General features: G+C 40.1%; 2 protein-coding genes and 1 long non-coding RNA gene across 6 annotated transcripts; all 3 read left to right on the top strand.

Annotated features, from left to right (window-relative positions):
• The first annotated feature begins 70,089 nt into the window (after nt 1-70,089).
• Nucleotides 70,090-233,935, top strand: plxna2 (plexin A2). Of its 2 annotated transcripts, none has more exons than XM_019350081.2 (32): nt 70,090-70,171; nt 94,895-96,228; nt 100,481-100,663; nt 138,147-138,281; nt 164,644-164,744; nt 173,826-173,949; nt 176,506-176,659; nt 178,707-178,803; nt 180,588-180,702; nt 181,787-181,987; nt 182,663-182,759; nt 183,026-183,225; nt 189,220-189,371; nt 192,602-192,719; nt 194,326-194,462; nt 195,625-195,792; nt 197,044-197,137; nt 202,798-203,037; nt 203,835-203,978; nt 204,459-204,693; nt 206,249-206,391; nt 207,557-207,825; nt 214,887-214,953; nt 215,075-215,221; nt 215,899-216,058; nt 217,471-217,574; nt 222,951-223,050; nt 225,583-225,773; nt 225,927-226,096; nt 226,211-226,423; nt 226,727-226,877; nt 229,670-233,935. In XM_019350081.2, exons 2-32 carry the CDS (start codon nt 95,029-95,031, stop codon nt 229,763-229,765), a joined length of 5,706 nt encoding a protein of 1,901 aa, XP_019205626.1. In that variant the 5' UTR covers nt 70,090-70,171; nt 94,895-95,028; the 3' UTR covers nt 229,766-233,935. The 2 variants fall into 2 exon arrangements, with proteins under 2 accessions (XP_019205626.1, XP_005448494.1); XM_005448437.4 differs by lacking the exon at nt 70,090-70,171 and adding an exon at nt 70,625-71,213.
• Nucleotides 233,936-249,137: 15,202 nt separating this feature from the next.
• cd34 (CD34 molecule) lies at nt 249,138-266,592 on the top strand. Its single transcript, XM_005448436.4, has 5 exons — nt 249,138-249,371; nt 261,829-261,888; nt 262,058-262,203; nt 264,363-264,626; nt 264,882-266,592. Exons 1-5 carry the CDS (start codon nt 249,290-249,292, stop codon nt 265,071-265,073), a joined length of 744 nt encoding a protein of 247 aa, XP_005448493.1. The 5' UTR covers nt 249,138-249,289; the 3' UTR covers nt 265,074-266,592.
• A 10,583-nt stretch (nt 266,593-277,175) lies between these two features.
• LOC102075954 (uncharacterized) lies at nt 277,176-288,006 on the top strand. 3 transcript variants are annotated; one of them, XR_003215429.1, is made up of 8 exons: nt 277,176-278,705; nt 278,956-279,022; nt 279,331-279,420; nt 281,015-281,098; nt 281,213-281,258; nt 281,494-281,581; nt 285,947-286,276; nt 287,277-288,006. It is a non-coding gene; the product is annotated as an uncharacterized LOC102075954 (long non-coding RNA). The 3 variants fall into 3 exon arrangements; XR_003215430.1 differs by having other exon boundaries at nt 277,229-277,360; nt 278,956-278,991; nt 285,947-286,037; XR_001224978.3 differs by having other exon boundaries at nt 277,229-277,360; nt 285,947-286,037.
• Nucleotides 288,007-288,358: the final 352 nt, after the last annotated feature.

The raw sequence follows: 288,358 nt of genomic DNA, 5'->3' as shown, positions 1-288,358 counted from the left end.
AACAGCTCCTGGGAATGAATGGAAGAGAAGGGATGATATGCACTCTAGCAGCACCCAGTTCAGCCCACACAAGACAAAGCAAACATTATTAGCTTAATAACATTTTCAGTTCACTGCAACCAGCATAACAACAAGCTAATGGAACACGAAAGCCCAAATTAATGAGAACAAATAATTTGTAATTACAACACAGTTTAAAGGCTCTCACAGGTCCTAAGTTGAATGATTGCACAGAGAGTTTGGCCTAATTCTCTGTAGTCAGCTTTGGTCTCCCTGCACCATGCAGGACTTTACAGGAGCCTGATGTTTCTCAGATAATAGTCCCATTAACAGGTCCTCTTTTCCTGCTACCTAGCCTATGTTATGGGTTATTACCACTGCCATATTGAAGATTGCGCCCTTCTGACATGTTTATGGCACATTACAGCACACGTTCACTTGTCTGTATAATAACTGTCTAGCCTCCAGTGTTCTTAATGATAAAACGAGGTAGAAACTGTTTTATGATTTAAGTGGCTGTAGAACATCAAGCCATCTGCTTCCGCTAGCATCATCTGCTTGTTTTGTGCTCATTTTGATTAATGCAGACTTAGGATTTACATTTACAACCAACGTAAAAGTAATCAGGACAAGATGTTTTCTGATTTTTCACTAGGTTTTATTTTTCACTATGAATGAGCTTTCGACAGCTCATCTCCCTCAGACTCACTCATTCCAACCTTCAGCTTTTGAGTTATTATTATTCTCAAATCTATTATTTGTTCATTCAGTCTGGCTGTTTTTCACAAGATGGAAGATGGAAGTCTGTAAATGTGCTAATGGATCGACTGCTGTGCCGTGATGATCTATAATCAGCACCAGTGGAAAGATGTCACACTCAGTTCCTTAGTAAAAGGAAGATCTTAACGTGATGTCTGGACCATAGCCCGAGCTAAGTGTTCTGCACCAGCCCTAGAAGAGCCGTCTAGGTTCTCTCAGCTGTCCATGCAAAGAACCCGTTACAGTTGGCTGGAGCATAAACAAACTGAATAGATCAGCAAAGACAATGTGAAAGCCAATGATGCAATTTTAAGTATGGGCAGAATACTCATGGATTCAAAAGTCTGGAAATAAGACACCTCATAACATTTTCCAATCTTTTGTAGGCATCTTCCTCTTAAAATCCTCACAGGAACTTTGCTTTTTGTCAATACTTGTGTTTTTAGAACACCATGGCATGCTCTTTCCAAGGTTATTGTTTAAAGCTTAGAAAGGAGGGCACATTTAGATAGCTGAGCTCTCTAAGTGTGCTCAGCTGGGGGGGAAGATGTTTTGGGTTCCCATGCCTTATGGGAGTTGCTTTAAATGGTTTTTACTGGAGAGTCATTAATATTTTACAGAGTGTAATAGGCCCTGAGCCTGGGGACCATGTTGGCACCGTGATTACAGCACACATAGCTATTAAAACCGATAAGCTCTGATGTGAAGGAAGCCAGAGAACGTCCAGAGAACGGTTTGATAATAATTTCGTTCAAAGCATTAAATGTTGGGGCCTTTTGAGTCAAGTGAACAAACAAAACCTTTGCCTCATCACAGCCTGCGAAAGTGAAAAACACATCCCCGGGGTACTAAACAACTTCCATCAAAGCCTGACAAATGATTTTGCCACCTCTTTATTATGCATGCCATACCAGCTTGGGAAGAGAAATGACTGTGCTTGAATCGCCTGAGCACCATGAAATGATACAACTAATGCACAAGTCAGTTGTTGCGGTTCAAAAATGTTACATACAACCACGTTGCATGTTCTGTTTTTTTCTTGTCATCTATCTCTAAATGTGTACAATCAGGCAGAAAGGTCACAGACACATAATGCTGATGGCTCATATTTAAAAAAATGTTTTTTCAAAACTCTAATTTCACTGACTTTTTGAATCAACTCAGTATTCTGTGAACATGGCAGTATAAAAGCACTGTGCAATATTAGTTCATGCGAAAGATGTTTTCAGTGGAGGTGCAGGTGCTTTGGTAATACTGGAGACTTGCTGCTGCTAAGTGTAGTTTCCTGCGGCTTTATGAAGACCGTGCCGCACTGCAACCTGCAGGGAAAATTCCTGAGAGCTGGACACCATGTGGGAAAGATATGGCCATTACTGCTAGCAATCCCTCTAGTACTGGAACAGGCCACATTAGTGTGGGGCTGTGGGTCCTTGTTAACATTATTGGCAGGTGGTGCGTGAAGCCAGTTGTCCTTGTGAGGACCCTAAAGGCATCTTCTCAAACAAAACTAAAAGCCTCGAAGTCTTGTAAACTTTTCAACCATAAGCACCGGTGCTTTGATGGATCAGGGGAAGAGGCATTATTGGTTTAGCTGTAAAAAATAAACCAGACACATAAAATGTTGTAGAAAACTGAACTTCATACTCTGAAGAGAGATTTCAATACTTCTATTGCCAGCGGTTTTATTGTTTTTAAAAAATGTTTTTGTATTTATGAATGTTACGTCTCCTCAGAGAGTCGCTGATTTAACTATCTGTTAATAGATGAAGCGTTAGTGTGAACACATGATATAAAAACGAATTAAAATATGTTCAACACATGGATGGTTTTCCCAGGACAGCATATTAACATCACTCAACTGATACAACAGCAGATGGTACACTGTGATTTTTTTTTTCTTTATTTTTTTGCTGCTGTTACAACACTACATGCACAACACAACAATACAAAACATATAACAGAATAAAATGTAAAAGTTAAAGTAAAAAAAAGATGTTTTGACATCACACTCGGTGCCCGTTGTCTAAATTGTCATATGTTTACAACCAGTAAATCTAAGCTCTGTAAATGATGGCTTTGGTAAGAAGCCTGTGATTTGAGACAATCTCATTCACTTTCCTTTCAAAAACAAAGTAATCGAAAGGTGAGAGACTGGAATGACTGAAGGAAGCACGCAAGAACTGAAACTACTGAAAAGAAATTGCGCTAAAGAGAGACAAAACCTCCAGGGCTGAAGTGTTTTAGAGGCCATCTTTACCTCTTGTGCACAAGTACACTCAATGTTTCTGTTTCTGTGTTCTTCTGTGAGCCCTCACCCACACAAGGTTAAACCGTGCAAACATTTAAAGCTTTTAATTTATGGGAATGCACTGTTGTTCTTGCCACATTGGACCTCACAGGCGGGGGCTTTGGTAGAGGCCAGTGTTGACAAGGCTTAGTTTACAAGTGTGCGTGTGGGTGCGCCACAAAAGTCTATCGTATGTGAACCTGCCTTAGTGTTTAATTTTTTCGAAGTCTTTATTTAATTGGCAGTCTCATTAAGATTGGAGTCTCTCTGACTGCTGAATACTACTGAGTGCACAAACTGTATTTCTCAATGACAATATTTTCCTGCAAGTATGTAGACGCCATAGATTTTATTTCCCTTGCCAAATTAATTTCTTTGTAATCACATAAAAATTTCACTTAATATTTTTTCACTTAATGAAACAGTACATTTTTAAGCAACTACGCCACTTTGCAACAATTTGGTTCTCTTTATAGCCTGCTTATTAAAATGCTGCATAAACATTTCCTTTTCCCCCACTACATTAATCTTTTTGCCACCGACAGACACTTCAGCCAACCTTCTGAAAAAAAAAAAGCCTCACCAACTGTCGGGAAAATTGAAAAAATCCCTGACAAGAGACTCTCCATTCTACCGACAGCCCATATGTTCACCACTAGATCTCTACTCCAGTAGCTTATGCAGCTGTTGGCATGTCTTGAAGTCCAGGTGAAACCAGGAAAAAGACAGATGAGAAGATATCAGCAGATGATAAGCTTTAATGTTGGCAAGAAATCAAATCCAGATCCTGAACCAGTGTGCCTAACACTCATTAGGGTGGAGGCTTGGATATACTGTATAAATATACATGCAGATGTTTATTTGATCTCTTCCTCTGGCAGGTTATCTTGAACAGATTGTGGCTCCTTAGCACTGACACTTAGGTGCTGACAGATAGACAGATGGCCTGCTAGTTGCCCCCTTGGTCTCCTTCTGATGGCGTCTATGAGGATGGATGGGATTATTTTTAAGGTACAATTGGTCATCTCAAACACTGCTGTGTATTTACTCAATGATCTACTTGCATAGATCTTGTTTACTCTTTGTAAATAGCGGTAATTATGGCCACATGCTGTGCTTTAAACAAGAGCCAAATGATTAAATCCTGATAGTGCATAGCTCACTATGTATCAGGGGAGAAAAAGTGTGCAGTGCAAACACACGACAGCAATTTTTGGCCATTTTAGCAACATGCTGGAAAGATTACATCTTTGCCACATGACACAGTTGTTCACATTTGATGCCAGTTAGCAGCTACAGAAAATGGAAGCAAACAGCTTTCTAAAGATGCTACTTTAATTTGTGAACTACAGTATAATGACAACAGGCTCTGTGTGTGTAAGTGTGCGCTTGTAAGTCTGTCTGTCTGTCTATCTGGCAGGCTACTATGCTTGGGTAGAGAGGGAGTCAGGAACAGTCCACAGATCTAGGCATTAAACTAATGTGCTGGGATCAGGGGCCAGCGCCTCGCAAGCTGTCTCTTTGGCTGAAGGCTGTAATACGAATGGGCAGTGAGTGAGCACTGGCACTGGTGATGGCACAAAAACCAAACACCTGCCTAAGTCCTGTTCCAGTCCCCATAAACACTATATTTTCATCTTTCCAATGTCTCCTCCGGTTGTGATTAGTGTGATCAACAATGGACCCAGGTGATGAGATTAAAGCCCATGCTTTGTTGGCCAGAGGGGATATTGAGAACCCATGACTGGAAGCACTCATGGATGGGATCTTAATTGGAAATGCCATTATACTTTCAGCAAGTACATGGTACTCTTTGTTCAATTTAAACCTACTGCTATTTATTATTTACCTTTGATTAATCTGTTACTGACTAATTTATCGACACAGCTGGTGAAACTCGGTGTCTTTTCAGATGTTTAACAACGTAGCCATTTTTCTCTTTCACAAAACGTTAACATACTCTTTCTGAATGCATGGGAGAGTGTATCTGCGCCTGAGAGGTTTTATGACAAAAACAGATTTATTTTAAAAAGAGTTTTAGACGTTTACTTATTTAGATATAATATGAACTAGACACTGCATTTTATCAGCATGGATAACTGCTGGGAGGAAGACTTTGACTTAATAACTTGATATGAAGGGAGCTTTACTTTTATTCCCAGTGATGAATTCCTCCTGACACACTCACTAGTGGAAGAAGTTTCCTGACAGTTCTCTGGAGTGTAGCCGCTTCTTCTGTTCTAGTGTTTTTTTTAAACTCCTTTAGACATCTTTATGTCTCTCTAATTTCTTCTCTGATCTGTCTCTGCCACAGCGTTGCAGCGACGGGTTGAAGTAATGGGGAAATGAAATGGGAGGAGTGGATTTGTTGTCATAGTGCCATCAAGTTTAAGCCCCTTGACACTGAGTGTAAGGTAAAGAAAATGAAACCTGGCTCTGTCTGAGACCTAAAAGCACTGTGTCTTTTCAAAAAGGATATGATGTGGAGTTTACTTTTATTATCAACTGAGAGAGTTGGGGGGTGATTAGGTTGCACTTGCATGGTGAAGGCTGCTGTTACTTTTTTCCCCTGGAAATTGTGACTTGCTATACGTTTCCCTCTCAAAGTCACCGGGTCCGTTCCTGATGGTGCGGCTCATAAGAGACTTACATTCTTTCCTTGTCTGGCATTAGCAATTACTGCCACCGTGGAAAGGTCAGGAGATGTTTTTAAAATGCGACCCAGGTCTTTGCCTGACTGCTTCACTGAAATGTTGTCATACATTTATTGGGTATCAAATGAGGCTCCTGCAAGTAGTGCCAAGCAGAAAGCCTTGACATTCTGACATTTTATACCAAGGTGAAGGCCTGTCAGAAGACTTTCTCTCGCATTCTATCATTTGTCTCTTAGTGTGATCCCTGCTGTTTAATCAATTAAAAGTAATTTTGCAAGCAGCAGAGCATTTTGGAGTATTTCAATATGAGAAATGTATGAGATTAATAAAATAAACAGAAAGATGATTTTTAAAGTTGATTCAGGCTTTATTTGTCTTATGCTGCTCTAAATATATATATTTTAATTTCCATAATTGGGGAAATTCTTTAATAGATATCAATCTAAACGACTGTGTGTATTTTAGAGATAATCATACCTGGAGAGACAATACAATATTCAGCAAGCTAGAAAATTAATTCCTGTATTCACCAGATGTTTAATTTATCTAAAGGTTGATAACTGAATTTTCAAATATGTGCTATAAGCACATTACCTATTATAATGAGTTATTTCTACGTTATGTGCCAGATTACAGAGATGCTACAGAATATGAGCATACAAAGGCGCACACATACATTTCAGGTAACATATATATATATTAGATAACCCTTGACAGTCTTATCTAAAGTTTTAATTGCTCTTAGTTTCATTCAACTTTAATCCGTTTCATTACGCTGAGTCTGTGCTATAAGGTGTGGGCTCTTTTAGCAGATGAATATAGCTTGCCTACTCTCTTCCATTTTGATTGTTATGGTAAAATGTAAGCGCTAATGTGAGCCTAATTCACTTCACCCCTCAGCAGTTTAGGCTTTGCCTCATCCATCTCACTTAGAAACTGCACAGCTAGCCAGATCCCTTCTGTATAAAGAGATCAGCTATATTATAATGTCCAGCACAATGATGCTAAATTATTTATCTTACTTAGCTATGGTACAGCAAATAACTGTTAGACACTGAGGAGAAACAACATTCTAGTTATAGACTGTCCTGTTCACTATTGTGCTCTACTGGATTGTGAAGGAGGTGCATAAATAATAGAGAAGTAGAAAGCTTTTTTTAAAGGTTAGACCTGTATATATTAGGTTTTTGTTTGGGTCTGTGAATGTCCACAAACAATGCTAAATATAACTGAGTTTCCTGTCTTGGCATAACACGCGTGTATGTGCGTTTGTGTGCGTGTGTGTTTTAATCAAAAAACTAATTAATGTCTTCATGTATCAAAAGGAGATGTGGCAGCAAAACAGGTGTTCTATTCACAACAGCAATTTGATAAGACTATTAAAAAGCAGGAATAAAGAGCAAACACACATCACAGAGACTTTATATTTATAAATGAGACAGGCCACTCTTTGTAACAAGTACTGCCCCATATATATTAATAGAAATGCAGGCTTTGATATAGATTTGCTCCAGGCTAAACAGAGATTGTGGCCTTCTGATTAATGCATTTTTCATGTCAAACCCATGAGAAAGGACTGGGCCAATGCATGCAAAACTTGTGATAAGTTCTAATGTGGTTGCACTCTTACAATGTATTGTTCACTGTATTTATCACATGTATTTATCATTTTGCTGCTTAGTGGTTTAACATCTTAGTAATGTTTTCAATTCAGAAAAGGAAGTGATTAATGGATAATAAGACATTTACAAGTTATAGGAAACTTTTAAAAACTAGAAACTAAGAAACAGAATCATAAACATATCTGTTTTTGTGCTAATATGCTTGTTAAGATGTAATTTTTAATATGTTTGTCTGGAACAGGTCTCTCTTGTATATGAGACATTGAGTCTTAATGGGACTATCTGTAAGGTTTAATAAAAAATAATAAATAAAAAACTATTGGTCTTTTGTTGTTGCTTTAGTGAGAATAATGCCTTGATTGTGGACATGAAACTGAACAACTGTAGACGTGACACCTGAGTAGCCATTGATGTTGTGCGCCTAAAGTAAAATGAAGGCTTAGTTCATAAATTATTGTGTAGTTATTAGTAGATATATGCTTTCACAGCCTCTAGAAATAAGCTCTCTTTTTTTTAACTTTTAACATAACAACATGTATTGGTAATTTCAGATGTGGCAGCTGAAAATTCAACTCAGTTTAATTCAATTCAATTTAAATTATATAGCACCAAGTCACAACAGTAGCCTCAAGGCACTTTGTATTGTAAGCTGAAGACCCTACGATAATAGAGAAAATCCCAACAATCAGACTATAAACAAGCACTTGGAAACAATGGGAAAGAAAAACTTTTTAAGAGGAAGAAACTAACAGCAGAATCAGGCTCTGGGAGGGGCAGCAATCTGGTTAGGCATCAGGGGAGGAAGACAGGATAAAAGACACAGTGTAGAAGAGGATTAAGCATGGCATAATAGGCAAGTTAACTCAATAATCCAAAATGTGCTTGTAATGCTATAAAATGAGAAGAAACCCAATGACTTTGCTTCGGCCTCTGTGTCTGCTTGTGTTGTGTCTGCTGCTCTTGTGCTCTCCTTTTTTCCCCTCAGTACTTACAGGAAAAGATAAGGTAACAAGAGCAATGCTAAACCAATATATCATTTGTTTAGCTGAGAAATTATAGATGCCATATGCCAAGGAAACAGCATGTTATGAGTTTTTGTTTTTCTTTGAAAGAGATGAAAGAAAGTGAAAGAAAAGCACTGGAAGCAGGTTTCCAAATGAGACTTATGTAGTGTACTGTTTTGATATCTGTCATTAATCCAGTCCAGTTCTTAATTTGCAACACTTTTGCTCCTGTTATCACTGTGACTTTTAACACGTCTATATAAGAGCCAGTCTGAGCACAACTTTGCACTTTCTTTTGAAAAACCAAAAGGTGTAGATCTAAAATTAACAGTCTTCAGACTCAACAAATGTCTAATCAAGAATCTATGTATTATAGAATTATTTAAGGAACTACAGTAAATCAGATTTTTTTTATATGATGGAGGACAAAAAAAAGCTCAAGTTAAATTTCACTTTTTATGATCCAAATGGAGGCAAACAACAAAAATAGCCACAAACAAGAAACATAGTCACTGAGCAGAAGTAATCAAAGCTCCCACACTGAAAATGGAAAAATAACACCTTGATTTACTGAGAGCCAGAGTTACATCCTGGCGAAAGAAACTCCTCTGAAAAGTAGTTCTTGAACAGTAACAAGGACACGTGTGCCATTTCAAAGCCACAGTCAGGAGATAGAGATGGAAAGTGAAGAGAATTTTTTTTTTTTGCTGTCGTCCTATGTCTTACACTCTTATCTGCCTCTTGGTGGGATTAATGCCACCTAAAGGCTCCTCTAACCTTTCTGATTGATTGATGGAGTTCATTTTACAATAACTTAGAGTTTCCTTGTGCATTAATTTCCCCTGCACTGATATTTATCCTTTGCAGGGTTCAAATTCTGGCCTTTTCCCTCCTGCATAAATTGTTGCTTCCAAGTTGACTGGCTCCTGGTCCCTCAAGCTTGTGAGTGGTGTAAGTGCTCTGGTGTCATCTCCATGGGTACAGCATAATTAACTTGCAAAGTATATGTTTGTAACTGGGAAACTCCTTTTTCAGTTAACCGATGCTGATGTCCAGTTGGCCTAATCAGTTTTATAGTGTAAAAAGGTGATATATATAATTCAACTGTGTAGCCCCTAACCCTATTTTACAGCCAACATTTTATGATTTTATGATATCACATCATATGTAAATCCAACACTCACGTCTGTATCATTTGCTATATAGTACCATTTTATATATTATGTGTATTTTTATGTGCTGAAAACACACATACATACATTTGAACTGCATGTGAAAAGGGATCAGACCACAGCACAATTTCTGGCCCATGTAATGAAGACAGCGGATGTTTTTTATGATAGAATATTCATATTCTTGTTATATATTGTGTCATAGCTCTATATCTGTTCCATTTTAGTACACCAAAAACGACATTTGTAGACATAAATAGGGGAAATACATAAATCAATTAATAATTTGTAGAATATTGTCATACAAAATGTCAGTTAATTTCAGCAAATTAAAGTGGTTTGATGTAAGAATTGCTTTCATATTCATTTTTTTTTTTTTTGACTTTTTAGAAACATTGTTATGGCGGGGAAGCCAGAGCGTGAGGTGGACCCAAGAGCAGAGGCTCGGAGTAGGTGTGAACAACAACTTTATTTACAAACACGAACAGTTATTAGGAACGGTGAACATGAAACATAAGCTATGGGTTTCCGAGGCTAGGGGCTGTGAACACGGGCTGTGAATTACGGTAAGCGTGACGAGGGAATAGTGGTTCGAGAGCCGGTAGTCAGAGGCATTGTTTGTAGGTGGAGAGAAACGGGACGGGGAAGTGTGGTCGATGAGGTCTGGGTGAGTATGGAGATGGAGTGATCCAGGAATTCCAGATGGTGAGGCAGGCAGGCGAAGCTCGAGAGCATATAGTGAATGGGTCCCGGCTGAGATTGAATGAAGACTCATTCACTATGTGCTCTCGGGCTTCGCCTGCCTGCCTCCCTGCCTCCCCATACAGGTGAGCGTGGTTATTATAGACTGGAGGACTAGGGTTTCTGTGGAACGACGAGAAGCGCAAGATAACTAGGTAAGTAAACAAGAACAATGATTAGCTAAGGACATGAGAGGCTGAGAACTAACGTAAGATTAGCAAATGATCTGCTGAAAACTAGTTGTGTTCACTGATCTTATATACAGAGGCCTAATTAACTCCACATGAGGATCCTGGTTGGAATGAAGATGACTCCGCCCAGAGGAAAATACCATAGCACTGTGGAAAACTACTCCCACTCATCCAGACCATGGCAAACATATTAGAATTAGATAATTAATATATGTTTAATAGTCATAATAGTCACATTACTTTAAGGACTAAAATCAAAATTTCAAACACAGGGAACTGTTAAAATAAACCCAGCCTGCTAAAATAATCCATCACAATCAATAAACAATCATGGAACAAGAAAAAGATGCTAGGAAAAACGGCACCTGCTGTTGTTGTACATTTGTGGTGCATTTTAGCCATATTGCTAAAATACAGCAGGGTCACTGTTAGTTGATATACTACTTTTGTTCAAATTTGGAGGTATTCAACTGGCCCATGGACATACTGCTCTAATGTGTGTCAAAATGAAGAGGCTATTTCTTTTTAGCATGTGCTCTCACCATATTATTTTTACATTATCACATTACCAGACAACAAACTTTCCTCTCATACCTGGTTTGTAGCTAGTGATTGGTCCACTCAATGTTTATTTATTATTTAGAAATCGTGAAAGGGTAGTAGTAGAAAGGAGTATTGATGTCTTATAGCAACCACTCAGCCCATTCTCCTGTGAGTGCAAGCGCAGCATATTGGGTGAGGTTATAGATGTTATCCAGCATGGTCTAGGTAAGGATGGTAAACAGGGTTTTGTTGTTAAAAAGGAGGGTTGGGGCTATGGGGTAAACTTATTGCCTTATATTAGCAATTTTATTGTAGCTCTCAGGGGCCATGATGCTGGGAATATGGACCTACCAGTGTCTATCTCCAAAAACAGTCTTGGATCTAACAGCATATATATGTGATATTAAGATCAAGTCAAGAGAGTCAGTAGATCAATGTTTGGAATATAACTGAATAACAGCTTGAATTACAGACCCCTTTCTCCCACATTTTAGTGCTGAGTCTACAAAATGTGCTGTAAACACACTTTAATAAGACATAAGGCAACAAATCAATAGAAAGGTTTCCCTGTCTCATATGAAAAAATCTGTCTGTCAGTAGATTTCAGCCTTGTGTTTTGCATTGGCTAGATTAAGGTGAAGTCTTTAAAAAAATCAATAGGTTAGACCCTAAGAATTTCAATGTCAGATGTCATATATCTTTACACAGACCTCGGATTTGGGCTCTGCCTATTTAAAAGCTTCTGGATTGTTTACCATCTATCCTTTGGTTTCAGCTCATAGGTTGTGTTCGTTCTGACGTCTGTAGTGGGTAAAAGGTTAATTATTGATAAGTTATCCAAGTCAAATGTTCTGTTTTTTTTTTTTTGTTTCACTGATAACTATGCGTAGCCTTACTTCAGTGTTTTTTCTTGTCTCTCGTGTTTGAGATGTGAGATTTGTGAAAAATGAATTTTAAGTGAATTAATTTTAAATCTAATAATTCATGTCATCTTATGTTTTATGCAACAACGTAGGACTCCATACTGAGCCAAGTTCACAGCAAAATGTGGTTACAGTGCTTTACAACATAAATAGTTATTTTGCTGTGTTTTCAGTATGCTTGTTTTGTGTGTTTGTTTGTTTTTATTCATATTGTAGTCGGTTGGACTCATTAGCTAAAAATTTTTTCCTTTAACTCCAACAACTTTTTCCAACTAAACTAACCAAGAATCAAATTGAAACAAAAACAAAACACTAACATATTAAATGAATTCAAGATACAGTTCTGAAAAAATTAAATTTCTCACAGTGTCTGAAATTTAAATTAAACACTGACTGAAAGCAAAGTCTAAAAATGCCATTGGTACCAGGGTTGTACATTATGAATATAAAAACCCAGACAGTCCTGGAGTTACAAAAATAACAACCTAAAAAAATAAATTATGTCAATAACAATAATGGTAGTGATTTGTCCTGAGGGACAGGTAGACCTGCAAGGACCCACATGACAGCAGGTTATCTGCGGTAGCTGTGTCGAACCCTGAATGCGATTCAGCTGAATATTACTGATGTTGGTGTGCAGAGCGAAACATGATTGTGTGGGCATATGGAGATATGCAGAGTGCACAGTGCCCTTGTCAGGACTGGCAGATGGAAAAGGTTAATTAATAACAGTTGTTTTAGATTAAGAAGCAGAGCCACTTTTGCTGATTTACGGTTATCATCATCACCATTCATTAATAAAGGCAGGAAAAAAATAATCAGTGTGTGGTTGTTTCGTTCACACTGATAGTCATTGTATTTACCAGTTGGTACAAGCTAAGCAACAGTATTATTTGAGTTTTATTTGACCTTGCACAAAATTTGAGTATGGTTGCAATTTTTACTTTCAGGATTTTTCTCCAACATGCAGATTTTGTTTTTTAAGCTCTATGGGCATCAGCTCAGAGGAGTGTTTTGGATGTTCTTAGAAAGCTATTAATCTGTTTCATTATATGAAGATAAGATATGAAGACTAAACTATATTAGAGCCGTTAAGATTAAATATCTGGTCTGCTTTTAATATTGTCTGAAGATTGCATATAATTCATAGAGGTATAACACACATTTAAGAGTCATCATACAAAATGTCATTAAAAACATTTTTATTAAAAATATAGTGAGCCATTTACTTATTAAAATGCAGCTCATCCATTTATTTCTCTTTGGTACATAAGTTACAAATGAGATTTTATTTATCTTGGATTGACACTAGCACAAGTCGTTAGTATAATAAACAGCTATTTTCTGTACTGTGTAATTAAATGATGTATGATGCGTTTTTTTTAAATACCAAAGAGCTGTAGTAGCAAACCCCTCTTTTCTTGTCAGCCACTAATGTCTGACCTCTACCCCTTTTAGCTGAATGGTTCTATTGGTCATTAACGGTAGAAGACGGCTCACTCAGCTTTCTTTTCTCATCAGTTGTGGTTAGTGTTATGAGTTTGTTAGAACCGGGCACTGCTGGAGGCAGCAGATACACAGCACACCCATTATTTTTCTCATATTTTGCAGTAGAATTTGATTTTTTTTTTTAAAACAAAAAACAGGAGAGTAAATGTCATGAAAGTGGCACGCTGTTCAAACTGAATTTGTCAGTTTATTACATCGACAACCACAGTGCAGGTCATTTCACTCACTTGCTTACAGCCTATTTGTGAACATTTCTTTTATTCTCTTTCTGACAGATGAAATCCTTTCTTCACATTTTTGTCATTTACTTTGCGATGATAAAGTTGAACAATTAAATTATCCTACTAATATGTGTTGCTAAGTACACAGCTTGGCATTCTCGGTGCATTAAAAGGTATGGTAAAAATAATTTATCTGTATAGCATCTTTCAGTGACATCAAACAACATAATTTCACACATAAAGCATCACGACTAGATATCAAATCTAAGATTAGAATATGAGACACAGGAATCAAAATGAAGTAAATAGTGGAAAAATCAACAGTATTTAGTACATTAACAACTGTGTTTTATAATTAATGCATTCTACAATAAATAAATAAATGTACTGCACATCCATTTGTAAAACAACAGACAATATGAATGTTACCTTTATGCTCTTCATTGACGTAGCTTTCTATAAATCTGAAGCCATGAGATGGGCCAAAGTGTTCAAAGACAGATTTTCAGACAGATTGTCTCACAACTTAACAAGAACAGACAGCTCCCTTTTTGCCTCCAATGATTGTTCGGAGACCTCAGACAAACCCCTTCTTGAAATTTGGAACCTACATGGAGCTCTCCATCTCAGTGAGTAAGTATAGTTAGGTCCCAGGCAGACACCGTGAAATGGGCACTGCTCTGGATCACAGAGCAGGCCAGTGAGCCCATACTACTCATAGCTGGTCCATTTACCATGGCCCATTAGTAAGATCATACTCTGCTGGCTACACAGCACTGCCATTCATTCATCCTTCTACGCTGAGAGTGTTTGACCACACTAATGTTCAAGGTACTCTGTTCAGCTCACTAGCTTGCTGCAGCACTAATAGCTCTGGGCTCTGGAGGCTGGTAATGACTACACACCAGGCTAGACATGCAGGATTGATAGTTTAAATTAGATAGTGTATCTTAACGAATGCAGTGCTTAGACTTATTGATTTGTTTTGTGTGTGATATCAATCGTGACAACAGCCACATTCCAGGTGATGGAATTCTTATGACCCTCCAGGCTATTATCTTTTAATTGGCAAAACAAATGAACCTATATGATATACAATAAGAAAATGTAAATATCAATACAATAACTTGCAGTCCTAGAGGAGAACTTGGGTTCTTATAATATACTGTATGACTGAGTTGTTGCACATGCACTGTACGTGTTGTGTAAGTGTGTGTCATAATGCAACGGCAACTATTCCTGTCATCTCAGTGATTTATTACCCGGCTAGAGGCTCTGTGGCCTGGCCGTGGCCATCTCCTCAGGCCACAGGAGTCACGGTATGCAGCTACATCACATCGGCAAACAGCACAATATTGCCCAGCTTCGCTTCGCTGATGCCAGCTGACACATGAATCTGTCTGTTGACAACGTGGTGTTATGTTGGAAACCTTGCAGGTCAAGTATCGGAGCAAAGGGTTAATGTGAAAATAGATTAAAACCCACGAGGCTTAAGTGGGATTGTGCTTCATACTTCTTTCAAACTTTGGTAAAGTGGTTTATATGAGTTACACACTCGTGTGTGCTGTCCACCCTCAGAGTGCTCGAAACGCAGCAACTCTGGGGCCAAGAACGCCATCTAGTTAACGGTAATTTTATTTGGAACTGGTGAAGACAGATGTGATGACTGAGCTTTTCTGGCCTCTTCAGCTCTATAATCATTTCTCCATTCTCTTTAAGTCACCACATGTCTGAAAATACTATTGTTGCAGGACTGTTTAAGCCAGAGTTATTTCTGCTCTAAGTTGTTCCATTAACTGTAGTGGTGAAGACAGGACTTTTTTTTTTTTTTTTACACAACCATCAAAAAATATTTTAAAAAATTACAATAGATCTTATTTTCACCTTTCTTAAGGCATTTGATTGGTACCCACAGAAATTGCACTCAATGTTTTATTTATTCATTAATTTATTTCAAATTACTTAATTTTTAGTTGCAAAGTGTGCTTAGGTGTGAGAGTGTGTGATATTCTTAAAAAAGTAACTTTAAAGGTATGTTACAAAGCATTTTGTACCTGAACTTGAACTGGACACTTTGAAGACAACTGCAATACTTGTCTGCATTTATCTTTGTGATGTAGTTTAAAACGTAATTTTAATATTACTTTATTTGAACTAGAATGTATTATTTTTGACTAGAAGTATTGTGTGGGATTGTATTCATATTTTTAAATGTGTTCTGAAATAATTAATAAATGCAAAAATAACTAAAATAAGTAAATGTAAAAAGCTAATGCTTGCATAATAACTAATGATTTAATATTACACTTCTTTTTTGTGAATGTTATTTCAGTGAATACTTCTCTAAACATGGTACCTTCTAAATATTAGCATGTGGGCTTTATCATTATCTCTGTCAGTATGCAAGGTTGATTTTTGCATTTAGGTCAAACCACCTCTGTGCCCATGCACAGCCTCACACGGTTGCTAGTATTACTGTAGACTCCAAATCTTCTTATAAGAAGTTTATCTTTCAAAGGAACCGAAGACTCGCTAGGTTTTCAACGCAGAGCAGCCGCAGAAAGTGTAGACTGTATTTCCAGAGGTGCGAACAGATTACTTGATGACAGCTCCAGTAGCAGTTCAAGGGAGAGGCTATTTTGAGATCAATATCTGCAGATGAAAGAACAAGAAAGGGGAGAAATGAAAATCCCATCAACTGTCTACTTTTGCTCATTTGGTTAAAACTGCAAACTTTTCACTTTATCTCAGTTCAGTAAATGACCCCTGTAGTCAGTCTCAGGTTGTCTCAACTTAATCTGTGAATTTCATAGTTTTAGAAATACATATATTTCTGTGCTATAAAGTATTCAGTCCTGAATCTTGTTTAGATCTGTTACCAAAACTTAAATACAAAATTAGGCTCTTGGAACTCTGATGTGAACCAAATGTCCCATAATGCTTTTAACAAGAAGCTGGTAAGGGCCACCAACTTGTCCACCTCAGTTGACGCTTGCTAACATCACTGCCATGTTAACAACCTCCAGGATGAGGAACATGGAAGGGAATCGTAATGGTGGGCGGTCTTCTATCTTAACATAAATCCTGCAACCCAATCTGACAAACCAGAGCATATTTAACATGCACCGTAACTGCCGTGTTAATTATTAACCGTAATGAAGGTCATGATGCTCTGATGTTACTGGAGCTGCTAGGTGAGTCTCTCCACACCAAAAGAAGATATAAAATTATTGTTTATAAAATGTAAATTTATTGTTTTTATTTTTAATACCTGAGAACCCAAAGATCACAGGTATCCAGCCCATTGTTGCTCTCCTCAAATTTGTTTTGAGAGATGTCACTACCATCAAATTCAAAATTAGCAAAAATATACATTTCTTAAAATTATACATATCAAATATTTGAAATTAGAATATGTTTTCTGTGTCCTATTGTGAATAAAATCTGGGTGTATGAGATTTGCAAATCATTGCATTCTGTTACATACATTTTACACCGGTTCCCAGTTTTTTCAGAAATGGGTTTGTGTTATTAATTCTCTCGCTAACAGCAGATACTTAAACAAGGTTTAGTCCAAATTCATGCATTTAATATGATGCTACAATTAGTTCTTATATTTTGAGTCTTAACTCTAATTTGGTTTCCTCATGCCTTATGTTCAAAAGTACACCCGGAGAACAAGAAGCACTGCATAAATATACATTCTTCCTACCAGTGTTTCCTACCTTTATTGCTATTCTAAGTGCTGGAAAAGATTTAATTTATTTGCTGATTCAAGCATAAATGTTCACAATTTCCAGCGCTCAAAACTAATAACAGTTTCTATGCTGAATAATTCAACATGTTTTAAATTAATAATGATTTTCTAGTCTCTCTGTAATTGACATTGTAAATGTCACACTTTGTACATTTGAATGACTTATACATTTGAGTTGGATGCAGCTTCCTCCGCAGGAAGAATATAAAAGAGAGAGATTACTGTATACAGAAGAATGGAGGAAATTCAATGTTGTTTGATGCTATTGACATTATGCTTGTTGAATTTTTTTCCCTTGTCCCAGGGTGCACTAGGCTGGTGGAATCTCTTGTAACCTCTAAGCAAGGATCCCAAGGATATAGACTGATGTGTTTCACCTTTTGTCCCTCTGCTTTCTATTTCAGCTTAGACCTCCTTATTCACAGTGTTCAGTAACACCAGTGTTTGGTTCCTCTAGCTGGAAGCAAGCCAGTTATAAATGCCATTTTACAAATGGGCCACCACTGTGATGAATGTTCTCCTGTCTTAGGATCATGACCCTGACACTGTAAAGCAATGGGATAAAGCTATTCATAGAGAAACCCAAAGAGACAAGTACATTAGCAATGAAGAAACTTTCTACTCATGCATCTTTTACAGAAGGATATTTACTTCTTCTGTGTAAATCTATTTGGGGGTGGCTGTAGCTCAGGAGAAAGACCAGGTAATCTACTAATTACAAGGCTGGTGGTTCGATTCCTGGCTACTCCCGTCTGCATGCCAAATATCTAAGGTATTAACCCCAAGTTGCTCTGTGATGCATCCCTCAGAGTGTGAATGTGTAGGTAGGAAGCATGGAAAAAAGCTCTTGTATGAATGGGTAAATGAAGCAAGTTGTATGCAGTGCTTTGAGTGCTCCGGTAGAGTAAAAAAGTGCTATATATAAAATCCAGTCCATTTACCATCTATGTGTAGATTCACGTCTGTTCAAGTCTTTTTATAGTCTTATGAGAAATAAATGTTGATGGTTTTTTTTTTTTTTTTAAAAACCCTCTGTGTTATTACAAATAAACCTCTGTTTTTACAGAAGTGGATATACATGCACAATCCTAATATTTATGTAGACTTTTTTTGCTATTCCAGCTATCAGTGGACATAGAGTACAAATCTCCACTATCTCCACCTTTCATAGACCTGCCAATGAGAAAAACTGCAATTTAAAAAAACAAGAAAAAGAAAAACAGAGCAGTTGAAGTGTGGGGAAAGTTTTAATAAAATCACATCTCTAATCCTGTATCTAATCTCCTTATCATTTCACCTGCATCTGGCTCTAGAATGCTGTGTGCATGCCAGGATGGAAGGAATGCATGAGGTGCACACATTTTTCTATAAATGCCATTTTAATATGGAACACGCCATTTCCATTTGTGTGTGTGTGTTTGTGTGTGTGTGTGTGTGTGTGTCTCCAGTCCAGTCTCCTGTGTGTGTGCACATAAATATTACTTCAGTATGTCTAGGGACTGGAGACATGAGTTCCCGAAGGTTCATCCCAGTGATTCCTTAAATGAGAAAAGGCAACAGTTCCATTTAAGGTTTAATTCTGCAAATATTGATGCAACACATCCAAATTTATGAGTGCTGGAGGATTTAGTAGTAACCTGCACAATAACCCTGGGACTGTGTTCAGACTGAACAATCTGCAATCAAACCATTTCTCCCCAATGGCTGCTTCTTCCCAAATGACAAGATTAGCTGCCACAACCCCTAGCTTAAGTTCTTTTTGCAAGATTAACTGAACATTATTAGCTAAATTAAAGGTGATTAATTAATGATGGTGTAATAACACAGTGATTACAGAACACTAATATTTCATTGGAAAGAACGAATAAGGTAATTTCACGACATGAATTTTTAATATAAGGGATTAAATTGTGCTGACTTGCATTTTAGATATTTTCTTATATTTTGGATTAACAGCTCGTGTACTCCTTAAAATTCTGGCAGTCTTATTTTCAGTATCTGAAATAAGAATCTTTATTTTATTTTATTTACTCTTAAAAAACTGCAGCAGATCATTTCTGTCACAATCCCATAATGATCACCAAACTGTTTATTATATTCTTTTTGCCTCAGTTTTTTGTTTGAAGATATGCGCGTGTGTGTTCATATCATGTGTGTGTCTAGTGTTTTTGTGCAGTTCTGTTCTTCTGTTTTGTTGTACTTACGGATTAGCCACATCTGGGCCATTATTTTATCAGGGGGTTTGTGTAACTTTGTTATTTTGTGCTGACTCTGCTAACTGTAGGTCAGGCGTCTCCGTTGAGTCCCAATTCTGGAACCATCAGCTCCCCAGTGTCCCCTGCAGCCAAACATCCACACTACCTGCCAGGCCCATATAATTCCTGCTGCTGACAACTCACTGAGACATCTTTGTAATTTAAGACGTAATTCTCTTTTCCTGGGAGCTGTATAAAATCTATATTGCAACCATAAACAATCCAGTCTTTCCTGTGAGCCTCACCATCTTCTTTTTTATGTATGCAGCGAGATATTGTTGGAGATGTGCAATAGCAAGCAGTTCTGTTGCCTGAAAGGCCAAGCAGCAATAAGGTGGATAGAGGCCGTGTCCCTGGTCATCTTGATGGAGGTGGATGTTCCCTTTTACATAATTTTTGTACTCTTTTCACCTTGTTCATATTCTCCACCTTACAAGCTGAAGCAGATATCTAAAGATATATATACACTTTTTATTTGAGTCTAACAGGTTTTTCAGTGCCATCATAATCTGCAAGACCAACATTTTTAAAACTAAGACTACTCATTATCACCAGAGGCTTGAGTTCACAATGTTAAGAATATTTTTGTATGTGGTGGTTGGGGTCCTCATTATTCCATGGAGTCACTGTCCTTTTGGTGAGACGTTTTACCCCCCCCCCCCCCATTTAGAGCGCTGGAAACTGATTTGTGACAAATACAGTAAGTGAAATAATCATCATCATTATTTTTTTCTGGTTATTTATCATTTGCCTGACAGAATGTCAAAAGCACTGAATTTCAATTTTGTATTGTTCTGCGGTAAGGCTAATTATGCATGTCTAAGTCTCCAGCTACGGTAACAATTTGTGCTTATGAGGCTGCTCATTGTGGCAGTTCCATGTGTCTGCTGCTGCAGACGCTCCAGGCATTATTCCACTTCAGCCTGACACCAGTGTCTCTTCAAATTCCATCTCATTGCATTAGTCATTAAGCTCGGCACTGACACCACCCATCATATCATTGCCTTAATCACATCTGAGCTCAACTGTGTACATATGACCATATCATTAACACAGACTTCCATCCCTTCTCTACGCCCCCATCCTTCCATGCCCTTCCATTTTGCTCTTGCTTTATTTTCTATCTCAGTCTTGACCCCGTGTTTAATTCATCACACTGGGTAGTCCAGGTATCTGTACAGTGACAAATGACATTCACTTTAAAATGATTCATTCAGTGATTATTTCCACTACCTCACATGCAAAATTATTCATCCTCGGGGTGGGTTGTTGGGGGTGACTGGGATAACTAACAGTGATGGAGTGCAATGTAGGTTACTAACCTTGTGCAAAATGGAAAAAATGTTCACCATCCACTAGTGCAGAAAAATATGATGTTGGTGAGATTTTTCTATATCCTGTCTCCCTGGGTAATGATGAGCATAGCCCGGCCAGCTACACTGATTATTAAAAGATCCGTTTTGTGTGTGTGTGTGTGTGTGTGTGTGTGTGGGGGGGGGACGGGGACTGAACTTTGCTGACGTGGTGATTACAGACATCCTGTCACCTGTCTAATAGTCAACTGTGGTTAGACCAGGATTCTGACACATGTACCATTGTAGCTAAACATGCACAATGCACTCATTGACACTGTGAAGGAACACACCAAGTTTCACTCAGACAGAAAAGCTAAATAACACCGGTGATATTTTTACTATATAGACTTAGCTATACGATGCGTCAGGCCATCCATCTTTTTATTTATTTTGCTCCCGCTTGCTTGCTCTGACTAAGTGGTTGTAATATGTGAATTGACAAATCTAATTCAGGAGACAGTATTCTCCCATACTGGCAAAATAAAATTTACTGTTATATTTGCTTCTCTTGCTCCCTATGCCCATAACAGCATCCCAAGATGTTGTATATCTAACTATTTTTAGCCTTGAGTAGAAACCTGCAAGCAGCATCATTTCTGGACATAAATGCATAAAACTACTTTCATCTGCTGGATGACTCATAAATGTGACAAGGGGCAAAGTGTGATTTTATTTGGCCGTCAGCTCATAATGTGTTCATAGTTTAGTTTGACAGTGCGGCTCATATTTTCTTGTTAACATATGTTGGGCTAGGCTACACTTTCATCTCATTCTGATGCATATAGACGGTTCAATCTGCAATTTCTTTTGTACTCTCATTTTCATTTTAGGAAAAATTATGATTAAGGTGGCCAATACATGATTGAGGCCTTTCAAGAAAGTCGAGCGTTTGATGGATTAAATGCACAGATGCTGTGACATTTTATCACTCCGCCGCAAAAGAGGTCATTGCATGAAACAGTTGCACAGCGCTTTCTCGTTGTAAAACATTCTGTGGTAACTTTAAAGAGCCTCCAACTTCAGTTATAGGACTGTTATATGACTTGTCATTGATTTATCTTGTATCATTAAAGCAGCTCATGGATGCACGAAAAGAATGACTGTTTTTTTTTTGGCTGCAGCACAATTGCATTATATAGATAAGCCAGCTAAGCTGTTCCTCGACCTGAAATTAGATTTAATATGCAAGGACTTTGAAGCTTGCACCAATTGGGTTACTACAACAAGCTGGATTATTGGAATTCTTAAAATGGGCTTTTATTGTATGGTTTAATATTGTGAGGAAACTAGCACATGTGCTGCAGGGACCAGCAGTATCTGTAACAAAAGGGATTTTGGCACTTCCTCTGGCTATGGTGGATTAACCCTATCTGTAATATGCTCTATTTTAGGGCCTGACCGATGGTTGTCACTTCCCAGGTTCTCAGGAGACACTATGGTCTGCAGCAGTCAGAGATTTATATGGAATTAACATGGCTGGAGTTGATGGTAAATGACAGCTGCTGACTCTCACTTGGGATCCACCTTAGCAGGATAAAGGTATTTCTGCTTGGTCTTTCTTCAGCCTCTGTGATTCACAGTAATGAGGTTTGCCTAGCCACTCAAGTCCTCAGAGAGACAGGTGATCGTCTGTTGACTCTCCTCACCACATTGACAAGATATTACTGCAGAATCAAATATAATTACAGGAACATGTCAGCGCCATCTGCAGTAGAGAATCGGGGTCTTACATCTAATAATGATTTTCTTTGTCAATTAGTCTTTTAGCCATTATATGTTCTGGAATATACAAAAGAAGAGTAACAAAAGACTGTGGATGTAATTTTTCTCCATAGACAGTGAATGGCTGCAGTTAATGGTAGTTTAAAATGACTTTCAAGTGAACTACAACTTGTAACAGCATAAAAGAGGGAATAATTAGGAAAGAGATGGAGAAGGTATATGTTGTTAGTAATATATGTGACATGAGATAAACAATAAATAAGGTTTAGTGTTTCATTTGCCTCTTAGATGCTTCTCTACAAACGTAAATCTAAGTGTTGCCCGCTCACAACGAGAGGTAATAACCCTCAGGGCTGTCTAAGCTATTGTTATCCAGTGCCGATACCCATCCCTCTGCAGTGCACTGTTAAAATTTACTGTCAAAGAGTGAAGCGGAGCTTTATTTTGACCTGTTTTGGTCAAACAGCTTAATAAAGCCAAATAGTCTGAGATTGAGATGGAGGAAAACAAAGTATTTTTTTACAGCAGCAACTGCTTTTATGCCTTTGCTTGGGCAATTTCACAGAATTATTCAATACATAAATTATATCATAATCCTGTTTAAAAGAGAGCTTTGATATGATCTATAGCTGATAAGACTTTTGCTTGTAGGATCTAAATTCTTTCATTGGCGAGTTCAAGATCTGTAAGTGCAGCTCGGTATTTGGAGCACGGTTCAAAAACTGTGTTGTGTTATGTTCTGGTTAGAATGAGATACTACAACTGTGGTGACTAGGGATAAGCGCATTGGTTTCATTTTCCACAGTCACGGTCAGTCAAATATTTATCAGGATATTCAAATTCACTCCTGGTTTTCCACAAAGGTTTTATTAATGAGATTATATTTCCAGATAGAGGTCTGATTGCCATACTGTGACAAGCACTAATTTCTATAATTTTTGTCATTTTTCTAAATGGTGACTTGACTTGAGGACATCCTAGCGAAGTCCCCATGCTCCAAAAGGAACCCAAAGGAAGCAAACATTGCTTATTGTCCATAATTCAAGTAATTTTATCTATTTCCAACTCTTAAAATGTATCCAACTAGGTTTTATTTTACAGTATAGGACAGATGATCTTGGTTGTTATTACTGATTTTGGACATTTCCTAAGACATACTTATTTAGTTAAATTAACTGATGATTTCAAACAGAAATGCCTTTTGATTCATTTATTTTTCACAACTGCCTTATCAGTTTGTGTGGAGCAGGAAAGATTGCTAATACGTGGGCATATATTTGGTTAATCTTATATCTAACAAGCAAGCAGATGTTGTGGAGTAACACAAAGTAATGCTAATTATTAGTGCTTTTCTAGTTTTATAGACTACTCAGAGCACATTATGAGACACATTCACTCATTTAGATACGCATTTAACAGTTCTCTTATTGGCTCATTGTCACTCCTGGTTTGGTTCAGTATTACACATAGAAACATGTACTGCTAACCCACTGGGGGGAGATTTTACAGATGATTTTCTTGCTCAAGGACATACTGACATGCAGGCTAGAAAAGCCAGGGATCAAACAACCAACCTACTCATTAGTCGATGACCTACTCTAAGAGCCGCAGACCCTACAAGTAGTGTAGCAAGTTACTTCCTTTACTTTGTACTGTAGTAAAATAAGTCAAATAATACTTTTCCTGTATGGGTAATGACCCCTACACTGACAAATACCATTTCATTCCTAAGTTTGGATACAGGCACTGTTAATTGAACCATTCACTTCAGTATTTTACAATGTAAATGTCACAATTATCCTATATACTACAACTTCTGAAATAGTTTTTGATACGCCTCAATTATACAACCTAAAGTGGCACTAAGACTTGGTATATAATATAACTTTTTTCATTACAATTCCAATACATAACTGAGCTGATTCATATAAGAACAAAAATGGAACAGTCTTGAACTATCTAGGCATCTGTCCAGTAAATACAAGTTTTAAATTCAGTGACCTCAATGCAAGTGGCAGGCCTGTCCTATTAAAAGGTCTTTCCTCCCTGTCTTTGTCTCTTTGTAAACAGATCTTTAAAAGGCGATGACTTTGCCTGGCCTGTGCTGCTTCATCTGCGAAGTTAGAATCATCAAGAGAAGAAGCCCCAAGCTATTGATTTGTGATCCCTCATATAAACACACACACACACACCTACTCTGTTTGGCTTAGTGTCACTCTTGCTTTGGCCTTTTAAAATGTTATTTCTGGCCAGCTCGTATGGGTTGCAGGCAAACATTAAAAACAAAGGTCTAACAACCTTACGGCCACATCAGAAAAATTCTTTTTTACCCTTTACATTTCGCTTCTCAACAAAAGGAAGATGGATAATTACATACCGTATGATAAAAACTCATCTGAACAATTATTAAAAACACAGCTTCTTTTTCCTCCACAACCTGGCTATTTCTTGTCACTTAGCAGAGCCTTGACTGTGTCAAATCAATGTCAAATTTAAATGTTAATAGAATCTTAAATTATTCAACATCTAGTTTAGCCCATTTGACCCAGTCCCTGGCTCGAAATACCTCTCCCATATAAATATATGATGGAGCATTATGGATCTGGCCAGGTCCAAGGGATTTCAAGGTAGCGCTATAGGAATTATTATTGTTGTTGTGTTTTTTGGGTTTTTTTTAGTATAAGTAGGTGGATCCCAGGTTTTTTTAGTTTTACTTTTTTTGTAATTAAGCTGACAGACGTTATTAGATATACTATGAGATAACTCAGAACATTTATTACTCTATATACAAACCACTTCACATATATTATTACATATATATTGAAGATTTGGAAATTTCCAGTTGTTCTGCTGCTCCCTGCCAATTCCCAGATACTATTTGCCTGTACTGTAAATCTACTTGCCCCATAATATTTCAAGATGTCATGGTTTTAGGCTGGAAATTAGCCTGGCACATGCAGTGCACCTCTATGCCATGTCAAGTTCAGTCCAGCCCCAGACTGTTTCCAGTCAAAAACAAAGTCTGCAACACAAAAAGGACCTACACATCATCAGGCCTACCAGTTGTGAACTGCTAAGTTCAGTATATAACTTTTCCTTCAAAGTAGCAAAGTAAATTTCTTTGGTAATTTTTAATAACATACAGATTATTTAAAATGAAATGTATTACTTCCTTAGCCAGTTTACACTTATAATATTATGGCAGAGTATTAACTTTTCATACTGCTGCTAAAATCTTCATTTGGACAATAAACCTTAGTATCAAAGTGATGCTTATGAAGTATCACAGTCACTGCGGCACTGTATAAGCCTGTGATGCTGTAACCCTTAACTTAGAAGAACTTACAAGAAAGTAAAGTTGTTTTCTCAGTGCATCTGAATGTATCACATGTGTAGGCAGTGGCAAAAAATATAACAATGAAAATACAGTCAGAAAAGTGTGTGGTGTTTGCCTGGGATAAAATGTCATTGTGAGGTACAGACTGTAGGCAGTGAGTGGGCTCGTGGCATCATCACAGAATGTGATTTATTATTGCAATGGAAAAGCACTGAAACTTTCATTGAATCACCAAGAAATCATTTATCACTTTTATTAGTCTCAAGTATTCCCTTTGCCATTCAGCCTACAGCCATCCAAATACGCACAGAGGAGGAAGTCAGATAGATTCAACACCTAATGGCAGCAGCAAAGGGACTGATTCAGATATGTTCCAGATGTTTTATGATTAGACATAATGTCCTTTTTGAAAAGGCAACCACGGCTGCAGCCAGAGCAATTAAACTGTCTATTTTCAGCCATGTGAGAACAATGTACTGCCCCAGAGAATACTAAACATCTATTATGTAATTAGAGGGACCGCACACCATATGTAAAATCAAGTCTTCCAGAAATCACGAACTTAAGAAAATGACAGTAAATGGTAGTGGTAAATGGCAGTTGTCATTATTCCATCTGTTCTCATGACATAACACATGAATCACATGGTACTTTAACAATTTGGCACAGACAACCACCTGCTCACATGCTAATGCTATAGACATCTGTTGGCTGAGACACAAAAGTAAAGTTTTATCATTTTGCCTTGAAGAAAGACATTCCATTATTTTCTTGAATCTACCGAATGATTAATTCCACAAGGCCAAACCATTTTTATTAGACTCCATTGAGATGAAAATAACTAATGACAGGTTCATTGTACTTCATTGAACCTTTGCTTTGACTTATGTGATATTTTCAGCCAGCTGGTCTGAAATGTCTTGGCACCAGTCTGTGACTTTGTAAAACTCTAACAGGCTGCATCCCTGTTTTATTTGTCTTGACCTTGACATTTTCCTACTGCTCCATATGCATGCTTTTATGAAACCACATGTCACTCTTAATGCAGTTGGTGCCGTGCTGTGTCAGTTTGATGCACTAAAATATGTGACACGCTTTGAGAACAACAAAGCCCCCACACTTCAATCAGGGGAATAAAATACGCACATAGGAGACATGCACACAAAGACAAAATCCACACACAACCATATGTAATAGCTTGCAGTCATTAGCAGACACAGAATGTATGTAATAAAAATCATGATGAAGCACATCAGCAGTAGCCACTGTGCAGTGTTTCATCCCTGCAGCGCAGTCATTTAACGAACGATACCCAACAGCGGACAGCCAAATATTAGTTTTCCCGTTCTCCCTCTGTATCCAATGTAACTAGAGGGGTTTACTCCACCCCCTCTACTCTACCCCCAAATTGCTCCTGCATTCATTACTTCAGCAGGATTGATGTTTTCTTTTCATAAAGCACCAAGTTGATATCCCATGGATTTAGAATTAATAAAATATGAAGGACATTAATATTCCCAGCATTCGTATTTTGCTATTATTGCAGAGGGGCTATTGAAGCCCCTGCCTCACACAGCTGTCAATCAAGCTGCAGGTATGCTGTTGCCGCTCTGACCCAGTCAGGCTGGAGGTGAACACCAGTGACAGACTTCAAGCAGCTCCCGCTAGGACATTAAAGGGCATGTAATGTTTCAGAGGAGGCGCATGCATTTGAGATCTCCTCAGTGTTGATGTAAACCATGTTCTAAATGAGAATTATTGTTTGGCTTTGATGTTTACTCTTCGTGTGTATTTCAAATGTCACAACACAGATCAATAAAGTTTTAATTTTTGACAAACAATAATATAAATTTTCCCTAGTGTGAAAACCAATAAAATCTTTAAAATAAATCTTTGAAATGTGACAGTATGCTGTTAGCGTCTCTTTTTAATCTATTGGCTGTGGCTATTGGGTTTGGTTGTACCACATAAAAACACATCTATTAATAGATTTTTTTTATTGTTGCATAAATTCTATTGTCTTATATTCACCATTTGTGGGAAAAAAATTTTTTTGCCAAACCTGTAAACAAATAGTTACAAATTTCCACATTCAGCAGTGAAAATAGAACAACATAAGTCATTTTTAGTCTTAAATCACAAAACGCAATGATAGCAAAGAGATATCACATACAGAGATATACAGAATCTGTTATCAAGAGACAAAATCTTTGGTACCAGAAAATTTCTGTTTTTAGTTTATAGTTCACCTTTAATCAGAACAGGCTACTTTTTATTATCTAAGCAGGCTTTCCTGAAAATAATCCATCTACAGAGCAAAAGAGCATTGAAATGCAATCTGGAAACCATAGTGTCTGATTATTATTACATTTTTTTGTTTGTTTGGTTTTTTTTTTTTTTTTCAAATGAACCTGCATTTGTAAATAATATCCTACATACAGAACAGGAAGTCTTGATCTTCACTGGTTTTACCAGAAGTCCCAAAATACTGACATTTCCAAATGGCTAACTCAACAGACTAGCCAATGGATGCTCAAGTTTCTGACATCCAGTCCAATAAATTATTTATATATTGGTTATTCAACATAATAGTTAAATGCATCTAATAAAACAGAAGTTTTGGCAGCACCTTTGCATTCACACAGAATGAGCAAGTCTAACATGGGCTCCTTGTTCTTTTCTTACATTTTAGCATACATCGTCCAGGACTGTGGCTCTGGGTGGGTTTGTCTGACGGTCTTTAAACATGACAGATAAGAGAGAATAATTAATTTATCACAGCAGGCCAGGCTTTAATCCCTGGTGTCCTGGTGATAAGGGAAGGTTTCTTCTCCCCTGATCCCCCTGCCGATAGGGGCTTTTTCCTTGGCGGTTTCCCGTTAATAAGCCTGTCAAAGAGGCACACGACACTGGGCTCTGTCCCATACAGGTTATCTCACCGGCACACATTCCCATCTACTACCTGACAGCCGACAGCAACCAGGTCGCTGGGCCTTTGAAACCTGGGGAGAGGAGGGCCTGTGGGCATCTCTCTGAGGCGGCCCTGTCATTTAAAACCCACTAATTCAAACATCAGGTGGGTCTAAACCCACACAAGAGACTGGACAAGCGATAATAATGCCCCGTGGACAGAACACACTACTGCCAAAGCTGAATTTCTCTTTAATCAAAAAAGTAACTCAAGAATATTTTGAGTAATAATTATAATTTTTTACTTGATGACTTGTCAGTCTTGATGAATTGAGCACTGTTTTGGAAGACAAAAAGACAATAAAAAGTAAACTTTAAGGACACACTATGGATATACACCAAATAATAGATGGAGGGCTCATTTAGTTTTTAATTTGAAGTCTGAGTGGTCCGCAGAGTTAGTGAGGGGGACAGTGTGTATCTCATGGGAACAGCAGGATGTCTGCTAAGCAGCAGTGTGCGTGGTGGCCTTCGCTGCACTGCGGTCCTTCATCATTTCCCTAAAGCCTCACCTATTTTCTAGACTGACTGCATACATTATCATATTTTATATGGGTCATGAAAAGCACAAAGAAGTAGCATTGCTCAGGAGAGTTTGTGTGCAAGTATGTATTGTGTGCGTGTGTGTGTGTGTGTGTGTGTTGATGTGCATGATGCGATTTAAGTTGTATGTACACAATGCCTCAGAAATGCACTGCAAAGTTAAATCTTGAACATTTGGTCTCCAAATGAAATGTTGTCACTACATGAAACGTCTTTGCTTTTGCTACGTCAAACCACATAGTTCCAGATTTTCAAATCAACTCTTTGAAACTATGTTGTTTACTTATTGATCTTGTGTACCCAGCTTTTTATCATTGAACCAGCAGACCAGTTTACACACAATCAAGTCAAGGTCAGTTCTGAATGATTCACTTTGTGTCCTAGCCCTGCCAGTCTGTCTCTGTGTATTTGTCTGTCTTCTGGCTAACTGGAGCACTTCAGCTTTTTCGATCAGTCCAACCCTGGAAGAAAAAAAAAAACATTTAGCCAATGCTGCTCCTTATCTTTCTCGCTCTCTAATCTCCCGTGAGCTGCAGGAGTGCAGGCAGAGGGGTTGTCATTGTCCAGGGATGTGAACCTGCAACCTTTTCAATTTCACCCTGCGCTTCAAAGCCCTTATGCCTGGACGATCTCACGTCCTGGACAAAGGTGCCATTTGCTTTTCATTTCCTCTATGATAAGAGAAGAGAGAAAAGCATTGTACATTGTAATGCTCTCTCACCTTTCTGACATCAGCAAAATTGAGGTACAGGTGAAAGATCAATACAAATTAAAAGTAAATACAAAAGAGGCAATGAAAAGGAGGCGATACATGTTTGAAAATCCATTTGCTTTGTCTGGGTTTTAAAGAAAAAAAAACATAATTTATTGTTTATTAAAGTGGTGTGAGCAGATGAGGAGGAGAGAAACAGAAAATTTGAAAAAAGGCTATTCATTAATAATTTTTTACAATAATTGGTTTTTAATTGAAATACTTTTAATTATCGAATGTGAATGTGAATTGAATGTGTACAGTTTAAAAAAAAAAAAAAATTTTCCCTGTAGGTTGTTTTCAAAGATCCAGACTTACTTCTACTATTATGCAGCAGCTGGTGTCATCACAAAACTGTGACGTCATCTGGACTGGTTTAACTGGGGTCCCAGCTGTGTGGTCAATGTGGTGGAGAAACAGTGTGTTTTTACATGCTTTACTTTCATGTTATGCCTCTGTGCAATGAGCCACAATGCTACGCTTTTAGCTTTCCGTCTTGATTTATTGCAACAATCGTCCTTTTTGTTCCAACTGGACATTTCACATTAACCATTTCACCATATACACTCCTGTCATCTTTTCCCAACTCCTCTGCTTTGTTACAGAAAAACTGCAATGTGATATTTTGTTATTATAGAAGCAATATCTACACAACATTAAGCAGATTACATCTGGGTGGAAACATGTTCCAGTGCCTAAGCACACCTCACGGCATGGCAGGTGGCCTTACATCGATCAGACACAACACTGCCAAGATTGGTCGGCAGAATGAGGAAAATGGCAGCTCACAGTAATTGTGTTTGTCTTCCTACTATTCTGTTTCACTAAAGGTTCTCCATTTCCATAGGAATGGCCTGATGATATTGAACATATCCACAGGAGTCGGGAGCATTGAGAAAATGAAGATGCACTGTTTATTTTTACACCTACACTACAGTTATGGGTCGGGCAGGTGTAAATGTAGAGATACAGCAGTAAAACACAGAAAATGGACATAAAAATGCTAAATCTGCACATACCCTGGAGTAACCGCATATTCTGTTTATGCAAAAATAAAAAAAGTACCATCCCCTGCGGATTAAAGTTAAACAAAAACTAGCATTTAGAGGAATATATTTTCAGATATATATATACAGCACTGCACAAAAGTCGTGAGCCACCAGTCATATCTTTTTATTTGGCTAGAAAAATGGGAAATATGTACTAGCTGTTATATAAGAATAACAGAAAAAAGAATAAGACAAATAATGCCTGACTACAAACTGGTATTTCACAAAATCACATAATGTTCTATATAATTTCTGACTCGACTTCAGCGCTACTTGCTGTATAAAGTATATGGTGTAACTCATACAGTCTGACTTCACATCAGTACTAGTGTATTGAGTATGAGTATGACAAAATTATGAGGAGTTGTTAAATTGTGCTCTGACTTCAAAGAAAATAGCTATGAAAGAGTTAGGTTAATTAATTAAGGTTAATTAATTTTAAGGGCAGTCTCTTTTTAGAGTTCCCCAATTTAGTGTTTCAGTTTCCAGCCCTAAAAAATCCTTGATAAATGCCAGTAGGTCAACAATAACAATAAAGAATTTTTACCACCAATAGACATTCTCAAAGATTCATGAAGACTAATTAGTTTATTGTTTTCTGTCTTTTTTCTAAACTCATTCATTTATGGTTGTGTAGCTTATCTCTATATGTGATTGGTTTAATAAATTATCTTGGGGCCAGAATTTTTAATCTGCACTCTCAGTTGAGCTGACTGATCATCATGACATCTAGCATCAGGATATAAAAGAAAGTGATTCCACAATCAGTGCTGCAGGAACACTAAAAATTAGCCACTTATTGCCATGGGTGGATTAACACCATTGGCAAATTTTGTCAAATACTATCCAGCTGTGTGCCCTCAAAGCATTATTTTAAATGGCCAGTGCTGACTTGTTTTCAGCAATCCTAATGCATGGTCATTAAACCACTAAGAGTCATTAAACCACTAACTCTTAGAAATCCAACAGAATAAGTATGTTAGAACTGCTATGCAAAAGTGTGGACTTAAAATTACAGTAGATTCAGGCTTATGTATTGGAAAGGGAAACTCGAATCTGGAGGAATTTGGAGGCAACATCTTTCTTTAACTAGAAAGGGAGTTGACAATGAAGTCATATATCGGGCAGTTTTTATGAAGAAAAAAATGTATTACAAGCTAAGGTGTTGCCCACTAAAGGGTCCACTTCACAATAATTGTAAAAACAGATGACAACCATCCTGGGAGATTTACTGCTATTTCCGTTGTTATTGCTTCCTTAAATCTGAGCACAGATTTGGGATTACTATCAGTTCAAATTAAAGCAAATAAAGGATGACTAGAGAAACAGAAGAATAAAAAACCACAAAACAGGATCTATTATGCTCTGAGTTTTGGACCAATGGTTCATAGAGGGCTGGGTCAGTGAGCTAGTGAGCAGTCCCATTGCCAACTCACCTGCCAGTCAATATCCTATTTAATTTAATGTCACAGCCTATACGAGCAAAGCATATTGACAAGCTGCCGAATGCAGCTTCAAGAGGCCCCCAGCTGCAAGTGCCAGATAAACTGCATTTGAAAAATTCAATCTTGCGTTCATGGATGCCCCTGAGTCCCTATAAATTATTAAAGCTTGTCCACCAAAAAAGTATGGGAAAAAACTTATAGTTAAGGAGCTAATGTCAGTCATTTCATAGGTGGCATGAGTGATCTGTTGTTACGCAGACAAACTGCTATTCCCGCATCACAGTTTTAGCTAAAACCATCTGTTCTGAAAGGTGACACAGTCTAACTGGCCTTTATGAATGTTTCAGGGGAGAAGAAGGAAAAGATGGCATTTCAACATTTAATAAAGTGTCCTTTCTTGTGCGTAACGATGGTTCTATATGTTATGGTGTAGACTGACATTTTAAATAAGGCCTCGTTTGCTTTCTGAATACTGTGTTCACATAGAATAAATATTGAAGAAGATGGCAAATCAAAGTGCATAATGAGACTTGTGGCAGCTCCATTTGAACTCTCTGTCTCACTAAACAAAATCAAATGTTGGCACACAATTGCCTCTGATGCATCCTTTTTGTGTCTCCAAGAGTTCACTGGCTGAATGACATCTGAAGGTGACTTCCTCTACAAGTCTACATTTTTGATGCCTCTGTCCTGTCGCAGTCAATAAGCCATTTAATCTTGGTGCTGAGCCGAGTCGATGCAGCCGATGTCGTGTCCAGGGCTTATAGTAGACAAGATGAGGGTTCTGCCCAGGCCTGATAAACCATTCATTTCCTTGAGCTCCTTTGTTTTCCATTTGTTTCAGAGAAAAGAGCTCTTGGCCTATTTCAATCATGGGTGCCTCCCTTTAATGAGCTACTTTAATCCTTAGCAGTGAACGCAGCATGCCTAGCCAGCATGACAAAAATGTACAAGATTAGAGGATTACTCACATTTTTGAATTCATGTGCTAATTTATGAACACAAGCAATTCTAGGAATCACTTGCAAATTAATAACTATAATGAGAGTAGGTCTGTATCAGTGTTCATCTGAAAAGCTTGTGTTGCACAAACTGGCCTTACTGATATGGGTTAGTTTTTTTTCATTTACCTACATAGATGGGTTTCATGTTTGTTGTATTAGTTTGAAAAAAAAAAAGCTGTTATAGTTATTGAAGAGGAGGATTACTGCTTTGAAATCAGTTAATAGGAACAGTTGGAGAGACACAAATATTACCCACGCTGTTTCTTTTTTACTTGTAATCTAGCAACTGCCATCAACACAGCTCATGGAACAAAGAATAGAGATGAAAACCTATGTTCAGTACTCAGAGGCATAAAAATGTCAATATTTTGTTGCCGTATGTACTCCTTTTTTTAACATACTGCATTCTGACGCTCCTGTTTTTACAAAGAAAAGAGAAGGAATGAGTTCTTCCTTTGTATTAGCAATCTTTCAAGAGTCCCTACATGTTTTGCATGCTAATCTTATATTTCCATTCATGCATAATAACAGACAAATGCTTTTTTTGCATAAACCAAATTCACAGGTCAGTGTTTATTTGGGTCTAATGACACATTTCAGTAGCATGAAAAAAAGTGGTAGCCACAACAGGCAAAGGTCACATGAAAATACTGAGTTGGATCTGTTACTTACTGATGATGATAATTAGTCGCTTCATGGTGTAGTGGTTTACACAATTACCTCGTAAGTGTAAGGCTCCTGGTTAAATTCCAGCTGGAGACAGACATTCTTGGAGATAGAAATTCCTCACACTCTTGCACTAGGATGGGTGTCTAGTATAAAAATGCTAACACGCAGAGTTACCAACTGTGGTGACCCTTTGTGACCAAGGGAGCAGTCAAACGTAGCTTAATGACGAGTAGAAAAAATGCCAGATGGAGTATTTGTTTCGAAGCTCTTTAACTCCTGAAGCTCTCGCCATCATGTAAATGATTGTCCCAGGCTAACTGTTAACCATCTTCTATCAATTTCCCTCTTTGCCTTCTTTGCAAGATTATTGGAGGAAGCAGGGGGGGTGGGGGTGTTTGCATTTCCAAAAGTGCTTATATTTCCACTATACCAGCTAACTACAGATATCTCAAGATAAATATCTAATACTAGCAGACTCATGGTTAAGTGATACAGGTTAAAGGCTCTAACAATCTAACAGTGGCTAACGATTAGCAGCTAACTGCTAGATGGGTACATTTACACTCAAGCACATATCTGCAGTATCTCTCTCTCACACACACACACCTTACGACACCAAGTTACTTTTTGCACATTTCCATTGCACCGTCTTGTGTCTGTATTGTCCTGTTCTGTCTGGTGTTGCACTGTCTTGTCTTGTTTTTTTTTTTTCAATTTTTGCACATTGCACTTTACGTAGTCCTGTGTTTGTCTGTTACATGCCATATGTAGCACCAGGGTCTCGAAGGAACGTTGTCTTGCTTCACTCTGTACTGTACCACTGTACATGGTTAAAATGACAGTAAAAAACCACTTGACATTTGATTTAACTGTGCACTGCAGCCAACATCTAGGAAGGACTTATACAGACTGTTTCTGGTCTTAGCTTGCTGATAGTGTATAATACTTAGTGTGACCCCATGGACATCAAAAAATGTCAAACTATGTATGTATTCTTGTATAGCAAGAAACTGCCAAAACTTGAGATGGTATTGGCTTCTGAAACTAGTTCTTGCCATTGGCCCAACATTTAATGGTGTCATTTTTTTAGTGGCTGCTACAAACAACAAAAATATTGCAATTTATAATAAACAGTTAAGAAGCCATCTAATTTCTTTCAACAACATTATTGTAATATGATTAGCTAAGTATGGAGCTTAATGTTAAAAAATTGATTTTTGTTGGATTAGACGCTAGGAAGTAGGCTACAATACTTTTCCCTCCATAAAATTTTATGAAATGGACAATTAATGTTGCATATTTCAGGTAATTTTGGATTCTGGCATACATCTTGATATAGATACAGAAAATGAATGTGATCAGTTTAGATATCAAAAATATTAAGATTTTAAACAAGTGATTATTCTGTTCAGTCACTTGTTTCAAGTTTTTCAGTGTTATTATCATCACAGGTTGATTAATACTCATTGGCTTTTAACTTCACTTTTTAGACTTCGGCAACTATTGTATGTGCGGGTTTCTATATGGAATATGAATGAAATACTGACTTTTCAATAGAGGTATTATTGTGTGGATGAAAGATCAAGTCCATTGTAGCTTATGTGGGAAACAATGAGTGTGAGGGGTGTTGGTGAGCAGACAAAGTGCCGTGGGACACCTCCCAGGCTCCTCGGGATCTGGCCACAGAACATCTCGGTAAATGCGGTCAGACAGATGAGTCTCGCCTCGGAGCGCTGCCTCCCAAGGGCAGAGTGACATTTTCTGGGGACAATATGGGACTGCAGTGACATAGAAAACACCCCCCTCCTCCTCTACACTGCATTTCTATGCCCCCTCTTCTTTTTTCCATCTCTCCATCCTTTCCTACTTTTCTCTCTGCTTTCCTTTCTCTGCTAATTTCCCTGATCCTGAGTGCTGCAGTAACTGCCTTCCGCCTTTTCATTCTGTTACAGGTCAGAAGACTTGACTAAGTTCCAAAAGCCTGGTGGCACTGCACCAGGGAGCAAAATGGATGAAAATGTGACTGGGTTCAACAAAGAAAAATGATTACTGACAGAAAAGACACACAATGCCAGAACAGTACAATGTTTTCTGAAAATTCTGTATGTAAAACTCGGTCATAAATATCAAAGTTCCTAAAATAAAGTTTTAAAAAACACAGAACTAGTCACCAATTTGAGAGATGTTGAGTATATTTTAGGATATTTTTTAATGGTTTAAAGTTTTTTTCTTTTGGTTCGTTTGGTCCTCTCTAAGTAAGTTTTTAATTTTCTTTACTCCTAATGTTAAAAGTTTTCATCTTATTATTCAGCAGGTTGAATTTTGGATTCATCCTCTGATGACTTCAACTAGTAATGTTTGATTATATTTGATTTGTTGTTCCTGTTTAGTTTTATAGAGTTTTAGATTCCTGTCTTTCCTCAGTGTATAAATAGTATACTATAAATAGTACAATGGAAAGACAGGGCTTTTTACAAATAGTATAAAAAACAGTATGAATAGTCTTGTCTTCCCATTATCATTTGTCAAAGTTTTGTTTATGTTCTTTGCGCTTCACGTTTTTAAATTACCATTCCTTTTTATGTTTTTAACCTAAATTAAGAGTTCACCTTAGGTTATTTAGTGTACAAATGTAGAAAGTAATACCTCAATGCTCATTATAGATCAACACCATAAATGTAGACCACTAGTTTAATTCAGATGTATGTCAGGGTCCCCGCATGTATTTACTGTTCAGCCCCTTGTACAGGGCTGTCATCCGTTTGAGTCAGACTGCGCATCTGTCATTGTGCATCGGTACAGTGGTCTGTATGACAGATGAGTCCTTCCCCCTCAGCAGGCACTCTCTCCGGGGAGGTGCAAATTTCTGCGCATCGAAGCATTGGCAATCACGCACAGCACCTTGATGAGAGACAGGCCCCTGCCACTTGATTGACTGGCATACTAACATGACGCGAAGGCTACAAACACCACAGGCACAGAAACATAAAGACCACAGGCAACAAGCCACATCCTTGATACACAGAAACATGCTTGGACACACAGAACAAATCACTGCACATTAAGAGCTCATCTTTCAGTCGCTTTCCTGGACTGAATAGTGTGAGTAGCTTATATCCATGGTTAATCTCATTTGGGTATGTCACAAAGGAGGGGACAGGTTGCTATTGAAGCTGCACGAATTGGGTATTACTGCTGATTACACAAACACAAGACTCTCCATCATGGTTGAGGATGTTTTATTGTCCACTTCAGAGGTAGGATAATATATTCAATCAGGGTTTGGAGAGTTTCTTGACATGGGTAGCAGAGGGTCAAAGACAATTAACTTTCAAGGGTCTGGTGAATCAGGGTTAAAAGCATCCAATCAAGTCAAGCAAGTAATTTGCTGTCTCCCTTGTTGCACTGCTAAAGCCAGTTAGTGGTCGATACAATTAAGACTTTGGTTCAAAACTGGCCCCGTTTCCCCTTGCAGTGACGCCCTGCAGGTAGAGACGCACAGAGCAGGAAAAGATCTCTGCGGAGAGCTGTCTGTTGCACGGGGATTGTTTGACACTCTACTTTGATTGCTCTATTTTTCTGCGCTGGGTTTCACTGTAGGAGGCTAACGGGCTCAGTTCAAGACCGTCTTTCTGTCTGTCCTCCGCAATGACACCAAGCATAGCGCTCCCACAGCAGGACACTGATTGGGTGAGAGATTCAGCGCCTGGCGAGAGTGAGAGAGAGAGGAAGGACTCAGTGGTCCTGCTGTTTGTTTAAGAGCAGGAAGCCGTGTGGAAAGGCCTAATGTCTTAATTGGTGTGAGTGGCAACGGACGGTACCTGACGAGACCCATTAATCAGGAGGGGTTGAAAAGGCTAGAGGCTTGGATACCAAGAGAGAAGTGGAGGGGGCTGGTGAGTATCAGACCAGTGCTGTATTTCAAGCAGGGCCCTTTAGCAGCCTTCTCCTCCTGCCTCCCACAATCTCAGACACCCACTGACACCCTTGCAGCTGTGTCTGTCACTCTGAGTTACTCAACCACAGAGTGCAAAACAATGCAAAAATAATTTGAATTTATTTAGACTCACACACAGGCATGCAATCCATGGCATAATAACACAGCAGCACAGCAATATTAAGTGTCGTATGTAAACAATAACGTTGATCACTGATATGTGCAGGAGTGCTGAGGTTGTTGTTCCTCTGAGAGTTTTTCATCTCTGTTTGTCATGTTTAACATTGCTTTTGCTTCTGGGTGACAATGAACGCTGTGTCTCACATCTCAAAGAGCTACCCTCCAGAGAGTGATGCTGTAAAACAACAACATGCACATACTCAGACATGCACGCAGACATAAAGAGAAGAAATAATCACAGACACTCGTGCATAATACACACATACAAAAGTTTTCCCCTAAGTCGAGCCCATCAGACAGCAGCCATTATGTAGGGACTGATGTTCTCTGCACAGCTATTTTTTTTCATCATTACATTTCTCAGTGCATTCTTTCACCATGTTTGCCCTGATCTTGTCTAGGTCACTTCACCTAATGGAGTAAAATGGAGACCCCAAGGCCAGGAGTTGTCCCGTGGACACAAACACCCATGTTTCAGGACAAAAACTGTGCCTCTGCCCCAGGCTTGCAATGAGAGACGTCACTTAACTGCCTTCTGCATTGCCTTTTTCTCTGGCCATTCATGGGCATACCATTAAAGCAAGGCCCTCTTTACATCTGTGTCACTGCATTTATGGCTGTCCTGCATTTTTGTCATTCACATAAGAATGCTTTTTAACATGATACCACTGTGATGCTGCAATAGAAATGCCCCATACTGTAAGTCATAAATACAATATATTATTATTCATTTTGTAGCCAACTTTTTATATTTTCAAAACATTAATGGATCTCCTACGCAGTGAGAACTTGGGAGCATTTTTGTGGACTTAGATGATAGTAACTCACTTCCAGGTTGGTGCAGTTATGCTGTGTTCATGCAAAATAATTATTTAAGTTCACTTTTTTTATTTGCTCTCTGTTCTGTTAATTGTCTCTTACATGTATGTTAAGAATTTCTCTTCAGCTTTCATTACAATATAATTTTTTTCTAGTTTCTTTGAGCAGTGTTAGTCCTTCTGCTGGAATTTCATTCACAGATGTGTCAGCTTCCAAACTCAGTGGTGAATTTACCTCTCACTTTTCATTATTTGCAGGATGGTGTAAAAGAAAAAAAGAGAGCATTTACACTCTGTTTCCTTCTAAAAATCGTTCCCCAAACTGAGTGGAATGTCTTTATCACACAGGGACAATCAATTGCAAAATAATCACTGCAGGCTTTGACAGACCATGACCTAGTACCTACCCACTGAGACCACAATAAGAGCATTCCAGCTGTATATGCCACCAACATTTCCAACCCCACACAATTGTTCCTATCAGGAAAAGTAAGCTGTGGAGGGACAGTTTGCTTGGTGGGCATTGTTTTCTTCAACTGTCCGCCCACCAAAACTCATCATCTTAATTGTCCCTTCTGTTGATGTGAAATTCAATAAACGTGGCAGGGACCATTTTGAATTGATTTTGAATAGATGCCACTGCCTGGGTGTCTACAATCGTGACAGCTCGAGGAAAGTTGATGTACTGTATTAGACAAAGTGTGCATGTGCGTGTAGTTGGGGGTGCGGGTGGGGGGCTTCTTCATTATCTTGACTTGAAAAGTGTTTTGCTCAGAAATGTGGCACACCAGTGACAAATTGTGTCGGCATCGCCCACCCTCCATTTTTTTTAAACATAACCTTGCTAGTAGTGCATAGCAAATCTGTCTCTTCACATTTGTATAGATATGTTCAATTGCTTACAGGGCATGAATTTCTCTTTGGCGCTGGAAAAGGGGGAGGTAAAAATGAAAGACCATCAAGTCCTTACTTTTCACATGGCTGCACTCAACCCGTCGCTCTTTGATAGCATGCCTCTGCAACTTAAGCTGTGAATAATGATGTTTTTTTTAGCCCCTTTAACCTTGACTCATATACAGCTTGACCAATCTTTAACATGCTGCAATTCCTAGTGCTAGTGCTGTCCTCTGGGAAACCACCAGTAAAATACTGGTGGTGTTGGTTTCAAAGAAGATAAAGCTTCTCAATTTCAAAATGAGGTGTGTAATAACAGGTGATCATTTGGAGAAAAGCATTCATTTTTTCATCTAGAGAATTAATATTCTAGAGGCTAGGACCTACTTTAGTGTACTGAATGCACTGATGGTGGTAAATCATACAGACATGGATCAAAACCTGAAAAAGGACATGTGATTCTCCCACTTAATTGATCTCTTTCCATGGCTATTTTTCTTTATTACAAAATAGGATGAAATGCATTTGACTGCTCTTTCTTGATAAATCAGCAGTATTGATCTGTAGAATCAACGGATGTGTTCTACTCTCCAGACAGCAATCAAGACATTCCAGCGCTTGGCACCCATTTCCTCTCTCATCCTCAGGCTACATTGATTTTATGAAAGAGGGGCTCTTCTAAATCTAGTCGGTACTTTAAAACTTCATAGTCCTCTATAGCCCATTACCATCATGGCTCATGAGGCCTTTCTGCCATTCGGAATGACAGCTATTTCGGAGAATCTTGCCAGGAGGTTTGCCTTATTGCCATTTCATCTATGTTTTTAAAAACTCCATTGCTTTCATCCTCTTAATTTGTAATTTTCCGTGTCAAAGGGGTTTGATGTTTTGGGGGGTTTTTTTTACAGCTTGCGAATATTAACTCAGTGCATCACTTTATGTCATATTATATCGACACTCTATATTATATACTGATATTGGGTGACTGCTGCTCCCACATGAGAACCTGAAACTGCAATAAGATGCAAGTGGACAAGCTGTCTGTTTCTCAGCAGATTAAGGCCCAGTGATTACAGTTCTGAAATAATATTTGTGTGAGACCTGGAGCTGTTTTGGCAAACTCAACAAGTCACTATAACAAGAAAAGATTTGCATGATTTGGAAAGATATTTATTAGTAAAACAGTAACTTGTCTGCTCATACTGGGAGGTTGTAAGCCTTGAAGAAGAATATACCATTCATTAAATGCCTTTGAAAAATGATTCCCAGTTATTTGAACTTTATTTACTCATAAGTTATTATTCAAACAAGGAAAAAATGACAAAATTTAAAAAACATTAATCAAACAAGCCAAATTTTTAGAAAATGACCGCCCTTCTAAATAAATATGGGGTTATAGTCATATAGTTTAGCAGATTTTTAAAATTAAATGGCCATTTCAAATTGAAATTATTAAGAACATGCTAAATCTGATTATATTTAGTGTAACAAATAATCATTATTCTGATAGAAGCTCAGACTTTTTGCTACATAACATATAAGTTGTGGGTTAGTCTTTATTAATTTCACACTCGGCATCAGTAGCGCTTTTCACAGCACAAGTTAGCTTCACCTGGGGAACCTGGTGTCTAATGCCTAATCTGCTTACAGAACATTTGGCATTTTTTCTGGAATAAACCTTGGTCAGGTTTGTGGCTCATATATCTTATTTTGTGTGGATCAGGCCTAAAGGACTGAAGATTTTTAAAATGATAGAAGCTTTCAGTCTTTGTCTTTAGGGCTCCAGATTATGTGGATCTGGAACTGACAGTGGAGAACCGACCCTTCTAAAGTCAAGCATGTGAGATGTGTCTGTGCATTTGTTCAATCTCTGTGAAAATGCTTCATGTTGTTTCCTACTGGAGTGGATTAGATAGACTAAAACACTTTTTTATGCTTAATAAATTCCTCCTACAGTGAAAAGCATTAGATTTAACCCCATCTTTGTAATGTATAATGTATGTTATTGTTATTCTAACATTACTGTAATGTATCCCACCATATCTGTGGTGTATGGATTGGATTAGATGCAGAATACATAAAGGGATTAGTACGATCAGTGTCAATCTCTGGCAGAAATGATTTATAATGCCTACGGTGTACTTATTCTTTTGAGACAAAGACAAGTCATGATTAATTAGTTGCAAAACATTGCAATATTGCAGTGACGCATAAGGTGAAGAAAAAACAAATTTAATTTGGAATATCTGTTCCGTCTGATGTATGAATTTTTCTGGTGCGCTTGTAATTGTGCTCTTGCACTGTAAATCTCCCATTCTGTTCGGTGAAACGCAACCCTCACAACTCACCTGGGAAATACATTCTGTTATTGCTTTGGATAAATAAATAAATTCAATTATGTCCTATGCATCGAATAACTTGGCTCAGCTGTGCCTGTTTCAAAGTGACTAATGTTACAATGGGGAGCAGTAACAGAAACATGGGAGAGCGTTCCTGACATTAAAGCAGATATCATCATACAAACTCAGACTCAGCCTATCAATGCTGGCGTCACTCCCACGTCCAAGAGCTATGCAGAACAGATTGAGAAGTTTCTAATTTCAGCCAGGTTTATTGAGGCGTCAGATTGCACCTGCTGTGGGCATACACGCCGATGGCCTTTCAGACCTTAACTTTCTGTCTCAATCAGGGAAAATGATTGCCTGGCTGGCTGCTACCTGCCTGCGTCATCCTGTAATTATACTTACTTCCATTTAGAGACACATGCCTAGCAGCTCTGACTGGAACCTGACAGCTCCCACTGAAAGACTATGGGCTGGGTATCATAAAGGACACAGCTAGTAGATGAGGTATTAGATGAGGTCTTATTGTGCTGCCTCTGTTTTTATTTAAGGATAAACGACTGATTCTATAGTAATCACAATCACAATATCTTGTTAACACAGCCGTCTTATTATGCCAAGTTAAATCTTCACATTGTGTGTTTCTGTTCCAGAATCATTCAAACAGTACTGTCTATCTATGTAGGACTACAGCTTTGACATTTTTTAAACATAAATCCAAAACTGCCCAACAGGATCCAGTAAAACAACAGCACCTCCAGCACGCGCGATAATAACGCTCACATTTTTCAAACAACGCCCTGAGAGACCACAGTGGCTCCATCCTAACAGCTGCAATAGTTCACAAGTTTGGCTTAATGTCTCAAAGCGTCTGTTGTGCACAGTTTTGTTTGTTGTGTAAGTTCCGCCAAAGGATTTTTGTGCTTTTTGTCTAAACCGAGCCCAGTTGTTTAGAAGTTAGCTGGGTAGAGTCATGACACGATAAGCTGTGTCGCCATCTGTTTAGAGAAAGAAACATTAAACACTCCTGTACACAAGTTTGTTTTCTCTTTCCTTAATGAGTGGAACGAAAAAATTGTACACATCAGCATAATGGTATAATATCGCTTGTTTTCCAGCTGTTTCCAGATGCTACAGATGGTTCTGGGGATGTTATCTTTTCCTTACTACATTTTTAAATAGTTACTTTAGAAAAGATGCTACAAAAAGAAGTGCATATTTGAATGGGATTTTCTATGTTTTTCGGTGCTTATATTAAAGGAAAATAATTAAGATTATCCTCATATGCCATAGACTGAGCATCCTGTTTCAATTTGGTGTTCTGTTTAAGCCATCTTTCCCTCACGGCCACTGTTGCCCTGCATCGTTGTCTGCTCTTTCAACCACTGTACCACCAAGGCAACAACTTATAGGCTCTGACGAGATGTTTACTTATCACTCTATATATTTATGTGTATCATTTTTGTGAGTTTGGAGCCTAGATGCCAAACTCTGTATATTCTTCTTCAGTAATTATTTTAAAGGTGAGTTGTAAGAATAAAAGAACAAAAACAAACCACACTCACATTTGTTGCCAAAACCCAGCAGTTAGAAGATATCTTGTCAACAGAAATGCTAAAATAAATGCAAGTGACCTTTTCTACAAGTTGTGTACTTAAAAAAATAATCTGTGGTTAGTATTAGTCATCGTTTCTGAGTCTGAAGTGAATGCAGGATAAGCATCAACAAAAAAGACAGACCAACCACAAACAAAACGTTCAGCTGGAATGCTGAGACACACAACCCAAAAGTGACGCGCCACAGCTGAATGCCTTGACAATGGCTAATTTATCTGTCATGTCCATGGCATATGCCTCAATTAGAAAGTAATTTTCTACATACATCATTGTTCAGCTTCCCGGTCTATTTTTCCCGCTTTCCACAGTGGTTCAGCTGCAACAATGCTATACATTAGGTGCATTATCGCTGCCTCCAGGGGCTTTTTGATCACAAAACATAGCATCCAGGTTTCTAGGGGACTAAAAGAGAAATTTGGGGCAGGGGTTATGCATTGCATCAAGATGATGGGCCATTTTGCCAAATGGAACCCAATATGGAATGACTTTCTTTAGGAGCTGCAGACAATGGCCATCAGAGCTGCAGGCCAGAACAAAGAGGCTTCATTATCATCTGTGGCTCTCATTCCGTTACTCTTGGAGTGATGAAGAAATCAAATAGAAGAGAAAACTACACAGAACGGAAGTAAATGTTCAAGGTTATACAACTGATGGAAATGTGTTGAAGCCATTTTTTTTGTCTTGCTTGTCAATAATTGCATCAGCTTCTAGATGTGGCCATATCACATTTCTGCAGGATATAAAGGACAAGTCAACCTGTGTGTGCTGTAATGAGCTTTTTGATTAAGAATGAAAATCCGCTGGAGGGGGGAAAAAAAGTCTTGTGATAGAGTAATTTCCTCTCGTGCCACTATGTGCCTGCCTGCGTACACAGAGAACATTAAGCTGCTGCTGCAGCTGCACGTTCGCATCCTCCTGCTTTCCATGCAGTCTGCCCAGCCAGTAAGCCAAAAACAAGCACTTGTGTTTGACATTTATGCATCTCTGTACATTGTTTTTCTGTTCTTTTGTTTTTTTAATGAGATGGCTTGGTGGCAGCTATTTATCCTTCAAACGCTCATATTAGAGCTTGCTTCAGTCAGCTTCATTTAGGCTTGCACTCAAACATTATAAATCCGTGTCTCAGAGGAAAGTAAGCAGAATGGCCTGAAATAGGAAAGAGGCTATTGTTGAGAGTGCATTAACAAGAGGTGTGCTACTCTGTCACTCCTTGGAAAAAGTCTCCACCATCAGCCTCATGGTTAACACACCTCAACCTTGTTATCTGCTACCTCCCTCTCTTTCTATCTCTGTTTCGTTGTGTCTGTGCATCCTGTTTGCATCTGTTGTACTTTTGGCCTATGTGCAGAGTTCATTACTCTCTTTCTCGCTTCATTACAGCCTAAAGATGGGCTGTCATCACCATTGATGGCTGCGCATTAGTATTTCTCCTCTCTCTCCTCCCCCCACTCCTGTGAGAAGACACCCAGCTCAGCAAAGCAGGCAAGATGGTGTCATGTGGCATGCGTATGTTTTTGTGTCTCTTATTTGGGAGATGGAACTATTTCAGTGCTCTCACAAGAATCTCTGAGCTGTTATCAGTGGAAATAAAAGTCACCTGCCTGTAAGAGATCCAAGCAAATCAGCCAAGAGGAGGAGCAGGAGAGAGAATGAGGGATGTTTCTAATTAGAGCTCATGGTGAATTTGGTGGCAGTGGTGGGGTTGTGGTGATGTCTGTTTTGCTGTAAAGCTTCGGGGCACTGGTAGACTTCCACTGGCTGTGTATTGATGACATGCTGCGTCTGCATGTAGAGATAATCAGCCTCTATTCAGATGAGGATCAGGCAGGTTTGTTTGCTGGAATCCTTAGCACCGTATCCCTGCCATATAAACACCATGCACGCCACGCGTGGCGGGAGGCTGTTGCTGCTGCCAGAGGTAACAGAGATGAAGCATAGCTGCTGATTGAATTACAGCTTTCATCAAGTGATTTTCTTTTGAGTTACCGTATGAGTCACAGTTGCTTCATATTCTCCTTTTGAAAAGTTTTCATCATCAGAATTAACTTTTTCACAGAGCAGAGTAGTTCAGAAGAGTCTTTGACAAGTCACTAGTTCTGAGTGAAGGCTACTGAGGCTCTTTACAAGATAATTTATAACTGACATACCAATGATGGAGATTTGAACAGCAGGAATATATTTTGGGAAAGTTGTCCAAGGGGATAAAGTACAAGGATACCATTTCTAAAAATCAAAAAAGGTACTACTTGGTATATACAAGTTCAGGTAGCTGAAAACCTTTATTTATTCATTCATCTAAACAGGACCTGATTATTGTTTGCAGAGCTGCTTGTATCTTCACCTCTCATGCTCCAAATACTTATACATGTCTGTAGGTGGCAGTGTGGGAGTCTGATTTTTCAGAGGTGTTTGACAGATAGGATTGCTAATTTTGTAACTACATGAAATACACCCTTTCATCTAGCTTAAGCTAATGCAAGAACAGATCCTGCATGGGTAGATTTCAAAAACTTTAATAAATTTGTTTGTGATAAGGATATTTTCAAAAGACAAGTTTGTCTTTAAAATGTTAATTAGACATATTGCCTTTGTCTCTGTTGGTATGAATACTCTTTAACACATCACAGCTTTCTGAGACTGCGGCACTCTGAAGTAGTACATCTTTCCTTGCTATGGTATCTTTTGGTGAAAGCTGGAGGAAAGAATGAAAGCGAGATGGTTGTGGTTAGAGTGCTCGAGTCCATCTGTGGCAGAGCAAGAAGGTTACTGTGTCATTTCCCACTCCACTGCACTAACATCCTCAATTAACAGCAGCCAGATACTGATTACATGTTTTCAGGATGTTGCTTTGCCTCTGTGACCAATCTTCTCACACTCTGCTGGGCTCCAAACTGCCAACGGAAAGCTAAGGTTACAGGGGCATGCAGTGGCAGCGCCCGTGCCTATACCTTTTGCACTGTTCCCACTGCTGCTGTTTTAGTCTGCAGGAGGAAAAACAACCAAATGTGACTTAAGAATTTGTGCATAATCGCATCTCCAGGTGTAAAGGAATTTGTGCCTGTTTTTTCCCCCTGGCTGCATATGGAGCGCATAATCAGTTGGCACTTGACCTTGACTTGTGTCATTAATTCAGTGAGTAAACTGTCAGCCTCTTTCACCAGCTGTGCTCTGGATTATAACCTTGGTTCCTTGAAGGTCAAGTGTTCTTCACAAGAGTTTTTACTTTTCCTTGAGGGTGGGGCTTGTTCATCTATCTATCTATCTATCTATCTATCTATGGCTCTGGCATGTTTTGCATTCAACAACATGATCTCCACAAAATGACTTACTTCATGCCGGAAGCCTAAATCTAATTTAATCTATTAATTGTCTGAAATGATGGCCTTCAGTGTCCCCAGTAATTTCTTAGTATCTATGTATCTTTTTAAAGTCATTATAAAAGCTTTAAAAAAGAACCAGAAATGTTAAACACTATCTAATTAGTGTTAGTGGTTTTATTAGGTTACTTATTTCTTCACTGCATCATACCAAACACACCAATAATACTCTAGATCGGCAAAATGCATGTGAATCATTAGGATAAAGACACCAAGAAGCACTAGGTTGTTTCTCAGTCAATGTGGTCATTACTCCACCAGTTGTTGTTTCCCAGTCTTTAAAAATGGCTGGCTGGGATTAGTACAAGTACCTCTAAGCCATGTTTAACCGTTGAGGAACACACACTCAGCTACATCTGATGAACTTCCACTTGTGCTCTATGGAGATCTCTACTTGAGCAAATCAGAAATCTGGTCAGAGAAGACTAGATGTGTGTTAGAGCTAGTTGCACTTTTAAAGGGACTCAGACTTATAAGCTCACGGGAGCGCACGCGATGTCATTTGCATATCAATTTTAAAATCCCGATAGAATTGCAACCAAATAAGCTAGAGCAATATTTTTTTAACTTACATATCATGCATTCAACTTGTCCCGAGTTGCAGTTTCCTTCCACTAATGGCTTTGCAAAAATCGGTTAAAAAACAAACGCAACAACAAAAACATTACAATTCAGAAACGCACTTTGCCCATCAGATCAGCTGTTCATAGCAGTTCAAACGTTGGCCTAGACGTCATCTCGTTGTTAGCACGAACTATCACATGCCCGTCATTAGCTGCGGAAACCGAAAGTGACGTCATTTTCGGGGGTAATGGGTTTGTTTGGGGGGGGGGGGGGGTTCACTTAAAAGGCCATTCAAAGGTCCACTGCTGCTATTGAAAGTCATGTTTGAGTTTGTGCCTTTCAGAAGTGGGAAGTAACGAAATACAAACACTTCATTACAATACTTAAGTACAATTTTCATGTTACTATACTTTACTTGAGTAGTTTTGTTTTCTGACACTTACTCCCAACATTTTTACACAAATATCTGTATTTTCTACTCCTTACATTTTCAAAACGGACTTGTTACTTTTGCTTCAATAAATTTGGGTCAAGTTATTATTTCATCACTGTGAGCCTTCAAACATCACACCTATCAGCTCAAAAAAACATCAGCAAACACACAAAGTGTTGGTGTGCAGTTTGTCTCACAGTGTGTTGCTAGCTAAAGGTCCAACTGCTGTATTTCACAGGAAGAGAAAAGAAAGAGCTAACTTTACTCAGAGATGGAGAAAGATAAGAAAGAGGACAGGAGAGGAAGAAGAGAGGTTAGATTTAAAAGTAAGGACTCCTTATTTATAGCTTACATGTAAGTCCTCATGTTTTTAAGTGAGATAGTGGGGCTGTACATGTGACATCATGTTTTTTTTCATATTGTGAAACATGCAAATCAAACTGAGGTAGACTAACTCTGCTATTTAAAGTCTGCACGAAAATCCTCTGCAGGTTAGTGCAGGATAAACAGGTTAGTTTGCTGTACCGTGATGAATTTAAAGTAAAGAACAGTGTGTAACTGGTGCACAGTGGCTGTGGTTTCATGGTCAGTTACGTTACATCTAACGTACCAGAGATTCGTGTGAATTTTAGTTGATGATGCTGAGATTCACAGAGTGAATTCCACCTTCATACCAACTTTATACAATTTAGAAAAAAGATAGCATAAACAGTGTACTATCAGTGTAGTGGAAACTCATGAAACATCTGCTGACATCTGGTTGAAATAAAGTTGTGCACATAGACAAAGAGTTGCAGGTCAGCTGATCACAACCTGTACACTAAGAAAGTTTACTGGAGCTCTCAAAAGAAATTACTGTGATTGTTATGATTCTGCAGCACGGTGGCACGGTGGTTAGCACTGTTGCCGCACAGCAAGAAGGTCCTGAGTTCAATTCCACCATCAGGCCGGGGTCTTTCTGTGTGGAGTTTGCATGTTCTCCCCGTGTTTGCGTGGGTTCCCTCCGGGTACTCCGGCTTCCTCCCACCGTCCAAAGACATGCAGTTTGAGGGGATAGGTTAATTGGATAATCCAAATTGTCACTAGGTGTGAATGTGTGAGTGAATGTGAGCGTGAATGGTTGTCTGTCCCTGTGTGTTGGCCCTGCGACAGACTGGCGACCTGTCCAGGGTGTACCCCGCCTCTCGCCCTATGACAGCTGGGATAGGCTCCAGCGCCCCCCGCGACCCTGGAAAGGATAAGCGGAAGCGGATGGATGGATGATATTATTTTATCATTATATTAATATAACACACAGTTCAGTTAGCATTGCATAAAAATAGAAACCCCCTCCAAAGAGCTACTTTTTTACTTTGAGTACATTTCAGAGCCTGTTCTTTTTACTTTTACTTGAGTAAAGAAGTTGAATCAGTACATCAACTTTTACTAAAGTATTTTTTAATAGTAGTATTTGTACTTCCAATGAAGTACAGAATGTCAGTTCTTTTGCCAACTCTGCTACATTTGTAATTTGTAGGGTTCCTGAGATACTTAGAACTTTGACTGCATAGTTGGAAATAGTTTATTTTCATGCACATGCTTTTTTTTTTTTTTTGCAAATTGTGCATAATAATATCTATTTTTGTTTTTGCTGCAGTTTAGAAAAATTAGCAGATCACAAAAATGAAATTATGAAGACACTCAAAATAAATTTCCTGCAGTTAGAAACTGTTTTCTGCAACTTTTTTGCATTTACAGTTTTGAGGGCTATACCTGTGACATTTCTGTAACTAGAAAAATGTGTAAAAATAAACAAAAAAAGTGCAATTTCTTTGTAGATTACTGCACTTATTAGAAATTTATGTAGTAACTATGGACTTAATACATATATATTATTACAATTTGGGATATAATGGCTGTACTGACACAACTTGAAATGCTCCAAAATGGCACTACAGCATCTAAAAATGTAAAGTTGAGCCCCGGCGGACTTAAAAGGGATAACAATACATAGATGTATATCATCACACTTGTTTGAATCTCTTTGTTTTCAGCCACTGTGCTCTGGCGTAGTAGCAGGTGAGCAACTGAGTTACCAAGCCAGGAAATTTATTTAGAGCCCAGAGCCTGACTGCATTCAGTTTATTATGGTGCTGCTAACAAAGTCCTTCTGTTTGAACAGATATAGCCAAAGGCTGCTGCTTTTTGTTGGTCCCATCAGAGGTGACGCTGATCAGCTCAAGATGCCCTCAATTCTTCCTTTGCCAGCAAGGACTGAACAATGAATTACTCCAGTTTTTGAATCAGTTGTGAAGTTCTACTTAAAATAATTTCTACCCCTGTGTCTCCAATAACACCCCACCTGCCTTCAAATTACATTAAGGACGCTCTAGCACATTTACCACCGGACAAATCAAATCGCCATTTTAGAGGGAGGACCAGAGCTAAATGAGGCTTTCAAGAGATTTGGACCCAGACTGACTTTTAAAAGCTCATCAAGCAAAACACTTATCCTTGACATGCCCTTTAGACCTCAGTGCCTTAGAGTAGCATCTCCCCGGCTTATGTTTGTAAGGATACATCATGTCACCTGCTCTTCCTTGTTTGCGGTGCTACAGAACTCAATCAAATAAAGCATTGCTGACTGAGGGTGGGTCACTGCAGAGATGTCCCTGTCTTTGGCGTGATATGGCTATCTCAAGTGAAATGAGCTGGAAAACCTGCTGTCATGAGGTGGCAAAGGAGACGCAGAGTGTGGATGGAAATAGATTGTAGTCAGAGCTAGATCTGACTTTTGATAACAGGCAAGCCGGCCTTTGTGCGAGCAGACATACTGATGTGCAGTTAGCAGGGGCAGTCATCCTCGGAGTCGATATAAGTCACATGAACCGTGAAGGGCAGAGGTCAGAAGAGGTTAGTCACACACTTGCACACCACCTATGTAGAAGAGCAAGATGCTAAATGGGAAACAGTATCTGTGAATAGTGATGTGAATATGTTTGGAGCAAAGACCAATCTACATGTGTTATTTTGGTACAGCCAATTTACTATCGGCAGTCAAACATATAGCATAAAACATATTATGTGATCAGAAAAGAATAAAGAGGACACTGGGGAAATGTATGCTACTCGTGTTGTGATTGATTGCTTTAAAAAGCCAAATGCCAAAGATTTTCTTATAGTCTGTGATACTTTTGCTGTCATGGATTTTCAGGATGCACCAACTGTCTGCTTTTTCAACACCAGCCTCAGTTATAACTAATAGTACCTCTCCTTCTGTATTTTACTGCAGGGAAATGTAATATGGATGGCAGGAAGTCAAACATGATCTTTAGCTTTTTGGCAATTTTCACTTTACACAAGGACTGTCTACAGTTCTAGTTGGAGGGGTGTCATATATTCTGACTAATTCCTTTATTATTGGTTTCATATGTTTGGCCTGAAACAACAGTGCAAGTCTGTAGCATAAATGAAGTTTTAATCAGCTTTGAAAGTCTGATGACTATGAAAGTGTAAGCACTTTAATTGTCTAAAAGGCGAGGGCAATCTAAAGGATTGATTAAGGGATTTGGGATTCACACTGAATAAAGCAAAGATGAAGCCAAGTTTGCAGCTAGAGGCCAAGACAAACAATTAGCTTGCTCTCCTACCCATGCACATTTCCACTCACACGTACACACTCAAGGAAACAAAAGAAACCTGAAGTCATCTCACAGCTCTTTGTGTCTTAATTCCACTCTCACAGGGTTGGAACCACTTTACGACAAGTTTATTACTGAACTACCAAAGAAATCCTATCTCACCTTATGTGTCACAAAAGCGTTTATAAAACTTAATATTTAGCTCTTCCTTGTTAAAAGGAAATAAAAAACCACATTTATGCAGTCTGAGCACTGTCTTAAGTGTTGCATGCACAGTTCAAACAAAGGTTATTCAGTGGCTTTTAAACTCAAGATACTATTTATTGGATGGCACATGTCAGTGCCTAATGTCCTCTGAATGTCAGGAAGTGTGGTATATAATGGTTGAGTGTTTGTGACACCCTGTCCTGCCCCTTGTTCTTCAGTGACGGTCAAAGCCACTACTAAGTATAGTGGGCCATAACTGAATTAGTAAATTCAATCTTCTAAAACAAGATCGTGTGCTCTTGAAAAAACACTCACGCTACACTTTTAGTGTAATTGCCCAAACAATTATGCTAATTTACTTTACTTAATGCATTATGTGTTTGTTGTGGATAAAACCCTATGGTAATTTAAAGGGAAAGGTTCCTTCATTAAAGATAAAAGGCTCAGATATATTGCACGCTCCTTTTTAAAAGTGCTTTCAAGTATTTGTGCACTAGAAGTGTTTTAGAATAGTTGTAGCAAGAACATATTTTGCCCACTGTGCTACTTGGGCTATAAAGGTCATTCTAAACCAGAAAATTACTTTAACTGCGAATATCATAGCTTTTCTCCCTGTGCATCTCTTTTGAGCATAGTGAGACTAGGGCCACACACAGTCTTTCACTTCTATTAGAAATGTATTTGCCTCCAGCCTCTGCTCGTCCCAGCTGGTCACATCTGTGTGAACAAGCAGAACAGGGACAGCCGTTCGGCCTGTGTACAGCATTCATGAGCAGTTGTTGCTTGGCAACCTTAAAACTCTAGGTGATTGGGGACGTCTAGCTGACTGGCTGACGGGTAGGGTTAAATGAAGAGATGGAGAGTTTTAGCCAATATGGCTGCACTAGTCTGAGACAAACTAGCTTTGACTTTCATGTTTCTGCACTGATATCTTGTTGGGTACAACATTTTTGAGCCATAAATACCTGCTGTATTTAGGGATGAAATTCAAAACCTAAAAGGCAAGAACAACAAGCATCAAAAGCGCTTTACTCAAAGCTCTTGCAAAGAGCAGTCATCTTGAAATCATACTGTTACTGGTTTAAAGGTTAGACTTTGAAAGTGAAGAGTGTCCTTGTGTGTTAGAGCCAAGACACAGAAGTGTTAGCAAGTAGAGCATTTTGCACACGTGTGTGGCTTATAGTGTACTCGTGTGGGAGTGTGTGATACACTGTATAATCATGATGCTGTCCTACTGCATAGCCAAGGGCATGCCATCGTAATTGCTGTGAGTGATTCAATTATTATCTAGTTCTACCTACTCCACAGGGGGCAGAAGGTGCAATGGGACATTAGAAATGGATAATTTACTTCACTGTCAAGAGATGTGTAGTGCTTAGTCTTTTATCCATGACAAAACACACATGATTTTATGTGCACTACAAAAACGCTAAACATATGGGTTCAACTTTAGATCTCAAGCTGTAGAGAAATGTGTTTTCTTCTTTTTTCTTCAGAAATGTCTCATTGGATCGTGGCTCCATTAACTCTACATGCTACATTAGGAATGTCGTTTTATGGATTTCACAATGACTTTCTTTAGTGAATCTCAAAGTAACAAACAAACAAAGAAACAAACAAAGAAACATCTGCTCTGGCTCTTGAAAATGTACGTAACAAAATGCAGTTGTGTCCCATCCGGAAGGTGTGTACACTATCTTAATGAATCCTGCTTTCCTATCTATGGTCATAACATGATGAGGCCTGCAGTCTGGCAAAAATCAGCCATGTGTGAACAGTAATCATGTGGTGTCAATCATGCGCCTGAAGCTTTCATTCAGGAATCAATCAGCCCTGGGCGGCTTACAGGCAAATCAACACTTCTGCAGGTGGACAGGATGGACTGGCTGACTGGCAGCTTATTCTGTCTGTCAGCAAAGAATTGCAGAGAAATCGAACACTGCCCTGCTGTAAAAACTATCCGGAAGACTTTTCAGAATGATCCCCCCATCACCGAAAATACACATTTGCACACATTTATCAGTTTCCACACTGAGAAAATTTGAGCTCATCCTGTATCTGTCATAGCAGAAAAACAGTCACATGAATCTTAGTATGCTGGAAACATGATTTGAAAGCTGTTTTAACCATTGAAAAGACACAGAGAGAGAATCATCACCCACCCATATAGCTAGCGTGAAAGGAAATGCTGGCGAGTTGGTGGCAATGTCACTGAGAAGCAGATGCACGAATCCCAATTTTACTGATGCTCGTATGATTCAAAACAGTCTCCATCAGTATCTTGTTGAAACCTGAACACGGGTATTTTTTTGAAAAAAATATTAAGTGCACAGAATCTCTTCTAACATGTGTCTCCATCTGCTCCACATAAAATTATTTCAGCTAACGAGTGCATCAGATGAACCATAGTTCAGGGGTAAATTTAACTTTAAATGTTAGATTCACTGCTCGGATTTACACTGCAATAAAAGGACCAATTAAATGCCCATTCTCTTAGTTTCTCTTATGTAATGGCGCTGTTAGGCTGGGAAGACTTCAGCTGGTATCCAGCTGAACTTGGTCATTGTCTCATACTCTGCTGCCAATCCAGCCCATGTGTTGACATGCCCCATAAAAATTTAACTGCCATTTTTACAGAGCTGTAACAAGTCACACAGAGACACACCGGGTGTCTCTAACAACCGCTTCTTAAAAAAATTACTGACATTCTAATTTACCACTGTGAATGGAATTGGTAATTAGCCACAACCATCAACAACAAAAAAACGACAAAAAAAAGCACTAAAGCAGCGGTGCAGCCACGAGAGCAAGCTGTTCATTTTCACACTAGCATGTATGTTTGGGATTGTACCTTAATGTTCGTCCTCCTGATCCATGCATGACTACTTTTGTACACATCATTCAAACAAGTAGGAATTATATTTAATTCTCCTGTCACACAACTCATTCAAACTTCATTAGCCTTCTGGGCACAGAGGTGGGTGACGGCAGTAGCAGAATCTAGCTATGATTTAACATAGCAGGGTCCAGCCATCATTCACATAAACACATGGCTGGAAGAGGGGGCATTGACTAGCAATAGGACGCAAGCTTTCATCACTCACGAATGTTGAAAATTCATCATTACAGCATATATAGCATAAATGCATACAGTGAGGTTTTGCTCTGTCTGCCTTATAGCAATATATGGCACTACGTTGCTGATGATTGAATAAAGTCTGATTAGGTTAGTGTATGCCACACTAAAAAAAAATAGCATTAATTAATATGTAACAATAAATTAAATGCTAAATGGTCGATCCTGGAATAAAACTGATGTACTGTCATGCAATCCAGAAATTCTATCATTTACTTTTTAGAGACTTTTTTATGAGTCATGAACAGAGGTGGTACAGACATTTTTTACTTAAGTAGAAGTACACATACTTATGTTTAAAAATGTTCTGGTAATAGCTGAATTAATTTAACAAAAAAATGAAAACGTACAGTGTAGCAAGAAAGAAAGCAAGAAAGTAAAAAGTAGTAAAAACAAAACTATTTTTGTGCAAAACTACCTAAACCTTGTGCTATATTAATACAATAATAAAATAATATAAGTACATGAGAATACAAGTGTTATTTCAATTTAAAGTCTAGTGCTAATAAAGGTACTCAGGTTGAATATGTTATGCAGAACTAAGCTGTGAAAATGATTAAAAACAACAGCTCCATTGTCTGTTGCCTGTTTATACTGTTGAATTAAGTGAATGAATCTAAGCATCATTAGCTTAAATTCAGATTAATCTCTGCTACCGTTGATTTAACCTAACATTAACCAAGAACACTGGTGCTCTGTGCGTCAGTCCAGCATAGTGCATTAGTGTAAATTCACCACAGTATGACAAACTGTTTATCCTGCAATAAACTGCTTAGTATGCCATTCTGTTTTGCAGGAAATTTCACAATGCAAAAATACATAATTGACCAAAATACATCACATAGAGATCCAATATTTGATTGAAAATTGAGTACATTACATGTAAGCTTTAAATTTCAATTTTATCAAATGCCACTGAGCAGACCTTGCCTTTAAATATAGCCTCTCTCCATCATCTCCTGTCCCCTCTTTCTTACATCATTTTCCATCTCTGGGTGAAGCCATCTTTCAGTCTGGGAAATACAGCACCTATACCTTTAACTAGCAGACACACTGTATGGCAAGTGCATAGAAACAGTTTTGTGTTTGCTTATAGAAACTTTGCATTTTAAATTACCACAGCACGTTACTCGCTTTATGCCTTCTTCGATCACAATTTACTGACATCTGAACTCTTTCTGGCCTACTCTAACCCCTGAATATAGCGCTAGAAATGATAAATAACCATTTAACCATATCATCCATTATTTGTATGCAGTCAGCCCCAGTGACAGAGGACGCACCGTCCATTTAGGCTCAAATCCATTTGTTGTTTGAAGGGATGCAGTAATGTGAAATAGTAATGCCACTCCAATGTCTTAAAGCTAAAGTAATGAGCCTGTTTTGAAAATGTAAGGAATAAAAAGTACACATGACAGACTGATCACCAATAGCTGAGCAGATGTGATCGATGCCATAGGGGCCAGTGGCTTTATCGTATATCTACATCCGGGAACATTTTAGGGATTTGTAAAGGAAATGTAATGCTTTAAATTGAATTAAGCTGTGCACAAATTGAGATACATGTATTTTGCAAGTCTTCTAGGAAATTTTGCTAGTGCTTTGTGATCACAACCATTCTCAAATCCTATTCCCTTGCAGATTGTAGGACCCCCACTGATGGATCTTGCAAACTGGATAAGTAGTTGTAGACAGAGGATATTGCATCCCTTCTTAACTAAAAGAATAATTTCCATAACAGATTCCTTATGTAAATTCGGATCGGATGATGAATTAGTTTTAATAAAACTACAAACCTGAAGAAATCTCAAAAAGATGAAATTGTGGTAAGTTAAAATTTGTAAGCTGATATTTTGTCAGTAGATGTCAAAAACTATTTTTTGCAGAACAGTGTTCTTTGGGAAGGATATTCATTTAAAAAAAAATTATTTCATTTTTTTAGTCAAAGAAATGTTGACATCTGTCAAATCAGTAATTCAGTAGTAGTTCCAGTAGTTTAAGATTTACTCTAAATAACTGTAGTGTCCCTTAACATTATCAAGTACGCTACAAGTTGAATGGCAAATTCTGCCAATTGGAAGAGAAAGACGTGCTCTGGTATGAATTTCCTAATATCCCTCAAGAAGGAGCAGAACAATAGCTAGAGAATTAACAGCCATGAACATAAGTAAGGAACGAGGTCAGCCCAGTCTTGTCAGTCATTGCTGGAGGAAATAAGGAGATTCTATTGGAATCTTCTTATTTCCTCCAAAGAGCAACAAAAAGGAAATCCCACCCAACTCAACCCAAAGACCAAAGGCATTCAGGCAAAGCAAGGGATGAGGGTGCTTAGTGGTTGAGAGTATGAAGCTGATTACGATTAGTGAATGAAAACAAACACAGATTTATTAACCTTGGTGGCAGAAATATGGGCTCAAATTGTGGTCATAAATATTTTGTACTTGTAAATCAGGATTTGTATGTGTAAAAAGAATTTGTGTGTGTGCAAAAAAGATTTGTATGTGTAAAAAGAATATGTGTGTGTGCAAAAAAGATTTGTGTGTGGACTTAGCCAAAAAATACAAGTGAAACTCTGCACTCAAGTTTCAAGTTACAAGTACGAATTTTGACCCCCCCAAACCCATCTGTTCTCTGATTGGATTGTTAAATTTGTGATTGACATGACATTGACCAATCAGCTGAAAGGAAGAAAAATGGGGTCAAAATTCGTACTTGTAACTTGAAACTTGAGTGCAGAGTTTCACATGTATTTTTTGGCTAAGTCCACACACAAATCTTTTTTACGCACACACAAATTGTTTTTACACATACAAATCCTGATTTACAAGTACAAAACTGATTTACAACTACAAAATATTTATGACCACAATTTGAGCCCATACAGAAATCTTGGCGAGCACTTTGGTATACAAAGACTGAGAGGCCGATAGAGCCCTTAGTGCTTTGGGTCTTTAGGTCTGTTACGACTGTTGTCGTAATTATCATATGTAAATTTGAGTGTGCAGGTGCTCCTCCGTGATTGGTGCATCCAGGGTGGATGGATCGCACCGATTGGCTAAGGACCAGGAGGCAGCGGATAAGAAGACACCGCCAGGGACTGCCAGGTCATTCATCCTCAGCCCAACCCAACTGGCAGACCGTTCACTGTGTCACTATGTTGGTTAATGTAAGAGCATGTAGGGGTGGACCGCCTTTTTGTTTGAACAGTTTTCTCCTGTTTTTGTTAGGCAGGGAGGAAAGTGATTGTCGTTTGATTTAGTTTTTTTTTGAGTAGGTAAGTTGTATTTATTCCTGAGCTAGGCTACCTTTTGTTTGTTGTTTTGGCCTTGGGTTCATCCTGAAGTTATGATATGCTCCCTTCCTTTGTTTAACTGCACTCATTGTAAATAAATCACTGTCAGAAAGTATTAAGTGTGTGACGTGCTGCTTGGGGTTGGACGGGGATGGATCACCCTTTATGTTGTGGTCTGGCCACGCCTAGACGGGCCATAACAGGTCTCTTTCCTACTATCACCTACTGTACTTGGCTTGAGTTGACTCGTTTTAGGATTTTCCAATTAAGTAGTGGTGACTGTTACCAGGTGCTTTCTTAGTAGCTTTTCAGCCGGGCTTCCAAGCAAGCTGAGTTGAGATGAAATGCTGAAGTCAGACTGCATGCAACTGATTGGCCAGGGACTGACATCACCGAATGAGTCATGAGAGTGACTCCTTCACAAGAATCGTATCTGCCATTTTTGAAACCTGGCAACAACGGAGAGGTTGCCAGGTGTCTACATACATGTCCGCCCCTTCTGCCTCACTTCTTCTACCCTGAGTCATGGGCCGTTTATCAATGCCCAAGTACGCGAGTACGTACTCGCGTTTCCGGTGAGTACGTACCCGCCGAGAACGCGAGCACGGACTCGCGATATGTACAATTGGAACACCTGCGTACGTGATGATGTCACAGGTCTGGAGTTTTTACTGCCGTCCCCTCCTAATTTAACTGTGAGTAACATGTTATGAAGCTTAACTTTAATCACAGCCAAACCGGTTTACTCAGGAACAAATAAAACACTGAAATAAACCAAACATTAACATTTAGAAGTGATCTAAGTGACTTATATATCATTTTTAACCTCAGTAGTGAAACCTCTATTAATAAAAATAGTGTACATGTACATACGTGTACATACCTTAATAAAAACAAGCAGGTGAGATGTTAGAACGCTTTTATTTCTATTCTAGTGGACACTCAATACTATAGACAGCTGCTGGGGTTTCTTTAACCTGAGTAGCGAAAAGACGCGAGCGGGGGGGGGGTTTGAAAACGATGTGCCGGGAGTCCGCTGTTGAGTTTTGGACGAAATGCACTCTGGGATATATAGCTGTCCCAAGTCCACACCGATGCATGCTCGATAAAACGGGCGGATCGAGAACACATCCGGGACTTTTTCGCGTTCTCGGCTTGATGCGTACTTCGAATTGGAACAGTACTTGGTCTCCGACTGATGACGTATCACGAGTACACGAGAACGCAAGTACGCACAAGTACGCATATTGATAAACGCCCATGGTAAAAGAAGCAGCAGGTATTCCATCGCCTCGACATCTTACATTATTTGTGCTTGTGTCGCAAACAAATAAGGTCACTGGACTTTAGGGCCACTTTGCTGTAATGATCAGTGTTGGTCAAGTTACTTGAAAAAAGTAATCAGTAACTAATTACTGATTACTTCCCCCAAAAAGTAATCCCATTACTTTACTGATTACTTATTTTCAAAAGTAATTAATTACCTAGTTACTTAGTTACTTTTTAAAAACACGATTTACAACCTGAATAGGTGATAAAGCAACAGATCTTTCAGCCCAATTCTACTTTTTCTGCATAATCCATCATACAAAATGTAATCAAATGGAAAAGTCTCTTTTTAAAACTTGGTTTTATTAATTTTAATCTTTTAACTTTATGCATTAAGCAAAAATTAAATTATATGCAACATTCTCTGACTGGAAGAAATTTGTTTAACATTTAAACCTATTTTCTGCACATTCCAGCACATAAAATAAAATATTTAATAATTTTTTGTGTTTACACTCAGTCTTTCAAATAAATGCAAGTGAAACACAGGAGAAAATAAATAAAATCAAAGACTCAGCGGTCCTGTTGCTCTATTTTCACCTGTATAGCAGGCGGATGTTTGCCCTGGTGCGGGTGCCGCAGCGGTCAGTGGAAGAATCCGCGAGTTTCTCTGTCAATTTCCCATTGCAGTCGTAGCGCACTCGGTGCTTGCTCAGAAGTTAAGGGGTTTTTTTGCTGTAAAAAGAAGTTTTCTTCCCACGCAGTGAACAGCGGACGCTAATGTTTTTGTCACTTTTTACGGAATCAGACTCAAAGTAAGGTCAGTACTTCCACGCTTTAAACGCTGCACGCTCATACTCTCTCCGCACTCCATATATTATCCATTGTTGATCTGCACACAGCTGTTGCCACGAACGTCGCACTCGCTTACGTCATTGTCATGAGACACTCTTGCAAAAAAATCCCGGTTTTAGTAACGCAGTAAAGCAGCGTGCTTACGGGAAAGTAACAGTAATCTAATTACCGTTTTTGCAATAGTAATCCCTTACTTTACTTGTTACTTGAAAAAAGTAATCGGATAACGCGTTACTGCCCATCTCTGGTAGTGATCCCACCCACACTGAAGTGATACCCAATTGAAATAGAAAACAAGCATAACCAAGTAGAGAAGAGTTGAGTTGAGTCGAGCCGAGTAGGCAGAAACCAAGTCTTTCAGAAAGATTGATATGAAAGCCCAGGGGGAAGTAGGCTGGGCACCTTCAGCAGCAAAGGCTTCTCTGAATATACTAAATGGCCCTGCAGACATTAATTAAAAAAAAAAAAAAAAAAACTTTAAATGATTCAAAGTTATGAGTTTCAGAGTTTTGTGTTCTTTTCACTGGTTGTGTTGACTCTTCAAAGGCAAGAGGCTCATATATACAAGTGATTTGGGATTTAAATTAGGAAATGATGATCATAAAGATCACAACTGACCATCCTTTCTTCAGGGGCCTTTTAACTTATGTTAAAAGGACACTTTAAAATGTCAAATTTAACCTCCATAAGCACATACCTAACCTGGCTGTCAAACAAGATTTGGGATCAAACAAAAGGCTTATGTTGAAGTAAAAATGATATACTTCAAGAAATGCTACGTCTGCCCTTAATTTTTGGACAGCAACCTCTTTTTTACAGCATCATTTATTCTCTTTGTGTTCCAGGTAACGAACTGAAGCAAGCTGTCCCCTCTATCTTTTGCGTTGATCACATACACACCTCAAAAAAATTAAGGGAACACTTGATCAAGCTTTTCGATTTGACTTTGACTCTAGCCCTCAAATGGTTGATGATTTTGGTTTCTGCCAAGCATATAATTATATATATTTGATATATATAATATGATTTTATTCTCAATAAATTGCACAGTGTATGTCAGTCTAGATTTTAAACTTTTCATTGATCAAGATCTTATATTTGATTTAAGCAGTCACCTGATTTTTTGAGCACTGTATTTGATGTGCTCCCATAATAAGACGAGTAGATAAAACTGCGAATGCCAAAACAAAAAATGACTGTAAGATAACAAAAAGTATAATTTAGATATAAAAACACAATTAGATGTATCTTTAGAGATAAGACACACAAAAGAAAGCTTTGTTAGGTGGTTCCATTTTCCTGTAAGTAGCTAGGACAACTACCTTTTGTTTCCATTTGCCATTTCCTATAACCATAAAAATTTGCAACACATTTTCCTCATAAAAAAAAGAACAGAAAAACCTCAAAACAAGAGTAGCAAGCTGTGCTGCTGTAGTTGTCTTTGGAAATCATGCTTTAGACTCTCTGCCATCAGCGATGTTTGGTGTGCAACACAGGGCACATGCTAGGGCAGGCTGCACAAAAATAGTAGCATTACTAAGGATCTTAGGAGGGTTTGGCTGGTCACAGGTCCCTGGGGAGGAAATCCTGATGCACTCTCTGACTATCATACACATCCACACATGCACACACACATACACAAGCAGAAAGAAAAAAATCAAAGGACACGGCATAGACGAGGAAGGAAAGGAAACAGAATGATAAGATAGATTGTAAAATTCATAATAGTCATTGTAAATGGGACCCTTACTGTATTTTTATGAAAAAAAAAAATACTTGAAACAAAATATACTTCCTGCTAAAATGAACAACAAACTGCTTGGAAACTGACTTCTGGCATTAAAAGTCACATCTTTAATAACACACAAAATTATAAGACTTAACAAAGCCTTCAGAGAGTGACTTATCCTAAAATCTAACCCTATTGCAGCTGTCATGAAGCAGAAAACTTTTATACCAAGCTGTGATATGCCTGCAGAAAAACTGGGCAACACTATGTTTCCACATGGAGAACTATATGGTCTGACGTTTGGAACCAGCCTCAAATGGCTTTTCTGGAAACTACAGTCTCTGGTACTTCCTTGATGGCTTAATCTTTCATTTGCTTGTATTACCCCAGAAATACACCTTCTCTCTACTCCACATTGCCAAAATAGTGCCGGATCAATGCTGTCAAGCTGCACAAAGAAGATGAAAAAGGGTAAATCCAGACAGGAATAGCACAGTGAATCAATTTTCAAAATAAAAGACCTTTTGCACACTAAGCACTCTACCTCTGAAACAATCCTGGTGCGATCAGAAGCCATGCAAAGGATGGAACAAAAGCACATCAGAGATGCAGTTTCACAGACAAACCAGCACACATTGCATTTCCGGGGTTAGAAGTGACATTTCAGTGACTTCATCTTTGATTGTCTAATAAAGATTGAAGGATCCAAATATAGAGACTCAGTCCTTTTAAAGATGAATTTTCATTCTTGAACAAGCTTTGATTTTTGGTGTGATTTTTGAATCTTGCTGTTACATTTTGTTCCCAACAAATTACATAGGGTGTGTCAGTGAAGAGCTTCAGCTTGAATATGTCCAATGTATTTCTTTTTAAAGACACATTTTCATTGCTTTTACGTATTTTGGGGGGGGGGAGTCAGCTATCCCTGGTGCCATGGTTCAACAAATGGGGTACACCCTGGACAGGTTGCCAGCCTGTCGCAGGTAATGTACATTTGTATTTATGACAGTTCAAAACTCCCACGGGATAAATTTACTAGTCTTTGACAGTTATTTCATATTTAGTGAATAATTCATGATTAAAAAAATGAAAACTTTGAATTAATTTAATATGACTTTTAATTTAGCAAAGGAGAGAATGATTACAGGAGCTGCTGTAAGCAGTTAAATGCCATCCTGTTAATGTTTGTCTTCCTACTCTGCCCACACGAACATGAAATTGAATGCAGCTCCATCACAGATTTTTGGATACACTGCAACAACGGAAGAAGTAGTGCTGCAAAAACACAATTGATTGTTCATGCAAATATGTCATGTAGTTACTGGTGATGAATATGTACCATATGGACCACTTAGTGAAAAGTATTAGCATCATACAAATTAGCTTGTGCATTTGTATGTAACTGCCTGAGTTACATGTTATATTGGCTTTCTTTCTTTCTTTCTTTGTACTTGTGTGACGCAGAATAAAAATGAAGGTGTAAAAGACTGTCAGATGTTATGCTGGCATTTCCCTATTGACACCCTCAATCCCCCATTTACATTTCATATCTGGATGACTGGTTAGAGTCCCACGTGAAAAGGCCAGGTTGGATTAAGGTGTCTGTGTGATTCTATGATATCTTACGGACAGGCAGGCAGACCTAATTCCCTTTCTGGAGCAGGGCAGGTCTCAAGCCCCTAGTAAGCCCTCATCAGTCTCATCCTCTATTGCACGGCTCTCACCCTGTCATGAGATCAGACATGATGGCATGTACTGGTGGATATACAGTAATTGCTTTGTCCTCTATCTCCCATTTTCCTTTACTTGTCTGTTATGTTTGAAGTAACTAAAAGAAATTAGGTGATACACAAGGAGAGCACAGACTCTTTCTGTCAAAGAGCCTTGTGATTTCTGTCTCAAATCCAGAAGAAAATGTCAGATTGACTGTTATCCGACAATATTTTGATAGCATATCTGGCAGTGTTTTCTTTCTCACCCACATACATCTGGTAGCTTAGTATAAGTCAACTTTTATATATTGGTGCAAAGCAGGAAGTAGCAGATGCTGCATGCTGTCTGAATATGTTGTTCTTTCTCTGTTTCGCAGGGCTTATAAAACATCAAATCGTGTTTCATTTCTGCAAGCTTGCTCCTCAGGACTGGAAATCGCCAGTATCAAACAGTGAGCTAAGGTGGAACAGTAATCCAACCCAGCGCAGCCAGTTGTCAGGATTTTCTTCCTCTCCTTTAGAGATACAACGGATAAAGAGATTGTCTCACACTCATGAGTCAGAAAATGTGTTTCTCGTTGTTGCAGAACATATCCTATCCCCCATAACCGTGAAGGATAAGAATATTCAAGGTCCCTTGTTAGTATGCAAAACAACGCATCATATTTTTCACCATGTCTCATTTCCAATTGCAAATGGAGGAATGAAAAATATGCAGGAGATTACTGCATTAAACAATTTGGTTCTGCTTAATAGTGACTCCTTTGATTTGGTCCCAGGCCCCTGAGATGAGCATGGATGAGGAATGATTGAGATGCATGGAGGAGCTTGTTCCTGACTGCTTGCACTGCTAAGCAGACCCACTTCACAATAATAAGAGGTCATCCCTGGTGGAGTGTGGAAATGTGTCTAATTAAAACAAAATGGTTTATCAAGAGCTGAGGCGAAGTGAGCAGCCCCAGTAAAATAAATAGCCAGCAATTTCCTGAGACTCAAATTCTGATAAGCATCTTATTAAAACAGTCCACCATCTAATGGAAATGCGTTTTATTGTAAGAGGACTTTGGATAATTCGTCCTCTCTCTTTTGCTCTTTTTCTCTCTCATCCAGCCTCACCCAGCCTCCATGTCGCATGTGCATGTCTTTGAGGATTCATGTACATGTTGGCAGCTAGGTGTGTACACGAGAAAACCATATTGCAACAGATTGGAAGCCTGGCTATTTTGTTAGGCGTTTTGGATTTTGCTCACCTTGCAGCTAAGCAGGAATGTAAATTACTGCTGTAGGCACACATTACTTAATTGTTTTTTTATATCATCATTATTCATCTTGTCTGACAGCTCAGTTGTGGCACTGATGTGTTGAAAGATGGACCATCTGTACTTTTGTCACTTTCTCGCTTATGCTCCTTTTGAAGAGCCGTGTTCCATACTGATGGATGACATGTCCATGATTTGTTGCCGTGTGATGCTTTAGATTACAGCACAAAGCTGAATCTCATGGAATGCCTCCAAGCAAGGACAAAATAATGACAATAACGCTAAATATTTTCATACAATGCTTCACTCGGCAAGCATATTAGAGGAGCTTGCAATTACCATGTCTCCTGTGAGTGCATATCTGTGGAAATTAATTGCATTTTTGATATCTGCTGACAAATACCGACAAGTTTAGAAAAGTCCTCCAGTGACGGACATACGTTTGTGCCAAAGATCGGACACATTATCTTCTACTGAACCTCTGGATTGGTTGTTTTTCATGGAGAGGAGACCGAAAACATAACAGCTATGAAACCTCTTCAAACTAAGCTCACTGAGAGCTCACTCTCACTGCCTCCAAATAGCTGCAATTTGTTGGCTAAAACCCAAACAGGGCATGATAGTGTCAGATTTAATTTTCATTTTGCTTCTTTTTCTCTTCTGCTCACTCCTGTGTGAAATATTTCTCCTCAGCATAGAGTAAAAAAGGGAGCCCATCATCACAACATGGTAGCTGAGGCTCCATCAGTGAGCTATTACTGATGTAATCGGCCACCTGTACGAATGTGGTTTCTGTGTGTAAGAGTGTGAATGTGTGCATTTGCTGATTGCATTGCAATATTCCCCAGAGCCTCTTGAGTATGTATCTGGTACCCAGTAACAGGTGGATGGTGAGAAGTAAGCAGCAGGATACATGTCCACAATGGACATGGTTCAAATGACACACAAATCCAAGTTTGTGGATTCCTTCTTGCCGCTCTGCAATTAAGAGTAAAACTAAATATACACCTGGAAGCTAAAATGGGAACACAGAATACAATCATTTGAGCTTGAATTAGAGCATTATGAGTTGTAATGTCACCTTCATACTGATCTATTGCCTACTTGACAATAAAATAATTTTTTTTAATGAATATTACATTTTGAAACAAAAAACCTAAGATTTTACCATGGAACATAATTATTTGGCACCACATGCATATCACTGACAGTTAAATTTTTTAATCTGGTTGTTTTCTGTTACATTTTTGACTCTCCAGTTAAGCTGATTGCATTTGCGAGCAAGAGAGAAGGCAGAATGTTTCAGTTTCAGTAGAGTCGACAGGATGCCACGTTCCCTCGTGATATTTCAAATCTTGCTAGAGGGTGAAAGAATTAAAGGCATCACAAGAGGGCCCTTTGAAACCTTCCAACTTGGTATGAAATCACGGCATGTGAGCACTTTGATCAGCAAACGGTCAAGCAGCAGCCCTGCAGTCAGCCATCCCTCCACATTGGGCGTCTGTTCCCCAGCAATGTGAACAGTCGTCCACCTGACCGCTATTTGATTTGCTCACTGAACTGATCTTATAACAGTTAAGCTGTGTGCTATGTCACAAATTACTGCCCTCTATTTCTCATCAGCCATGCTTTAAAGCATGTTTGTATCTACCCAGCCTCCATGTAGATGCATTGATTAAAAGCAGACATTGCATATCATACAATCATGGTTTCAGTAATTAACTTCTTTATCCGTTTTGGGCTTCGAATCTACTTGATTTCTTATTTATAAACCAAACCAAATGTAAAAATTAATGTAAATTGACTTGTGGTTTGCCTTTAGTAGCCACACCCTAAAGACCATTGATACCAATGATATCGGTCATGGCAGATGGCCGGTTCTGCTTGAGGTTTCTTCTGGACTGAAAGTAGCTGATACCACTGAAAAGTTGGAGCAGTTTTACACAGCTTTATGCTATATAAGAGAATTTGAATTATGGTGTTTTAATTTTTACGTTTTAGTTCTCAGACTATTTCTGAGTTATGAGCATTTCGATAAGCACTGTATCTTTTTATTGAATTAAACAGCTTGGAGGAACTGAGCTAAGTATGAAACATAACCAAGCAAGTATCAGTATTTTCCTACTACACATATTTGTGCTTTTGACAGACAATAAAAAAGTAATTAAATTTTCTACAAAGTTTTCAAAGTTCAAGAAATTAATATCATACATAAGAATTGGTTTACATATATTTACAGTCCTTACAATTCTCATTTACTTTCTAAATATTTATAATCAGAGCTACAAACTCTTCTATTTTCTAGTCTTTTTGTTTTTTTCTGTTACAGAATCAGGAGCCAGGCTTAGTCAGTCAATATGTGTCCCAAAGTGAAACATGACTGATAGAATTGTGCTGTATGTAATAACCAAGCTTCACTGTACAAAATGGGTTAATCTATCATTTTTCTCTGCAGAAAACAGGCAAAATGTCTTCCAGACAGTTCTGTGCAACCTGTTCTTTCAATATGAATTGAGTTATGCTCCAATCAAACAAATCACAGCTTGTTCCAAACAGGGCCATGAGTAATGGATTGAAAAAGTCTGTATTTGATTACCCCTGCTGCCCAGGGTTGACTAAGATCCATTTGAGAGGCAGTGCGGTGGAATTCCAATATGGACACCCTCCAGCTATTGACCCTGTCTTTAAGTGGGCGCTGTGCTTTTAGTGTACTTACACTGGTTGTTCCACATCTTCTTCCTCCTGGCAGTTTTGCAATAGTTTTGATGGCAGATCCGGGCTCGTTTTTTACTACACTGCATTATTGATGCGTCAGAAGATGTGGATAGCCTACTTTTTGTCATAACCCACTGAGCGTACAAATGCAAGAGAAGGTGAGGGGGTTGTGGTATAACTAGTTCAAAGTAATTACTGTGAGTTACTGCAACAGAACACAATATGATACACAAATATATAATAAATATACACATTGCATTGTACAAGCTGATCCAGTTAATGCAGTGCCAATACCAATTGCTCGACTTTTTTCAGGCTGCTCTGAAATTTAGCGTATCTTCAAAATATAAACCGGTTGCAGCAGTTTCATTTTTATTTTATGTTTTTATTTTATGTACACTTGCAGATATGTGTGTGGATACATGCAGTCCACCTTTATTTCTTTTAGTACCTCATGTCTGTTTCATGCAAAGATAAACATCAGTGTCTCTGTGGTTGGAAAAGTCGAAATCTCCTCAAAATGCAAACATTTACAGCCAACTTCACATGATGTTACCTTGAAGTGAGGTTAAAAATAGAAGAAATCAGAATCTGAATCATCTTTATTTGGCCAAGTTTGTGCACACAAAAAGGAATTTGACTCTGGTTCGTTTTGCTCTCTGCATGTACAAAAAAAAGAAGCTCCTACCATGGACCATATGGATACAAAAGTACCAGGCAGAAAGGTTTGATCAAATTGCAGGATATGAATGAAAAATATACTAGTAACAAAATTAAATATATTGAACTTCTTCATAACTAAACAATGTTACTGTTAATGTATCTGAAAGCAATGGCTGTTCAGTGTTAAAAGCCAACACTGCTTGGTTACTGACTCAAGAGTCCCTGCTGCTTTTCCTTAAGTAGTTTTCAAGAAAAAACAGTTACTGATGTGAATCATCAGTATACTGGGCTTAGTGTCGAAAACATAGGAGCCTTGCTAACAGGAAGTGGGAAAACGATCACAGGTTTGAAGTGCAAAATCCATGGGCTGCATGGCATTAGCTTTATGTTCTTTAGTTTAAAAAACTCAAATACAGCGACTTTTCTACTGGTTTTCTACTCAGTGCCACATGCAAAGAACAATAAAAGTATCACTGACCAAAAATTAAGCATTTAGGGGGAAATGCTAATAATGTCATATCAAAGATTCTTGAATGTCTTCACATAACTGATACTGAAGTCTAAAACACTAGAAACAATTTTTTTATAGATCTAAAAACTACACGCACACACACAACCAAACTAATCAAAACAGGCACTGCAGTAGAAAGAGGAAAAAGCATGGGCATCTGGCAACATACCATAACTTCAAGGCGATTTGTCACTAATATCACGCATTTTAGGAAAGATTAAAGGATTAGAAAACGCTTTGTTTTTGTGAGTATCATCTCCAAACTTGGAACACTCTAGAACTGCTCATATCAGCTGTTGAGTGGGGCAATAAATACACAAATGAAGAGGAAAATAAATCCAAAAAGAAATAATAATTATAAACGTAAAATGCCAAAAATATTAGAGATAGTGAGAGCGAGAGAGAGAGAGATAGTGAGAGAGAGCGAGAGAGAGGGAGCGAGAAGTATGTTCACAGTTTAATCCATAGATGGCAGTACTCTAACAGAAACAGAGCTGGACGAGCACATGCCACCGACACCGGCTTCAGTGTGTTCTGCAAGGACAAAATGCTGTCATAGGTAAGAATTTTTCTTCTTCATAATTGTGATACAAATATCGTATAGTTATATAGGCGATTCCTAAAAAGAAAACTACAACTAGACATTTGTTAAAAGGATTTTCCAAACTCTTAATCATGCTTAATACACTACAGAACTTTAGTGTATCTTTACTGAAGCATATTATTTTTATTGTTGTTATTTTTGCTAAAATGTAATTTGGCAGGTGGGTAGATTGTGCTCTGCACATTTCCCTAACCCACTGTGTGTGTGTGTGTGTTTGTATGTGTGTGTGGTTAAATCTTAATGTTTAAAATCTTTTACTTTTTATAACTCCACGTTTTGTACTAAAACTGGTGAATTGTTAAATGGTAGCCGACGTAAATGTTTATTTCTTTTATATATGATTAATGTTTGGGCGGAAACAGTTAACACCATAATGAGCGTGAGGAGTGTGAGGGGGCTGGGTCTAAAAGCGCAGTGTGCCAGCTACAGGCAGCATACACACACTACTGTACATTGATGGAGCCGATTTCTGTGAGTCCGGCAGAGCCCTGTGAGAAAGCCACGCTGCGGGTCTGAACCGATGCTGCGAAATTACAACGCCGGATGATGGCAACTCTGGCCACGGCTTGTACGTAACCTTCATGTCCTACAGAGCAGCTCGGAGGACGGTGAATGCCAAACTGAAGGAATGTGCCGTTTCTGTGACATGGTCTGGTAAAGTAACAGGTCAGTTCAGATGGTGAAGGCTCTGCCACGAAGTTTACGCGCTGAATTCGGAATTACCGGCGACGAGGAAGGTTTCTACTTCAATGAATGACGCCGTCCCTTCATAGGTTCCGTGTGCGTACAGGCTGTATTTATAAATTGGAAGAAGTAGGCTACTGACTATTAAAATTATCCTGAAAGGGACAGTTTGACCTGCTCGAGCATTTGGAAACATTTCTTACCCGCTTTGGAACTGAAGCGAGTCCAGCGCATCAGTTAAAGCCCAGAAGACAGCAGCAGCGTTGGAGGGAACAGGATAGGGATAACCAGGAGATTCACTTTAAATGAAGAGGTGAGTGATGATCAGCACGCTCGTTAAGGCTAAATCAGCCTTACCGGGCGCAAATATTTGCGTAAATCCCCAATGACTGTCAGCCACTCTGTTCCTCAAAGAGCTAATATCCGACACTGCGGAGAGACAACTGTGGAGAGGCATTTTTCATCTCAGGCTGCAGGCTGTGTGCAGTGTTGGGGTACATTGTATCGTTGCCACTGCTCCCACTAGAATGACAAGGTGGCATTGTAAATACCGTGCGGGGTTTATGCATTTAAAAGCACTGCGGTTAGATCAACAAAAGGCTTTACACACAGTTGTTGGTCTGTAATCTTTTACATTAATGCCATTTACTCTCCTTCTTTCCCCTATTCATTAGAATTTGGTTGCCTCACAGTACATAAGAATTACTGGATTACAGTAGGTTTTACTGAGGTGATACATCATAAGGTTAGCATCATTCTTGCTGGTTAGTTTCTTCTGATTCGTGTAAGTATTTAATGAACTTACTTGACCGGAGGAGTTATTTTTAGAGTGCTTATAATTTGTTGCTTGCAGTCATCACAGAGCTGGGCTTTCTAATGATTTTGATTTGTTGACCTTGATGCCATCTCACAATTACACAAGCATGGTCTTCCACACAGTATCCTCAGGAAATAGCCTATGTGTGTTAACAAAAAATCAAAAATTGCTTTTGACTACACATAGTTATTACTTTTGATATACTGACAGGTAACAGGTTACAGATCTGGATCCTTGTCTTTCTGCAACAAGTGATCTATGAATTTAAAGTCAGAATGACTTGGAGATTGTTAAATATCTCACTTCAAAATTAATGCACTGCCACTTGTTCTCACAACGTGACATTATGCAAATTCTGTATATTTTCTGACACTTTTGTTGCCTTCTTCTCAAGTGGCAAAACCAATAACCTAAATTATAACACTGAAAACAACAACTTAATGTAATCGTGCCAGCTGGCAACAATTTAGTATTCCAGGCTGACTTCAGACCTCGTCTGTCCAGTTCGGCAGATGCACCTACAAATCTTCCTTCTCTGTCTGACTGCCAGTTCACCAGCAAGCACCCATGACAATGACTCTAAAGAAAATAAATGTTGTCTTAAGTAGAAAATTGCCTTACATTTGCATGAAAATAACTTACATCTGCCACGGCTGATGGGTAGCATATTAATCCCTCGGCTTGTGCAATCAAAACCCCTTCCTTCTTGGTGCAATCAGGTTTTTTTGCATCTGAAGCGTGACCCATTCAGATAATTATTTTAATATCCATCTCAAAATGAAACAGTAGTTTGACCCCAAAGCAACCACCAGGGTGGAAATTGCTGCCTTTGGAAGAACAAACCAGCACTCAGCATTGGTTTGATTATCACATGCTGATTATATTCACCCAATTAACTCCAATCTAATGAAGAAAAAAGGAGACATTCTGTAATATTGTGGTGCTTCCATTATCCGATTGACCAGCCAGCAGCTGCTATATGACTATGCTATTTTCTATTTTAGTTCAACTTTATTTTTTATCATATATGAATCTTCTGTAACCCATGTCTGAAATGTATTACTGTTAGCTAAAAACATTTCTGCTGTTCATCATGTGAAATATTTCTGGGAGCATTGAATCGCAGTGCGTTTGTTCCCCTTTCAAATAATGGAGGATATAAGCAGAAATGTTAAGAATTCTGCTCAATGAATTGCTTTCAAGTGAAGTCTTTGAACTCGTGCCGTTCAAGAACGCCTTTTGAGAACCAAAACATCACACATCCATCCAATCAATAAGGTTAACCTCACCAAGCTGGAGAGAAATTGCTTTGACTGGACAAACTTGGATCAAGCTTTGTTGATGCTTCTCTGCCGCTGCTTCCCCACTTCACCTCTTTTTAAGGAGTTATTTTGATTACATATTTAGTGGCGCTGTGTCATCAGCAATGCATTCTGTACTTAATAGTTCAGATTCTGGAATGATTTGCATAGGTCTGTCCATTACTTCTAGATTTCCCCAGGGAATGTTTCAATCTCCCATTCTTTAATAGTGTAGTCTGAGCAGCATACAGTATAGATGAATTTTTGTTTGAATTACTCTGGATATTGTCTTCATGCCAAAAATCTTTTGGAATTTCATTTGCTTTATTTAGATGAATGACCTATATCAGTTTCTTAAGAGAAGCTGGTCCTCTAATGTGCTCCGCCTTGTTTGAAGAGAGTCTAAGGCATCACAATCTCCTGTACAAGGCTGCCTGTCGCTACAGCTACCGCTGCCACCATCAGCATCCATCAGTATCTGCGACAAACTCTTGCTGGCTCAAGAGCGTCCTCTGTTGATGAAGAGCAAAGAGTCTAAACAAGGAGCTGAGTTAATTATTTGGCTATAATGTGAACACACAGCCTCTCTCCATTCGAGGCCTTTTACTTGGACTCTTTAGCAGCCGTGCTGATACTCAGAGCAGTTTTTTAAAAGCACAATTTGCTGCTGAATGAGTTGTTGCTGCTTTTCTCACCACCAGCATTCAAACAGCATGCCGCTTGCTCCTCGTTGGATTCCCCCCTTAAGGCAGCCAGACTCGCCACAATTTAGCTTGAGAGATTTTGACAAGTCGCTACGCATGCAGGCAGAATCCTTGACCTATTTCTTAATGAGTGAATACTGCAAATGTGCTCAGCGGCTGTGTATTTCGAACACCCCCCCTCCCCAAGCTTACAGCGACCCCCACTATCCCAACTGTCTTTTGGTTTCACACATACATAAACACTTGAACACATGCTGATAACGGTGCTTTTGTGGGTTCACCGACTCATTCTCTTATAGATATAGGTCCTCTCTTTCCTATCTGATAGAGTGTACAAATACTGAGTGTTTGTTTTAATGCAATTGGCCTCCTGTCTTCCCTCACTGTGGGCTGTTTATCTGAACCTCTCAACTGTCCAGCTGTCACAACAGAGATCTCAATCTACTTGACCCACACACGCTCCGCTCACTCAGCCTTGCTATGCACATGCTTGTGTCTGGAATCTGTATTTATGTTGAGTGTGTGTGTGTCTGTGTGTGTGTGTGAGAGAGAAACAGAATTGACATAAGAGAGATCTGGATCTTTGGTGATAATGATCAAGTGGAGCCAGGGAGAACATTTAGTCTGTGATGAGTTTGGTTGGCTTCAGTGAAAAGCAGAAGATCACAACCACTACTCAGCAGGCTGCTCAATTTATATCTTCTGTGCTTGCTCTCTCCCCTCTGGATACTGATTGTAAAACGCACAAGTTTTTTTTAAAACTGGTCTCTGATGAGTCTTGCATCAGATTCCAAGTAGAGAGAGTTTCTTTAGGTGATGATTATCCTATCAAACGTTTGTACAACTGCTTATATGTTGAATTAGGAGTGAAAGTCTGGAGCTCTGCATGTGGTGTAAGATTACACCACAAGAAACTTTTGATACGCAGATATTGGTGAGGCATAATTATGAAGTGTTTTTCAATTTCTTAGTGCAGAAAGAGCTATTTAACACTCTGTGCCCATTTAAAAAATACATTAAAAAAATCTGTTACCCAATACTCAATCAGTTGTTCTGCTTTGTATGTTTTTATATCCTCTTTTAAAGAAGTTCCCCTGATGTTTTGAACCTATAGATGCCAGGGAAGATACAGGACAGAATTACATTTGATAATTTCCACACAATGGCAGATGTTAGAAAACACCACAGGGCTACATTTAATGGTCTAGTCATGCTGCTGTAGCCGTTTTCATCATCTTGAGTAGTTGTGCGTGTTGCCTTCAGTGACTTATTGAATCGTTGAAACCATTTTAAATTGATGACTACAGGCCACTACATTGTTAAGTAGCAGCTTGCTCAGTATGAGCAACACATAGCACAGAGTGCAAAAATCAATGCCACTTTGCATTTCATTTTTCATCATATACAGTGAGTACTTGAAAGAAAAAAGCCACCTTTTCTACTGTAGTAGTTACCGTGCTGGGATTTTTATTTTTTATTTTCACTCTGTGATAAGCCTGTTGAGAGAGTTTGTTTCCCCATATCTGTCAGGCTGTTGGCTTTTGTTTTCTTTTTTTTCTTCATTTTTTTTCCCCCAACAAGATATAGGCTGTGTGTGTGTCTCCAGCTTCCAGACAGGCTCCAGCCGGTCTCATCAGAGGACCAAGAGGGAATGGCTAACAGTCATCCCTCTGCCATGCAGCTGTGGCCAGTCCAGATCCTGCTCTCCCTATTGATGGTGGCAAGTTCAGCAGTGAACCCCAATGCACACTCTGCTGTCCCAAAGCTTGCCAGCTTGCTGAAACAAAGCCTTTTGTAGGGCCACTAAATCCAACAGATGGAGAAATGGACAGTAAATGAAAGTAGAGGGAAAGGGGAATAAAGGAATTTAGTGGAGCATGTTTGTGGGTAGGCATTTAGGCTGCTCCTTTGGGAAGCCTAACACTCTTACAATGCAATACTGGCAGAACTTAACTGTTCTCTCCTTGACATGCTGCAGCAGCAGCAGCTTTGGGCCTCTATGTGAGAGGAGAAGGCAGTCTGCTCACGAATGCTCTCCAGGGCCTGGGAAGCCTTTATTAAGATGTTAATAGAACTGACTTCATGACACATTTCCATGGGACAGGATCTCTTGCTTCTGCCATTCTTTAGTGCCTCAATCTGCCTGCCACAGTCATCAGTCTCTCTCCTTCACACAACAGCCTGTTTAGGCATTCAGCCCCATTTCCACATTCCCCTGCCCAGGCACTCTCACTTTATCTGATCTCTGCTGTCACAAACCATCCTACATTTACCACGTGTAACAAAATTACGCGATGCCAGTGATAAGGGCAGGAATCATGGCATAGGTACCCGCAGAATAACAAGTCTGGCTGTTTGTTTGTCACTGATCTTCTCACCGGCTGGAAGTCAGACTGTCACCCCAGCAAGCCATCAAGGCTCTTATGATTTTTATTTCTCCAACCACTGTTTTCCAGATCACTAACTATATTCTTCCTCCTCGTTCGCTGTAGTCCTCAAACTGCTTCCAAGGTTGCTTATCAAGCTACAGCAGCTACAAAACAAGAGACAAGAAAGACCTCAAGCTTTACATACAAATACCTTGACTGACTTCATTTTCATGAAAGGCACTGAATGCATTGTCTCTACCATTTTCTCCTTTCACATGTATTTGAATATAAGTCAGTTTAGCCTGGCACCATCAATAATCAATTAGCTGGTGTCACGGGAGGATGTGCGTTTTTGTTTGGTGGAAACTCAACAATAAGTGAGCAACAAAAGGGAGCAGGAGAGAGAGGCAGGGTGGGAGGGGGCTTCTGTTAGACGCCAAGGGGCAGCTGTCAGGAGCAGATGACAGTGTATGTGTGTCATATGTTCACGGCTGCATGTGTTTATGTCCATTTTAATTTATTTTAGTTTGACTGTGTGGCACTGTGTGTGTTGTTTTTGTGTGTGGGTCTGTGTGTATGTTCAAGACGATATACCAGGGTAGGCAGTAAGGGCAACAGCATGCTGCGCTGCCCACACTGCCCCCTGGTGATGAGGATGCCCCTGCCTGCCACTGTTACCATGGTTACTACAGGAAAAGGGGTGCAGACATTACTTGTCTAGTCTGCTCATGTGCCATAGGGGAGTCCGGCCAACAGCAGCTTTGTCCCTCCCATATAAACTGAGCCCAATTACAACTAGAACCACTTTCAACTCAAAGGGGCTGTTATGGCCATTACCCCTCACAACTGTTTCAAACAATGTAAGTATTTGCTCTGGAATTGTAAAATCAAGAAAATCTGTGCACTTAATTTTCTCTGTAGTTAGTATATTGACTAAAAAAATGTTAGCATTGAACAAAAGCTAAAATTCCCTCATTGGGCTCCAACACTCAGTGACATGTTGATGCTTGCACTTGTGCTGTCTTGTTACTATTTTGCAGTCAGCTGTGGCCTTATCTGGGTTGATATCGCTCTCAGTATGAGGCAGGATCTTTGAGTCATCCTCATCCTTCAACAGAAAGAAAACAGATGGGGAAAAAAAGGGGAAATAAGGCCTTCTAAAGTTGTTCCTGAGTTAGATAGCAAATAGAAACTGTCTGGAAAAGTCCTCCCCCTTCCTCTGCTATCTTGTTCCTTCTGTTGCGTGCACACACATCTTCCTGATTAGCTTTTTCCACTGTCGTCGACCAAAGTAAATTGTGCTAAATTGATGATGAAAGACCTTGAAACTCCCACAACTTCAAAACACAGAATCTGCCCCACTGTGGCTTCTTATTTCCTTGCAATTTTGATAGAGGCAAAAAGGAAAACAATTAATGAGTTGGCTTCTACTTGCAAAACTGCACATGTGATTTAAAACTTTTTTTCTTTTCTTTCTTACTTGAATGCTTGATCAGTTTGTGAAGGTACAGGAAGAAAGATCCTGGATGCATGATGAAAAAAAAAAAAGAGTCTGGACTAGAGTTTGTGCCGCCAGTCTGTAGACTGCAGACTCTTTACTTTGGCCCAAGGTGATTTATAGTGTCCACGCCAGAGGAAATGAATACTCCTCTGGGATAACATTTATGTTTATGCATGAATCCGTGACTCTGATCCACACACTGAAACCAGCAGGAGAAAAGGGATGAAAGGTACTTAAAAAAAGGACGCAGCTTGTCATGAAGCCCACACAAAGTCTGTGAGGACATGTCGTTACTTTCCCAACTTGCTGTGAGCCAAACCATTAATAACACTTTATGAATGTAATTGTTTTTGTTGTTGATTTTTCACCTCTGCCCGACCTTTTAGATTACAGCTCAGCACACCATAAGCATATGGCTCTTTGAAATGTGTGGGATACTGAGGAAGCAAAAACCTCTTCTTTTTTTTTTTTTTAAATCAGTGACTTTTAGGGGAATGTGTCGTGTCAAAATGAATCAGCAAAAGTTATCACTGTGAATCACACTGTACAGTGTTTATATTAACAAGGTGAATCTATAATGGGAATGTTGGATGTTGTTGTTCCACCACCCTTACTTCCTAGTGCCCTTTGCTATCAAAGAGGAACACTGGATGTACTCAGCAGGAGCTCACCCAGACAGGCATGTTTTTCTTCCTCTGTCATAACCAATGATATATGAAAGACGACAGCAATGTCTTCTTGTTACCTACAAAGAAAATTATTATCATGTGATGTGATGCCGTGCTAAACACATAATCAAAATTCATCACATTTTCGACCATCAGCTGCAACACAAGTTGTGGGCGTTTGGCCTCATTTACTAGCAGTTTATAATTACCTCTACTACTACTACTACTACTACTATTGCTGTTGTTGTTGTTGCCTTTTGGACATTTACAGTTCTCTAAAACAACATAGGCCACAAAATGCTTCTTTATATAGCATGCAATGAAAACAAAATACTACATGGAAAGGTTTAGCTTTAACCTTTATTTAAAAATATTTCAGTGTTCTATGTCTCATCTTAGCTTAAACTATCTCATCTTTAATTAAAAATGACTTCTGTCTTTTTTAATACAATCACTGAGTCTGATTTCTTGGCATGTTTCCACTGATACTGAAGAATCTGGATTTTTTTTTTTTTGTAAATTTATGTTTCATTGGAGAGAGTTTCTCATCTTGAGCTGACAGATCGCGTGTTCCTTTTCCTCCACCTGTTTTTCTCGTAGCCTTGTAGAAGGAACTTTTTTTTTTTCCCCTCAGTTTTTTAAAAAATATATACAAATATATATTAATTTTGACATCCAAATAGTTTTCTTTGTTTTGAGCCACAGTGAATGTGTCAGGGGATATTCTGAAACTTATGTCACTTTCAATAAGACTTTCGTCACTCTGGCGGAAACACTTTCGAGAAGTGCGCCTTTTCTGGCTTCCTTCTCGGACACTATTGTTTCCATCAGTTTGTCATGACTTTCTTGCCTTAGTGCTGCAGGCTTCTCTCTTACAACATCATCACCACTTTCTCTGCTTCACTTGGAGTGAAACGGGCTCAGCTGTATGCAGATTGCCCAAGCCTGTTGGGCCAGAAAAAGTTACTGACAAATTTATTGTGGTAAGAACAAAATAAGCCTGTGCATATGTTTCAAAAATTCAACAGTAATTTTGCATACATTACTTATTTTTTTGTGCAGGGCAAGAATGTAATGTTTAAGGAGAATGAAACAAGATATGAGACAATTATTCAGATTGTGACAACCAAACCTTTTGCCGCGAACCGTTTGAAATCCCCGTGTTGTCCATGAAGATGTTGATTAAACATGACTGCTCTGAAACATCTTCCTGCCTAAGGGAGGCAGAAGTAGAAGAAGGGAGGTGAGTAAGTAGAGAGAGTGAGAAAACTGAGGACTGACTGGGCAGGTTTGTACTTGAAAGCAATGAATGAGCATCCTTTCTTGTCTTAATCTGCTCCAGTTAGGGAATTATGCTATAGAAGTTAATACATTATCCACACAGAAGGTGCATTCAAAGGATATTTGACATGTTATTGCCACTACAGGCCCAGTTTTACTAGACACATCTTTATTTCCTCATTCATCTTGCAGTAAGAGCTAGAGTAAAGCTGGGAATTAGAAATATTTTTCTCACTGCAGAAGGCATCTCTGAGCGTGTAAGTACAATGTTTACTGTTAAGTACTTTACACAAGCCTCGTTGCCTTTGCTGCCGCAAGTCCTCCCCCACATTTCTCAGAAAACATGTTCAACCTGACAGGGGTGAATAGGTGAGGTGGATTTGCATTTTATTACAAAGTATGCACAATGTTTCAGGCATATTTTTGTGCACATACTGTTGAATAAAAAATAATTTGCTTTTGCATGACTTAAAGTCCCCAAAGAGTGTCTTTATTCAGCATTTTTTTTTTTTTTTTTTTTTTTTTTTTTAACAGGAGTAATTTATTTTTTAGCTACACACTGAAAGGTCCATGTTTTATTTGTTCTGGGGATTTACATTATGCAGTATCATATCCTCTGTGTCCACTCTCCACTCATCTGTCTGCCTCTTCTCTTCACCTTCCTTTCCTGTGAAAGGGAGAAGCTGCAAAGGTGGGTGGAGGCATGCCAGAGGGTACTGGCATATGGCTGAGAAATCGTAGCGCATTTTTGCATTCACCTGTGTTTTGGGACCATGGCCTGCACTCTGCTTTGCATCTTCAAACCAAAAAGAAAATTAGAAAATGGAAAACAGGAACGGGCTACTGGGCATTATGTTGTCCTGTTGAATAGTGAGAATGTGTATACGTGTACTTTCAATCATTTCAGGATTCACAGACACGCTTATTTCGCTGAAGTGTGCACAGACATGGACTTGCCCGATAAAGGACACCTTTGCTTTGTTTATTTTGTTGAGGCTACAGTGTTTGTGGGTTGTGTTCAACAAAGCATTAGTAGCTTCAACGGCTTAAAGTCTGAAAAGCTAAAATGGGGTGTCTCTGCTTGCTTGGCTCCCTGTGGTGCAGAAAATGTACAGTAGCTCTGTGTCAGTGTAAACAACTCCACCTGTGTTTGCATACTATTACTTGAAACAACCAGTCAGAAAAGGGAAAGCAAAGGAAGCAGAATGAAACTACAGGCTGAAGACTAGCCAGACTGATTTCGCTGCTGGAGACATTGTGACGTTAGTTTAGTGCAAAGCCTTTAAAACACAAGCTAAAAAAATGTGCTTCAAACATAATGCGTCTGCTTGTAATGTTTGACAATAAAGGGTGTTTACCAGGAAGAGGAAGTGGTTGCAGAATGTAAATGCAGCTATACTGAACATAACCAACAGTGGGATGTCATTTATGAGTTTGCTCTGCACTTGATGCTGTTACTGAGATTTCATCTTGTTGAGATTTTCTGACTCAGATCATGATTTTAGATTTGTGTCTTGGATGCATGTGTAATCAGCCTTTATAAACACAGAATCAGAGCTTCTTAATTGAAAAGCTGGCATATTGCTCCTGTTTTTCAGCACCTTGATCGTGACTCATCAAGGTCACAGGGTCACACTTAATTCTCAAAGGGTTCCCAGTACCAGTGAAATGCAGCATTCCCAGCCTCTTTTATAAAACAAAGGAAGAAACAGGGAGGTCTGGGATTTTTGCTTGTGATACTGAGTCAGACAGGAAGAGAAGAGGAAGCTGGAAGGGAGTGACGGAACCGGAAGACAAGGCTGTTTTCGTAGGAGTGAAGGGCACCATTTGCCAGGGAGAGGTATAAAAAAAACAAACCCACTGAGAACATTTGCACTGGGCTAGTTAAGGAAAACTGAAGACCTGGGATCAGCTGACTAACCATGCTTTGGTGATCTCACCGGATATGCATCTACAGCCTTGTAGATGATGTAGGTGTGTGTTGAAGTGTAATACTCCAGACTGATGGGAAAACACACTTTTTCTTAGTAGGTCCTAGGCAGACTGAAACAGCAGTGAACCAACCACCAAGTGTCCTAATTAGCCCACTTCAGCATGTTATTCTGCCCCAGCTGCTCCTATTTATGTTACTGATGAAATGCTGAATGGGGCTTTTTTCCCCCCTTGGTTACATTTTCTCGAGGGTAGCAAATTGTCGATTTTTATCGTTTTTCTCTTTCCTGTTATTGCAGTTTTTTGCTGGAGTATGATTATATGTTTTCTCTACTGCTGATGTAGTTTATGGGAAGCAGCACCAGCAGGGCTGTTTTGTTTGGCTAAAAAGGGTGGCTGCTAAGTACTCGATCCAATGTTTTGCCTCCCCATGTCCCCCAACTAAGAAATGACAGAATCTGGTGATAGAGAGAAATACTCAGTTTGCCCACTGCTGTGTTTATGCTGACTCCATTGTGGGCTTTAGTTTCATCATATATTCTGCAATAGCACACTAATCACTGAAAGAGTTCAGTGAGATTTATCTGTTGAATGCAGCGAGCTGGCCTACTTGTTGAAACTTCATTTTACTGCTCTACTAAACCTGCAGACTATGATCACATTTAAAGTAGTGAAGCCACAGCATTTCTTCCTGAGCTTCATCATCTACGTGTGCGGCCTAAAGAAAGAGTTACTGAGGGAGAAGCTGCCACAGAGGAATTCAGAGTCTTGGTTTGGCATTGGTCAGAGTGACCAAGCTTAGGAAAGCTCGTTTCTTTGATTTATGTTCATTTATTATTCCTCTGTCTGTTCTTGAGTCGTGCCTTTGTTTCTCTTGGTCTTTCCTTTCACCCTCTCCTCTGTTTATTGCACTTTTCTTTTTTGACTTTCTGTCTTTATGTCTCTGCATCTTGCAATCTGGGATCTGGTCCCTGCTTGCTTTACGCCCTTAACAAAGAGACAGATGGTAATTTTAATCATCTTACTAGCAGAGATTAGTCTTTGATCAATTTTAATGCTCAGAACACAACTGCTACATTTAGCTTGAAAAAGGGGGAGGCTGGGCTTGTAAAAGTGATTTGGTGACTAAGGAAAGGCAGAATACTCCAATATAAGTCCTCTATCCAAGTATTTCTCATGCCCAACATTTTACATGCAGTCAAAGCGTTGTTAGAATTACAGTCTAGTTAATACTTGAGCTGGATTTGGGCAATTCTTTCTCAGATTTTTTTTTTTTTTTTTCTTTGTTTTAATACACTGTTGAGACCTACTTATGTACATGCAAGTATATGTGATTACTTCTATGCTATGCCTTCCAGAGATCCAAGCCTCTTTGCTCTTTGGGTGACTATATCAAGATGTCGTACAAGAACACTACTGACAGACGGTTATATAAGGCTGGGTGGCCACATATAAAATATGGTCTCTGGTGTCTGCCTGAAGAATACAGATGGCCTGCCTGTCTACATGTTATATCTGCAGCAAGAGCAGGGAGAGAGACTCGGGAGTCTCTGGCCTGTGAAAATGAGTGTGAAGCACTTATTCCCAGAATGGCTATAGTAGCTCTTCATACAGCTCTGACACACTCAGAGCAGCTCTGTAGTCACAGATCGTGTACATTATAAGCATTTCACACGCATGCTTTGCTTGTAAATAATGTTGGTGTGTAGTTATTGTGGTTACATCAGTCAATTATATTGACGTTTAGGCTGTTTACATTTCTGTAGTTCATGAAAAAGAGCAATACCTAGCCCAGCGTTAATGCAGCAGCAGAGTGGACCGAGCACCAAGCAAGCTAGCCGAGTGAAGTCTCTAGATCTTTACTATAGCCTGGTCGTTTGCGTCCATGGCGCCGCTTTCAACATAGCGAGTACTGGATCTCTTTACTGATCCCTGTGCTTCATCACAGTGCTGTATGCTGATGCTTGTAAAAATTGATCTAAGCAGCCTGGAAGATTTGTACTATATGCCTAATACACAGATTATGAAATGCTTTTCAGTGATCAAAATAAAAACTTGGTCAATAGCCTGATGACTTTTGAAAGAAAATGGTTAATTAGTCTTTTTGTGCCAGTGAAACAAAAAAATAATTATTGAAAGAAAATGTAAATGTTTGAAAGTGCTTCAGCCAGTCAACACATGAGTAAGTCGAGCCTTTTACATCCCAACACTCTGTGTAACGCAGCTTGTCAGACTCTTCCTTTATCTCTCCAGTATATGGAAATTGTCTTTTTGCTCCACTCGTATGCTTCAGCTGTGGCTGTATGAGACACTAAAAGATAACATTCCCATATTACAGCAAAGACCTCATAAGGAGGTCGGCATGGTTGGGGTAGGATATTTTCGAGAGACCCTGGTTCATTTCACATTTGGTCCGTTTTGTTTTGCACTATTTTTTTTTTTCTCCCTCGCCTTGCTTTTTAAAAAAAACCCCAAAACCTTACTAACATTAGATTAGAAACATTCGTGGTACCGGTTAAAACACACTCCTTTGAAAGTAACCCTTCTTGTTGACAAATGACAAGTTGGAAGTGACCCCTGAGTATCAGGTATGTGATACCTTGTCCATCAGGGTTGACAGACAAGGTTATCACATACAGTAAGTGGCATCTTGTGCCAGATGACACCTTGTGCGTAAGTGAGGTTCGCCATCAGTTTTGACGGTCACCATGAAAGTGGGCTGAATGAGCAGAATATGAATAATCTAAGTTTATGTAACTGGATCTCAGGTATAAGGACTACAGAATCAATGGAACATACAGCCACCAGTTAATCTCACATCATCTGGTTTGCCAATAGCAGTTAACAAGACAAAGAGCAGCAGGTACCAGAAACCAATATTTTCACTATTTTTAAATTGCAGCACAAATCTGCATTATGCTCTACTAAAAATGCATTTTGGCACATATCTGCTAAATTATACATCTGTGATCAGCCAGTATTGTTAGTCAACACTGACTGTTGTGCAGGAAGCATTCTTATCAGATTTGTTTGTACTTCAGCTGTATCATGTTTTATTTGTGTACTAGAGTTTTTCTAAATAAGCATCTCATATGTTTAGCAAAGTTTATAACAGTCTTTGTTCTGTGTGTGTTTATTAGAAAAGTGTTTGCCTTGGTGATATGCCTGCTAGATTCTCAGGACATTATCTGACAGGAAACCAGCAAGTGCTGATTTTCCACCGTATCCCAGCCAGAACTGCATCCTGTACGGGGCTCACATGGAACAGGCCGGAAGGCATGCGTGTGTGCTTCAGCACTGATCCAGCAATTCACTCAGTCAGTCATCTGGCTTGCTCTCTGTGCTCTGTCCCATCATATTCAGTCCTGTCCTGGCATAGCCTGGCAACAGCTGCTGCACCCCTGAGGATGATCAGGTGGATTGTTATACGCCCACCATGCGCAAGACTGAGTTAATGCTTACTGCAGCACTCACTACTGCTTTATTATTCATATTCATTGCAAACCCTAGTTGGACTTGCATACAAATGTAGTGTAAGCTTTCCTGCGAGCTGTGGTCTTTAGTAGCAGTGTAACTTTGCTTTGCTTTGTACTGGACTTTACACATTTTAGAAATGTTCAGAAAGCTTTCAAATCAGCCTTTGAAATTAAGCATTTCTTAATCTAATCTAATCTTAATTTAAGAGTAAAGATTTGCTAGTGGAGTAAAGTTTGCAGGTGGTTGCAGTTTTGTTGTGGGAACTATGGCACATTTGGGTCCAATTCATCTCCTTTCTGCTCGCTTTATACCTGATGATTATTTTCAGTGAGACAGACAGTCACTACCTTTGTTTTTGTTTGTGGTCTGTTGTGCACAGTCTTGACAGTAACCAGGCCATTCTGCTTGCTCGGCATGTATCCTTCTGTGTGAATAAGCACCCAATTTCCTCACCACATGCTGTTATTGCCTCTCGTCCAAAGGGAGATTGGGCTAAGTAACTAACCGCAGACTTGATTTTGTGGTGTTTTATCACCGCTGATGAAATTAGAAGGGTCTTGACCAGGCTGAGGTAGAGAGAGAAACAGACTGAGAGAACAGGAGAGAGGTTGAACCCTGCTCAGCTGTGTGATAATGCATCTGTTTTATGTGTCCAAGCAAAGAGCTCCCGAAAATAGGCTTTAATGGTCCTTAGACACTAGTGTGTATTTGAGAGGCACACAACATTATGCTTGTGGTCAAAGCTGATTGTGAACACAATGGGTAAAAGTTTCTTTTTGTCCTGTAGAGATTTGCAAATAATACCACAACATTAATTTAAGTTTGTAGAAATGTTCATTAGATTACTAGACAAAAAATGAGTGACATATGTTTATAGGTTTTTTCATACGTTTCCACATTAAGGTCACAGGTTTTCAAGTCTCATTACCTTTGCCACTGTAAACAGAGACGCTGTTTGCCTTTGGTCAAACTTCAATGTTTATTCAGGTTTTATGACAAAAAGGATTGGACTTTGTGAGGACAAAGCATGGCTGTTATTCTTCTGCACTCACTTTGGCAGGAAAGAAGAGTGGGTCATTAGGGTTAGGCGGTTTAACTTCTCACAAGTGCTGCCATTGCAAAGTAGCAGCCTTACGTTTGCGATAAGACAGTCCAGTGTCTTTGTACGGAACTGCGGCTGACCCTTTTAAGAGTTGGGGTTTGAGAGAACTGAGATCTGTGCTGAAGCTTAGAATGGAAGGGAAAAAAATCATAGACCCAGTGACAGCTGTAGGTTCATGCTTTCAGTGTGACAGCAAAAAGCATTTCACTTTTGTAAGAAGAAGCATTTGTTTATACAGTCTTGCTGTGTTTGTTAAAATTTCCATGGAGGAGTGTGGCTAGCTGTAAACAGAATAGTCCCAGAGAAAGCTGTCTGCTGTCCTGGATAAGCACAAAGAATTAAATCAGCCACATGCGCACTGACACAGACAGAACAACAACTTGTGTAAACACAACATATACACACTGCAGCTGCAGACATCGTCAGTCAATCCCATGACATCGGAAATGAGCAACTGAGTGACTCTTGTGTTTATTATCAGACTAAAAAAATGACTCATAAAGTTCATGGAAGAGCGATGGGTGTTTATATGATTTTGCATAATGTCCTTTGTTTTTTTTCCCCCCCATTTTGTCCTTCAATGCCGGTAGTGTGCATCCTGCCAGCCAACTCTTCCAGCATTCAGAGCATTCACAGAAACTGAGGTTACATGCTCAACTGTTATTTTAATTGCACTGGCATATTATTGATTTTTCGCATTGATAGAGCTATATCTGGAACAGCAGTATAAATTTCTCTTACATCACAGATCACATTCTCACTGTTCTAAGTTAGACCACAGCCCTGGTTGTTGGGCAATACTTGTCACTATAATCAAAATTAAACCCACATACTACCTTATCTATAGCCTGTCCTCTGTAAATCATGCAGGGATCCATAGTGACCATGTTTCTAGAGCAGTTCAACAGAAGAGTGCGTTTCCTGCTGAGTTTATAGTGCCTGGTTGTTAGCCAACCCAGAGTAGCCTCATCCTTTCAACCAGCGTGTGATTACAGAGCTGCAGGCTATATCATACAGTCCTTAGATGAAACAGTAGCAGGAGAAAATGAAGGGATTACTTTGACTGACAGGATTCCCATCATTTTTTCCTCTCCTCCAAAATCTCTTGTATAACCATTCCTTTCTCCCCCTGCATTTCCTGAATGAAATAACAGGTCTCGTCATGTAATGAGTAGATCTATTATACATTTAGACCAAAGAATAGTCCTATGTAGATTTCACTCATCTTTGACCGTCTTTTACCTCCTCATTCCTTTCACTTTTTGATTGATCTTCCTGTAGCCTGAGTGTGCCAGCCATGTTGTGCCAATGTTCTCCAGATAATGGAAAGACCATGCCAACTTCTGGAGTTATGGCTGCCGTAGTCTCTAACAGCCTTGTTACTCAGCTGGAGTAATGACTACATGGCTTCCTTCCTTCCTTCCTTCCATCTTTCATTGTACAGTATATCTCCTACTCAACTAGCAGCAGTTCTTGACATTCTTTCTCTTTTTCGTACACCATCATTCATTCATTCTATCCCTTTTTAGGGTTTCTGTTTCCCTCTGTCTCCTTCTTTCTTCCTTAGACTCTTTCAGCATTAGTCACCTTGACCACTGAGCCATGCCTTAGGACTATGATCCCAGTTGAACAAATGATGAAGCTGTGGGCTGTGGATGGAGAAAATTCATAGCACTACACAGTATATATGGAAGCATATTTTGCACCATCTTCAGAGGTCTTCCTGCAGTGTTTCACACACATATGGAACATGTATGGAAGAAGTACTTAAATTCACACATTTCTGCTCACTTGCAGATCAGTTTGGTGGTGCTTAACTGTGGATTTGGCATGATATTTTTTTTGACAGAAGGTTCAGTCCATCGGTGCCTTATTCTGACTTGGCAGCTGCACACCAAAGGTCAGAGTCCACGCTTTGTTTAGCAGACTGCAGCTACAGGCAGATAACGCCTCTGTGGGGAAAATCTGTAGATTTTTTTTTTTTTTAAAGTACATCAACGCAAACAAGTACACCGACACATGCTATGATGATGCAGCTGCTTGCATCCACACATGCACACACAGTTTGCGCTGGAGTGTGGTATTGCTTGGTTTAATGTCATCTGTGTCTCTTTTTGTTCGGCTGTCTTTACCTCTCTTATGTTCGGTGCTACAGCACAGAGTTCATGCAATCTGATTTCACCAAGGCAAGACGAACTGAGCCTTTCATGCATTTCATTTCTACTCACACAAGACGCGCAATTGCCCACTCGTTCAGACCAATGCCCCTTTGGCTGTCCTTTGCACCTGCTACCTGGCGCACCAGCCAAGTTCTACATTTTGCCAAGTTCATTTGTCTGCTTCACCGACTCTTAAATTTGCATTGAGATTTGGCCACAAAGAAGTTGCCTTAGATATGAGAAGAGCTATTTGTAGTTACGAGTTTCAAAATATTCGCTTTGCTGAACTGCCTAAATTCATAATGTCATCTAAGAGATCAGCTGAATTGATTTTATTCAAATGCTTCTTTCTCTACTCCGTTCTACCTCTTGAAAGGACAAAATGCTACTGTTTTTACAGGTGTTCAAAATATTGTGAGCTGTGTGTTTGCATATTTCCTTTCTTCAGTAATTCATAGGAAAGTGATTCAATTTCAGATACGCAAACCACTGAAACACACCCCATCTACTTTAACTTAAATGGATCTCTTCACATCTAGCTTCCATTATACTATTATACAGACTTGCGAGGATAGCGCAGCATCCACCGCGTGCGTCAAAAGTAGTTAAGGCCCTTCGGTTTGATAAAATGTGTATGATGTCAATCAAAAAAAGCCTGATTCAATTTCAATCTGTGTATGAGCTGAGGTAGATATCTGATCCTGTGGTCTCCCCTGACATCCTGCTTTGTTTGTTTTCTTTGCCCACTGAGGATTTGCTCTGCTCTCGCTAAGGCCCTTTACAATTTAGATTTATGGAAATGCCTCCTAATAGAAATCTGCTCTCATCGGATGACAGACAGCAATGATGAGATGTACACCACATACGACTATGCTGGGACTGACTGAGAAGATCATGCCTCAGGATTCACCCTTCAAATGAATAAAAGCATGTAGAGGTTTGTTAGTTTTGTCAGTCAGAGCAAGAATTGAGAGGAAAAAGGAGTAATTCATTTACATTTATGCTGCCACTATATATTTGTGTATCTTTCATTGTAGCTGTGGTTACGTACGTGTCTAAGCTTGCACGAAAGTACAAGTTTAAATGTGTGCATGCCTGTGTGTTAGGAGAATGTAGCAGCTGTGGGAGCGGAAAAAAATAATTAGAGTAGCAGTGACACTGTAATCTCTTTAGTAAATGTTACTGGTTTTAGCTGCAATACCAGTGTGTGTGAAGTTTGTGAAGTGGGAGTGGAACTATGTAGAGACAGGGTTAAAGGGAAGGATTAGGTACACATGCCCTTGTTTGCACTGGGGAATAAGCATCTATGCTAAGTCTTGACTATACCTGATGAAAAATGTTTTTATGTAAGTTTTTGGTGGGTTGTTCTAATCATTTTATGTGCTTTCATTAGAATAATGCTAAGGCTGGGGCACTACTGTGACTGCTTGCAACAAATGCAGCTCATTGACAAGCAGTTCAAGGCCTCGCTGTACGCCTCTAAACTCAGATGCTCATGAGCAAGTGCACTGATATGGGTCACTAACAAAGATAGTGCTATTAAATACTGGATGCAAAGTGCTCTGTCAGAGTGCCCAGAGAGCTCATGCTTAATTGTGAGCAACTGTGCATTAATTTACTATGCATCGCTAAATTGCAGCTCTTTCAGCCATAGCTCAGAGCCTCACACATATCATGTCAAAAGACAAACAACAACAAAATGGCTTATAAAAAGGTCAGATTAAAACATTTACACAGTGATGGTTTTAATTTAGCTGCTCTGGACTATTTTTATGTTATGAGGAAGGCTTTAATGACACAGTAATTTCCTCCTGGTTATTAGGGTTTATCTTTATGGTGGAATTTTGAATCGTTACACAAGAAAATATTGGGCATAACCAACCACGTCCAACATCACAGCACAGGAAACCAGACAGAATTAAATGATAGTTACTGGAGGGCTTGTGGTTTCTGAGGGTGTTATCCCTTTCTGTTGCCATTGGGTCGTAGCAGGAGAAAATGCTATGTTTCCTTGCAGTGGCTGGAAGGATGGATGAATGGAGAATAGTTTTCCTGGAAGCTGACAGATCGTACTGGCACTGGAACAGAGAAATTCATTTCCTATTGTCACAGAAGAATGTATAAATATAACTCCAGCTCAACAACATAAGATACTGACGAGGCCTCTCATTATTTCTTTTCCTGATAGCAGAAAAGAGAGAAGACTAATGGACTAACCTCTACTGCTAATGCTTTTTATTGGTTCCTATAGAAGGAGATCTCCCCTTGGGGAATATTAAACTTTCTATTTTTACTGTCCAAATCGCCACATCCACTGAAAAGCTTACCAGGATATGAATAAAAAAATCCAACACATTTTTTAAACCCTTAACTGTACTTTTCCTAACTAGATAGTTGAGAAAAGTTTTGTTCCAAATTGTCTCTTTGATTCGAAGCATATCACTTTCACTTAAGCTTTCAAATTTCACGCTTTACATTAATCGTTGAGGGAATAACACATTAATCCAAGGCATGAAATTACAATCTCCCATTTCCTTTTTTTTTTTTTATCCAACAACAATGGATTCAGCACCATAAATGGATTTGGTTTACATTCTTTATCTTCTGCAGTACAATTGCTGTAAATATAAATTTAACAGATGAAGCAAATTTGGCTGCAGTGTTAAGAAGCTTAGGATGTGGAGAGAATAAAGGGGGGGGGGCACAAAAGCAGAAGACCTGCTGCCTTTTTGAGGGTGATGGAGCTTTAGGGTTGCTCCTGCTTCAAAGACAAATTCCTTCTCTCCTGTGCCATTTTGCTAGTTGCTGGACTACCCTCAGGCTGTTCCTTCCCAACCATCAGTGAGGGTTTGCTTAGCTCTCGTTTTGCATTTCGCCACTTCTTTATCCCTGTCCTGTACCTAATGTCGCTCTTTTGCATCTTTTTAAAGTGCTACAATCCAGCTCCTTTGACCACAGTTGGCATTGTCACAGCATCATGCCCAGTGGCTGGGGAAATCACCAGCATTTCAGCAAGAGACCCACAACCAGTCACAGTGACAGAGCACATGCAGCCAGTGGGACCAGTTTGTTTAACAAGCACTCTGAAGCAGCCTGGCTGAGTGTGCCAACACAGTGTTTTGTGTGCCTGACTATTCATTATGAATGGGAAGTTTTGCAAAAACTGTCTTTTCTCCAAGCCATGATCACAGCTTGCGTTTGTGCAGGAACGTGAGTTCTCTTCCGTCTCTCTTGACATGAAGATCTTCTTTCTTTCCCTTCTACGTCTGCCAAAGAGACTGTCATATGAGTGCGAGTGTTAAAATGGAAATCTACTGACAATGACCATAAAGAATTTTGTTGTGTTATATAATTTTTTTCCATTTTATATTCTTATATGATGTTACACCCTGACGCTGACAGTTTTGTCATCATGGCAGTCTATCATTCTTTCTGTGCCACGGCTACAATTGTGAAACATCTGCATACTGAATTTATTTCAGAAACAAGACTTTTTTGGTTCATCTGCTCACCCTATGTTAAAAAAAAGTTGCTTGTCATCTGTGCCTCAGCATTGATGGCAAAAATCATTTTCATATAGTGAAAATCTGAATTTTTATTCAGAACTACTAGCTCCAAATATGCCTATATTCTAGTTTACCTGTAATTCAATGTCAACATAGTCATGCCCTCTTCTTTTTCCAGGTCACTAGTTAACTATGTTTAAGTATGAATAATTTCTGGTTGCATTTATATGTTAATTTTCTTTTACTTAATTCTGACTTCTCACAAACAAAAGAAAGATATGGCTTTGAACTACAGAGCACACTGGGGGATCGAGTTTTGTTCGTATTCTTTTAAAGTCTTCAGCTGCGTACTACTGTGGAGTGCTATGTCAAGTGCAACAAAGAGGTGGTCATGCAATCAGCTTGAACAAAGACTTCATTCCCTGTGTTATTGAAAGCAATATGAGGGGATAACCTTTTTGTGGAGGTTTTTATTTACACCATTCAGTCACTCTTTTTCTTTGCATGTGCAGCTGTTGCCACAACATAAGGGACTGATGCATAATTTTACTCCTGACAACTGAGGAAACGTAGGAAAAATAAAAAGCAGAAGAAGAAAAGATGGATGGCCTTAAACATTGTATATACATACGATTAAAGCGTGGAGGTGGAGCATAAGATCTAAAGGGCAAAAGGCTTTGGGGCTTGAGCGAAAAGCTAGCTCAGCAGGAAACTGATTATGCCACCAAAGGGATCCACTTTGCAAATCTACCATGTACAAACTCAAACAAAGGAGCATGGCAGCATGCAGGCAACTGAAAGTGAGGGTGGGGGTCTGACCCTTGCTGTTTTTTAGAGTCACTGGCACTTTTATGACCATGCTAATAAAGTGCTTTTGGGACAGCGCACCTCCCACACCTCTGCCTGTGCACACACACCAAGAACAGCTTGACTGGGCTTTAGGACCCGTGTTTCTGGACACATAGATCAATATGCTTCCTAAGGGTCTATATTTAAGATGGTGCTGTGTAGTATACTCGATCACAAGGGGTAGGGAGGGACCCTAAGATGGCCATTAACGGATTTGGATCGAGGTCTATGAAAGGGCTGACACGGTTCAGAGGGACCCCTAAATTACCGCTGCAAATCAAACCTGCCTTGAACACGTCACAATGTAAGCTGGCTATTCAGTATCTTCCCATACAATGTTCCCTCCCCTTTTTCAGTTGCTTGTTAATTCAAGGTGCAGTTGCTGATTATTCAGGCCACATCTTTTCACCCTTGATTCTCTGTGCCCTCGCTGCTGGAAATGCAAATCTGGAGCGTGACAAACGACGTAGGGCCGTCTCTGACACATTCAAGCCCCTGGCGTCCCCATGTCACTCCCCAGCTTACCACCTCCAGCGCCATAGTAATTACCCTTGTTGGATCGCTACGCCTAATCATACTTGATTTTAGGATGCACTGCCATTCTCTCCACTTGTTAGCCCCTCACACTACTTGGTTCTGATAGAGTACACCGATAATACTTGGGGAATGAGACACACTCATACATACATACATCAGATGTTCTATTAGTTAATCTTTGCATGAGGATGTTTTATACATATCGATTACAGTGGGGGGATTAATTATAGGCAGCACAAAAATCACCTTTAAATGAATCAGTTGTGATCTGAGCATACCAGTAGGAGAGGAACTTGATTTATAAACAATGAATAAAATAAATAAATTGTATAAAAGAATAATTAATAGATTCAGAGTCTATAAAAATGAGCCCCTTAAAGAGCAAGAGTAGGGGTGTGTGCAAGTGGCTTCCAATTTGTTCTCAGTTTGTTCCAGTAATGAGATCCAGGCCGTCTTTTCCAATGGATGAGATAATTAACTCCTGGGGACAGACTGCGTGGAGCTCTCTTGGTTTTATGGCACATGGAGAGAGATCTTTACAGCCCAGGCTGAGCATGGTTGCATTAATTGTAGTCTGATACATTTTGACTAATATAGTATATCAAAGTGGGCAACTGATAGGGGATGTGTTTAAAGAAATTGTGAGGAAGGGGTCAGTATAAAAATGGAAAGAAAAGAATGATGTTTTTATGGATAACAAAGCACACAACATTAAGCTGTGTGCTAATCTTTCTGGTATGGCATGGCCACTAATATTGAAGATGTATTTTAGGTTTTCCTTTGTAGGTAAGCCCTGTGATTTCTTTATGTGTCTAATATCATGGATATCATCTGGACTCAGAGATGAAGGGATTAGATGTCGCTGGTCAAAGATCAAACATTAAGGTCACTGCAGGTTAATGTCTACGGATTTTCTGAAGGAAATATTCCTCAAATCTGTACCAAATATTAACTTGCACTCAGGGATGAACTGGTTAGATCTTGGTGGTCAGTAGTCAAGGCCACTGTGATATTATGCCCATCCCACTTGTGAAAGAAATGTCTTTGGAAAGATGTTTGGAACTTTGTCCCAAATTGGACACAATTATTCACTTTGATTTAAAGATAAACTGCCTAGATCTGACCTGGTCAAAGTTTCAACTACTAAAAAGGATTATCAACTATTCAACTCATAAAGGATTATGGACAATAACTCAAAAATAAAGATGCTAATTATGACAATATTCTAATCCATTTCTAATAAAATAAGCGAATATAATATATGTGTAAAAGGTCAGCTTCACTGAAGTGTCACATTGTTTTGGAAGAAAAAGACTGTTAGTCAGTCTCATAACACAGCGACAGAATGAGAGATGCATATAAACCACAGCGTGACTGACTGGTGGAAACATGCAGTCAAAAGGGACTCATTCATGTTAATTGACATAAAATACAATGAGGCACCGCCACAGGTCCTTGCTTTCAGTGAGCAATGTCTGTTTTGGCCTTTTTTCTGTTCTTGGAAACCTCTTACTCAGTGTGTGACAGCAGCAGTGCTAGCATGAGTCAGGTCAGGCTTATTTCCGTTGCTGTAACCTGCCTCTCCTTCCTGCATTGTCTTGCCCTGTCCTTTGGAATGTGCACCGTAATGGTTTCCACCAATTGTCTATTTTCCACAGCTCATTGCTTTATTAAATTTGAGACTTTTATTCCTTTTCACTTTGAAACACTCTTAAATGCATCTTCTTCGTGTGACATGTAACTCAGCTGTGATAATTTACAACTTTTCTGTTTTCTTGTTTTCTTTTACAGAAACATGTGAAAAACCTTGTGAAGCTTGACCTGCAAGATAGCCTTCAGCAACACAAAGGCAAAGGTCTTCTCCACGTATTCATTACATCCATTCTCTCAACTCCCTTAGCGATTTCCTTCCAGGCCTGTTAAACATGGACGGCCAGCAAGCATTTCGCAGAACTTTATCACTTAACCCTAAAGTGGGACCAGTGGCTGCTCTACTAGGCTTCTGGCTCATAGTAATACCTGCCTTATCCAATGGGCAGACTTTCACTAGTTTCCACCCTGAACGTCGGGACTGGGTATTCAACCACCTGACAGTTCACCAAACCACAGGCGCTTTGTATATTGGAGCAGTCAACCGTGTGTACAAGCTCTCAGGCAACCTGACTCTTCTAGTCTCCCATGACACAGGCCCAGAGGATGACAACAAGGCGTGCTACCCTCCTCTGATTGTCCAGCCTTGTTCTGAGCCCCTTGTCTCAACCAACAATGTCAACAAGCTTCTCTTAATTGATTATTCCCAAAACCGGTTGCTGGCCTGTGGCAGCCTGTATCAGGGAGTCTGTAAACTCCTCAGATTGGATGACCTCTTTATCTTAGTGGAGCCTTCCCACAAGAAAGAACACTACCTCTCTAGTGTAAACCAGACTGGGACTATGTATGGGGTCATTGTGCCTTCGCAGGGCCAGGATGGGACCCTGTTTATTGGCACAGCGGTAGATGGCAAACAGGACTACTTTCCTACAATCTCCAGTCGAAAGTTGCCCCGTGACCCAGAATCCTCTGCTATGCTTGACTATGAATTGCACACAGATTTTGTGTCCTCCCTCATAAAGATACCATCAGACACACTGGCACTGGTCTCTCACTTTGACATCTACTATGTTTATGGCTTTGCCAGCGGCAGCTTTGTTTACTTCCTGACTGTTCAGCCCGAGACACCAGAAAACAGCATGTCGTCAAGCGGATCTGGCAGTGATCTGTTCTACACTTCTCGCATTGTTCGCCTCTGCAAAGATGACCCCAAGTTCCACTCCTATGTTTCCCTGCCTATTGGCTGTGTGAAGAGCGGTGTTGAGTACCGGCTACTGCAGGCTGCCTACCTTGGCAAGCCAGGACGTGTTCTCGCTGCATCACTCAATATCAGTGCCCACGATGATGTGCTCTTCACCATCTTCTCTAAGGGCCAGAAGCAGTTCCATCGCCCACCAGATGACTCAGCGCTCTGCGTCTTCACCATTCGTGACATCAATGCACGAATTAAGGAGCGCCTGCAGTCCTGCTACCAGGGAGAAGGAAACCTGGAACTTAACTGGCTGCTTGGGAAGGATGTGCAGTGCACAAAAGCGGTGAGTTATACTAAATGGATGACAAACACTTCATGCTGTACATGCACCCATCCACAGATCTGCAGATCATCCAGAGTGTAAAAGGGATTACAACTGAAATAACCCTCTTCCATATGGTAACAATGTGAAAGAGGATTTGAAGAACTTGAAAATCTTGTCATTGGGAAATATTATTGGGAAAATATGGGAAATAATATAGGGATAAATTGGCGAATAATTATTTGCACATCTCTGTTTTGCACATTATTCGTGTTTCTTTTTAATTCTTTGAGCTTCAAGTAGCTGAAAACAAAAAAGAGCTATTCATTTATATAATAAGGTCTGAATTTTTTATAAATTGAGTAACTTCTACATTTAGATTCTTTCTGAAATATGCTGGTAAACAGTGAAGGGAATTACTAAGTCCTCTCAATGAACCAGAAAAACACAGCAAGTTGTGCGAGCGTATGTTGTTGTTTTTAAAGGCAACAATCACACAGAAATGCTTTTGAATGCCTAGTATAGCATACTACTTTACAAATGACTCTCCTACTGCACTCAATTATTTCAAATTGTTTTTGTAGCTTTGATATCAGAAAATATCCACTTTCAAGTACATTTCAATAAGAGATATTCATAAATTAGAGAGGATTTATTTTTCTTGGCAACCATCAAAGTGGTAACATTCTCCTCGAGCACAACACAAGTAAACACACTCCCCTTCTAGAGCGAAAAAGAAAGTGGGGGGGGTGTCGCTCAAGTTACTCTGCTTCTGATGTTGGCATAATGTAGATCACACAGCAGACTATTCCTTCTGAAATCCCCAATTATGCTATAATACAAGGCCATGTATCCGTTACATGTTGTCACGTACAATTAAGGTTTCGCTCGTTCCCAGGAGACCACAGTCCTCTGTGCTTTCATTCTTTAATTGCAAATAGGAATTTAAGAATATTAAGAATTAATGACTGGCTAAGTGTGCATGTGTGCTGTATATCTGTGTGTGCATAGGAGACACTTCTAATACTGGGTGTACAAGCAGTATGTGAATTGTGGGGTTTAATGATATCCCTATCCTTCACTATGATGAGAACCGCACTGATCAGCTTCTTTTGTTGCTAATCCCCCCCGGGGAACTCAGTTGACCACTGCTATTAAAATCAGTAAATTCCCCATTAGCACAGTGTCAGAGGTGATTGTCAGGAGGAGGGAGACATTATCTCAAACTAGCTGTTGGACTTTATTGGCTCTGCTGAGAAGGCGGGATAAGATGTTGGCAGAAGAAGGGGAAATAGTGGTATAAACTGATGACACTGGGAGCCTTTTAAACTGTTGGAGCTCCATTTGGAATATTTTTCTAGTTTCCCAGAAGATTGCCCAATCATGTATGTGCATGTTTATAGTTTTTATCTGCAAAGCTGCACCCCCACTTCATTCTTTAGGCATTTATTCCCAGTAATGCATTACACTGCACCAAGCTTTGTATATTTAGCCGCAGTCACATATAAAACGCAGTCCTTAAGACCAAGACTGGCTACTAAATCCATAGTACAATGTGGATTATAAAGACAGATGTCAGTGCATGTGGAACTCATATAACCTGTCCAAAATACATTTAACACCCAGATATGTCAAACATGCTGACATTGTGTGCTGGATGTTAAATCCTCAACTTAAGTAGTGTGACTACTTTCAAGTACACATACTGTATGCTTCACATCTTTTTTTTTTTTCTTAAGTATGTTCCTGTGTGACTCTGTGTGGTATTTTAAGTGTATTTTTTTGCATCCATCAAAATGTGAGGTTCTTCAAGGTTAGACCAACCCAAGTGTATTTTAGCTAACTGTTAACTGTACCTTGCTTGGTTTCTGAGTAAATTACACATGCAGCTTCAGTACCTCTCTTCTGGTCTGTTGTAAACAGCAGGTAGCCAGTAAGCTCAAAGCAGAGAACTTTAATTATACCCCCAGCTCTCATTCTTGCAGACATTTTACTGTGTTCAGTTACATGCAGGCCAAGGCTGAGGCTGGGAATGGAACTGAGGCTGAGCCAGGGGATTCAGACACAGCAGCCAATCAAAGATTTATCACCCAGCCATCCAGCCTTCTGCCATCTGGAGATTCACACCATCTCTGTAGTCAATCCCATGGAGTAGAGCCATGATGGGATTCTTTCTGTATCACACTGTGTGTGTTTGTGTGTCCATGTGTCACACTATCCTCCTGTCTTGCTTTTTTGCTCATGCCCTTAGAACTAATTAACCACTTGTGAAGGCAAAGTGGGACTAGAGTTGATAAATTTGATATACTCTGAGAGAAAAAGCTCTGAGAGCACATATCCTGTCACATCTAAACAGGGCAGGAGCTATTTTCTCAGCAGAAAATGAATATTATTTCATGTTGTGAGATGTTCAATAAGGATTAATCGCATATGTTTAATTTAGGTCTCATGTAATTTGTCACTTGAAAAAGTGGTATAGAAAACTACATTTCTCCACTACTTGTGAGATTTATTGTAAGTCAGCAGTAAAAACACAATGAAACAAAAAAATCTGCAAGAAGGTGAACAAGAAAGCTCGACCACATGGACTCCAGGGGGATTTGAGCTGTCTGCCAAGTCTACTAAGCATACATCATCTGAACAATCTAGATATAATCAGAACCAAATGGTTAGGAGCCCAACAGACCATATGTGGAATAGCTGCATGGTTTTCAGGGAGTATATATTGATAAGCCGATGTCTGGAACTCACGGCTGTTCCTCAAGATAGCTGCTGGCTTTCCCATCTGATTCATACTGTCTGTGTCATCAACTTATGTTTAAGAGAAGCCTAGAACAATTGCGTACAGTACATTTGATGTTATCACCACATGAGACATGAACAATGTTAACTCACCAGATTTTTTTTTTCTTTTTAAATACCGCAGTAGTACTCCATAGCGCACTGTGCTATTTTGGGCAAAGGGAATAAAAGGAAATGCCACAAAGTGAGGGGCGTGAGGATACAAGCAGAGGCGATTATTCCCCTTCAGCGTTATTGCTCTGTTCATGAAAATATATGTAGAAAGGTTGTACAGCCACTGTGTGAGAGACAGAGCAGCCTTCCACACACTCTCAACACAGTCTGCTTAGACCATTCTGACAGTGAAAAAGACAGAAGCAGGGATAGAAAGGAGACAGATGAGAAATGTGACAGTAAGAAAACTAATGAGTAGGGGCTGTAAAAAGGGGATATATATTTAGAATTTGAATAAGATAGAGTTTGTGAGCAAGGGACTATGGGATCTACGCATGTAATGCTTGCCTGGCCATTTCACTTTAGTCTGCATGGCACATTGAGGCCAATGATACTCGGTGACTGTCAGCTGACCTGATTCAACACCAGACAGATCACTGTCTTACTTCTTATTCACCTCCTCCTCATTGCTTGTATTTTCATATCTTGAAAGAACAAGAAGTTTTCATTCTAAGCAGCTCTCTTAAGGTCCATAAGCATGCCCAAATTTTCCTTAAGAGCTGAATTTAAATTCACTGAGAATTCACTAAGGCAGTTGTTTTCTAGTGAATAGGTAAATGTCATTAGTGCTTCTTTGGTTACATGAACATTTCTGTGTTGCATAGTTATCATGCATTGTGCTCGCTAATGCACACTGTTATCATGCAATATGTGTATTTCCGCTGTGATGTTGTGATAGGCCAGGGTAATGAGCCACAGTGAGAGCAAGGTGGAGCTCAGTCGGGTGGAGCTGATACATATCTTTGTGGTGTACCCGAAAGAAAAACGTTTGTCTGGCTAAGAGACTCACGTGAGCACTTCCTCCTCGCTCTGACCTTCCTCTTTCCCTCAGGCTCACCTCTCTCATCTGCTCATTGGCATCTCAAACACTCTCTGACACTGCCACTATTTCCACAACTTTGGCCATCGCTCTCATGTTTCAGTCTGTCACCTTCATCTTTGGTCCTTACTGAGCTGTCTTGTTTTATAATGCTCTGTATCTCAGCCTCTCTTTACTGCTGTTGCCTCATCCTGTAAGTCTGTCTTTCTCTGGTGTATTTTTTCCACTTCCTATTCCTACATATCATTACAGTTTAATTAAATTTTATTTACATAGGGCCAAATCACAACAATAGTTGCCTCAAGGCACTTACAGTATGTTTAATTTTAAGGAATTCTGTGCTTAATGCCACAGATTACCCTCATAATCATGATCACCATTTTTTTAAACATTCTTGTTATTATTTTGTAATTCATAACCTTTTTTTTCTGTCTTTAGCCGGTGCCCATTGATGACTCCTTCTGTGGTCTGGACATCAACCAGCCACTTGGCGGCTCTCAACTAGTGACTGGCCACACTCTCTACACTGAGACTCGGGACCGTATGACTTCTGTGACCTCTTATGTCTACAATGGCTACTGTGTAGCTTTTGTGGGTACCAAGAGTGGACGCCTAAAGAAGGTGAGTACCAACTACCTTCCTCTTCTCATCCAGCAGTTAAAGGTCTCTTGTATAAGTTCTCTGCTTGTGTTATTACTGTGACACATAGGGAGTTATACTGCTCAATAGTCCAGGGGGGACTGACACTGTGAAGTGGTCCTATTTCTGTGTAGATGGATGATGGTCACAAGGAAACATAGCTGCTTAATATTTAATCCCAGCTGTCAAAGTGTCAGAGAGGTGTAATGGCAATGGCTAGCTCACTGTAGTGGTCATTACCAGTTCCTTGTTAAGTGAGCTCTAGTGTTGCACTGTTAAGTATCCTGCACTGAACCATTAATTTTAATAGGCACCTTTCTGCTTTGGCCCACTGAGAGCTAAGGGAAAGAGCCAGCCCATGCACTGAAATTCCTAGTCTTGGTGAGAGAATACAAAGGCTACAGAGGGTTAAGGGCTCCTGGCCAGTTAATAATAATAGATTTCACACCCTAGCTACAGGAAACATGGTATTACTGTGGATTTATATTTCACTGGGAAATCTACACCACAGCTACGCCATAATGGCAAATCCCTCTGAGACCTTACATTGTAACTTACTGACTTATGGTGGAACCTGACGTGCATCTCCATAGAAATGTGTCTACAAGTCTCATCAATGCAACTCATAACTATTGCGATTGGGCTGTTTAGTACTGTTGTTTCCTCCTATGCATTTCAGGCAACTTTTTCACTGCAGTTCTTGAGTTTTCAGTGAGAGAATAAGAATCATGATCTCAATATAAGGAATAATAATCATAGCATCAATAAAAGGATTTACACATGTTGGCAAATTCCCAGAGGAGGATGGGTGAAACTATTGGAATGGACATGAGACAATGTGCAAAGAAGTGAAAAACTTTCAGGAACAGAAGAAAGACAAATAACAGAAATTGGGGATCCAGTAGGGAAATTTTAATTGTTTCTCTTGGTTGGCACCACATGTAAAACACTGGGAGACGACCGCGTGGTGATTAACCCGTAATGCCACATGCATTAGTATAAATGCCAGCAGTGATGTTGGCCACTTATGTAGGTTACGTTACAGGCTCAGAAGTCTAAATCAGGCATGAGATTAAACTTTTGACTAGCTGGAATAAATAGTGCAGAGCAGAAGTGCTGTTAAGTGCCGCTCTGGGTTCTGGGATGGAGAGTTTGATTGTCAGTCAGACACATCTATGATTTATTGGTTGTTTTCAAACAGCTCTTGCACTGTTGTGTGACACTGACATTCCCCCAAACAGCTGATTAGCTATATATATATATTGTTGGACATTGACACTTATTATTTTTATAGTTATTTTGGCTATTTACCAAAATAAGTACACGTTACACCAATGTAATGCATATAGGTTTAATATACAGACTCTCAGCTTTCACTTAAACATAAATAGCGTACTAACCACTAAACAATTGTAAGTGTTGCTATACACAGTCCCCCATTCTCAGGGGCCAAAATGTAGTTACCTATCTGGTAATATTCTGTGATATACTATATGTATGTATGGCTTTGGTTGAAATTTGAGTTTTCGGGTAGGCCTGTCATAGTTGTCCTTTGTCTCGTGTCCAGACTGCAATTAGACAGCTAGTTGAAGGATATTGATAGATTTATTGACCTTGCTTGTCCTCTCATTGGGCTGACTGTCTCAGTGTCATTCTGAGATCACAAATGTCAGGAGTGGAACATAAATGTCAGTGTCGTGGGTTATTTTGGTCTTCATTTTTTCATTTTTAAATCAATTTACTAATCAGGCTGTTGTGTAGAGAATATTAATTTGACTTAACCCTCAGTTTGAGTCAACTTTTTTTTACCTTTTCATCGGTTTTAATTATTTGCAACAGAGGAGTGTTTTCCTCACTCTGTTGCTTGCATAAGGTGTGTGTTAGCTTGTTTCTGTCCACACTCCTGTCTGTACCTGCCGCTCGCAGTCACCCATTTCCCTCTGCTATGTCCTTACTCTGTTTCAAAATCCATGCAAAATAGCCTTGTGTGCATCTGTGTGACTTTGAATCCACACAGAGGCATGACTGTAACCACAGTAACGCTAAGGTGGGGCAGGAATTAACCAGGATATGAGAAGCGCACCTAGACAAAAGGTACCACGGTCCAGTGGTCAGAACATAAAAAAAGCTAGCAGTCACCCACAGAGAATGATCCCATGACACACAGAATATGGTTTCACTAACAGAGAACATTAGAAAGTTCAAATGATATGTTGTCTTAATATTTATGATTATAATAATCTTCTTACTATGAGGTGGCTGAAGTGAGAAAATGGTGGATAATTTTTTTTTAACTCTGTTAAAATATTCTCGGTAATGTGAATAAACTCAGCACGAGATTATATTAAGTGTAGAAATCAAAATGATGTCCGCCATAATGAAATATTAATTGTATATTTCTGTGACATTCCCAAAAATTAAATTGCATTTTGCGTTGTTAACTCAGGTTTTTACTGCTATATAAAAGGTTGTGTTTTAGTGAGGTCTTGCTGTCAAAGTATGTTTGGAGGACTTTAATTGAACCTAATTTGCTTTTGATCGCGTGAGAATATATGCACTCTTCTGCTGTGCAGAAATTTGCAAGCAGATGTGCTGTTGGATAGTGAAACGTGATGATTTGCATGAATGCAAATGATCAACAATGTACAAGCTCTGACTGCTGGGAGAATGACAGAGAATTGGGATTCCCCTGTGGCAATTCGCAGCAGCTTAAAAAAAAATCTGTTTTCATTTATAACGACCAATCAGTAATTAATAATAATCAGTCGGTCCAAAGTATGCATTGTTTACACTGAGTGTTATTCAACACCCCGGCTATCCCCCCACCCCACCCTTCCCCCCAGCCTGCCCTGCCATGCTGTGACAGAGGGAGGGCAGAGGGATAGGGTGACCTGAAGAGCATGAGCTACAGTTTCCTCTGCAGAGGGATGATAAGCTCCTACAGAGTTGCATGAGACACCTACATGGAGTAGGATGCTGGAGGCTTCCTGCAGATCTGAGCATGACACAGCTAGGGTGACAAGATTTGTTGCTTTGCTGGTGATACAGTGCTATACCTCCAGCTCTTTCATGCATCCAAGAAAGACAGACAGATGGGGAAAGGGAGGGGTGTGGTGCATAGGGATGCACGATTACAGGATGTGAGTGTGAGCCACGATGAGCAAAAAATAGGAAAACAGAGTAGCAGGAATAGGCATCTTTAGAAGAAGAAGAAGCAAGAAGGTACTAGGGGAGGGAGGAAGAGACCGTCGAAATGTGAATTTTGTGCCGCCAAAGAAACCAGGGCTGCACCACTGCTTGTAATTGGATTGGCTCCCTTCCCAAAGAATACCCCCTCCCCATCCTTCCACTCAATGCTTCCCCATTCAATCCCACTCCTCCTTCCCTCCCTCCATTTCCCTCTTGCTTTCCCTGCAGATCAGCTCCCGTATATGCTGCTGTTTCTTTGGCTTTGCGGGAACATGGCAAAGCATGAGGGATGATGTTGGCGGATATCACTGCCTGTGGCAGGCTTTTGTAGGGGATTGATTGAGGAAGAGGGGTTAAGAGGGTGGGGGAGTAAGCAGACACCAAAGTAAGAAAAATGCATATATAGTGTGGCAGACTGCAGGAAACAATAACACGACATAGGAGTCTCATACAGTGCTGCAGCAAAAAATATTCTGTCGTGATGTTAGCAGGGTGTGAAGTCATTACATTTTGCTGAGAGATGTTGGAACAAACAGGCATCCCATATACTTTATGAACTTAGTCTATGCTTGCAGTGAAATACTCTAACACATAGTACTACAATGCATAAGCTGTGTGTTTGAATGTGTTGTGAGGCTTCCATAAATTGGTTGTGGACTTCTGGGTGGTATTCTTGAAGGCAGTGATTGATGGTGGAGGCCAGTAGGTGTTCACCTCAGCAGAAGACGCCTAATGCACCAACCCTTATGAATGTGTTTTAGCGACAGGAAAACCATTTACAATGAGGAATAAACTAGACCTTTATCCCAGTCAAAGCTATAATTACAGATCTTCTAGTGAGCTGGTAGTCCTGCTCTTAAGTTAATGTATTATTTAAATTCTAGAGCAAGATGTAAAGTCATTCTGTCCAGACTGCATATTATCCACATCAGCCTCTGTCATCTATGTTATCACGCTTATGTACACAGAAACCAAAGATGGCTCTGTGGGTTAACTTTATGAAGATAGGCAATCTGCTATGCAATTGGACACACATTACCCGAGAATTGCATCATCCAAGTTAAAATTGACTGTGTGTGGTGCACTTTGTGCCGGGGAGGAGGCATATCCCATATGGGGACTGGGATTGGTGGGAATCAACGATGGCAATGGAGCAGAGGAGCTGCGGAAAGCATTGCCTTTGATATAGATGGGGATGGAGGGCACTGCTGCACATGTAAAATTAGATGTTGAAAGAAGCCAGAGCAAAAACTGAATGTGAAAGTTAAAACATGTTCAGCAGAGGGGCATTCATGATTCCCATCTTAATTGGAGTCAGTTCACAGACAATGAGAAGAAGCATCCTCTATCCCTGTTTTTCTCACAAGCTCAACAGAGTTGTTGAACCTGAGACCATAGGGATCCATTCCCAAATGGTAGGCTCCCATGTATTCTAAATCCTGCAAAACTATTAAGATCCAACCAGGCTTTGCGATTACATTATGGAAAGGTAATTGAGTCATGAAGGATTGGCATAATCTGTATAGCTATTGTACTGTACTCTTTAGAAACAACAATTATTTTAGTAAATGTAGGCTAGTTTACCCTTCAGTGTTTTGGTTTGGATTAGGCGAACAGTAAACCATCAGTGGAAAAGTTTGTTGTTGTTCTTTTTGTCATGCCCTGATGAATAATGGGGAATTGGTTTGGATAATGTGTTTTGTAGCTAAAAGAGGCAACTTAAAAGGGTGGTTCAGGTGTTTAACTGGACAAATGTCCTGTAGATCTGGTTAACGTAGCAGAGTGTGCGCAGCTTAGTCACATGGCTCCCACAGTAGCTTGAAGAACAGCAGGGTTGTGTGTGTTGTGTAGACAGTGCGGGGGGGGTCACTGAGGGGAACAGCTGATCACAGAGCATAAAGTATTCCAGACTTAAAAGGCTTGTAAATGCAGGCAGCTGCTACTACAGGGTCCTGGTGGACAAGTGACCACCCTCCCTCCAACCTCACTCTCACCCTTCTATGCTGTGGTTACCCCGAACAGAGAGGGTGATCTTGCAATGAGCCTCGGTGAATTATTTCTTGGATTTGTTGCTCTGAGAAGGAATATGATCAGAGCGACTTGGGTGTCTGGCCTATCAGCCCAGAGGTTGCTCACCTGTCTTTGTGTGGCCTGGCTTTGCCTGGCATGGATTTTTATGTGGAAGTGATGGATTAGCTCAGCAAATTTACTGACTTCTTTCCAACCCTTGACTTTTGTTTTCACTGTAGCCCAGCTATGTTGTCTAAATAGTAATGCACAAGGATACTGGGGCAGTAATGAAGGAGAGAAAGAAAGTAGAACAGGTGGAAAAACTGAGTCGGTGAAATAATAATAGACACACAGATGAACATCTAGAGTAAAAGAGGGAGAGAAGCTCTAACTATCATTAAGGATAATGTCCATAGCAACAGCTGAGGCTCATGGCAACAACTGAAAGGAGGCCCATCCTGTTCCCCCAGGGGTACAAATTATTTTGAAAACAGAAGTGAGCCATCCTGTCACCTGCATCCCCTAAAACGCGCTAACACAGAGTGACTATCTAGATGTATGAAACCTAACCTCTTTTTATGGAAAATGTTCAGTTTTTGTTCATAACTGCAAAAACAAATTCCAAAAACCTAAAAGCACAGATAATTAATCATTTTAATGGCTTTATTAAAGATCTTTGTAGTCCCTACACAACATAAATTAACCTTACAATACAATACAAAGAAATACAATTACAAGTGAAAAGAACTGTCACAATCGCCACCAGGTAGAACTTATTTCCAGTCATCATAGTCAGTAATTGCTATTTCTCACTGAATGCTTTATATAATAACAATTGCATCACTTAGATTGAATAGTGTGTTCTACTTAATCCCAGACTGAACAAATAATTGCATTCCATTGTTAAATTATTATTTGTTTTATCTTGTGTGGTTAAAATTAAATGGAAAAACATCACACGAAATACACCTATTTATGGAGCAACTGACATTTTAGATAAAAAGTGGCATGAATGGGCGATTATTTAACTGATATTACAGCTGTGTTATGCACCTATTACAACCATCTTTGTGGGTCTCTCTCTCCTTGATTGCTGGCAATCTTTTTAATCATGTTAAACTATCAATACAGCCTCGGTTTCCCTACTAGAAACAGCTGGGCGCTTGGCATACCCTCTAGAAATCAAAACTGTTGCTGGTAAAACAATTTTTTTTTTTTTTCCTCCTAGCACAACTTCCAGCACATCCACAGAGAGGCTGGATCAAACCAACACAATATCCAAAACTGCAAACAGAGGCAAATTTAATTTGTGTAGCAGTTGTGTGTGGTAGCTGAGAAAGACCATCTTTTTTACAGTTTCAAAAAAGAAAAAAATACTGTAAAGCTCTGTCTTGTGGAGTAATACCGTCTGATCAACAGCAGGATATTGGGGAGAAAAGGAACTTCAGCCAGGACTGAAGAAGTCCTCTGTTGGGTGATTATTGAGACTATGTAAATGACATTTTTTGGCATGTTAAATCTGGAAGAATGATATTGTTTGTATTCTGTTTATTTTAAATGATATATTTCTGTAGAGGCTGTGTGTCTTTGGGTGTAAAGATGGTTGCCATAGATGTTTAATTACCACAACCATCTCTCTAGTCCAGCTCAACCCCAGCTTGTTTATGGATTTTTGGACTGGCAGAATGCCTGTGTGACCTTTTCGAACCTGGCCTCTACTTGCTCCTGCCCAGTCTGTTACCCTGAGCCAGATAAAGAGGTGGCCAGCGGCATCCCCAGCCTGCAGGAGCAGGCTGTGCCTTTCATGGCTCTCTTTAGAGCACAAGCTTCTCTATCTGCCAGACCTGGTCGAGGCTTCCCTAAACACTTCACTGTTAAAAGGCCAGCAGAAGACCAAGAGCCCCTGCTGTTCCATTCATCTGAGCTTTATATCTTTTTTTTTTCTTTGTCTGCCTGATTTACTCACTTTCTGTCAGTCGTTCCGTCTCATTCCCCCTGTCTTTTCATAGCAGTGAGTTAAATGTAGCCAGGTCAGTCAGCTTGGTTTCTGCTCAGTTTTTCTTCTCTTCCCTCTCATGTCTCGCTTTCTACCCCATTCTCTGTCTCAGTCTCTAACTCTTTCTGCCACTCTATTTTTCCTCCTTCTTGCTGCTCAGACTTTTACAATGACACAGCCTACCCTGCAGTGATCTCATTAATCACATTCAAACAGCTCCATGTTGCTTTCTCTCCTTCCATGTGTCTCCCTCTCCTTTCACTTCCTCTAATTGCCTGCTCTTTTCTCTGCCAGTGTTTCGAAGGAAGTGTTTTTCATTATCTAACAACAGGAGACAAATACTCATACAGTGCATACATTTTACAACAGATGGATTTTGTACATGTAGGCTTTATTTAGCTGAAAGGTATGCATTCACCTGTGCCAAAATGTTATCTGAATCCCAAAAGAGACAAAGTCTGATTCACACATGTCCCTAAATGTGTTGTGCACTACTTATTTATTCATTTACCACAGAGATTACTTTTTTGTCTGAATAGAACTTTTTTGTGAGACCTTTCATTAACAATGCATTTTATTACTATTATTTAGGAGACAAATATTCCCCGTAGAGTGTGTCCCATAATTGGACTAACTTCACAAGTGAGATTAATTAACCCATTGTTGATTAGAGCCACTTTTCACTGGAGACTGTCTAAAGAAAACGCCTTGCAGTAATCTAGCTTCTTCAGCATGTTTTCCTATTGATTAGGCTTCAAATTAAGTTAATGGCAGAATTATGTAGCTTGAACTTTTTATGTTTAAAAACTCTCACTTTTAAACTTTTGTTTGTATTGAGAGCTGTAAATGAAGTCTGTGTCATTGCTTTGTGTGACTTTTATTAATGTGTGAAGCCATTGTAAGATAAGATGACCTTTATTAGTCCCACAGGTGGGAAAGTTGTTGTTGTTAGGATTAAGAAGCCACATCAAGCGCAGATCTGTGTCTTCCAGGATACACAGAAAGATTAAACAAGATAGGAAAAAGCTGAATGTTCTCTTCATTTCTAATGAATATTGTATTTCTAGTCAAAATATCCAGGCAGTTGAATGTGTAATATAAAACACACAAAAATACTGTATGTACAGAACATGATGGCGCGTTGGGAGGCAGCTTATCACAGCCTATCAGTTTTAGCTGTTTAGTCTGCTGCTAGTGTAGGCACCACAGGGAGAACATTTGAAATTCATAGAAATACTTATCAGTTTTTGCTATTGATCTGTTACTCTGGAAATGGTATAGTATGGGTGTAAGCCTTATTTATTTATTTTCTTTTTGCCTGAGGTATGAATGTCTGAGATGAAATGTCTTCCAGCAGTTCCACCAATCAAAGAGGAAACTTTTCTCTCTCCTAAATGAACTTTAAGTATTCAGCACTTGACTTTTGTCCCTTCTGCAGCAAGTGTGAAATGGAACACGGTTCTTTTTTCTTCATCATTTTCTCCACTGACCTTGCTGAAATAGACAGGCAGGAAAGGACGGATAGCCAAAGAGTAAACATCTTTAGGACAGAATGGCGAAAAAAAAATAGAGAAAATAGATTAGCAAGCAACATCTGTCAAAGTGGATGACTGGCTCAGTGCCAGGCTTTATTGATTTGCTTTACAAAGCACTTGAATGGGCCAGATAACTGTGATTAGCCAATTCATTACTGCTGGCTCTTAGAGTGGTCCAAAATTAGATAAAAGGGGGAATAGGAAGGACAGAGGGGGATGAGAGCAAACTTGTACTTTGTAAACTTGAACAGAAACTCCAGCAGTGACCCACTATAGAGGGAATCTTTTTGAAGTTTGTGGTGAATTTTCCATATTTTACATGCATCTTAATGATCGTCCTCATTAGAAGCAGTTAGAAAATTAAAAAAAGAAAAGAAAGCCATGCCTTGTTTATGTGTTTGATATCATGCATAATCATTCCAGATTACACAAGCAATGAAAACAACATTCCTCTCATCTATTTTGCAAATGTGTACTTCCATTTCAATAAGCTTATAGTGCCAATAGATCTTATAAATGAGAATTGTTTGGGCTTTGATGATATACTAAACCGTTGTCTATGCTGAGGCAAACTGAGTGTGACAGCTACTAATGTTTCTGTCTGATAGTGAGACAGCTTTACTGCTTCTACTTCATACAAGACAGCAGCAGCTATCAGTTCCTTTAGAGTTAGGCTTGTCCTGGTGACAGCATTGTTTAATGCATTTCTGTGATCACACAATGTTTACAGGAAGCTTTAATGGGCGCTACACAAATCATTTCTTTGATACATGCTTTTTGTCATTGAATAGTCATCTGCTTATCATACATGATGGACGTTATGACAATAAGAATTGGGGACTGTAGTAATGTGCTTCATTCTTTCTTGTTGTGACATTAAATACCACAGCTGTCCGGTTTCCCATTGAGGTTTTGCCTCTTGGTTAAATCTCTGACAGTGAAGGATTGAGGCAAGCAGACCCTTATCGTTCACCCTTGTTTTCCTCTTGCAATGATTTCCTTTTTACATTTTATTTTCTGTGCACAGTGTAATTCCCAGAGTTCTGTCTTTACTCACGCTTGCCCTCACACTTTTCATCTCTCTTCCTTACAACAAGGCTGTCAAGTAACTGCACCTAGCCATCAGCCTAATGAACAGTGATACAGTACTAATAGCATGTGATAATATTTCAAGCCACTGGTAATCTCCGCTCACTCAGCCTGCTCATCACTTCAGAGACACACACTCACACCTATACACACACACACACACACACACACACACACACACACACACACACACACACACACACACACACACACACACACACGGGGCATCTCTTTTCTTGACAACTGTATGTCAGATCTTGGCCTCATGCTGTCATGAAACAGAGCTGTCAGCTGAGACTCCCTCTTAATAGTCCAGCTGTCCAGCAAAGAGAAGTACAGTCTTAATGCAAGTGGACGTTTCTTTCTGCATAGCTTGTAACACTTTGTACCAGAGCGTCCATTCAAACTTCTTTTTCTTCTGTTTTTAAAGACCCTGTTATCCATGTATCTATTTTTATATTACTCCATTATATCATACATTTTTCCACTCAAAATTCACAGATGAATTCCTAATTTATGTCCCTAAATGTTAATGAGTATACAATGTACAACACTTTTAATATTTTAATTTCAGAGAGCAGACCACTTGAGGTAAACCACAATGCTTTATAGTCACATAAAGATCATATAGAGTATTAGATGCTAGAAACATTAACTGAGAATGTACTTTAGAATCAAGAGAAACTCTAATCTATGTGAAATGTGTGAAATGTCAGAATGTGTTGGTGGTTAGATTGCTCGACAGGTTCATTGTACAATAGAAGGAATGGAGAAAAGGTGCAGAGCTGCACATTATAACTGTGACCCAGACAAAACTGAGTACAAGGGCATATATGTGGTTTTTGAAAAGCACCTGTACCTCCAGAAAACCCATGGCAGGCCACTGAGAGAGCATGAACAAGGTCACGATATCAAAGAACTTAGCAGGAGCCGGAGGCCTCAGCCAGCCATAGGTCAGCTCAGCTACTGCTGTTATTCATTAAACACTAATGGTTAGCGGTTGGGAAAACATTATCTGGGCCTCTGGTAACTTGACTAATGCTAAGGGTCAGGGTCAGAGCCAGGGGTGAGGCATCCCCATGTATGGTGACATGGCCCCACTGTGTCAGACTGGATTATTGGTCGAGGCACAGACATGATAATTTGATGGAATCACAACACAGCCTCTAACTACTGACGTTCCTAATTTTCACTCTGTTTAAAAGGGCAGTTAAATATTTCTGTTTTGGTGTAATTGGTAGCCACAGTGTGGTGCTGCCACAAGCAGCTGTTTGCTCAGTGGGGTGTATGGATAGAGGTGGTGTGTCTCGTGTTTGTGTGCTTGTGCGTTTGAGCTGTATTAGTTGGCTGTGGCAATGAATCAGTTCGGTTTGTGTCATGTTTGGGCGTTGTAGGGCAAGCATTTTGTCAGCATCATTTGCATGTTGCGTCTCTGAGGTATTGTGCCTTTTAGTCTACAATCTGTTTAATTTTGATACGTGCCATAACATAAGTGGTTCAAAGTTTGTTTACTGTGTGTTTTATTAGATGTACACATGTGGATAATATTATTTAGTCAGGTGCACATAGAAATTTTACGCAGTTATTTGTATGTGGGAGGTGTGCGAAAACTCCCTTGATCATACATTCAAAGACACTTGGTTTCACTCTATTTCAAGAGTGTTTCATCACATGAAAACGCATGCGCACACACACACACACACACACGCAGACACACACAGTGGAGAAAGAGGAGGGGGTTGCCCTCTAACTGATTAGGAAACGAGAAACACTTGTGTCATGAGTTTTCACCCTAATAAGTCCAGATTGTTGCAGCTGGGTGAACATTTGGTTGCAGGTATGCTGTGTTTGGGCTGCGAGCTGGATTAGAGGAGAGGGGAGAGCAGGGAGGGAGGCGGCTGTTGGGTTGGAAGGTGTGCTAGATCAGATGACTGTGTTGTTCTCCGCAGGATCATCAGCTGAAAGGGAATAGGACGGTGTTTGGGTTACACCATGCTGGTAGTGATGTCCTCTTTGAATAAGACACACTTGAACAAAGTGCAGCGGATCAGATTAGTGTGGCTGATCAGGCTTCTCAGCAGGTTGTTGGCTCCCACTGTCTGAACATCTTGAGTAAGAAATGTTGTTAATTCTAAACACAATGAAGAACAAAGAGATTAGATTAAAGGGATATAGCAAGAATTTTTGCTGTTGTGTTGCAAATTCGTGTGCGATCAGTACAGCTCGGGCGGTTAACATAGTAAACATCTATTTGTTCAGTTTTTTGGGGGGGTTTTTGCACGTGCAATTTTCTCAAGGGCAAAGTTACTCTTTCTGACAGAAGAGAAAAATTCTACAATGACCTATGGGACTCAGGCTGAAACAATAGTAGTAGGATGAATTTTACCGTTCCAGTTGTGCTGGGCTGTATTGTTAACTGTGCTCTTGTTACGAGGAGGAAATTGTTTCTGTTTTGGAGACCTGATGTATCCCTCTTCAAAGACTGAAAATCATTGAAACAACATCAGAGGAGCAACAAACAAAGAATATCACACGATAGGCAGCATCTTAGTTTCATTCTCCATTTCTTTTTAACTTATTTTTTTCATATTCTGCTGCTATGTACTGCTATCCACTTTTATTTTTTTCCTCAATGTCCAGTCCTCATTCCTGTCTCTGCCCTCTTCTATCTGTATTTTTCATTCTTCGTGGCTTTTCACCCTTTATCCATCCAGACCAAGTCGCAATCCCTTATAAGGCCAAGGGAAGCCCCCATCTGGCCTCTTATTTCCCTATCAGATCTGCAGTAACAGACAGGGTTTATACAGGATCAAGCCTGGAATGTGAGGCTGCCTCTCCGTCGGCTATGCCACAAACCCCGCTATGCTCTCTGCTCCGAAGCACAAACCTGGTCAAGCCTCCTCTTCTTCCCTCGCTCCCTCTGCTCTTCTTGCAGATTCTCTAGCCTCTGTTTCACCCACATTTCTCCAAGCTTGTCTTCCTAAATCTCTCCTTTCTGTTTTTCCTTGTGTTTCTTCTTTCCTGCCTGTTTTTTATTTTTTTTTTTCTTTCAGCTACACCTCTCATCTGCCAGTATCCTCCATTTCCAACCACGTTATCACCAAACGCTTACTCATGCTTCTCTTGTCTCGGCAGCATCTTAGCAAAGCACACATTCACGTTTGGGGACAGAAACACAGCATGCTCAAATGTTTGCTTGCTCTAAGTTTATAGCTTACACTGAAATGGAGCCGCAGACGGCTCAAGAAGAGACTAAGCCACATCTGAGACCAAGAAAAAAAGAGGAATGCAGTAAATCCAAACAGAACAACACCACAACAAACATTCTTAAAACAGACTCATAGGATCTGTGGTTAAAAGCTCTCTTTCCTTCAAAATCTTCATTACAACTGTCTTTATGTCTCTTTCTATGCTTTATGCACTCTCCGAGCCTGTTCCTCATTACAATTTGATGTTACCACTGGCTTTCTTCCCCTCCCTGCCGAGCTTTAATATGTAAAGTGTCGACTTTCCTGTGTGTGTGTGTGGTTTGGTTTGTTGTCGTAGTGAGTCTGTTTCTGATTAGGCCGGCTCTCGCTAAGCCTTCCCTTTACTGCCACATTTGGGCCTTGCTTGGCAGTGGAACTTTTAGTGAATCTCATCCAGACCTTAATTGTTTTAAAAGGCTGGCAGACCCGCTTTTCTCTTTGGCTCTCCATTCTCTCTTGCATCTCTGCTTCCATTCCACCACAGATTCCTTTGTTCCTCAGTTCTCTCTCAGGGTCTGACACAAATGGAGGGATATAGGGATGAGAGGGGATCTCATATAGCCTATAATGCTCATCTCCACTGGGGCTTGTATGGCTCATTAACCTACGTTAGTCTCCACATGGCTCCATTAAAGAGAGACACCTGGCTCCCAAGAGCCCAACAGGGAAAAGACAAGTCCAGTGTGCTTTACCTTTATTGGCATTCTAAACACACATAGAGAAAGGACTCATTACACAGAAGAATTACACATTCAGGACTCCCTGACCTTTGTACTCCTGCAGCACTTCCTCTTTTGTGGCTACTACGGTCATTGATTCTGACATTTTATGTATTGTCATGTCAGCTGCACTGTAATGGGATCTGTATACCACACATTGAAATGATGAGATTCACATTATATATAAGAGGCTTTCCAACAAACAAATAACAAGTAGCACTGCCTCTCGCTTTAAAGGAAATCTGAGTGTTGAATTTAAACGACACAGGAGAAAAGCTCCAGCACTTACACACAGCAGCTCTATTCAGCTGGAAGAGACTGTAAGCTTTTGGTACAGTGGCAGTTCTCAGATTAACCCAAGTCCTTTTCAGAGCCAGGAAAGCCTCAGTTACATTGTGGGTTACGCATTGAAATGTATACTCCCAAGTTATTGCCAGTGAAAAGCCTAAATCTTATTTGGGCAATGCTTCCTAAATCTGTGTTCTTGTCCCATGGCTGGCTCTGGTTAATCTGCTTGGTGGGGACTTAGCCTTTCTAATGTTCCTTCCATCCACCCCACAACACAGGGGATTGCTGAGATAAGCAGAAAATTTCCCCACACTATGACACCTGGCCAAAAAACAAAAAAGTAAATTCCGTAAGTTGTCTTATTATGAAAACAGATGGACAGAGATGCAGATATAAGGCTATCAATCTTTGTTTAATTTTCAGGATATACGGTAACTTTTTTCTTTGTTTTTTTTTGTTTTTTTTTTTTTTTCTCCGCCCATCTGTCCTACTCAGTCACTCTTTTATATTTTATTCCCCGTACATGTAGCTCTCTTGACAATGCATTTCTGGCGCTATAGAGCGTGCAAGTTGAACTGCTTCACTTTAATGTCAGACTCCATGTTTTCCACAACACTGACCTCTTTGTCTTCTGCTGCCTGCAGTTTCAGTGTCGTCTACTCTTCATTTCTTCTTCTTATTCCCCAGTACTCCCTCTCACCCAGTGTGAGAAAGTGTGTGTGGGTGAGTGAGAAAGAGAGAGGGCGAGAGAGAGAGAGAGAGCGTGCTTGTCTCTGGCAGACAAGTGGATCTTAAGGAGTTACCATGACGTGGAACTATTTGTAGAATCTCTTTTCACCATTTTAACATTTTATCCCCCCCCCCCACACACACACACACACACCTCCCCCCTTTCCCTTCACTCAGCACATTTCTCTTCTATTGCATCTGGCTGCTTCTTATTCTTCAACCCATCTCCAGTCCTGAGAAATATTAGCATATCATTGCCATAAGAAGCTTCAAACTTTACAATTAATGGGTTTTTAATGGTTCCTTGGGCCTCACTATTATGTGACTGGGCTTTTTAGCCTAATCCAGTGGGGACCATATGGGCAGCAGGCTGACTCCATACATTGGACCCAGAGGCGTATTGAAGCCGATGGGGAAGCTGAGCCAGAGTGTATTTAAATGTAGTGGAGCTCAGAGCTTTATTTAAACCCAAAGAGAGTTTATTTGTTAGAGGACCTCGGAGAGTGCAGCGAGCGTAGTTGCTCTCTTGGCTTTACAAGAACTTGTTTATTGTTCTGTAGATTTCAAGGTTTAAACGTGTACATTAGTGAAACCAGTTTACACTTTTTTTGTGACTCGGTGTCATTAAAAATTAGTACGAAACTTGCTGGTTGTGTCTTTTAAAATATAGTTGAGACCACCAGCGTGGTTGTCTGTTATCCATGTTAGGGGGACTTTGTTGATTTAAACTTCAAGAGAGGAAAATAAACACTGCATTTGACACACTGACAGTGTTGTCAATTTGAAAGCCGCAAGGGTTTATTTTTGAACATTATGTTTATATTCACGCACCCATCCTGCCCCAAAAAGGAAAGCGTCTGTGTTATAGGTTTGAGAGCTGCTGTCTGTTTGGACAAGGTGCTTCAAGAAAATGTGGCTCAAGTAAATACAGAAGTAGATACAGTTTATGCTTTAACTGTGAGACTAATAGGAATGACTAGAAAGAACCAGACTCAACCAGGTAGAGTGTTTCATTTAAAAATCTGATCAGGCATATATGTTTAGAGTAGAGTATTTTTTTTTATGTTCCTTGTCCGTTAGTTTGAATTTAAACTAACAGCCAAGCAAAGTTCCTGTTTTTTTTAAAAGGTTTTGTTTTGGTTTTTTTTTTTTTTTTTTTTTTTGCAGATCCTTGATTTAGTCTGCATACTCCTGCACATTCATGTCAAAATGTAGACCAGTCACACTGTGTCCTTGTTGTTTTCAGAATAAACTCTGAGTGATCCAATTTGGAAATCTTATATTTCTAGTTGGATTTGAGAATAAATTTCTAAAGGTCAAACTAACTGGCCAAGCAGCTAACAAGCCAGCAGACCACAGTCAACACCTGAGTGGAAAGCAGCCAGAAAAGCTCTTTACTCATTAAAGTTTCTGTCAATGGAAAGAAGATTAAAGCGACTAAGGACTGTGTCGCCTCATCTCACACACTTTTCTTCAACGTGAGCTGCTTAGGCTTTTAATGTAATGCATGTTATATTGCAAGGTTGTAGTGTTATGGTGTATACACTTTACTCTTCTTTTACTTTATCTATCTCTTCCTCATTCTGTGTGTGTGTGTGTGTGTGTGTGTGTGTGTGTGTGTGTGTGTGTGTGTGTGTGTGTGTGTGTGTGTGTGTGTGTGTGTGTGTGTGTGTGTGTGTGTGTGTGTGTGTGTGTGTGTGTGTGTGTGTGAGAGAGAGTGCAGCACAGTGCAGTAAGTGCTGATGCAAGCTTTAAGCATCCCTGTCCAGGTAATGGCCTGTAGCAGTACTGCAGCCTGGGGCCTGCCAGAGGAGGAATGACATTTACTGCCACCTTAACTAGCTCATTAGCCTTCTTCACAGTCTGTCTCTCTATTCACTCCACAGAGGGTAATGAGAATAGCACTGTTTTACAGTGCCAGTTGTTATTCTGCTCATGCCCTTCAAGGCTATCGAGATGGAACACTGAGATTGTTTTGGGAAATGGATTCTTGTTCTCCTGCTTTCTATGCTGTTTTAGCATGAGGGTTCACTCAGTGTGTCTTTGAAGAAACAACCGATGATAGTTTTGAATCTTTTTATGATTGGTTTTGTTATTGCACTCTTGCCGAGATATCAGTGTTACATGCTCACCTAGAGTGAGCTCATCTGTTAATCAGCCGTGATCCAGCAGACTGATTGGCCCTATTGTTCAGTGTATAGGCTATTGAAATCTGCCTTTTATTTCCCCTAAATAGACAAATACACATTTGTATTCACACACAGCAGCACAGGCCCGTGCACTCACCTGTGCACATACTTGTGCACACCATTACACAAACTCACATCTTTAATATGCTACTTTTTCAGTTGATTGGAGTGTTGTGTGATGTTAATGTGTGCTCAGTATAATCCTTCCTCTCCTCTCTAGCTGCCTGACATTGCTTTGTTGTTCATTAGGGACAGAAAAGGTGAAGGAGAGCGGCACAAAAGTAATGGCAGTGAAATGATATTCAAATAACAAAGATATAATATCAGCATCTAATCTACAAGTCTGGACGCCTTTAGTCTGGTTACCTCATTCTAGTCAGTCTCTCCTGATGACAGACATGAACACCGACACACAGACATAAGTTTGTTTAGTAGGTGTGTGAGTACAGTGTCTTTACAGCGATATATGCACACACATGCATACACACTTATTCAAAACAGTAACCACACATGTGCACAGGAAGAGCACAGTTTTGCCTTGGCTTGTGGAATGCCCCAGGCCCAGGCACATCGTGAGGCTTTTGTTCTGATGATGTTTTCTTATTGATAAGGTCTGGTGGGAGTGACAACAACAACAAAAAACCCTACAAGAAGTGATTGGCTCATTCTTCACCACACTAGAGTACATTTCAAAACTACACACAAAGCTCACACAGAGCTTTTATTGCACGACCATCTGTGCACTGCCCTCTTGGTTTTGGTCATGCAGTTATTTATTCAGTGAATTATCTCGTGTCTCTAGTGTAGGTATGCACTCCCTGCCTGACTAAAAACAGCCCAAGGCCTGTTCTTGAAGTCTGATCTCCCTTTATATACCTTTCACTAATTTAGTGTGTGTGTGTGTGTGTGTGTGTGTGTGTGTGAGAGAGCGTTTATTCATGTCTCCGTGTTTGTATTTCTTCACCACAACTACCATATCCTGTGTTTACAGCATTAATGTCGTTGGGTAGATGTTGGATTGTCTGTGACTCATAATGAGTTATTGCAACACTCCAATAAGACCCATTCAGAGATATGACCGCGGGCAAAGCACAGAGGCCTCTATGTGTCTGCACTCTTAACAGGTATCAGACAGCATTACAGGTTCCCACAAGAAGTGGATTAGACAGCACATACTTGGCTCCTCAAAGTAAACGCACCTTTCTTTTCTATCCATGTCAACATTAGTCCGGTGTGCTTGGGTTCAGGCTTTGTTGAGGAACACTGGGAATATGAAACACCTTAGGTGGCTGTGCTGTAACATCTCATGTGCTGTCAGTTTTGTTTTAGAAGTATTTCATTCTGTGTTGCTCTTTTAACTTTGCACAGCTGAATTATTGTTGGCTTACCTCTTCTTAATATTTATGAAGCAACACTTAAGTAATAAAGCTGGATTAAAACCCTGCTCAGGTATTGGGTTAAATGAAGGTGTTTTAACTTCCTTTTAACTTCTGGCACAATTTGACGTTTAAATGGAGTTGGTTTTGGTGCCAAACCTGCTGCCTATTTGGCTGGTACCTAACATTTTACTCCATTTTCTACTTAATCCCAAAAAGAGGGGAAGTGTCCTCGGCAAGCAAATATGCCAGCTGTGACCAGTCACAGAGCTCCCCCCATAGCTGTCTCCATTTACAGAAACTATATTCTCCTCAAACTGGCATTGGTCTCTGGATCAGTGCCAGCCCAAACAGTAGTACTTTTTGCAATCTTTTATGTCAAAATAAAAACAAAGTGACAGCACTCTCTTTTTTTCTTCCCCTCATAGCACTAACTTCTGACCTTCCCATTATTAAAGCAGCTGCTTATTTAAGGCAGCCTAAATAAGCTGTCTTCGTTTTCCCAAATGCTTTGTTGTCTCTGTGTGCTTATATTTTCAGTCTCCTGCTTAATGACATCTTTGCTTTGACTTCTACTGTGTGAGTAATTGTGGATGTGAGTATTGCTGGCTTGCATGCACATACGTGTTTGCAAATTTTTATGGCTTTGTGCAATGGCAGTGTCTGTTTTACCTCTTACAACCTTGTTTTGGGGCTTTTGTGAAAGTTTGGTGTTTCAGTGTGTTTAAAGCAGGGTCAACATGGGACTATGCTACTGTAGTTAACTTTTCTAGGAATGGATTAGCATGGAGGTCTTACTCCTCAGGCGCACTCTGTTACAAATTTGTCAGGCATTTTGAACGCCCTTCTCAGTCTGATCAGTCAACTGGCATTTCCAAACAGACATATCTGCTTGTGTCCAACAAAATATTCTCACTCACATTATCACATTTTAATGCACCGAATCTCCTACTTATTCTATTTATTTCCTGATGTGCAGGTGTACTGCACCAGAATACCATTATACAACAAACATCCCCAGCAGGTGTCTGGAGGGGTGGAATTGTCATAAGTCAGTGGACTTCTACTGAGAAGACAAGACTTTGCAGATGTTAGAGTTTAGGCTGTAAAATGCTTAAGGATATGAGAACATAATGCTTTTTGTTTAAAAAGACAAAAACAGTTTTAAAACAATCTTACACCTTAGGAATGCTTCATGTCATTTCTTTCAGAATTTCAGGGACTTATTTTGCGATCTGTGAAATTAATCTGCTATTGAAAAAATATTTAGGCAATATACAAGCATTATATGCACCAAAACATAGAAATCTTACAACTATTCTCATACAGTATATACACATTAGTCAGTGTGGCTTCAGTGATTGTAGCTGAGCTTTTCTGTTTGTATCGCATGATTTTCTGAAATATGTGGGCCATTAAAAAGGATGGCCTCATTTCCTCTGATGACTAGCTAAGAGTAAACCACACTCTGTCAGATGGAAATACCAAAGTTCTTGTTTAATTTATTAAACACAGCTGTCCGTGGTTGTAGACTGATTCTAACAAGAAACTTGTGAGAAACTTTCTCATTTAATGAATTCATTCGATATGGCTTATCCACATGTTTGAAGGCATCGAGTAAACTCAACTGACCATTTTTTTTTTCCTCTGAAACTTTTGCAAGACATAAACAGTCCTTTTCCTGAATAGTGGGTATAAGAGATTTTGGTAATTTCCAGCAGAACAGCACTTTTTACTGAAAAGCATTTCATTATGATTCCACAGATAAGCTAACTGCACACACTGTACATGAAATAACAAATTTCATTTCTGTGGAAAAATGAGAGGCACAATGTGGATGAGAAAGTAGTATTCTTTAATCCACTATAATTAGTGAATTGTTACACCTTAGTTACCTTTTGTTCTCTGGTATATTGTATCTCTGGGTCCAATAAAGGCATAGGAGGCAATTTGATCTTAACTAAGCCATTTACTTAGTTAAGAGTTACTTAGTTTATTTACTTTTATTTACTCAATTACAATTGAGTAACTCTAATGGGTTTGCACAGACACTGGTTGACCAAACAATATAATGCATCACACACTGAAATGCTTCTAATGATCTTAATGCAGCTATAAACCAAGATAAGCTTTTAATGAAGTCATCATGATTCACAGGCACAGACACAGATTTACTGTAACACAAACATATCCATGCATGTAGCCTAAAATGCACTTCATTGTTTAACCACAATACGATTTTGTTTCATAACAGTTATTCTACAATAATTCTGAGTGTCGTGTTTCTTCTTTCCACTCAGAGTTCAATGTACTGTAGGACTCGGGGAAGGGTCATGCATTGTTTGGAAAATGGTTATCATAAACAATAATCTTATGTTATGGATTCCAGTCATTCAGCTGTCGCAACACACTAAAAAAATTGTGAATTATCAGACCAAAACATGATCAATAGATTACCCCAGCTGGGGATACTGGTTGTGTAGGTCTCACATTTGCATAATTTTTTTTGTCTTTGTGTTGTTTGCCGTCATGGCTGCTCAGTCATCTAGGGAACTATAGGAGGCAGCTGCACTTCTTTCCTCTGTCTCCTGCTCAGCGGGGAGGGGGGTTCCACTAGGGTGAGGCAGCCTGGGGATCGACTGCAGGGAGGGCGTGCAGGTTGGAGAGGAGGGAGGGATAGACGGGATCTGTATCTGTCTGTGTGTCCGACTGGCTGCTGGCTACGGGCAGCATGTCAGCTGGGCCTGTTCCCCAGACCCCCACCCTACTACCCCATTTTGCCTTTCCAGTCTCTCTCTCCCAATAAGTGATGGACGGATGGTTTGGAGGAGGCGGCGGCGTACAGCCAGTTAGTTCCACCCCACAGCAGCCTTCTTTATTGGGCCTTCATTGGGGATTATTGTTATTGAATTATGGAGGGCCTCCCTTTAGACAAATCTCTGGCAGGAAGTGGGAACGGCAGGCTTTCACGCAACTGCTGATGTGTGACCCTCTTTCCCACCCACTTTACTCCTTATGCCCTCTTCCTCCAATTCTGATGTAGCGTCATAGCTTCAGCCAGCAGCAGTTAGTATACACACCATCTGGAACTCTTACGTGTGCATATACACAGTCAAAAGTGCAGGCGCACACCTTCAGATGTCAAAGGAATGCACCATTTATAGTCATTTGCCTTTTGGCTGGCATTACCCAAGCATCAAGAGAATGGAACTATAAATAAATGGAAAGTGTGAGGCAGACAGATGAGGTGTATCAAGGAGATCATTTGAGAAGAGCTGTGGGTAGGGGGTTCCTGTCTTTCCATATCGCTGCCTGTCTGTTCACCCCAGTCCATCCCTGTCATTGCCCTTGGGTCTCTGCATTCCTCACATCCATCCCTAACCCCATCCCCCTGCTGTTGTCTGGCCTTAACACCCCTTAGCCTCAACTCCCATACGTGTGTTCAGTGGAGAGGCACAGACCAAAAGACACCCAAGAGACAGAAAACTATTTATGCATGTATGAACGTTAACACACGAGTGTGCATGCACTCTCTTGCTCTCACACACACTTAGACTCATGTCAGTGCACACACACACACACACACACACACACACACACACACACACACACACACACACACACACACACACACACACACACACACACACATAGTTGTTGTCTGCTCAGCACTAGCTCCATGCCTTTGTAAGGACTGGATATTATGATTCCCTATTGTGCTACACCCAGAGGATTACACTAGGTGATCCTAGCTTTGCTGATGTCTGGGACCTACGTATATACAGCGCAGTAGATTAGACATTGTAATTTATAAAGTATCACAGGATTGGTTGATGTCATAAAACTGTTATGACTAGACACCCAAATTAGTTCTTTCCACTGATGTTTAGATGATTATTGGGCTAATCTGGTTAAAGACGCGCTGTCGGCTAAAGATGAGGGATTAGCTGTATATCCTCCAGGAAATGGTTCATGATACCCTGCATGCCCCGTTTATGTTTCCTCTTGACCCTCAACAAACACATTCATTTTTCACATGAGATGGCTTATAAAGAGATTTTGTGACCTCTGGCCTTGAGTGACAGGCTTCATCCCTGGTGAATTTAAACCTGCAAGAAATAACATGTGACAACTGTAGAACTGCATGAACACCCAACGCTTTCCATATAGACAAATGGCTGTGCGGAGCAGACCCTAACTTTTCAAATTATATTAGCAAAGCTTTAATCATTTTTGTTTGTTTTTTTTTGTTAATTCATCAAACTGGAAGACTAGATTTTCATTTTTTCTTTGGTGAATTTGTTGTTTCGTTGTTTTCATAATCCCCTAGGTGCAGTAGGACATTCTCTGTTGAAAGTTATTCTAATTCTGTTTATTCTAGCCTGTATGTTGTACCAAAACACTGAGTGATAGGTACACTATTCCATCTGCAGTTTATGTCTTTCCCTCTGTTTCTCTTTCTGTCTCTCTTTCTGGCTCTCTCCCACTCTCTTTCTCTCTCTCTCCGAGCAGTATGTGTGGATGGAAAGTGAATCAAGTTGTCGTTGTGGCTGGCTTTGAATGAACTATGACCTTTTAACAATTCCTTTGGGTGTATGTGTGTGTTTGTATGCATGTGCGGATACGTGCATATTTCTGGGTGTGTGTGTGTCTAAAGGAGTATCCACTGTCTGCTCACTCTGTGACACAGAAAATACCTCCCTCAGCCTGCCAAAAACCGTTAACCAACTAAACACCCAGTTTTCCGCCTCCTCCTCCTCCTTCTCCTCCTCCTCCTCTTTCCTCCTCTTCTTTAAGGCCACAGTTATGTAGCCTCTTGTTTTAGAGAAACAAAGAGCAGTGGTCAGGCGGGAGAATTGCAGACGCATTATATCATTGTGAATCCTTCCCACACAGCCTCCACTCTTCCCCTGTCCCCCCTGGAAAAACGAGCTTTTAGGTTTGTGTTGACCCAAACATTTATGTGGTTTTTACAGCAAGAACAAGGAAAAGGACATGGAGAGAAAGAGAAGCAGAAAACATGTATTTTTCCAGAAAGCCCAGTTATGGAATAAAAGGAAGCCAGGGTTATGGGGGATCTGGACTGAGGTAGCCAAACATAGAGCCGTCTGGCCGGAGTCTGTGGTCAACTTATGAAAAAGAGAAAAAAGAGAAGGGTATTGTTTGATGTGGGCTTTCAAACCTAGTTTTTCCAGCTCCCTCTCTCTAAGCTTGCTAAAAACAATAAGTAGATTTTTCCCTGATATGCCAGGTTAGCTCACATTTGAGAGGCACATTCAAATCAAGATATCAATTACTGTGCCTTGGAATTTGAATTTAATAGTGTCACTGTTAGATAAACCTTTCATCAGAAAATGATCTCATGCCTAATCTGACTGAGCTGAGAGAGAGTACGAGAAAACGATAATATACTGTAGCATGCTTCCTTTTTGGATTTCACGCCAGTGTTGCATGCTTTTTGGCAGAAGATTTTTAATGTAACAAAACCCTCTGTGGCCCCCGCTGCTAATACTAGACATTACCTCACAAAAGTGGATTTATACAGAGGAAATGGCTAATCCCTCAGGTAATATTGGCATGAATCAGTCAAGCCAGACAGCAGGGAAGCTCATGCTTGCTTCTTCACTCAGCTCCAGAAACACCAGAGATAGCCCCGTACTGCTGTAGCTATTCTGTGTACAGTATGTGGAGGAAAGCAAGAGAGCTGTCACAACCCTTTATATTGTGACTCTTATTCTAGCTTAAGGCTAGAGCACATATTGGTGTATGTGCTTGAGCATGGTAGCAGTGTTGTTTGAGCAGGGGGGCTATTTTAGGGCGTTTTGCTTAATTTCTTTTTTTTTTTTTAAAAATCTGTTCTAAAATATAGATTAAAAACAAGTACACGTTTGTTTGAATATGCACATTTAAGTGCTCCACAGCTTTACTCTGTGTGGGCACCTAGCTGATTTCTGTGAAATTTTGAGATCCTTAGCATATACATCAATCCAGCACAGAGTCATTTTGTATCTCCTTCCTCAGGGTGTTATTGCACATCCTTAATTTCTTACACACACACACATAAACTGGCTGGCTGCTGACCGGCACTAATGCCCTAATGGTGCTGCCCTACATACTTGGTACACTAGTGTCTGTTGGTAACTTCATGACCTACCCTAGGCCGGAGGCAGACTGGGAGGACGGGAATAAGATGGAAGGAGAGGTTTGCTTTTAAGCTCTTAATACATCAACTCATTTACCTTGTGTTGCATTTGTAGTAAAAGCCACTTAAACGCTATTGTGTTTTCAAAAAGAATAGGTTCATATAATTATATTTCATCTTTCTTTTAGCATAAAGGTCTAAAGTAAGCTGGCTTAAGTTGGGTTGGTAAAAGTGAAAAACCATTATATATGTCTTAGGTGTTTGGCCTCCACATGCTGCCAGGACAGCTTTTATTGTGTTACGAATTATTTTTCACAAATTTGTTGAACTGTAATGAAGAGGAGGGGGGAGGGGGGGAGGGGGGTGTTAAACACCATTCTTTCAAAAGATAATTCCTCATTTAGTGTTTTGATGCTGGAGGCGGAGAGTGCTGTCTAACAAAATCTCTCCTAGGTTTAAACTGGGTTGTGATTTTATGACTCAAAATGCCATAGCATGCGATTCATATAATTTTATACTCATCAACCTGCCAACGGCTGCAGCAGCAAACCGCCATCGTTTGTCTGGTATATGAACATGGGCAGGCAATGAGCCACCTTTTCCAAATCACTCAAAAATAAGAGTCAGTCAGACTAAAAAGGAAACAGTTGTCTTGACTATCAGTTTATTTTCTTTTTTAATCAGTTCAATTTTTTCAAATTATACTACGGTACAGTTTTGATTTTCTCTAGCATGCTTACCAAAAAAGACACTTGAAAAGATATTTTTAGGTTTCTCTGATACACGGTGAAATAGTTATGAATTGCAGTTATCATTCCTCCTCTCTGCACTGGTTGGATTTCACACTCTTATAGTGTAGAAAATCTATGCTGCACTGTATCTAAACGTAATGTGGTGACCTCTGAGTCAACTGAAAAAACCTTTTCACTTTAGTCTTTAAAAATGTGACACACAGACAAATTGAGAGCCTTGTACCAGTTTTCGCTCTTCCTCAGTCCTTACCTGACTGTCACATGTAGATCCGTCACCGTGCCATATAGTGATGGTCTAACGGAGTTGGATGGTTACCACAGTGGTTACCGCACCCTAAGCAGAGGATGTGTCATTGTCTCATTTCCCATTTATACATCAATCCCTGAACCCTCCATTATCCAACCCTACTCCCTTTACATTTTGAAGAGAAGCAAAAGCTTTGCAGTGTGATGGAGGTGTGTATTGACCCAGAGAAACGATGAGGATGGAATACTAATAGGGTTAATAGAATTAATGGTGCTGTCACCCTTGTTTGCGGAGGAGTGTCAGGGTTTGTGCTGGCTGTTTGCTAGCTGCTTTTTTTCCCTGCATATTGTGGCTATACTGGGGCTCTGAGTTGCTCCATTGCTACCTTCTATCAGTATGCAATTTTGTCACTCTTTTTTTCTTCTCACCCTTTTCCTATACATCTGTCTAGTCCTTGCGAAATCTTCTGTCAAATGAATGAAATCCTTTTTGATGCTGCTGCTTTTTATACTCTTCTTTCACAAATGTCCTTTATTCATTCAGATACTGATCAAATAAAGTGGCTGTGATGTACAAGTATTTATATTCCCTTGGTTCATGCGCAAGAGTGATTTGTGTGCTGTTTGTGTGCGTGTTTATGATTCTGTGGTCGTTTTAAGGGAGGCACTGTGTGTGTGTAATAATGGAAGGTTGACATTTAAAGCAGTGTATTTAGTGCCACTGAATTAGCATACTTTAACTGGCTGCTCTATTCCTTCTGGAGTGAAGCAGGCATTAAATCCCGACGCATGATTGGTGGGCATTTTTAAAGAGCTTTAGTGAAGATTCATAGACTACAAAATGTGCTGGCATCACACAGAAACTCACGCTTATATACACATTTTCTCTTTCTCTGTCATTTTTTTTTAACATACTCTGACCTGAGAATATGCTGCTTTCCTATTCTGCATACACAGCAGTTTCCCTCTTCTGCCACTTCAGAACATGTGTATGAGTTATGAAGGAGTAAGAGAGGACTGAGGAGTGTGTGTGGGTGTGTTTGAGTCTGAGTGTTTGGGGGATAAAGGAGGAATCCTCTGTCACAGACACATGTCTCTACTGATGAGCATCTCTGATCTCTTGGTCTACAGGAAGACTCAGGCCTGTTGCTGTTTTGCATGTATAATATACAAATAAAGACACACAGCTGCATTCAGTAGTCTTTTTAAGCCTGTGGCTGTCTGACGCTGTGTTTGTGTTCCTCCCTGTAAATCTCTTAAATGTGCATAGAATTGCCGAGAACACAATACCATAAGTCATTTTTTACAGTGTTTTCTAATTAGCAGACTAATGAATCAAGGCCCTGTTTGCTGCTGTTCTCACACAGAAGAAATATGCCTGACAGTCATTATCTTGTTTTATGTGCAGATAGCATTACACATGCTTGTTGGAACATATTTTAGAGAGGGGACATACACATTCTTTTTTACTATAAAGGTATGTTTGTGTCGCCAGTTCCAAGTATGTTGTTGTTATTAACACTAATTAACATTAACTGCAGTTATTGCCCAGCATATCCTGTTTTCAGTCTCAGAGACTGTTTCTGATGGAATGCTATAATTTCCTGGCAAGCTAATCTTACCACATGTTCTAATTGGGAGTGGGGGAACAATCAAAAGGCCTGTGAAGGACGGAGACTAAAAATGAGCGCCGCACTCTTAATCAGTTCAACTTGAGCCTCGTGACTGAAACAATATTGATGACATAACAGCTTTTTTAAAATATCCAAGAATATTTGTGGACATGTACATATATTTACGCAAACAGACCACAGTTTCGGCTGATTCCCTGCTGATCTTGTGCCCAAAGGGAGAGAGGTTACTATGGCAACCCTTGTCCGGCACAGGGGTTTTGGCCTGGTTTTCTTGTTAATAGTTTGAATAGGGTCAGACAACCCAACCCCTCCTCAACCCATCAGTATCATCACTGTGTTGCTGCAAAAGGACTGATTGGATAACCCTTACCCCTCATAGTCCACCCCATGTTCTTATCCCTTCCCCCTTCTACTTTGTTTCTGTTGGCCAGCAAAGGTTAAAGGTTCCCGGAGTGGTGTTCATCTTACCCCTGTCCCTACCCTCTCCACTTACAGGGGTTGCTCTAATTATTCAAGAGTTGCTGGGAAGTTGGTAGATGAGAGGTTAAAGGTTGTGATGTCGGTCTCCATAGAGTTACATGCGGTATGTTTTGAAATTTTGGGTGGAAGGGTGTAATGGGATATGAAGGTGATGGACTTCTGGTTTAGCCACCCAATCCTCTTTGAAACAGTTTCTTACCTTAGCATTATGTCTAATTATTTAAAGCCAGTGGCAGTAAAAAATACCAAGACAACAATATAATGATGGTAATGCTTATTTTATTATTTTTTTTTGTGCGGTATACAACTGGAAATGTAGGTTCCTTTTGGGGGAAAAAATCCTGTAGATCATATGTTGTATTTATGTGGCGTGTTATGAGAATTATATAATCAATAACTTGTAGAAAAACACATAATTTTTTTTAATAGAATGCCTGAGGAAAAAATGCTCTCAGTACACACTGCGTGTAATCACAGTGCAATAATGATCAAGGATGGTGGCAGAAATAAACAAAAATTATGACTATTTCAGATGACTGTTTCTATAATATCCACTTAGTAGGTATAATCTTATGTCTTATCTTTCTTCCTTTTCTGGTCTCCTCTCTCATGTTCTTCTTGTCTCATTTGCATGCCTATCTATAATATTCTAGCATGTGTCAAAGAACGCCTGTAATATTATGGCCTTAACGAAGACTGCATTGAGTGTCAAGGCCTTATCACAGTACAATGCATTCGTCAAAAGAATGTTCACTTACCACTACCGAGTACATATCAGTAGTCTAAACCACCCCATGAAACATGTAGAAAGATTATTCAAGTTCAAACACATTACAAGTATAAAATATAGTCTTGGTTGAAGTGCTTTTATATTCTCATTTGTTGTACGGATCCCACTGGCTATAATTTCCTAGTATCACATCTACCTGGCAGTCTTGTCCCACATTTAAATCTCACAAATCCGGTGGGAGAAATTGAAACGATTTCAGCTAATTTGCCCCTCACCTGAACCTTTCCTGAGCTACTTCTTGATTCAAATATCTTTGTGATCTACTTTGAAGTACACTGAGGGGAAAAAAGCAGTAGAGTGATATTTTCTTCTGGTTCAGTCTGTTTGACATTCCTCTAATAACTTTTGTCTAACCATCAGTAGCTGTGTGTGCTGCATCTAATAGTTCCGTGATTGTTTTGTCCCTTGCTTATTTACTCACATAAAATAGATATAGCTTTTCTTTGTTCTTTCGACGCGTACATCGCATCAGTCAAAGCTCCATCTTTAAAAGAAAAAAATCCCTGGAGAGGACGTTTCCTTATTAGAAGACGAGGTTTCGCGCAGAGGTAGCTGTTATTTTGTGCTCATAACTTGGAATTGTGTGTGGGCCTATGTATAGCTATGTAAACGTGTAATGTTTTGCATATATATTCAACTTAAAGCTTTAGGACTAAGTTGTTGGCATCGCCAGAATGCAGTTTTTAGAAAAAACAGTTTCTATGTGCAAATAGGAACAATAGCTTCATCATACTGGCAAACCCAGATTTTTAAGGGCTAAGCAGAAAATCCCTCCCACCACATCCCTCTGTTTTTGCTCTCTGTGAACCTTTCTGGACTGTGTCCATCAGCAGCAGCATGCTGGTCTCTGTTCAGTGTTTTAATGTGGAGCTAAATATAGGCCTGACATTGTGCTGCTGTGCTTAATATGTGTTTGGGCTGATTAGAGTTGAGGCCTGATCTCATCCCACCACAGACCCCTTAATGCATGCCGTGGTCTCTGGTTTCTTTTTTCACTCGGGGGCAAACAGAAGAAAGTGCTGATATAATCATGTTTTGGGTTGTGAGTTATGTGACCGAGAGAGATGGCAATATTGCAGAGCTAAAACTTTATTGAACGAGTGTTGGATATAGCTATTATCCAGACGGCAAATTGCAGCATTGGTCTCTGGAAGTCAGTTTAATAGAATGTTTGCTAGTGATACTCACCGATATTTAATGGGAGCAAAAAATTGGCCATTTGAATGGTCAGCATGTGTGATTTGTTGGGGCGTCTGGGCAGGCTTTTGTTTTCCTTTTCAAAAAGATGAATAAAGGTGCTATAGAGGAGAGGGTTAACTGCTTTGTTCACGGGGCATAGAGCCAAATCAATAGGCTTTATGGTGCCCTGCCAAAAATGTGAAGTAATTGCCCCTTGTATTAACTAAAGGCTCGGGTCACTTTAGCTGATATACTGCCACCGTATGAGCCAGGTGAGGGGAAAAAAATCCCACTTACAAAAAGAGTGATGTCTCTTGTGGTTATCCTAATTCCAATGTCTATTTTCATTTTCTTCCCACTCCAATAATATGTAACCTCTTTAAAAATTGCTTTATTGCTTACATTTTCTCCAAACTCTGTAATTGTTTATAATTTTTCTTTCCTTTTCCTCTTCGCCCTCTTCCTGCCTTTTCTTGTGTTTTCCTCCTCACCAACATGTGGTCTCTCCAGCCTCAGTCTGTCCGATGGGAACTGACACAAGCTAACATAAGCCTTATGGGAGCTTATATTGTACAACAGGAACAGGAACAAAAGAGATGGCATACTGGGCTGTTGGGAGTCTTCTCACACATATACACGGGACATTTCTACACGCCGCTCGCTACTGACACCAGAATTCTTCAGCCTGACACTGGTGATGGATTAGATGCGTTATCAAGGCGGAGAGAGGCTCCATGTTTTCTCCCAGTGTGCAGAATAAGGAGAGGGATGAAAAGGGGTGGGGGGAGGCTCGCACACAGGCAGCTGAATAGCCTGAACCCATTCCACCTGAAGTAGAGAAATACAATAGCAGTCTGCTACATTTCAAGCTGGGTTTCCAGGACAAACATGAAAATAGACATAGTGAGCCTTGTTGGTACACAGGGTTCTGCAAGGTGTGGAACATAACCAGCTGTGTGTCTGTCTGGCTGTAAGACTGCTCATTGACTGTGTTCCTTTAAGGACTACTCAAGGTGTTGCAATCATGAAGATGCTGCTCTGTTTTACTGATGTCCTTAAAAACACAATGAATTGGTGTCTTACTGGTATTTTACTTCTGGTGTTTTGGCAATTAATTTTTTCCCCAATGTTACTCATACCACCAGTCCACTCTTACTGATACATTCCCAATCTCACGCCTAAAGCATCTGACTTCATCTAGTATGTGTCCATATCAACATATCCCAGGGCGTCAAACTCTGCCGTTCTGTCAGAAGCTACTGGCATATCAGATCTATACCACCAGACCTGGCAGTATTGGATTTAGAGATAACAGTCTTCCTTTGAAGAGCGGAAAAAAGTCTGTGTTGGGAGGATGGGAGATGGTGGTGTAGTAAATCAGAAGTTTGTCAGCCATGGTTGGTGTCCTGTTTGGCTTTGACTGTTCACTTTGTTTCCATGACTTACACTTTCTGGTTAGGTTTTTGCACCGAACTACATTGATTATGTTTTGGAAAATATTGTAGTTTAGGTTCAAAATAGCCTCCTTAAGTAACCATGCATGTTGGAAAAAAAATATTTAACTAGTGCGATTCAATTTGATGGCAAAGGGCCATTTATACAGTAAGTATGCTTTTGGGAGTTGGAAGACTGAGATCAATCACATTATTGGTTAAACCTAGTGTGTGACATCACAGATGCAAAAGGACAGCTTGTCTATAAGTTTCTGGACTCTAGCATCTTTAAAATATACTGTCGTAATCAATACTTTGGAATGGTGGGTGGTGGGCCATCCCCAGAAGGTGGGTCTATCAGCACACCTCACCATCTTTCCCACTTCTGTGTAAAACTATATCTACATATAGATAATGGGGTTTTATCAGCTGATGGGCTTGCTAACCTCTTTTATACTACATGCGGAGTATTATATACTCGGAGTATTCCTGGATGGCTCTTTTAAACTTGAGAAGCAGGTGTCCACTGTGGTGAAAAACAGCTTTTACCAGTTGCGTCAGATTTCCAAAGCAAAGTCGTTCCTTCCTTTAAAGGAACTTGAAAAGCTTGTTCACGCATTTATCACATCCAGATTGGACTACTGTAACTCCCTCTACTCGGGCCTCCAACACTCTTCTCTTTATCGGCTTCAGTTAATTCAAAATGCAGCTGCGCGTCTTTTAACAGGTACAAGAATCCATGAACACATAACTCCTATTTTAGCCAAACTACATTGGCTCCCTGTTAAATATCGCATAGATTTTAAAATTCTTTTGTTCACTTTTCAAATTCTGAATAATTTAGCGCCCACCTATCTCTCTGACCTACTTCACCTATATAATCCCAACAGAGCGCTTAGATCATCCAATCACTTGCTCCTTGCACAACCTAGGTCTCGAATGAAGTCGAGAGGAGACCGGGCCTTTGCGATCATGGCACCTAGACTCTGGAATAACCTCCCTGTACATATTCGTATGGCCGAGTCTATCCAGTCTTTTAGATCTCGTCTTAAAACTTATCTGTTTACTTTGGCCTTTGATTCTAACTAGTTGGCTGATTTTAGCTTATTGTGTTGTTACCTATTGTTTGTTGTCCTATTTTATTGTTTGTTTTAATTGTCTTGTGTTTTGACTGACTGTGAAGCACTATGGTCAACACTGTTGTTTTAATATGTGCTATATAAATAAACTTTGATTTGATTTGATTTGATACATACTGCAGATGTGAACACAAATGTAGTTGCGGACATAAATGTAAGTGTGTAGGGGCTCATATTAAGAAGATCTAAAAACATTTATGTGAGCTTAGTGTAGTTTTCTAGTGGTTCTAGTTCTAGTTCTAGTTCAAGGCTGTTTCCTTGATATTCTTATGCATTGGAGGGGTTTTAAGGTAAAAGACAAATTCTGAGCTTGTGGAAAAAGTCTTTTTCTTTCTTAAAGGTGTGCTTGCAATGCAAAACCTGATGGCATAAGAACACCTTTGGCTATCACAAAAGCTTTTGAAATCATGATAAGCATCACTGGCGCTTAAAATGCTTTCAGCTGTTTGTCAGTTTGACAGTTTGTCAACTGTCATATGATCCAAGGTGTGAGGTGGTAGTCTCAACACCACGTTCAAGGCTATTTGGCAAGACTGAGAATGGTTCTATCAGATAAACTGGCCTTGATTAGTGAAAGTCCATCGTGGTCAGTGTCAGGTCTCCTAGTTGACTTTAAACTGTATTTGACCTTAGCTGAATACAAGTGCCATTTACCTAAACATAGCTGCCTCTGTGGTATCTCTGTGTATTGAGACAGCGTGTGAAAGTGTGTGGTGGTGTACTTTAGCAGAATCTAATCCAGTGTGTGGGATCAAGCAGATAAAGGCAATGCCTATCACTTCAACACTCAAGACTACTGAACTGGATTAGTGCAGATGCAGAAGATAGCTGCCAGATAGGTTACTCAGGGACTCTCTTTTGCTCTCTTTGAGATTCAGCCATAAGAGCATAATCTCCTAGAAATCAACTCTTGTTTTACTATTTTGGTACAACATGTAGGTGGAAGACCTACAGTATGACTTAATTCTATCCCGATACAAGGTGTTAGTGTGCTGTACTCTGTGGTTTGGTAAAGGTTCTCATATGTGGGTTACATTCTGCTCTGCTAGCTGAAATATGGTGGTAAAATAATGTGCACTCTCTGGATCTGTATTGGTCTTGGCAACGAGCTGTACACATGCTTGTCTTGTTTCAGAACACTAACCTCCCTCAAGGCTAAGTTTTGAAAATAAGATTTCCACACATATTTAAAAAGAAAACAGTTCTCAGGTAATAGTTAGCAGCTGGACCATTAAAGAAGAAAAATTCTTTAGAAATTGAGCGTCTACTGTTGAACAAACACTTGGAACAGGGCAAGCTGTGAAACAGACATCAATCTATAGACATGAACATACTGTTACATCTCATGTTACTTCACGGTTGCATTTTGAGACCAAATCAAAACCATTTTGGCAGTTTGCATATTTTACATTTAACATTGCTTTTTTTGATGAAACTGCAGGGTTTTTTTTAAATGTCCTTTCCCATTCCTTTTACTGTAGAACATCAGCATCCACAACACACTGCAAACACACATTTGATGCACTTTTTACGCAGGATTTATTCAGCACTCAAGCAAATTGCTTCACACGGACTCGCGCAGTTGGGGATCCAGTGTCTGGCACAGTGTTCAAAACCAGAGAGACCAGGAAGGGAAAGAGAGCGAGAGAAAGAGAGGGAGAGAGAGAACAGGACAGGGAAACAGGGAGAAGGGCAATTTGAATTGGAGTTTGGTCAATCTTCAAACGTTTTTTCAGGGTGCTTACATGGTCTGATCAAAAGCACTCCACTGGCACAGGGCCTTGTAGCCACAAGGGGAGGCCTCTGATGCCTCTGCCATGGCTTCCCTGCTGGCCAACCACCCCAGCCCCACTCTCCACCCCCAACAGCTACCCACTTAATGCTGACTAGGTGTTGTGACAGAAAGCCTGTAAATAAAAGCAAAAGTAATTTTTTTTTTAATCTGTTGTTTTTGCTAGATTCTGGCAGCATGGCAAAAGATGCTGGTTACCTGCAGAGTCCAGATGTGCATATTGAAGTTTTCAAGCCAAATACAGCACCACCTTTATAATGAAACGATTGCCTCATGATAGTTTTAAGGGGCTTGGATTTTTAAAACCAAGTATCGCAGCTATCTGTGTGCTTCAAGTTTTTATGATGCCTGTTTTCATCTTTTCACCATGATCATATTTTTTTCATCATTCATGACAGCGCTGTGTTTTCTCTTCAACAAAAAGTTGCCCGTGGTGGCCCCGAGGGAGAATGTAGACTGTTTTTCAACAATCTCATCTATCTTCACTTTTTTCCCCTCTTACTCAACTATACTCAGTTGCAGCTCTCCAATACTGGTGATAGAGAGAGGTTAGCTAATGGCTGTGGTGTTGAAAAGGGAACCATGTCAGGCCAGGACAGACCAAAGGAGAGCTCTCTAGGGTATCAGGGGTTGTTTCCATGGATGGGCAGTCTTAAAATAGAGGGGCAGTAATATTGTGAGGCAGTTGAGGGTATGAAACCAACTTGTTTGCAGCCTTTTCACCCGGCTTGATAAATAATGCAAGGCCGTACAGTGCAAAGATGGGATAGATTTAAGCACCTGAGAGAGCAGGCTAAATGTTGAACTAAAGCGATGCTGAGAAAAAGATGTTTTGAGCATGAGAGTCGCTTACTCAGGTGGTACATTTTGTTGACTGGTGGAATAGTAGTGTGGGAGTGTGGTAAAGAGAGGGAGTCTTTGACAGAATTATTTTTGGTCCACTAAGCACTGGTGCCTCCATTTACTTGCTCAGGGTTTTCATTTTCTCTTTTTTCTCTCATTCGCCCACCCAGAGGTGAGTCTGCCCTGGAAAGTACTTGTATTTAACTGACCCAATTCACACAAACGTACATATTCTTTTATATTTTCTAACAGCGTGTCTACATATGTGTTAGTATAATAGTCTTTGCAAGATTTACAGTTACTGTAGAAAAGGAAAAAAAATCTGGATGTGAGTGTGTTTGTGTTTACATAGTGGGATGGTGAGTGTCACTGTCAATAATGTTTATTCGGTTTTCTTTGTGAGCTATAAGCCTAAGCCTTTGGGAAAAGCATACATAGAAGCAAAGGGAGAAAGAGAGTATTAGTGTATTAGCGAATCTTCTTCCCTCGTACCCAGTCACTAATACAATGTCTCTCTACACAGTCTCGCACTTGCATTATTATTATTTTTGTTTTTTAAAACAGGACTGGGCAATTAATCTAATTTTGTTTTCAATTTTAATTTTGGCTCCAACAGCTACAATAAAAACAAGATAAGGTGAAAATTATTATTGATAAAAAAACAGTGTACCTCATCCTGTTTTGTAATTATGCTGTGTAATTTGTGTTTCAAAGTAGATTGTTGGTAAAAAGGTTGGATAATATGTTTAAATAAATAAATAAATAAAAATTAAAAAGTTGCACATTCTCTGTCCGTGCCAAATGTAGCGGGAGGGCTAGGTGCAACCTTTATGGCACATTCAGCAACTGAACCTAATACGCTAATCACTGATAATCAAGTTTATTTTTAAAGTACACTAAATATGTAGGCTAAATAATCAAAATACAATTGCAAAAAAATATAAATTCATCCATTTGCTGATAGTCAGTATATTTGAACAATGACCCAACGTTATAGGATGGTTGTGTTAAATAGTTGTAGTTTTAATATTGAACAAAAACACAAAAGCAAACACAAAAAACTATTTTTGTCTTAATAGAGCAGCTCTACTGTCTTGTTGCTGGTAGGCCTAGTATGTTTGTTCTTCTTTTAACAAATTGTCTGGAGAGTAAAGGTTTTGTTCCTCACACACTCATAGACATCTCTGTGTGTGAGTCTCTTTCTGGCCAAATGTTAATTTAAAAGCCCCTGGACAGTGGTGAGAGACTGTGTGATAGCGATCTGATTCAGATGAACTGCAGGCCTGCAGTGGGAAGGTCGGGTTATCTTGTGATCCCTAGTGGCAGCCTGCTAGGACACATATCACAGCATGACAGACTGCTCCTACGGGTGCACACACAAAAATGCACTCACAACACCCACACTGACACAGTAGTGAACAGAACAGCGCTGGCCTGGCCGTGCGCCGACATGCTTTATGGATGAGCATATTTGCCGAGGTCTCCCTCCACACTGCAGTGTCAGTAACCAGATGAAGACTGGCACGGCCCCCACATCCTGCCTTTCTCCTCCTACATATGGTTTTCACATATGTCCTGTTTTCAATGTTTGGATTAGTCTGCCAAGGTCAGATGTAGGTCAGCCATGGAAGGCTTAACCACTTTGAGCTTTGTTCCTTAACTATGGTGCCTGCTGTCGTGTACCCAACTAACCCTCAAGCTTTGAAGGGAAAGCTCCAGGGATTTTGTGTGAACTTAAATCACATTTCTCTTACTTGATCATCCAGCAGTTTGACACATGGTGTTGCTCACACATTTGTACACAACAGTTTGTGCGTGCACTCGTTTTCTCACACGCCCCCCCCCATTTTCGCTGTAGATCTTGTTTTGACAGACATATGACCTTGACTTTCCCCTCTGTGAGCCTGACAGCTCTTTGGTGCTGTCATTGTTTGAATAGACAGATGAATATTTGGGTGGATGGAGGCATGCAAGGATGGACAGATGATAGAGCCATCAGCTTTCATGGTTGGAAGAGGGCCTAGTGATATGTGACATCACAGAAACGTCAGAAAACCCCCACTCGAGTTTAGACAACCCGTGCTGCTCCTCAAGATTTGCTGTTCTGTTTATGTCTGGCCAAGGGGATGAAGAAGGCTAGCACTGGCCCATTTGGGTCAGATGCCTAATATAAGTCATTTAAATTCTTTTCCATTGCTTTTGCAGTAAGGTGGTCTTGGCTTCAAGTTCAAAGCTTTACTGAGCAAATACATCATTCACTGAGGGAAAGAGAAAACCAAAACACAGCTCAAGTTTCACAAAGGTCTGATAATATCCACAAATAATTCTGCACAGTTTTTATAACCCCATCCTACAAGGAACTTATAGTGGACTTACATTACCTCATAATATGAAAATATTATGGTTTGTTGCACAATTGTTGGCAATTATAAAAAAGCTTTTATGTCATATTCATTCTTTCTAGTGGAAGCAATCCTCAAGGAGAATCTCCACCTCCAACTGAAACTCCAAGTAGCTAAATAATTTCAGTGTTTTTCAAAACAAAAACAAAAAAAATGAATCATATTTGTCATTCCTGTCAATCATTTTTATCTGGTTTTGCTATTCCTGCTGTCACTGAGGTATAAATAGCAATATCTGACCTGTTTGTGTTCTGTTTTTTGTCAGATTCGTGTTGATGGGCCTCCTCACGGTGGTGTTCAGTATGAAACGATCTCGGTTATCAAGGACGGGAGCCCTGTCCTCAGGGATATGGCCTTCTCTCTTGACCGCAACTACCTCTACGTCATGTCTGAGAGACAGGTAGGTGTTTGGAAGCTGCATGCTTGAAAATATGTGACACAAGCGTCCATACATAAGAATAGATAGTTTTAATGGGCCTTTGTCTCTGTGTGCATATGTTCGAAATGTCAGGAATATTGTGTGAATGTGTGAGCTCCAGCAGGGCGCAAGATGGCCCACCTCTCAACATCAGCAATCCACCACCTACTGTTAGCTATAAATAACCGGGGTGGCACAGCAGGGGACATTGTGACAGCATTTGATAATGAAGGAGAACAATGAGGGCAGGGAAAACGAAATAGATAGACAAGGAAAAGATAAGGTAGAATGAGAGTGGATGAAGGAGAAGAAGGGCAGAGACTGGCAGGTTGACTGGCTGCTTGAAGCATGGGAGAAAGAGTGATGATGGAAAAGGGACAGCTGGAGGAGTGTACGACTTAGAAAAGAGTAAAGGAAAAAAAATGGAGACAGAGTGCAAGGTCATCTTTTCACACTTCTAATGAAGTGACACAGCACTGCAGTCTGGGTGGGCAGCAGCTGATAACCATCAATGCAACTGACATACTAAATAGGTAGAAGAAGTGCGAGGACACAAGGGTAAAAGGGGACACAAGGGCAGAGTAGAAGGGAGGAGATGCAAAGGAGGGGAAAACATGGTATGTTGGAAAAGAGATGACAACAGGAGGAGAAGAGAAGAGGAGCAGCTGCAGGGGAGCGTGGCAGCGCTGCAGCCCTAGAGAGAGACAACGTGCAAGGCTGTCAGTGTGAGGTGATAGATTGCCATCCTCTCCTCTTATCTCTTCTTTTAACACACTCAACAACTGGCCAGCTTTAGCTTATGGGTTGAATCCATGGTGGATGGATAACGTGTAAAAGAGTCATTTTGAAATGATGTCCAATTCAGAGACAGGAAAACGGAGGCGTAAATGTAGTACTACGTTATTTTTTTTATCCTTCAGCACATCATTTACACTTATAAATGATTATAATTATATAAAAACAAACACTTGAAAAGTTGCTCAGTTCTAGTCGCCTACCTGATGTGAGAATAACAATAAAGCCAAAGTCAGATCACGTCACCAGTAACAGCTCAGTACTTTGAGCATAAAATATTCCAAGATTATTATTCTATTTTATCTTTTCTTGGTAAAGCTTGCTAAAGTCATCGCCACAAATATTCGGACAGTGACACAGTTTTCACAGTTGCCTCTGCACACTACCATTCTGGATTTTAAAAAGCAATCAAGATGCGACTGGAGTGCCGGCTTTAAGCTTTAATTGAAGGAGTTTAAGTACTGCAATAACTATTTAGGAATTACAACAATACATAGTCGCTCATTTTAAGAGCCCCAAATTTAATTAGACAGCTAACGTTGTTTTAAATAGAATTATTTTTAATTCTTAGATGAAAATCTTTTGCAGTCAGTGGCTGCCTAAATTCTGGAAGCTATGCAGATCATCAAATGCTGTGCTGTGATGCCTTCACTGAAGAATATCCAGTTTCTTTGCCTTGAGAAACTCTTGGGTAGCTTTTGCAATATGCTTTGGCTCATCATCCATTTGCACCGTGAAGCACTGTCTGATCAGTTTTGTGGTATTAAGCTGAATATTAGCTCATAATATAGCCCTGTACACTTTAGGATTTATCCTGCTACTTCTATCAGCAGTCACATCATCAGTAAACACTAGTCTCCTGGTTCCACTGGCAGCTGTACATGCCCAGGCCATAACACTGCCTCCACTATTTTTGACAGATTATGTTATGGATCGTGAGCTGTTCTTTAATTTTAACCTTTTTTAAATGCTCTCCTACCATCATCCTGGTACAAGTTCATCTTTATTTCATGTGTTTAAAGGGAAAACTTTACTCATTTTACATGTTTTTTTTGGTGTTGCTTTGCCCTCTTTCTTTTTCAGAATGTACCAGTGTGTTGATTTGGCCCTTCGTGCTATTTCTTTAGGGTTTCTTTTGGTTTTTCATACTAATGGTGATGTTGTACACTTGGATTGACACCTCATGCTGAGATTTCTTGTGAACAGCTACCAAATGCAAGTTCAGTGTTTAGGACCAACTCCAGGTCTTTTGTCTAGTTAATTTCTCGTGATATATTAAGGGAAACGGCCAATCATGTCCAATTATTTGCAGGCCTCTGAAAATTAGGACCATATATAAAAATGTTGATAATTACTAAAGGTTAATGCAGTCCTCATGTTAAATCTTAAGTCTTCAGTTCAGTCCAATATTGTCAGTTTGATTTAAAATCCAGAGTGAAAATTACAATTATTGTCAAAATAATTATGGGCCTAAATGTACATTGAAGGCCAAATTATACTATTCAAGTTCAGTTCAGTTTTATTTATATAGCGCCACATCACAGCAGCAGTTGCCTCAAAAGCGCTTTATACTCTTAGGTAAAGACCCCACAATAATACAATCTCTCAAGCCTCTTTATTAGTATTTATATAGTATATTAATCAAAAGATATAACTGTACATCTACTTTTTTGTTATTTTATGTTTGGAGGAGGTTTGCATAGATATGTATATCTAAACAAAACATGTATATTGATATTAAATGAAATATAACAATGTCATGCATAAACATAAGATGCCGGTATCGGACAAGGGACTGAGCAAGTAAAGAAGAGTTTGTACTGATTCTAAAGTCTCTTTCCCATATTTACCAAATCCTTTATTCTCACTTATTCTGCAGATGAAAGAAGCTTTTGATGTTGAGCTCATAACTGCTAGTCATCTGAATGAGAAGTGATCGTGGTGAATATTATTAGTATTCAGTGTAGAGATTCTTCTGTCTTCCTCTCTAGGGGTTAGGGAGGATCGAAGGAGACAGACACGCACACACGTACTGAAACATGCTCAATTGCTTCAGGGATGTTGGCATGCATGTTGAAAGACACCTCTTGATAGTCATATCTGACAGTGTCTGTAGAGAGGTTGTGCATGTGACCCATATGGTCCTTTCAGTTGTTTTTCGTGCATTTAGGGGAAACATGCAGTAATATATATTTGGTTACATTTTGGTATTTGCTTGTTCGAGGAGATCCTTGTACATATATGGAAAGTAAAAAAAACACTGAGAGCAGCGACAAGAACAGAGCAGATACCAATGACAATAAATATGACCATTAAGTGAGTTTGAGTGAAAGTGGGTTGCAAAGCAGCTTGCAGATGTGCAGCAACTCTGGGCAGGCTAAAGCAGCTTGGGTGGCATACCTTATATGGGAAATACCAACTGAATGCATAGAATGTTATCAGCTGAGCCATGAGCTCATTTTTCACAGCGGTGCACTGTGCTCAAAATTATCCTTATTTTTTTGGTATGTGATTCCGGTTAGGTAGAATAACATATTTTTTCATATGAAGAACTTTCTTGCAAAGCTGAGAAATATATTTTTGAGTATTCCGAGCCTGGACTTAAAATACACGCAAATGTGAATTTGTCTTGCCCAGTTTCGCTCTGATCAGAGGGATGAATAAATGATTAAAAATGCTTTCAGAACGCATTCATTTAACCAGTCTGTAATCACTATCCACTGTACAAAACACAACAACGTTAAACCAGACCTTTCACTCTAGTATTCAGTGGAAAACATCTATTTGACCTTTATCTCATCATAAGCTTAAATGTCACCTCGAGCTACACTTGTAGTCACACATCCAGGACATCACGAGATATATCTTGTCTAAGCTCTACTTGTTCCCATGTGTCTGACTGATGCCATCTAAGGCCAAGCACATGGCGATGGGAGACGGCAGGAACAAAGGAGGGATGATATCAAACGGAAACCAAGGCAGATTTGGCTCCAGTTGCATTTCCTACTCTGAATAACAAAGAAGTCCTCTGTGTTTGGCACAGTGGGAAATAGAGGGAACGGAGAGAGCAAGAGAGAGAGACAGACATTAAGGGGGAGACGGACAAAAATTGGGAGAGCAAGAGTAAAATTTGCTCAGCAAGGCCATGCTTCAGAATTTGGTCTCTCTCTCTCTCTCTCTCTCTCTCTCTCTCTCCCTCCTGTCCTCACACCCTCACACACAACACTCTGTGTTGTGGCTAAGAATTGTGGGATGTGCAAGGCCTCTGTGAATACAAACATGCAGACAGGCACTCACGGGGATGCACACACAGTCACACAAACAAAACACATGCTTCCCTTAGTATTCATTTACATAGGTTTAGTCACAATGCACTGGTTCTCCTTATCATGTGTACACTCTTATAAAAACACTGGAACTGCACATACATGAAAACACCAATCTCTCAATATTGTAATGGCATGTCCATAAGGCTCATGGAGACTTCATTAACTATAGCCTATTGCATGTGGATCTTCAGTCTGACTTGCATACAACCTTCCCCATGTAATATTTTAGCAAACTTTTTCTCTTCTCTTTCATTTGTTTCTTTCTCACACAAGACACCGTCACTGACTCACCTCCAAACATATTTAATAGCTCCCTTTTTCATATTTGATCCATCGTCCTGCCATGTTAAACTGTGCTTTTGTTTTGTAGATGCAATGACAATAGCATTCACCATATTAATGATGTGGTGAGATTGGCCCAATACGAGGCAGTGCAGTGGAACTGATGAAAAGACCTGGCTCACTGGCTTTCTCTACTCCCTGAGCACTATATGTGTGTGCGTGTGTGTGTGTTTACCCTCCTGTAGGGGTATTGTATCATTACTGACAGTCCTGAAATACATAACAGCAGGTTTTCATCTCAAGATTTATCTGTGTGTATGCACTATGGTGCCTCTTTTGAATAATCTCTTTTTTTTTTTTTTTTTTTTTTTTTTTTTTATTTTAACCTGTCCCGTTTGGTTCTTTTGCCATCAGAATTATTGTCTAAAGGCGAAGAAAGGTGCCCAACGGATTTACTTTACCAAATTGACCATCCCAGCCTTGCCGTAATGGTCCATTTGATTCACCTTTTATTGTTTATTTTATTTTCACTTGCTGAATACGGGACAGACTTAACTGGGGGAAAGAAAGGGGAGAAAGAAAGAGGGAAAGAAAAACAGTGGGGAAGAGGGACGGGGAAAAAGGGCAAAAAAACAAAAACCAACAGAATAAGCAGACAAAAAAAATACATATATCGATCACCTGGATCACCTGTTGAGAAAAAGAGAAAGCAAGCAGAAGAAAACGAGAGTAATAAACAACATCACAATGATCTATGGGAATATGACAGTAAATACTAAATATTAAACATTATTGTGCAGCACGTAAGATCGACAGCGCACAGTGTGCTTTGAGGTAAGAGCCAAAAAGGGTGTAGTTTGTGTGTGATCACCTGTGTGTACACCTGTGAGCATGAGCGCGCTTGTTTTTAAAAGGTTCCTTCATGTAATGATCTGCTAGAGGGTGTGGGGGGCCACCGCCCCGTCCTCCAGGGCATGAAGCAGGTATGGAGGAGATCAAAACTCCAGACATCCAGAGGCCCTCAGAACACAAGAGACCAAGGAAGACCAACAGAGGGGCAGCCGCGCCACTATCCCAGAAAGAGCTGAGGGGAGTCCCAGATGAGGGGTCACTCAGCAGCCGTGGAGCAGAAGCCAGGGGGGTTGCAGTGACGTGCCCGTGAGCTCCGCCGGCAGCCAGCTGTGCCTGAGTGACCGAGCCCCGGGCCGAGAGGCCGAGGGCACCCCGCCTCCGAAGTGGCCCGAGCGAGCCCCAGGCTCCAGGCCCCGATAAGCAGCCGCCAAGGAGTGAGCCGGTGTGTACCTGGGCGCCCACCCTCGGACACAGAGAACCACCAACGCACCGATGTCTGAGGGCGTCCACCACCGGCAGGGGAAGTGCTGGGGGGAGATAGGCCTCCAAACCTTGGAGGGCCTGAGATGTCCCCAGAGAGGTGGCGTCTGATACCCAACCTGACATATAGACACAGACATACAGGCACACACAGATACAGACATCCATTCCCACCCTCATGCTCTCATAGGCAATTATTCCACACTCAACCAACGCGGAGACAAACATAAAGAGACGCTGTACACACAATCACTCTCCCCAAGCGTACTCTAAGAACCGGGTCCGGGTACCCTTGCCCCTGGAGGGGGAAACTGCACCCAGACCCAGGTGGTGTTACCCTTTTCCCTGCGGTGGGGAGAAGCAGACCGCCCCGACTCCGCAGCAGCAGGGAGGCCCCACATTCCAGACCCCAGTCGGACGGCCAACTCCTCCTCCTAGCCCCCCCGCTCCAGCAGGCCGCAGAGAACGGGGGTGTGTGAAGACTCCAAACCTCCCTCCACCCGCTCATATGTAGTGTTGATGTATGTGTGTTCTAAGGTGTATTTAAAACCCAGGAGGGCATGGAGCCACCTGCCAGAGCAGCAGGTAGGCGCATAGCCCCTCCTGCTAGCCCTCAATGTCTACGTGTATTTAAAATTGAGAGGTGGGCTACGACGCCAGGGGTGAGGTGTACACCCTGATGGTAATTTGGATTCTGTGTGGCGTGCCCACCCCCAAGATCCTATATGTATGTGTAATGACAGTGTGAGTAATGTGAGTGTCTAAGTTGTGGGATAAAATTGAGGCAGAGGCAGCCAGAAGGGGACAGAGGGGGGGGGATGCCTCCCCTGCACCCTGGTGACACACCCCTACCCCAAGGCCCTGCATGTGTGGGTGACTGTGGTGGAGCGAGAAGAGGGAGGCAGCTGGAGATGGGGAGGGAAGGAAGGGAGGGGCAAGTGACCCCTCCCTGGGGCCAGCTCCCCCGCTGACCCCAGTAGGCACCCCCATACTCTGCAACCCGCCAGGGAAAGGGGGGCCCAGGCCCATCCGGACCGGGGCCCAGTGCAGCAGCACCGCCCAGCCCCACAGATCCCGGGACAGTCCACCCGACCCCACCACAGAGAAAACTACACCCACCCCATCATCCACTCATCTTCCAGACTACACAAGACAATAGACGCCCAGGCTGAGAGCTTCCTCCACCTCTCCTGTATGTCCCCCTCCTGCAGAGAGAGTTCCCGAAGAGAGGAAAGCTCCTGCAAGATGTGACAACCTCCCCCACCAGTTGAAGAGCCCCCCAGGTGGCTCGATGCACCGGCGGCACCCCGCGCCAGGGCTGGGCCCCCATACACCCACCCGCCCACAACCCCGGCAACACACCAACCAGGACCCAGGCCCCTGAGGCCCGGCCAGGGCCCCAGCCCAGAGACGGAACGCCCCCAGAACCTCACGCCCATCCCGGACCCACCCAGGGGCAGCCAGGCTACCAGGTCAGTAACCCACGTCCGTCAGCACAGACCCTCCCTAGCCCCGCTGCACGCAGCCACGAGGAAACCGTCACCCAAGAGCCAACAGAGCCCTTAATTGTCCATGACCGCTACCCCGGGTTGAGCCCCCCAAGGAAGATGCTCCTGGGGAACCCCCCGATGCCCTAAGCCTGTCCCTACCCCCACACCTATCACAACAGTGAAGGCGGGACCAAACTATGACCCCCCACCCCCACTAGGTGATGGAGCTGATCAAAGGAGCCCAGAGCAATTGATCTGATGTGGTGGCAGAGGCTGTATCAAGACTAATATAATCTAATAGATAATTTCTATATTGGTTAAAATTAAGATTATTTTTATTTTTCCAGTTCATGAGGACTGTTTTCTTGGCTATGCATAGTGCAGTGAAAACCATATGGGCTATATTCTTTTCCGTAGTGACATTATCTAAGCTGCCCAACAAACACACTAAAGGGGAAGTTGGAATGTTACATTTCAGACACTTTGATAAGTCTTCACATATCTCGCGCCAAAACTTCTGAACTGGTGGACAGAACCAAAGAGCGTGGATATAATTGTCCGGTGAGTTGGTTTGGCAGTGTGAGCAGTTGTTGGTAGATGTAAAGCCCATCTTGAACATCCGATGACCTGTATAGTGCACTCTATGTAGTATTTTGTATTGAATTAATTGAAGACTGGGATTTCTAATTAGATGAAAGGTTTTTGAGCAAATCTGAGACCAGAAGTTTTGGTCTAAGTTAACTGATAAATCCGCTTCCCATTTTGCAATAGGAAGTGATATTGATTCATCTATTTTAGAAAGCATTCTGTATATTTTGGACAGTAATTTGGGGGTTTTAAGAGTCAGAAATTGAACCACACTTGGTGGTGTTTGTAGTTCATCTTGACCTGGTTTAAATCTCTTTTTTACTATGGATTTAATTTGCTGATATTCTAAAAATCTTTGAGCACTATATGTGTGTGCGTGTGTGTGTGTTTGCCCTCCTGTAGGGGTATTGTATCATTACTGACAGTCCTGAAATACATAACAGCAGGTTTTCATCTCAAGATTTATCTGTGTGTATGCACTATGGTGCCTCTTTTGAATAATCTCAAGACATGCTGGTTTAATCAAATAAAATCGTTTAATTTTATTAGGACTCACTTTGAAGTTTGTGCATTACAAATGTCCTTGTGCATCCCGTGATTCGGCAGATCCGTTGTATGGATTTCTGCCAGATCACATGTTTGAGTCATGTTGTGCGAATTGTCTGCGCAACTGTTTCTATATTTATACCAATAATCCAAAAATTTGGGGTCTTGGCTGTCATTGCTGTTTTGGGAGATTCGAGTGAGCTGCCGCCTAGACGGTCTTTTCCGTCTCGATGCGTCATATGTCTTACATTCCTCCAGCACTTCTGCATATATTGTATCAAAAGCGTTAGGCTTCGAAGTGAGTACCACATCTTCCTCTACATTTACAAAGCACTCATGGTTATGCACCACGTATTATCTTCAAAGGATATTCTTTAATATTAATACTTGCAGCCACTTTACATGCATCAAAAAAATACTCCAATATTATAACAGTCTCTCCAGATTCTGCAATTAGATTGATAAAGTATTCATGTACAGTATGACTGGCAGCTGCAGTAGAGCTAAGCCACTGGTTTTGCCAGCTCATGGAAATTCAGTGTTTTGTATCTGCCATCTGGCTAATCCTCATAGTTGTTGTTATTGTTATTGTTATTAATATTAATATTATTATTGAATGAGGCAGCACAATGGCTTAGCTGACCTAATATCTTCATTCCGGAAGAGCTGGAATGGAGCTCAGACCATGAAACACTGTCCCCTCTTGTTTTCATCTTCACAACATTTTCATTACTGCAGACATTCTGCCTGGTTTTCATGAGGGGTGGCACCTGGGTAAAGCATGCAGGAGGCAGGGCACATGAGAGAATCTCCGGAGAGTTAAATACTCTCTCTGGAGTTCTCACATGGTTCAGCCAGATATCATATGGACTTTGTACTGGGGAGCTGACAGGGTAAAGACCCTTTTATGCCTGATTCAACTGATTCATTTGCATTCTAACGTGCACCTCCTGTGGGTAATGTCTAGAAAAGTTCAAGGCTTCAGTATGTGTGTGGAAAGAGCTTTTCTCTGTCTTTCTGTCATTACGAACTTCTCCTTTTTTTCCAGTATTCTTTCAGAGTTTCTTTTATCAGGCTTTGTTTTCTTGAGAATGCAAACACAGCCCTTTCTCTTTTTTTAACCACAGAGGGCAGGTTTGTGTTTGAGTATGTACGTGTGTAGTTTTTGTGTAGTGTGCTGCTTTTGCAGAGTTTAGACATATGGGAGAATATTCAAGCACACATGCCACTGCGGCCCACAGAAGACCCTAAGCAGCCTTTGTTTCTTTTTGTTGTTAGTTTATCAACAGAATGCAGCATACTGGGATAAATGGTGACAGCTACTCCAGTACTGATGGGGTCTTATAGGGCCTAGATTATCAACATTTGTATGACTCCCTTTCATGTCTTTTATGGTGTTTTGTGCTGCTGTGTCTGTTGGCACTCGGGGCAAGCACTCATCACACATGGTTGAGAATCAGTGACTGTATTATTTCAGTTGCTTTGGTCAGCAGCCAGGCTATAATGTATTATTCATGGGGAATAATCAAGATTTATCATCTGAAAGGGTTTTGAAGTGATACCTGTGGCGTGGCCTTAGTTCTGTCTGAAAAAAGGTTTTTGAAAATACTGTTTAAAAAAAAAAAAGGAAACTCAGAGAAATCCTCACACAAAAAACTGAAGTGGTTACTTTTTTATCTTGCTGTAATTAATCCCAAGAAAGGAGGCAGGTGTTGACTTTGTAATGGAGCTCAATGGTTTTTGTAATGTTTTATGGCTATGGTGTACAATGGTGCATAATAGACCTTAAAAGACTTAGTGTTTCCAGTGAAATAGTGTCCCTCTAATTGCTAGCTCTTTATAAGGATAAGTGTGAAATTCCTGCTAGCATGACCAACTGAGGGATACTGAGCTGGCTTGTAAAACAGACTCGTCTTTCATGGACAGACACACAGTCCTCCCCCTATAGAGGCGTTCAGCCATGTGCTGCTGTCACTCTCCAATACACTCTTGGCTCTTTAGCAAACATTAAACCCCCTCAGCCTCCAATCCTTGTATTCCATCCTTCCTCCCTTAGCCAGCTTCATATATGGAACAGCAACATTACAGCTCACAGATTATCAAAAAGAAAAGAAGACCTCTTTTCCAGGCCTGGCAATTTCCTCCAGGTACTCAGCTGTGAAATTTGAAATCCATGCATGAATTCTTTCTTTTTTAAACCTTTTTTTTTGTAGGAGGCCTGCTCGCAACCTGTTCTAACACCAACCTCCCCCATTTCCTCCCCCCTAGATTTTTCTGTTTCCCCTACCTCCCTTGAACCTTTGTTTGGCTGGTGTGGTTAGATTAGGTGGAAATGGGTTCAGTGGTTATAACGACAGGAGTAAATAGGATTCATTCACTTCTCATCCAAGCTTAGATTAGCTGACATGCTACTGGCTCATTATTAAAGAAGACTTCGGTGTCTGTAGCACACACGTGTGTTAAAGGACATGGAACACATTGTAGCTAATAACAAGCAATCCGCGTTTGCTCTACTATAGATCTAGCTTCTGCAAATTTAGAGAAAGCGACTAGCAGCGATGTTGCCAGAAAGCCTTTTGTTTCCTAGATTTGCTGTGTCTCGCTTTTTGCAGACTCAAACACATATTTAAAATTATTCGTGTAAAAAAAAAAAAAAAAAAATATATATATATTTTATGAAACACTGCAGGGAATGCTTCTAGCCCAGCTGTACACGCTCTTTGTTTCCCTAAGTCTCTACAACACAGGTGGTGAGTACAAAGAGAGCATGAGATAATAAATCTTGAAATAAACCAGCATTATCATTTATTTATTTATTTTTTTATTATTTTTTTTTATATATATCATTTAAGTATATATCTGCACTTTCCTGTTTGGGTTTTGATTTGGTGAGAGTGTGTGGGTATGTGTTTGTACGTGTGTGTGTGTTTGTATGATTCCCTAAATGTTCTCGTCAGGAAGCAAAAGTTCAAACCAAAAAATTAATACAGACCAAAAGCGACATGAGATTAGCACTTTACTGAGCTTCTTTCCACACCATCTTTCTCCCTTCTCATTTTGTCAGGAGGGGGTAACAAAAAGGGATTCTGGCATCTACCTCAGCAAGTGCTGCCTTGCACATGGTCCCTTGACCCCATGCTTGCCCCAGGGCACTCTAGCTAGCACACAGCTGCAAGAAGATGATTCAGGGGTTTGACTCTTGACCCATAAATCTGTTTTTTTTCCCTCACCAATCTGTCTATCAATGACTCAGATAAAGAGTCCCAGTAACTTAACTATATACCATTACCGCACAGAGAACAATGATGAAGTTGCTTTGGGGAATATCAGTCTGCTGTTGTGCTGAATTCGGTTATCATTGCTATAAAGTTCTGCAGTCATCTCACTCCTCGAGTCTTTCCTCAGCCCCATTTGAACACAGTTCACTTTCAGAAAGCTGAATATTTTCCTCTGCTACCTCTGAATGTGCAACTTATTTCCAAATCCCACAGACTGTAAGAATAGATTTCCCTCAAATGTTCCTGAATGTTGCCTAATTCCCAAGTTGTATGTAACCGGCTTTTGAGCTGCATGAATGTAAGTTGTTTTTTTAGGATCTATTGTACCTAACTTGACTTCAACTGAGATTAAATGAGGACTATTTTTTATTAAAAAAAACTAAGAAAAAACAAAAGGTCCTTTATTTGTTTGACAATAATCAAGAAGATAGGCATGAACAAATGGTTTGTAAACTGTTATGTCATGGGGGATCATATAGACTACATATCTACATTTGATCACATCCTTGATGATGAGGGAGGATTTAGCTTACAGGTATCTGTTTTTCACCAGACATCTCTGGGATGTCGTGCTGTCAGTCAGACAACAGACACTGGCCTTGATGGATTGGCCACCATGTTTTATCTGGGATGTAAGCACAACAGCGGGGTCAGTTTGGCAACCATTGGAGTGAGGGCCAGCAAATTAATCGGATGACTGCTTACTTACCCAGGTGCTCCACAGTTTGAACAGGGGCCTGGAGCTGCAGCTTAGAAGCTTGAGCTTAGATTCTTAGCTGCTTCCCTGACAGCTTCACTTGATATTGACACCTGGACAAATTAGGATAAATTCCCCTGTCAATACAGACATCCAATGTTATTGATGATGCCATTTAGCTTTTCATTCTGAAGAAACTAGTTTCAACACTGTCTGGCCACTTGTCAAACTCCCTCGATCAGAAGCTTTGTTATGTATCCATATATATGTGTCTTTTGCAAGCATGTGTTGATTTTGTTTCTTTTTAAAATAATCTAACCACAAGTTATTAGATTTAGTTATAGCTCCCTTAAATTAGCACTTTCGCTACCTTTCTTGCACGTTTAGAGCACTATTATTTATCATGTGCATTAGTTTGCACATTAATCATAATTACTCAGTGTCACTGAAAACCAGGCTGATTTTCACCTGCTATCCTGTGATCGAGACTGTAAAAACCAATTAAGTCATTTAATTGGAGCCTGACTGGCACATAGCTGTATTGGGCTCTATATTGGGATCTGCCTATATGTTGACTGATGTGAACTTTAATATTACAGAACCTAATGCAGAAAAAGATAGTTGGGACCAATTTAGACATGGTTTCAGCAGTGCCTGCAGCACATAGAGCGGAACAGGCATGATAGTTGACCAGACAGTGCAGAGTGGAGTGGAAATTTCAGTTTAAGCTACTATTGAAATAGATAAGTACGTGTGATGATTTGTTATCTTCATGACACTGCAAGTAAAAAGAAAGTGGTCTGGCTTAAACTACCTTTTCCAAGAACAGTCAATGATCCCCTATTTCATTTCCCCTTTTCTAAACGTTACATGCATGAGTGTTGACACACATTCACATGTTTGGTTTAATGCACATTTCTTTTATTGTTTAATCTGTATGCAATATTATTACATTTTTTGGTCAAAGCTTGTATGAGATCTGAGGGTTGATTGACTGCATCAGACTGAAAGAGTCGCTTATGTTCGAGGTAGAGACACCTCTACGTACTAGTCAGCTATTTCTTTCTCATTATGACTTTTTATGTTTGTCCACCTTTTTGCTATGATCTAGAGATGTTTTACACGTCTGAATGTCAAGCCATGTTTTCTCCGTTTGCACTAGCCCACCTAACAAAGGCACCTCATTTGCATTAGTCCCTGAGCAGGCATTGTTAATTGACTTAAGCTAGGATTAGTGTTAATCAGGTTTTGTGCCCTGGAACCATTGGCCAATCCTAACCTCATTATTTGATAGCAGCACACGTCCTGTCAGCCCCCATCAAGCTGTTAATTAATAGAAGCCCGCGCACACCAGTGCACCCCAGCCTGCACTCCCTCTCATTTTCCCCTCTCCCACCCTCACATCTCAGCTCCTGCTGTGTCAGTGGAGGTCAGTATAAAGAAATATACAGTACCGTGTAGCTTGATCTCTGTTTCAGGTGAAATGCTCTGCAAATGAGTACATTTCTAGATGCATGTGCATACCTATGTCAGGGCTGTGTATTGCTTTGTGATCATGTAAGTTTGCACATCTCTCAGTGCCAGTTTAAACCTCGTGGCTGTCTCCCACCCCAACTCCTCTGCTGGCGACATTCACTGGCCCTTTGACATAATATGAGGTAATAAGGGTACCTCATCCTTAGAGACTCTGACATCTCTGCTTCTGCTTGTCTGCAGTCGACTGCTGCTTCCATGAAGTAGCCCCTGACCAAAATGTTTTTTAAAAAAACAGTTGAACCTTTTCTCTGTGTGTAGAGTCTGTACTTACACTTTGGTGCTGATTGTGAGGAAATCTTGCAAAATGGTTTCAAAAGACAAACACATATTTGAGTAGGCGAGTAAATTAGTGTTTTACAAAGGAAGCTAATTACAAATATTTAGAAATAAACATTCAATAGATGAGGCCAGTCGAAGGCAGAAAGTCATCACTAAAGGTAACCTTGAGTAGCACACTTATTCTTGAGCTTGTTGAAAGCCTCTCATCATTTATACAAATACTGTTTATCTCTGATTAACCTCCTATTTCAGTCCTAAAGTTGCTTCTGTTTCTTTGTTGCTTCTGTTTCTTTTTGTCTCATTGTGCTTCCATTTCAGAGGATCCACTTTTTTGAATTTGTGTCTGGGGATGTTTTTTTTTAACTCATGAGTGCATATGTGCCTGCACACTTTGTCACTTTGGAGAATGTGAGCCAAAGTAACAGTCCAGCACCAATCCTGCCAGAATAATCAGCTCTGTAATTAAGAGCTGTGAGTATGTCAACTGTCTTCATACAACCCCCCCACCCTTTCTGTCTCTTTCACTCTCACTGTCTGACTGCCTCTATAATGGCACAGCATTTGTCTGTTTCCTCCCTGCGCCTATGCAGAATGCTCATGACATTTATTGTGAAACTAATGGCAGTGCTTCAGTCCTCCTAATTGTAGGCTTTAATTGCAATAATTATTTACAAGCCTAATTAGAGCCTAGAGAGTGTCAGGGAGAAACAGGAGTGCCAGTTGAAGGAATCACAACAGGGTTTGTCAGGAGCCAGGCAAAGAGTAAAGTGAATGTGGTGGCATTGTTTGGTCTATAATTGGGGAAGGCAATGTCTGGAAGTCTTGCGTACTCCCGCTTTTTTTTTTTTTTTATTTGTTGTTTTTTTTTTTTCATCTCTTGGTTGCCTTATTTCTTAGTATTCTCAAAGTGTAGTGTATTGCACATGGTTTTGAAAGTGAGCCCACACATGACTGGATAACAGCAGGCTCTGTCCCCTGCACTGTTTTAAAGGTGCTTATATAGAGATCTCAGGCTGACTCTGTAGACTGAGCTTTATTACTTGAGGAAGGGAGATACTCTCTTTTTTTTTTTTTTTTTTTTTTTTTTTCAACACTGGCAGCTGCTTTGTACGGGGTGAAGAAGTGTGTATGTGCACACATGTGAATGCATTTACATTCATTTGTCAATGAGTACATGTGTTGCTGTTTGGGTTAAGTTAATTTACCACAGTTTGGCATAGTAGCTCAGGAGGTCCTTTGTGTGTGTGTGTATGTGTCTTTTACTGAGTGATGTGGCCATGCTGCCAGGCCTGCAATATGCTCTTTGTCTGTCCTTCACAAGGCCAGTCTTAGTAAACAGGCTACAGCAGGAGAGCGTCTTTTTTTTGATGGGTTAGCCATGGCAGCTCAACCCTTTCTTCTATTTCTTTCTTTCTGTTTGCTAAGGTTGTATAACACATTCTCAAATTTTTCCTCCTTCATTCCTCCTTTTCTCTTCTCCCTTTTTTACCTCTCCTGTCAGAACAGCGTCCGATGGGAGAACTCAATCCCACACTGCCATTCTCCTAACCCCTGCGGCTCACTTTGACAAAACTGTCAGCCTGAGCCCAAGTGATGGATGTAGTATTGTACAGTGTGGGTTTACGTTGGGATATGTGTATTTATGTGTGACAGTTAGGGTGTTTTGTGATGTTAAAAGAAGACTGGTACCCTATTTCAGACTTTTATTGGACAGAAGAACACTATATGCATGAAAATCAGTAAATATACCATACAACTTACAAATCTGTACTATTTTTATTTACTCGTATTCATCTTTAAATCCACCTTGAAGAACTTTAGATTTAGATGGGTGGGCCTGGAAACGGGAATAGTAAATGATATCACTCACATAAGAACTTATGTAGCAAATATTAAACAAATAACCTTCTCTAACACGCACATCCTAATATACACAAAAACAGATGACTATTTATCTCTGACTGCTCAGACATGTGCAGACATACATTTTGTTAAAGAAGGAAGATGAATGTGCAGGGAAGGGTACCCTATCTGTAAGGCAATATTTGAGGAGGAATATTAGAAAGAGAACAGGCAAGATAAGACTAGTGATTTAAACAGTATGCCTGCTGACAGCCTGTTGAAATATTACTCTTTTTGGTGACTTGTAAATCGGATATTTGTAGCCAGAAAGATCACATAGTAGTAAAAGATAGGGTCATATAGTGGCAGTCGTAGGGGATTTTGAGTAGGGAAAAAAAAGTACTACAACTAAAATTGGTAGCTTAATCGAATCGCAAATTTTGTTACCTACACACTGAATTTAGGCGGCACCCAGAGCTGTTTAAACTTTATATGTGTAACCAAAAACACTATACCTCGGAGGCAAAACGTTTATTTATTTCACACTTTCCAAAAGCAGCTGGGGAGCAGTTAATTTGGTTGCACAGAAGCAGCTGTCTAAGAATCGTGGGATGGGAGGGAGAAGGAGACAGAGGGTGGAGAGAGAAAAAAGACGAAGAGAGTGAGACACAAAAGCAGTTTGGTCTCATTATGTTGATTTTTTTTTTTTCCTCTTCTGCCAAACAAAAACACCCAGGCATTTTCAGACGCACCAACGAAGATCACTCACTGCTTTCTTTCTCCTTCGCACCACAGAGTTTCTTTATAGGCAAAGCTGATGATTTTCACTCAACTGCAGAAGCATCTTTCGCCCGTAACCTTTGTGTCTGTATTTTTCTTATAGACTCAAATTGAATTCAATCACAAGCACCATTACAGGTCCTAAGAAAATCTTTCAGCCTCAATAATACTTCAACATATGAACTCCAACTGAGGAGTGTTTTTAGTGTGCGTTTTACAAACGCACACACCGTCCATATGTGCATGCATGCATCTAGGTAAAGATACCTATACGACAAAGCTATACACACACGCATGCATACACAAACACAGGCTGGGGTTGCTATCCTTTACCACCTGAGCCTAGTTATCAATGCCTCCCTCCCTAACATTAATTTGGGTACAAACACACACAGACGCACATGCACAGAAGCTTACCCTTGTGCACAAGCAACAGCCCTGAGAGCAGTGGGGTGTAACCAAACCCTTCATTTGTATGTACATCATGTACACTGGGAGAAATGCTGAGACAAAGAGAACAAACATGCTCACATGCTTGCACGCACACACACACATACACACACACACACACACACTGTTGCACACACAGGCACACACACACAAATCTAACACACTCAGACATGCACTGTGGAGTACCTCTGTGGATCAGAATTCATTTCTGTCTGCTTTTTCCCCTCCAAATCAATACCCCCGTCGGTCGACAGACAGCCGTAAGTGTGCCAAGGAGGCTCTCTTGCCTTCACACCCTCCCCATATGCGCACACATGCACGCACGCACCCACATACACAGACACACTCATGATTGTTGATGTGTGATGGCCTCTGCTGCTTCCTTATTAACTCCTCACATGCTGACTGAAGCATACACCTCATTACTGGCTGCATTGACAATCTGGCACCCTACTGAGAGGCACTCACACAAGTTGGACTTGGACAGACAGGCCAGAGATGGATCGAAAGACAAAGATGTACAGTGAAGCGACCAATATAAAATAAATGTGACATAGACAAGCAGTCCAGACAGGTGGGTAAAAATAACGTAAAGCAGGTAGATTGAAAGGCAAGAAAATGCATCCAATAATGATGGTTGAAGCTTTGCAAAAAGACATTGTGACTTTTAATCATTAAGGCTGACCTGGAAAGATGCAGGAGTAGGATTAAATATAGGATTCACAAAAAACATTTGTTAATGTTAATGTAAGTATCACGCATAGAAACATGTTTATTGAATATGCATTACATTCCTTTCAGCTGCAGGTTAAGTACACTTGATCTCAATCTTTCACATCTTCAACCTTTTTACCCGAATGAACTAAAGTTTTTCTAATACACTGGTAATTTCATATCATATTATTACTTTACTTGACTGCTGTTCCAGATAACCTATACTGTTAGTATCAGTGTCTTCCATGAAGTCTTACTGTTTCTTAGTGGTTAGTGGCTTAGTGTTGCCATTTATGAATACAGTGTGTCAAAAATGTGCTCTCTAAATGCATACCCCCTAATTAACAGACTTCATTTACAATATAATGCAGAAAAACTCAATTCATTAAGATATGATATGGATATACAGAATAAAAAGAGACAAACATATATCATTTCAGCCTGCAGTGAAGTACCAAAAAGAAACATTTTTGTAAGTCTTTGAAATAATAAATTATGGTTAAATCTAATTTCAGTATGCAAAAACAGGATGTGTCATCACTCTAAGTCAGAGTGTCATATCTGTCTTTGCATGAGTACACACACTCACACATGCATACTCAAAAATATTCTTTGGCGCTTTCACAGCTCCCTTTGCCCATTTCTTAAATGTCAGTGTGGGCCTTTAAACCAGTTGCCAGTGAGCAAGCATAGTAGAGGGGGGCTGAGAGTTCAAAGTGGTCAGGCAGCATGGATGTAATTTCCTCCTTTTAGCCTCCTGACTGAATTACTGAGCAAAGAGGCCACCTCGACTGGGAGCTGCAAAGGAGAGGGAACACTGGAGCGTGGAAGAGTGTGTTCAAGACAGGGAAAAACGTAAGGGAGGAGATGAGAAGATAAGTGAAAAAAGACAGTAAAGGGTGAGGAAAAGAGCAAGGGACTTTAACATAATATCACCAATATCAGTCCTAACATCTTTATCTTGTGTAAGAAGGTGCAAATGGTACGTGGAAAGAAGTAACAGCCATGTTGGTATCATTTGCAATGCTTAATATTCTTTCAAGTGAAGTTGTTAAGTCATGCACAAGTAAATAAACATACTTTTCCCTTGCTAGTGTTTTGCTAAGATTATTAACAGGCACAAAATCAGATTTCTGTCAATGCTTTAGTTTTTCAGTGCAAGTTAACAGCGCTGAGGGCATGAAAGCTGTTAACATTGAGAGCTTCAGTAATCTACAATATATGCAAAACCACAGTTGAGGTACAAATAAACAGTAGAAAAATACACAGGCTTTTGGAACGAGCCAATTCCCCACCTCTTTTTACCCAAAAAGAGAATTGAAGCCATACATAATTGATACACTCCCAGCTGTATTGACTGGTTGTATTTTTCATCCTCCTCACTGGTCGATTCCCTAACTCCATTATTTCTACACTTGCTCTCCCTCCGCTGCCTCACAGGCCCCTGTGACTCCTCCCTCTAGTCCTCCAGCCTGTAATACCTAAACACACACTCAGAAACACACATAAACAAAGATAAGGAGGCAGTCCCATCTCCCTCCTCCACTGTCCGATTGCCCAATGCCCCATTTTGTTTTTGAGGCACACAGTTGTCGATCAGTCCAGGGGATGCATGCAGAAATTCAATGCAATGCTTGCACAGCTGTATTGTCTGTGGTCTGTTTGGTGTGTGTTTACATGCATGTCCATCAGAAAAGGTATTTCCATGCACCTTTTTTACACAAGAACACTGCATCTAAGCAAAGGTTTATGTACCGCCGGGAGGCCTAATGACATGTCTTGGGAGATCCTTAAATCTTTTTGTTTAAACAAAATCTAAATATTCACATCACATGGTACCATAGAAGCTGAATTAATACTAAGTCCATGTTTTTTGGGGGGTGATTTTGTGTTTTTTAGAATAATTAGACCAACCTGTATATGCTTATTGTCACTAAATGTCCTGCCAAAGGCATTTAATCATTTAATGGCATTTAAATTGGGTAAGAGACTTAGCCGGATGTATTCCAAAACAACAAACACCCAAACAGTTATTCTAAGTTAAGAGATGCTAGGTGGAAAACATCAAACTTTACTTATGTACTTATTGTTCCTGGGTTAGCATTGACACATAATGGACATTCAGCATCAGAGTTCAAACTGCGGTCAGTAGGCACACGCTTGACCTGTTCCTTCCCTTTTTTCCTGCCTGGCAGTTTGTCTCCTGCCAGTCTGTTACTACTTATGAGCTGCCAAGGGCCACGCCTCCCCAGGACCGAGGGGCATGAGGGGGCTAAAGATCTAATGTGGGGTAGATATTGATGCTGTTTGATATAAAAATCTAATCAGTATTGTCTTGATATCCACCTCGGCTTAGTTTAAGTTCAGAATAAGTTGGCGTGGCCATCTTTGTTGTTGTGTATGGATTCCAGTGCCTCTTTTTTATCCATGTTTTTTTTTATTATTATTATTGAATCCAGCTTTGTAGTGCTGCAGTGTCTTGAGTTTTTAGTTCACTCAAATCTCTGAGCATGGGAAATCCAATAGTTAAGTATGTGTATGTGTAAGCATTTTCTCTCTGAGTAGGTGAATACATACACATAAATAAGGAAGTGGATTCACTGAGAGCGCTGGCTGTGACAAAAAAGGTTAAAAGCTCCCAATTTCACACCCAATCATTTCTGGAGTATGGAAGATGGCTGCTTGTAGATGAGGCAAGCTGTATCATTTCATTTTGTTGGAGTCTTTTCTACTGTGGTTAGCTTTTTAAAATCAATGACTAATATCTACTCTGAGTGTTATTGCGTCTACTTCAAAACCAGTTAGTTTGAAAGCCACCCAGTATTAAAGGGTCTGACCTTCATAAAAACACTAATAAAAAATAGTACCACATCTTCCACTGAATCTTTCCTGTTTTTATGCCTGTATCCAGAACCTTCTCTGCATTAATCCTGTAGATGGCTTTTTAATAGATGTTATACAGTGGAAAAAAAATCAATATTCTGGATTCCTACACAAAATGTGTGTCTCTCTAATGAATTGTAACAAAGCCCTCTAGCATTTATAACAATAAAACCAACAAACATGCATTCTAAAAGCAGTTCTTTTCAGCACTGAACACCACATATGTAGCTACAGTGTATCTTCTTAGTGGGTTTTTTTTTGTTTGTTTCATTTGTTTTTTAATGCACAAGATGAGGATGATTATTATGCATTGTTATTATATTTATATGTAGCTGCAACTAATTGCTTTAACACATCTGCTCTTGGAATGTTGGCTTTAAGCTGTCATCAAAGCTTCCAGCTGTTGTGGTATGTTTGCACAGCTCAACTCAAGGCCACCAAAGGATCAGATCTTGTCCACCCCCAGCATCCAAGAGCATGCCCTCATTTTGTCCTTAATCAAGCTGGGTGTAATTGGTGAGGGTCTTGATGGCTGATTATCCTTGGAACAGCCATAATGCATAACCCCTCTCCTCCCTTATCAGGTCCGGCCATGTATAGGATGGATGTTGATGATTAACATGAACCATTGACCGACCTCAGTGTAAGACTGCAGAAGAAGTAAATTATTCTCATATTCAGTCTTAAAAACTTCTATAAAACAAGTTGGAGTCAGAGGGGATGGATGAACCCTTTTTTTCATATGCAAACTTGAGAGAATACGAATCCTCGTGGGTGGATGTCAGTGAGCTAGAGGAGATGGCTCTGCCTAGAGAGTACGGTGGGCAGATTTTCATGAGTTGAGGACAAGAAGACCAGTGGGAGGAGGACAGGGTGAAACAGAGGCAAGGAGATATACCTGCTGTCCTAAGGAAGAGCCTCAGCAGGATTACTAAAGCAGATTAAAGGGTGGCCTGTCAGGCAAAAACGGCTGAGATGTCCTTGTAGGTAGCCTGAATACAAGAAAAACTGGCTGCGGGGTCACTGTGAGACTAAAAGACTCATAAGCCTGTATTTTTCATAGGTTTTCATCTATTTCAGCTACAAGTATTTGCTCTGCTTTTGAGCTTTAGTCATTAAGCTGGCTCAAACTGTTTCTCTGTGTCACTCACACACATACAATTACACACATAAACACACACACAAGCAGACACACACTCTCAGATACACCCCTCCCATGCTTACCCTCATTCTCTCTGCTGGAATGGGTATTGTGTTCATGATCGATGTGCCTCATTCCAGTGACGTGGCAGCCTGGCTAACTCTCATTAAAAATGGATAGGGTGTAGAGGAGCCGCCAGTGTGTGTGTCTACATGTTTAAAAGGAGGTGTAGGTGGCAGGAAGTCCCAGAGGTGCCAGCTGTTTACCGTGCACTGCTCAAGGTTTCGAAGGTTGGAGGGATTATTGGTGGTGGTAGATGAAGGGGGGGGGTTCCTGAGGTCAGAGCCAGGGCTGTTACCTTGGTAACAATTGCAAAATAGCTTCCTCTCCATTACTGGTGATGGTGGGATTTTTCTCTTTTTGTTGCTTTCTCTTTTTTGATCAGCCTTGTGAGGCACATCTGGCAATACAGAGACTTGGTCCCATCAGAGCACAGGGCAATGGGCTGTTTCTACTTTGCTTTGTCTTCCTTTATCTGAAGAAAAGAAAAAAACTCTTCTTTTCCGTCTTCTCTTCAAACTCTGCTCCTGTACTGCCTCCCTATCCATCACGGAAGTGCAGTGCATGACTTGTTCCCAGGACAGCAGAGCAGAAATGGAGTCACCATTCATTCTTAGTCACAGATTCTGTGGAACAGATGAGACTGTTCCTGCTGTTCTCTAATCAGCAAACACTGTAAGCCCCACTTTGGTGCCACAGCCAAATGTTTCTGTCCCCTGTTATACTCCAAACAGCCTGGGAAAACACATTGTTTTGTTTTTTTATTAATCTTAAAAACAATGCCTCTTTTACTGAATATCACTACTTCTGTCTCAGTGCCACCAGACTATCAACTGTCTGTTTTTTGGGAGGGTTTTTGTCTTGAGTGCCACTGCAGCAAAAATAGCTGAATTTCATATTTTATAATCCTACATAACAAAAGTTCACAATGTTAGTGGCCTCTAATGGCAGCAAGAGTTGCCCAGTACAGTTCACAAAAAAGATGTTCGGTGACATTAAAAAATAATGCCCTTTTCAGTCCGCTGCAGTTGTATAATTTGATGGGTTAATAAAAGTTTAGTATTTTTACATAAAAGGATATCCTGATGTTAAGGGTGGCCATTAATAATGCTAGCCAAATCTGTAGCTATACTTTCAGTAAACAAAAGCGCTCTTCTATTATAATAATGAAAGCTGAAGTCTTTTTTTCAGCGTGAGGCTTTGAAAGAGAAGAAGCTGTTTTAACCCTAGACTGTGACTGTCAGTCACCCAGGTCGCTCCAGTATGCAGCTCCGCTGTAGCCGCTTTGGTTGAATAACCCCCTGCTAGGGTCATCTTAAAGCTGGAATTTTATTAGCATTCATTTGAGTAGCACACAGTGCATCTTTACTGACAATGTTCAGTTTACCTTGTAGGTCAGCTGTGGGTATGAATGTGTTCTGGAAACCTAGAGGAAGAGAAAGTTTAAGGCATTATTAGATCACATGCAGGCCTCTTGGTCTTCTTTGAAAACACAACAATCTGCACATCCGTTGCAGCGTCGTGCACGTGTGCATTCAAATACGCGCACACACACACACACGCACAGACTCACAGTTGGAGAAGGGGCTTCATTGTGCAGCCCTGCTGTTTTGAGTGACTGTAGCGTGTGCTGGGCAACAGCTGCTGTGATCCCCCACTACCCTCCCACACCACATTCCCCTCACCTACACTCTGTGCTACTGGCCCATGCTGGTCTAAAACATCAATACCCTCGCAGCGACATAGACGCACAATATTTATTTACAACACACATTTACAGTGCACATGAGTAGTCTCTTATTTTGTGTTTTTTGTTTTTTCACTTCTCATCTTTTTGTTTTCTCTTTACCTCCCTCCCCTTCTTTTCTTATTATTCTCTGGCCTTTTTGTTGTTCAGTCTGTACTGTATCAGCTGACAGCCTTCTGTGTCTGTCAGTCTTTAAACACTGCTCCATAAGGGACACCCCAAGCTCCCCTCACTATTCTCTGACTTTCCCCCACTGACAGCTGTCTCCACAGTGTAACCCTTTCATGGGTCTGGGCCTCTGTGAAAGTAATAGTATAAAGTTTCAGCAGCCTCGTGCATGTTTTGAGAAGGATCTGACGACTTTCTTTGGTTAAGAGAGTTTCAGAGGCTTTGTGATATACACACACACACACACACAGACTGAGTTGCTGCTTCCTCAGCCAAGTGTAGTTCCTGGTGGGCTTGTTTGTCATCGGTTGCAGCTTCTGCTGCTGATGTGACCTCGTCTGCAGCTCATTACAGCATGCCACCTGTTTGTCCCGAAGCTAAGAAAGACACACACACACACACACACACACACACACAATAATAGAGTTTGTTGAGTTGACAGGGGGTTAATCTAACTGGAGTGTCCATGGTGGAACTGCCACACAAACTGTCAACTTCCCACCGTGTCAGTGGCTTTCTTTGTCCTCTGGGCTTGTCTTTCTGTAGGACCAGGCAGACACTATGATGAGCTTCTGAGTAGCAAGCACTAAACAAAGAAAGAAATACACACTGGAACAAGTATAGCTCATAGGTTTTACAGCATCTGACAGGTTTGCTGACTTTTCAGAACCCATGTAATAACAGATGCATGTTTCAAATTTTACTGTCATCTCTTTGTAGATTTTCAACACTGTGTACCATAAAAGAAATGATTTTGATGAACACCCAGCTGTTATTTCTAACTGACAGTTAATTCCAGTCCATGGTGCTAACAGCAATTATTATCACCCAGTTGTGAGTGATATGCACAGGGTCAAAAAACACTTAAAAGGTGCAATTTGCACCCTTCATTCGATCCATCACATGTTACAGAGGAGTCACTTATTAGGAATTGGTGTGATCCTGAGGTTTGCATCTGAACAGGGCAAACACTGTCAGAGCTAGCACTTATCATCCAACACGCCACTTGCCAAGAGATTGAAAGACATACAAAACTGGAAATGAATCTGTGTCAGACTCTAAAATTCACTGATTCAGCCCCCGCTTTTCTTATGCCATTTTCATCTGCTGAGCAGTGTTGAGGTTTTTTTGGCTTCATGTTACAGTAGATGTACATTTACAGATGGACACCCACACACACACACACACAAGCGCACAGAAACCTTTGACTCTGAAGTCCTCTAAACTAGACGAACAGAAGGAAGGTCGTTCGAGACGGCACCACCACATCAGACAGACAACTAGATTCAGATGCATAAACACTCATGCTCTTGTATATATAAAACCTACCTGGAGATAAGTGTGTGTTACGTAGCAGCTGAAAATAGGCCCAGATTGTGGTGCACACTTTGGCAAACAAGCTGTGAAGTTTGTTCTTCTCTGTGTTGTGTTTACATAGATTATGGAACATCTCAACCCTGTATAAAACAATATCAGTCAAATCAAGTTCATACAGTGAGAACTAGGATATTTTTTTCTATTTTTTTTATGTGACTCTACACAAATAGTACTGTGTGGGTTAGTGAGGTATGGGGGTGTGTTTGGTTTCCACTGAAAGCGCTTAATCATATCTATTGTTGCTGACACTTTCAATGTGTAATACTGAAATACCAATTTTATTCCCTTGTCATATTTTTTAAAAACCATTTACAGTATAGCTATAATTGTTACTTTCCAGTTTTAACAGTCATGCTGCAGGCCTCTACTTTTTTAATAACATTGATAATTGCAAAAGTTGATCTTTTCTTTGTTTATTTTAGATATAGTTCTGTTATACTCTTTAGTACACTTGAATCTAACTCTCTTCCTAACACATTTTACACTTGTGTCATCAAGTTGTACTTTGAACGCTCTCTTGAGAAAAACGTCTGTCACTACTCCTCCATGTGTTGGTGTGTTTGCACAGGCCATACCTAGGTGGACAGATGCCCTGGTGCAGACAAAAACCCATTGATGGCAGAAAAACAGATTTCTCTTGCCAACTGATCCCAGCTGTTCAGTAGTTTTTATGGCTTTAAGATAAAGGCAACAGTTGCTTGGGCAGTTGGCATCTCACACATCAGTATACAGGGGCGTAGTGTAGCCAAACATTTTGAGGCACATCATTCTCTGCAACAGGTCCACAACAAACAATAACATTGTTTAATAGGGATGGGGGGTAATGGTGCGTATCACATTATTACATTTCATAACATAGATTAACTGTGTCAAAACATTGCACATTAATTAAGAGTTTCACTGGCGTCTGTCTGTGTGGGACTGAGCATGCTCACACACACAAACACACACATACCCAGAGATCTTTGTTATACGTTTTGTAATGCTTTTCTGGCTGCACTGAGACAATGACATTTTAATGTGTTTGCAGGTTACCCAAGTTCCCATCGAGTCATGCGAGCAGTACGGGACATGTGGAGAGTGCCTGAGCTCTGGGGATCCACACTGTGGTTGGTGTGTTCTTCATAATATGTGAGTATCCCTGAGTCGCTGTCACGTCTATTTGCATCCATATGTCCATTTTCTACCAGTTATCTGCATCCAGAACATGAGGGCAGTTGTCTTCAGTTTAAATATGGAGAGGTGCATGGTAGAGTGGTGTGTTGTGTTTGTTCAGTTTTTTCAGTTCAGATAGATTTTGTTAGATGTCTCTCAAAATGGCCTTCACTTTGCCCACGCAAAGGCAGACAGGTTATTTTCCTAATGTTTGTCTCTGATGAGATACAGTTTAAGGAGAGGAGACAGCCTCTGACTGAAAATGGATAATTGTGCCTCAGAGATGGCTCAGAGCTTCTTGTTGCTGCCATAGTCATTGCAGCTTTATTCTGACATGACTTGATATTTACAGGAAATGATGCCGTTCACGTTATATATGATTGAATGGAATTTAAAAAGACAGGCAACAACAGACCAAAAAGATCAATCAGAAAGTTTAAAGATCATAGTATAAAGCGCTGAGAATACGCATAGAAAGCATGAGTGACACCTGCTGGAGCTCATCAATTACTGCAATGAAATTTACCTTCAAAATTACAGGAAGAAGGGAGAAACGGATACGGGAAAAATATGCGTGTGTGTGTGTATTCATCTGTAAAAGGAACTGATATGTGAATATTTAGATGAAACGATGTAAAAGGCAGACTGGAATACAGACAATTAAAAATGAACAGTAAAAAAAGCTGAAAGATTTTCAGCCCTGACTCCCTCTCCTGCTTTGTTTCTTAAGTACACAGATTCTATTGGAGTTTTTTCTTAGTTACTGTGTCCCCATGTGAAGCCCCCCTAAATACAGACCCACTCTGTAAAGGTATAGCTGAATATTTGTGTGTGTGTCAAAGCACTGCTGCAATCATCATTATCATGATGGCAGCCCCTGCAAAGTGCACTTAAAGTAATTTACATCACTCCAAAGCTGGGACAGGACAAATAATTGCCTAGCGACAAGGTAATTCAGCATGTGCTTGCAAAGAGCAGGAGGGGCTGACGAAAGCTCTGTATTCTGTGCAGTCTGCGTGCCTTCACACAGGGATCATTTACCACAACATAAGCCTCCATGCTAGACTGCTAATCACATGCTTTTGTGTAGGTGTGGTAGGGGATAGAATAATTCACGTTGATAGGAATCTGAGTCCACTGCATGTAAAAGGTGTTGGTCCTTAAAGGTGAATGGCTTTTGGAAGGCAGCTGTGATGAGGGAACAGCTGTTTGGTGTTTAAATTGCTTCTCGAGTAAATACGTGAGGGCTTACGTTTGAGTGGGTACATGCATGTGTCAGTGCACATGGGGTCGATTTTTATGTACATGCACAAACACTCATGTGGATCACTGTACTGTACTGTTGGGAGAAAAGGTCAGCACCCTGATTTACGTAAGATCAGCCATCTGTCCTCTCAATACAGCGAACGGTTTTGCCACCTGTCTCTGATCCTAATCCCCCTTTCTCTACCCTGACCCTGCAAAGAGTATCGCAGGACCCCTGTCAGCTTTAGCTATGCTGCTACAGAGAGGGGAAAAAAGTTACTGGGAGAATGGTTAGCTTTTCTCTCTGTTGCATTTTCAGGCCTCCATATGGTTCCGCCCACAAATGTATTGAAAGAGCTACGATTTCTGCAACAGTTCTAACGTGAAATATCTATTTTGATGTTTATATCCAGCTTCTGCATGATAAACACAGCCAGGTGAAAAAAAAGACAGATGGTTACAAAAAAGTTTCTGCAAAGTTGACAATTTTTCCACCTTTCGGCAAAGGTGGCACAAAGAGAAGATGCAATAAACACTGAAGAAAATATTTTTGAATATGTCTTAACATAGCATTGCCTGATTCAGCCTGTTCTTTCTTGCACAAAGCCGACATGCCACCCCTCACAATTACACGCCTCTGTCAACACAGCAGCTCATATATATACACGTCATCAGACAGGGAAACCTCAGAAAAAGCAGAAAAATGTCATCTCGTGTTGTTAGCTGCAATGAATTATCAGTGTTGCTTGAGTGCTTAGGAGATGATGTAATCTTGTCCACTTCGACTACTTCATCAAAACACCCACTTATTAACTGAAAGCCAAGAAATTTGTACAGGATTTTAAATGAAACATACATAATTGCACAGCATAAAAAGGATAACAATTATCTATAAACCAGTTTATGGCTTTAGTGTAGTTAGCGTGGTGACATGAATGCACAATATAACTGACAATTAAAGAAGGTATTTGTCAAATACCACTAAGGAAAAGCAGCTGCACCCTTCTGGTGAAGCGCCCACCTCATCCCAGACACCCAGAAATTAAATTTCTTGCCAGCCTTTTTTCTATCCTCAGCTGTGATTTCTCTTCCATCATCCCCCTTTTCCCTCAGTTTCTCCAATTCTCTGTCGTCCATGTCTAAGCCATTGTTGATTTTGTGAAATTATCTTTCCATCTTCCCATGTTTGCATCTTCCCCACTACCCTAATAGCAAAGCTAGTCTCTAAACTATTCCACTCTACTGATCTCCTCAGCCCAGCGTGGCTCACTGCTGTCTCCTATTTAGACACTCTCCCCTCTGGAATCAGCCCTTGCACACTCCAGAGATGGTTGGCTTGCCACATATAAACACCCCTTGCTTTGATCACCCTCCTCCTTCCTTCTACAGCTGTCATCCACGATATCCATCCTCTTTTCTTCTCCAACTCCTGCCCCGCAACCCACTACTATTTTCTTTATGTTTGCATGTGCATGCTCATTGAAGTGCGGCATTCTAAGGTGGCTAATTAGGAACACGGAGAGACATTAGTTTGGCTAGCAATGATGAGGAGGAGAGAATGTTGCAGAGGGAGAAGGAGGCACTGAGATGACCAGAAGTGGCATTTCTGTCTTCCCTGTCTTTCTACTCTTTCTTCTTCCTCTGATCCAATGTGGTGTGAGACTCTAAAGTCCTTTAATTACCAGCAGCTGCTAGGCATTCACTGAATGCACGAAGACCAAAAAGGGAAAAAAAAGAGTGAGGATAAGAATGAGCAGGGAAGAATGAAAGAGGGAGAGAGTGTTTGATGCTCTCGTACACTCATCGGCCGACAAAACGGAGCAGCATTTTGATTGCTGCTCAAAGGGAGCTCATCATCTCGAGCGCTCTTCAGTCGCTGTCCTGTGAATGGGTAGTTCAGCCTTCGTCTGACCACAATCCAAAAACATGGCGTTATGGTGATGCTCCCCTGCCGCCCCCCTTCCCTCTCCCTCCCTTAGCCTGCATCTCGCTGCTGTTAGATTAGCTCTCTAATCATGCCCAAAAGAGGCTTTTCCATCTCAAAATGTCCCATATCACTCCATTCTCTTTCCATCCTCTCAGCTCACTCCAACATTCCGGAAGAGGCTGAATGGTTTCGTTGACATTTGTCAGGATTAGTAACACGTTTGAGTTCTGTCCAAAAGGGTACCAGGTTCAAGGTTAATATTTTACCATTATAGTATTAAATAATGTTTGCAGTATTACGAATGTTGTAATCAGTGACTGGTTGCAGTAATGTATTATAAGCATAAGGAATTCCGTTCACTGTGTCAAAATTAGTGTTTGTTGTGAGGGTGACAGCTTAAAGGGTAGAAGTATAGTAGACCCCAGCAGAGAATGAGTCAGCATTTCAGGGCTGCTCTGAGTAGAATAATATGTCACTACTACACGGTATTATACTGTCTGACTGTATGTGGCTAATCCACCCAAATCTATTTCAGTAAAATCACTACAAAAACCGTTTCGGTCAGGTACCTGCCTGTCTACCTGTCTAGCAGTGGATCTATTGGGTCCTGTGGCTCAGGGAATGGGACCTCTCTGGACTGGGCATGTTCCTTTGCATCCTGTTGTTGCTCATTTGAATCGTGACCTCTGAAGTTTGGTTGGCGGTCATGCTCGGGAATCGAATTTGACTTTTTAAGCTGTTTTTGTGATGTAGTAGTCCATATTATCTTCCTTGGGAATATTATTGCCTTTGGGGTTTGTGATTGGCCTGCAACAGTAGGTAACACCCATACAAATATCAATACCAAAGGCTTTCCAGCTGGGCATTACAGTGTAACAAGAGGATTAGTATTATTTGCTTTTCTGTCATTGGTTTTAAAGTTGTGGGTGCTCAGCATATATTGATGCAGGAAACATCAACCTAGAAAATAGTCATATTTGACTGGTGTTGCATGCATGTGTTTGCTAAAACACACACACACAGACACACGCACAAAACCCCACAAACTTCTTTCTTAAAACTATTGTTCTCTAGTTTATGTGTCATGTTTATTACTTCGCTGCAAATTGTGTCACCCAACGACCATAAAATTTCCTCTAATTTCACAGTGGCAACACCAATTAGACTAGCAATGAAAATGGCTGCCTCAGTCCATTGTGAATGTCAGATTGTGTGTCTAATGGCCAACTCATCAGCCAAAGCCTCAGTTAGCAGTCAGAGGGAAGCTGCATCCATCTTCCCAATTGTGCCTAATGAGATATCGATCACAAACATGCAGATCTATCGATATTTCCATAGATTTCTAGCAACTAGAGCTAATACAGGTTGGCAACATGCAGAAATACTGCACCAGTATGTACAGTATATGTAGGCGGGCAACATATTATACAGTTAATGATCCTAAAAACCTACTGTGTATCTCTTGCTTGCTCATTGATTTTCTTTTTGAGATGCTTCCATCTCTGCACTGCTTCCACTGACTTTTTCCCTTTTTCTCTTTTTCTCTCTGCTCAGCCCACACAAAAAAAGCTATAGCTTGATGCTGAGCACTGAGGAACGATCTCTTTATATTTTTATATATATATTTGTTTTTTACTCCCCTCTAAGCCTCACCTAAATTCTCTGGGACACTCTGGGTTTGCATAAACCTTGACATGTTTGTTCATCTGACCATGGGTGCTCTACTATTCTTGTTTTGTATAAACAGACTGAATTTACACTACAGTAGTTTCAAGATCTTCAAGATAGACTGAATGAGATGTGGTCTTGCTGTGTTCTGGGTCCTTTGGGCAGTGCCCTGCTGTGACATTATCAGTCACCACTGGAGACAGGCTAAGAGCTACAGTGGTTGGTTTGACCCCTGACACGAACTCTGTGTTTCAAAGTACATGTCAGCCAAAGCACACAGATCGACTTGTGGAGTTTCCTGTCTCCCTCTTCACTTCCTTTAGTACTTCTTGAAGTTTAAATGTATTCCTATACTTTAAAAATGGACCAGTAAGAAACAAATGGACTGGATAAGTTAAAGTGAGGATAAAACACTAGAGAAGGGGTGTGAGGCTATGTGTGTGTCACACAGAGAGCAACCCAGCACAGTACAGCACAGCCTGACATATCCCTGCTCACCTATTGAGTCTGCTTTTCATATTAAAAAGCCAAAGACCCAATGCAGTCAGCCTTTATGCACATTTACATTAACAAGTTTATTTGATGAAGCACACAGTCCCCAGTCTAGGCTCCCATTCAGCCAAATCAAATCCTGCCAGCAATTCTCTAACATAATGGGTTGCCACTTAAAACTAGTAAAGCTTTGTTAAGCTCATCAAATATTCAATATACATCCAGTTAAGTCTCTCTGTACATCCTTTATAGCTTCCCGCTGTACTCCTTTCCCCAATCCCCCTGCCCTGCCACCAAAGCATGTCTGTTATGCTTTTAAATTCCGCAGCGTTATGTGGTCTGTCTCTCATGAGGGGAGGTGGAACGGGAAGGTGATTTTAAAGTGGCTCCCCCTCTGTTCTCTCCTCCTGTTTTTAAACACGGTGCTCACAGCAAGGGCTACAATCAGACAGGTCTTCACACTGAAGATGTTGTAGGGGAAAGGGAGGAGGGATGGAAGAACAGCAATCTTTCCCTGTGGCCTGGCTCTCCTGCTTCTCTGCTGTCAAGACCAGAGTGTGTGCATATGTGTGTTTATGTTATTACGCGATACTGTCTATTAAATGTGTGAAAGATTAAGTGCGAGGCACTGTATGCTATTATGCACATGTAATTTCCAGAGGGTTTGAGTATACATGATTTGTATGTGGCCATGCCCTCTTATGTGTCTGTTTTAGTTTGTATGCAGGGATGATGCTCTGTACCCGTCGTACGCCTGTGTGTCTGTCAAGACACAGTGGAGAAGAGATGACAGTGTAATTTCCTCTCTAAGGCAACAGAATAAGATGCAGACATTGGTGGAATGGACCCCAATTTCTGGCCTCTGCTATCATAACCCCTACCAACTATAGAAATTGCTTCCTCGACCAACACTACACCTTACGCTGTACATTAGATATAAGTTGCTAAAAGTGAATTAGATTGCATATACTATGTCAGATTTACACCCTGAACAACAGTGTAGCCCAAACAAACTGCTACAGTAGTAAACCATATTCTCTACTCAATTTTAGGGGTGCATTTTAGCAACTCACCTCCCATGGTTGCACAAAATGGGACTGCCACTCACAACTTCTTTTGTATTCTGCAGAAGACTTGTAGATACCAGAGAGAGCTAATGATGGTGCATGGAGCTATTTCAGCACCCTGGACAGGGCTTAAGGAGCCTAACCAAAATCTGACGCCTCTAGCTCTGGCTGGAATAAAAATAGTTTTCAGTTGCTTATTACAGGAAATTACAAATATGTTTACCTTTTTCAATGCCCATCTTTGCATTGGGAAGGTGTGCATTAGAGAACACTTGTGGTATGAAGTGATGGGACACTAAGCATGAGTGAAACTACTGACTGACAGGAGAAAAAGGGAGATCTACAAGGCAGGAGGTCAGAAGGGGGAATATGAGGAAGGCAGGATTGTAGTCAACACTCAGTGGCATGCACTTCAGCTAATGAGAGAGGCAAGGGGTCAGCTTCTAACTACACAGAGATAATGGCCATCTCCTGAAACCATGGCAACAGCAGCCATCCTGCACGCCTTCCACCCCCGCTGCCTCACCCCCTTGCTGCGCTCTCATCTTACTTCACCCCACTGAAATGAATTTTATTTAACCAAAAAAAAAAAAGAGAGAGAGATTCACATTGAGGAAAATCAATGCAGAGCTTTTTGTCAGTTAATGACTGCCCAGGTTTTGCATCTGTACCCATACAGCTTGGAGACATGCATAAAACATCGTGCCGCAGCCCACACCTGAAAGCACATTAAGTATCATTTTCTCCTGCCATTGTGAATGTAAAAGAATCACCAAATTGCAGGCAGAGTAATACCTTGCCTAAGAAAGGTGTACTAATTTTAACTTGTGATAGAATAAGACAAAAAGGAGTGTCTTGGGCCGATAATAGCGAGAGACGGAGGGGAAGAGAAAGACTGAGGCAAATGAACCAGCAGTGGGGTCAAATGTGTGAAATGAAAAGGTAAAGTAACAAAAAAAACCATCAATATTAAAAAGTTAAAGTATAGTTACCAAAGTAGTGAAGGGGAAAAACAGGTGATCATCATCAAAAAGTGCTGCAGTGACCCTCCTTTCCCAGTGGGAGATTTCTCGCTACTATAATAATTCCACACTTTTCTGCTCTCTAAATTCCCTAGGGAGTGCTTGGAATATTAGTGTTTATACGTGTGTGTGTGTGTGTGTGTGTGTGTGTGTGTGTGTGTGTGTGTGTGTGTATCTTGGTGTGCTTGTGCCTAGTAGTGTGAACTTCTGACAACATAATTGCACACAGAGGCTGTGGATGAAGATGTAGCTTAGAGTCAGTATATGTGAGAGTATGTGGTTAAGAAGCATGATGCGGTGCAGAACACACACAGCGCGCACACACACACAGAGCAACCAGGAGAGAATAGCAGAGCTTGTAGTGGCACATCAGCACCATGGACAGTAGCTGACCCTTTAGAGTCCAATTAGAGCTACTGTGGCCAGTCAGCCAGTTAGCCAGACACTACAACTGGGTTGGATGAGGATAGAGAGGCTTTGGTGTAATGGGATGGAGATACCGCACAGTTTTAATAAGTGGTGGGAGGTGGCACAGTTTTAATGAGAGATGTGGCGGTTTCTTGTGATACTTGATACACAGTCTGACCATTAAGATCTCTTATGAGAGAACGCCTTGTAATTTGTACTAGTTACATCTACAGAGTTATGCTGTGATTGAAGGAGGCAATCTAGCTGTGTTGTGCATCCACTTCTGTGCCACCACTTGTCGCTGCAGTTTATTGGGAATGCATACCCAGTCACCTACATGTTTATAATAGAGATCAGCTGTTATTAATGATGTGAGTTTCATAAGATATCTTTATGAGAATGAGCTATTTTGTAACTGGTGTTTTTAACCAATCCAATAAGACAGCAAAAATGTTTAAAATAATTTTTCAACCTGCTATCTGTTTAGCGGAACAAGAGAGAAACACAGTCTGTTAACAGCAACATAACTTATAGCCAGAATGTAGAGCATGTCACATTTACAGCCTTGATCATCACAAAATAAACAAATCTGGATGACTAACACAGAAAAGCACAAAACAAGGAAAAGTGAGCAAAGAAGCCCCAAGGGTTTGGTGTGATTTTTGTAGGTTGTTACTGATCTGTTCAGATGTCCTAAAACAAGCTTGGGAAACATCGAAAGGTGGATGATTATGGACTCGTAAGTCCCCATATAGTGGCTTGTGACAAAAGTCGGCTATTAATGTGTTGAGACAGTGACAGTGTTACATCACCCTACAGCACTGCTGCAGGATATTTATTTTATTTCTGTTACAGCATTGTTTAATATTCCTTTCCCTAGACAGTGTTCACCATCTTTGACAATCCTCATCCTTCCTGTCTTCCTTCTGTTTTTGGAAGGAGTTTAAAATTGTCACAATTTCTCATTTGCCCTCCAGTCATAATTGTTACATTATAATTGTAACACTGTTGTTTGAGTTTCATTTTCACATATTTTCATTGCACATCACTTTGGCGGCACTTTTTTTTTTCTTGTAATTTTTTATTCATGGAATAAGTTGTTTTTCCTCTATTTCCTATCATATCCGACACGCATATTTTTTTCAGTGCTATATGATATCACTGATAGCATTGAAAAGCAAATATCAGTAACTTCTTTCTATCTCCGTCCTTTCTCCTCTCTGTTCAGATGCTCTCAAAGGAATCGATGTGAACGTGCGGATGAGCCGTACCGTTTTGCTGCTTCGCTCAATCAGTGCGTGAAGGCAACAGTGTATCCGGACAGCATTGCTGTCTCAGAACCTAGCGTACATGTAAGTCTACACACAAACAAACACATGCACACGCTCACACATATGCATAATCCTACACACAGTGTACAACATACCTGCAATATCAACCACTGCTTGCAAAGTCAAAAATGAAAAATTAGCTGCTATCTACGTATTTCCAACCCACGCAACAAAAGCAGAAGTTTTTTAAATGATCCCACATAGCTGTTCATCTAGTCTTGAGTTTGGTTGATGCATAAACATTAGATGGGAAGGTTCATAAGGGCTTTATGTGGGCGTTTCAGCATACATATGCTCACTTTTTACAGAGCAGTCAATATGTGTGCCAAGACATGTTTGTGTGGGTGGGTGTGTAGGCGTTAAAGTTGTCCGAGTGCAGTTGAGTACAGCACAGTATTTCTACATGGATTCAGTAAAAGCACGCAAAGATCAACAGTGAAAGGATCTGCCTGTCCAGATTCTGGAGATTGTTGTACATCTATGCACAATCCACACTGTTAATGGGTCATTTTATTCACATCTTTCAGCCTCTTCAGAAAAAATGTCTTTGGTTTGAAATGGTATGAGATGTAAGACACTGACTTATAGATGTATTAAGATACATGAAATACTTTTGTGCTGTTCAGAACAATTTAAGTGGACTAAAATGTGAATCTTCAAGCCGAGAATGGCTGCATTACAGATTTTTAAATGGTTTCTTGGGATTTTATTCCAAGTAAGAAACCAACAACCAAGAAGATCTCTTTAGCATGCCTCTCCAGACCTCTTTATAGATTAATTGACAACACATTTTCTTCCATGTATTTTGGTGAGCTGACCTTTTAATTTCTGTGGTTAAACATAAAAAAAATAAAAATCTTGTTAACATGCAGTTGGCTCTTGCACTGACTCACCCTGCACCAAATTATATCTCACCCTCAAGCCAATGCTCAGCACACCTTGCCCCCGTTGTCCACTTTGCAAACAGCAGTTTATTACATTTTAACAGTTTCACCAACCCCCCCTTTTGCTGTCACATCAGAAACGGGGTCATCTGACCAACCACAAAACACTCAAATTCACACAGTTCACAAATTCCACAGGGGTAGACTGCTATCACCATGACAACGCAGCTTCTTGAAGTGGGCACCAGGACAGATAGAAAAGGCAGTGAAAACAATGAAATTACCTTTGCTGAAATCTGCAACCAATTAGGCTGGTGACTGCCAAGCAGCAAACCCCCACTACCATCGTGGTGAAAGGAAGCCAGCGAACGAAAAGAGCAAAATCTTAACTCTCAGAAACAAGCTTATTTTGTGTAATAGCTTACTGTGTCTGTGTTTTTGTGTGTGAGACAATTTCTGCATAAGCAATTTTTGAGTGTTTATCTGTATATGTGTGTCTGAGGACGATGAGAGCTAATTATTGTAAGAGAGGTTACTCAGGGAATTCTGCATTGAACAAAAGACATTGATTGCTGTGATTGCTGTAATCAAGGATCTCTCTGACACCTCAGAGTGAAGCAACACAAACATGGTGAAAGTAAAACAGGGAAAGACAAGAGGTCCTCAGCAGGAAAAAAAATAAAAGAAATCATCCATCCTCTTGATGGGTAACAGAGCAAGCCAGCTAACGAGGGAGGCAGTGTAGTCAGCCACTGAGACAGTCAGCATCTCTTAAAAGACCTACAGTTAAGCTGCTCAGCTGCCTTGCCTGTCCCAGTAGCCCTGCGGTGTTTAGTGAGAGGCAGATAAAACAAAGAGAAACTTCAAACGGTATGGCCCAAAAATAACAGCTAATGGAACAAGGCTGTGAAATGCCATGGTGATAATTATCCAGACTGCCTCTCTTGGCTAGAGAGCCAGATCACACACCCTGCACAGAATACATTTATTTATAGGAACAGCAGCTGAATGCTCCAGCCACAGTGTCACTGCTCTCCAGAGAATGACTTCAATCGCCTTTATGTGCATCGGCACTTGTGTAGTGCAGTTCATATGTGAGTGTCTCTGTGTGTAGTTTTTTTTTTTCTTGTATCTGTCTCACCTTCTAAATACTAAAGAAAGGTAAAAGAAAAAGTAGAATTTGCCATGTGATATTTTTTTCCCCATTTTTTCCTCCATGTAGCTTCTACTGCTTCTGAGTGGGTCATGATATTTACCTCTGGAATGATGCCTTCTAGAAACAAATAAGATTAGCTTCTAAATAAACCTTTTTTCCCCTTATTATGCTGTTTTTAAGATGCAGAAACAGTTCTTGGCAAAGTGGACGGACAGCTTTGCCAACAGCAGTGTTTTCTTTTCTCATCCTGACTAGAGCTGCTGAATTTAAGCCACTGTCTCCTTTTATAATTTCATCTCAGATTTTCATGTCTTGTTTATCAAAGATTCAACTGTTAATGTTGGTTATGTGTTTTCCTCTATTTATCTGACGTATCACGCATTAGTCTTCTAAGTCAGCTCAAGGTATGGGGGAAGTTTTAGGGAATTTTTACCAATTTGTTATTTGTTTTCATTAGTGTTAGTGTCCATTTTGATCCATTCTCAAAAAGATGTGTACAGCAAACTTTATTACTAAAAACATCTCACACCATTGCAGCTGCTAGTGAAGGTGAGCGACGTTCCAGACCTTTCTGCCGGCATCACCTGCTCGTTTGGCAACTTGACAGAAGTAGAGGGCCAGGTCAATGGCAACCAGATACTCTGCAAATCTCCTGCTGCTAAAGATGTCCCTCTCATCCCCACTGACCAAGGTAGATACAGAAAACAGACACACATATATTACCATGTTTGCAATGCAAGCTGATGAATGGCTTAGTTGTGAAAATGCTTATTTTCCTGTGCAGTCAACAATACGCTCATCAAAACACAGCCTTTGCTGGATTCTGATATGTCCCTCCCTCTCATTTACAAATCTCTGGGCTAACTGTTCAGCTGCACGTGTACAAACTCTGAAACATATTTAGTGATCCAGCACTCCCAGTTTATTCAGGGGCTGTCTAAATAACAAGCACCCACTGATTCAGGATCGGTTGTTTTGCTGTGAACTGTGCCTGAACACATGACCCCGGCTACTTTAAATCTGCTTGAGGATCCAAATGAGATCCCCTGGCCTGTGGTCCAGCTACATTGCACTTAATGTCTGGCCTTAGATTTGGCTAATAGGGGATGGTCTAACACTAGTCCATGGTCTAACAGTAGACCATTCCCTATAGTCTACTCTTCAGCCAGGGATCAATTAGATGGAGTAAATTGATTTGATGGATTCCAGTCTTTGCATAGACTTTACCTCCACTGGTACCTGATGAATTTGAAAATTTGAAATTGGCTAATTTTATTGAACTCCACAAAACGAGCATGTCACATGACACCTTCTTTGGAATAAACTAGGAAGACTGCTTTTAGATCTGGTGTAAAGGTATGCCAATCACCTCTCTTATATGATTGTTGGAAATCTCATGAACTTCTATTGTAAAAACAGGGCACAAATATATCACTCTGGCTCAGGCATTCATTTATTTGCAAATGCGTATATCATTGTGAATATTAACATCTGTTGTTTGACAATAAATGCCTCTTGTTTGCAAGGAAAGATGGCTGCAGGATAACAAAACTAAACTGCCTGAATAATATATAATATGCAGTGTATGGAAGTCAATGTGTGTTTTGGGGGGTTGGTAATCCTCTTTCCTGTGAGTAAATGACAGACCTGTTTGCCCAGAACTCCCATGGGGACCAGTGCATCAGGCACTAATATGAATGTTCTCCCCCAGGTAAATGTCAGCCAATCCCCCCTGTAAGACCTTCCTCCATCCATCAAGCTATCCATCCAGCTGTTTATACCTTCGTTTTTACTTCACATGCTTTCCCCTGAGGCCTTCTCCTCCTGACCTCCGTCACCTGTCCCCCTAGCAAGTCTTTCTGTCTGTTGCACATCAACACTGATTGTGCCGTGCTGACTTGATCTGAGGAGAACAGAGGAAAGAAAGGAAGCGGGGGAGGGGATATCAAGAAGGTGGAGACTGATGGAAAATAGAGGAGAGAGGCCAAATTAAAATACAATTATGTGAAGGGGCAGGAGAAGAGGTCAGGATAAACTGTGAAGACACTGAACTCATTAAAGAAAATAGCTGGCACTCTTGTCCACTAAATAAAATGGTCTTAGATGAAGTTTTGTGCAGATATGACCTCTATATGACTTTGTCAGATCCTGTGAGACAAATATGTACTAGTAGAAGTCGGTTATGTGCCTGCTATAGAGACTTGTGTGAAACAAATCCTGATTCCCAACAGGTGCTGTGGAGAGAACAGAGCACTAAGGGTCAGTCAGCCCTCCTACTCACTGAATGTCATCTGAAATTCAGGCTGCTCGACACATACAAACAGATACTTGCACATATTTATGGAGCTGGTGTTCTCATAGGGAGAGATAATGTGGCTTTTTTTTTTTTTTTACAAAGCACAGTCAGAGCTCTGTTCAGCAAAGTAAGGTAAATAAATTTACATCTAATTAAATGGTTCTGTATGAGATTGAAATTCAGGTATTTAATTTCCACGGGCTCAATGCAAGCAGTACTCCTTCATATTACATATTTAAATATATGCAATACTACACAAGAAATACCTTTCTAAGTGATGTGTGTATGTGTGCTAACAACCTTCGTTTCAAAAATATTAATAAGGCTAAAACTAAATTCAGTCTGCTGTTCACAACTATGCAAACAATGTGAACATATTCACTTCTCTTTAACAGTAAAAGAGTGTTAAATAAAGGTTGATGTCGTGTCTCCTCTCTTTCAGATTGGTCAGGCGTTGAACTGAGGCTGAATTCTAAGGAGACCGGTCAGATGCTTATCAGCACAGAGGTCAAGTTTTACAACTGCAGTGTCCACCAACTGTGAGTATCACTCTCCGAGTCCATTCATTTTCTTTTCATTGACAAGAACAATGCCCAGACCTGCTGCCCGAAACCACCGACTCAGTGCTGTGGGATTTTAATCACTATTTGTCTTTAACGTTAGCCTGCCCCAGTCCCCTAAAAATATCCCCTGTAAAAATTAATGTAATCTGATCGCTCGCTGTTCCCCGCGGTCCACACAGGAAGATTCTGTGTTGTGTTGTTAATGAAGCATTCTTTTCAAACATGCTGAACTACAAAACACTCTGCTTTCTGCCTAACAGGCCTTCTGTGGGGATTTCATGCCCATTTTCATGCCATGTCTGTCCCTGATTGAGTGATGTTGAATTGAATCCCTGGATTGGAGATCTTAGTGTCTGCGGTGCCTTTGCAATTGCTTGCTTCATTCCAGTGTGGCAGATTCTGTTTGTGTGAGATTCAAAGGCCTCATTGACTTGGGAGTATCACTGAATAGAGAGCAGTTGAGAAAGGGTATCACAGGGGTTCAGGAATCCTACCATGTCAAATTATCCTTTGACTCTCCCCTTGACATTAAAACAAAATGTTTTAGCCATTGTCTCCTTTGCTAGATAAAAGCAGGCAGTGTTACTCTGCATCTCTCTCTTCGTGTTTTGTCTCTTTTCTCTTCATATTGCTGTTTGAGAACCTTGCCTGAGTAGCACAGAATGCAATTACCAACTCTCACATCAGCTCAGCTAATCGTTGATGACAAACACAGTGCACACAGCCACACGCGCAAAGAAATATGCATACATTTGAAAAGGGCATACACCATCCTTTCAGTAATACCAACTCCTATGTTACTTCCTCTTATTGCATATTCTGATAGTGAATCAGCCTGATTCATTCAAATTAGGCTTCTTGACAGAGATCACTCTGATTTTTGCCTCAGTGATAATATTTCACAATGAGCATATGTGCGAAAAGGAGACAACGAAAGAGAGAAGCAGTTGTGACAACCCCCCCAGCCCACCCCTTTGGAACAACTGCTCAAAAATACATAGCACAGTAAAATCCCATCACAGTCTGTTAAAAGTGAGTGCTGTGCTTGCTTTGGTTTGCTTTGGTAACACGCAGAATAGCATGTCTTATACCTCGTATTTTCCCGTCTACTTGTTTTCTTTGGCCATTCTTGTTTTGACTCATCTCACCTTCTGTTCATCTATATAGTTTGTATAGACAGTGTTGGAAAGTGCACTTACTGAAATACAAAATTGAAATTGTTTTTTGTGTATTTAAGTACATTTTAGCTATGTTTTACAACTACTTCACTACATTTCAGAAGTAAATTGTACATTTTGTGTGCTTATACTAGTTTTAAGAACCTACATATATATATATTGCGTGAAATCAAACTATACTGTATCTCAACTACAATGCAGGGATAATAATAATTGCAGGCTCGAGCCGTTTATCCTCATTGCTGCTATATTACTAGTATAACACTCCACCTCTCCATCTTTTTCTTTCTCATTGTGATTGTGGTTATAAGGGCTAAGTCTCCTATTCACACATGTCACACATATTAATATATGGTAGAGGAAAATGTATGCAGGGAGAATTTGGCCTAGCAGCTATTAGGTACTGTGCCAACCACAAGGGCACAACAACAGCAGGTGCCCACTTGGGACATGAACTCATTTCCTATGTGGCACTTCCCCCTACTTTGGCAAACTCGTTGTCCCTCCTTGACTGCACTGTTCTTTTTTTTTTCCCCCTTTCACTCAGTGTGTGTGCATGTGTGTGTTTGTGTGTTCCTGCAGGTGTCTGTCATGTGTGAACAGTGCCTTCCGGTGCCACTGGTGCAAATACCGCAACTTGTGCACCCATGACCCCTCCAGCTGTTCCTTCCAGGAGGGACGGGTCAACGCTTCTGAGGTTGGTGGAACGCACATGCACAGACACACGGACTTATAACCTAATCCATCTTTTCTTCTCTCTCTCTCTTTCACCCTTCCTTGTGCATATTTGCACGCGGTTTCTTTCTACCTGCCTCCTGCACTGCGATTCAGCTCTGTGTCAGCCTCGGGGCATGTCTTCAGAAAGACAGCCATCTAAGCTTTTCTATTTCTGAAGTGGTGCTACTCATTCAGAGCTCTTGTTCTCTGCAATAGCAATTAACAGTCTATTATCCTTGGAGTTACTGAGCTTAACATGTCTTAACAATGACACAAGATCATTTTGACCACATCAATAATGATCACTATGTCACTAGCTATGCACATTTACACTACTGGGATTTTAAGTGTTTGCCTTTATTCATTTAAACCCATTCACTTGTATTAAAAGAAACTTGTTAATAATCACTCTTCTGTACATATATGAGTAGCCCACTTGCATTGCCTCAGTTCATATGTATTTGCTGTGCTTGTCACACAGAGCTTCAGTGGTAAGATTAGATGCAGTACTCACAATTATGAATAAAGACCAGCCTTTCTCTGTGACATCAGTAACAGCTATTTTATTTTAGCAACCCTACAATCTAAAGGTATATTTGAATATCGCCTTAAGATATTGTATCTATGCTTTAATTGACTTAAGATGTAAAGATTCACAAAGCTAAAGGAGCTAAAGGCCATTAAGACTGAAGCTTCATTGTGTAAAGCCATAAAGGCAGTTTTCTCAGAGTATTTCAAATAGCAACGACCTCCATTATTACTGAATACTTTAAACCACTGACTACTGATACCATTCTCAGTTTTGACGAATTGAGCAGTTTCATAATTCCTCTCTTGAGAATGTGTATTTCAATGCGGCTCATAGCTTTCCAAGGTCACATAAATCAGTTTTAAATTCTAACTTATAATTAATTTCCACTTTAATTCCACATATTGTGTTTCCTACTTATAATCATCTTCCTTTTTCACCATTATTGCAAAGTTCTTTTGTTCTCCTTGTCTTGCTAAACATGAAAGTGGAACATTTTTCTTTTTTGTGGACCATCTCTGCTTTATCCTTCCAGGACTGTCCCCAGCTAGTGCGCTCTGAGGAAATTCTGATCCCAGCAGGTGAGGTGAAGCCTATAACCCTGAAGGCCAAGAATCTGCCACAGCCCCAGTCTGGCCAGCGGGGCTACGAGTGTGTCCTGCACATCCAGGGGGTCAGCCACCGAGTCACTGCCCTCCGCTTCAACAGCTCCAGTGTACAGTGCCAGAACAGTTCGGTATGTTGTGCGGTGCTTTTTCACTCTGAGACAATATGAGTGGAATTGATGATGTGTAATTTGATTTGTCTGTAATTCTCCATTATATAATTACGCACACATTTTAAATACCGTATACAAAAACAGATAATAGCCTGAATCCCATACCATGTGTATGCTTGTGTGTGTGTATGTTATTTAGTCAGTGGAGAAATAGTAGCCATCATCATAGATAATTATACAGGAGAAGACTGTAGCACGAGTCTGCCTTCAGAAGTCAATATACTGCTGACTTCTGTAGTATATTCCCAGAGGTACCACAGGCATACATGTTTTACTTTCCAGTCTTTCGCTCTCTCCTGCACACACACACACAAACACAAAAACACACTTGGGCAATGAAAGTCAGGCTAGAATTAAGCGCATGGGAGGCAGTTAAGCACAGCATCAATAAAGGCCAGAGGGAAGCTCAAGCTCCTGCCCAGCTGTCCCATATCTTGTGGCTTTTCACTTTGTCAGCTCCTCAGATACTGAGATGATGTAAGTATGGGGTAAAATTGGAAGGACACAGTACTGTCTCCACTAGGGTTCACGAGGATTCGAATTCCCAGACTTCCCATTGAAATCCTCCTCTCTTTTCTGCTTCTATCCCAATCTCTATCTCTTTCTCCCTCTTCATCACTCTGTGGCCTCTAGTATCTGTATGAAGGAATGAAAATCAGTGAGCTTCCTGTGGATTTCTCAGTGGTGTGGAACGGCAACTTTATTATTGACAACCCAGAAAATATTAAAGGTAAGAACAAAAGATGCTGATGTCAATATCTCCTGGAAAATAGGATGGACACTGTCATTTTTGGGATCTTTTTGTTGGTGCAAATATTGCATTTTTTTATGAGAGGTCACAAAAGCATTTGTATGTATTCATGTCAAATCATTTGTAGAGTATTTAAGAATTTTGAACAATATTTTACTCATAGTAGACTATCTATCAATTTTCCTTTCAACAATAACAACAATACTTATTGGTATGTTCACTGTATTGCCCATGTCATCCCACAGTGCACTTGTACAAGTGTGCAGCCCAGCGGGACAGCTGCGGCATGTGTCTAAAGGCAGAGAGGAAATTCCAGTGTGGCTGGTGCAGTGGTGAGGGAAGGTGTACACTGAGGCACCACTGCCCCCCCATCAACCCTTACACGACCCGCTGGCTGAACCTGTCCAGCAAGAATGTGAAGTGTACCAACCCACGCATCACTGAGGTCAGTACCTATAATCCCTCGTCTGTCCTTCCTACCTGCCCGCGCAGATCCAGCGGTCGATCGATATGTAATTATCAGCTTCCGTTGCAAGGTGTGTCTTGCATCTTGTCACAGTTCTTTCACAGAGGGTCATGAGGCGCTCAGCTGAGACTGTAGAAGTATACTTAATATTCAAAGTTAACAGCTCAGACAGCTTAAAACGGCTTAATAAGACATTGTCATCTGTGCCAGTGGCAATGCAGTTACAAAGTGAAAAACCTGTTCTGTATTCTCCAAAGCACATCATGATCACTAAATTGCAGCAGAATAAGAATACACTTGATTCTGGCATGCTGTTTTTTAACATTTAAGTTGAAGTGGTAATAGCGGGATTCTTGAGAGATGCATAGGACCTCTGATAAATGTAAATTTTTATCTTGTACAAGATAGAACGAGGTGTTGCATGAGAAGCAGCTGTTCTACTCTACTTTGGTTTTGTTTGGACTCAGAAAGAATGAGAATAAACCTTCAATAGGCTCCCCACTGTGCTTGGCCCACCTAATGCCTGCACATCCTTAAATGTTTGTTGCCTTTCTGTCTGCCTTTTATCTTGCTTTTTCTTTTTCTATCCTTATTTGCTTAAAAGCAAAAATTATATGTATGGCCGTTTATGTACCTGTGCGGCTGTATGTGTTATACTCGCAGGTGCTTATTCTTATGAGAGTTCTTTTCATCTTCAGGACTTATCCAAGGGCAAGGACACAAATACATGCACATGCACACACAGACACACATGCACACACAGAAATAGAGCTTGAGATTTGTAGTTTTAAAGGGCTGTCTTTTTGACATCTGCTTTCTCTTTGTGCAGTAGGCACAGATGCCTGCTCATAGATTTTAATGTCTTTTGTCCTCACACAAGGTTATTCCAGCCCTTTGAAAGTTTCCTTGGCACCAATATTGCTAAAAAGGGAGCTTCACAAGCGAGTAATCGTAGTTCTTTTTATTATCTTTGTATCCATAAGCAAGTGAATGAGCAGTGCTCTTTTTTGTTTTTTCTCTCATGCTGAGTTTTTGCAGACATGACTAGCACCCAATAGCTGGATGCCCTCCACATCAGCAAGATCGGGATCATGACCTGGAAGTGCTTATTTGTTTTCCACAAGCAGACCTTTGCTTACTCAAAGCACCCACTGTCGGTCTGCTGTCACCGAGGAGTCAGGCCAGGAGGGACAGTCTATTTAATTAGCTTGGTAACACACCAGTGCATTGTGGTTAACCTACCAGACCTATCTGCCTCCACATTTATTCATTTAGCTTCTTTTTCCTCCACTACATACCCACATGTAACTCTAGCCAATTAAAAACTGAAGCTAACAACTTGGGTAATTGATTTGCTATACTACACACAAATAATCACGAAAAATAGGCAAGCTGATGAAGTCCGTCCGATCTTCTTTTTTCTTTTCCCTGCTGTCTTATACCTCATCGTTTTTTGTTCTTGTGTCTCTGTGTTTAATGGTTTCTGACTCTTTTTGCCAAATTACATCCATTATGATGAGTTTGAGACTTTGACACATGCTCATAGTCATCCAATGGGACTTGCAATAGTGAAGAGCACAAAAGAAGCAATAAATAAAACATGTAATCAAAAGTAAGCTTAAACATTGAGAACCTTGCATTACTGTATCTATACTGCATCCATCAGTTGTCCAATGTTTAAGCAATGATGTCAAAAGCAAATCTGAAAACTACAGAATATAACAAACCGGTTTTGAAATGACATGGCAAGCCAAAGGGAAAAGCCCACAGGGAAAGTGACTGGCATAATTATTATTTTTATATTATTCTTCAAATAGCACTTCAATCAAAAACCAGTGATTGACAATATATTACAGAAGCAGAGCTACACGGTCAGTCTTTCCTTTTAAGTGGAAAAAAAATAAAAAAAATAAACTTGTGAATGTATGAATGGTTTGAGTGAGGTGAAACGATTCAAGTAAGACAACAAAAGATGGAGGGGGAGATGTAAAGTCATGAAAGGTGGGAAGAACAAAGGAGCCGGGGAGTAGGGGGGAAGTTTGGGCGTGGGGGGCTCCTGAGGCCAATCTAAAATCAGATCTGTTTATGGCTGTAGGTGGCAAAATCAACTCTGCGTGAGCATGTACTTCAGACCGACACACCTATTTTCTACTCATCATCGGTAGTGAAGCCGGCGCTCATCATTTGTGCTTCGTCCTAGCACCCCCCGCCCCCACCCCCCTCCTGTCTCTCAGTGATTACAGTTTCTTTAAGAAGCCGACATCCCCCTGTTGGGCTGAATTTATTAATAAATTTGGTTTTGATTGTATGCACCAAAGCCCCCATCAAGAGCTGATTTGTATACATACTAACACATTAGTAGATGTGCCTTCCACAAGATAGGCCTTTTGAATAATTAATGTTTCTATTAAGTGCCATGGTGCCTCCCACCACGGGCCATTAATATTGAAGAGATGTAAGCCCCTGCTAACAGCAGAGGGAACAACATCAAATGAAGCTGGGAGTTAGATGGGCATATGAAAGGCGTTTCCTCAATACGCTTTGGCCGTGGCTTCTGTATGAGTTAACAGTATAGCAAAGAAGCTCCCCTGCCTCTAGTGACAGTAAATATAAACATCTAGCTATAGCCTTAGGAAAGAAAAAAATATATAGGATTCCTTTTTTCTCTCTCTTCCTCAAACATGCAAGTGAATGCATGCTTTTTGTTGATATTTTGAACTCCACAGGGATAGTAGGCCTGTCAGCTGTTATCAGACTACAACTGAACTCCGCTTACTGCTGTAACCCCGAGAGTGCTTCAGTACTGTATGGATGCTGACCTTTATTAAATCTGCTAGATGAAGAATAAAATATTTCTCAGCACCCCACAGATTCACATGCAAACCAGATGATAGGTTACAATTCCCCGTTCAAACGCACAGGTCATTTTTTTTCATATTGTCTTTTTTTGTTTTGTACTTGTTTACAGTTCATTTTCATTGTAACCAATATGTCTTAGCCTATTACAAGACATTCAAGACTCTATAAAGTATTTAGGATGCAGTTTGTTCTGGAACAAGCGATCAGTGGGGTTTTATCAAGCCCATTAAATGCTACTCACAATTAAATGTGACATGCTAGAATTAGTCTGAGCTAAGAATTAGTCTGAGTGGCAAGACAAAGAGATTATCTGCAAGCTTCTAAATGATATCAAAGGTTGTTTAATTTCAAAAGCCAAACATAGAGCTTTGGGAATATCGGAAATCTCCCACTGTGGTGTTTTTAAGGGCATAAAAAGATCTTATCCTATATATCTAAGCTTTATTGAAAGTAGATAATAATGAACTTACAGTAGATTTTTTCATATTATAGATTTTAATAGTAAATGAGGTGATTAAATATTATTATTGCTGAATTCCACTGGGCTCGGTCAGCTGCCGTAGTTACAGTGACATGCTTGGCTTGCATAGCCTGAAGGCAGCTCGGTTGGTGTATTGCACTCTGCTCCATGTATTGAGTTTAGCATTGGCTGCATCAGCACATCTTTCCCCGCCATTACTTCAGCTGAATATGTCAGCACCACACTGACAGACAGCCCCAGGTTATTCACATTGAAGCCCATTTCTCTGTCACCATAATTTTTGTTACTTCTCAGAATAACCAGAATTATCAAAAATCGTCAGCATTTTTTTGTTGGAAATTTATTTCTTGTACATCAGAATGTCTTTTTTTGTAATTAAGCCATCCCTTTTTTATCTTTAATCGTTCTAGTGTTATTTTCATTTATTCTTTTGTGGGGAAATCATGGTCTCTTAGCCAGAGAGAGATACATTATGCCAGGGAGACTGCATGAGTAGGAGCAGGGAGAGTGGCTTGCAAGCTGACTGCCTGTTTGCTGGGAATTACCCTCTATTGACAGTGTGACAATGCCAGGCGGGCAGCAGCACTGCTGCTAAAAGGATTACATAGGGAGCATGGCATGGCAGCACTGGGTGGGAAAAGGGGAGCTGGGGCAGAAGGGCGTGTGTGTGCATGACCAGCGACGCTTCCTTTTCCCCTTCTGAAATACAGTTTGGTAAAACAAAACAAGCAAACTAGAGGAAGAGGAAGATGTGTCACATAGCCTGGGGAGATAAGATGATGGATGGGAAGAAAACAAAGAAAGAGTGATGCAAACAAGATAATTTTGCAGTGAAATATAAACACAAACCTATGCTACCAGATGATACTATATAACGCGGACTAGTGTCATTTGTCTATAAAGACCATTAGAACTGATCTGATTGGCAATCAAATCACAGTCTTGTATCCAAAAAAAGATTCTTTATAGATCTGGTTCCTTTGTATGCGTTAGAAATGCAGACACAAAGACAAAGAGCAGAAGTTCTCTTATGCATCACAGCCTGGTGCATCTTTGAAGTGATAGTTTTTTCCATGATCCAGATGAATCAACAAAACCCATTTCACTGAGTTCTGCCAGTGCGGAACTCAGTGAAATGGGTTTTCTGCGTGAATTGGACTGTCTTCATGTCCTTGGTCCACTATGGGAAGGGTTCCATTTCAGCCTCTAAGTAGTAGAAGGAGGAGGACTCCCAAGCTTTTAGCATGCCCGTCTGTGATACAGCACTGCTGTCCTGTCACCGTCCCTGCCTCACCTGTCACCCGTCTTGTCTGATGGGACTGAAACGGCGTCCACTTTTCCCCCGCTGCTTTTTACCCCATTTTCACTCTTCTTTCTTCCGTTCTCTTCCTCTTCGGGCTTTTCCTTTCCTTTTTTTCCCTCCCTTGTTTTCTCACAGGCCCTCACATTGCTTATGTAACCATCACTAAGTCTACTCGAATAGCTGCTGCCATCGCCTGACATGGATATATTTAGCCATTATGTTCCCCCCTTCTATACCCTGCATGCCCAAGCAGTGCTAAAAGATTCATGTATTCAGGCCCCTCAGGCGTTGCAGTGACACACTTACTTTACATCCAGAGCAATTAATGTCCACTGAATCTAGATTACAATGCCAGCATCCCACAGGGAAGCCGCAATGCCCTAGTGGGTGTTGGGGGTGGGGAGTGAGGGTGTACAGCAAGTCTTAAAGGGTTGCCATCACGTTGGGGGTTTGCAGTTCAGTGAGCGGGTACAACTGACTCTTGTTTTTTCCCTTCTGCTTGCATGGTCAGTAATAGCATATTGATTGTTTACATAGCAGCCCCACACAGCAAAGTGACAGTCTATCCTCCCTGCTGCCCTCCTCTCTCTTGGTCTTTTGTATTCCTTTGGTGACTGCGCAGTATTGCCTACTCTCTCGGTCTTTTTTTAACCTTTTTTCCATTTCACTCTGTGTTCTCGATTTTGTTTTTACTCCTCCTTATCTTGTCCTCTCGTGTTTAAATGGCTGTATGATGGCCAGGTTGGTGCCTCAACAGGACTCTGCAGCACAGAAGGCACTGTGCCACCCTGTGCCAAGGTCATGCTGGGCAGCCATATTGCATTTTATGAGTAGGTGGTCTTCACTAATCATTAGTATCCCCCCTTGTTAGATTTAACATCCATGTTAAGCAGGGTAGATTCTGAGCAGGTGGCTTTGCTGAGTGTTAAAAACCGTTTCTTCTTTATCCCAAGGTTCCTTTTTTTAGATTTGCTTTTGCAGGAGAAAGAAATTGTAAAAGAAAAAAAATAATGTATTCACTGGTGATTATGTAGTGTGTGGATGGGTATAATGCCATATTTTAACAAGAAGAGCTGCAAAACAAGTGTCATTAGGTGGTGTTGTGATTAGAAGTTGCTCTTGGCACAGTGACTCATGGCATGTTCTGACATTTTGCGGATGCAGGACTGGGGAGTACACTTAATTGCTTTTACAGCCACCTGGACCAAAAGATCATATTTACCCTTGAGCACATACAGAAACCTGTACACATTTATGTGTTTCTATAAACCCGCCACATCCCTGAAGACAAAAACATCATTTGATGTCTAGTTTCTCTCCAACGTTATAGGTGACACCAGTGGCTGGACCCCCAGAGGGAGGCACCCGGGTGACCATCCATGGCACAAACCTTGGTCTGGCTTTCTCAGATATGGTCGGCAATGTAGAGGTGGCAGGAGTGAGGTGTACCCCCGTAGAGGATGGCTACATCATTGCTGAACAGTAAGTGATACAAACAGGAATGATAATTTCAAAACTATTGCTAATACTTATTATTGATGGATAACTACACAGCATTTAATTACAGACAAACACAATTATTCCTTCAAGTTAACTGAAAACATGACGTTTCTTTCAACCTACACTCCCAGTTTATAAGCAGATCTCATTTGCAGAAAGTGTATATGTGCAGTATGTCATTTTCATTTTTCAGTAATAGCAGTTATTTATAGGAATTGCTGCACATGATGTGGCCATATGCCCTCTCACTTGCTAACAGTAGCAAAATATTCTAAATGAACTATATTTGCTGTTCCTGTAAGTGTCTAAAAATAGCAAAAAAAAATGTCTGTATAATTTTGTAAGAATGACCGAAGTTTTAAGTAATTATTCAGTAACTTAAAAAAACTATTTATATGATAATATATTTCATGTTCTTTTATTTAATTAATATTGAACAATGCATAGGGATGCATTAAATCCGTTATTAACTCTCATAATAGCATGCATCTAGCCTTGGGTTTTGATACATTATTTATGTGCTGTAACAGCTAATAAGCTCTAAACTATATATGTGTGTTGCACAATCTCCCGCTTTAATGAAGACTGGAGCAGGTCCAAACAGTCTGGTCTTGACATTGCTGTTTTCCCCCCCTGCAGCACAGTAGCCCAGTTCTCTCTGTGTAGCTCATCTAGTCAGCAACAATCCCATAACAGCTGTGTGTGTTTACTTGTGTTTACCTCCTTAATTGTCCCATGCTGTGTGTACATCATGGTAAAGTCTGTCCCGTTCACCCTGAACTAATGAAACGTGGCCCATGCTTCCCAACTTGCCCACCATCCCCTTGGCTAGACACACAAACGTGTGTAGACTTAAAGACCCAGTGCCTCATGGTTGTTTAATCTCAGGTTGTGTGAGCCCTCCCAAGATAGATGTATGTATAGATAGTGTGTTAGTTTACCCTAAAAATATATATTTACATATTTAGACTAGGGTTAGGTTGAGTTGCCTTTGGGAATTGAGCTTCATTGTTGAGGGAAAGGCAATACTTCATTATAAAAAAAAAAAAACTATTCTATTATGATTTTTAAGCATTTTATGCAGAAGGAACAAAAATAAACATTATGGAGCAATTACAGGTTGGATAATTGTACCACGGAAAATCGATAGGATATGAGGAATAGTCTATTAAAATAGTACGACATTGCTATTGTAACCTTTTATTATTGGACCCTTCAGCCACCACAGCTCCCTAGAAATTTTATTATAATACTTATAGTTTTCTTTAGGAGAGACAGGTACTCAGAAATAATTGGCTTTTCTTTCAGTTAAAGTGAAATTCTCTCTCTGCTGACTTTAAGTCAGTAAGAAAATGGTGTTAAGAATAAAATGTATAGCAATTCACTAAAAAAGATGACAGGCATAAACCCACATGTGAATGAACCCACACACCAACACCCATGCACGCATACAGCCTATCACTGTCATGGTTCTCAGAGGAGCCTTTAACCCTAATTTTTTCTTTGACCTACTTGTGCCCTCAGAAAGAGAACAGCTAAGCGTGATGCCATTGCTATAAGTCGCATAGTTTCACTTCTGCATGGTGTTACAAATGCATATCTCGCAGTCACATGTGCACAGTTGCTACTACTGTTTACTGTGATACGGTAATAAAGTAGTAAAGCTATAACAGCTCACATGGCATAGAGTATTTCTGTGGTTCCTTGCCCTGCATTGAGCAGCTGTAATTAAAATCCACTTGGCTGTAGGAGACACTTTGTGTGCAGCACACTGATCTGACAGCACTTTAATGCGATTGGGGACAAGCTGGGGAATTCATTTATATGGCGGGTAAAGAAAAAAAATTGACTGTGCAAAATTAAAAAACTAACCTATAACCTTTTAAGTCCAACTTTGAAGGAGATGAAGTCATCCAGATGATATACTGAGCTGGACTTTTATTCAGCACCTTTGGATTGTATTTTGCCTCTAGGTTCATTATGCGCATGTCCTTAGCTGACTGTTGGTGTTTGTTTTGAGTCTTAATTCAGTCATCAGGCACCCTATGATGGACTGCACTGTACAAAAAAACATACATATTTATGTGTCTTTTATGTTACTACTTCAGAGGTGTGTGTGAAAGCCACTCCTGCTTTGAAGAAAAAGTCTGAACTTTTGTTTGTTTCTTTTTTCCAGCTGTCAAAAAGTACTTTTTTTAAGGGCTGAGACTATTCTGCAGCATTTTTTTTTTGTAGATTCCAAACTGAATCCTTATTTGTATGAATGAATTTTAAAACTAACCTGCAAGTTTTTTTTTGTTTTTTTTTTTAGGAGACTTAATTGCAAAGATCCACAGAGAAAATGAATGAGAAATTTCAAAAACTTACTATCATAAATCTGCAACTTTGCGAATAGCCAGTACAGTTTTGCTTTCAGGTAGGAAGCAAGTGAGTCTCTGTTTCTGTGAGGTGCAGTAAGAGGATAATATTAGGTTTGTCAGCAAGTAAATCCTCCTTTAGCTACACTTGTCCACATAGCTCATCCAACAAAGCTCTCAAAGTCATTTGTTGTAATTCAGATGATCAGTGCTGGAGAAACAATACATCTGCTCTGCTTCATCAGCTCCACTCCTACCTGCCCCTGCCATCTGCTTCCCCACATATTCCATCTCTCTTTCCACGCTGTGATTGCTTCTTGTACTTTATTACTCCCTGGCACCAGCGATCAATAGATGCTCTCATTTTATTATGTCATTCGATCTAGTCACCTGCAGTGCTGGGAGATACCTGATCACATGATATGATGGAACGGTATTGATCTTGCTGCATGATTTACATTAGTCTTGCTGTACTGGCACAGCACCACGACTGTCGGGGGGCCTAGCTGTTAGTGGGAAATTTACTACATTCAGGTGCAGCGCGTTGGAGTGCCAAAAGAGGAGGAGCCATGGTCTCATTTAAAGATTGTCATCGATGTCTGGCTGTGTCACGTAATGAAATGAATTAAACTACAAAAAAAGATTGTAATTAGAGCAGAAGATATATCAATATCAAGCAGCGAAGTGCTTTGATTATTCTTTTCTACAACTTTGCTTAAGCATTAAATCATGAGGACAATTTTTAAGTTTGATGTTACTATTTTTTAAAAATTGAATCCCCGCTCCAAGTATGGGAGTATACTTCCGTTCCTGAAGTCATTTTAACTGGAAACTAACTTTAACTGTCTTTTGCAGGATCGTATGTGAGATGGATATGGCCCATGCAGACAGTATGCCGGGTCCAGTACAGCTCTGTGTCGGAGAGTGCAAACCAGAGCTCCGGGCTCGTTCCTCACAACTCTACTCCTTTGTGGTATGAGTGTAATTAAACTCCATTTGTATTGTATTCTGAAATAACACTTGTGATCTAGTCAGTATATGGCTAAAAAATAATCTATGTACAACTAACTAAATATATAGGCTACTTTAGCTTTTTTTTTAATTTATTTATTAAGTTGATATATTCTAACGAATGATTTTTATGGGCTAGAGGGAAACATTGATGTTGGAATTGCTATGCTTAACAGCAATGTAATTAGGCAGCCCAATGCATGCTTGTTATTTTAGGAATGGCATTCTTCAGTTGATATGACAGGGCTTTCAAGGGGTCCACAAGAAATATCTCTTCATTTGTTTACTTGTAGATATTTGCTTTATTAGTGAAAATACCATGAAGTTAATATTGTCTCATATACTAATGCAGTTTCAATATATTTTTTTATTTTAAAATGCATTAACTATTAGTTCAACTACTAGAAGTAGCTGATTTTTCAATGTCTGTTCTGAGTAACTGAGAGCCATATGAAGATTTTAGATCAATTTAAACAGATGAATTATTAAAAAAAAATCACACCCTGAACAATTGTTAGCTAACAGTAATATTAGAGAAATAAAATGGCCACATGGTTGTTAGCAAAACTGGCTATTCCCAGCTTTTATGTACAGTCTGTGTGTACTTGCCATCCTCACACACACACATTTCCTTTTCTCAGATATCTGCTGTCTACCTGACCTGCACCTAACAGTTAATCTGCTTTCTCATTAGCACTCTCTCACACCTTCACAATTAGCACTCTTTTAACTATTAACAGCAGTCAGTAATTACTGCTGTTGTTTTCCGAGTACCTGCACTATCCTGCATGCTGGATGTCACACGTCGCTGTCAGTTTTGAGTTTTGTCAGCATGATGCTCTTGGCTCTGTAACACACGCTTGGCCACTTTTTCTCACCAGTGATACGGCTGCTACTCTGGGAAGCAGCGGAATTCCTCTGAGATTACTTCACAGAGCTTAGAATTGGCAACGCTTACAATTCCCTTCTATTGCATTGCGCCTAAAAAAGACTGCATCATCACAGGAGCGTTCTTCAGACAAGACATATTCCCTACGTGACCTTGTAGACAAAGGGACATTGTAAATGACAGTGTGCATTTAGTCGCTTTTAAAATGGTTGTTTTATGTTTGTTCAGATACAGGTGTGTGCACACGGATGCTTTTATGTGTGTGCGCGTGTCCCTGTGTATGGCTGCTGTCTACTTGAATATTACTCCATCTGTCTGTGACAGCATCCTGGCTGCATGCCGCTGAAAGCATTCGTTATTTTCAGATTGTCTTTAAAAAAGCTTCACTCAGATACAACCCAGCAATGCAGGGCACGCAGTAGTGGAATCTCTAAGAGGACTAAGACTTTATTGTACTGCAGTTCACTGTAATCACCCTGACAATGTGAATAACTGTAATTTGCTGGAAATTAGTGATAACACTGAGTGTTACAACAGAGATGCTCCCCTGCTTACTGTAAAACATATCCATCTTTTAATCCGTCTGCTGCTCTTGTGTCATTTCTTCCTGTTCCTTTCCCTCATTTTAAATGACTCTGACAGTCTTTCTGCATCTGTGGTTGTTTGTTTTGGTTTTTAGACTCCAACTGTCACAGGCCTGTCCCCTAGAAGAGGTCCAGAGTCTGGGGGCACTAAAGTAACTATAATGGGAGAAAACCTCGGTGCCGGCAGCAGTGTCAACGTCAAGTTTGGAAACCAGACATGCGAGTTCTTTGGGTGAGATCTTAATCTTCAACATAATTGTCCTGCATATGTGCTGCTGCAGAGTCTGCAGTATGAGGAAATTTGAAATGCACATCATGGTGGAAACACTAAATGTTTATGTTGATACTGTGGAATTAAACTAATCCAGTCACTATAAATGCCATGAATTTTCATACATAGCACAAATAGCAGTTTCTCAAAGTATAAAAATGGCTTGAATTAGTTTAGCTAAGTTTTTGCCCTCCAGCATAACTGTCAGAAAATGTTGGATATATGGCATGCTATTAGCAAATTTTAAAAATAAATAAATAAATAAAACAGCTTGTGTTGTCAAGATAGTGATTTATTCACATTAAATAAGCAGCATTTTTATGTCTTTATTCTTCTGTTTTGGGATTTGTTTCCTTTGATATTATACTGCGAATACCCCCCCAAGGGGAACATCTTTATACCTTTGTTGAAAATTGTGTAAATTCTAATAAGGTTTTGATGACCTACTGCATCAAACCTTGTAATAATATCTTCTTTTTTTTAATCTACCCCCATCCTTCTCATTCTCTTCATTCTCCCATTCCTAATTAGTTTATCTCTTCTCCCCCATCCCTCAAAATTTTTAATTCTCAGTCTCACAAGTTGCTTCCATTTCTCTACACCCATCCCTCCTGCCGTCTTTTAGTAACTCATACATGCCCTCTTTCTGATTTCCACTCCTGGAGGCACCTATTTTAAGCCCTGCCACAGTATTCTGACTGTAATGTTGTAAGGTTCAGGAGTCAAGTAAACTTTAATGAGATATGGGGCTAATTACAGCTTCTCCACTGTATTCCTGTCATGGGAGAAAGAGGAGGATGATGGGCTGTTCTACTACAAGCACTCCTCTACTAATGAATTTGGACAAATTCTGAGGGTTTGCGTGTAGATCACAAAGTCTTGTACAGGGAGGAGAAAGTGTGTTGTGGAAGGATGTATGAGAGCTGAAAGTACTGACTGCATGTTAATGTGCACTGAGTACACCTGTTTGTCATGTTTTGAGTGGGATAATTAAAGAACAGGTCTCACAGAAAAAATAGTATGTTTTGTTGCTCATATAAGTCGAGTTTGTATCTTCTCATATTCATTAGTTTTGGTACAGATTTAAATCGCTGTTTTAATAGTGGTATTCTTTTTTTTGTAGAAGGACAAAGACCGAGATAGTGTGCTACTCTGCCCCTTCTCTGTCTGGAGTCGGCCCAGTTCAGATCAGCGTCAGTGTGGATCGTGCCCAAATCAGGGAGAGCCTCACCTTTGAGTACACAGAGGACCCTACTGTACAGCGCATTGAACCAGACTGGAGCATTGCAAGGTATGCACACTCCTCAGATTGTATGTATGAGAGTTTTATTCATGTCCTCAGCTACCAGCCTTGAGCTTTTGACACGTAGACAAGAATTTCCCCATCCAAAGCTTTAGAGCCAATCAGTCCAAGCCAGCAACAATAAACAGACGAGTCAATATTGCACTTTCAATTACTGTTGGGTTCTTCTCCAATTAGTCTGGAATTGATAGAAGAACCGAAGCTCACTGATTGGAGAGGATGGGCACTTTTGAGACTGAGATTCTTCTATTGAATGCAGTGTCGATCCATGTGTTGAACGTCTTTGGCAGATAGATACACAGACATAGAAGACTACTAATTAAAAGGAGGAGAGGGATGAAGATGAAACAATGGCATAACAGAACAATGTGCTATCAGAGGTGTGAGTCCACAACAGATGGCGTGAGCTTAGAGATGGAGAGTATGGTACACTGCAGCAAAATCGTGACGACACAAAGGGACTAGGAGGAAAAACGAAGAGAGAAACTGATAGGAACCACATATCTGTTTTGCTTTTTTTGTCTTTTGGAAGAGAAAATAAATTAAATATCCATCTAATTCCATTTTAAATTACACAGCGTGAACTGATTTTCAATGTTCTCAAGAAAGACAGAAAGAAAAGCGAGCACAGAGCAGTTATTTTATGTAGTTGCTGAGTGTATAATCTATGGATGCCACGGACACGGTCACATGGTGTGTCCACAGTAACTCACTACTGGTACAGTGAACTTTACCCTAAACCTTTGTTCAGCAAACCACATTGACAAGTACAACAAAAAACCATCTTTAACAAATCCAACCAGCTACAGGAGGGCTGGGAATTCAGCAATTTTCCACCTCCTCTGTTTATGCATATTAATATATTTGAGCTGTCTATTTTTTATTTATTTTTTGCACTACTTGATTGTCAGTAGTAAAAACATAAAAATGCATCTCTAATCACCATCTTCCATGGGCTGTTTTGTCCCAAATTAACCTTAAAATGGGTTTCGATATGAAGCTTTTTGTTCCCCAAGTGATGGGGAACACTTTGAAGAAACAGATCAGAGTTAGAAAGTTTACAATAGGCTTTGGAGCGCTTTGGGTCTTTTTCTCAGATATTCCCTTTCTTAGTCTTTTTTTTTTTTTTTTTTACATTAAATTAAAAAAAAAAACTGCACAAAATGAAAGTGGGGTCTGACAAACATGATTATAAAAACTCCTGTAATAAATTTTGTCTAACTCTTTCCATTTATTCAGCGGTCACACCCCCCTGATGGTGACGGGAACTAATCTGGATGTGGTTCAAGAGCCCCGGATCAGAGTGAAATATGCCGGCCGAGAGTCTGTCAATGTAAGAATCACTCACTACTAATCTGTTTTCAACCACAGAGTCTCTGCTATATGTGTAGTAGAAATCTTCTACTGTACTACTTCCAGCCTGCCATGCTATATAAGCAGCTAAGTGACATTTACTTCAGGTAAAACAGTCCTTAACAGGCCCTCTAGCCCTCTACGCTCTCTGATTTATGTTTTAACCCTGTCTTCTTGACCCCAGAGCATATAAATATTACAGCTGGTGGTGAGAGTGATCCACATGCACTATTTAATATAGAGTTTACTTAAATTTTTTTTGACCATCTCACCTCCCACCTACTGGGTGTTTTATTTACACTGCTCTCCTGACTCCCGAATACCATTTTCACTCGTTTGAGAAAAGATAAAGAGGCAGCTGGAGGACAGTAGAAGTTGACCAAGACTATAAAAGGTTCAGTGGGGAAAATGTTAGAGGTGTGCATCATTGGGGGCAAGAAGGCTTTCAATGGAAGATTAACTGCAGTCAGAAGTCTTTGGTCAGCATAAAGACCCCTTGTATAATCAAAGACTTGTCTGAAGGAAATCGTTACAAATTGCATTTGAGCCTCTGTCCTGGGGGTCCTTGATTAATTAAGAGGATGGGATTTCCTCTCTGTGGTCTGCTATAAGGTGGGGAGGGCAGATGAATACGATAAAGGGGAGTTTGAGGAACAGAGAGTAGTGAGCCCAGTATTGTGTATCTGTTTAGTTTCTGTGCGTCTTTTGTAAAATCAATTTTCACACATGCACTATGGCCCTGAACCACACTGCACATTACCGAGCAGGGATGTAAGTAAGAACACAAATGCTGAAATCATTTGGGGTAATTAGGTCCATGTAATGGCTAATTCTGGTGTAAAAATAGAGCAGTCAATTTTTGAGAATTCACAGTGAGTGAGTGGGCATCATGTATCCTGCCTCTAGATTGGCATCATCCCGTGGCAGCATGGTAGCTCAGTGGTTAGCATTCGCTTGCTTCACCGCACGAGATTTTTTGATCTCGAGACATTTCCTGATGCCGCCAGTGAAAACACAATCTGTACTCACTCTGTGCTAAAGCAACATGGCCTAAGATTCTCAAAAACTAACATCTAACTGTGGATAATTGCCAGAATGTATGGCGTGAGTTCTTCTTTGCAAGACAACATCAGAAGACTTGACAAATACACACTATTCCTTTTTTTGATACATAGAAAAAACACGCTAGTTTGGAAATACTTCAGTCTCACACCTTAATTTTTCAATATATACAATGTTTAAAAACATCATAAAGTAGAATTTCACATTGATGCAGGGATGCACAAAACCATCCTCAAAGCTATCCTTCACATACACAATTCTCTATAGATTTACTCTCATTGCATTTCCAACTTACTGTCTCTAAATTAGCAGTCTAAAATTGGCCTTAAGTGTCTCTCTTGCTTAATGAACATTTCTGGAATGAAAACCATCGTTCTGTTCCGAGGTTTCTGAGCTCCAGGATCCTCGTGCGAGATACTGACATGCAGACCTTATGTGAAGTAAAAGACACATCTTCTGTTTTTATATTTAGAGGAGAGAAAAACACTTGATGAGTGAGACAGAGAAAATCTGGTGAAATGGAATTTGACTTGTGTGTGGGTGCCGTAGTGTCTGATATGTCAGTTTCCAAATCTTTGAAAGCGAGTTGTTCATCTCCACCCTGCCTCGTCTCATCCAACTCCCCACCTAGTGCCTCGCAAAAGACGACTGTGTCACTGTCTTGACTGCCCCCACAGCCACAGAGAATGAATTTCTATTAAATGCTAAGGTTACAATTACCTATCCTTCATCCCACCCTCCCAGCCCCTTCTACCCCTTTCCCTTTTTGTCACGGGAGGAAGGCAAACAGCACAGAAGCCTATAGCAATAAGAGCTGCTGTCTGTCAGCCAGCCTTCAAATGATCACCTGTCTTCCACTAAATTGCTTCTCTTCTCTCCCTCCCTTGTGTCACCTGCACAGATTCACAAAGAAACCAGGAAAGAGGAAAAAAGACAATTTTCTTTGTGAAATGCTCTGTATCTGTCACTGGATTCACAATTGAAACATTTATCATGATCTTGATTAAAGCTAAAAGGGTTATTTTCCAGCTCTAGAATATTTCCCTGTCCCACACTTTAGATGCCTGGACTGAGTGTCGGGCTTGGCATATCAGGTACATTTACGGTTACTGCTGAACATAAAAGGTGTTCAGCATGGGTGTACTGATTGCTTTGCCTGATTGCAAGAGGAGGCTGCAGATCACTGCATAATTAGATTCACGTTTTTAGAATTATTTTGTGTATATATATATAGAAATTATGTATCATATAATGCTATATATGATTTTAACAGTATTAGCATCATGAGCTGATTATTGATTGATATTTATGGCATTATAAATGTCCAAAGTCTCAAAGGCTAGCACTGCTTCCGTGGTGACATTTCTTCTGTGTACTTTTGTAACTAGCTTCAAACAAAACAAAAACCTTTCACCATATGAAACAGTGCTTATGGGATAAATTGGTTTCTGGCTCCACTAGCTAACAGCCACACAGATCTTGGATAGATTGATTAGAGCTGAAGTTAGACTTAATGCCAGTATTAGCAGTTGGTTGGAACAGCGGGCAGGCAGGAAAATAGACATAGTGTAGGAGTAACCAAGTATAGGAACAGCAGAATAACCAGTAACTAGCTATCAAATGTTAGCCTTCAGATGACCTTTGACTCTGTGAAGCCTTCGTATTTTTTCCATCTCTACAGTCAGCCAGTCGTATCTTCGCTTGCTCTCACTCTCTCTCTTACCACTACCCTGGCCAGAGACCTTTGAATGATTGAGTGGGCTGTATCCACACAGTAGATCATGGTAATATATTCAGCCAGAGGGGTTGGAGTGTTACTGCCTTAAAACACCCTGGCTCTATCCAACAGTAGAGAAAGAAGACAAATGAGACCGAGATTCCAATTATTTTCTCTTTCTGTTGACCTCAATTCACTTTATCAATGCTGTAAATCTTGTAGCTTCTTTTGCCACATGGCCTACAGGAAGAGATGTACCATTTGTATTTGACTATTTTTAATTGTAAAGTTCCGAAGATGGAGAGAAAAATTACATTCGTGTTATTTGGAATCTGTACGCTTTATTGTTATGACTGAAGCATTCATTGATGAGACATGGATGGAGTGTAGGAAAACAAGCTTGTAATTCAGAATTTGGGACATATCTAATATCCAGATCTGTTAAAAGGCAGAAATACTGCAAAGGTGTCATGTTGCCCCACTCAGAGGGGAACCAAAGTATCATTTTTTAAAATAATCTCGCATTGCCCCATTTACCCATCGCTACAGTACTCACCCATCACTTTGGATTTGGATGTTACACTCACTGAAAAACATCCGACATTATAGGAGCAGTTTCCTGGCAGGATTTGGTGAAAGAAAAGATTTAAGAAAGAGAGCGAGAGAGCATAATAGGAAAGTGAGGACAGTGCAAAAAAAGCCCACAGTATCCATCCCCGGCAGAGCAGATGGTAGTCAGAGCTTTAGTTGACTTGCAAATGCCTTGCTGTTCCATCCCAGGAGTCATAAGGATCGCGTTGGACCATATGGACCTGTCTATACTGTGTAACGCGTCATTATGCTAACATTAAGAAAGCTGCCTATATCAACTAAACTTGAAGTCTTCTGTCCAATCAACCTTTAACCCTGATTTAAAAACAGAACATAATGTTTTCATTGGTTAATTTGACCTGTTTCACTCTGTGATCATATGGGCTTAGACGTTAAACAGCCAGGATGACCACATTAAAAGCTCGATGGCTCAGCAGTACAAATATGAGTTGATAAAATTAATTAACATCGTATTTGCTCTGTAATCATTCAGAATCTTTTGAGTCTGAGTGGTACTATTCACACATTTTTCTTCCTGCTGGCTTGTATTTGTGGATGTGGAACTATGCTGTGCAGATTTTAATAGTTAATTCGGTCTCACTTTGAAGTGACATTTCTGCATGATAAAGCATCTGAAAAAAATAATAAATTAATTCAGATTTCTTTTTTTATGCTCTAACTTTTTAGTTGTTAATGTGATTTCACAGAACCTAAAGTTAGTGAAAGTATGTCATGTGTCCTATCTGGCCTTGCTATCTATTTTCATGAGGAGCTTATCTTTCTGCAAAGCTAATGCACTGCTACTATGCTTTGTAAAATATAGAAATTAAAAGAAAATTGACAAAACCTAAGAAGAGTTTCTCACACACACACACACACACATGCACACAGAGCTATATTCCAGATATGTTGCTAAGACTGTTGCATCATCACCCAGGTTTTGCAGCAAGTGCAGATTTCCAGGCAGCTTGTCAGTCATTTACACATTCGCACAACTGATTTAAAATACATCACCAAATATCAAGTCCCTTTTCAATTAAAAGCAGCAAACATTAACTTTTTAAATTGTGAGAGTTTTGCCGCTTTCACTTTTTATTATTGTATCATTATTGCTGCAAACCAAAGATATTTGGTTTAAACTATTCATCAGACCCCAGAACATGTCGCTTTTCATTGCGCTCAACTTCTGACAGTCATTTGTATCATTTTCTGATTTTAGATGGGCTAAATGATAAAAAGAGATAATCAATTATTTGAATCCTTAGTTGCATTTTTAGGCACGGTTTGTCCAAGTTGTATCTGAATTTATTTTAAGAATGAGATTCAAGGCTACATAGTGAACACAATCTTCAGTCTATTTCCAAGGGCAAACTAAATAAAGATGCCAGTCCCTTCTTCCACCTCTGCAATCACACTCCTGCAACTTAGCTTGCACCATGCTGGCAAAATCCAATTGGTGTACCCTACACAGAATGAGTTTGCATCGATCTTTCTGGCTTTCTCTGGAGCACCAGACAACAGGTAGGAGGCGTGGTACTCGCTAGCGTTCACCACCTTTGATGATATTTACCTCTAATTAAGTTTCTTCCCCAGAGAGAGAGCTGGGAGGGAGTGAAAGGAGATAAAAACCTCTCGGAGCAGAGTGCTGTGCAGCAATCAATCCTCTCTCCCCTTCCCTCTAGAGCTGAGACGGGGAGGATGGATGGAAAACAGGCCTCTCATCTGGGCAAACTTGAGAGAAGTAATAAAAGACCCATAGCTCAACCTCTTCCAGAGGAGACAGAGGAGAAATGCCTCCATCCTTTTGTGGTTGTTGGCCTGCAGTGTTTTTTAGTGAGGCTGTTGGAGCAATTTATTTTCAATTTTATAGAGGCTTCCTCTACAATAAAGATGGATTTAATGACAGAAAATAAATTCTATTTTTCTGAAAAGTATTTGGCCTTTATAGGTCAATTATAAGGCTGGTGAGCACGCTGCAGGGTTCATGTTGAAACCAATGTGTTTCAGTTAGGATCGCACTTTAGGTTACAGAACACAGAGGATGGAGCAGATTATAGGACCAGGGAAAAAAAGAGAAATCATAGCTTTTCTGAGCTGTCCAAGTTTATTCTGGATGACTGAATTGCAACTCTTCTTTCATTTAAAGGGCCACAGGCTATCATTTCGTGATGCGTTGATTGTTTCAGTGCAACACATCCCCAGTAGCATCACAGAAAGTTTAAAGTTTCTTCATAACATTTTTTTCTCTTCTCTTCGTTCACTCTCTCCAGGTGTGTAAAGTATTGAACACCACCAGCATGAGCTGCTTTGCTCCTTCTTTGATGGCAGAGTACCATCCAGGTTTGGACACCGTGAAGCATGCAGACGAGTTTGGATTCATCTTCAACAACGTCCAAGCGCTGCTGGTCTACAACAACACTAACCTACTCTATTACCCCAACCCCTACTTTGAACCGCTCAGCACCACAGGCATCCTTGAGCAAAAACCAGGCTCACCCATCATTCTCAAGGTAAAGGAATTGCAGATTTGTATACATTTAAATCTGCATAGGATCTGCGGATTAAAGCCACAAATGTAGACCTATCATAATATTTATCATTCGTATTCTGCTAAGTGGTCATTTCCATATACCTATAAGTTTTTCTCTAGTTGATTTTTTTATATACAAGTCCTATTATCTGGATGCTTGCATGTGTAAAAAATCAAAAATCGGCATTCGCTTTCATAGATGTTTTGAAGCTTTGTTGAACTTCCTTTGTAGTGAACCCCTCTGGAGATTGTGTTCACCCTTTTGTTGCATCTTCCTGTTTGCCTGCATTTGTAATTGGTACAATCTCTGCTCCATTCTTGGCCAGGTCACTGTTGGAAAAGACATTTTTCAACTCAATTAAAGTTTTTACTTAGAAAAATGAAAGATATAATGAAATAATATCCTTGGGAAAGATTTTAATTCCTTTTTCACTCAGTCATTATTATGTTTGTATAGTAATTACAGTTAGATGTATGTTTTGGGGTTTTTACTGGTATTTTTTGCCCGATAGAATGGAGAGCAAGGAATGTGTTAAAAGATATATTTGGATCCTTTTTCCTGATTACCAGCTGCTCCCGCTGTAAAATACATCAGCCTGTCTGATCTTGGTATGGAATCCTATTTAGTGGCAGCTGTGCCCAAACCTAGGGATTTAATTTTTACTGTATTCAGGTGACATATCAGTGTTGTGCATTAAAAAAAATGTTTGATTTTTGTTGATGTGTGTGTTTATCTTCTAATTTTACACCCCTCTGTTCATTGCTCTATGCCCACAGGGCAGAAACCTGGTTCCTCCAGCATCAGGAGGGGTGAAGCTTAACTACACAGTACTAATAGGAGAGACTCCCTGTTCTGTCACTGTGTCTGAGAGCCAGCTGCTGTGCGAGCCTCCCAACCTCACTGGGCAATACAAAGTCATGGTCAGTACTGGTCTGTTCTGGTGTTTTGTTATGGCCCTAACTTTCTTTCCAACTTACTTTCCATTTATCCCTGTATTTGCAATTTCTTCTTTATAAAAGTCAACCTCTAAACTCTATTATTTGTGTTCTCATCATTGTTAATTCAGCTGAAGAAAAGGGGTCAAAGCGAGAGCAGCATGGTTGTGCTCTACATGTCAGGAGGTTCTGCCAGAAGCCACCGCAATTATTCTTAGTTACCCACTTGCTTATTGAGTGCAATCTTCATACTATTTCCCTCTCAGCGTGATTATATAAGTGGTCATGTATTTGGAGGCAATTTTAGCAGACAATATTTGAAAAGGTTTTGGTCAAATTTTCAATACTTGGTTGGCTTAATCATTTCTGTAAAACAACAATCATGTAACAGACAGCTCAACTGCATGTTTTCAATCGCTCTTCTAGTTTTAACATTCTCATTGTGACTCTTGCCTTTCTTGACAGGTTCAAGTAGGTGGTCTTCACGTATCTCCAGGTGCCGTGCACATCATGTCTGACAGCCTGCTGACCCTTCCGGCCATTGTTAGCATCGCTGCAGGTGGCGGTCTTCTCCTTATCATCGTCATCCTCGTCCTGATCGCCTACAAGCGAAAATCACGTGAAAATGATCTGACCCTTAAGCGCTTGCAGATGCAAATGGACAACCTGGAGTCACGAGTTGCCCTAGAGTGCAAAGAAGGTTAGTGTTAGAATAGTAGAGTTTACAGTAGATACAGAGTTGGTACAGCACTGTGCAGCAGACTGTTGGTTAAGTGCTTTGCTTAACCAATAGGCTTCTTTATCACTCAAAACAAATAAAAAGCATAAATATGTGTATGTTACATACTCAAATCAATTCCAAGCTATCTGCATGTTTTAAGTAATTCTGTAAACATTTCTTCAAATCTGGGTCATCCTTGTTATTTATCACAAAAGATTAACTAATTTAGCCCTCTATGTGACCTTTTTCATCATGGCGTAAATCCGTATACTTCTTTCTGCCTTCTAGTTTGCATGCTGGAAGCGATTTTTCATGCAAACTAACATGAACTCTAACCACACTGCAGCCAAACACACATTAGATATGAGATGCACAAACGTGCAAACTGTATTTCAAATTATGCTGTAATTCTACAGTCATGTTTTCATAGCAGGTGTTTGTGTTTACCATTTTTGTCTGTATATATTTTTGTAACCATGATATGTTAAAACAAAAGTGAGCACTGATTGCTCTAGTTTTATTGTAGATGTGAGCGTCACATCATTTCCACATCGCTACTTTGAAATAAACACTGCTGATTGCTCCTGCTGTTATCATTGGGGTTATTTTAGCTAGTCTGTGGCAAAAGCGAGGTTTAAGTCTGACAGTGTTGAGGCGATTTCATCAGCCAGAGGGGACCTTATTACTTATCCCCTCCAGCCACCCCTGATCAGCTGCCCCAATGTTATTATGTAGTAATAGAACACAATGGTCGAATGACAGATACAGACAGACGGGCACATAGAGTAGGCAAACAGAGGGAATCATACACAGGTAGCCTTGGGACAGAAGAAGATTAATGTTTTAACCATTAGCACTGGCCTGGCGAGTACTTCCCCGCGGGGTGGATTTAGATAGCTACCAGAGTTCCTCCTTATGAGTGTATATATACACTGTGAGTCCATGTGTTGGTGTGTAAACCAATGTGTCACAGGGGACTTTGGTACCAGGAGGTGAGGGCTAAGACTGGTTAGAGATGGTGGGGTTTTGAGGAGGGTTTTAGGAGACGACTGCTGCTCCTGTGATAGGCTGCAGGCAGGGAGCCTCCCCAAGGGCGGCGAAGCAAAGCAACAGAGCCGTGGGCTTGAACCAGAGTCAGTCAGGATGGAGCCAATTAACTAGTGCTCACCTGCAGCTTCACACTGAGATGCCACACTCTTTGGGGCCTTTGCTTCAGCCAATTTACTGGGTGGTAGATAAAAATGAGTAAGAAAAGGAGGTGTGTGTGTATATGTGTGTGAAAAGTGAATGTAAAAGAGGGAGCGAGAGAGAGATCTATTTTTTTAGGAGAGAGATGTAAAATATTGAGTTCCTCTGACATGAAGACTATCTTGAGCTTTCTGTCATCTTCATCATAGCAGCAGTAAGCCCCATGAAGATAAGAAGGATTCACATATTTGGTCCTTGGGGATTAAATAACAGTTTTATTTTCAGGATGCCTTTCACAAGCGCTCCCTTCAACTTGTCTCATTTCTCTGCCTTCCTTCTCTTCTAGCCTTTGCAGAGTTACAGACAGACATCAATGAGCTCACCAGCGACCTCGACAGAGCTGGTATCCCCTATCTGGATTACAGAACCTATGCCATGAGGGTCCTCTTCCCCGGCATAGAGGATCATCCTGTCCTCAGAGAACTGGAGGTAACTGTGACCAGAGTGCAAGAGAGAGATGCATTTTTAAAAAAGAGTGGAAGGACAAGGGAACTTCAGTCTGAGCTAAAATAAATACATAAATATACAAAGTGGACTAAAGAGAGAGAGCCAAACGGCATGTCTGCCCTGACCACTTCTCACGTAGGCTAACCGTAAGTGGGAAATTGCTGAAGGGGGAAAGGATACCAGTGTGCCATCTATCCTTTCTACACTCTGGTCTCATACGCACACACACAGTCAGTCATGCTGGGCAGCATACACACACACATATATATATACACCTCACATGCAAGCTCCCTCATGGAAAACAGGGTCCCAGCACATGGCTATTTCATCCACCAGTGGTTGCAGTATGAGGGGTAATGAAGTGAGTAATTCCCAATCCTCAAGCAGAACTTTGGGTTCTTCCAATGGGGGGAAAAACTGGCTGGTTAACACTTTTTCCTCCTCTTCGAGGGGCCAGAGTAGTGCTAGGAAATGACTTTATTTTATGTTGTTGAGACTGGTGTCCAGAGGATGAAACTATCAGGGATAAGAAGATTAATCATAGTAGAGATTAAAGGTGGCAGCGTGAGTCAGGCTAACTAGTCAGGTGTAGTTAGTTAAGTGGATAGTTGCTCAGGTAAGGCTAGCCATGTTTGCAAGAGATCAAAGGAATGTAATGTCACATCTTAGAGCAGTGGCATTTGGTGAGTCACATAAATTTGGCATTGCCTGCCAGAGGACCCATATTTTTATGCAAACTTCAGAAAAACAGTCATGGGCGCTCAAACAAGTACAAAGCGAATATTACTTAGATTGTTTTACCCTGAAAGCTTGTTTAACATTTAATTAGAAAGTGAAATGGCAGCTAACTCGGTGTACAATGCTTTTTTTAACTGGGACCCGGTCAATAATTGATTAAGATCTTCTCAGTTACTCATCATGAGCGAGAGCTTCTATCTGCCTGAGGTGAAACATGAGTGAAGATTTTGGTGCCTTTGGAAAAATCTTTATTTTTTGTGAGGCAAGGTCACAAAGAAAGTTAAAGAGCAACAAACCTTTTCAACCAATATTTCAGCAACGTATCATTAAAGGTATTACTAAACAAATTCCTGCTTGATACTCATTAGCCTTACCTCATGCACTGTTGTTGCCTCTTTTTTCGGTGCAGGTGTCAGGTAATGGCCAGCAGAACGTGGAGAAGGCCCTGAAGCTGTTTGGCCAGCTCATCAACAACAAAGTGTTCCTGCTCACCTTCATCCGAACACTGGAAATGCAGCGCTCTTTCTCCATGAGGGACCGCGGCAATGTGGCCTCACTTATCATGACTGCCCTTCAAGGGCGACTGGAGTATGCCACCGATGTCCTTAAACACCTGCTGTCAGACCTGATTGACCGCAACCTGGAGAGCAAGAACCATCCCAAACTGCTGCTGCGCAGGTAACACGGCAATAATGTTCCTTCATGATATAAAGACTGGAATTGTGCCCAACTGAACTTAAACCTTACTTGTTTGTTGCATCTTATTATAAAGCTTCAAATAGTTAAACGAAGAAATGAATGAGCACTAAGTAAGATAAACAAAGGCCTCTCTATTATGCACAATTGTAATGAGAATGCCTTAATCCTCGGTAATGCTGTTTGTTTGGCAAAGCTTTATAATATTGAGCCAGAAAGGATAAAAACACACAGCATTACTGTTTATCCCCTCATATGCAATGCTGTTCTTTGATAGCTATGTAGATAACAAAAACAGAACGTTCATTAGCAGAAGAGGTGCAGCGTCATATAACGTTTTTAGAGAGATGGATAGGTTTTGATTTAGAGTCGTACGTTCTTTAACCTTTTTCTTATGTTTCTTGTGCATTCCTATTTCCCCATGTTTCCATGTAGACATTTCACAGAATCACACTTGTAATTAGTGTTATGGAACTTGTACATCTGCAGCACAATGAGATAAACAACATGCAATATTTGCAAGAGGCGCAACATCTGAGTTCTCTGCATAATTCCACATTCCCCCTAGCTTCCCTCTTTCCCACCGCTCTCTCTAAATACCAGTGTCACTCTAACTTATCCTCCAAGCTCAGGCTCTTTATAAAACATTTAAAAGTGGTTCAGCTGAACTTTCTTTTCCCTGTGTATCAAGTATACATTGTTTCTCTGGGAAGTTAGAATGACGTGTTAAAACTTTAAACACCTACTAAGTTCCGGCTCAGGTTTCTGCAGCTGCTTTTGGCAAACAAAGTAGCTTAAAAAAATATGTGCAAAGTCTGTCACAGTCCTTCGTAAAGCCTGGCTGCTCTGTGCATGATTTTGACGATGTTTACTTGACTTAATAAGATGAGACAGTGAGACCAGGCAGCTGCTTTGTTTCCAGGCATCCCTTTTCTGCTGTTAGTGCTCCTGATTTCAGATGCATTTCAGAAATGTTTCTATTAAAGAAAAAAAAAGTCCCGTTAATAGTCGAGCTTAAATTACTGCCAGATAGAAAAGACCCTGCATATTGACAGAGGAATTGACTAAAGCATCACAGCATCAAATGGACCTGGATTAAGCTGTTATTTTACATGACAATAGGGCTCCATGTCACCTCTAAGTTTTCATTATCCGTTTCATTATGTTCTTATTAGGAACACAGTGGTACATAATCCTCGGGTCCCGCCTTTGCAGCCTGGAGGGCTAAATGTCCTATAGTTTTTACATTTCAGTCCCCATTTTTATGAAAAATTTAAGGGATTACTGATTTGACATGGCTCTTTGCTGTTGTTGTCTTCCTCGTTGCCTATTTGGAGAAAAGCCGACGTGAAGCCAGCCAGCTGACTCACACACACGTTCAAACACACTCACACATCTGTGATGATAGTCAAATTGAACATTTCTCTAAGCAGTAATTGTGTTTGTGCAGGCCGTAGAGTGAGGCTGCTGGGCTGTGCTTTGTTGCCATTTTCCCGTTCAGCTGTTTTTTCTGTCACGTCTCCTCAGTTTTTTTTATTACATATAACAAGTTAGTGAAACACCTGCTATTATTCCAGCTAAGATGCCCTTTGTTTTGTTGCTTTACTAAATTAGCTGTTTTTGGACAGATACATGATACAGAAGCACAAGTATCTTTTGGGGTATAGCGCGTATTTCCGTAGCTATCATGCTCAAATTGTTGTTTATTAAAGCATGCAGTTGCTGGTATGCCATATGCACATATCTGACATCAAAAGTGTATGTGTGTTTATGTGCGCATGTACAGGTATTTTAATAAAAGATGTCTGTGAAAATTCTACAGGGAACATTTAAAACTTTACAGTTAGATGTGTTCAGAGTATGAAAGCTATATACTGTAGTGTATATTTATACTACAAAACACAGCAGGTACAGTATATATGCACAGTTTTGTCATCAAACTGAGCTGTTATCTGTGCAGTGAGTTTGTGTGGGAAGCTGGAGCACCATGCTGTTACTAGCTTTTGCACAGAAAAAAAGGGAGGAGGGGTGTCAGGTGTGGAATTCTAATTAAACAACTAATAAGACTATTAATTGAGCAGATTATACCGAGGTTTGCAAGTCTTTCCACAGATAAATTTCCAAGTTATGTTTGCAGCACGTTCAAGATGCTGATTGTAAAAGCAGGCTCTGATTAGCATTGACACCGCACCTCCTCTTACTTCTCACCACCTCTGCCTCCATTACAGCTAATTTCTCTAGTCCTCTCAAATATTCTCTCTCACACGGCGAGATTATCTCCAGATAGCATGTTTTCTATATTTGAGTATTTAATTGCTGATGCCCTATCTACACTACATTGGGAATGATAATGTTAATTAATTAATATCCTTGTGCAGTTTTAAGGTATGCAGCTTTCTTGCTAAGTGTGCAGGTTTAAAGGTGGGTTAAATGGAACAGCATGTTAAAGAAACAGCCCTCTTCCTCAAACGTGTAAGGTGTCTGCACAGATCTGATGGTGCATTTACTAACAGTAGACTTGACGATATATGGACTAATATGTATATAACTTTAATAAATATGCAGCTAGCAATTTAAAAAAAATATTTCTGATCTTTCCCCTGAAGAAGTTGACACTGAATGGGTTAAAGAATTATGTCACAGACTTAAAATGAATCCGTGTGACATGCCTCTTGGCAGAGTAAGCATAAAAAGTAAACCATTGCCATCTGCAGTATTTGAGGAAGTAGTTAACCTCATTGTAGCTGAAAGGAATACAACACAGCTCTTGTCACTGAGAAAGTTTGATGGTAGGTTGAATGTCTCTGAAAGCCAGGGGGGAATTTGGAAATCTTATACACCAGTTGCAATGCGCCATATACTCACTTTTTACTCTAAAGCTCAGCAGAGTGCCGGGCCCCATTTTACCATCAATCATATCAGACTAGTGAAAACAAATTATAGCCCATTGTACATTATCTTGCATTTATGCAGCATATATCATCCCCAGTCAGTTAAGTTCCTGGAATCATATTTGGGGGGTGCACTCGTGCTCTTTTGAGGCTTGTTTTTCAGAGAAACTCCTGTTTGTTTGGTATTTAAAGATTTCAAATACCGTCTGTTGTCTTTGTCTTGATAAGGAATGATTTTGGCTCACAGTCACTTTCGTTTGCCTAAAAGCTTTTTGAAAGTGATATCTAAGCTTTGTGTTTGATTTTAACACTCTTCAGTGCGCTAAGTGGAGTTGATGAAGCACCCCATATTGTTTGGATTGTATTTACCACCATTAGTGTTCTTGTGTTCACGTTCTCTCTGTGCCCTATCGTTCCAGTTCTCCCATTCTCTATATGTACCTTGTCCTCTGGCCATCTTTCTGCCCCTCCAGTTTCTCAGACTTTTACACATTAAATGACCCCTATCAAAACGTGCTTTTTTTATGCATTAAAATCTCTTCTCCATTGTCTCCATCTATAAGTTTTCTCAAAGCCTCTTGCTTTACCCAGTTTCACTTTCTCTTCTTTATAATGCTCTTTTAATGGAATTACTGAACATTGCTTCTATCACCTTGAGACTTTTCAATCTTGTATTATTTTTCTCCTACGCGTTTTTGTAATGAGATTTCCGCCCATGCAGAGCAATGGAGTACAGCATTATTAAGAGAGTGAGTATTGTGTTTGGCATTAGTTTCACTGAAAGACATTTCACTGGCTGCTAATATAGCCCCCCCCAGTCCACCCTAGCTGCCATTAGGAGACCAGAGATGGGGCCTGTCTTAAGCACTATGTGGGATAATGAAATCCTGATCTTCATTAATGAAACTCAATTAATAGAAAGAAGGAAGTGGAGGCAGATGAGAAGGAGGACAAGAAGGGAAGGAGAAGGAGGAGAACAAAGGGCTCCCCCCCGCCCGGCATTCAAGTGAAGAGATATTAAAGGGGAGTCAGCACAGCCCCCTCACAAAGGCTTTATTTGACTTCCTTCTTCGAGACTTGCTGAGCTTATTAAAATACTTAATAGGTTCCATTAACTTCTAACACACTCAAGTCTCATACAGGCAGGGAGGGGCACATGGTAAGCATGGGGTGGGGGGGCTATAAAGAGGGGTGAATTCTTGTAGAGGAAGGAGGGCAATTACAGAGGGATTTGGAGTATTGTCCAAAAAACTCCACAATACATTTAAGTTTATTCAGCATGAAAACACAGCCTCAGGCTCTTATGGATCCTTATTATGTTTTCAAATTACTTTTTTTTAAACCTTGGAGAAATACTTTGTCTTTCTCTATGTATGTATTCTCTCTGTTGTGTAGATATAGTACTGTGCAAAAGTCTTGAGCCACCCCTTATTTCTTGGTATTTTGCTTCCAAAGAGCCAGATTTTTCTTATAGTTTTAAGTGGCCTTAAGCAACAGTTCCTCAGGCTCTCTGCAGGTCTTTCAAAGTTTTCCATTTTCAGAGGAATGTGTTTTTGTTAAACCAACACTGACCTATGACTCATTCAAGCTCAAAAGGGCACCTAACCCCAAGGATGAACCAGTGTTGTGTACACACATAACAGAAAACTTAGCAAAGAACCAATTTTAATTATAATATGATTATAAATATAGTCAAGGTCAGAAGAGAGGTACAACAGTAGATGTCCACACCCATCTGTAACACGGTGGAGGCTCTGTCATGGTTTAGGACTGCAAACAAAAAAGCATATGATTGACATAACACAAATTTTTGAGCATGACAGTGATCCCTAACTCACTGCCAATGCAGTAAAAGCATACCTGGATAGAAAAACCGGAAAAATTAAACCCCGTCAGTCATGGATTAGCCTCCGTAAAGCCCAAAGCTCCACATATTTGAAATGGTTTGGGATCATTTGGACAGAGAATGCAACAAAAAGCAGCCAACAACCAGTGGAATGTCCTCAAAAAGCCTAGAGAACTACATAAAGAAACTATGAGAAAGACTGCATAAGACTTCAGGCTGTGCTGAAGAATAAAGGTGGTCATAACACTTTCAAGCTTGGTAGAGTTGCACAATCTCTATTTTTGCCTTATATATTGTATTTCCATTTATATCTACATATTTCAGTAAATCAGTGCACTTATTTTCCATAAATAAGTGGTGCAAGACTTTTGCACAGTACTGTATGTATATGGAATAACAAAGAGGACAGAACAGTAGAGCTTGTATGTTTTCCCCCAAAGAGAATGCATTGTCACACACACAGACTTTCAGCTCCTCAGCATTGTTTACTCCCTCATCCTGTACCTGAAACTGGGTGAACTAATGTACACGCTCCCCCCGCTGGCACATCACACTTCAAATAAGCTGTCACACAAGTCTCCATCCTCTCAACAAGCTGCCAATAGACTGGCCAGCACTCGTTGGCAGGGGAATAGCCTCCAGGCGTGGAAGACAACATCACAACTCAACCGCACATCATTCAAAACAAAATATAACCTCTGCTCCTCTGTCCTGGAGCTGAAGGAAAGTTTTGTATTTGCAAGTAAAAAATAGACCAATACCTCATTCAATCTCAATTTAATGAGAGAGAAAGAATGACTGACGCTTTATCTCGTCTCACTGACTAAATTGTTGGCTCTTGTAACCTCGCTGGCTCACACAATCCTGCTGGGACTTCTGCGTTGGTCCCAGACTCTTGCTCATAGCCTTCAAACACGACTTAACGCAATTATCTCCACAATAGTCATAATCTCCCTTCAGGTCCATTCAGAGCCTGAATAGGTATAATCATGCCTAGCACTATTGAGGAGACGGAAGCCTTCTAACTTGTCTTTAATACCTGGCTGCTCCGATTCCAGCTAATCCCCAGTTCAGCACAGTATGCTATAAAGACCTTCCATCATATCCACCAGAGTAATCACAGTAATTTCCTGCTAAATTAAGAGGGTCATTTTTTTTCCACTGCACTGTCATTTAAATTGGCAATGCTCATGGACAGACTGACTGGCAGTGATCATTCACGGCCAGGTGACAATCGCAGGCTTCAAACAGCAGTGCAGTCTATGGGGCACTTTACCATGGCATGTTAACTTGTGATTAGTGTTTGTAGTAGCTATGTTAGAGCTAGCAGGAGGAATGACACTGACAATAATACAGGCCAAAAGCTAGCTGTTAAAAAAACAGTTTGTTCCAAAACAGCTTGGTATCGGTGTGTTCCAGGTAGCATTTTTAAATCTCTTCGCAGGAAGCCTTGTGCAGTTGTCAAATAACAACAGAGTAAGGTAGAAGCGGTTTTGCTAGATGAGGTGGAAGCTACTTGTTGTTATTCATCTCAGGTGCTTGTCCACCCAGAACTAACCCTTTCATCTATGCTTCATGCTCGTTAACCATTCCCACCTGGCTGGATTCTGTTTTTTCTTTAAGTGCAGCTTCTGCTTCACTAGTGTCCCGTGATGGTGCTAATGAGGCAGTGGGAGGATGTTTGTCTGGCATTCAGAGAAAGATATGAGTCGAAATCATAAAGGAGTCATACACTGTCCTCTCATGTTCTCTGTGATAGAAATAGTCGAGGGGTCATTGCACACTTGTGTTTTTTCATGCCCAATCAAGCCCGGCAGTACGCTGTACCCCCTGTGTGATTGACTGGGAAGGGAGAGGAGGTGCGGAGGAGGAAGAAGAGAGGAAATGAGAGGAGAGGAGATCGTTTTGGCTGTGATCAGGCGTTACCTGGCAGTGACAGCACTCGTCTCTCTCAACAGCTGAGGCTTGTCACAGCTGCTGATGTCCCACTGTGTTGAACCACACGTGAATAATCAACCTCGCACACATTGGCTCACACTCATGCATACTCAATCATGCACACATACACACATACACACAGACCATACACGTACATGCACAAATGCCCGCTCTGTGATCTGCTCTGTTCACTCACTGTGACCACAGACTGACATCCATGATGTCTGTCTGTGGTCAGGGATGTCAAGATACCCTCCCTGAAGTTTATAACCTTATAACTTCCTGAAATATTAAACTCTTTCTTACTAAAAGTTTTGAAATAAGATTCAAAAAAGTAACATTTTGACTTTTTTTTAATGCATTTTCAGGACAGAATCGGTTGCAGAGAAGATGCTGACAAACTGGTTCGCTTTCCTCCTTCATAAGTTCCTCAAGGTTAGTCCAATACAATGATAGTTTGTTTTATTTATTTTGATATCATTAAACTTTCTTGAAAAATCTGATGTTACATGCTGTTCTCATTTGCGAATCTGTGGATTTGTCTCTGTGTGTGCAGGAGTGTGCTGGGGAGCCTCTGTTCATGCTGTATTGCGCCATCAAGCAGCAGATGGAAAAGGGGCCCATCGACGCTATCACTGGAGAGGCCCGTTACTCCCTAAGTGAAGACAAGCTCATCCGCCAACAAATCGAGTACAAAACCCTGGTAAGTCACACTTCACCAGCCTCACAGGAACTTTGCACACTGGCTCAAAGGCATACAGAAGTACAGGTTGTGCTTGACTAAGAAACGTCTAAGTTCGATTGTGGCTAAAATGCTGCTCACAGGATGCACAGACACACAGACTCCAATATACCAAACAATAAATCAGATTTTAAGATGTCATAGTCATGTTTGCTATGTTGGAGTTCTTCATTCTAGTGCAGGAAGAAAATTAACTAATTATCTCACTACCTCCGGTGTTGGCCCAACATCAGAGTGGGTGGCTGTGGAGACTGGAACACACCAAACATAGCCCTCTATATACACAGACAAATGCACAGAGAAAAAAGCACTCACGGAGTCAGCATGTGACATGACAATGCTCTGATTGCTCTGACTGGGAATTTGGCTCATTACGTGCTAACACCCCGGCAGAGCTGGAAATTGGTGTCCCGCCGAAGGTGTGAAATTAGATTTCAGGATGCCAGCAAGAGCGGAAATGGTTTTTCAAAGCTCCTGCCATGCTCCGAGGAGACTCTAATGAGGGCAAAGCTTCAAGCTGGACCAAAGTCCAGCAAGTAACAGGACACCTCAAGCTTTTTGCTCTGCTCTCACGTTTTCCTTTTCTTTGATATTTCATCCCCTCACCCCCTCTTCTCTTTCCCTTATTTGCACTCCAGATCCTAAACTGTGTGAACCCAGACAATGAAAACAGTCCAGAGATTCCAGTAAAGGTGCTGAACTGTGACACCATCACCCAAGTGAAGGAGAAGATACTGGATGCTGTTTACAAGAACATGCCCTATTCTCAGCGGCCACGTGCTGTCGACATGGACCTCGGTAGGGCGCAAACACGCACCCGAGCACAAATAAATACACAAACACACACAACACTCACAGATGCAGCTGGCAGGTGTAAAGTCCTTCACACCCACAGATTAATGTATCAGTCAGAGAAAACCTAGCCATGTGTACAGATTATTGGTGCATTAGTGTGATAAAAGCTGTGTTCTAGCAGCCCAGCCAGGTAACCAGCTTCAGTGTACTGCTGCCAGGCTTTCTATCAAACTGACTGACAGTATGCAGCGCATCCCTCCGTCTGGCAGCTTTTACTGTTTGGTAGCGCCAATAAGACAAAGTAGATCGAGATAGAGAAGTGGGCTCGTCTTTGTGTGTGCGTGTTTGTGTTTATGATGTGGCTGAGTGGCCAACACAAGTAAGAGCTGGCAGAATGGCAAACCAGCGCCACTGCCATTTCCCTCCTCGCCTTTCCATACCTTGCCTCCTATTTCTCTCCGTCTCTCATTTTCTCTTCATATGCATGAAGAGGAGAAAAACAACACAGCTTGCTGCATACCATCCATCACTCCACAATATCGCTCTCAGTGCATCTATTGCCTCCCTCTCAAAAATAATTGCATCTCTATAAGAGCGTCTTTTGTTCTTGAGCTTTATCTGGAGATTTGAGTGTAGGTTAGAGGGTTTGAGGAGTATGTTATGTCAGACAGGAATATCATGTGATCATCTGGTGGATGCACAAAGTCATAGAACTTAGTGAACGAGAAGCAATTTGATGATCACTATCAGTATGAGGCCCACAGTGGCTATCCGCTTTCCACTTTTAGCATACTTATCATTTCATTACCCCACAATGACCTGTCAGCTGCTGCCCTCCCACAGTGCTTATAATCTCTACCTGTTACCCCTACCTCCTATTTTTTTTCCTTTGAAAGGAGGTGATTTTCTCATTGCTCATTTTTTTTCATCCTGTCTTGTCTGCTCTCCTCTTCTTTTTTTCTGACCCTGATGGGCCAACTGCTGCGTAAGTGACACAAGTACCAATTAAAGTGTGCAGCCTGCCTGAATATACATCTTGCAATTGTTCGTGTGTAATGTTTAATTAAGATGCGTGTCAATCCAAGTCTGTGAGAGGAGCGCGTATGCCGAGAGCCGTACAAGAATACAGGCTACTGATATCTACTCACTTGTGTGTGAGAGTGTGTGTGGTTGTAGAGTACTTTTATTCTAAGCAGGTTACATTTCACCAACTGAAAGGTAAGAGTTTGGTTTAGTGTCATAGGGATTCAAAGTTGCCCTGCACGGGAGCCATCTCTGGAAACACTGCATAAACCAATATTATGTAACTTCACAGCATTCTCCACATATGGTTTTAAATACATGGCTCACTATGATGTATAATTTGCACTATGCAGTTGTTCATAATTCAGTATTTGTGTTTTTTGCGCTTTCAGAATGGCGCCAGGGACGAATGGCTCGTGTGGTGTTGCAAGATGAAGACATCACAACTAAGATTGAAAATGACTGGAAGAGACTCAACACTCTCATGCACTACCAGGTAAACACACACAAATGCTTTAGAGCAACATTCCTCGTAATCACTCTCAAACTTTGCTTTTTACATCTTAAAAACCCCCCGTCTCATTTCAGTTCCATTTCTGATGTGGATTTTACTATTCAAATTGTGCCGCACACTTTGGCAAACTTTGATGTTTCCTGCTCTTGACTTTTAGGCAGCCAATTTTCAACCCCTCATTTGCATGCCCATGCCTGGTGTAATCCAAGTGACTCACAGAATAGAGGACAATTACTGTACAGGTGGCAGGAGAGATGAACTCTCAGCATCTCAGTTGACACTTCTCCCTCCTCCCTGGAGAGATGAAGCTGCTCTAGTGGGGAGGAAAAGCATCTCTCCCTCTTTCATTTTCCCTCTCTTTCTTTCCCCTCTCTCTGTCGCTCTCTGACTTCTATGCTGGCAACAATTAGTCCCGCTGTGACTGCCTGCTTCTGTCTCTTCAGTTCTGGAACCTCCTTTCACACCCCACAATTTGAGAGCCCATGGGCGAACCTGTTGCCCTCTGTTTAACAAAGAGAAATGGAGGCCGCTAAAGAGGAGGCTTTCTGAGAAGGAGAGTTCTGCATTTTTTTTTCTGGGAAATTTAAGGCTGTTGACATTGTAAACAAAGAGGGGGAAAAAACAAGACGGGGTTAGTGGAAGCCACAGATAAAATAATAAAAGAGGAACAAAAGGAATAAAGAAATAAACAGGCAATTCAGAAGGAGAAGACTATCTCCGCAGGTCATGAATCTTGCATCCTAAGTCAGCTCTCATTAGCCAGTCAAGGGGGGACAGTCTGTTTAAAGGCTGCATGAAGTTTGATTCTGGGTTACCTGCTTAAGAGCTGGGATGCAGCTTTGGCTGGATTTGAAAATTGGGACCATGGGGAAAGGAGACACATCTGCATCTAGAAGCAGAAAGTGGCTACGAGGTGGGGGGGCTCAAGCCCTCACAGTAGGGGGTCAATCTGAACTCTTGCCCCAGATGAACAAGCAGAATAATTTAACAGATGTAGGAGTCATTAGAAGATGGGACACATCACAGTGTCCTTCACACAGGACTTGGCACCATGCAGCTTCTTTCCCCTTTGTCTTTCCTTGCTTGTCACCCTCCATTTTGTTCTCACCTTTATCTCCCCTTTGCCACGTTTTATTTATGTATTTATTTACTTACATATTTGCTTTGTGTGCATTTTGCCCTTAGCCGTTTCCCTTTTCTATTTTCTTCTGGTTCGCTAACAAGCAATAAGATCTCCTTTTCCCTAGACTTTTTTCCCCACTCACTTTTGTTCTGCCTTCCTCTCATGCTCTGCCTACCTCTTGGTCACTGCAGTGCTTTCATCCTTGATAAAGCAGTTCAGTATGTTTGCTTCCACACCAAAAATGTGCCTGTGTTGTGGTTGTTGTTGTTTTTCAAGTTCTTTCTGTCACAGTTTGCCTGCCATCGTTAGCCAAGGGATGCAACAGGACACACAGCGACATGTGTGTGGCCATTTAACTTATTTACTCGCTCAATAGCAGTTCTGACTGCTATTGATTATGGATGTAAGAACGTGCCTAGAATGGAAGGCCCAGTAGTGTACGCCATGTAGAGTGCAGGGCAACACAGCGAGGGAGGAGAGGAGGAGACGGGGCAGTGCACCATTAGGCAGTCGGTGGTGGAAGGGATCAAAGTAGGATGGAACGACTTTGAAACTTCATTGCTGTTTTGATGAGCTGGCAATAGTCCCCTGTGTATGAGCTTGTGTGTGTTTGTGTCACACATCATGGCACTGCATTGGCAGCTGTGACAACACATCTGGCTATATATGAAAACAAGGAAGCTCAGCTCATTAGGCCCCAGACTGACGGGAAATGTTTGAAGAAAAAATGGGAAGAGGTAAGCAGGAAATAGTGAAAGGTCTGAAATATACAAAGTGAGTCTGAACATCAGCTCAAGTATTTGCTAATTCTCTCATAGCAGAGACACAGGGACTAGACAGAGGCATTAAAATTCATAGGGCTCACAGCAACCCAAGAAACCCCATTGGCTATTTACTCTGCCACATGGGAAATAATGGTTTACACAACCAGAATGTGGAATTGCACCCTCCCTGCCTTCCCCCTCATTTCCCAACCACTCTAAAATTAAAAACATAAATGTACACACTGAAAATGAGTTCAGAATCCTTGTTCATCACCTTTGGATTCATAGGGAGGGAACTCAAACCCCTTCTTCTAACCTTTCCAATATTTCTGTATTTTTTTATTTTATTTTATTTTATTTTATTTTTATTTTTTATTTACTCTTTCTTGCATGGTTTAAAGAGTATAGAAGCACACTATAACACAATATATACAACAGTATATATTCTCATTTCTCTTGGTTGTACTCATCCAAACTGAAGATGAGATGAAATATTTTGGATAATGGTTTTTGTGTTTTGTTTTTTGGGGGTTGATTTCAGTTTTGCTTTGTTAATTAATCTTCCTCATCGTCAAAGAGAAGCTCTTCTGACACTTTCTTCTCGTTCTCTTCCTCCTCCACCCCCCCTTTTTGTCATTTTAAGACAAAGATGGGGCGGTGGGGAGCTGCTGGATAGTTAATAAACAGAATTAAAGAGTCAGAACTATATGAATCAGACATTTGACAAATTGAAGTCCTTGAAGGCAGCACTGACAATTCATAAAGTGAGCATTATCATGAGCTGTAGCCAGAGTTGTTTTTCCCCATGATTCAAATTGCAGACAGGCCAAGCATGTTGTTCCCTGTGCACGCTGCACTCAATTACTTTGATTATGTTTGACAACAAGGTTATTTAGTAGATGATATTATTCCACATCCAATTGTGGGGCAAATGCATGGACTGTTTTTTTCCCTTGAATATAGTGGAAGTATTTGCCATACTGCTTCTTCCTAAAAATGCTAAAATAAGGGCGGTTTAAAAGTTTTTGTAGCCTGAGTGGTGACCTCTGTGTGTCCTCCTCTGTGGTGAAGGAGTAGGAAGAGGAGAGACTGATAACCACACCAGTAGAGTCCGGTTACCCAGATTGCAGACTTGGGGCATTTAGGCTATTTTCAACAACCTCAGACACAACAGATACTGCTCATTTTTCTGTGTGCTCATTAATCTAATGCTGTGACTGTCAAGTTGGAATATAAAAGTTGGTTAGGAGGAAAACTATTGTCTATTTATAGCCGAAATATTTGTAAGAACTAATATGCCATTATAAAGTAATGGAAATTTGCATTAAAGTTTTTTTTCCTGTTGCCATCCAAGAAAGAAATCTTTGCATATAATAGCCCATTTCATGTTTTTTCAGTTCTGACAACAAACATGCACAGATTATGTGTTTCCAACCTAGTGGGCAGAGTCCGAAGGTGTGATAAGCATCATGATCTGAGGGCATCAGTCCAGACGAGATGGGATACCAAGGGGTAACAGGCTTGGACCAGAACAGTGGGTTGTGTGGGGAGGGCTGAAGGGGGGAAAAAGGAAAAAAAACATCTAGGATGACCACTCTCTGCTGTCTGGTCCACTCTGTACTGTCTAATGGAAGGTCTTATCACAGGCAGGGCCCACAGCCCTTATCACACCTGCCCACTATCAGCCCCACGCTGGATTATCCCTGAAGGGCGAATCTGCACGCCTTCAATCATTTACTACTATCACAAGGACCCATCTCTGCTCTAGCCTCTATGTCAGCCATAAAAAGCAGAGAGAAAGAGAGAGAAATGGAGGGAGTGGAAGGAGGGGGTGCAGAGAAGCTATTTCATGCTCCCAAGAGAAAATGTATCACAGGAATAGCGGTGCAAACTTTACGGAAGTCCACGCTGTCAGTATATTAGAGTTGGTCCGTGGATTGTCAGCCAAGAGGTGGCTATAAAATGGAGGGGCCATAGAAATTAAGCTTAGGAAAGCAAAATGCACAAGAGGTGAAAAGGGAGAGAGACAGTTGAAGATGCTAGTCGTGAGTGGGGGTTAGGAAGCAAATTTTTCATTTCCCTTCAATAGGCCTTGGTGCCTGAGCTGCTTCTTTAAGAGGATTCTTCCAGACTTTATCCCCATTTTCGAGTGTCTCTTCAGTAGAGACCAGATGGCAACTCCAGCTAACAGCACAGCTGAGATTAGTTTATGAAAGTGGAAATAACGGGTGAAGACACGAATGAGAGAAGGTGGCTTTCCAGAACGGGAAAAACACCATAAATGCCCATCCCAGTAACCGGTGGTTTATTTCCCAACGAGAGCCCAAAAGGGTCCATTCTTGCTAAAGAAAATGAAAATCCTAATTTTCTGTTTTTCTATAGATTCTTTGAGGTATTCCTTTTGGAGCCTGGCATTTTGCTTTTGTTTATTTCTCCACTAGAGGCTCATCAGTTTTTCTTCACTGGGTTTGAAGCAGAAATCCCTCCTTAGGGTGAGCTGTAAATGCCAGCCAACAAGCTGTTTGTTGTTTTGGTTTTCAGAAAAGAACCACCAGTTTTGTTTGCTGTGTTTTGCATTTTCCAGACTAAAGTCCTTTGCTGTAGCTGCACTAGTTGCACATAACTGTAACTAAACTGTCATTTTTTTGACCCATTAATTATAATACTAGATTGATGTAAGATCTCTAAAAAACATTTGAGGATGTCCTTTCAAATGTAGGTTATGTCAGGTTTTCACAGGCTATCACACCACAGGGGTGGGGTGGTGGGGACAAACCCCAGTGTCTGTCTCTTATTCATGACACAACATCTTTTACACAGCCTTTTTTCTTCGTCTTTCTCTTTGACTCTGACTCGCTGCTCCTCTATTGCTATTATTATACCTGCGTACCCCATTTTTTTTCTCCAGTGGTGTCAAGTGTACACAAGATGAGACATTCAGCATTCTAGTCTCCGTCTCTCTCCATCTGACACTCTCTTTTTCCATTTTCCTCTCTTTCTCTCAGCATCTTATCCCAGTTCCAAAGCTTACATCATGTTTCTAAGGTTTGTGAAGGGTGATGACAATGACAGTCATGTTGAGTACAGCCATCATGCAGTCACAGCACTCTGCTCTGCCGAAAAAAGCCACAGGGCTGTGGTAGAGAACAGCAGGGAGTGCAGATATGACAGGGAAGGATGTACGGGTTTGAGATGTGTTTTGCTCATGGGACTGTTCACTCAGTCCCCTACATTCCCATTTGTAGTCTTCTCTTTGGTATGAAACATTTGTGAGAACATGTGATACATAAATAAATTACACACACGCAGGATGTGATGGTGGCCCACAAAACTCTCCGGAGAATGGGTTTTAAACAAGGAATAGTGGGACTTTATTTTAGGAATAGAGAGATATTTAGCACATGTATGAACATGGAATGCTTCTTTTCTATTTAAAAGATTGATTTTTGTGAAATTTGTCTCATCACACAGGTGTCGGACCGCTGTGTGGTGGCTTTAGTGCCAAAGCAGACCTCATCATACAACATCCCTTCCTCAGCCAGCATATCGCGCACCTCCATCAGCAGATACGGTGAGTCACTAGACATGATTGCTCTTTATATGTCTTTGTTTTGGCTGGCATTGATTGCATTGATTGATGTAGCATATATATTAGGTAATTACAGGTGGATTGTGAGGGTTCACCATCAGTTAAATCCATGTTGATGTAGTGTTATTGCTGCTTTTGATAGACATCAAAGTACTTTTACATTAGTTGTTTCAGATAAGGGAAATCTTCTCTCCCCAAAGCAATGGTCTACTCTTTTTTTCTCTATAGAGAGGTTCTAGCTGCTTCCCCCCCCCCAACTGTGTGAATGCTGCAGTTTGCCTCACAGTTCAGGTCCAACCTCTGTTGGATGGTATGGAAAGAACACTGAGAGAGAATGACAGACAAAGCCATTGTTTAGTTTTGAGGCTATAATATTTTTTATAATGAAGATACGTTCTCTGCAGGACATTTTGGGCTGCTATTTGCACACATACTTGTGCCCATGTGGGCATACACACAGTACATGCAGTGCCTATGCACGCAGGTGCTCACATGCTTTAGATGTGCTTGTTGTTTGTGCTGCCGGGTGCCAACATTTGGTCCTATGCCAAACACACAGCAGCAGCACACAACTTGTGATTGCTAATTATTCTCTGTGAATGATACTTCACACAAACAGAAAAAGATAAGTGAGCATAGCCAATTATCAGGATCGGCACTAGGTGAACGCTGCCTTTAAACTATCTAACACAGAAAAAGAGCTAACAGCGTCCTTATCTTTCCAACCAATTATGCTTATTTACAAATGTTAACAGTGGACACCTATGGATACTCCAAAATGGGCCATTATCTTTAGTTTATGTGCTGTGAAAAATAAAGTGTAACGATATTTTCAATGATGACCTTTAGAAGATTGCAGCGTACTGAGTCATCACTTTCTTTTGAACAAAACACCGTAAAGGTTGTTGGGAGAGATGGCAAGATGATGGATGACCAAACTAATGTAAAAAAAAAAAAAAGAGTACAACTACAAAAGGAAAGTCACTTTCTCTGCATTATGTAGGTTGTTTCTTGTCAAGCTTAATTTGATCTCTTTGGAGTTTTATACCCATATATTCTATTCAGGCACTGGAGCTGGTTGTGCACGGCGTAAAGAGCAAAGCCTCTGCTGGCATGATCCTGGCTCTCATCAATCATGGGTTGGCACAGCGGGCACAGCTGCACCTCGACACCTGCTGATCGATTCATACCAATTTCACGTTCGGTGCTTAGCATCTTGACTCAATTTACACTCCCAGAACCCCCTATTAGCTTTAAAATCAGCTTGAACACACTCCCCTACTGACTGGCTCTGTCCGGGAGCTGCGAATTGCAGCCAAGCAGGAAAGGGTTGCAGGTCACTGCTTAGTGTTTCAGGGAGTTAGGAAAAGACTGGGGTGCAGGTAGGAGAATAGCCCTGCCCACAAAAAAAGTAGAATAGCAAAAGGGAAAAAAACAGTGACTGGATTAGGATGGGATTTGGGCCCTCAATCCACCCTGCACACAAGTGCATACATCATCCCTTGGTGTCCCTAGTGCCCATTCCAGAGCTGCAGTTTGGTCTTATTTGAAAGGTATGTGGCTTTATGGCAGCAAAAGCTTATTTGTTCAGCTCGGCCTTTGAAGACATGTGAGAGAAATCCTCATTGGGATGCTCAGATCCTGAATCTCTAGAGAGCCACCTGCCATGATGACAACTAATTAAGGAAAGTGAAAGCAGTATCATTCTGAGAGAATGAAAAGCAAGGAGAGGTACACAAAAGTAGGGATGTATGGATGAAGGATGGTGGCTACAGTGCTTAACAAGTTGCTGTAGGAATCTTTTGATGTATTGATTAGAACATGACAGGGACATTTGGCATTGGCACAATGTGGCGAGGAAGAACCAATTATGAGTGCTTTAAGTGGAACTCGGCACAACAATGTCTCAGTCACTGAGACGGGGATTATATAAGAGACAGAGAATGAATATAAGATGAAAAGCAAATACTCATCAGATAAATAATGGCGTACAGAGAGAAGAAAAAGTAGAGTCAATAAGCAGAGTAATAAATATTTAGTATTTTTATGTCCTGCACAATAATAATTTGGTTTTGTATGTGAAGGACAGAGGTCAAAGTCTTGTTTCCATCCATTTTCTGTGTCATTTAGGATTCAAGTCTCAAGATGGCTATTACTAATCAGTGCAATGCTAGACACCACAACTCCTCCTCCCTTTCATTACTTTGTTGTTCTTAGAAATTATCCATTACTGCAGTTTCCTTTATAGCATGGCTTAGAGGAGGAGGAGCGCAGAGGATTCGGCTGTGTAATGAGTTACAAAGCAGAGATGGAAATGAGAAAGGGGCTGTGTATGTGTGTTCTTGTGTGGGTTTGTTTGTGGGTGTTCTATGTACAGTAGGTGTGAGTGCATGCTAAATTTACATGATGATGCTACACCTAAGGGAAGCTTTTTTTAATCACAGTCATTTAGGCTTGCTAATAATTCTTTATCGCTTTTTTTTCTTCTCCTTTTTTCTTTCCTGTCCTGGACAGACTCTTCATTCCGCTACACCGGGAGTCCAGACAGCCTCCGATCACGTGCTCCCATGATTACCCCCGATCTAGAAAGTGGTGTAAAGGTTTGGCATCTGGTGAAAAACCACGAGCATGGAGATCAGAAGGAAGGAGATCGTGGCAGCAAGATGGTCTCTGAGATTTATCTGACCCGACTTCTAGCTACCAAGGTACGTCAGTATTTTCTCATACATTTCTGTGACCACAGAAAGTTTGTCACTTTTTATGATAGTGCTGCATTCACAGTGGCTTTTTTTCTGTTATAATCGTTGTTTCTTGTTGCTCATGCATTGTTAATCTCTTTACTCTCGTTCTTCTACTAGGGTACACTACAAAAATTTGTTGATGACTTGTTTGAGACGTTGTTCAGTACAGTCCACCGAGGGAGCACCCTTCCCCTGGCCATCAAATACATGTTTGACTTCCTGGATGAGCAGGCAGACAAACACGGCATTCATGATACAGACGTACGTCACACATGGAAAAGCAATTGGTAAGGGATTTTCTACTAAAGACAGTAAAAGTAAGATTGCATGTGACGGTAAAAAAATCAACTAATCTCCTAACTCCTTTCTGTATTTCCCTTATTTTTGTTTCTGTCTGCCAGCCTTCCTTTGCGTTTCTGGGTAAATGTGATCAAGAACCCGCAGTTTGTCTTTGACATCCATAAGAGCAGCATCACGGACGCCTGTCTGTCTGTAGTAGCGCAAACCTTCATGGATTCTTGCTCCACCTCAGAGCACCGCCTGGGCAAAGACTCTCCATCAAATAAGCTACTCTATGCTAAAGATATCCCCAATTACAAGAGCTGGGTAGAGAGGTAGGGGCCGTTGCATTCACTTAATACACCATGGTAACACCCCCCACATCTTTTTTTTGTATCCTCATAGAATGAGAGTTGGATCTTTGGGAAAACTGATTCATAATGCTCTTTCTTCATGTATTCATTTCTCAGCCAGATTCAGTAAAAGCTTTGTCAGTGACTGTTAGCAGGCATTCATTGTTAGTGAAAGTGATATAATGGATCCAAAATTTAAATACTATACAAAAGAATTTAAGCCTCAGTTGAACTATTGCATTGACTCAGCGAGTCTGTGATGTTGCCCCTCGTCTGTATCCCCAGGTACTATGCCGACATCAACCGGCTGCCAGCCATTAGTGACCAGGACATGAATGCCTATTTGGCAGAACAAGCCAGACTCCACTCCACAGAGTTCAACATGCTCAGTGCTCTCAACGAAATCTATTATTACGTCAGCAAATACAGTGAAGAGGTAAGCGATATTAGTGGTCTCAAACCTGTCATTCAGATGCATTGTGTTTCTGGCATTGTGCTCCTTTTTTTTTCTTGTTTTAGGTGTTTGTTTTTGTTGTTTTGATTACACCTATTTTGCATAACAACTGAAGAGCAGCCAGTGTTTCACCAGTGAATAGCACCTCTATCTGTATGTCTGTGAAGGTTCTCAGTCATCCAGGTCATCGTAGTCAAAGGAGTTTGCAAAGAAAAGCGTCTGGACTTCTGTGAGTTGCTTGAAGACGAGAAGCTTCTCGGATGAGAGGTGAAACGTCTTCAAGCAACTCACAGAAGTCCAGACGCTTTTCTTTGCAAACTCCTTTGACTACCTCTATCTGTAATATACATGCATTTGTGTGAGAATATAAAGGGATGTGTGTTTGATTGCATATTCTGAAGACAAAAAAATCGCAGTCAAGCACAAATCATGAATAAAGTACTTATCAATTCCAGGTAGTTATGACTATTTTGGCATTTTTGAAAGAGGGATGAGGAGTGTGGGTATTTGCTAATTAAAGTACTCTCTCCTAGTGAAACACTGCCCATATTAACAACATATTCCTCAACCTGCTCTACTGTCTCTAATTTTTACAATCTTTTGTAACATGTTGTTAAACTGTATGCGTTGCGCAGATTCCTGAAAATAAGTTTTATACAATATGATCTATTATACTGGCGTGTTTCTCAGGTGAGGTCGAATCTCAGTCTTGTTAAACTTTACTTGTTAAACTTACTCTGTGATAAATCCTTCCTATGAACTACATACTAAGCTCGTTCATTTACAGAATTTACCTTGAGGGCAGTCCCAGGCACTGATTGCGTAATGAGCTGCCGCCTTACTAAATCAGCCGCTAATTACTGGCAGATTGTGAGCGTAATTTGAACGAGAGGCGTGCCACAAATTTGCCCCGCACTTTAATGTTCTTATATTTTGCCCTTGGTGTTTCCAGACTATTCATAACTGGAAAAGGTTGGCGAGGTCAGCTAAGAGTCTTCAGTAGACTTCCCCAAAGCCCAGAGGTCTAGCAAGACCTGGGCTTAACAAGGCAGCACGCTTGATCTGTAGAGAAGAAAGTGAATGTCTACAAGCTCTCAGCATGTTGCTCTGTCCTTTTGCTGGTGCTGAGTTAGAGTGGACAATCTGTCATACAGGGCTCTCATGAGCAGAATCATGGGCAATACACACACGTTCTGTCAGATCGCAGGGAGCATAAAAAAGGAGGGAAGACGATGAGAAGGAAAGAGAGAGCATTTATAGAGACATTCGGCTTCTAATGTCAGCACCTCCTCTGGGAAGCTTTATCTTGACCTTTATGTTGGACCATAGTACCGCTCTCTTTTTCTCTTACTCTCTACCTCCTCCCTGTGCATTCCTTCTCTTTTTACCCATTATCCAGTCAGCTTCCCCTTTGCTCGCCATAAATCTCATATGCTCGCTTTTGCTGCAGTTGCCATTGTCTGATTCACACATGCACAGAGACGCAAACACACTCACTTCGCACACATACGTGCACCATCGCTCCTGCAGTATCTAGCAGAGTGCAGTGCGTAAAAATCTCATCTAGCACCATTAACAGTTGTTCATTCTTACTCAGCCCTTCACAAAGGTTGTGTGTCAGGCTAACCAGACCAGAGCTTCAGCTTGCTTAAATGGATTTGGGAGTTTGCAGTGGGAGCTACACCTGCGTACAGAGCTGCAGATTAATTATAGATTGCTGTCGGGCCCAAAGTGGAGGAGGAAACGTTCTGTTACGTAGCTGCCAGCCTTTAAGAGCACTTACGCAGATGAGTGGATGATGGTAGGTGGGCAAGTCAGACTCAGTGTTATGCATCTGGACAGGCAGCAAATAAAGGTTTGCCATGGTATGTTAAAAAAAAAAAAGGAAAAAAGAAGTTCTTGATATGATTTCCAAGTCAAATTTATAGAAAAGGTTAATAAGCCAATCAAAAAGAAACTCTTGCTTCGATAATTACATTCCTCGGACATTGAGAAAATATTTTTAAATAACACAGTGTCTAAAATACCATGAGCCTGCATATAAAACCAAAGACAATAAATGAGTGAGCTGAAATGACACTCGACAGGGATAAATGGTACATTGAAGATGACACTTTTTTTGTTGCTTTTTTCATTTTTTATTCATCCCTTACCTCAGAACTTTTTAAAATGCATATTGCATAAGATGGGTCGATGAATTATTTTGTTTAAAATATTAATAATTAAGTAAAGCACAGCATTCAAGTGTAGCCAAGAGTAGCAAATAGATGCACAGTGCCACCAGAAAGCATGTATTCAAATGGCTGCAGCATCTGGATACAGGGATTCATATCAAAGGTAATGCATATGAAGGGCTCTCGCTATGTATTTTGGCATCACTCTTACACAGATTTATTATGACAAGGCTGACACTAGATGAGAGAATGAAAAGGAGAGCCTGTCTGAATGCCTTTTGAACCCAACTTGACAAATGCCAAATTTAAAAGATGGGGCTCAGAAGATAAAACGCGAAAGACTGATGCACAAATATTTCTCGATGCTGTCAAAGTCAAAGGGAGTGATGGAATTCTTTTTTTTTTTTCTTTTATCTGATGTCCATATAGAAATCTGGGAAAATTTAAACACTAAAGCATAAAGAAATTTAAAAAGCCCATTGGTATTATCTTCTTTTAAATGTAACTAGATCTGAATCTATGAACAAATTCTAACAAACAAGTGTTGCACAGTATATTTTTACTGATGATGTTTTTTGGGGTTTCTTTTGTCATGCACAGATCACAGCAGCCCTGGATCAGGATGAACAGGCAAGGAAGCAGAGGTTGGCCTACAAAGTGGAGCAGCTCATCTCTGCCATGTCCTTTGAAAGCTGAGAGTGACTACTACTGAGAGAAAGTGAGAGAGAGAGAGAGGACCACAGTCTTTACGTGACCTACCAAAAAAGGTCTTGCATTACTTACCTCTCATCATGGGAGCTGAAACCATGAACCAGACCTGGGACCTCTGTATCTACAGCTGGACAAACATACAACTGCTTGAGTTTGTAATTCTCCCACCTCCTTTCATGACGGTGCCAACGCAGGGCCTGAAGACTGAAACGGAGGCCTCCCTGCAACTGGATTTGCTTTTGGCATAAGAGACTATACCAGAGAAGGCAACGACATGGCTTGTATTTATTTTTTTCCTTTAATTTTCCACAAAGGACATCGTCTCTGTTTGACAGGGAATTGTATGTTCCGTGAGTGTGTGTGGGTGTGTGCATAAAAGTGTGGGTGTGCATGAGTGTGTGTTTGTGTCATACTGAGGAAGACTCCTACAAGAAATGGAGAAACAGATTTATTCTCTACCAACTCACGGCTAAGTGTGAGGTGGAGAGAAAAAGGCGAGAAGTAGAAGAGCAGATCTCATGTTGGACAGCTGAGATTGCATTCAGAGTTCTCAGATTTTATTTTTGTACTTTGTACATTTGAATATTATCAGTTGCAGTTCCAAAATATCCACCTCGGATCCCAAAAGTGTTGCTGTGTAAAGATGCAAAGCGCGTAACACCACTTTAGATTAGCGTGATAATAAAACGGGCCATGACTCGTGTCTTCTCTCACTCCTCTCCTTGGACTGAAGCTTCACGCTACATGGACAAAGCCTCTGGTCTTTATTTAATCAGATATGTATAGGAAATCATAAAACATGTGGCCATCACATAAAAGTTGGTGGTCACAGTTAAGCCAGCATGCTTGCACCTAAACTGAAGATGATGGAGATGAAATCTGTAGTGTAATTAGGAGGTGACCTCAGATAAGCATCACTCTGGTATCAAAGGCTCTTTACAGCAGTTAGCTCATCTGTGTATGTACCAGTTGATACTTGCCAATCATTGTATGTGAATGTACAAATTTTTGTTTTTTCATTTTGTATCTTTGTCTGTCTGTTTTAAGTTTTACTACAAAAATTGGCTCATTTGAATTGAGCTTCATAGATATTTCCTGTAGCTTGTTGTGTGAAAAACTCAATTTTGTTCATCCTGGCCCTGTTCCATCCAACTGCTTCATTTGGCCTAAATCGCTTTCCTTCTAAAGAAGAGTGTGTATCGTTATAGTGTCTGTTAATGCTGCAACTGTAAAGCCTGTGGCGTAAGCTGCAGTATCCAGAGGTACAGTGGCAGTTTGAAAAGAGCAGGTAAAAGCAGCTGGTTTCTGTGCTCACATTTTATGTCCACTTTTTTTATCTTTTCGGGACCTCGATCAACCTTTTGTGTAATTTGCATGCATGGTGTCACACATCAAAAGTGTTTGAGGGTCCGTCTTTTATTTTTCTCAAGTGCCAATGAGTCACACTTTAGTTGGCCAGTTGAAATGTTAGCTGATGGAAGATCTTACCTAACCACCACATGTCTTCGCACAGATAATAAGAAGTCTGCGTGGGCCTAGTTTGACTAAGTGCCAAAAGATCCCGGTGTTTCAAATAGTTCACAAATGTATCACAATCGGTTTATGCTTTACAGAGGAAGCAACACTCGCATATTTGAGTGTATATTCAGTTAAAACAGAAGATTTAAAAACTGGAATGGTGAGTTTTCAAACTCACAAAAGGTACGAAACATAAGCAGAAAGGGGGGGGGGGCTGAGAATAAGAAGAAAAACAGAGAGTTAAAGTGTGTTTTGTGTCATGTGATGCATCTCCTGACTTGAACCAAACATTAACAAGCTTAGAAGCTAACTCTCCAGACTTTAGCTGGATGACAACAAACTGTAGATTTCATCCTCTGGATAGGTTATTTCATTTCTTCCAAAATATATATTTGCTTGTTGTTTACATCAAGTACTTGAAAAAAAAGGTAGTAGTAAAGAGTTGTACCGTGTACTGCAATTGTGTGTGTTGAGAGCATGGTAAAGGTGGGTGAAAGGTGCTTCTTTTCTCTGTGGCCTTAGATACCCACCTGCTTAGTGTTCCCATACCTATTAGTTCTCGTCTAGGGCACCGTCCTTTCAGTGCTTCAGAGCCCTTTAGGGTTGTTTTCTCTCTCTCTCTTCTCTTTTTTTTCTGTCTTCTTTTTTTGGTACTGTTACCTGGCCCTGGCACTCGGCTGAGAACTGTCTTAGCGAGATGAAGTAAAAGGAAAGGTGAAGAGGCTGTGGCCTTGCTAAAGTAGACGTTGCCTCGTGCAGTACTCGGCATCTTGAGCTGTTTGAAGAGAAGTCTTGAGAAATGAGGAGCAATGGAGAGGTAGAAAGAGTGAAAACCCCTTTAGCTCTAGTTTCCTACTCCAGCTTTGAAGCTTCTCTTTGATCTGAGTCAGTTGTGTTCACAGTGTGATCAGGAGATGTAAAGAAAAAAAACATCAAACTAACAGGCAGGAGAAATGCAGGCTGAGGTGACGACTGAGTGCTATGACTTTACCCGACCAGTGGGGGCAGAACTACGAAAGGCCAATTCATCTGTTCATTCATCTGAAAAAGCAGCTTCTTACAGAAGTGCTTTGCCAACACAAAAGAGAAGATATTAGATAACTTATAACATAACTGCCTTAGTCGAGTTTGACTTTCTTAAACTTTCTTATATTTTTTTTGCTTTTTTTTCTTTGCAGTGAACACGACATCGATTTGAAAACTTTGTATGTTTTTTTGCAATAATTTATTTCACTTTATTTTGAAAGTGCGAGAACTGATCTTTTAGTAATGAAATCTGTTCATGATCATAAGATCATATTCTTGAACTTAGGAGATCCATAACGTTTAAATTGTAATGCCCAGATCTAGTAACTATTGATAATGTTAAAGTTTTGCCATAAGTTATTTAGTTTTTCTGTGTTTTGTGAACGCAATACACTTCTGAACCTTCTTGCTACTTAATCCTCTGCTCAACATCTATAGGTACACAATTCCGCACACAGTACAGACTCAAAGCAGAAATCTTCTTCCTTTTGATTAAGGTGTCTTCCCAATTTCAGCGAATAGAATTGTATCCTCCTCATACCTCACATTGCTTTTATGTAAGTAATGCTTTTTATCATTTTAACAGGACCTAAATGCCTTTTCCTTCTCCAAGGAATAAAATGTATGTTTATTACAGTCCTTCCAACTCTTAGATGAGCTCGCCCTATAAAGAATAGTGATTAACAAAATCAGGCAGACAAGTTGGTGAAGAATGGCTTTGATTTTTTTTGTTTATTTTGTCTTTGTGTGAGATTTTTTGCATGCATTACAATTTATGTTTTAGTTATGCCTGGTATTCCATATCGACCCGCACCATCGTCAGTCTAATGGCAATTCTTCCATTTGCAAATGTCTTAAATCACAGCTGAATGCACCTTTTTTGTGAAAGAGATTTTTTTGTTACTAAATAATAGCTTGTTTCCATGCTGTATGCTCATTTCTAGAAACCTTTTTAATTCAGTTTGAACTGAGAAGAAAAGAAGTTTGTTTACTCTTTCTGCAGTGCAGAATCCCATTTGACTGCCAGTTGTGTGATATGGAGAGATGCTCATGAACACAACCTCTTTTCAGATGAAGTTGATTACTAATTGAAGATGCTTTGTGCTCTTTTTGGCTCCTGGTGAAGTGTGCTGCCGAAGAGATGGTGTCGTGGTTTCGACTGGCGCATGCCATTCCTTATACAGAACAAAGAATTAAATTAGCATTTCTTGTGTTTGCTTTTTGGCATCAGACAGGAACTGAAAAATCCAGATCAGTGTATTGCTCACCACGTATTAAATGAGTATCCTTCCATTATAAACACATTGTAAACAAACCCTTTGTAGACACTGGAGTTCTGTAAAATAGTAATTACTGGCGATGATGATGATTATAATAATAATGGCTGTCTGTTCTTGTTTTATAAAAGTGTTGTGAAAAATTGTAAGAAACTTAAAATATTTAAAAAGGTTGTTCTCTTGTTTTTTATTTGCTTTGATTTTGTTATGATAATATATTATTGTGTACCTAATGTAAATATGAAGCACACCTATTTTGCAAGCCAAGGATTCACTTTGTACTGTTGTTATATATAAATAAACTTTGCTGGTTAAAAATTGCGTAGAACCAAAATCAGTTATCACGTTATTGTCTTTGTTTTAAGCCAATGGAAAGAGACGACTTGCAGCTGGTTCTGAAGCGAGTCCTGGGGTGTTTTGTATCTCCGAAGGCAGGGGTTGCCCCCCCCTCCTCCTTCTCCCCAAGAGCTACAGTTCCAACTGAGCTTAAAGTTCTCCAGTACTGTGCCGGAGGGCCATTTTCGATTCATAAATGTATAATTATATTTCTAGGGAAGTATTCTCACTCATTTTTCTAACTGTTGCACAGCAAGAACAGTGCTGTATCGGTTTCTACACGGCTATAGGAAGCTTGTATTTTGTTTTCCCCAAATAGACATGCATTATTATCATAGTAAGCATTTGTTTACACAGTGGCTCAAAAATGCATGCAACTATTTGGTTTTGATTTTATATCATGGTGGGCAGTGGGCATAATGTTATACTGTATATACTGTTCAGAGATGGAAAAACATGCACTGAAAAGTTTAAAATATAGACATTATGCATATTCTTTACAGCTTGGACAGTTACCAGACTGTTTCCAACTGAGGAAATGGCGAGTAATGCATTTTTCTGCAGTTTTAATTGACCTTTCAAGTTAACATGAAGATTCACATTTACAAATGATGATATTATGCTGTAGGTTTTACCACAGCTGTCATTCCTTTGCTTTCTAGTCTACAGCACCATAGGCTATGTTTTGTAATTTAAAAACTGGAAGATGCAGAGGATGATAAATTTGTTGAACTGCTTTGCTTTTATATAAGCATGGGGAGATGCACCCTAGTGGCTTATTGAAAGAAGGTTGTTTCAAAGCACTTTTACTTGTTAAACTCAAACTACAACCATCGTTTACATGCAATCTGTGCTCCATGCTCACTGACTCAGACACTGCAGTCTACTCCAGCTATGACTGTAAAGGTTTATGCCACTGCTACACATTTTCAGCTAATTATGCAAACTTTTTTTATATACATTATAAATATACATTTTTGTTTAGTCTGCAAGAAAATATAATTATATCGTTTTCATGCTACTGTACTTGAGGAAGCCAGAAAGCATGAAAACATGTTAACACAAAGTTTAATGGCCTTGACCTTGCTTCACAACTCTGTTAAGTTTAGTAAAAGTCAGCATGGTATCATTTATTTACGTCTTTCTTTATTAGCATAGTCCTGCTGACATCAGTGCTCGGTCACCTTGGAAACTTGATCTTGAACAGGATTTTTACATTTGTGCCAATCTGAGAAAGGGAGACTAGTCTGCTGTAGCCTCTCTGCAAGAGAGCGACTTGCAAGTTGGCAAACACTGAATGTGTTGGGAAATTAGGCATTATTAATTTCCACAAAGAATAAGAAAGTAAATATGCAGTAAAATAACATTTAAAATTGATTCTGTTGCTAAAAAAAGAACAGAGCACAAGGAGCAGAGTGAGTTGTGTAAATGTCAGCTATAAGATATCTGTAGTTTTGACTCTGAAGACACTAAAAATTTGAATCTGTTATGGCAGTCAGAGCTTTAGCATTGTTAACTCAATGAGAATTAATAAGTAGCAGACACCAGTAAGAAGCGAATTTCAGGTGTGAGGGGAACCAGAGGAGAACTGTGGTAAGTGACCAACATGAGCTACTTTCCTTTTCTTTTACAAAACAACAATTTAACATTAACTGATTCTTTAAGACAAAACAGAAACAGCTGTGTAAAAATAAAGTCATGATTCTCATCTATAATAAAAACCAGAACTGTGGAGACTTTTACTAAAAGGCAATCAGGGACGATGCTTCCCTCCACTCACCCACCCAAATCCTCCTCCTCCTCCACTATTTAACAATTTAACAAAACACATTAGATGAGATTAAAATATTTGTGTTGCCTGTCTTCACTCTGCATCTTAATTTTTCTTCACTCCTTACTGGTTAAAGAGTTGTAAAATATTACTGCTTGTATAGTTAAATACATATCTACTATATTACCAAAATCAACGTATTCTTAGCTGATAGTGAGAAGTGGTGGAGGACTTTTTCAAAACATTCATTTAGGAAAAGCAGTAATGAAAGACAAAACTGTATTATTGGGAAAACTTGTCAAAAGTAAAAATATTTATTCTGCAGGAAAAAAATCTTGTTCCCTGTCAAATGGACATATTACTCTGCATTTGTTTCAGCTCATTTTAAATGATTTATTCTATTTAATTTCCAGTATCTTTTTCTAGAAAATGATATATTCATAGTGACTGAAAAAAAACCAGTTGTTCATAAGTTCTGAAACAAAGTGAAGTAAAAAGTATACTAAAATATACAAATAATCAAAAGACATCAGCTGAATTAAAAGCCTTGTTCCTCACCCAAGTTACCAAACATGTTTTTTTTTCAGAAGTAAGGATGTTGACATTATCTTTATTGTTGTTGCACAAAAGGACAAGAGCATGATGGTAAAGACAAATAACACAAAGCTGAGTGTATGCTGACCCCACCTGAGCACCCACAGCCTGATCTTCAGCAGGTAACAAAGACGGTGATGAGCAGTCAGGCTTGAAATCTCCATTTCTACCTGTTTATGTTTCTAAGTAAGAATCACTGTGGAGATCGCTTTAAGGTGGTTTTTGAGGTGGTTCTCAACTTGGCATTGTGTTTATATGTAAGAACTAAAAGAAAAATTGTATGCGTGTCCTCATCAGGATAGAGACTTGTGTTGCTGTCTGGGACTGTAGCCTGTGGTTTATATTGTTAACTGCTAATTGTGAGACAATGGGTTTCAGGTCATTTTACAGAGTAACAGAAAGTATTGAAGTGATCAGTGAAACTAATTACTTTTTCCCAGCAAGTAATTAAGTTACATACAGCATTACTTTTGAGTAATCACCCTAACACTGTTTACACAACAGTTCATGTTTTATTAAGATGAATCTCTGAACGATCACCAATCACCCTTGCTCCCCTTGGCACCTCTAAAATGAGCTGCTCTTGAAAGTCGCATCATGCTCCGAGCTTGAGTTTGAGCAAACCACACTCTCACAATAACATACCACGATGAAACTCAGACTCAGTGGCACCGACTAGTACACAGAATGCAGAGGCACAGAGCTGGGGAGACTTTGGGGGGACTTGCTGAAAAAAGAAAACAGCTTTTTTTAATGAACAGCACAGAGTGCTGCTTAAAATCCACACTTTTTCATCTGAATTAAAGTATATATTTCTTACAAATTTATGAAGCTTTTACATAAATAAAACTGAATTTAATTGAATTGAATATTAATTTCAAAGAAATGTATACTTTAGTATACTTTAGTTGTAAGATTTGCATTACCGTTACTTTTCTAGTAATTTCACTGGTTTGGTTGGTTAGTTGTTTGCTTCAGACCAAGTTCTGTTAATCTTGTAGATAAATGTCTGTGAAACTACCAGGAGAGAATTTTGCATTTGAAATAATTTGAAATAGCCTACACAAATAAGTCCACAGTTGTGGAAAATATAATTTCAACTCAATGACTCCAATTTCATCACACATCTACCACCATGTTTCAGAGTTTCTAGGAGATGTTTGATATGCTGTATTTCACCAAGCATAGATCTGTGCATCATGGTGAAACATTTTTCACTTTGGCCTCAAACGTCCAAAACATGTTGTTGCAGAAATCTTATGGTTCAGATGCAACTTTGCAAACTTAAGCTGTCATCTTCTTTTAAGAAATAAAAGCCTTTCCTCTTGCAACCCTTCCAAACAATCCATACTTGCGCTGTTTTTTCCTAACTGTACTGTTGTGAACTTTAATGTTTATCATGCTGAATGAGGCCTACAGAGTCTGATGTGGAGCTCCTGGTTATTTACCGTTTCTCTGAGCATCCCACAGTCTGATCTAGTGGTGAATTTAGTCAGACGTTCACTTCTGAGAAGAGTGGCAGCTGTCTTGAATGTTCTCCACTTGTGAATAATCTTTTTCTCTGTACAGTGATGGGACCTTATATTGATTGGAAATAGCCTTATAACCCTTCCCAGATTGATGGGCAAAAATTGCTTCTCCAAGATCGCTGCTGACGTCTTTCCTCCTTGGCATTGTGTAACACACACCTGAATCTTTTTTTAGTAGTGGTCACACTCACTGATTAATTAATCAAGTGCATTTGATTAGGAGAATCTGGCAACTACTTATCCTCTTAATTCTGATGGAAGGAGAAAGAGTTTAAATTAAACTAAACTTCCTGTTTTTCTAGATTCTGATATTTAGTTCAAACTTCACCAGCTCCTTTTCACCTGCCTAAATAAATCATGTTTCTGACACGTTTAGCTGATTATATTCACTATATTTGGATTAACAAGCAATGAAATCAGTTTACCTAATAATGAAATCGATTTGCTTCCTGTCTTTCCCTTTACACTTCCTCTTTTGAACCCCGACCATTGTCTCCACAAATCTAACAGTATGCGGGCCGCAGAGTGATGGATGTCCGTCTCCCCGTAGCTCTGGGTTCATCATGAAATCGACCTAATACTCTCACTCACCTCCTGCTGAATGGTTAACAGGAAAACCAACAGCTACAACGTACTGAATTGCAGTCATTTGTCTTCATACAGGTCTGTTTGGTCAGGCTAGGCTCAGCTTCTCTAAACCAACACAAGGGCTCCAATTACATTAGGTTAGTAATAAAGGTGTGGGTCAGTGTGTGCAGCTGGTCTAAAATAGCCCTGAGGTCATTCATTCCACCAAGGATGACTGAGAATAAGGCATCAGATCACTCTACTTATTAAAGAAGACTGCAGAATAAGTAAATGGGTACAGTGAGAGACAGAAAGGAGGTTTAGGTGCCCATGTTAGTGTGAAGTCTAAGTAAGATTCTTCATCTTTAACAGCTCATTGTGTAATAATGTCACACTGACATTGTGGCTGCTGGCTCCTTTCAACCAAAACAATGACAAAATAAACTGTGCGACAACCGCACCATTATTAGATAGTCATATTATCTAATGGTGTCATGCCTGATATAAAAGTAGATTGAACAGAATCTATTGATCTGTTTTATGGATGATCATTCATTCTGCATGACGCAGTTGAAAGATGTAGTCTCACAAAACTCGCTGAGTTGTCATAAACCTGCTTTATGCCGCTTAACATCTTGGGGCAGTCAGTGTATAGAGCAATATGTGTTCTATATCTTGAGTCCTTTGGCCATCTCTTCAGTTTTTTTCCTGTCTCTCTCTCTAGGGAAGGTCTAATCCCTGCTGCTTCTAATCCTGTACTGCTGAGACCAATTCAAATCCATGCGGGACTTAACGCCCTGTAATGCCTTTACAAGTAGTTGCATAAAGCTGACATCCCATTCGTTCTGGGTAGGATTCTCAGCCTGGATTACAAGGCAAAATCTGAAATAATTAATGTGAGGGTGCCAGGGGTGATTTCAACCCTATTTCTAAGAATCTGTGTATATTAATTTTTAAGTAAAACAATCCCTAATACATTTTTTTGGACCTCTGTGCTTCCAATTCTGATAGCTGTTTAAATGTTTGTTGAAAGTTTTTGACTTGCCATCATGTTTTTGTTTTTCCCCCCACGTCTGTCTAGTCTCTCTGTGTTCCGTCTCCATGGCTGTCTGCGTTCTCTGTCTTATCTAGTTAAGTTGTTTGTAGTCCTGCCTCTGTATTTTCTCCCTACCTGTAACCGTGTCCATCTCTTTGTGTTTCTCCCTATGTTTCTGTCTTGCCACCATGTCTGTTTATCCCAAGTACCAGTGTCAAATTCACGTCTTGGTCTGAGTCTCAGTATATGTGTGTGTGTGTCTTCTGTTTGATTTTTATATTCACCTATCTCATGTTAAGTTTTGCTTGATTTGACTCGTTAGCAGTGATTCAGTTCAGCTGTGTTTCCACGTGTCTCCACTTCCCTTGATCACCCTCTTGTGTATATGTTGTATGCGTCTCCTGCTGTTTGTTGTCATGTTCTCCCTCACTGTGGGTGCTGTGTCTGTCTGTTCGTCTGTCAAACTTGGCTTTTTGTCTGCTTGTAGTCAGTCAGCTGGTTTGTTCTGTGCTCTGTCATAGTTTTGCTTTTGTTTTTTGTTGGCTTTTGTGCCAGCAATAAAGCTGTGGTTTCTAGTTTTATCTCTTTCTCCTGAGTCCTGCATTCCAGTAATGTCCATAGCATTTAGAAGTGAAGTTGTAATGAATCAAGTATTTGTACAATATGGATTTCTTACAAACATTTACAAATACAAATAGTAATAAAAATATGCTGTTTATAAGACTTAAATAGATCACATCAGCAAGTGCGTGCTGCCACTAATTGCATTACCTCTGGCTAAGACGAATAAGCAATCTAGTATATTTTAGAAAGCAGATACATTTCCTTCTTAAAAGATACCACGCTGATTATATCAATTTCTTGTCATAATGCTACAGTCATTGCGATTGTAATGGCTGTAATGTTTGAAAATTCATTAAAAGAAAAGATAATGGGTGGTGTTCTAATTTCATGAAATAGAACCCCACAGAGAGCGTGGGTAAAATGAGAAAAAGAAAAAATGGTAGGAAGAGAAAATGGAGACAAGGTTTTGAAATAAAGGAAAAATACAAACCAAGTCATTGACTGTAAAGAAAGACTGATTCTGACACAGAGAAGACATAAGAAACCTTATTCAGGCTGAAGATGACACAAAAGAGAAATATGGGTTGCGGTTGTTGAAGTTGCTCTGAAAGAAATTTCAGACTAACATGAATCCAGTTTTTATAAGGACTCAGCACAGGCTCTATTTATAGTGTGGCTTCCCGCTGTTGGAGCTGTCATTCTTGCTGTGCTCTGCAGCCCATCTCACCTGCCCCATACGATCCTCTCTCTCATTAGAACGCCACAGCAAAACACACGCCGCCACGTCTGTTGGCGCTCTGCATGATTCGCAGGTCAGAGACTCATTCAGCAGCACGTGTTCTACTATTTACCGGATGTGTTATTTTCATGTGTGTACGTAATTGTCAGTGTGTGCAAGGCTGTTTGAAAGCACACGTGAACAAACAAGTGCTTAATCTGCAATATGAGGCCTGGGGATTGTGTAAACATATTCATAAGAAACGCAAAATTGTACAGGTATTAATTGAGTGTTTCTCTCATGCATGGGCATCTAGAAACTTTCCCAATGACATTTGCTGACAAGAAGTTCTTCAACTTTTCCGAGGACTGTGGCTGTCCCTTTTAGCAAGCAAGGCTGATGATCAGTCTCTGGTTGCGACTTGTCCAAGCTCCCTGAGATGGTAATGAGGCTCTCACAGCAGGGCTGCTGACAGCCTCCTGTTGTGTGGCCTCATCTCTTTTAGCAGTGCACAGCAAAAACAAAGAGGTGGGTGGCTGGCGTCAATTCGACCCAGTGCCCCCCGGTCCACCCATACCAACTGTGCTTCCAGAAAGTGCAGGGGTAAGTATTTTTCAGCTATGCAAATACATGGGGACATTAAAATACACAAGCGCACCCAGGAACAGGGATGTGTTATGAATATGAAGTCATGGAACAAATATAATTTTGTGCGTCTGTGCACCATGTGTCCACACACACACACCTACACATGCACACAGCGACACTAACTCAACTACCCTGCTGATTTCAGGCGCAGGGTGCAGGTGAGAAAAGCTTGCCAAATTTCCCTAGCTGGAGCACTCGTTTGCATATGCAGATGTTAATTACCACTGGAGCTTGTATGGGCCAATCGGCAGGCTGCTGGAACAGCTTGTGCATCTCTCTCTCTCTCCCCACAGGTCGCCGTTTCCACGGTTACTCCCCTGGCTGATAATAAAGATAATCACCTCAGATTTCCTTCATGGCTCATTTTCTCCTACTCGCTTCTGAAAGGCCAGAGCGCCGCTGTCTGATTTTCCACGCCGAGCTCTTATCAGCACGCCAGGGCCGAGGACTGGGGTGGGGGCCAAGTCGATGAACCACCTGCCACATACTCACCAGAGGGGACAGATCTGTTCAGTCAGGGTCTCAGATATGGTGGGGTAATGAGTGCGAGATCATCCATCCGGTATGGTGTAATTGTGGTTGGAATAAGAGCTTGGATGAGAGCAATGTCAGATCAGATGAGATCTGGCGAAGGCTGTTATCACACAAAGACTGACAGGACTGATCCTGGCCTGTGCCGTTAGAAAGCAAGTAGGGTTTCAAAAAGCTTGAAATTAAGAGCATTAGATCAAAGGATATCAATCAGATAATTTAGATTGAATTATTCTTGGACCTCAGTGGCAGTTTAAATGGTTAAAGGTTATGAGGTGCTTGGGTAATTCTGAGTTTCATGAGGTGCATTTGTCAGTATAAAGCAACATGTTTAAATTTTTACACTACACTTAATCTTCTTTCACCGTAATCTCTTGTCATTAAACATGGCCCGTTGTACCACTGTATATCCAGTTGATACCTCTTAAAGCAAGCCATCTGCTATGGGCCCGTACAAAAGATCCAATTCCCACTCAGTCTCTCTCTCTCTCTCCCCCTCTGCCAACCCCCCCGTTCTTTCTGTCTCCCTCCTTGCGCTCCCTTGAATCCATTGTCCGGATAGAAACGTGCCTTGGATAGCAAGGCCTTGCTTTCGGCACACTTCTTTGAGAATTATTTAAGGTTTAGGAGTTTCTGTGAAATGAATATTTGATGTGGAGGACCTGAGCGTCTCCTGACGAGCCCAGAGCAACACTTCAGAGAACGACTGGTGTGAGGTGTATAGCTCCCTGCTTCAAAACACACACACATGTGCACACACACACACAAAACCTCACCCGCTCATCACCATACACAGAAAATATACCAGACATTTTATGGCAGATTATTGAATGAAAAGGTCTTCATTGTGGAGTCTGGAGGATGTCCAATCTGATCCTGGATGCATGTTGTCCGAGGCTTTTATTTGCCTTTTTCCTTTAACCTTTCTTTCTTTTTTTTCAAGATTCTTCAAAATATAGACTATTTTTCCTCCTTCTTCTGCTTCTTTTGGTATTCACCATTCAGGCCTTTTCTTCTCCTCAGATTTTCATCTGAGTGTATGCCACATTACCATGAATCATATGGCAACAGCAAAGTCCTTATGTTTTATATGCACTTATCTCCAGTTTTTCCTGTTACCACAAGAGTGCAGAGTTGAGATATTCAGAAATATCTTTTCCTTTTGTTGCAGGGGGTGGCGTTTTCAAAAGCCTGGTCTTAGAGTGCCACCTCATGGTATGTTGGTGAGATAACTTGTGAAAATTTTCCTTGTGAAGTCAAGCAAACAAGAAGCAATCTTAGCAGAAATCAAACCATTAAAACTATTAATTGTTCAATACAAGACATGTTAATCTGGAGTCTGAGCTTAAATATTGTGAGAAAATAGATTAATAATAATATATTAAATATGTTGTTCCAATAGGATTTTTCTTGTAGATCTTGATAGAGCCCCTGAACTTTGGCAAAAACATTAGATCTGGTTTGAATTATCAAGTTTTACACAAGAAGACCTCTTAACAGCTGACAGTCTGATTCATGACATTACACTCCAGAGATTAATCAAACAGATACATGTAATGAGAGCCATCTGAGCAGCCAGTACAGACCTTATCTGACCGCGTGCTCCCAGAACATACAGTCTATATAGTAGACCAACTTGGGATGCCAATAATATGATAGACATCTGCTGTCATGCAAATGAATGCGTTTGCTTTTTCTGGATCGTGACTGTGATGAATGCGACAATAGTTTTAAAGTTTAAAAAAATAATAATTTAACAGATTTAAAAACAAGAACAGTAAAAATATAATATAATGTAATAAAAAATAGACGATGCTGTTCTTGCCTTTCTTGTCTCTGTTTTTCTTCATCATCGCCTGCTGTTGTGACAAAATAAATAAATAAATCAGATTAGTTATATAACTTGGACGAATAAATGATTGTTCAGTGGAACTCCACAGACTGGAATTTTCAAAAAGATGTCAAAGTGAAGTTTGGCTTCTGAACTGCTTTTTGAAGTACTAAATACTTTGGTCTCTGCAAGTGCTTATCTCTGCATTAATATGCATATATACTGTACGTAAGAAAAGATCGGGGATTTAAATCTCCTGGGATTCTGATGTAGAATCTCGGAGACCCAAAGCACTCCCAACCTCTGCAACCCCCTTAACCTTGAGCATAAATCACTTCAATATGTCTACCAAGCCACCCAATCAGAGCCAATTAGGGCTAGTTACAGGACTGTAGAGTTTGCCCTTTTCAAAAAAGAAAGAGAGAAAGGACATAAGGAAGCTGGGGATGAAGAGGAGACTCAAAAGGAGGTTGTGGAGAGACTAAAAGAAAGGCAGACAGAGAGAGAGAGAAAGGGAGTATACAGTATGAGGGCATGTGTGTGGCAATGACTGTTGTTATTAACATTCTCTAGTTTATAGTGGAATCTTTTGAAAAGTGCAAGGAAAAAGGAGTAAAAAATATGCTGTGTTGACTAACTTTCCAATTCGGAATATTGTATTCAAGACTTAGAATGCTCCAGAAACACTTGCACTCGGTACATGTGTGCTTTAGGCATTGGGCGGGGTCGGCAGGGACCATGGGACTATTATGGAACAATAGGAGAAGACTTCCTTCGGAGGGGAGTGCTAAAAAAAAAAAACATCTGTATGAGATCAAGGCAATGGAGAGAAGGAGTGAAAGTTAAAGGTGGGAGGAGAAAGAAGGAAAGGATTTTGGCACTGCACTCAGACAAAAAAACAAAACTGTGTTTTGGAAAGCACAAAGTACGGGCCTCGTCTATAAAGAGGGTCATGCATATCAGAACTAAATGGGTGACTAAGAGAGGAACATTTTTTCCAACTCTATTATCAAGACTGACTATCAGATATTTCTTTACTGTTCCCAAAGGAGATATTAAGCAGTATGTTGTACGGGAAATATATTTATGCAGAAATATTTTGGGGGTTTCCCAGAAACCTGCTACCTCTGTTTATTGTTGGTATCTCTGTCGCAACTAGCAATCTGTTTTACTCATGAGGGCGTATCCATAGACTGTATCAATGATAAACACAGTGACTTCCACATTTGGCTCTAAAAAAGAAAGCTTTCTGACAACTCTAACGTTTTATATATCAAAAAATTCAATTAAATTTAAATTAGACCTTGAACAACAACATGTGACATATTACACTATGCCATTATTTATTTAACATTATCTATTGTGTGAAAAGCCAAGTAGACCCATGTTTCAATAGTTTTTTGAATCATGGGTGAGTAGTTAAATAGTCTCAGCCTTCATAACTTCAAGTATTCTGAGGTAATGGTTTTCTGTATGACTATCAGTCTCTCTCATCGCTGTGGAGGAATTTTGGCCCGCTCCTCTTCAGAGCATTGCTTCAGTTCATTGAAGTTTGCAGCTAGTTTGTGATGATAACATGCAGTTTTCTTAAGTTCTTGCCACAGTATTTCAATCAGGTTGACTTCTGGACTTTGAGTCATTGAAATACCTTCATTCTTTTACTTTTCCCCCATTCTGTTATGAATTTGCTGTTGTTTATTCTACTGTTACACAAAGCTTTCGGACACTTTTGGACACTCTTCGTAAAACTATAGAATACTTTTGTATAGAAAGGAGTTTATGGTTAACTCAGTCACTGCAAGGTTACCAGGTGCCCACATCCTGTGGCTGCAAAACAAGCCCCGATCATCATTGCTCCACTACCATGTTGCTTTTAGCCATTTGTGCTGATGTGCTGTGTTTGTGTTTCCAAACGTGCCGCTGTGCATCATGGCCAGTCATCTCCACTGTGGTTTTCTGTTCAAAGGACATTGTTCCAGAAGTCTTGTGGTTTGTTCAGATGCAATTATGTAGAGCTAAACTGTGCTGCCATTCTAGATGGAAAGGGTTTTCTCCTGGCAACCTTTTCAAGCAAGCCACACTTTCCATACAAGTGGCCACACTTGCTAATTATCAGTCAGTCCAGCGCATTTGATTATCAACACCTGGCTGCTACTTTTCCTCTTCCTATGAAAGCATTCGGGGTTTTTCTTACACTGCTTCTGTATTTTGGTTTAGTTATTGGTACCAAAAATATGAAATTTAGTCTACCATCATCATTCAAGAATATTCAGTCAGAAGTCTGGCTGGTGCAAACTGTACTTTATTCCTGCATCTGCTATGTCTTCCTCCCTGCTGAAAAACTTGGAAAGATCTGTCCCGTTTGTCTGTCATGGGCTTGAGGTTATCACTGGGTCTGTCTGACAAGTTGTATGCTTTATTGTTAGCACATACCATGTGCAAGGAGAATGGCAGGAAACAGAAAAGGAATTTCAGTTCAGGAGAAATGATGGATGGAGACTAAACTGGGGCTGAAGGGTAACTGTATTGGCAGGACACAGAGAGTGGGACTTTTGTTGTTTCCTTAAACACTTTAGGTCAAATCATCACTGACTTCCATGCCTAGGAAACCTCCCCAACAGAGTCTGTATGTGCTTACTGTAGGCTCCTAAACCACACCCCAGTTCAACAAATGAAAAGAGAAGCAGGGAAGCGTCTTTACTTCAGATCCCATCTTATGTTGTCCCATAATACTTCACCTGAGCTGTTCAAATGGCACTGTTTTATTAATCTACTCACTTTTATTTTTTATATATTTCTACACAAAGTGCTTTACAGAGAAGAAAAAAAATTCAGAATTGTTTCCACAACTGTTTGATGGGACCTTTCAAATTCCACATGGTGTGTAAAAAGTTGGACATGATGCTCTATATCACAGTTATTAAAGAAGAGACATAAAAGTTACTGTGTTTTTTAACTATTTAAAAGAATTGACAAACTGAAAAATTAACGAAATGCAAACAGGTATTACACTTAAAGCTGAATGAAATTATATAATTAAAGGCCATTTTTAAAATAAAAAACACTCTGAAATTGTTTTTTTTTTAATGTTTACTTTTGCCCTTTACTTAAAAGTTAAGTAATCCAAGTTCAGCATTCATCATATGATATTCCACAGCACAGAGGAAGGGAACACAGAAGGATATGACCCAGGGCAGAAAGAGTGAAAAGAGAAAATAACATTCACTAAGCCACCAAAGTCTTTCCTGAATTCTAGTATTTTAGAAAAAATATATATATTTGAATTTTTAACAATATTACTTCAATATCAGCTCTAAAATTATGTTTGATCACTCACATGTCATGTATGTTTCCACTGATGGGTCCTTAGAGCCTGATCTAGAACACAAAAAAACCAACCAACTCCAAAATGTCCTTAAAAAAGAAGAAGAAAAAAAAAGGGCCCTGAGGGTCAGATTTTCTGCTAACATGTGCTGATCCTCGTGATGTCCTGGCAAAGCCCTCCTCACTACACAGAGAATTCTTTGTGTATTTCAAGAAAAATAAGTCAAATGGTAAGTTAGCAAGGGCGAAGAAGAGAGAAAATCTCACAGAAATATCAGGATTCGTAAACAGGCCAGAGCCATGCTGTACGTTCTGTGGGGTAAAGCACAAACACAGATAAAAATCAGATCAGATTTCTATTTGACATAAGTTACTGGTCTGCTGCTTTTAATGAAAATTTTACTTCATCATGATCCACCAGGTTGCCTTTATTTATTTATTTATGCTGATTTCGGTTCTTATCAGTTTCTGTCGGAGCCATTCACAATTATTTTTAAGTATTGTTGGAATGAGAGAAAATTCAGCAAAAATTAGTTGTTTGACCTTAAAATACACGTAGGCTGTTTATTATGTTGTTTACTATCATACCAGCTTTAATTATGTTTGTTTCAACTGTTTCTAATAACTAAAGACTTGTAATTTATAAAATCATAATGCAACATAATTTTCAAACAGGAATGTGCAAAATTGTGTTTCAGTTAAGTTTATTCTGTTAACTGGCTTTCCCAACACGTGGATTAAAAACGCAGTTTTGAGTCAGTTAAGAAAATGAGCTATTTTCCAGTGAGATGTTTGGACACATACAATTTCATGATATGGCCAATAACTGCAAATATTATGACAGAGCAACAATTAACAGAAATTAAAGTCCTAAATTCAGACTTTAAATCTTTACAAATGCAGATTAAACATTCTTATAGGGACGCCTATTCCCAGACATCAGCCTGATCTTCACTGCATTGATCTTCATATGGTTGCATTGTTTGACAAGCAAGTCTCCTGGCAGTCCTCAAAAACCCAGCAGTGGAACTGCAGTGATTCCAGATGTGACACAGATATGTGGAACAACACATCGCTGTGTGAACACGAATGCTGCGTACCACTCATCAAACTCCTACAACAACCCACATGTAAGTGTAGCAGTTTAGCTGATGTGGTGCGACTTTGAAAAAACACATGTTTTGTCTGTAATCTCAGTGTGTATGTGTTACGACATTTGAAAAATGCAGAGTACAGTATATCTAACCATGCATGTGTTTTTGTGCCATTCAGATGACTCACTCTTGGCTTTTGGTGATTTAGTCCACCAGGGACACACAAAAATTGCAGCCAAGCTTGTGTGTGACATCATGTATTTTTACAGCCCTTTTTTAGCAATGCAAGTTCACACTTTGTAGAATATGAGAAGAGTTTCTCCTGTTTACCATGTGCATCATCAAAGTGGCGCACTTCACAGCAAGAAGACTCATATAATGGACTGGTGTCCAGGTTGGACCCCACCTCCCCACCCCACAACAGCTAGGATAGGCTCCAGCCCTGAATTGGATGTGATGAATCACGAAAACATATTGTCCATCTGTTTCTTCTTTTTTCTTTTCCATTTCTTCTTCTTTTTTTGTCTTTCTGCAAATCTTTAGAAAGATTGAAGTCAAATGTGTTGCAGACAATTTTTGTTTTTGCACTTTTGTCTACATCTTTGAATTGCACTTTTGCACTTGTTTTTCATAGACCAGGCAATAGAAATGGCTCATATTTCTGCTAGAGTATCACCTGAAGCCTTTCTTAAGTCTAAGCACAACCACCAAATCTCAGAAAAATCAAAACAGTGCATAAATTGTGCACACTTTTGTGAAAGAAGACAAGTATTTTCACCAGGAAACAAACCTACAACAGATAAAACTTAGTCTGCTGCCAAGTATCTCCCAATAACATTTCATTATCCCATTCTGGATAGCTAATCATGCGAGCACACACAGGAACACAGTAAAGGGAGGAAGGGGGACTGTTGCTCTGGGGGAAATGGGCAGGAGGCAGTTAGAAAGGGGGTGTGGAAAAAGCACAGAGTGAGAAGCCAAAGAGTCGGGCCATATAAAGAGAAAGAGAACACAAACCAGGCTCTATCTTTCTCCTCTATCAGACCTCACCGAAGACCCTTTGCTTCCCCACCCTCACACTAGCCTTCAGTGTGTAGAAACTTTTTGCTCTAACACAGTCCCAGCACCAACTGAGACCAAAGAGGATGGCTACATCCACGTGGAGAATGAATGGACCCTACAGAAAGATGACTGAGCCTCTGGTTCTCTTCACTCTGTTCCTTAGCAGTGAGTACTGTAATAAGTATTTATTAAAGTGTGTTATTTTGCATTGGACATTTATTCTTAGTTAGTTTTTCTATCCAAACAGAGTTTTATATATTGTGTGCAGTCGAACTTTTTCATTTATTTTTGTATCTAAAAGTGTCTAACGTTCTACTCCATCAGCAAGATTTTGTTTATGTCACAGTAGCTTACACACTAGCTGGGGATTTGCTTTGATGTGTTCCACCATGAGACTGCACACAAATGCAAAGAGGCATGGTTAGCAGTGGGGTGGCTGCAGACACAAAGGCTTTGCTCAGAAGTGGAAGCTGCTGTACATACTCATTATACTTTATACCCGGCAGTGTATCTCAGTGGAGCTAGTAAACCACGCATAATATAGTCTCAGAATACACACACACACACACACACATATATTATGCGGAGTGTATTTAGAGAACTGCACGTGTACTACATATGTAAAAGTTACCACATATAATATTATTTCATCACTGAGCAAAAATAGTTCTTTCATCTGTGTTCCTTATAGTAAAAGTGTGTGCCTTTGTGTGCACAAGTGTGCAATTATGTGGATGCGTGTGGACACACTGGCCAGTCCACTCCAAATCAGTCCGAGGCCTGATGTTAATTGCAGGGTAATGTATGGCTTGGACGAGGTAGCGTCCTCGCTTGTTGTAAACCAGGTCTAGTTCTAGTTCAGCCCAATGTAACGACTTGTGCAGAGCTAAGGCCACAGGGGCGGTAAATGTTTGGAGTGACCTTGGGAACACTAGAAGGAGTTTTCAAGATTGATGGAAAATAACTGAAGCTTAACTTTTAAGGGGGAAACAATCATGGGATGGCAGAACATGTTTGTAGTGTAGTAAAGGCTACACTGTTAGGCTGCTGATGCATCTTGCCTGCATCAGCAGCCTAACAGATGGTAATTAAATTTACATAGAAATCTAATTACTCTGGGCATACCCCGTCAACGCAGATTACTTTTTTCAATGTATATAGCCCAGTATCACAAGTCACAAAGTCATCTCAAGAGGCCTTACTGTTCAGGCAACATGCTACTCCTTCAGTCTTTCTAATATTTAAAAATGTGAGAAATAATGTCTGACAAGTGAGCTAATAACCAACCATGTTTATTTGTGTTAAGTAATAAATGATATGCACTCATACAGTAATGGACCTACAATGAAAGGGACTCACTTGACTTCAAGAGCAACTTGTGGCTCACGGTTTTACCAAAGAACATTGGCATGTGAACAGACCAGGGATGAAACCTGTAATTACTAAAGCACTAAAGCACCTGAGCCCCAGTGACCCTGGTTATTTGTGTTCTAATCTAGTCTAGTTTTATCATGTCAAGAATTTTGTATAATTTAATTAACTGAGTTTGTTTTCACCCACTTCTTATGATTTCAGCCATGATCGCCTTGCCTTTTGCTCTATTTGCAAATCAGTGTTTAAGCAGTGGTCTTAACTAGCGTTTCAAAAAAAAGGTACAAACATTGCACTTTTGTTTTAGGTTTTAGCACACAGCTTCTGATTTCTACTTTAAGAACACCACAGTTGTGTTGTCTGCTGACCCATCCTACGCTTTTCACCACATCCAACAGCAGTCCTTTGATTACAAAATTCTGGTCACACACAGCTCAGAAAAACAAAAATGGAACATTTCTCACCTAATTATATGTGATGGATTGTTGTGTCTTCATGCAGTTCTGCCATTCTCTGTGTGTGTGTCTGATTATTTTGTTTCTTGTTTTGATTTAGTTTACATGGGTCCTAGCCCTGGGTCACAAGAGACAAACTGTCATTGATTTCTTTTGACAATACCAGCTTCTGTGGTTGCAGTAGTATCAGAAATCTGTCCCTTGATGACGTCATAATTCATTCAAAGACACAGACAGTTTTAATGTTTCTTTCCATAATAGATGTCTTGATCTACATAAAGAAGGTTCTTTTTTCCAAGTCGTGCCTGATAAACACAGAGTCTTGAATCAAATCTCTCATCTTGTAATGTTCAATATGGGATTGTTGTAGATCAGGAGGTTCAATTAATGCGATATTAGCAGTCATTGTAAGACTGACAAAAGCAAATGGAGTGACAGAAAAAGCAGAACTTTAACATTAAGTCATCTGTTTTTCTCTCTGATATCTGGGAACCTTGAATACTAACAGTCACATTTTTGCAAAGTCTTGGAAAGCCCCACATCATACAAAACCTTTCGCAATTTGGTATCTTGGCATTGTGACCGTTGCTAACTATGTTGTAATAATAGTTTATCTCAAAGTCTTAGAGTATTAGATGGTAAATGGAGTGTTGGTTCTCACTTTCAGCTTGTTGGATGTGGGAGGAATGGACAGGTGTAAAGACTTTTCATAAAGACAAAACTGCTATAACCAAACGACTTGAAACGGCCTTCGGTTGGAGCATTTCCAAAATGCCAAAGTGGTGCTTTCAGTCAGCAGTGATGAGTAGCTACTGAAACTAAAGCTAATAAAGGACACACCAGATGCTATATACAACAAGGCACCCTTAGAGATAGAGTTCCTCAACTGGTCAAAGTGTTTTTCATGTGCCTGTGGCATATCAGCAGCATATTACAGAGGATGTTTAACAAAAAGTTTTGGCTTAGCTGTAATGTCATGTTGCTGCAAACATGCAAAGAACTATAAAAAAAAAGTGTCCCCTCTGCACAGTTTTCATAAGGTGGAGGTTTGCTATTGAGACAAAGACTGTTTTTTGTATCAGGGTGTAAACATGTTTATTTCTGCTGCTGGGACATTAACATGGGCGTCTTGGGCACTGACTTGCAGAATCAGTCTCAAGTGGCCATTCAAAGAACTTTTTTTTGGAACTGACTTGCCTTCACTTTTAACCCCAGAGTTACTCACTTGGTTTATCAGAGCAAACATCCTTGTCACATATAAACAGGTCTCTCACCCTGACTGCAAACAGACTGAGTTTATACACTCACTTCCCATGGCTGTAATTCAGTATTTATGCAGCCGTGCAAATATGCAGCACTGAAATGGCCATGGACTAAAATTTTGGATGATGTCATTCATTGCCTTTTGGCGTATGTTATAAGCTGTCTCTCTTTCTCTCAAGATTTCAGGGGAAAACCCAAGCTTTAAATCTGCTCTGGAGAAGGGGAAAAACATCTTGTCTCACTTACTTCGGCTTGTCATCTACAATGACTGTTTCTGTTGCTAAGTCAGGGCCTCAGGCAGAGCAGAATAGGCTACAACAATTGCTGCTAGAACACATCATAGTGAAAAAGGTTTCATTCATGGTTGGAATATTCCAGTTTCTTATTAAGTTGCTTGTGTGCATTTCTGCATATGTGCAGAAGTGCAAAGCCATTAGTGCTTTGTAGGTATCTATTGTATGACATATGTAAGTGCCCTTAACTAATATAGACATGAAAACAACAAAATGTGATTATTTATTTAGATGATCTGTAAAAATATGAGACTAATTCATTCTGAACAAGAACAAGTGAAAGATCAAAGGGTCAAGACTTTATGTTTTAAAGTGAAAGAGCAGACTTTAGTGAAAATAAGCCCTGATACGCCTCTGCACACACATTTTTGAAGCTTTTTTTTCTCAGACAACAACTTTGCCTTGCCAATGTAAACATGGCCAGAATATTGCCACTCATGGCCCTCGGCTATCGACCAGCATTCTTTCAGTCTCAAGTCGTGATGATGAAGTTTGAGTCACGTCATCTGCTGAAGGGTGTGGGTCTTTTATGTAAGCCTTGGCAGATCATGGTCTTATGTCAGCCTAGGGTGTGTGTACGCTTGGGCCCAAAGTCATGGTTGAGGAGCCATGTGAGCTTGCAAAGCAATTAAACCTGAAGCCTGTGTTCTGTAAAACCAGCCATTTTGCTTTAGCGATTTCTACATGTGCAAACTGGGAATAAACATCTTGTACCAGTGTACATTCTGATACTATATCGCCAAACCCACATGCGCAAAATAATATTTTGAAATGTATCTCTCTCTGAGTTATCTTTATTTGGATCCAACTTCCTTCCAAAAATTATGTTAATGAAAAGAAAACAAAGCCGCTAACCAAATGATCATCCATGAAAAGGAAATGACTTCGATAAATAGATTGTCTAGCAACAATATTTACCTTGTGAAACAATCTTAATGAAAAACAGAAGCTGTGCTACCATTCAAATCTTCCTTCTTCCAATTACTGCTGTTCTGCTGAGCTTATTGTTCCTTGTTCCCCTGGCACTCTGCTGCAATTTTACAGCTGCTAGTTTTTAAAGAAAAAAAATTTAGTCTTTCATTTAATTGAAAATTGGCAGTATGAGATGTCCAAAAGATGAGAAGCTCTTAACATCTCTGCTCAGATGAAACTCAGCTCCATATTCAGCTAATGAACAGAAAATAAGTGTGATTTCTAAAACAAGAACTTGGAAAAATCTCTTCACTTATTATGTCATCCATTGCTTTTTCCCTTGCTAAAACGTAAGCAACAGATTGTCCTTATACTGACTTATGCAAAGTTATGAGGATGTCGTAACACTAGTAGAATGCAATCACCACATAAACCACATAATCTACGTTGGATACCCAGGCTGGGATTTCCTTAAAGAGGGCTATACTGTTTACCCAGGGGGATAAAAGCTCTTAATGAGCATCCATGGGGCTTTTTCGACTGCCAAAATAATAGCTCTTGGTAATTAATGTTCATTAAATGGCACATTGTTGAAGGCATACTTTAGACATCCTAATTGAAAGCATAAGACTGCACCCCTTTGCTGTTCTTAAAAGGCCTTGGTTGGAACACCACATTCATTTGTAACGTATATGTTTCTGGGCAAGTGTTTTTGTGTAGAGGACAAACTGCATTGTTTAGAAATGTGGAAGGTTTTTGAATTATTACAGTTACTTCTCTGGCTTCCTCTTCCAATTTGGTTCCTTAGTTTCAGTAATATCAAAGCCAGATTGTTTAGAGCGATATGTTTCGGTCTCTTTTTTCTTTCCCCACAAAGTATCATGAAACATCTTAGAGTCTTGGAATCAATCCATGGATAGAAAAGGAGAGCAGCTTGTCCCTCTTGGAACAGCTGGTGTGTCCAGTTTCTAATCCACTAAGAAAATGGACAGACTGTTTTGGAAACATAGGTTTTGAGTTTCACTGCCCTGTTGAAACTATTTTAATGAGTAAATTAGAAGTTGAATAAAAACAGCAGTGAGTGGCTGCTATCAGTAATAATGTTACCTTTTTGTTTTTTGCTTTATTGCTGAAAAACCTTTTTTTTCAGTACTATAGCTTACGAAACAAAAAACAATAGGTTTGGGTAAAATATCAGTAAGTAAAATCTTCCTAATAAAAGCAGTGCCAGGTTATATTCCTATAACAACAGGCATTATAGTTCCACTCCAAGAGTATGTGCCTGGTGATGGCTGTTATCTGTAGTTTCCAGCATGTTTGTCCCTGTAGTTCAAAGAGGTCACTGTGTGCTGTGATATCCACATCCTGTCATACAGTAGGATGTGCATGGATAACATTCCAAGCCGGTTAATTATTATTGTTTTTGGGTTGGTTTTTTTATGGTTGTGTTTTGTTTCAAAACAGGGGCGTGTGCAGGGTGGAAAATGTCAACATTTGCCAACCGTCTGTGCAGAAACAAAATTAGTTCTTATGTTCACTGATTAACTGGTATATTCCAAGTATTTTCATTGCACCAAATAGCAATAAACTGAACTGTAGTGATTTAGTGTGCTGTTGTTTTCTTGTTTTTTGGTGTTTAGTTGGTTTATGCTATGAAAAGATCTATATTTTTCTTGAGGGCTTGCAGGATTGAAAAGAATCTCTGCCTAAATTTAAAATATAAAATAAAATTCCTCCTAATAGGAACTACTAGGAGTAGCAAGGGATGAGTGATGGGAGACTTTGGGCTCTGCTTTGGACATCTGGTGAAGTAATGGAAGGAGGGTGTGGCTGATTATGACATCCAAGGTGTTGTCTCTACAGTCTGGGTGGAGGTCAAATCTAAGCCCCAAGATTTAGGGCTGAGACTTTTCTCCTTTTGCATGATGTTACTGATTTCACAGCACAGCACATATGTAGGGAGGGAAAAAGCTCCCCAAGGAGACTTGCTGCAGCTGCACCACTCATCCCCCTCTCCAGGCCTCCTCCCCAGTCTCCCCAGAGAGGAAACAGGCCTCATCCTCAAATACCATAAGTAAAGGACTCCTGTCCCCGGCTTATACTGTCTGACTGCAACCACTTAATCAGGTGTGACAACGTTTGTTTTTACTGCAATTTCCTGCTTCTTCCCCACCCTAAAATCAAAAGCTGGGATGACAATCACAATGGCAGCTACATTTCAGGAAAAGGAAGCCTGTGAGAGATTTTTGTTTCATATTTAGTTATTTCCCATAACAGGGACATGGGAAATAACACTATACTTATTCTCATATACACATACAGTAGACTTATGCATTAAACCAGTCTGTTTATTCAGCGCAAGTAAAGTATTGATGATGATGATGAGGATGAATTCAGAACAAGGATACCAAATATTGTATGTAGCAGAATCCACTCATGCAGTTTGTTTTTTTAAGTGAGCACTAGATCAACGATTTCAATTTCATCATAGTTGAATGAGAAATTCAAAGGAAGTGCTCAACCTCTGATGCTAAAAAGTGTGTTTTTATTATTGTTATGCTCATCATTATTGCTATTGGACTCAATATCTCAACTGCCCTTTAAATGTAGTAAATAGCTCAAAGTAAATCAAGTAAATAAAGTGAGGCAAGCACAGGATAGCATAAAAAGTTTAATTTTTGTACTTTTTTATGAGTAGAGAAGCTGCATTCTCAGGAAGAGACCTGAAACTACCATTAAAATGAACACACAGGAGTAAAATCTGTATTTAATCTTACCTTACCATGGTAGCAACTGCGTTTTAGACTGATTGAACTATCTTCAGAGAACATTGCGCTTTGTACATTCTCTAGCTTGTGATTTTGGCACCGTGCTCTTGAAATTATGTTTTTGCATCTGTTAGTGCATACAGCAAGGGGGAGTTGGAAGACTTTTCCCAGTGAGGAGGAGGGGTGAAAGAAGGTTGTCTGGCAGGAAACAAAACCAAATGTAAAAATGAAAGGTCTGGCTGTCATAGCAACTTTAGTGCATAAATTGATGATAATGATACACGACCTCCTCCCTGCAACATGTGGCTATAGCACCCCTGCCCAGACTTGAATCTTCTATAGACTGAATACACAAAGCTTTTCTAAAAGTAGTGATTGATGATGTGCAATCCAGGTTGCCAGTTCTGTAATGACCTTTCATGCTGTAATCCATTACTCCAGATTCAGTCACTTGCGAAATTCTTGAGAATCTCCCAAGGGATCATCTTGCTTTATTTCTGGGGCTGACATCCACAGTGTTTACAGCGTATCTGACTTTAGGGGCTGCTTACATTCCCCTGCCAAAGTACATGAAGTACAGTTGGATTAAACTTGAGACCAGCATCTCATTACTCCAGCAGCATGTTACAAACTCTTGTGGTCCTATAGAGATACATGCACGTCATGTCAGCAGACAAAGCAGGTGCTTTAAGAGACTCATATTTCTTTTTTTTTCAAAGAAGTTTTACCTTTTGTCTCACTGCCTGTAATTTTAATTTGTCCAACAACAACTACAGTGTACAGCACATCTTATGTAACTTATTATTTAGTTCCTTACATCTGGCTACACACCACATCAACCGGTAGAACACCCAGGCTAAAAGGAGGACAGCCAGGCCAGGAAGTCCACTTCATGTAGTCAAGCAGTGAAGAGCAAGATTTACTCAATCTTCACCCAAGATTTACTCACAGTCTTGGCCTTTTGCTTTCTGAGAGAGACCAAGGATGTGTTTATGCATTTTTTTGTGTTTCCCTGTGTTTGTGTTGAGACTGGAGCGCCTAAGGCTTCTTGTTGAGGCCAGGGGGGCCTTGTTGGAAACATAGGAAGACTTTTCACACAATTGTATAAGCTGTCTGTGTCCACAGTAGTGAGGCACTACTACCTAGAACGGTTTGACATATTCCATGTTTCAACATGTAAGGATTAATGTAATCACCTTTTTCTTGAATAGTGATTTTTTTCATTTATAAAACATAAGAATAAAGGGATTTCCAGTGTCTTACAATTCATACAGACTGCTTAGTAAGTGGAATGCTTCAAAATCTTTCACTGATACTGATTGCACTAAGAAATATTTAGAGTCACGAGGTATAACTAAGGTAAGTCAATTTGGTAGGCTGGCTATTTTTGACATATTAAACATAGTAGATTAAATCATAATTAATCGAATGATCTGATAGCCCAGATTTGTACCCCGATTTACAAATTGAATTGTAGCATATGACCAACTTTGGTCAATGTCCAGCCAGTTGATGCTGTTGGCGAGATAGGACACGTTGCTGGAGAGAACCTACATCAGGGGTGGGCACCGAGGGCCGGTGTCCCTGCAGGTTTTACATGTGTCCTTGAACCAACACAGCTGATTTAAATGGCTAAATTATCTCCTCAACATGTCCTGATGTTCTCCAGAGGGCTGGTAACGAACTAATCATGTGATTCAGGTGTGTTGACCCAAGGTGAGATCTAAAACCTGCAGGGACACCGGCCCTCGGGGCCTGGAATTGCCCACCCCTGACCTACATGGTCCAATCTAGAGTGGTAGATGTATCATATCGGCCATTCGCTAGCTTCTTGTTTTGGATGAAAACATTTCAAAGTGTGCTCGGCACTTCCCCAGAATATGTTCAAATTAGCCATGTTTATAGGATTACAAACACACGCTAAACATTTAAATCTACGTCCCATAAATGCGTCTTGTGTTTAACTAAATAATGATAGTGGTGCACCGAAAACATTTTCCTTTGATTGCAGAATAGTTTTGGTTACACGTTAAATTGTTTACACACTACACTGGGTTTCTTCCATGAGAAGGGGAGTGTTTAGAAGTTCAGGCTGAATTGGATTACACCGCCATCATACAGTAGGCAGGATGATCCCTGATGCTGATTATGTCTCATTTACCCTTCATGGCTGTGGCAAAGCTGTGCTACATAGTTATATCTTTTTGTGGCTGTTTTTAAAAAATACAAGTTAAAGGAGCTTGTTATCTGAGCATTTACGTTTAATAACACTGTTCAGTCTTCAATATATTAAAATACTTGTTAAGATTCATTTTCAGTCATAATATGATTATGATATTAGATTTCCAACAAAAGTTATTACATAAACAAGATTTCTCCCAGGAGATGGATGTGTGGTGAGGTCATGACCCTTTGACCTAAGCTGCTCATTTTTATATGATGCAGAGAGTAAAAATTAAGTGAGTACTAATTAGCAAGTGCCCTTAAGAAAACATGCCAAACTGTTAAGTGTTTTTGGGTTGGGCTTGAGGTTTAAATCACCAGGATAAGATGTTCAAACCACCTTTTTAACCTCTATTAGAAAAAAAACAAACCAAAAAAACTCACAAATGTTTACATAAAACATCTTTTCTTAAAGGTGATTATATATACAGTTCGGCCCCCTTGAACTTTTCCACATTTTGTCACATTACAGCCACAAACATGAATCAATTTTATTGGAATTCCACGTGAAAGACCAATACAAAGTGGTGTACACGTGAGAAGTGGAATGGAAATCATACATGATTCCAAACATTTTTTGCAAATAAATAACTGAAAAGTGAGGTGTGCGTAATTATTCAGCCCCCTGAGTCAATACTTTGTAGAACCACCTTTTGCTGCAATTACAGCTGCCAGTCTTTTAGGGTATGTCTCTACCAGCTTTGCACATCTAGAGACTGAAGCTCCACAACTGCCTCAGAGGTTGTCTCAGAGAATATTGGGAGCAACAACACCATGAAGTCCAAAGAACACACCAGACAGGTCAGAGATAAAGTTATTGAGAAATTTAAAGCAGGCTTAGGCTACAAAAAGATTTCCCAAGCCTTGAACATCCCACGGAGCACTGTTCAAGCGATCATTCAGAAATGGAAGGAGTATGGCACAACTGTAAACCTACCAAGACAAGGCCGTCCACCTAAACTCACAGGCCGAACAAGGAGAGCGTTGATCAGAAATGCAGCCAAGAGGCCCATGGTGACTCTGGACGAGCTGCAGAGATCTACAGCTCAGGTGGGGGAATCTGTCCATAGGACAACTATTAGTCGTGCACTGCACAAAGTTGGCCTTTATGGAAGAGTGGCAAGAAGAAAGCCATTGTTAACAGAAAACCATAAGAAGTCCCATTTGCAGTTTGCCACAAGCCATGTGGGGGACACAGCAAACATGTGGTAGAAGGTGTTCTGGTCAGATGAGACCAAAATGGAACTTTTTGGCCAAAATGCAAAACGCTATGTGTGGCGGAAAACTAACACTGCACATCACTCTGAACACACCATCCCCACTGTCAAATATGGTGGTGGCAGCATCATGCTCTGGGGGTGCTTCTCTTCAGCAGGGACAGGGAAGCTGGTCAGAGTTGATGGGAAGATGGATGGAGCCAAATACAGGGCAATCTTGGAAGAAAACCTCTTGGAGTCTGCAACAGACTTGAGACTGGGGAGGAGGTTCACCTTCCAGCAGGACAACGACCCTAAACAGAAAGCCAGGGCAACAATGGAATGGTTTAAAACTAAACATATCCATGTGTTAGAATGGCCCAGTCAAAGTCCAGATCTAAATCCAATCGAGAATCTGTGGCAAGATCTGAAAACTGCTGTTCACAAACGCTGTCCATCTAATCTGACTGAGCTGGAGCTGTTTTGCAAAGAAGAATGGGCAAGGATTTCAGTCTCTAGATGTGCAAAGCTGGTAGAGACATACCCTAAAAGACTGGCAGCTGTAATTGCAGCAAAAGGTGGTTCTACAAAGTATTGACTCAGGGGGCTGAATAATTACGCACACCCCGCTTTTCAGTTTTTTATTTGTAAAAAATGTTTAGAATCATGTATGATTTCCGTTCCACTTCTCACGTGTACACCACTTTGTATTGGTCTTTCACCTGGAATTCCAATAAAATTGATTCATGTTTGTGGCTGTAATGTGACAAAATGTGGAAAAGTTCAAGGGGGCCGAATACTTTTGCAAGCCACTGTACATTAGCAGTTTGTTCCAACTGCCAGAAGTACTGCACTGGCATAACTGTGGAAAACCAAGTGTAAGAAGTTTTTGATATTTGATATCTGTGACATAGAATTACAGATGATGTGAAGACAAGAACCAATGCATGAGCCGGAAAAAACGTTATCTTTGGAACCTTAACCTGTATGAATGAACTGAAACAACCAGAAGTTAACTACACTCATTTTGTGGGATTTGGTATATTTAATGTAATCATAACTGCAGCAGAGACAGTGGCACACAGATCATGGAACCAGTTATAGTACTTCAGGTAGTACCCGACTGATTTAATTTGCATCAGAATTTGTAGGCTAATCGTTTAAAATTTGGTACTTGCTCTCATTTGAGACATCACTATCACTTTATTTATTTATTATATAAAATGTCCTCTTGCCAAGGAATCATAACATTTGGGCTGCAAGTTGGGTTTTTTTTTTTTGTTTGTTTTAATGTTTATTTATAAGATTTTAAGTTCAAAGTTACATAACATCACACCAGACAAAGGACATAAGATTCAAAAACAATAACATTTAAGCACAGAAAAAAAGAAAACAAAAACCAAAAACCAAACACACACACAAAAAACCCAAACAGGAAAACAGGAAAGAAAAGAAGAAATACACCGGTTAGCCAGTACAAATCAAAAGTTCAAAAGAAACACCAGTGTCCAAAGAAGATGATCTTCTGTGTGAGGTTAGACAGGGCAACAGAGAGTTCCCCAAGTCCAAAAGATGTGGGGAACAAGTCCAGGAAGGAATCAGAGTCTGGCAGAAGTGCAGTTTCACACAAACACGTGCAGTCAAATGGGTTAAATTTTATGTTGAATCCCTGTTAACATGATTGAGAAAAGGGCCCCAGATTTCGACAAACTTAAAATGAGTGTCAGCATGCAATCATCTCACGTAGCCAAACCCTAAACAATGGAGGAGATGGTGATTTCCAGGCTCTAAGAATAAGTCTTTTAGCTACACTCATGCCAAACATTAGGCTTTCTTGGGCTGCAAGTTTGAAGCAAATCCAACAGAATAGGTTCAAAATAAGGCTTGAACTGTAATGTAAAGCTAGCTAATGTTGTCATAGGAAATGACATTACACTTTGGACCTTAGATATCAAACTTCTATTGATCAAACTTTATGAGCCCTTGCAAGAAATGAAATGACAAAACATATGGGACAAACTGTGTATTTATGCAAGAGGGGGGTTTTTTTTACCATTTTAATTATAAAGTGTTTAATTTGCAATTCCTTTTTCTCGATGTCTCCGTCTTTCTGTGATTCACCTGCTCTCCCTTCCTTACAGGTGTAGTGATTTGTCAAGACCAAACCACCGTCTCTACCAAAGAACCAAGTGTCAGTACAGGTAAGAGCCTTCAAAAAATGTATAATGGGATGTGAGAACAGCACTGGATTCCAGAGAATTTCACTGGATTTTAGAGATGTTATTTTAAAGTGCCAAGTTCCTTCAAAATATATACAGACAGGCTTTTGTGACATAAGACATGGTGCCTGACAAAACTTTGTATTTAAAGATTCATTTTCAGGGACAAACACAACCTTCACTGCTTCCCCGATGACTTCATTAAACCCAAGTGTGGCTTCCCCTAACGACAATGCACTTGGGTCATTCCCAGAAACACGCATGGACAAAGGAATCTCCAGCAATGTTAAAACAATGGTAAATACCGGCCTGTAGCATCATATTTTCAACTTATTAACTAATAGTACCTCTATCACCAATAAATCAAACAGCAAAAATGAAAATTATATATGTTATCCTGTATGTTATACAAATGATGACATTTATATTTTAAACATGTATTTACAAGTGATGGCAAAAGCTGTAGTTACAAGTATATGTGCAACATATGTGGAGTATAAGTACAGTGATATGAGAGGAGACAGAGCTAATCCCAGTCACTTCCTGGTGGCACTCCCTCTAACCAAGACCCTTTATCTGGCTCCCTACACCTTGTGCCCAGAGGAAGTGTTTTGTGCTGCTTGGAGGAATCAGATGAATGTGTTTAAAGACCTACAGTTGGAAAAATTGGTCTCATAAAAGTGGATCTTCTCTCAGACATTCCTCAGCAGTTGTAAATCATGAAGCTGTGCTCAATGCTGGAGACAAATGAACTGGAGAGCTAATGTTTCCACTCATGCACTCAAACAGGTGTGGCTTTTTTTTTCCAACTGTTTTTTTGCAACAACTTTGGTATATTATAGATTTTTTTATTTCTTTTTAAGGTTTGTCAAAACAGAAATATCTGACCTACAGATAAATCTACAGATTTATCTTACTGTGTAATACAATATACTTATCCTTACATTATTAAACTGTAATTGTACATGTAGTTTTTGATGAACAACAAAAGAAAATGTGATGCTAAAAGTTATATCGGAAGTCATCATTACATTGTGCCATATGTCACTCCAGGTGTGTCAAGACAGAACAGAAAGTCCGTTATGTAGGTCATTAATGCAACATCTAGCCAGGACCAAACAAACAAACTAAACATGAAATTCCTAAATGGCTTGATATGACACTGGTAACTGAATCGCCAGTATCAGTGGATCACATTTTATAATATTACAATGGCCGGCTCTAAGGTTATGGGAAATAAGAACGCTAAAATCTGTAAATCCAACACATGTTTTTCTCCTTCTAGCTTCAGTATCAAATAAATTGTTTATGTTAAAATAAGCTGATTCAAATTAAACATCCAACTACGGTCATGTAAGTTCAGGCAAAGCAGGAATGAGATGTAGGATTTGATTAGTCACAAGCAACAGATGGAGAACAGACCAGATTCCCTGGGATTGATTTTGCCGTTTGACTTCAGCCTTCCTGAGTTTCTTCCTCTTCTTTTCAAAGCTCTGAGCATTACAGAAGAGTCCAGCTGTGAGCCCACTCCCAACTAACTGAGGATTCAAAGTTACAGCTCACAGTGGTCTTCTGGGAATGCTGAAAGCAGTCTGGATCACATTACAGAAGAATAAAAAGTGTTCCCAAGTTACAAAGCCTGAAGTTGTGCAATGATGATATCATTATTCAGGGTTAAAGTGAAAAAAAAACCCGAAGAAGGTGTGGTCAGCAAGTTCACTCAGCTGCATCTTGTCTGTAAGGCGCACAAGGGCCAGTGTGTAGTCTGAAACACACGTTTGATTGGTGGCCCTGTGCTCCCTGTGTATGAATAAAACTATCTACTGAAAGAGTGAAAATTGCATCAGGCAATTGCAAACTAGGATATATTTTGTAGGAGATTGCTCCAGGCTAGACAGCGATATATGGAAAAGTGTACTATTAGAGAAACTACTGTCCATCCACATAACAGCAAGTATGCACTTTTTTGTTTTTCTTACTTTTTGTGTGAAAAACCTACATAATATTTTTTTTTAAATATACTGTATATGAGTTTCTCTCAAAGCTACAGAAGACGAATTTCAGAAAAAAGTTATTTATCCGTCCATTCTCTTCCGCTTGTCCATCTTTTTTTATTTGTTGTTTCTGTTTTTTTAAACTACTTGCAAATAGACAATCCTCCTTCCTTCCTTCTTTATTCTCCATTCAAATAGGACAGCATGGACATAAACACAGGCTTCACGTTTAATTTGAACCCTACTCTCCCTGTGAAAGTTCTCTAATTGTAATGGACTACCACAGATACAGACAGCAAAAACTCAGCTATGAGCACTTAACTTGCACTCTCACAACTTCCATCTCATGACTGAGATAAGAACACCTCTTATTTTCTTCTGGATTTTTTTGACCAGAAATGTGTGTTTTTAACTGTTTCCATATAACTTTTTTTAATAACACTTTGTCCTTTTTTTTTGTAGGTGGGAAGTACTAAAAGTCCATTACCATCATTACGTTCATCACCATCATCATCGTCGTCATCATCATCGTCGTCATCATCATCATCGTCATCATCGTCACCATCATCATCATCGTCATCATCATCGTCGCCATCATCATCGTCGTCATCATCAAATTCCTCTGTGTTTGTGGGACTACTTGTCAGTGGTCTGCTTGCTGCCCTTGGAATCACTGTAGGTTATTGCTATTGCCAACGCAGGACTGACACCAAGGGAGTGAAGCTGGTAAGCATATTGTACAATATACAGTAGAGTATCTTTCCATTGCGGAACGCTCTTATTTATATATTCATGCTGGCATGGGTGTTACTGTTAGCTGTAGCACACCATACCGTGCACCCTGGATTAATTAAAAATCTTTATAACAATTGTAAATTCTGTACAGAAAAACACAACTTTGGATTATTTCATGTGTGTATTATGATAATTGAAAATTTCTAGCTTTTGTATGATGAAGTCCAACTTGTGGTCTACTTACAGACAGATGAGACCTATCCAGCAGATCAGGAGAACCAGGGGAGCACTCTTGCTTCTGTAGCCCCCCTCATCCCCCCTCCTGAGACCCAGGAGAAGCCCAGCGTAAATGGAGAGTCCCCCGAGGCAGCCAAGACCCAACCTCCTCCACCTACCAACGGCCACTCCACCACCAAGACAGCAGACACTGAGCTGTGAAATAGTCCAAAATGAATTGAATCCCAGGAACTACCGACACACAGACACGTCTTATGAAAACACATCTCTGTTTCAGAATTCACTCCTGCCTAATCACACAGAGGTCACAGAAATGTGGACTTTAGGGACTACAGCAATCCCTTACATAAACACTCCTGTTGTTATATGGTCCCGTTGCCTGCTCTTTTAGCTACTTGCCTCAAAAAACATCAGGAAAACTAGTCTGATGGTGACAATAATGGCAGAGATAAATGATGCTGATTAATCATGACGAAGACTCGGTTCCTGGGTTTTGATGGCAGTCACGAAGGAGAGGAGAGACAGGAGATGGGCAGTTCTGAGTGTGAAGAGACTATAATGTTAGTATTAACCACAGCCTGCTACCATGATGACTGCAGCCTCTGGAGTCACAGCAATGTGCTGTCCATTTCAGCAGAGGCTCTGCCTGTCGTCTGGTTTAATGCTCCAGCCAAACACAGCTAAAGCACCTAAATAACACGGTTCCTTACATTAATGTAAGACCATAACAGACAGACAGGAACTAACTCACACTGCCTTGAAATCTGTTTACAAAAATACATTGGCCTCTTAACGTGAGTAGGTGGTTGAAAGTGTGTATGCGTGTGTGTGTGGGTGTACTATGACATTTTGCATGAGTGTATTAACATAAACTTGCATCTGTACTGTGCATTGACTGTATATATCCATACATGCATCAAGCTTATCCTCCTTATTGTACTGTATGTACATATGTGTGCTTCACGATAATACAACAGTTTTGATCAGACATGTCAGTGATTGGTAAATCTTAACCGCATGCGACAGCCATGAAAAATGTAGAAATTTGTAAAATGACAGCTAACCAAGTTGTGGACAATCGCCATGGTGAAGCAAAACGAGTATTGACATTTAAGTCACACTGTGGCATTAATCATGAAGACAAAAGGCCTCTTTACTGACTGTTTGACCAACAAACTCACAAAGACTTTAGACACAGAGCCTCCTTATGTCACCTATTCCCATCCACTTGTTAGTATTATTCTCTGTCCATTACTGTATATACTTGTTTTTATTCTGTGTATCCATACTTGTATTGCTCATTCTGTGTGCCAAGATTTTCATTTTATAACTTTTATTGTGTTTAAGTATATACTTCTCCCATCATCATGATATTTTATCTAGGTTATATGACAAAGAAATATATTTAGAAACAATGACTTACAGTCATTGTCCATGAATCAAGTTCAGCATCTAATGGTCCAAATATGCCTTTTTTAATCCTATAAATAGAGGTAACATCAGTTTTCCCTGACATGCCTAATAACAATAACAATAATGATAATAACTTTAAAAACTCTGATATCAAACTGGAATGTCCCGCATTCATTGTTCTTTTGATCCATCTTGTATCATACCATTATCACATCAATATTTCAGTGTGACTATTTAATTTCACTTAACTGTAGTTAAAATGGGATTTAACATGAAAAAAAAACTAAATAAATAACATTGTATATGTTTTCCTGTTTTCAGCCTATTTTTTCCCAGAAAAAAATCGTGATTTTGCTTGAGTTTAAAGAGAAGCTGTGTTTTTAACTACTGCCAAGCTCCTTAGACAACTACTGACAGACACGCACATACTTACACACATCTGTGGTCTAAAACACATGGAATTTAAGTCCCATACAGCCCATAAGGTCCACAGCTGGTTTACATAAGCAGTAGTAGTGACATCACTTAACACTGTTTTGTCTTTCACAGTTTGGGTGGGGCAGTAAAAACATCCCCCAGCTGTCTTGTTGAATGGATCAGGACATGCTCAGAGTCAAAAGTCACTCAAAAGTCAAGACCATCATCATGGTTATATACATTTACTTTAAGCATTCATGTTATATTGTTAGTATTGCATTTATATATTATATTCATCAGTTGTGTGTTGCTCTCTGCCACATGTGACGGTTTGCTATTTTTTCCCATACATTCACGCCTTTCTTCCATCACAAGATCAGGTCCCTGCCCTGTCCCTCTCCACACCCTAAAGGAAAATATGTCCTCAATGCCATTTAGCAATGCTGTAGGACAACCCTGTTGCCACATGAAGTCACAATGTAAAGCCAGCAAGAAGCGCATGTCATACTAAATGTAGTCAAATCTAAGGCTGGCCATCTGTCGGACGGCATCAAATTAAAAGGTGCAAATCCCAGAAAATGTTAAAATTGCTTTATCTATGCTGTCAAACATGTATCTCTGTTATTTACAACCTACTTGACAGGCTAATATCACATTATTTTACAAAGTGTTTACTTTCAAGAAACACACTCCACCCATGTGAAAACGCCTAATTAAAGTCTTTTCCTTCAGCTTTTACTCATTTCCCAAGTTTCTAGTTTATATTTTAAGGTATGGACTTTTTGCATTTGTTTTTCCACATTTGTCCCGATGCAGTGTAAATTAACTGTAGTGGCATGCTGCACTGAAAAAAGAATAAACTAAAACATTGATTCCATATTAATGCAGAAAAAACACTATCAGCTGTTTCGAAGGAAAAGATTAATAAGTACTGTTTGAATTAACATGAACCTCATATGATAACAGAATATGAATGTAGTTTAAGCCATGAATTTTCCACCCCTATGCCCCTGCAGAGTATCAGTTCAAATCTTCCAATTTTCAGCTTTTGTTCAGAGTCACATAAGTCCCCTATTTCCAAGCTTGTTCTTTCGTATCTTTCATCCAAATCTTAGTCACCCCACCCCTTTATACTCCTGGATTTGGCCAAGAGTAGTGTATGTGTGTAGTGGAATCTGGAATGATGGACTAAACTCAGCTGGTTGTTTTTATTGTGGGGATGATCCCCCCCTTAACATAGTTACAGCTGCCAAATACGTCATGTTTTCCTTCTGCATGCCAAAGCTCAGCCCTTCTAAACTCCTTAATGGGAAGATAATATTGGGTGGAATAGGAGGCTGGAGGAAAAGGAGAACACTCAAGAGACTTTGTGGGACCCCGAGGCCAGAAGGTGTGGCCTGCACACTGAGCACATAAAGACTGATAAATGTAAAGGTTCATGAAAAGGTGACTGGATGCCAGGGTGCTAACAGAAAAATCTACTCCTTCATACTGCACAATACATTTTAAAAAGACTTTTTTTCCAACCTGGAATAACTAAGTTAGTGTGTCTTCAAGGAGAAAATACAATAAGGAATGTTTGCAGCTTGCTAATGTCTGGATTATTATGTGAGTTGTACTAACAGAGCATCTGTGCATAAGAAAGTGACTCTCTGAGGCTTTGGCCATGATAACATACTCTCTTTAGTCATATTTCCTACCGTTTATTCAGTTAAGGCAGGGAGCTCTAAATCCCAATGTGGATACAGTGAAACAGTGATATTCTGTTTTCTTTTGGATTCATTCATTACATCCTAAAAAGAGAAAGCCTTTACTAAAAAACGATGTTTTTTTGTTTTTTTTTACCTTTTTAATTTAATGTCACATTAACCATATTTGGAATCACATTTATTCCCATTTGTGATATGTAAGTGTTGGAGCAAGTGGACAGTGCTTTTAAACAACCTTCTAAGGTTTTTCAAACTTTCTTTAAAATGAACATGTTCCCCTCCTTGTGAGTCATGTATGATGATACTTCTTAAGAAGTGTATTTAACTGGACCAAGTTACTATGCACAAACTTGCGTTAACACTTTGTCATTTTTTAACAGGTGCCTGGTGTTAGAGAGACACTGCAATGACTGGTTTTGTTCTCATCCACTAGTGTGGTTCAAATTGCAATTACCGAAAAAATCCCTTCAGAGAAAATGGTGTACCAACCAAAACTCCAGCTGACTTCCTTTTTGTCTGCACTTATACTTCAAATACTTTATGCAGTAATTATACACCTCACACACTTTTTTAACACACCTAGCTAGTACCAGGTTGGAAGCCCTTTTGCCTTCTGAACAATAAGCTGCTGAAAACGTTTCTCAGAGATTTTGGTCCATATTGAACTCACATCATGTAGTTGCTGCAGATTTCTCAACTACACATCCATGATGCAAATCTTCCATTCAACCACATCCCAGAAGTGCTCAACTGGATTGAAAGCTGGTGATTGCATAGCCCAGTGAAGTCACTGTCATGTTCAAGAAACCAGTTTGGGTCATTTGAGCTTCATAACATAGATGGATATATTGTGGGCATAAAGAGATAGATATAGTCAGCAACAATACTCGGGTAGGCTGTGATATTTGAACAAGCTTCAAATGGTACTAAGGGGCCAAATGTGTTCCAAGAAAATACTCAAAACTCCACCATCACCATCACCATGGATCCATGCTTCGTGTTGTTTACTCCAAATTCTAACCATTACCAGGCAATGTGTTTCGAAACTTCTATTGTCCAGTTTTGGTGAGTTTAGATTAATTTTAACCTAAGTCTCCTGTTCTTAAGGTGAAAATATCCATTGAACTACTGTTTAGAGGATATTTTCTATTTTTCAGACGATTCTCTGTAAAGTGTAGAAATTATGTGGGAAAATCCCACTAAATTATTAATTCATGAAATACTCAGAGAAACCTGTCAATCAACAGCAATCTTTAACGTGTCAATAAGCCTAAATGCTTTGAGTTGCTCACATGAGGTTGGCTGATATATGTGTATACAAATCACTGAACAGATTTACCTGACGAAGAGAGAAAAATTGTCATTTTTACTTCTCTACATGTACTATATACACACAATTATAATTATTATCCATCTCTTCTGCTTATTCTTTTTCAGGGTGGCTGTAGCCTATCCCAGCTGGACAGGTCGCCAAATAGACAACCATTCACACTCACTCCTATTGGCAATTTAGAGCTTCCAGTTAACCTATCCCCACTAACAGCATGTCTTTGGAGTGTGGGAGGAAGCCGGAGTACCTGGAGAGAAACCCCACAAAACCCAGCCTGATGATGGAATTGAACTCAGAACCCTGTTGCTGTGAGGCAACAGTGCTAACCACTGTGCCACCATAATTATTATAGTTATTAAAGTTGTGACATTTTGAAATGCAGAGCGTATGAACCGTTGCGTGACAGTCAAACAACAACTTACTGATAAAGTACCAAATACAGTTAGGAAGGATGTGAATAGGTGCCTAAACATGACAGGAGGAAGTTAAAGAAATGTGAGCCACTTTAACTATTTTTTTATGTTACTGGCATTTTAGTAGTGGTGAAAGGGCCACAGCAATCCACAGCAACAGGAGAGAAACCTAAGATACTTGAACATAGTTTAAAAAAACATGCATTGGAGAAATGTAATTTGCAGTTTCAAAGCTGGGATCCACATTAAGGTAGGTGTTATTTGAAGACAAATATGGGGTTTCCCTGACTAATGTGCACACATAAGGGATTAACCAGAATGTCATTGTGGACATTATGGTTTTAAATGCAGTTTTTATTGGTTCTTTTTAAAGGTCAGTAATACTAGGACACTATTTAAATCTCAAATTATTCCTTTATTTAAACTCTTGTTAAGTCATTTCTGGTCATACAATAGTTTGCAATAGAATTTTCTGAGGATTTTTCTGTGGTGCATTTTGAAAGTAACAAATTCCAACTGAAAAGGTGATATTTCACATTGTGTCTCCATAGAAACCTAGACAACATGTAACAACGGAAACTTGAATTGATATTCCATCTGCTTCCTGCAAATCTCTCTGTGATATTGTTGTCTATTACCAACATCTGCTGTAGGAAAGAATCTGGAAAACATTGCCTCTTGTTTCCAGTGATGCAACAATCCAGAAGGCACATATCACCCTTTAGTAAACTGTAGTAAGCCTGAGCACAGTTGATTGCAGTAGAACAATTATTTACAAAACCGCTTACGAGTTTACAAAATCACTACACCAGACAAACTACACAATAACCCCACATTATAGGTCTAATTTATTAGGCTAATAAAAAAGACCTCATTTTAGCCTCAAAACACATTGCAGCTACCCACTATAAAGTAGGTGTATAAAGAAACACAACATTCTTCAAGTGACTTGCATGAGGTGCTTTTCCAAACTAGAGTGAAGCTTGGACTGGAAAGTGGATGTGATATTGTTGGGTTAGGATGCCCCCTGCTGTGGCCTTAGGGCCAAACTGCAAACTCAAAGTGAAAAAACACAATAAATAGCCTATTCTTCTTTTTTTGGTTCTCTCTGAAAAACAGGCCTACAGACACAGCTACTGCTGCTGTTCACCATCAGCTCAACATATGGACATTCTTCACTTGACTCTACAACTTGATGATCAGTTTTTTCAAGCATAATTTTCACAGAGGGATGGCCAACACTGAAGAGACAGCAACATTCAAGCCTAATGTCTGCAGAAATATTAATCATTCATGCCTTGGTACTTGAGGTAAAAGTTCCAGTTAATCTACCTCTTTGTGCCTGATGATACAATAATTTAAAAACAAATTAATCTTCATAGATCTCACGCAGGGAAACTGTACGGAAAAAGTAACAGGAACATCTTAAAGTTAAAAAGTAGCTACTCACTGAACTTAACAGCTGGATGTGCCAACATAACATTGTTGTCCATTAAAAAACATGTATCGCCACTTTTGACTTTTTATAAATGTAATGTGCTCATTCTGCTGTGTCTACTCTCAGATGTAAGAACTCAAATAACTAATGAAAATAAATGTAGTAGATTTATAAAGCCTTTGCTTTAAAAAAAAAAATGCAATTCAAAGTGCTTCACAGGTCTAGGTCCAATCAATAATCTATGTTAAACCATCAACCTATGTTTTTATTACTCGTCTTGTTGTTATGTCAGAAAAGAGAACACAAAGAACAAACTTAAGCAGTACTAATAAAGTTTAAGAAGAATTAATTTATGCAGACTAAAGCAGTGCTCAACTATGTTGACATTGGGTAAAATACTAAATCAAATCCTATGTTCTGCAATCTTTTTTTCATATTTATTTTGAAAGTAATGAGTATGAATCATCTGCTGCCATTGTTCTAGGTGAATATATTAATGTAGGTTAATGCAGTGTGGCTTGTCAGGGAAGGCCAAGAAAGGCAAATCCAAAGACCTGGAACATGAATGTCCAGAAAAAAATCTGAATGAGAGGCCGGTCTTACACTAGCATTTTTGGGACAAACTGGACTGAAAGGAAACACTTTGTTAAACCGCTGGTGTAGGAGAGCAGTGTGAAGCAGTGATGAACAGAAGCAACTGAACTCAGGAGGTCAACATCAGTTTTTTTGCCACCTTGTGGTGGACGGTAAAAGAATCAGTTTGCCAGCAAATACTCCTGTTGATCTTTGGCATTAAGCAGTGGTGTTTTTTGAAGTGGGTAGGAAGAAGAGGGACAATTCCAGAGAAGACGCAGAAAGTAAAGGTGAGGAGTTAGACAGAACAGCAGGACTTCCTTAAGACCTTTCTTCTGGAGTATCTCTGTAGGTCACTGTACCTTCACACACTCCTCTGCAAACCATTAAATCCAGTGTGGAATCCAGTCTCTGTCAATGCAAGTGTTCAAAAAATATTCAAAGACTTAAATCTATCCCTAGTATACTTGTTGTGCATTTAAAGCAGGGAACAACAGTGCTGCCATGTGGGACGAATGACACATGAAAAAAGACTTCGTAGGCTATGAAGGAAACTGACAATAAAAAAGCCAAGTGGTTACATGTATTGACCTACAGGGTCTCCCTGCTCTGCCACAAGCTTCAAGCTTCTGCCTTTTGTTTTTTATAAAACAAAACTAAGCGCACATAACTTTACCATCTATGACAAGGCATCATGTGATGCAACAATTTACCTTTGCCATGAGAGTTACTGGCCTCTCTGCCAATAAGTCTGCTTCATGCATTGTACATTTTCTTGAAGAAAACTCCTCGTATAAAGAGTACATCCTGTGAGGAGATGGATGCGGCTCCCAGAACCGAAACCTCCTCTTATGCAACACCCTCCACAAGCTTGCTACTGAAAACAAGAAGCAAGTTACGCAGTAGTATCTTAAAAGATGTCACACACAAATAGAGGGTAATTTGCTGCATAGTGAAAGAAGCCAAAGGAACAGAGACGTCCATGTATCAGGTGAGTGTCCTGCTGTGATCCAGGGAGCTATGCCCAATCCACGGCCATACCATGTGAGATACATGGACTACAGTTTCTTCGCACACTTTCCAGCCAAGTGAACACCTGCAAGTCAATCCGACCGGGGAAAAGTGCTGGCGATCCAACAATGGATTTTCTCATTTACTTCACATTTACTTTACTTTCACACTGAGATGATTCCAAGCTATTTAAAAAAAAAGGCATGCTTACTTGTGAACATGTAAGTCCAATTTTATGTTTATATAATGTGTGAATGTGTTAAAACTCATTTTTGGCTCTCTCTTCACTGCCCCTATTTTTTCTTCTTTCCTCCTTTGATACGAGTCGATCCACTAGATTCAATGCTGATGAAACTATAGCCATACCACCACCACTGATAGCTTACAACCCTAACCCCGACCTCAGGAAGAAGAGGAGTCGCCACAGTGTCACTATTATACAGCACCACGTGACAAATTAAGAAGCTTAACACCTTCAAACACTTAATTTTTTAACATGATCCATGCAGTGTCCTGTTATTGACCTTAGCACTAGAAGGTGTGCACCAGAAATTATTGGTAAATTCTTATAATATGTGGTCAAATGTATCTTAAGGAGGAAATCACTACAGGTAATTTTATCACTCTTAATAGCCTTCGGACATTATTTGGCCAAGCTCGAGGTTTTTATAGAAATGGGGAAGCTGCCAGGCTAGGAGTTGAGATAGATTAGCTTTGGGTTGTTTTTTTAAGACCAACCTGTCAGACGGATGCGTTCGTGTCTGTGTAAGAAGGCTAGCAATTAGCCCAGAAATGCTGCACATTTAATTTGAATATAGACGAGACTTCGATGCAGCGAGTGCGTTGTGTGGAAATAGCCTTGCTATCGCTAATTCAACGGCTGAATGGGGCACAAGTAGAGACCCAGGACGTGAGGACGTGCCATTAGAACCAGTTATTTGAAAAACACGCATGTCCACTTGTGATCACAGCGAAACAAGTAAGTGCATTTGAAATATTAAACGGCGCACTGATGACTGTGTAAAGTCATTTCGATTCCCAAATGTGTACCAAAATAGCATTATTGCTTCATTTTGGTATTGTGTTTTACATGAAACGTGTATTTTTTCATGCTCATGATTATTTATTTATTTATTTATTTATTTATTTACTTACTTATTGGATGTACGTGCTAATCGTTGGACAAGTGGCACAGAAGTTGACCCTTTATTTGGTTCAGCCTACACTGGAGGGTTTTAGTAGATGAACTGTGCTTTTATAATCCACTGATTCTGTCTAGGCCTCTGCTTTGATGAGTGAACTCCAGAAGCTTAAATTTTATTCCTTTTGAGACATTTAAAGGTGAATCTGGTCGTATGCTTGGGATCATTGAGGCTGTGCATTACCCAACTTTGCTTGAGTTTCAGCTCAGGGACTGATAGCAGTTCACCCACCTCCAGGATTTTAGGTCAGAGAGTAGAATTCATGTTTCCCTCTATTACAGACAATCCTGTGGCCTTGGAGTAGTAATTAACTTCAAGTCAATTCATTTTTATTTATATAGCGCCAAATCACAACAACACTTGCCTCAAAGTGATTATAAGGTAAAGACCCTACAGTAATACAAAAAAACCCCCCATGAGTCAGATGATCTCCTATGAGCAGCACTTGGAAACAGTGGGGAGGAAAAACTCCCCTCACACGAGGCCGTTAGCAGCCTAGGCTTATTGCAGCAGGGAGGTTTCAGGGTCACCTGATCCAGCCTTAACTACAAGCTTTATCATAAAGTTTTAAGCCTAATCTTAAAAGTAGACAGAGTGCCTGTCCCCCAAAATCTAAACTGGGAGCTGGTTGCACAGAAGAGGGGGGCTAAAGCTTAAAGCTCTGCCTCCTATTGTACAGTTAAATACTCTCAGACTGATACTCATATCACCCCAGTAGGGCACTTTGCTCTCAGAATGATACCCATCAGTCTGAGAGCAAAGTGCCCTACTGGGGTGATATGGTACTATGACATCTTTAAGATAAGATGAGGTTGTTCAAGACCAATTTTGGATTTAACAGGGAGCGAATGAAGATAAGCCAATATGGGAGAAATATGCTCTCTCTTTCTAGCCCCTGTCAGTACTCTCACTGCAGCATTTTGGATTAACTAAAGGTTTTGGTGTGTGCCATCTGATTTCATGGATAGATGAGGCTGGTTATCATCTGCAGTGTAAATGTATGCTATGCCTTGTAATAATGCTACCTAAGCAAAAACACCCCAATAACTTTAGATTGCCACCTCCATGTTTCATCGTAATACATATTATGTTCTGTTTATAGAATTTTGTGTTTGATTTACCCAAAATATAATGAGACCACTTTCTACTGAGCAGTTGAATTTTCAACCACTGGGTGGACGGAGCATTCTCCTATCTACAAAAAAGATTTAAGGATCCTCAGTTTGTGTTTTGGCAAATTCACACAAGCCTTTTGTGTTCTTATTGGTTAGCCATGTTTTTGCACGGCCACTCTTACATAGCTGATTTTCCACTGTCTTTTGATCAGTGAAGTCTGACCTTTACTGATAAGAAAACAGCCTGGAGTTCCTTGGATGCTTTCATTGGATATCTTGTAACTTCCTGAATGAGCAGTCACAGAAGGAATTTTGGATAAGCAGCCACTCCTGGGAAAGGTAAATGCTGTTCCAAGTCATTTCTGTGTGTGGAGAATGTATCCAAAGTTCTGTAGGCCTTTCCAGATATATAGTTCAATCAGCTTCTTTCCTTTTATCTTCTTCTATAGTTTCTATTTAATTTTGGCACAGCAAGGTACTGGTGAGACTTTTTAGCCAACATTAAGCTATGTGATAAACTAAGTAGTAGAATAGCTTCCTTTCTTTAGTTTAATAAATATAACTATCATTAAAAGCTTGTTCTAGAATTTTTATAATTATTATTTTCTTTGTTGAACTGAAACAGTTTAGTTTAAAATAGAGAAATTGACGAAATCAGCAAGAAAACAAATTTGTCAAAACACATAAAATATATAAAGCAAAAACAGAATCTGTATAATTCTAATGAGCTTGAAAGTCAACATTTGTATTGAACACATTTTATTCTTCATTAAACTTCATCAAAATGTCTTGAGAAAGCTTTCTTGCTATTTCTTTAAGTAGTCGTTAACTACTAGTTCTCCAGGCTTCTTGAAGAATGTTCAAAGGTCAAAGATCATCCAACAGTACTGCAATAATGTTGAGGTACAGTCGATGACCGATAGTTTTCTGTAGTGTGTTTTCTATCAATTTATGCCTTTGTGCATTAGCAGCGTTTTTCTGGTTCTTTATCATGCTAAAAGCTGAGCCCCTTTCCAATCAGACTGCTTCATGATGGGTCAAAATCTGGCAGTTCTTTCCCTACAGTGTGGCAGACCCATGCCTGTCACATTGTTATCTTGATATTTTTCATAGATTCAGCTAAAAAATGGCAACACATTATATATTTTTTGGCAGACCGCTAGTCCTTAAAAATACAATTTAAAATTGGCTCTTTGCTAAGTTGTCTTTTACATGTAGACATATCACTGATTCATCCCTTCTGTCAGTGTCTTTTCCTGCTTGAATCATTCACAGATTAGTTTTAAGTGGTTTAAAAAAAAACTAGAAAGATACTCAGAAAGTAGAAGTTTTCCCCAAGCCCACTTAAAAATACAAGTCTGACTCCTATATTAAGAAACAATGGATGGCTGGAGTTTTTCAAAGTACTGTTGAGGCAGTGTTTTTTACTACACAGTGAGATAACGTTGCGTCGCATATTAGGCCGATTTTTCAAGAATAAACAACTGCGTGAGCTTGGAAATTCTTATTAATCATATATTCAACATATCAATGTCTTCTTACTTCGTATTTAAGCCGGAAGTTTCCCGAAAGGACTCTTCTCCCTTCGCCTGTATCGACTTCCGCCCCGTGCCTGTTTGTAAACATGCGTCAAGATCACGTGATCCTGTCGACGTATTTCAGAGCCCCGTCCAATCAGAAAACGGGGGTGTGTGCGAGAGGGCGTGGTTTAATTCTGTTGCTGTGAAAATGTCGATGGACTACGGGTTTTCATTAGGGCAAGGGACCACTCTGGAGCCACTGTTAACCAAGAGGTTGATGGGAGGTTATATCAGCGACGAAGAAGCAGTTATGGTGAACCGGAGAGGTTGCGAAAGAGTTGCTGTCGGTAAGCAGCCTCATCTTCAGATCTTCAGGAAGAAACTGTTTATTTACATCCACTGGCTGCTCCTATGAGTCATGTAACATAATCTGTATGTATATAGGCTATAGTGCCCCTACTCTGGGTGATGAGCTGTTTTAGTGATGTTTACTAACGTTCTTCGTTTGTTTGGGGGGGTTTGTTTTTTTTCTGTGTTATATAATTGTACCACCGTTGAGCTTTGCTTATTTAAAACTACTGCTAATCGTAAAACAGTTGCTATGTTTCCTTTTATTAAAGGCTGATTAAAAATTACGCATGAACGTGATATGATTATTATAGTGCAGTGCGCAGTTTCCAGGGTTGCTTCCCAACGTTACCCGGAAATAATTTAGAAAAAAAAAGAAAAAGTATATGCTACGAACTGTTCCCTTATAAAACATGTCTGTGCGCATTTGTGGCTCATTTTCTTCGGAGACAGTGAGAGGGGCAGAGTTGGGTGGGAAGGTGTGCTGGATGCTTACTGCAGGAGGATGTTGCGCACTTCAATTTACCCCCGGAGTGAGTGGTCCGTGCATCCATGCGGTACTGCGTAATAATTTGTTTTCGAGAAAGATATTGCTAACGTGTTTGTTTATGACTTTTAGTTTGTCATTTCGGGTGCAGAATTTATATTATTGAAATTTAGGACGTGTTGTCATGTGCATGAGTGTCTTGGTTGAGTAAGTTTAAAATTAAGTTACAAAACGGGATAAAACTAGTTTACTGTGAAAACTGTAATTCATAATAGGTAAACTATAGAGGAGCTACTACTCTTTCAGTCACTTTGCGTGATATACTGACTTTGAATTGTGTTATGATTGCACCTGTCAGAGTGCGTCACGCTAATATAGCACAATGTATTCTTAACATATTTAAACTATCATGTTGAAAGTAATACAAAATAACCAATAAAATATGCCAAAACTTAAAATTATATAAGATGGGGGTTTTTTCTTCCGCTGTTCATGAGCAAAATTAGATCCTTGAGTTACTAATTACAAAACTTGCTCCCGATTTATTTCTAAAGGCTCATTTTTTGTTGTTTGTTAATGTTTATTGTGTGCCCCTGTTGTTCCAGTGCCTTGACTCAGCTCCATCCATCCAGAGGTTTCTGTCATACGCACTTTTTATTCCTGATGTAAACAAACCGTCAGAGGGCAATACCTTCGATCACCAAAAGATGGCGTATTTACGCAGGGTTACAGAACAGTTTGTTCTGAAGCAAGAAAGTTGTCTAAACACTGTTCTTGGAATGAGTCAGATATTGGGAAGCATTGATGCAACACTACAGATTGAGGGTGAAACAGCAGTTTGCGCATCTAAATGAGGGGTAAAGAATGTATTTTTCATTCATTTTTGTGCCTGGTAATGTTAGAAAACTCCAAATGACTGCAGTCCTTTTAACGACTTGAGTTGCTGACGTTTTCAAATGCACATTAAGGGACTATTTTCAGGGTTGAGATTGAAATGCTATAGGAATGTATCTGGAATGTAACGTAGTTAAAATAGATGACATAGTTCAACGTAGAAATAAAAAATGCTTAACCTCTCGGCTGATATTGCTGTTTATCTTTTCACAGAGCAAAAGTAGAGACACGTTCAACTTCCCTTGAAAGGTGAGAACCAGCGCACTTCTCAGAAAACCAGGTCAGCCAAGTTTTTTGTAGAACAAATGGCAGAACAGAGCAGTAGTCCATTGTTTATATCAAATGTTATCCAAAAGTCAAATATCTGTGTGATATTTGCAATATTTTTGAAGGTTAAGTCAAGGGTGTGGCCAGTAGTTGGTGATTATATCTTCAAACAACATGTCACATTTTAACGTGTAATATGTTACTTTTTGTTACCCTGCTTTATTGTTTTTAGATATATAAAAGTACGGCCCTTTAAATAATATTTTTGTTCTAGATCATATCATATTTTTATCTATCCATCCATCTGACATGGTTTCTTAGGAGCTCCTCTGACGGCAAAGCTCTGCCAGATGTCTCTTCATGATACAGCGACTGATGCTTGAACACTTCTGAGAGGCAACTTGAAACCAGGTAATAAAAGGTAAAAACTGTTTTGTTTTACTTAAGACAACATAGATTTTAGACTTTTTCTTTTTTAGCCTAAGATCAAAAATCTGCGCAGCTGCATTCAGGATTTTTATTCTTTGTTCCCATTGCAGCCAGAAAACAATATCAATGGAGCTGACTGGGCACCTTTCCAAGGGAGAGATTAAGGTTTAGGAAGTGGAACAGGCATGGCTGATAGATGACATGGCTAAAATTAACACACTACCCACTGGATGAGGAGAATAAATAGCTGACAGGAAGGACCAACACTTTAAAAGCATGTACCCTTAAAGTCACATAATATATCTGTCAGCACAACCATTGTCACACTAAAACTTCCTGTTCCTGTTAGAGGGCTACAGATTGGACCCTTTAGCATTTCCCAAGTTATCAAAAATGCCAGAATATCTGAAAACATTGGAAATGAATAAAATGATTTCATTTTGTCAACGCCGAAGCTCAATTTTGGAAAGTTTAGGTTTTGTAGATGGCCAAGTTTAGAAATATCTGAAACTTAAAGTAAAAAAAATACTGCATCTTTAAGTAGTAGATTAACTTAACATAAAGTGTTGCACTTAACAGCGTAAAGCTTAACGTGAAACCTTACTTCTTAGTCTTTTTATAGTTATTTTGCAAGAGATGCACAGGACATCTTCATCCTAGAGGAGCAGATAGACCTCAATCCTCTGATCAATACCCTCTACTTCTGCCGGTCTGCACGGAGCAAACATGCTTTGATCCCTCGGATCCCTTACATTTCCCATATAGCTCGAGGGTGAAAGCTGATTCTTTTAGCTATGCTCTTCTTTCTCAATCCTGTAAGGTGAAGCTGTGGGCTCTGTGTTCTTGGGCTCCAGTGGGGAATTAGGACATCACGAGCTACAAGTGCTTTAGGGAAGAAAATTTACAGCCACATGAAATGCTGGAAATCTACACTTGTAACTGGAGAATAATGGAAAATTTAAGGCATAAAAATAGAGAGCATAGTTTGTGCTTCAGAGGCTCAATGAAGCCTTTGAACTCGCTGTAAAACTAAAAGGTTTAGGGGATCAGTGTGACCGGACTGCAGTAGAAAAAATATTCTCAAAACATAGTTGACATCCACTTCGGCACTTGAGTACAAGCTCGCAGTTATAATGTTAGGCTTAAACATTTTCCTCCGTGTTTTTAAAAATGATTAATTATTAATCAAAGCACTAGTTCAGTGTTGACATTGTCGTGTATCTCTAATATAAGTAGGTGTGGCGGTGAAATGACGAGCAAACTTTATTTGGCTTTCGGTAGCTGAGACAAAGCTTTTGTTTCAGTTTAGTTTATAAAGGGGACTTTATGCTTCTGAAATGTGAACAGACCTAATAGGCACAGATGAGCTCATAAAAGGGACAGAACCAGGCTTGTTCCTCTTGTCGCCCTGCCCGGACGCTGCTTCCTGTATTGTTTGCATAGATTCAAATATCATTTTTGTTACGCTTAGCTTTCTTCAGACTAATTTTGTATGTTGACACTGAGAAGGCATTCATCAAGTCTGTATATTGATTTATAGTTTGTATCTAATAGTATACTCCGTCTCTTTCCACAGACCATTGCGTGAATTTGTCGTATCGTTCCGCAGTCGGGAGGAAAAGCAGTTGTAGTGTTCACAAGGTACCATACTGTAGTTCAGGTAAAGTGTCGTGTCTAATGGAATATTAACAGATTGTCTTGAATCGTATCATAAGGTAAACGGAATGATTTTAATGGTTATTGTTTTTAACTTTCTCTTCTTATCCTCCTGCAGTGCCAATGTCTCATTTATATTAGAAATGAAGAAACATCTGTTCGAGGTATGTGAACAATCACACAAACTGCAACCCGAATTCTTAAAATAAACTCAGCTAATGTTTTACTGAATCAAAGCAGACTATTTATAAATCGGGAATCGCAGTCCTTTTAAGGACATCCAACGCAGTAACCATGTTTAAATCTTATACTTTAAAGTGTAATCACTTAGAAAGCTTACATTCTTTTTCACAATATACATGAAACGGTTAACAACACGGTGTCCTGTGTTTCCTTTAGGGCAGCGTTGAGGCTTGGAGCACTGAAAGAGGAAGTACATGTTGTAGGGCTATTCACGGTCTTGATGTGTCAGAGTCGGGATGTGATGGTCAGTCACTTTGCACTACATATATTTTTCCTTCTCTAATCTGGAGCTAAAACTTGGCGGCTGAATGCGGAACCATATGCATTCTACAACCTATACAATGAATCTACAGTAAATCACCATATTAGGTACATACAGCATAGCCACACAGTGTTAAACGGAGTCCTGTTTGTTTCAAAGATAAATCGGATTCTTCCTTAGACAGCTTTAAAAAGCCAAAGGACCATGTTAGTGCTTATGCAACAGATACACACTCTGGTGATGTGCCTTTAAAACCAGTGGCTTGTCAGGTGATCGAGGAGGCTCAGTCAGTTCTGCCTCACAGACAGAGAAGCCAGAGTGTGTCTCTAGCCGAGAGCAGAGAGGAGAGTGCCAGAGAGAAGGGCAGCGGAGAGGGAGAGACCCAATTACAAGGGACATAGGGGGAAATGGGGACACAGCAACGTCACAGAGTGGGGGAGAGGGAGCCTTGGTGGTAGGGTCCCTTTAACTGCAGTCTGCTCATGCTCACTTGCCTTCTGTGGCACCTAGCAAGTGTGTTTCTGCCTCAGCTTGATCAAGAGGCTGCGTTGTGTAGCCACAACAGTGGTATAAAAGCACAGAGAATTAAGTGCTGCGTCACACTCAGGAAGAGGAATTGCGTGGCTATGCGCGCGTGTGCACAGCTGTGCGTGTGTGTGCGTGAACGCGCACGTACATATGCATTTGTGTGGGGTCTATTCTGTTTCTGTGTATATGTGTTAGCTCGAAGTAGCAATCTAATGGCAGTTCTGCTGTTGCAACAAGATGAAAATAAAGAGTGCGTGTGTTTTAAGAGCCAAGCAGAGGGAGATACAGAGAGGGAGGGAGTGCAAGCCAGAGAGTGAGAAAGAGAGAGAGATTTTGGATTAGTTGCTACGTCACTTTTTCATGTCGGGAGAAACAGAAGCTGAGATAACAGAAGCCCAGAGTCATCGTCAGTCGGTTTCCACCTGGAGTGAACACAGTGGTTTCGGATAACCTCGCCTTTCTCCTCCTCTTCCTCTTCCTCCTTGGTAGTTTTGATCTGCTCTGCCTGTCGCTGCTATCTGTGTGTGTGTGAGCGTGTGTGTTTGTGTGCGCGCTGTGTAGTTCCTGTGAGCTAATACCGGAGTTTCAACATGGATGCTGAAGATGTGACACAGTTTCACTAGGTCTTGTTATGATAGCAGGGTAAGGTGTGCGTTGGGTGGGCAGAGGTGCGACAAAAGGGTTAACAAAAGAATATTCTGGAGTGTTCTTAATATCACGCCGAAGCCAGTCAGGAATGTTTTGCCGAGAATTATCGAGGCATTCGATCAACGCTTCTTTTTTCCTTCTTCTTCTTCTTCTTTTTGTCAACATCACCTCAAGAAATACGGATGGCTACATTAGTGGAAATAGGTGAATATAGTGGTTGCGTGGCGCTGTCTGACCTATTATGAAACAGAGTATTACATGTGTAATACACCAGTATTTAGTTATGTGTACAGATGCAGCAACGTGGACAGCATAGAAAATTAAATGAAATTGCAGAATAAGTTTGTTGTTGAATTTAGGCACACAAATGACATTTTTTATTGTTTTGTCACCACGCATATGAAGTACATATATACATGCGTACGTATACGCATAGTCACATTGTTGACAGTAGGCCTACTTTTTGTGGTTAGCTTACGATGAAGCTAAAGCAAAGAGTGAGCATCCAGGAAGAGATGTATGTATGTGTGATGGCAGAGACTGTTGAGGATCCAGCTGTATCAGATAACAGCATGTGGCTAGTGGCACTTTCATCATGTGATTTGTTTTTTTACCCTCAAGGGCTACTGGGATCTGGCAAAACCCTTCCCAGGACACATTTGTTTCTGCGTAGTTAGGAGAGACCGGGATGATGACGCAGTCATTTATGGGCTGGACTTCTCTTTAATCAGTACACAGCTCGTATCTCTCCATTTCTGTCCGTCTGTTTATCCGTCTCCTGTTCTCTTTCTCGGAGAAAGGGACAGGCGGAAAGAGCTAAATGTCATGGCTCGGGATCAGAGAGAGAGAGAGAGAAACTGATAAAAGAAAGGGAGATGAGACGAGAGGGAAGTTGTTTACCTTGTTCTCTTGGTGACTCTGCCTTGGCTTCTCTCCAGTTCACATGCAGTGGACTTCCTAAAGCTGCTGCATCACAGGCCATCGTGCCAAAGCTGAATTCTCATTGGATGGGAGGAGCTCCCCTGGCTCCACGAGCTTCACAGCAGTACTTCATTGGTTTTTAGCAAGCAAGCAGCTGGATTTCAATATCTAACTGATTGGGGAGGGCTCTTCTCTAATATTTAGGTTTTGCTGTTGCAGAAACACTTTTCTATGGATACAACCTTAGCTTATATGTTTATATAGACTGACTTCGTATTGTTCCGAAGATTTAGGAAAATGGCAGTTGATAAATCAGTTGTTTAAAACTGCGTTTTTACAAGTAATGACATTTCTGACCGTCCCTGTCTCTTATGGGGCTTGTTTGCACCGTGTTTTACAGGTTATATGAATTTCAGATCTTTAAAAACTTATAACATGTACACATTTATTAGAAGGTACTGGGATCCATAGAAGTTTCTCATTTCATTTCATATAAATTAATATTTTTTTCATACCTTTTGTTAAGGCATGAACATTATTAACGTGTGAAACTACAGAGGTCCTTTTAAATATGTTTATTTGATAGCTGTTATATTTATTCTGTGTTCTCCTTATCCTTGCTTCTAGATATGTTTTCGTATTTTTGCCTCTGAGCTGCTTTGCACAGAGTCTCTAACTGTACCATATTTAATTAGAATTTATGAACTAGAGGTACATCAAAGGAATTATGTCTTTTTTTTCTCAGGTATTCAAACCACATTACATATTCACTTACAGGACCTTGCTAATTTAGAATGACATATCTTTTCCTTTCTAGAAAATCAAAGGAAACTGTAGGACCTGTGAAATAAAATGTTTAATGAGGCCGTGTCGTTTACTATGGACTGAGCTGATCAGTATGTTGTGCATAGCGCTCTCCCTGGCGCTCACATACCTGAGTGCTTATATGCTGCAGATGGCAACCTCAGCAATTATATAAATCCTCAGACGAAAGCGGTTTTCTGGTCCTTCTGGCTGGAAGTCCAGTGTCCACACTATGCTACATTTCTGAAGTGATGCAAGAGCGCGTGTGGCGGCTCAGTGGTCTGCATTGCAGCTCCTGCCTCTGGTGTCGCGTCTGTGCCTCACTCTCTATTCTAAACCTGCTGATGCTGTAAAAAGCTTTTTACTCTCACGGCTTTTTAAAAATTTTCCCCTTGTAAAGATGATTATGAAGAACATGATTCTTAGCATCACCACTAAAGGTTCAGTTCCAGCTATGTTAAAAATATTGAGAAGGGTCGTGGTCTGTCGTGCCCCCTGTCCATCCACACAAGGTATAATGTAGCACTGTCAGATACAAAAAATAATGTGCATTTGTTCACTGCACAAAATTGACCGATTATACCGATTATACTTGTTTTGACAAGTACAGCTCTAAGCAATAATGTTGCTTATCATGCATGTTTCACTGCAGTTTTCTCCCAGCATTTTAATGCCAGATAAGTAAGGACTGATATTTATCGTCGCTATTCACGAGGTGCTTCACAGTTCCACTGTGAATCTGTCGATGACTGCTCTCTGAAGGCCTCCTGTCCCTTTAAATCTTTTATAAGCATTACACAACAGGTCCAGTGGCACACAAGCAACAAACAACCCGAAAAAGAAAGCTCACAGGGTTGGGTTGAGGCAGCCAGGGGAAGGAACCAGACACCTACAGACAGACAGGCCCTCTGATCAGAGCCGTCACTGTGGCTACCACGCAAACACACTGGCACACATATCCTTATTCTTCCTCACACACAACCAACCACAACAAACAAACAAAATGGTTTTGCTTGGTCAGTCTGAAGCCTGATAAGGACTCGTAAATGCCGTGGGGATTTTGTCCTTCCTCCTATTGTGAAAATCAAAGTTGATATTTTGAGGCTCACACGAGGGCTCCCTGATTTGGTCTTTAATCAGTTTAAAGACTAAGTAGTATTTGTGGGAGTTGTCTTTGTAAATATTAAGGAATTAGGGCAGAGAGTGTTTTCGCAGTTTTAAAGCAAAATCCATTTCATCTGCATGCAGAGAGTAAAAATAGAAAAAGAACAAGGATCGTAGAAAGGATTGGGTGGTTATGTACTTTGTTGAGGCACTTGGCACAAAGTCGGTGAACTGGCCACTACCTGTCGCTGCCCCACCCTCCCAGTGTCTCATAGCCGTGTTTCTGCGTCACAGCTCACATTGCCTGCGATTGACTGCTACTTCCCTGCTTTTCTCTTTTAGTGGCTGGAGAGCAGCATACAATCATCCTCTCTATTCTTTTGAGCAGCCGAGAGAAGAGGATTTGTCAAGGTCTGTTTGCATAGCGCTGCAGGTGAGCCCGTATGTTACAGACATACAGTACAGTGGCAGCATTTACTGTGTATCTGTTCTTTTTTGGCCCATCACACATCCACGAAGCTTGGATCAAGTAGCAGATCAGCCGCGTGGGCGTGTTAGAGAGAAATAGATTGAGACGGAGAGGTGTTCTGGTGCTTTCTCAGTGCTTTTCATTTCATCTCTCTCTCTTTATCTGCCATCATCTGCTTCCCTTCTCTCCGATTTCTGAACAAGGTCAGCAAATCGAACTTACTTTGTGTGTACAAACCCAAGAAAAACCATCATATAGTTGATCACGCTTAACGTCCCTCAGCCTGCCTTGGACCGTCATCTTCTTCCATTTAGAAACAAGATATGAGACGGTGAGGCTTCAAACTTGTCGTGCCTTTTACTGTTTCACTGGCATGAATTAGCATGAGACACAGATGTGGCATTGTTTGAAAAATGAACTGTTCTATTTACAAAAGTTAAAGCCTCTAAATCCAAGACTTAACATGACACAGTCTCTGAATGCTCCTTTCAGCGTGATCTTGCAGATCTTACTGAAGTCGACTTTCCCACATCCAGTGTGCGACTCCTTTGTGATTAAATGCCATGGATGTTGTGTCATTTTCTTGTGGGTGTTTAGTTAATGCATAATTCGCTTCTGCGAACAGAGCATTATATTCACAGAGCTACCAACTGTTCCGTGAGCATTGCCTCTGAGTGCGACTCCTGTTTCTATATTAAATAACATTTTAGGTACCAGATGAAAATATGTCATCTTAGAGGAGTAATTAATCCAGTGTCAATGAAAATAAGTCATCTCAAAAGGATGTGCTGAGTATCCCAGTTTGTCTGAACTTTATGACAATTTTTAATGCAGTATAAGAATATTGTTGCAGACTTCTAAATCTAGGCTGTCTCCCAACTTACTCCCATATCCGCGAGAGCTTCACATCTGGCGTATCTGGCGTATGCTCCATGTTAATTACAGAACACGCGGATATGAAGCTATGTGTGTATCAGATGCAGCCTCAGTGCCGCTTCTTTGTTCGTTCAATCATCTTTTCATTTCAGTTCAAGTGAAATGTTCCTCGCATCCACTTTATCAAAGTTGTGCATGGTGCTTGCTCATATTTAATCCAATCCATAGTGAAAAGAAAAAACATCTGTTGGTAAACTTTTTCTATGTTATATTATTATTTTCCACTGTTTTCTACTAAAACGGAATTTATGTTTCTGGCTGTTCTAGATTCTGCTAAATTTTACACCAAAGAAGACGGCCTTTCATCAGAGGTTCCCCCTTTGGAAGCTGGTTTCAGATGGTGGCTTAGAGTATTGTCATCTATCTAGCACCATTTGAAATCAGTGTTCTTGGGGCGGGAAGTATGTTTCAATGACCAGCTCCAGGCAGCTGTGAGGTGTCAAAAGAAGTGCCCAGTGATAAAGGTACAACATGGAAATGTCACCACTGGAAGATGGAGTACCACTCGCAGAACTACAAACTTCTGGTCTACAGTGACGTTTTGCCAGCTTCTGCTTTTTGTCCTCTTTCCAAGGTTGACCGATTTCTTTCGGTGTTCAGAGTCTGCTTCTGTTTCTAGCACCATTTGAAATCGGTTACAGTGAAGGACAGATCTCATCTTACCTTGAGGACGATTTTGCAACTAAGTGGTCCGCTTTTTGTTTTTGTTTTAAATTACCTTTGTAAAATCTATAGACATTGATATGTTTGTTTAAAAAAAAATCTGTTGGGTTATCCAACTCAAAAGTTTTGGGTCACCCAGAAGATCCCAATTTTTAATTAAAGCTTTAACTTCCATCCATCCACTTTCTTAACTGCTTATCTAGTTCAGAGCCACAGAGAAACGAGAGGGAGGGTACAACCTGGATAGCTCACTATTTCACCACCTGACTAACCATTCACATTTACAGTTACTTTGGAATCACCAAAAGTATGTCAGCACTGTGGGATGTTGCAACATTGGAGAACATTACAAGCCTCACAAAAAAAGTATTAGACAAGCAGGAGGTTCAAACCAGGAATCGTCTTGCTTTGAGGCAACAGTGGTAACCACAACACTACGTTGCCATCCAAGTGTCCTTCAAACTTTGTGTTTATGCATTTCCACCAGTGCTTTGGTATTTATTAATGCAATCTAGAGAAATTTCACAGCTTGAAGCAAGGAGCCACAAGTTGGAATTTTTTAATGGGCACTTCTTACATACCTTATTGTCAAGATGTTTCCACAACAGCTAAGCAGGATTATATTCTGATGACAGAATACCAGCTGAAAGCTTCTTTTCAACATTTTCCTTGTAGTCTGTAGCTGT

Source organism: Oreochromis niloticus, linkage group LG20 (assembly GCF_001858045.2).
Source record: "Oreochromis niloticus isolate F11D_XX linkage group LG20, O_niloticus_UMD_NMBU, whole genome shotgun sequence".
Lineage (NCBI taxonomy): Eukaryota > Metazoa > Chordata > Actinopteri > Cichliformes > Cichlidae > Oreochromis > Oreochromis niloticus.
The sequence above is the reverse complement of the archived record's forward strand: the minus strand, read 5'-3'. Positions and strand labels throughout refer to the sequence as shown.

Coding starts and splice junctions, on each gene's coding strand:
- plxna2 (XM_019350081.2), top strand. CDS start 95,029: ATGGACGGCCAGCAAGCATTTCGCAGAACTTTATCACTTAACCCTAAA. Junction 189,372..192,601: donor GGCTACATCATTGCTGAACA/GTAAGTGATACA, acceptor TGTCTTTTGCAG/GATCGTATGTGAGATGGATA. Junction 217,575..222,950: donor ACACTCTCATGCACTACCAG/GTAAACACACAC, acceptor CTCATCACACAG/GTGTCGGACCGCTGTGTGGT.
- cd34 (XM_005448436.4), top strand. CDS start 249,290: ATGGCTACATCCACGTGGAGAATGAATGGACCCTACAGAAAGATGACT. Junction 261,889..262,057: donor AGAACCAAGTGTCAGTACAG/GTAAGAGCCTTC, acceptor TTGTATTTAAAG/ATTCATTTTCAGGGACAAAC. Junction 264,627..264,881: donor ACACCAAGGGAGTGAAGCTG/GTAAGCATATTG, acceptor GTCTACTTACAG/ACAGATGAGACCTATCCAGC.